Here is a 267225-nt window from a genome sequence, read left to right as displayed (position 1 = left end):
TAATCTATGAGCTGCTAATCAGTGAGCACCATGAGCATATGATTCACGAGCAGATAATCCACGAGCTGCTAATCAGTGAGCACCATGAGCAGATGTTCTATGAGCAGATAATCAATGAGAAGATGATCCATGAGCAAATAACCCGTGAGCATGCAAGCACAAAGAACAGTCAGGGGGCACCAGAAGTTTTTCCAGCGAAAACCCTCTGACGCTCAAGTTAGGGATTTGGGTCTACTTAGAAAAACTCGTACCACAATTCACGCGACTTAATTATCAATACTTAAAAAAAAAGCTTTTAAGTAAATTTATGGAAAAAGAATAGAAAATAATCAATCTTAAAAAAAATCATGACAGAAAGAGAAGTTTCCCAGTGGTAGAGAGAAAAAGATCCCATGGGTTCAGTCGCCCAGAGAGAGAGAGAGAGATAAAAAGAATCCCCATTTCCCTCCCTTTCCCAGGGTTTTTACAGGAAATTATAGTTGTTTTTTTCCTCTCACCTAAAACTCTCAAGAAGACTACTAATTTTCAGCCCGCTAAGAATAATGTCCCTAATATTTCGAAGAAAATAAGTAAGATTTGTTTTGACTGAGTCGTGCTTCCTAGTAACCTCCTGGTCGAGATAATCTGCTCGAGGTCGCCAAATAATCTCATGGTCGAGGTGATATGCTCGAGGTCGCCAAATAATCTCTTAGTCAAGATGATGTGCTCGAGGTGACCAAATAATCTCCCGGTAGCCTATCAACTATTTGTTCACTTTTTACTTTGAGAAGAGCACGATAATGTATGAGCAAACACCTTATCTTGGTCACCCTATTTCATTCCCCGAACACTTTATATGTGCACTAAATGATAGATACTACATAAATTGGGACACTAGTAACTACGTATCCAAACTACGTAATATTTTTTTGTCACAAACTCAATCATGGCCTGATATTCTAAATATTATTTAGAATACCATTTGAAGCCCCATGAGGGCTCCTTCCATTTAAAAAAAAAAGTATGAAATAGATGTAGATTTTTCTTCAGTTATTATTAGTAAGAAAGAGTACCTTTGGTGGCAATGCTCTGGGATGATTTGGGATTTGACAATTCCACTCTCATCTTAATTATAAAATGGAATGTAAGTAATAAGTATGGATAAACTCTCTTCTAAAAAAAAAAAAGTACGGATAAACTCATCATGCTCATATATTTGTGATCAAAATTAGGACCAATCTCAAACCGCTCACAATTATGTCCCATCCTAACTATCCTGAATGTCTCGAATGCCTCCCTTAATTATCATTTTAGTTCTCATTAACATATTAGCAAAATTTCCATATATTAAAAATATTAGGGTCTGACTATCTATACTTTAAAAATTACTATGAACACTCAATTATATTATTCCCTCATCTAATAAATTTAAAAAATTAAATTTTACTTTGCACACTTTTTAAAATAACAAAAACATCTTTACATGAACCTAATAAGTTTCTTTAAAAAAATTAAATCAATTATTTTTATTTATTCAAAATACTAATGAAACTATTCAGCAGACCGTGAAAGAAATTTTTAAGAAATTTAGCATATACAACATTGAAATCAATTTATGTTTCAAATAAATTCTTTAACACAATCTTAGTAATTACTTATTGTTTATTAAAGAATGTGTTCACTATTGTTTTTAATTTTGCGCAATCAAAAAAGAAGAAGAAGAAGTTTGGGGTTTAAGATACATTTAATTTTTAGTGTAATAGTTGCATCAAACCAATAAAAACTAAATGATCCAAAAGTTACAAGTTCCAACACCTCCCAAATAAAGGCCCGTTAGGATTGTTTTTGGGAAGCTCAAAAGTGATTTTGAAAACTAAAAGCTAATTTTTAGTGTTTTATAAATTTTTTTAGTAATTACTTTTGGAAAAATCATCTCATCATATAGTGGATTTTAAACAATATAAATAGTTTTTCAAAATCTGATTTTGAAAATCACTTTTATACTTAATCCAATTCTATATATATATCCTCATTATATAATAAAAATCCAAAATTATCTTTATTAATTAAGAAATAAAATTATTGAGTTTAAAGAGATTATTATTATTATTACCAATTATATTGAGATAACAAAATAAAGAATAAAATTTATTAATATAAAATATTTATTTTAGTTATCAATAATTATATGTATATAATAAAAGTATTTAAATACATGTCTGTAAATGTGTAAATAAATTTTATTTAGCATTATGTCCAATTTAGTTATTTACATTATTGGACCAGTTTAACAATAAAATTTATGAAATATATACGACTGCTTTTAAAACTAAAAGTACTTTTAAAAATAAATTTTACTAAATGTTCAGCTGATTCTCTTCACGATTGATCAATTTCTACAGCATAGCTAACTGTAATTATTTTAAAATTACAGGATTACCAAAATGACCCTAAATCAAACCAATAAAAATGTCTAAAAGTAACAATAAAAAACCAAAGTAAACGTACAAAAATTCATGCATAAATTGATAATCAACAAAAACATCCAAAAGTTTAACTCCAAGTTTTCTATTCAATTGACATAACCGTTAAATTTCAAAAGGCATAATCAATTTTATGTCTAATCGTATAAAATTAGAAAATTAAAGAATATTATATACTGATAATTAAATAAAATGCAATTAATAATGTTAAAAAAATAATGTTAAACATATTGTCAACTAAAATAATTGGGAGAATTGGAGTTCCAAGATAAATTCTTATCTAGTCCCAAATCAAATATTGGAATTAATTTCAATCTTAAACTCTGGCCGCCTTTAAAATTGGTCCTAATAATATGGACAAATCCCATTCTGATCAGTATGGAATTCCAACCCCATATCTTTGGGTCTCGATGGTGTTTAGTTGGAGGGATGAGACGGGAAGGAAATGAATTCAAATTCCTTTCACTTTTCTGTTGTTTGGTTTTCACTAAAATATGGGAATTCAATTTCTATTGAAATTTAATTTTCATCAAATTGTGCATTTTGGATTCCTCACTGAGGTTGTAGAATTCAAATTCCCCTCCGATTAGAAATCAAGTCTTCCAAAATTGCTCCTCTCAAATATTTATCAATTATTTTAATTCTTATCAAATAATTCTTATTTATGATTTTATTTTTTCAATTTAGATTGTCACTAAGGATTCTTGACTTACTACCTAGAAAAGCAAAAATACAATTTATAGATTATGATAATTCTATGTATTGTATGAGAATTGCAATCCAAAAATTTTCCCTACTAAACGATTTTCAATCGACAGCAAATACATGCTTTCAAATTTAGTCAGCTGAACTAATTTTTGTTTTTTTGGATTAATTTTGAAATGTTGCATCCATAACGAGCTGCCATTGAAATTAATGTTAACAACAAAAGTAGATGCAAAAGGAGAAACAAGCATCATGTACAAAACCCACTGTGAACTAGTCTCATTGGAATAAGTTGTTGGCATGTAACATATGTGAATTTAAAATGAAAATGAGGCGGTTAAGGCTTTTATAAGTAAAAGAATAAGCTGGAAACAAGGTAAAAACATGCACGTGTGAGAGAGAGTGAAGGGAAGCTGCCAAACCGACCCAACTACAGACCCGAAAACCCGACCCGGAACCCACAACCTTGACCCGGCCATAACTCCCATTTTCGGCCACCGTTTCGGCCGAGCTTGGTACCAATCTAAAGCTTAGAAGTCGACCGTTGTTCTCCTACCATCCTCGCCGCCGAAAACCAACCGGAACGCCGGTGATCGAAGCTTGAACCCGCGACTGTTTCACTTTACTCCGTCGGGATTTTCGCTGGTTTTGGGTGACACCACCGGTTGGATCTTGTTCCCTACGACTCCCTCTTCCATTTCCGACCATCCATAGGCACCGAGAGTCACTGTTTTGCCGCCGGTCGATTGTTGGAATTCACGACTGCCGAGCTCGATTCCGGCGCCGTTGGAGCTCACCGCCAGTACCATTGAACTCAGCGTGATTGGAACTTTCAGATTTGAGCTTCCTAGCTAGCGTTGACCAAATTCCGGTGACCGTTGTTCGGCAAGGGCATTTTGGTAATTTCACACTATGAGGGAAATTTTGTAATTTCTGAGCATGTGGATATTTTAGTAATACCTAGAATTGAGGAGTGGGTGTAATTACTATTCCTTCGGTGATGTACGATTTCAGAGTATGTGTTAATGATTTACGGACTCAAGGACATTTTAGTAATTTTATGGACACAGGAGTTGTCAATTATGGATAGATGTTCGTTTCGAGTTTATTGCATAAATTTTGTCGTAATTCCAATTTACGGAAAATAATTATGTCGTTTCCTTGATTTAAGAGGATCCGCGAGCGAGAACCGGTCCGCGGACATGGATGATAACCGACCGTGAACATCGTCACTGTGAGTGGAATATACAAAACCTATTTTTATAGTTAATTATGATAGTAAAGCATGTTTGCGAAATAAGTATTTTAAATGTTTTGATTTAATGATTTCTCGAAATGTTTGGTTAATGATTTTGCATATCGATTTTGAATAAAGCATGATAGTATTTTAAAGATAAGAAAAGTGGATTCAAATGTGGTATGATTTCAAATATATATATAACACTCCCAATCTACAAATATGAATATAACACTCCCAATACAATTCAATATACAACAAACTCCAGTGGTCAACATCTTCAACCAAAATATCTCCAGAGTCTCAAAAGATAATATTATAACTAATATTAATATCAAAAGAATAATATAACAAAAGTATACAATCCCAAAAGAACAAGATGACCAATATGTCCTAACAAAAACATCTATATCTTCTAACACCATCACGTGGCCAAGACTCAAAATATATTTACAGTCGCTCGGTCGGTCTGGTGTACCTGCAACCTCCTGGTGAGGGGGGAAAATATAATAAAAACGGGATGAGTTTAATACTCAGTGAGATCAGTGAGTGGATAGTAGTTTTAAAAATTAATTCTTATTTTAAAAGAAATAATCATATCATTTCCAAACACGATTTCATTAAACCATAAGCAAAAAACTAGTAATAAATCATTAAACATTGAAATCAGATTACTAACCATGGACATCATATCACAATATCATATAGAATTCACAAATCTAAAAGTCATCACCAAACAAGTACCCAGGAAAATAATCTCGTCATATCCGGACCTCAACGGACAGGCAATGACGTACTATCTAGGTACCACCACGCCCCGGAGCTACACGGATAGACAGGGAAATACCATCTCATATCTCATCATATCTGTACATGAATAATCTAGTCCCCAAAGGATAAAAGCGCCCAAGCACACGGCCCAAAGCCTCTGTGTGTACTCAAACGGGCCCCAAAGGCCTGTATCTCATCTGTATCATCTGTATCATTTGTATCTAAACAGCTGTCTGTATCTCATATCAGTATATCTGTACTCATCATACCGCATGCATATGCCCCCAAAAGGCAAAAGCGCCCAAACACACGGCCCAAAGCCTCTATGTGTGTTCAGACGGGCCCCAAAGGCCTTTCATCTGTATCAGTGTAAATATATTTTGAGTCTTGGCCACGTGATGGTGTTAGAAAATATAGATGTTTTTGTTAGGACATCTTGGTCATCTTGTTCTTTTGGGATTATATACTTTTGTTCTATTATTTTTTTGATATTAATATTAGTTATAATATTATCTTTTGAGACTCTGGAAATATAAAACTCAGCATTTATGTTGAGGATGTTAAGGACTGGAGTTTGTTGTATATTGAATTGTATTGGGAGTGTTATATTCATATTTGTAGATTGGGAGTGTTATATATATAAAGGAGACTCTGCTGAATTTTCGGCAGAATCTTTACGAATAGAATTATTATCAAGTCCGTTTTGATGAGACTAGATAGACTCACCTGGGGGGATTCGGGGCGGGTCGTTACAGTTGGTATCAGAGCATGGTTTTAGATTCTGTAGACTTTATTGTCTTTATAAGAATAAGTTTTATCTTTTTTAAAGTTAGAATTTATATCTTGTAGGCACCATCATGCTTCGTCCTAGCAATAGATGTGGCTGTGGCCGTACTAGGCCAATAGTTGGGTTGACTTCTGGTAGTGTACCTGCGGGGGAAAGTGAACCCACGAATGAGGGGATAGTTGAATCCTCTACCCATGAAATTGCACAACAGGCACCGGGGAATGCCCCAAATACTGAGCAGTCATTTGATAGGCTAGCCCAGATCATGACTACAGTTGTGCAAAATCAGACTCAAGCGCATGTCGGTAACGCAAACACTATTGAGTGAGTGAGGAGTTTAGGGGCAAGGAGCTTTAATGGTTCCGGAGAACCACCTGAGGCTGAGTCATGGTTTGTTAATTTAGAGCGTATTTTTGATGTAATGAAGTGCTCAGAGGATGATAGATTATCCTTCGTCACTTTCCTGCTAGAGGATAGAGCTTACCATTGGTGGCAGACTGTGGAGAGATGATATCGGGGGCATGCTGCGATTACTTGGGCCATTTTCCACAAAGAATTCTATGATAATTATTTTCCTGCTGTATATCAGGATATTAAACGGAGTGAATTCTTTCGGTTAGTTCAGGGATCTCTGATAGTTGAGGAGTATGAGAAGAAATTTTTAGACCTCTCTAGATTTGCTACATCTGTAGTCGGTGATGAGAGAGAGAGAGATGCAGACGGTTCGAGGATGGCCTCCGATTTGAGATTCGCACCACCGTGACTGCATCATGATATATTGAGTTTGGAGAGGTAGTGGAGGCAGCCAGGAGTGTAGAGCACAGTATTGCAGAAGGACGTAGATTTCATGCACTGAAGCAGAAGCGTAGCCAGAGCTGGGCAGAGGGTGGCTCAGTAATAGGCCGCCCAAGAGAGGGGGTATTCCTACGAGTTATTCTGATAGTATGCAAAGGAGTCAGAGTACATGCTTCAGGGGAGACTCGAGACAGGCTGTTAGTCATAGCTCTGTGCAACCATCGGTGGGGAGTAATACCAGGAATCAGGTACAACACGACCGCAGTGGTGGGGGATATCGTGATGATCGTTCTAGGAGTTTCCAGCAGACTTCTTGCCCTTCATGTGGCAGGAATCATCAGGGCCCATGTCGTGTTGGAGACAGAGTTTGTTATTTATGTGGTCAGCTTGGACACATCAGGAGATTCTGCCCTACTTTATCTCAGAGTGATAGCTCTGCAGGAGGGACAGCCTCACGGTATCGGCCTTACTCTGGCCAGACTCAGGGTCAGAAAAGAGTGCAAATAGGAGGTTCTACATCTACCTTTAGGAGTCAGACGACTGCTCCAGGTCAGAGAAGTCAGCCTGGTCGACCTCATACTCAGGCTCGAGTTTTTGCATTGACACAACATGAGGCATGTTGAGTGTTAGAAAATATATATTTATAAAGGAGAAAACTGTTATTTTACATTTCAAGTATTACTAACAACCCTTACTTTTATGTATTTAAACTTCTTGTAATTTAATTATGTGTGTTTTATTTTAATTAAGTATTTTATGTATTTTAGGGGCATCATAGTTATTTCACAATAAACGAGAGATCAAACGGCAAAACGAACATCATTTTTGAACTCAGGACGGTCTAAAACCTTAGGAGGAGCATAAAAGGAAAAATGGTACTGTTCACATGTACGGTACTATTCACATGTACGGTACTGTCTACGTTACTGTTCACGGCACTGTTCACATAGACGGACTGATGACGTGGCGCAATCCCGAGCGTCCAAACTGTTTTTAATCCGATGGCCATGATTTACTCAATGTATCTATAAAAAGGGGACCTCTCTCCCTTAATTTGGCACCTCTGAATCCATTTTTGGACTCTGCTTTCTGTAATTCTTTCTCCATCTTGTATTTTCTACTTATTTTAATAAATTCCTATTTTGCCCCTAGTTCAATTATAAGTAGCTAATTTTCTTTCAAGCTTGGGTTGAAGGTGAAGTCTCAACATGTGTCATGGACTTTATTTGGTAAATTTATTTTCTTTTCCCCTCTAGTTTTGGTGGATGTTTTGACTTCTCGTCGACAAATAATAATAGTCTTGTCTAGTACCGCCTTGGTTTCACCGACTCCCTAGTACAAGGTTATTATTATTTGGCACAATAAACCCTTAGCACCATATTGATTAGAGCGTGGTTCATGAGGTGTGGATTCTCCCCTCATGATTTAATTGGTATTAATAAGGAATATTTAGCCCATGATGCATGTTGATACGAATCCAGATACCCAAGTACGTCATTTCAATAGATTTCTCTTCAATTTCTTCTTGCCATTTTAATTCCAATTTTAGGATAATTTAATTCACTTCCACCACAAATCTAAACCACCCATTTACAAAATTAATTCTACACATAATTAAAATCCACCTCCTCGTGGGATCGACACTCGTCACCATTAGTCTATACTACAATAGATTCGTGCACTTGTGAGTTCAATAAAATTTGCACAACAAGTTTTTGGCGCCGTTGCCGGGGAGGTAAGTAATTTTAATTCATAGAATTAATTTTTGTGAATAATTTCTTTTAAATTGTTTTCTTGTATTTTTTTTAAAAAAAGAAAAAAAAAGTGAATATGCATTTAGAGGTTAGTATTTCTTTTCTTTCTCTATTCTTTACAATTCTGCAATTTAATTTTTAAGTTATTTTTCTTTGTAATTTTTGTTTATCTTAATTTAATTTTCTTTATTAAGTTTTAATTTATTTTTTAGTTAATTTCACAAATTTGTTTTAGTGTGTTTTTATAGAAAGGTTGTAACAGCGTAATAAGGTTAGTATCGTAATTGCTCCTTTTCTTTATTTTTATTTGTTTTGTTTCCATTTATTTTTGTGTTCCTTGCATGCATGGTCGTAGGTCATTATTTTCTAATCTTGAACCTATAGACCTTGAACTAGAAAAAACACTTCGCACACACAAGAACGTTAAAAATAAAATGGATTTACAAGCACCACAAGAGAGGCCATTTAAGGACTATTTTAGTCCCTTAGCTAATTTGAGCACATCATGTATAAGATACCCAAATGTAGCTGCTAGAAGTTTTAAATTAAAACCTAGTGTGCTAAATTGTCTCCCCACATTTTATGGCCTAGAAAATGAGGACCCATATAATCATTTGAATGATTTTCATGCTATTTGTCAAACATTTAAATATGAGAATTTTTCAGATGATGATGTAAAGCTTAGATTATTCTCATTTTCTTTAAAAGATAGAGCTCGTTCATGGTTAAATACTTTACCTGCTAATAGCATTACATCATGGGAACAAATGGTAACTAAATTTTTGAATAAATATTTCCTAGTGCATAAAACCAATGCTATTCGTAGGGAAATCTCGGAGTTTACCCAGAAAGAGGACGAGCAGTTTTTCGATTCAATGGGCTACTCTTGAAGTGTCCACATCATGGGTACGAGAAATGGCACCAATGCCAATACGTTTTGGAGGGATTAATGCCGAATGTGCAAGAATGGCTAATGGCAACAAGTGGAGGAGAGCTAATGTCAAAAAGTGCATCAGAAATTTGGGTATTCTTCCAGCGACAAGCGGATAATTCCCAACAACGGAATCGATTACTCAGGAATACTAGAAGAATTAAGGGAGTAAATGAGGTTCACATTGGCGAGTCAACTTCGGGAATCAAAGAAGTCAAGGAGATGGTTGAAGGTCTTGCTCGACAAATAGCATCGTTATCGACTGCTACATCAACAAAACCACATGACCATGACTCATACTCAGATCAAGCCAATGCCATAGGTGTAATGAGAAAGCCATTAAATTACAACCCATACTCCAACACCTATAATTCTGGATGGAAAGACCACCCCAATTTTTCATGGTCTCAAGGATTCCAACAGAATAGACCAACAGCTCTAGCTCCACCAATGCAACAAATTCCTCAAGCCTCTCAGCCCCCATTTAGACCATTCAATCAGACCCAAAACTACTCTCAACCCAGACCATGGGAAGATGCATTCTAGAATTTCAAGAATGTTACTCACTCCACAATTGAGCAACAGAACCGCACCATTGATGGATTACGAAATGAGTTGAGAGTAGGCTTCAATTCACAAGCCCAATCAGTTTCAAGCCTCGAGAAAATGGTGGGACAACTTGCTTCTTCAGTTCAAACCTTAGCAATGACTGTTGAGAAAGGCAATTTTCCAAGTCAACCAGTGCCTAATCCTAAAGGAGTGCATGAAGCAAGTACCAGTTCACCACAGCAGCATGGAGAGGTCAAAGCAGTCATGACCTTGCGAAAAGGAAAAGAAGTCGACAACAAAGTGGAGATGCCGGTGACAAAAGAAAATCAAATTGTACCTGTGAATGTTGAAGACTCACCAACGGAGGAAAAAGAAGAAACCAACCCACGAGAATATGTTCCGAAAGCTCCATTTCCTCAGAGGTTAGCGAAAAGAAAGAAGGAAAAATCCACAGGTGAGATTCTCGAAATGTTTAAACAAGTAAGTGTTAACATCCCTTTACTTGATGTTATTAAACAAGTTCCATCTTATGCCAAGTTTCTTAAATACCTTTGTACTAAAAAGAGAAACATTCATGTTCAAAAGAAGGCATTTTTAACAGAAAACGTTAGTTCTATACTCCAACATAAAATTTCTCTAAAATGCACAGACCCAGGCTCCCGTACTATCTCATGTAGTATAGGGAACCACACAATTGAGAATGCTTTGTTGGATTTAGGAGCTAGTGTAAATTTGTTGCCTTACTCAGTTTTCGTGAAACTTGGACTGGGAGAATTACACCCAACTCCAGTGGTGTTACAGCTTGCAGATCGGTCCACGAAAATACCTCGTGGTATTGTAGAGGACGTGCTTATCCAGGTAGACAAGTTTTATTTTCCTGTTGATTTCATTGTAATTGACACTCAACCAATACAGGATTCAAGGAGGCACATCCCCATTATTCTAGGCCGACCTTTCTTGGCAACTGCGGATGCTCATATTCAATGTAGGACTGGAAATATGCAGTTGTCCTTCGGCAACATAACTATGGAGCTGAACATCTTCAACATTGCCAAACAACCTTATAATGCAGATAATGGAATTGTTGATGTGGATTTAATTGAAGCATTAGTTGATGACACTTTTATTTCAAACCTTAGTGATGACCCTTTACAAACATGCTTAACTCACTTTGGTTTGGATTTTGATATTAACAGATTGGTCGAAGAGGTTAACGCTCTACTTGACTCAGCACCATCCATGTACACCAATAAATAGAAGTCAAGAGTTGAACAACTAGCACCATCAGAGAAGAAACTCATCCCATCATCAGAATTACCACCGAAACTCGAGCTCAAACCATTACCCAACACTCTGGAATATGCGTTTTGGGAGAAGAAAGTACTCTACTGGTAATCATCTCATCATCCCTAAACGACGAACAAAAAGGTAAGTTGTTGGATGTTTTGAAAGAGCACAAAGGGGCATTAGGATGGACCATAGCAGACATAAAAGGTATAAACCCTGTAGATTGCATGCATTACATTCACCTTGATGAAAATGCTAAACCTACTAGGGAAATGCAACGTCGGTTAAATCCTAATATGAAAGAAATTGTTAGAACTGAAATCCTTAAGCTATTAGATGCAGGTATCATTTACCCCATTTCTGATAGTTCATGGGTCAATCATGTGCAAGTTGTCCCCAAAAAGTCAGGAGTCACAGTAGTTACGAATGCCGATAATGAATTGATACCCACTAGAGTGACTACAGAATGGCGTGTATGCATTGATTATAGAAAGTTGAATTCTGTCACACGTAAAGACCATTTTCCTTTACCATTTATCGATCAAATGCTTGATAGATTAGCAGGCCATGAATTTTATTGCTTTTTAGATGGCTACTCAGGATATAATCAGATTCCCATAGCACCAAAAGATCAAGAGAAAACTACTTTCACTTGCCCTTTTGGCACTTTTGCATATAGGAAGATGCCATTTGGATTATGTAATGCACCTGCTACATTTCAACGATGCATGTTAAGCATTTTTTCTGATATGGTTGAACGATTCCTTGAAGTCTTTATGGATGATTTTTCTGTTTTTGGTGACACGTTTGATCAATGTTTACATCATCTAACACTAGTTCTGCAGAGATGTATCGAGAAGAATTTAGTCTTAAATTGGGAGAAGTGTCATTTTATGGTAAAATAAGGTATTGTTCGCGGTCACATCATTTCGAGCAAAGGTATTGAGGTTGACAAAGCTAAGGTGGATCTCATTTCTAATCTTCCTCCACCTAAAACAGTCAGAGAAGTAAGATCTTTCCTTGGGCATGCTGGTTTTTATATACGTTTCATTAAAGATTTTAGCAAAGTTTCTAGACCCTTATGCAATTTACTTGCTAAGGATGTACCTTTTGTCTTTAATGATTCATGTCTTGTGGCATTTGAAAAGTTAAAGCAGTTGTTGACATCATCACCCATCATTCAGCCCCCAAATTAGAGCTTACCATTTGAGCTCATGTGTGATGCATATGATTATGCAGTAGGAGCAGTATTAGGATAAAGAGTTGATCGAATTCCCCATGTTATTTACTATACTAGTATGACATTAAATGATGCACAGTTAAACTATTCAACTACTGAAAAAGAAATGCTAGTAGTAGTGTTTGCATTAGAGAAATTTCGATCTTATCTCATTAGTTGTAAAATAATTATATTCACAGATCATACTACTCTTAAATATCTTCTCACAAATAAAGATGCAAAAGCTAGACTCATTTGTTGGGTGTTACTTTTGCAGGAATTTGACTTGGAATTCAAAGATAAAAAAGGCACAGAAAATGTCGTGGCGGACCACCTCTCTTGTCTCTATTTTGACACAATTACAGAATCATTACCATTGAATGAGTCATTTCCAGATGAACAATTAATGAGTGTGGAAGTATTACCGTGGTATGCTGACATCGTTAATTATCTTGTTACAGGTAAACTTCCAGAGCATTGGACCAAGCAAGACAAGGCTAAATTCTTTGCAGAGATAAATAATTTCTTTTGGGATGACCCGTATTTGTTCAAGTATTGTGCAGACCAAATTGTTAAACGATGTGTCCCAGAAAGTGAAATTCAGAATATCCTTTCATTCTGCCATGAACAAGCTTGTTGAGGCCATTTCAGTGCTAAGAAAACAGCGACTAAAGTTTTACAATGTGGTTTCTAATGGTCATCTATATTTCGAGACGCTTACACTTTCTGTTCTTCATATGATAGGTGTTAACGAATGGGAAGCATTACACGAAGGAACATGATGCCACTAAATCCAATTTTAGTGGTTGAGATTTTTGACGTATGGGGTATCGACTTCATGGGACCCTTTCCCCCTTCTTTTGGCCATCAATACATATTTGTTGCTGTTGAATACGTATCAAAATGGGTAGAAGCAAATCCATGCAGAACCAATGATCACAAAGTGGTGATAGGATTTTTGAAAAGTAACATTGTTTCACGCTTTGGATTCCCTCGAGCAATAATCAGTGATGGTGGTGCCCACTTTTGTAACAAAGCATTCAAAGGTCTGTTGACAAAGTATTTAATCACACACAAAGTGGCGACCCCATATCATCCGCAAACCAGTGGCCAAGTTGAGATCTCCAATCAAGAAATAAAGCACATATTAGAAAAGATGGTGAGGCCAGACAGAAAAGATTGGTCATTAAGACTTGATGATGTATTATGAGCATATAGAACAGCTTTCAAGACCCCAATTGGGATGTCACCCTACAGGCTAGTGTATGGAAAAGCTTGCCACCTACCTGTGGAACTCGAGCATCGTGCATACTGGGCCATCAAGAAATTCAACTTTGACATGCAGAAAGCCAGCTCAGAAAGAAGATTACAGCTGGCAGAACTTGAAGAAATTCACAATGACGCATACGAAAATGCCAAGATTTACAAGCAGCGGATGAAAGTCTTCCACGACAAGCAAATTATGAGAAAATCTTTCACTCCAGGTCAGAAAGTGCTTTTGTTCAATTTTCGCTTGCACCTATTCCCAGGTAAGTTACGCTCTCGTTGGTTTGGTCCATTTATTGTTCATACTGTTTTTCCACATGGGGCAATTGAAATTAAGGACCTAAAGAATGGTGTCACGTTTAAAGTTAATGGTCAAAGATTAAAGCCATATCTAGAGTACCAACCACATGGAGAGGACACTAAAATCAATTTGAGTGACCCACCAGATTTGAATTGATTTTTTTTTTGTTTTCGGTGATTTGATTTTTCTTTCTTTCTTTTTATTATTCTTTTGCTAATTATTTTTGCATAAGTGTGTTTGTTTTACTATTAAGTTTTCTCTTATCATTGTTAATCATGAGTCTCATACTTAGACTGTTCTTCCTGAACATTCTTAAACCACTTCAACATGTCAAAACTCATCTCAAAAGGCAGATTCAATTTTGTAAAACACATCGTATTTGGGCTCTACAACCACCAGAGTTAGTAGCCTATGTTGAGGGTTTAGAAAGCCAACTCAGAAACATTGAGAGAAGTGTTTACGACATCCAGTTGGAGCTTGAGGTAAATTCAATAAGAGGACGATTTTAATTTTCTTTGTTTGTTTTAATTTGTTTTTCTGTTTGTGTGCTTTAGTTTGTTACCCCGGTGAAGTGGCGGATAACGGTACTCCGTGACAATTAAGTCGGTTACTTCAGTTTCCCATAATAACTGATATTCTGAGGCGAAAGTATGGACAAAAACGAGATTCTAGTGAAGCTTCACAAGTGATTCCCTTCACTTCCTCAGAATGCCCTCCTTACGATCTATAAAGCTCGGTCCGAACGCATGCGATTACTCATGAGGAATAACATACCTGCTGACATCCGTTGGTTAATCGAGGCTAAAGTACGATTGGCAGGTGAGTTACCTCCAAAATTTATTGCATACATGCCTGGTTGTGGTAAAGGAAATTATGCAAGAAAACGACGAGCTCGAAGAATTTCTGTTACTTGTCATAAGTGTGCCAAAATGAGTTGCGATAAAAATCCATGTTCTTTAGGAATGGTGTCTCATAACAAAAAAGATAAGATTCAATTCATTAGGGATGACTTGAATAAGGAGTCATTGGATGATATCCATTTGTCTCTTGAAACGCATCCCAGTGGATATGTGCAAGGAGCGATTCTCCAGTTATGGCCATTATTCCAGAAAGAGCATGCACGATATAGTCTCGAGAATCTGACTATAAACGACCCTGTTTGCCAGTTTATAAGAAAACTGGATGGGAAGCCTATCTTCGACTCATAGAGGGCGTTCAAGCCGTTTCTGGACGTAAAACCAAAGGAATATGTGAGCCACAGTCGCAACTACCTGTAAATATCCTTTTACTTCACTGTTATTTTATTTCACTGTTGTTTTATTGTTTGCATTATTGTCTTTAATAATTTTATTACTGTTTGCTTTTTCTTTTTTATTGTTTCCTTTTTGACTCACGAGCCTGTGCTTTACACGTTATTTGATACTGACATGCCACCTCATACATAGCTGTGACCCACTGTCACCAAGATTCTTAAATATGATTTTTTGTCAAGCACTCACAAATTATTTTTGAGAAGTATCGCAATGGCAGCTACTCCAAATAGACAATTCAAGAACATTTGTGTGCTTTCTGGATTTAACTATGGCAAACATAAAGAGTTCGTTGAGGTAGCCATAGATCTTGGTCGAAGTATAGCATAGAGAAAATTACACTTGGTGTATGGAGTAGGTAACCGAGGGTTATCAAAAATGGTCTCAGAAGCTGCTTTTATCAGAGGAAGTCAAGTGTTAGGCATCATTCCAGGAGCCATAAAACCTTTGGGCAGTTCGTCTGACTCATCGACTGGAGAAGAGTTAGTCGTCTCAGGTATGCAAGAAAGAATAACTGAAATGCTTAATCATGCTGATGCTTTTATTTTCCTTCCAGGAGATCTTGCAACACTAGAGGCACTTATCACACTAGCATCTTGGGCCCATCTGCACATCCACCAGAAACCCATCGGTTTGTTAAATGTCAATAACTTTTATGATGGCTTTATCGCATTTCTTAACCATGCAATAAAAAACTACATTCCTTCCCATGCGAAAAAACTTTTTATTTGTGCTCACACTGCTAATAAGCTACTTGATCTGTTACAAGCTTATAAACCGGAGCCGGACCCATGGACCTTTGTGTTAGAGCGTTCAAATAATGATGGTAACAGTAGTAGCAGTAAGAAGTACAAATTAGATTTAACTCTCCGCCTGTAAATATTTTCTTTTGTGTTGCACCACCCAGGTGATGTCTTCTAAACTCTACTTCTTTCCTTTAAAACATTGAGGACAATGTTTCGTTTTGGTTGGGGGGAGGGAATAGTCGACAATTGTGGAATCTTGGTTAAGTTTTTACTAATTTTTTGTTATAGAAACTAACTGTTGCTAACTTTTTCTGTTAAAGATGGATGAATATGGAGTGTAGTGATTCTAGAAACGCATCTTCATCGTTTGAAAAAAAAAACCAAAAAAAATTAAAAACAAAAAAAAATTTCAGATATTTTCTTTTTCTTTATTAAGTTTTGATGTTCATTTTTCTTCTTCTTTTTAATTTCTCCTTTATAAATATACATTTTCCAATTTTTGAGTCGAAGATGGCTGAATATGGAGTGTAGCGCCTCTAGAAACGCATCTTCTTAGTTAAATTAAAAAAAACAAAAAAAAAATCTCTTTCTATCATTTTAAGTGTACTTTTTTTAATTAGTTTTTCTGCATCATTTTCACATTTCTGCATGCATATTTTCCTTTCATGTTTAGAATAGGTTGGGGGTAGAATGTTGTTTAAAAAAAAATTGTGTAATTTGTTTTAACATTGGATGACATGATGAATTTCAAATTTTAGTATTTGTATTATCTTTGGTCTTAAGTGATGTTACGCCATGTTTGCTACTTTACATGTTGATGTCGGAGACAAATATGAGTTTCTTGAAGGAATGAACATGTCATAATAAGTACCAAGTGAGTTTTTGAGCCTATAATTTTTCTTGGAGAGTAACCCTTTTTGCCCATTTTTTATACAGCTTAGCAATTTATTATTTTATACACGATCTCTAGATTTCTTTTGAGTTAACCCTTAAAAAAAATTGTATAATAAAAAGAAAAAAAGAAAAAAATGTGTGTTGCTACAGTTGGAGGCCCATCTAACTAGTAGATATGGAAGATTATTTAGAGCCTTAAAAGACGATGGAAAGGCCATCTTTGATCCGTTTGAGCCTTTCTAGCCATCCCTTTTATCAAATATCCATAGTTAACCCTTTTGAGCCTTTAAAAAAAAAATTTCTTTGCAAACTTATCATTTTGACCCACTCCGATTTGGAGTATTACCCAATATCTTACACGTTCCATCACCTATTTATGTTTGAGAAAAATGTAAATAATTATTTTGTTCAGTGAAGTTATGCCAAACAAAAGAAAAAAAAATTGTTGTTTAAAAAAAATAACAATAAAAGGTGAAACCCACCTTGCAACTTCAAAAAAAAAAAATTCTCTGCATTTTTTCTCAAACATACACTTTGTTTTCCTTATTTCCCTTCTTTGTTAGCCATGTCCCTAGCCTACGTTACATCCTGATAAAAGTCCTTCTTGATTTTAGGGAACTATAGTCTGAAGTAGAAGCTAGTTATATAAGTTAAAAAGATGTAGTGATGCGTAATAAAAAAAAAAGAGAAAAAAAAAAGATAAATAAAGTGGGTTGACTAGCATTTTTATTTGACTTGAGATTGTATTATTTCTAAGCTGAGGGCATATTTCTTTCATCTTGGTGAGAGCATGTGATATCACTCTTTTATTATTTTCTCTCTCAATTACCATTCATTGGAGTGACTATTTTTATTAGGTTTAATTTCTTTATGAGAGTGTCACCACCTCCAGTGAGATTTTAGGGTTTGACATGTCATTCTTGAAAGTAGCTATAACAAAGTCTACTGGGCTGATTCATGTGGATGGTTGATGTGGGTGTGATGTTGCTTTAGACTGGAGATAATGCTTATACTTTTATTTGATTGCTATCATTAATCTGATTGAATAAACACGAGTGTTTCTATAAAAAAAAAATTGGATTTGAATTTTGTTTTCGCTTTATTTGCTAGGGACTAGCAATAAGCTGGTTGGGGGGTGTGTTAAGTATTAGAAAATGTATATTTATAAAGGAGAAAACTGTTATTTTACATTTCAAGTATTACTAACAACCCTTACTTTTATGTATTTAAGCTTCTTGTAATTTAATTATGTGTGTTTTATTTTAATTAAGTATTTTATGTATTTTAGGGGCATCATAGTTATTTCACAATAAACGAGAGATCAAACAGCAAAATGGACATCATTTTTGAACTCAGGATGGTCTAAAACCTTAGGAGGAGAATAAAAGGAAACATGGTACTGTTCACATGTACGTACTATTCACATGTACGGTACTGTCTACGTTACTGTTCACGGCACTGTTCACATAGATGGACTGATGACGTGGCGCAATTCTGAGCGTCCAAACTGTTTTTAATCCGATGGCCATGATTTACTCGATGTATCTATAAAAAGGGGACCTCTCCCCCCTAATTTGGCACCTCTGAATCCATTTTTGGACTCTGTTTTCTGTAATTCTTTCTCCATCTTGTATTTTCTATGTATTTTAATAAATTTCTATTTTGCCCCTAGTTCAATTATGAGTAGCTAATTTTCTTTCAAGCTTGGGTTGAAGGTGAAGTCTCAACATGTGTCATGGGCTTTATTTGGTAAATTTATTTTCTTTTCCCCTCTAGTTTTTGTGGATGTTTTGACTTCTCGTCGACAAATAATAATAGTCTTGTCTAGTACCGCCCTGGTTTCACCGGCTCCCTCATGATTTAATTGGTATTAATAAGGAATATTTAATTGGTAGCCCATGATGCATGTTGATACGGATCCAGATACCCAAGTACGTCACTTCAATAGATTTCTCTTCAATTTCTTCTCGCCATTTTAATTCCAATTTTAGGATAATTTAATTCACTTCCACCACAAATCTAAACCACCCATTTACAAAATTAATTCTACACATAATTAAAATCCACCTCCTCGTGGGATCGACACTCGTCACCATTAGTCTATACTACAATATATTCGTGCACTTGCGAGTTCAATAAAATTTGCACAAGAAGGCACGTGCTGCACCAGAAGTTATTATGGGTATATTATCTATCCTTGGCCGCGAGGCTCATATTCTTATTGATCCTGGATCCACACACTCTTTTGTTTCTTATACGTTTGCTATGCACATAGGGCGAGAGCCCGAACTACTAGATTGAGATTTAGTTGTTCGTACACCTACCGGAGAGTCATTACTTGCTTAGAGTGTGTATCGAGATTGTATGATTGGAATAGGTGAACATGAATTTGAGGCAAATTTGATTTCCTTAGATATTCATGACTTTGATGCTATTTTGGGCATGGATTGGCTTGAATCTCATTATGCTACGGTGGATTGTTTCAAAAAGGATGTTGTGTTTAAAAAGCCAGGGAAAGCTGAGGTGAAATTTTGTGGGGAGCGCAAAGTTCTATCTTCATGTGTTATATCTGCTATTAGTGCAAGAAGGTTGCTAAGGAAAGGATGCTCAGCTTATTTAGCTCATGTGATAGATACAAAAGCTCGAGAATTGAGATTGGAGGATATTATAGTAGTTAAAGAATTTCCAGATGTATTTCCAAATGAACTTCCTAGGATGCCACCTAACAGAGAAGTTTTCTATTGACTTAGTCCCTAGAACATCTCCAATATCTATGGCACCGTACAGAATGGCTTCAGCAGAATTGAAGGAACTGAAGGTTCAATTGCAAGAGTTGGTGGAGAAAGGGTTTATTAGACTTAGTGTGTCCCCGTGGGGAGCTCCAGTCTTGTTTGTTAAGAAAAATGATGGGACTTTTAGACTCTTCATCGACTACAGACTGTTGAATAAAGTTACAGTACGTAATAAGTATCCACTTCTGCGTATTGATGACTTGTTTGATCAACTCCAAGGGGCAAAAGTATTTTCTAAGATCGATTTGCGCTCGGGTTACCATCAACTTAGAATTAAAGATGTCGACGTTCCTAAAACAGCATTTAGAACCCGTTATGGGCACTATGAGTTCTTAGTGATGCCATTTGGGTTGACAAATGCCCTAGCTGCTTTTATAGACCTAATAAATAGGGTATTTCGTCCGTACTTGGATCGGTTTGTGATTGTATTCATTGATGATATCTTGGTGTATTCTCAAAGTGAGGAGGTGCATGCAGAGCATTTGCGGACTATTTTACAGACTTTGAGACAGAAGCAATTGTATGCCAAGTTCAGCAAATGCAAGTTCTAGTTGGACAGAGTAGTATTTTCGGGCCATGTGATATCAGCTGAAGGCATTTATATTGATCCTCAAAAGATTAAAGCAGTTGTGAAATGGGAATGACTTACAAATGTCACAGAGGTTCGGAGTTTTCTTGGATTAGCTGGTTATTATCGTAGATTTGTGGAAGGATTCTCCAAGATTGCTACTCCTCTGACACAGTTAACCTGAAAGAATGCTAAGTTCCAGTGGGATGATGACTGTGAAAAAAGCTTAAGACACGTTTGACCTCAGCTCCAGTTCTTACACTTCCATCTGGTAATGAAGGATTTGTGGTTTACAGCGATGCCTCTAGGCAGGGATTGGGTTGTGTATTGATGCAGCATGGGAAAGTGGTGGCTTATGCTTCTAGACAACTTAAGAAGCATGAACAAAACTACCCAACACATGACTTAGAGCTAGCAGCAGTGGTATTTGCACTCAAGATATGGCGGCATTACTTATATAGGGCAACGTGTCAGATTTTCACTGATCATAAGAGCTTGAAGTATTTGTTTACTCAGAAGGAGTTGAATTTGAGACAAAGGAGATGGATCGAGCTGATTAAGGACTACGATTGCACTATCGATTATCATCCAGGCAAAGGAAATGTGGTAGCTGATGCACTAAGTAGAAAGTATTCCAACTCTATAGCTCACTTGCGAGTGAAATATGTGCCTCTGTTGATCGAGTTGAGATCTTTGAGAGTCGAGTTGAACGCTAACAATCGTGGAGCTTTGATAGCTACCTTCCGAGTGAGGCCGACTTTGATTGACAGAGTTCACCAAATGCAAGCTCAGGACCCATAATTAATAAAGTTGAAAAAGGATGTGCAGAAAAGTTTACGAACTGATTTTATGATGGGAAATGACGGAGTCTTATTCATGGGTAATAGACTCTATGTACCAGATATTAAAGATATGAAAGAATAGATTATGGAAGAAGCTCACTGTTCAGCCTATGCGATGCATCCTGGTAGTACGAAGATGTACCGTACCCTGAGAGATCATTATTGGTGGCAGGGCATGAAGAGAGAGATAGCAGAATTTGTTTCTCGATGTTTAGTCTGTTAGCAGATTAAAGCTGAACACCAGAGGCCTGCAGGGTGTTCTCAGCCGCTTTCTATTCCTGAGTGGAAGTGGGAGCACATCACCATGGATTTTGTAGCGGGACTTCCACGTACTCAGAAAGGACATGATGGCGTTTGGGTGGTTATTGACCAATTTACAAAATCTGCTCATTTCTTACCTTTCAAGACCACCTACTCGATGGACAAGTTGGGGAGTATTTATGTGGCTGAAATAGTTCGACTTCACGGAGTAGCTGTGTCCATAGTCTCATATAGAGATTCCCGGTTTACTTCTAAGTTCTGGACTAGCTTGCAACATGCTTTAGGCACCAAGTTGAACTTCAGTACAACGTTTCATCCACAAACTGATGGACAGTCAGAGCGTATTATTCAAACTCTGGAGGATATGTTGCGAGCTTGTGTTATGGAGTTTAAAGGTAATTGGGATAATTATTTACCTCTGATGGAGTTTGCTTACAACAACAATTATCAAGCTAGTAACGAGATGGCACCATATGAGGCTTTGTATGGTAGAAAATGCAGGACTCCAGTATGTTGGGATGAAGTTGGTGAGCGGAGGTTATTCAGTCCAGAACTAGTCCAGGATACGAACGAGAAGATACAATTGATTCAGGATAGATTAAAGGTGGCCCAAGATAGATAGAAGAGCTATGCAGACAAGCGTAGACGGGAACTTGAATTCGAAGTTGGTGATAGAGTTTTCATATGGATATTTCCTTGGAAAGGGGTGCTTCGATTTGGGAAATGTGGGAAGTTAAGTCCACGTTACATTGGGCCATATGAGATCATTGAGCGCATCGGTTCGTTAGCTTATCGATTAGCTCTACCACCTGAGTTATCCAGAATCCACGATGTGTTTCACGACTCAATGCTCCGGAAGTACATATATGACCCGAGTCATGTGTTATCGAAGCAACCAATTCAATTGAAGGAAGATTTGACTTACGAAGAGGAACCAATAGAGATACTAGAAGAGAAACACCAAGTTCTGTGTTCTAATCCAATTCCTCTAGTAAAAGTGCGGTAGAGGAATCATACAAAAGAAATGGCTACCTGGGAACGCGAGGACTTAATGCGAGCTCAATATCCCTATCTTTTCTTATCAGGTACATAAATTTTGAGGACGAAATTTTTATAAGGGGGGAGGATTGTAACATATGTGAATTTAAAATGAAAATGAGGCGGTTAAGGCTTTTATAAGTAAAAGAATAAGCTGGAAACAGGGTAAAAACATGCATGTGTGAGAGAGAGTGAAGGGAAGTTGCCAAACCGACCCAACTACAGACCCGAAAACCCGACCCGGAACCCACGACCTTGACCCGACCATAACTCCCATTTTCGGCCACCGTTTCGGTAGAGCTTGGTACCAATCTGAAGCTTAGAAGCCGACCGTCGTTCTCCTGCCATCCTCTCCGCCGAAAACCAACGGAATGCCGGTGATCGAAGCTTGAACCCGCGATTGTTTTGGGTGACACCACCGGTTGGATCCCCACGACTCTCTCTTCCATTTCCGACCATCCATGGGCACCGAGAGTCATTGTTTTGCCGCCGGTCGATTGTTGGAATTCACGGCTGCCGACCTCAATTCCGGCGCCATTGCCGTGCGTTGGAGCTCACCGCCGGTACCATTGAACTCAGCGTGATTGGAACTTTCAGATTTGAGCTTCCTAGCCAGCGTTGATCAAATTTCGGTGACCGTTGACCGGCAAGGGTATTTTGGTAATTTCACACTATGAGGGCAATTTTGTAATTTCTGAGCATGTGGATATTTTAGTAATTCCTAGAATTGAGGAGTGGGTGTAATTATGATTTCTTCGGTGATGTACGATTTCAGAGTATGTGTTAATGATTTACGGACTCAAGGACATTTTAGTAATTTTATGGACACGGGAGTTGTCAATTATGGATAGATGTTCGTTTCAAGTTTATTGCATAAATTTTGTCGTAATTCCGATTTACGGAAAATAATTATGTCGTTTCCTTGATTTAGGAGGATCCGCGAGCGAGAACCGGTCCGCGGACGTGGACGATAACCGACCGTGAACACCGTCACTGTGAGTGGAATATACAAAACCTATTTTTATAGTTAATTATGATAGTAAAGCATGTTTGCGAAATAAGTATTTTAAATGTTCTGATTTAATGATTTCTCGAAATGTTTGGTTAATGATTTTGCATATCGATTTTGAATAAAGCATGATAGTATTTTAAAGATAAGAAAAGTATATTCAAATGTGGTATGATTTCAAATATGGTTAAGAGGTATGTGAATATGAGTAGAATGATTGTTTTTGAAATCATTAGACAGTACCCTTCCCTCCAGATACAGTAATACAGATGAAAGGCCTTTGGGGCCCGTCTGAACACACATAGAGGTTTTGGGCCGTGTGTTTGGGTGCTTTTGCCTTTTGGGGGCATATGCATGCGGTATGATGAGTACAGATATATTGTATGAGATACAGACAGCTGTTGAGATACAAATTATACAGATGATACAGATGAGATACAGGCCTTTGGGGCTCGTCTGAGTACACATAGAGGCTTTGGGCCGTGTGCTTGAGCGCTTTTGTCCTTTGGGGACTAGATTATGCATGAACAGATATGATGAGATATGAGATGGTATTTCCCTGTCTATCCGTGTAGCTCCGGGGCGTGGCGATACCCAGATAGTACGTCATTGCCTGTCCGTTGAGGTCCGGATATGACGAGATTATTTCCCTGGGTACTTGTTTGGTGATGATTTTCAGATTTGTGAATTCTATATGATATTGTGATATGATGTCCGTGGTTAGTAATCTGATTTCAATGTTTAATGATTTATTACTGGTGTTTCGCTTATGGTTTAATGAAATCGTGTTTGGAAATGATATGATTATTTCTTTTAAAGTAAGAATTAATTTTCAAAACTACTATCCACTCACTGATCTCACTGAGTTTTAAACTCATCCTGTTTTTATTATATTTTCCCCCCTCACCAGGAGGTTGTAGGTACACCAGACCGACCCGGTGATTATAAATATATTTTGAGTCTTGGCCACATGATGGTGTTAGAAGATATAAATGTTTTTGTTAGGACATCTTGGTCCACTACAAGAAAAATGATATTTTATTACAAAAAATTTTAGTCACTAAAGATAACAAATTAGTCATCTTATATTTTCTATGACAAAAAATATATCGTCACACGTTAGTCGTGGAAAGACCATCTTAAAAAGTTCTAACGACCAAAATTATTTTCGTCATATTAAAGATATGCTTTTGTGACAAAAATCATTGTCTTAAAATTAAGTTAAAATTGTCACAAATAGTATTAAAAATTAACATATCGTGACGTTACATAATTGTCTCAAGTCGGTGTCATTTGTTACAATTTTTGCAAATACAATTAGTAAATAATTTAGTCTCAAATTTGTTAGAAAGGCAATTTATATAGTCTCACATAAATTTTAATAACAATATGTAGTCATAGAAATCAAAATTTAATGAGAAAAAAACTTTAAAGTGAAAAATATTATTAACACAAATATAATTCATGACAAGGAAATCTAAAATCTAAAATGTAAAAAAAAAAATCAATAGTCTAAAAATAAGATTACATTGTAGAAGAAAATAAAAGTAACATTACACAAAAGGAGAAATATGTAAACCATAGTTGTTTCATGAATCCTTTAGCATCCCCAGATTTGCTATTTTGTTCCTTGATTTTAATTTTCAATCCTCGTTTTGTTGAGTCAATGTTGTAGTAGATGATGACTTCAAAGGTACCTGTCATTTTCAATCTTTACAAAATTAAAGATTTTCCCCAAAATTATTTCACAAATTTGATCATATATTACTTCAAAATAATAATATGATCAAAAGATTACAAGCACATAATCAACCTCGATTCACTTGCACAAATTTTGCATCCAAAACGCTTTAGATTAATCTATTAAATAGGTGATGTCAAACTTGAACTAGATTAAATAATTAAGCAGTCAATGAATCAACATTTACAATAAATATAAAGTTGAAAGAAATAAGAGATTGAGTAAAAAATAAAAAATAATAAGAATAATAATAATCATAACATAGCTTACACATTTAGATTTTGTATGGAGACTCATGAACCTTTTACGCCCACTCTAATACATCTTTTGAAACCAAGTTAATTAGGAGAGACCCCATGCTTTTTTATTATCCCAGTACGAAAGAAGATATATACATTAATTTTGATTAAACATACAAGTATACAACAACACATGGGGGGAGGGGTGGCACCGAGGCTCGTTGACCTTTATTAGTTTATTTAATCATTGCATGTACACTCCCTAGCAAATCCAACAACATTCTGAGCAAATTGTACCAAGCCAAGCTTCAACACCATCCTTTGAACCAACATATCAAAGCTACCTAATATTTTATAGTTAAAATTTTGTAGCTTAAATATTCTATAACTCGAACTTATAATTCTATGGGTTGGACTTGAATAACTTGTTAACTCTTATCATTATATTAATACTATCTACCAATTTCTTCAAAAAAATAAAGAAAGATGATTAATTACATACCAAAATAAAGTGAGCAATAATAGAAAGATCCCAATTTTCTAAAGTTCTTATGAAGGAATATATATATATATATATTTTTGGGGAAGGGGGAATCTAATGTCATCACATCTAATGCCTAAATCCACTGCCCAAATTAAAAAGCAAATTCATCTTAATATCCTAATTTTGCAAAAGTTTCTCAAAACCTACTAAACTTCGCTTCTAATTTCTTTCATTTATTTGCATATTTCGCACAGGCCGTACCATGCAAAATGTAACAGTAATTCTAAGTACCACCCATATAATAATTATGCGTGCAACTGCATGCTAATGGTTATTGACTACATAAGCCTAAAGATTTGATTTTTTTAATTAATTGAGAAAAGTTAACACGAGAACAATTAACTTAAAAAAAAGTTAAATATGGTCGTGGAGATATAATTATCCTTTTTCTTTCGTCCGTTCTTTATTTGCAAATCTTGAAGGTTCTTTAAATATGTAAATATATATTCTTTCGAATTCATACTTGCAAATTAAGATATAATGATTCTTTTACTGCATTCTCTTAGGAATTTTATCAAACACTTGATAAGCATAAAAATATTCAAATAATAGATCCAAGAATTTCAATCCCTAATTTCACCATATATCACATAATCCAATCACAACTAAACTAATCAAAATTAAATTGGCTGAGTTCATAAATGATACTTACAATTTCGAAGTACATAGAGAGACAAGAGTGAATCTTGTTGAGTGGCTTATTTTGGTATCCATGAGTGGACTGGTGAGGGTGGCGTTCTTCCGTGCAGCAGCAAAGGGCGTGATTCTAATGGCCCGCGCAGCAGCTGAGGCAGAGTTGAGATGTTGCCTCCCCGAACTGAACGTATCAAACAACAAACAAACAACATATTTCTGAAGCAAGGGAAAACATGGAAGGGGAAACAAGACAAATTTGATGACAAAAATAAAAATTTTTACTCAATAAACAATACCCAGATAAGAAAATTGAACAAAAAATACAAGGAGAAGTTGAAAATTACCGTGAGTAGAAGAAAAGCCAAGATGGGTAAAGACTTTGTTAAACGAATTTTGAAATAATCAGCACACACACGCAATTGGAGGGGTAAAGTAAGGTAGCTTTTAACGTGAAGTGGCCAGGGAGGGAGAAGATTTAAGTCTTATTTAAGTTTTAGTTTTTTTTTAAATATATATTATAAGGTTCTTAATAATTAACTTAAGTAACTATTATAAGGTTGTTATTATTGATTTGAAAAAAAAAAGTCTATTATCATTTTTTATTAATTCAAGTTAATTATTTTAAGGTTATTATTTTAATTTTTATTAATCTAACATTGTTAACCAAAATTTGTATGAAGAAACAATAATGTGTCTCTAAAAAAAACATTGATTATTACTCTTTTTTTTAGTGATGTAAAGTTCATCACAAAAAGAAAATTAATTAGATACTAAATAATTCGTCTTTGAAAAAATGATCATGAAACACAATATTATTCAAGACAAAATTTTGGACTACGATTTTCTAGTTTTGTTACAATAAATAATTATCTATGACAAAAAAATAGGGTCTCAAAATTAATCAAAACCATATTATCTTCAAGACTAATATTTTTTTGTCACAAATTGTTTGATCAATTTCACATCTCTCCTTCAATTACGAAATAATTACGTCACCTAAAATAAAATTTTGCTACCATATTTTTGGTCATAAAAGATGATATTTAGTCAGAAAATGATCAATTTTGGAGGGAATTTTTTGCGCTAAAATAAGCATATCCTTTTGCGACTAATTTTATGTTTGTCACAAAACATTTGATTAGGTGACTAATTAATGGGTCCTAAAACAATTATTATTGGTTACAAAATATAACATGAGCCAAGACAAAATTATTGGCTACAATTTCAAAAAATCGTCATAATAAGTACTATTTTATGACAAAATTTATAAAAATCATAAAAGAAGTCGTCTTAAAAAGTCAAATTTCTTGTAGTGGTCATCTTGTTCTTTTGGGATTGTATACTTTTGTTATATTATTCTTTTGATATTAATATTAGTTATAATATTATCTTTTAAGACTCTGGAGATATAAAACTCAGCATTTTGGTTGAGGATGTTGAGCACTGGAGTTTGTTGTATATTGAATTGTATTGGGAGTGTTATATTCATATTTGTAGATTGGGAGTGTTATATATATAAAGGAGACTCTGCTGAATTTTCAGCAGAATCTTTACGAATAGAATTATTATTAAGTCTGTTTTGATGAGACTAGATAGACTCGCCTGGGGGAATTTGGGGCGGGTCGTTACATGGCAGCTGGTCCGTTTGGCCATTAATATTTTGACTATTCAGTGTTGATTTTGATCCCACTAAATTAAGCCATCAAAAATTGCTGGGAAGGGAGTAATATCTATTCATAACTGGAAATACTCACCGTACAATGATGGTTGGAGCTGCATGTATCATTTATTATTAACAACCAACTTATGAAATGCTTTGAATGTACCTCCTAGGTCGTATTTACTATACTGGTTTGGAGAAACTACAATATTAAATTATTTGATAAATACTTATTATAATTTAAAAAAATATATTAATTTTGTCCTCCACTTTATGATAAAAAAATTATAATATATATAAATCATTCATTCTATAATCTTGAACTTTATTAGAGTTCCAAAAACTATTACTCTATATGATATAATAGTGTGATGTTATTACACTATTATACCATATAAAATATATTTGCTTTCTTAAATTTTAATAAAGTCTAGATTTTGGAGAGAAGCACTTTATATACATGTATATATAATGATTCTCTAGTGACGACATTCTCATTTTAACAAAGTGATGATATCGCTAACAAACTAAATAACACACATTTCAATACACCAATAGATTAAAAAAATACAGTTTTTAATGTGTTAAAATATATGTCTTTTGTATATTATTGATATTTTCACTTTAACAAAGTGAGGGTCTCCTCACTATAGAAGTACTTTATAAATATTTTTGTATTTTTTAAAAAATTATTATTGAAAAGTCATATCTTACCAAGACTAATAATTTTTATTTTATTACTATACTGTACTTTTCAAGACAGAACACTTCAATAACATGACCTTAATTTTTGAACTCTCTTGTACAAAGTTGTTGGCTGGTCTATTTAGTTTAGTCTTTCAATCATTTGTCGTTTGAACTAAGATGATCTGAATAAAGCTATATATCAATAATTTCCTAGTGAAACTTTGGGAAAAAATAAAAATCATGTCATACAGTAGCATTATTTTAATTCTCAGCTTGATTATGTTTTGAGTTAACTTATAGATTATTTGAAATAAAAAGACTATAATTTATTTTTTCCAACTAAATATTTTTAAATAATTTTGTTAATTTAATGAGTAATTATACACTTACAAAGTTATGATATAAAATTATATCCCAAAATCTCAATAATATGACACCAATTAACTACTGCTATGTGTTTCTTAGTAATTAACTTTTTATACTATTATCAATGAGATAATTAACTTCAACACCAATAAACAAATTTTATATTAATACATCCTCTAGGTTTATTATCAAATAATCATGTCATAATCAAACCAAGCTACCAGAGCCTACTACTAAAAGATTGATTAAAGGGTTTTCCAAGTTTGAAAAAGTTAGTAGCATTGGCAAATGGCAACTCCCAGGAATCTTCCTGCTACAATCAACCATTCAGTGAAATTCCCAAATGGCACAAAGGACCCCGCCACCCATTAAGTCACATCATTTATTTATTTGTGAATGAAAAATAAGGTTTCGATCGTAAGAAATCAGCACCTTATAATGCATGATTACCTGTATGTCAAGTTTGGCAATTATAAGTCATCATCACAATAACTTTGGAGCGGAGCTATCGGCACCCCCCTGATATCCTTTTCAAACCCCTTTTCTGTTTATTTCCTCCTCAATCCTTAAAATAGCCTTTATCTGTAATTTTTCCGCAAACAATTTCAACCTTCTTTCAGTTATCACTCTTCAACCACTCCCACTTCAAATTTCTTCTTTTTATAGGAAAGGCTTTTGATAACAACCCAATATTTTGTATCCCATGCGCTTAATTTATTATGAGGTTTCTATTTGTTTTAGTTTTATACTTTTCAGTTTATGACATTATATTTTAAAATAAATATGTATAAAATACACACAAGGTTTAGTTATCTCCTAGCATTCTAATAACGTTAGTAATTTATGAAAATTTTATAAAATTATCTTTCCTAAAAAAATAAATTGTTAAGTGAAAAAAATACTTTATATCAAATTCTTACTCTTTTACCATTGACCTTTTTTTTTCAAAAAAAAATTGGAACTTTTAAGTGCTTTAGTGGAGAAAGAATCAGTGAGAAAAAATCATATATGAATTTAATAAGATAAGATTTAAGGGATAAAATTGTAAATGTATAACAAGAGGGGTTTTATAAGAAAAATACAGGGGTGCCAATAACGTCACTCTAACTTTGCGCTTTGATATTTAAGGCTCCGTTTCGGACAAATGTGTGGCAATTGGACAACACATCACTCAATTATAGAGTGTGAAATATTGATATTGTTCTTATTATTTTACGTAATGTATACATTTTTCCCCTTATTTTTGTTTGTTTATTTATTTTTTATACTTAATAAATATAAATTTATTTTTTTAATATTTAATAAATAGTCCTGACCAGGCAATATTGCCAGAAAATAACGAACAATGATCCAAATCCTTTTATTTTACATAAATAATTTCAATTCACAACTATGACGTTACATTACCAAACAAACACTAAATATTTTGATGATTGTAGTTTATCTTTCATTCATAATATGAAGAGTTTGAAATATGATATCAAAACAAAGAGTACGACATGTTGTGTTGGGCTTACAGAAGAAGTGTACGCCATGTCATCCGGAAACTAAAAGGAACGTATGACAATCAGAAGCTGTCATCTCTAATTTGCTTACACTTTTAAGGATAAATTATGGGTTTTGAGTGACAATTAAAAGCTAGAGTGAGAATTAGAGAGAGAGTTATGTATTATTATTCCTAGTCACTTGCTATATTGTGTAGGTCTTTTGTGACTCCAATGATAAAATCGCTCAATATATTTTTTTGATAGAGCAATATTTTTTAAAGCATAAAGAAAGGCAGAAATATTGTAAATCCATCTTAAATTTTCTGTTCATTGTGGTCGCTGCTAGTGCTAGCTGTTTTCTTATTTAACTTTGTTCCCTTTTGTCATCAGCTCTTTGTATTTCCATTGGATCAAGCGACCCTTTTCTTGTTTCAATTTCTGATCTCAAAAGCACTCTGATTCTCTTGACACTGATTTTCTGCTTGTTTTGTACAAATATCATTTCTCTTTCCCATTTAGCCTTTATTTGCTTCTACTTGACTATCAATTGCCCAGTCGTTGACCCTGTTGTATTTCTAGTTCGTTCACTTCCCCCCCCCCCCCCCAAAAAAAAGGACATTTTGAAAAGCATTGTCCTAGGAGTTGTAAACTGCTTTGCTCCTCTAGCACAAAGCGAATTTAGTTATTGGCATAACTCCGGTGCCAACTTTGACAATCTCAAGGCAGAACTCGATAGGCTCAAGGATGAAAGAGAAAGCATTCAGCGCAGAGTTTCTGAGGCTGAAAGAAAAAGTGAAAAGATTGAAGAGATGGTTGAGAAATGGCTGGTTAATGCGAACAAGAGAATTGAGCAGGCAGCCAAATTCATTCAAGACGAAGAGGCAGCAAATGATGGCCGATGTCTCATGGGGCTGTTTCCTGATTGGTTTGCTCGCTATCAGCATGGAAGGAAAGCAGAAACAGAGAAGGAGGCCCTTTCTAAACTCCGAGAAGAAGCTGAGAGATTTGATAATAGAATTTCCTACCCTACCATTCGGGAGGATATATGGCTCAAGTCTAACAAAGACTACGAGAACTTCGAATCATGACTTACTACTTTCAAGGATATACGAAAGGCATTAACTGATGTTAATGTCAGCATCATTGGCGTGTACGGCATGGGCGGCATTGGAAAGACGACACTGGTGAAGGAGTTTGCTAGGCGAGCCATTGAAGACGAGCTTTATGATATGGTGGTTTTTTCGGAGGTTACCCAAAGTCCAGACATAAAACAGATCCAACAGGAAATTGCGGAAAAGCTAGGCCTAGAGTTGTCCGAGGAAGCTGAGTTTAGAAGAGCTAGTAGAATGTTTGAAAGATTGAAGAATGAGAAGAAGATCCTTCTGATTCTGGATAACACCTGGAAATCTCTTGATTTGGGGACTATTGGAATTCCTTTTGGGGTTGAGCATAGAGGATGTAAATTATTATTCACAACAAGAGATCTTGATGTGCTGATAAGGATGGGATCTGAAAAAAACTTCTCGATTGGAATTTTAAATGAACAAGAAGCTTGGAGATTGTTCAAGATAATCGCTGGTGCTTATGTTGAAAATCGTGAGTTAAAATCTACAGCAACAAGTGTAGCCAAGGCATGTCGAGGTTTGCCTATTGCCCTAACTATAGTAGTAAAGGCACTGAGAAACAAAGAGCTGCCTGAGTGGAAGAATGCCTTGCAAGAACTCCAAATGCCTTCAGAGACAAGCTTCGACGAAGGAGTACCAGCAGAGGCATACTCAACAATTGAGCTGAGTTACAAGTATTTAGGTAAGCAACTCAAGGAAACTATTTTATTATGTAGTCTTATTGCACCAACTTCAATTATGGACTTGATCAATTATACCATGGGCTTTGGGTTTTTTTAAAGTGTCCTTAAGCTAGAAGAGGCACATAACAAATTACATGCATGGGTCCGTCAACTAAGAGACTCTTGTTTGCTGCTTGTGGATGGTAGCAGTAAATTCTTTTCTATGCATGATGTTCTTCGCGATGTTGCCATTTCAATTGCATGTCGTGACATGAATGCATTTGTGGTGAGAAATAAGAATATGTGGGAATGGCCAAATCCAGATGCATTAAAAAAATATCTTGCAATCTCTTTAATAAATAGTCGTATTAATGACATTCCTGAAGGGCTGGAATCTGCACAACTTGAATTTTTACTTATGATTCCCAATAACTCTTTTTTGGGGCCCAATATTCCTGAGAACTTCTTTAAAGGGGTGAAAAAGCTTCGGGTTGTAGCTTTGGTAAAAATGCTGTTATCATCATTGCCATCTTCAATCTATCTTCTAGTAAATCTTCAAACACTTTGCCTTGATCAAAGCATTTTGAGAGACATAGACATAGCCATTATTGGAAAGTTGAAAAATCTAAAAATCCTTAGCTTTGTGCGGTCTGATATTGTGCAGTTGCCTAAAGCACTAGGTGAACTGACTAAGCTAAGGCTGTCAGATTTAACGGACTGTTTCCATCTAAAAGTTATTGCTCCAAATGTCATATCAAGCTTAACCCGATTAGAAGAATTGTATATGGGTAATTGCCCCATTGAATGGGAGGTTGAAAGAGCCAATAGTGAAAGAAGTAATTCTAGCCTTGATGAATTGATGAATTTACCTTGGCTAACCACTCTAGAAATTGATGTTAAAAATGACAGTATTTTACCAGAAAGCTTTTTAACCCAAAAGCTGGAAAGGTTCAAAATATCTATTGGAAACGAATCATTCATGCCTTCCCAGAGTGTTAGAAAACAATGGTTTCGAAGCCTCCGCACTTTTTGATCAACAGCAATCGTGAGAGTTTAAGAGAATTGAAGCTCAAGCTTATGGACATTTGCTCCATGAAATTGCAGGGCATCAATAACGTTGAATACCTATAGTTGGACAAGCTGCACGGTGTCAAGAATGTTCTTTTCGATTTGGTCACAGAGGGCTTTTCACAGTTGAAGATTCTCTGGGTTCAAAATAATCCTGACTTCTTTTTTATCGTTGACTCAATGGAGATGGTCGCTTGTGATGCCTTTCCTCTTTTGGAGTCGCTTACTCTTTTCAATTTGATCAACATGGAGAGGATACGTATGAAAAATAATTTCTTGAAACTTATTTAAATCCAGACTAAATTACTGAGCAACATCAGATTGGAAGCGTACCTGAATCCATTGTTATTATGCACTAGAAAAGATTCTTGATCTTGGCAATGGATTTCCAAACTAGTCTCTATCCTTTGTTAAGAATTCTCACTGAGAGGACTTTTGAGAATGAAAAGAGATTGAGATAGAATGGGGACCATAACCACCGTATAAAAAGAAAACTGACTAGCGGTTTTAATTTTATGTTAATTATCACTTTTGCTCCTCACAGAAGTTATAATTAAACTATAGTATCTATGTAATTAACCCACAACTATTATATCCTTAGCCACTTAATTAACATTAAATAGATCACTTAATTGATGGCTAATTAAATAATAGCACACACATTTTATTTGTTTCATGTGTGGCCCCAAATATTAGATTAATTAAAATTAATCTAACAATGTATTGATCGGCTCAAAGTATAGTCTTTCAATGAACTCATAACCATAGGAGTACAAAATTGTGATGAATTGAGTAATATCTTCTGCCTCTCTACAACAAAATGCCTTCCAAGACTTGAGAGAATTGCAGTTATTAATTGCTGGAAGATGAAAGAGATTTTTGCAAATGGGGGAGAAGCTGATGTTGACAACAACAATGCAACTGAGAGGATAGAGTTTTCTCGATTAAGATCTTTGAGTCTGGGAAATCTTGCAGAGGTTACAAGTTTTTTCCGTGAAGTGAAGACTCCTTCAGCATCACCACACAGACGAGTGCCGGAAGAGGAATTGACAAATTCTTGCTCCAACGAAATCAATTTAGATAGTTCAACTCAGCTTTTCAACGAGAAGGTGCATAGGTTAATACTTTATTTATTTATATATGATTTTATTCTATTGTGCATTCTCTTTTGATGTCATACGCAGGAAATAATTAAATCATTTAAAGAATTAAAAGAAAATGATAAAGCAAAAAAGAATCTCACGTACTCGCTAATGGAGCTCTTAGCAAGTAATATGAATTAGATTGCATACTCAACTGTTAGTTGGAAATTGATTCTGACTTGCTTTAATTTGTAATAACAGAAGAAAAATTTCAACAAGTGCTTCTTATATGGTTATTGGGTCTAACGAGAAATTTATATCTTTTTTAGGTGGAGTTGCCTAACTTGGAGGCCTTGGAGTTGTGTGCAATTAATGTCGACAAGATTTGGCACTACAATCTTCTTCCGTTCATGCTTTCTCGCTTTCAAAGTTTAACACGATTGATTGTGCGGAGCTGTCCCAAATTAAAATACATATTTTCAGCGTCTATGATCCAAAACTTTGAGCTGCTCCGAGAACTATCCATAGCGGATTGTAGGGGTTTGCGAGAGATCATTTCGAAAGATAGAGCAGATCATGTGACCCCTTGCTTTGTCTTTCCACAGATGACCACTCTGAGACTCGAAATTCTACCAGAACTTAAATGTTATACCCTGGAATGCATACTTCGGAATGGCCAGCACTAAAAACTTTATGGGTCTCATTGTGACCAATTAAAGATATTCGCTGCAGATTTATTGCAGAATAATGGGAATGATCAACTTGGAATTTCCGCACAACAACCCATATTTTTGTTCGAAAAGGTATGAAGTCATTTTCTAGATTTTTTATTAATTAGATCATCGACGACTTTTGACTTTGAAAAATATACAAAACATCGATAAATTAGTACTTAATAAATTGAAAACTTCCATTACATAATAATTTTTGCTCGTTTGGACAAAGGGATCAATGTGCTAAATTAATAATTCTTTAGGTGTAGCATTATATTAGTTTTGTCATATATAACCACTTACAATATAAATTAATAATTTACTATCGTGGAATAAAATATTTTCATACCAATATATAAATCAATCATTTTTTCCTTAATTTCTCTCTTATCTCTAAAATTAACATATAAAAGCCCTAGAACGAATTTTATCACTAATTCAATTTTTTCGTACTTTTTTTATAAAATATAGCATAAAAGAAATACTATAAAGTCACTGCGTATGAATGGATTACTCAAAATTATTTGAGAGCACATCAATTGACCTAATTAGTTATTATGTGATTGATGATGACCAGACCTTTCCCAACTAGAAGACACTATCATTACGGGGAAAAGACGTGAAGATGATTTTTGCAGGCTAATTTACCACAACACCTTTTTGGTAGTCTTAAAGAACTACACATAACTTTTAATTGGTTTGACTGTATTAGAAAATTTTGATATGCGTCTCATGGATGTGGTGACAACTTATCTATATGGGTCACTTGACACGGATATATATATGAAAATCCCTAAAGGATTTAAAATGCCAGAATCTTGTCAATCAGCACATCATGGCTTGTATTCAATAAAGTTACAAAAGTCTTTATATGGATTAAAACAATCTGGACGCATGTGGAATAATTACCTCAATGAATATTTGATAAAACTAGGATATGTTAATGATCCTATATGTCCATGTGTTTTTATCAAGCCATCAAAATTTGGAATTACTATTGTCGCAGTTTATATTGATGATTTGAATTTAATAGGAACTCCTGAAGAGCTCCAAAAGGCCGCTCAATGTTTGAAAAATGAATTTGAAATGAAAGATTTGGGGAAAACTAGGTATTGTCTTGAGCTGCAGACTGAGCACAGACCTAATGGTATATTTATCCATCAATCAACTTATACTGAGAAAATTTTAAAACGTTTCAACATGGATAAAGTTTACCCATTGAGTACCCCAATGGTAGTCTGGTCTCTTGATCCTAAAAAAAATCCATTCTGTCCTAAAGAAGATGATGAACAGATACTTGGTCCTGAAGTACCATATCTAAATGCAATTGGTCCTCTGATGTATTTAGCACAATGTACTAGACCAAACATAGCATTTTCTGTTAATCTGTTAGCTCAATTTGACTCTGAACCAACTAGAAGACATTTGAATGGTGTCAAACACATTTTTCGTTATCTTCTAGGAACAATTGATTTAGGTTTATTTTATTCTAATGAACTAACAAAAAATCCAGGTCTTGATGGTTATGTTGATACAGGTTATTTATCTGATCCCCATAAAGCTCGTTCACAAACAGGATATATTTTCACTTTCAAAGATACAACGATTTTTTGGAAGTCTACAAAACAAACTCTCGTTGCAACATCCTCCAACCATTCTGAAATTCTTGCACTACATGAAGCCAGTCGAGAATGCATATGGTTGCGATCTGTAATCCATCATATTCAAAGTACATGTAGAATATCCTCAAATTTAGATATCCTAACAGTGATATATGAAGATAATGCTGCATGTATAACTCAACTCAGAGGAGGATACATTAAAGGGAACAGAACAAAACAAATTTCACCGAAATTCTTCTACACTCATGAGCTCCAACAGAACAAGAAGATTAATATCAAACAAATATGCTCCATGGAAAATTTAGCTTATATGTTTACAAAAGCTCTACCTACGTCTACGTTCGAAAAACTTTTATATGGCATCGGCATGCATCATTTTAACAAACTGTTAAATTAATGCATGTTGCCTTCAGGAAGAGCACTCAACAAGAGGAGCGTGATCTTACAAGAGAAGAATCATAGTAATATTGGACGCATATGTACTGTACTCTTTTTTTCCTTTTGACCAGGTTTTCCCACTGGGTTTTTACTGGCAAAGGTTTTTAATGAGGCAGTATCCAATGTCATCAGGGGGAGCACATCTAATGAATAATTGGTAAATCCAAGGGGGAGTGTTGTAAATCGTGGTGGATTCCATCAAAATAATGCTCTCCCATTATCTTCTTTATTGCTCTTCCCATTATCCTTTATAATTAATAATTGTGAATAACCCTTTCTTTGCTAATGAATGAATACAATTCAATTTCTCGCTCAAGGCATTTTGCTTGTTTTCTTCTATCTTCATTTGAGTATTCCTTACTTAAATATCATCATTAAATAATTGCTTACATACAATCCCTTTAAATTATAACATCCATTATCTCCAAATTTAAAATACTTTCAACAATTTTTACGGATTCTAATTTCTGGCAATTGTTCACGCAACTATTTTAATCGAAAATATATATGGCTCCATAAACAATGATTATCTCTTGACAGCTGTTCTGCACTCGCTATTTTCACTGAAAAAGAAGATTATCACTTGATGATTATTTAATTGAAAAGAATTTGTTGGCCCTGCTTGCTTTAGTAATTTGTCGTTTATATTTGACTGACTCGACAAAGAGTTGTTTATCACATGTTTTATGACAATCGTAATGTTACCAATGCAAGTCAAGCAATTATTTTTAAATAATGATATTATAATTAAAAATCTAAAAACATTTATAATACTTAAAGACTAATTCAGATTATAATTTTTTTATATGACTTCATTATTAGCTGACAAATAATTAAAAGGTCATAGAACAATATTTTTATGTCAAATTTTTATTCTAATATGACAAAACTTGTGCTTTCATTCCTATGCTAAAATATATCTAACCTACTAACAATCAAGAAATATATCTATTCAACACATATTTGTTAGAAAGATTATCTACTAATTAATCATTGATTACGAGATTAATATATTGAAATTCAGAACTTTTTTTTTTTTTCCTTCTGCAGTTTAAACAGGAGTCGCCCACGAGTATTGAAATAATTTTATCAGATTCGCTTGAAAGTAGTTTTACGAGCAAGCAGTTTTTCCCTCTTGATCCCCGTATTCGTCAGCTCCTACTCTTTGCCTTCAATTCTCAGTCAAGAAAACCTCTCCTGATTTTCGTCTTTTGATCTCATACACACTTTGCTTCTATTTATCGTGGTCACTGCTCGCGCTAGCCGTTTTCTTATTTAGCTTCGTTCCCTTTTGCCATCAGCTATTTGCATTTTCATTGGATCAAGCAACCCTTTTCTTGATTCAATTTTCTGATCTCAAAAACACTTTGATTCTCTTCTGTTACACTTATTTCCCTTGTTTTGTACAAATATCATTTCTTATTTCAACTTTGCCTTGATTTGCTTCTACTTGATTATCAATTGCGCGGCCGTTGACCCTGTTCTATTTCTATTTCGTTCACTTCCCCAAAAAAGAAAAAAAAATGGACATTTTGAAAAGCATTGTTCCAGGAGTTGTAAACTGTTTGTCTCCTCACGCACAACGCGAATTTAGTTATTGGTATAATTCCGGTGCCAACTTTGAGAATCTCAAGGCAGAACTCGATAGGCTCAAGGATGAAAGAGAAAGCATTCAGCGCAGAGTTTCTGAGGCTGAAAGAAAAAGTGAAAAGATTGAAGAGAAGGTTGAGAAATGGCTGGTTAATGTGAACAAGAGCATTGAGCAGGCAGCCAAATTCATTCAAGACGAAGAGAAAGCAAATGAACGATGTCTCATGGGGCTGTTTCCTAATTGGATTACTCGCTATCAGAATGGAAAGAAAGCAGAAACAGAGAAGGAGGCCCTTTTTAAACTCCGAGAAGAAGCTGGGAGATTTGATGATAGAATTTCCTACCGTACCATTCCGGAGGAGATTTGGCTCAAGTCTCACAAAGGCTACGAGGCCTTCGAATCAAGACGTTGTACTTTGGAGGCTATAAAAAACGCATTGATCGATGTTGATGTCAGCATCATTGGGGTGTACGGCATGGGCGGCATTGGAAAGACGACACTGGTGAAGAAGGTCGCCAGGCAAGCTATGGAAGACAAGCTCTTTGATATGGTGGTCTTTTCAGAGGTTTCCCAAATCCCAGACATAAAAAGGATTCAACAAGAAATTGCCGAGAAGTTGGGCCTAGAGTTGCGCGAGGAAGTTGAATCCAGAAGAGCAAGTAGAATATTTGAGCGATTGAGAGATGAGAAGAAGATCCTTGTGGTTTTAGACAACATCTGGAAACACCTTGATTTGGAGACCGTTGGAATTCCTTTTGGAGAAGACCATAAAGGATGCAAACTACTGCTGACAGCAAGAGATCGTAGTGTCCTCTTAAAAATGGGATCTAAAGACAACTTCTTGATTAACAATTTAAATGATGAAGAAGCATGGAGATTGTTTAAGATGATGGCCGGTGATGATGTTGAAAATCGTGAGTTGAAATCTACAGCAATAGACGTCGCCAGGGCATGTGGAGGTTTGCCCGTTGCCTTGACTACAGTAGCAAAGGCATTGAGAGGCAAGAGTCTGCATGAATGGAAGAATTCCTTGAGAGAACTCCGAACGCCTTCAATGGGAAACTTCGAAGGAGTGTCTGCAGAGACTTATTCAAGTATTGAACTGAGTTTCAAGTATTTAAAAGGTGGGCAACTCAAGGAACTTTTTCGGCTCTGCAGTCTAATGTGTAACAGTATCCCTACTTTGAAATTGCTTAAATACTCCATGGGTTTGGGTATATTTAAAGGAGTCAATAAGATGGAAGATGCACGAAACAAGTTATATGCGTTGGTACATGAACTTAGAGACTCTTGTTTGTTGCTTGAGGGTGATAGCAATAAACTAGTTTCAATGCATGATGTTGTTCGTGATGTTGCCATATCAATTGCATGCCGAGACCAACATGTATTTGTGGTGGAAAACGAGGATGTGTGGGACTGGCCAGATGAGGATGCACTTCGAAAATGCAATGCTTTCTCTTTAATAAATAATAGTAATCGTGAATTTCCTGAAGGATTAGAATACCCAAACCTTGAATTTTTATATATCTCTCTCAAAGATTCTTCTCGTGAAATTAATATTCCTGGGAACTTTTTTGTAGGGATGAAAAAGCTTAGAGTTCTAGATTTTACTCAAATGCAGTTTTCTTCTTTTCCATCTTCAATTGATCTTCTAGTAAATCTTCACACACTATGTCTGGATCAAAATGTGTTGGGGGAAATAGCAATCATTGGGAAATTGAAGAATCTAGAAGTCCTTAGCCTTTTCAATTCTGATATTATCCAGTTGCCCGAAGAACTCGGTCAACTGACTAAGCTAAGGCTGTTAGATTTAACAGACTGTTTCCGTCTGAAAGTTATTGCCCCAAATGTCATATCAAGCTTAATCCGATTAGAAGAATTGTATATGGGTAATTGCTCCATTGAATGGGAGGTTGAAAGAGCCAACAGCAAAAGAAGTAATGCTAGCCTTGATGAATTGATGCATTTACCTCGGCTAACCACTCTAGAAATTGATGTTAAAAATGAGAGTATGTTACCAGAAGGCTTTTTGGCCAGAAAGCTCGAAAGGTTCAAAATACATATTGGAAATGGGTTATTCACACATCCCATGATTGCTGGACAAAATTGGTTCCAAAGTCGGCCGCACTTTTTTATCAACCGTGGTCGCAAGAGTTTAAGAGCATTGAAGCTGAAGCTTGCTTTTACGGACATTTGCTCCATGAAATTGCAGGGCGTCAATAACGTTGAATACTTATTGTTGGACAAGCTGCGAGGTATCAAGAACGTTCTTTTCAATTTGGACACGGAGGGCTTTTCACAATTGAAGGTTCTCTGGGTTCAAAATAATCCTGACTTCTTTTGCATCGTCGATTCAAGGGCGATGGTCGCTTGTGATGCCTTTCCTCTTTTGGAGTCACTTGGCCTTCACAATTTGATCAACATGGAGAGGATATGTATTGATCGGCTCAAAGTAGAGTCCTTCAACGAACTCAAAATCATACAAGCATATAATTGTGATAAATTGAGTAATATCTTTTGGCTCTCTACAACAAAATGCCTTCCAAGACTTGAGAGAATTGCAGTTATTAATTGCAGCAAGATGAAAGAGATTTTTGCAATTGGGGAAGAAGTTGATAATGCAATTGAGAAGATAGAGTTTGCTCAATTAAGATATTTGAGTCTGGGGAATCTTCCAGAGGTTACAAATTTTTGCCGTGAAGTAAAGACTCCTTCAGCATCACCAAACAGACCAGCGTCGCAAGAGGAATCGACGACTACGTATAGCTCCAGCGAAATCACTTTGGATACTTCAACTCTGCTTTTCAACGAGAAGGTGCGTAGGCTAACATTTTCTTTATATATATATATAACAGACTTTATTCTATCATGCGTTTTGTTTTGATGTCATACGTGGAAAATAATTAAATCATTTAAAGAATTGAAAGAAAATGGAAAAAAAAGGATAAAAAGAATCTCACGCGCTCACTAATTGAGCTCTTAACAAGTAGTATGAATTAGAATGCATACTCAGCTGTCATATGGATCAAAGAAGAAAATTTCAACAAGTGCTTCCCATATGGATATTGGATCTAACGAGAAATTCTTATTTTTTTAGGTTGCGTTGCCTAACTTGGAGGCTTTGGAGATATCTGATATTAATGTCGACAAGATTTGGCACTACAATCATCTTCCGGTCATGTTTCCTCGCTTTCAAAATTTAACACGATTGACTGTGCAGCGTTGTCATAAATTAAAATACATATTTTCAGCGTCTATGATCGGAAGCCTTAAGCAGCTCCAACACCTAGAAGTATGCTTATGTGAGGATTTACAGGAGATCATTTCTGAAAACAGAGCAGATCAAGTGATCCCTCATTTTGTCTTTCCACAGCTCACCACTCTGAGACTCCAACATCTACCAAAACTTAGATGTTTGTACCCTGGAATGCATACTTTGGAATGGCCCGCGCTAGAAATGCTTTTAGTGCATCGTTGTGACAAATTAAAGATATTCGCTGCAGATTTATCGCAGAATAATGAGAATGATCAACTTGGTATTCCTGCACAACAGCCCCTATTGCCGTTGGAAAAGGTATGAAGCCATTTTCTAGATTTTTTATCAATAGCATATTTTTAACTTTGAAAAATATGACAAAGCATCGATAAATTAATACTAAATAAATTGAAAACTTTTATTATACAATAATCTTTGCTAGTCTAGACTAGGGGATCAATGTGGTAGATTAATAATTATATGAACTGTTTTAGGTATAGCATTTATAAAAGAATCCTTTGTCTTTCCATATAGAAGAACTTACAAAATAAATTAGTAATTTATTATTGTGCAATAAAATAATTTCGAACCAGTAGAAATCAACCTTTTTTTCCCTAATTTCTTTTTTACCTCTAAAATTAACATATAAAATAAATTTTATCAATAATTCTATTTTTTTTTAAAATATAATATAAAACAAATACTATAAAGTCACTGCGTGTGACCGTAGATCATCAATTGACCTCATTAGTTATTATGATTAATGATGATCAGATCGTACCCAACTTGAAGGAACTATCACTAAGTGGAAAAGATGTGAAGATGATTTTGCAGGCCGATTTCCCACAACACCTTTTTGGCAGTCTTAAACAACTAGAGATTGTTGGAGATGACTCAGCTTGTTGTCCAATCTGGAACGTACTGGAGAGATTTCACAATCTCGAAATACTCACACTGTGTAATTTTTCATCCCACGAAGAGGTATTTTCGATGGAAGGATGCTTAGAGAAACATGTCGGGAAGTTGGCAATGATAAAAGAATTACAGCTGCACCGGCACTATCATCTGAAGCAGCTGTGCAAACAAGACTCCAAACTTGGCCCCATTTTTCAGTATCTTGAAATTCTAAGAGTACATCATTGTCAAAGTCTGTTAATTCTATTGCCATCATCATCGGTATCTTTTCGGAACCTAACAAAACTTGTAGCTTTGGGTTGCAAGAAATTGATACACTTAGTAACATCCTCCACAGCAAAAACTCTAGTGCGACTCATATCACTTTATGTATACGGATGCAGAGCAATGACAGAGGTGGTAATAAATGACAAAGACGGGGTTGAAAAAGAAGAGATTGTTTTCCGCAAATTGAAGAGGTTGGAACTGCGTGATTTAGACAGCCTCACAAGTTTCTGCTCTGCCAATTACACCTTTGAATTCCCATCTTTGCAAGAGTTGTGTGTGATTGGTTGTCCCAAGATGAATTTTTTCACTACAGGAGAATCAATCACGCCTCCAAGAGTAAACGTCTGGTATGGAGAAACATCGAATCAACGGCGTTGGGCTAGTAATGATCTTAACACGACCATACAACAATTACATGCTGAGAAGGTACGTATGTACATATTACTCTCTATCTCCCATGATAAATTTTTACAAAATTTGCTTTTTCTTTTTAAATAAAATATAGATAAAATGTTTGTTATAAAGTAAAAGTTTAAATTGATGAATAAGAATGTTATTTTCAGCTGTTGGCGGTGCCGTCGATACGCTCTATGCAGTACGACTAATTTCATAGGCTTCTTATGACTTGGAGTTGCGAATTTTTAGAAGAAAGTCTCAACTGGTAATTAATTTTTATTTCATTTATTTAATCCCATGGCTTGTTTCGCAATATCATCTGAATTATTTAGAATGGGTCCCTCGGTTAACTGTTAAATTTGCAATGCAATTTTAATGATCCTTTCAGACTTTTATGGACAGATTTTGCATAATTGAATGTCTTTTAGTCTAGTTTAATTTGAGTCTTTTTTTTTTTTTTTGCGAGCTCCCCTCGTCTTCTAAAATTTTATAACTCCTTGCATACGTTTTTATGATAAAATTTCATTAAAAGCCTTCGTATTTTTTAAATCCTTGAAAACGTGCATACTTTTTCCTTTCTTTCTTTGCCAATTATTTATCGTCATCATTGCTGTTCTTTTATTTTAGTTTGTGCTCTGTTTGTTCATTGGGTTTGCTTTTCTTCACACCTATATTTCCTTGGAAAGTTAGAAGGCAAGGAAAGTACTTAGAAAATGTTCTTCCCTATGAACACATAATTAAAGAACAGCTGAATATCATTCATCGGATTAAAAAAATTATAAAAAAAAACGTAATCAGTGCATTGTTCCTATAACAAATCCTTAAACCATCAAATGTTAGCTATGAACAAGTATATTGTGGAAATATTGATTGAAAATATTTCATAAAAAATCAAGTTTTCACAAACCAAAAAAGGGATAATTTGGTGTAGCATATTCATAATATTTTCTCTGTTGTTCCTGTTAAAATTTCTCTACTCTATGATTGCAGAATGTCTGGATACTGATGAAGATTTAAGTCACTCTTCTTCTGTGAATAAGGTCGTTTTTCTTTTTTCCTCTATTCAAAGTTTACATTATGAGGGGTTCCCGTTTCCATCTTCGTGATCTTCTTGTGATTCACTGCATCGTGTCGCTACATCTGTGATAGTGTGAGTTGCAACCTGTCTGTTTCCTTTGTTTGATCATCGCAAGTCCAAAGACATTTCATTCTAGCTAAGCTCTTTGTATGTATTAAAAAAATTTTATTCTCAATATATATGACTCAATGAGAGGTCTTTTATTATATATATGTCATGAATTTCTATTGTATTTTGAGATTTGATGGTGTATTATTGTATTATTGTCAGACATGCACGCAAATGAAATTTTATCAGCAGTCTTGTAATTTTCTATTTTTGTTGTTGTCGTCATTTTTTTACTACTAGTACTGTTTGAAATTCTAGTATTTTGGATGTGAAATTTATTATATTAGATATTCGACATATATATGATGCTGAATACAGGGTATGTGTTGTCTAAATTTATTTTATTTTGTTTGCTTCACATCCAATTTTCAAAAGCTTTGAAGAATGCTAAGAGAAGGAGCAAAGGGCTAAAGAGTCAAATGTAACATTGCTATTAATTTGTTAATTGCCATCATTTTTAATTTTTGCCCTGCTTGTTCTGTTTACTCATTTATTTCATTTGGTTTGCTCCACGTCTATCTTTCCTAACTTAGGAACGCAAGGATTTTGAAAGCTTTGCTTGATAAAATTTGAAAGTTCTGAAGAAGATTCAGGTCACTCGTGTGCAGCCTCTGGAATAAGAGCTGTGTTACTGTTTAAAAGTTTTCATGCTCTGGAATAAAATTTGCTTTACTGTGTTACTGGTCAACTTCATTATTCTACTAATGCTTTACTTCATCTTCATTGTATCACTACATTGACAGCGTTGACAGTGTAACTAAAACCCTTGCGTTCACAAGCAATTTTGATCACATTAAACTTTTAAGAAATTATCTTTTATAGCCATCTTCCATATTATTAGGAGGAGTCGTTTTCACTATTTTTAAGAAATTTTGATCACATTAAACTTTTGATCTGAGTTCATATCAAAAATCAAAACGGTGCATGACACCAAGATTATGATGAATCAAATTGAACTCCCAATACGTTAGTTCATAAAAAAATGCTTTTCTTCTTCCAAGTAATCTTATCATTTCTTTCATTTTATTCATTCTCCTCTTTTCTCCTCTTTTCAAGTCTTCAATCTTATACTCAGTAAGTACATTACTGAACTGCTTTTTCACCTCGGCTCCAGACAACCGAGAAGGTGCTTGTCCCCACTCTCTAGTTTTATCAAAAGACACTATATTTTCGAAACCTATGACTTGTTGGTAAAAATCGACGGCACGTGACAAAATTTTCGACTATGTATCAACCAATTAGATCTAGTGTTTTGTTGGCAAACAAGAAATGCTTATTTACCTTTAATACTCCACTCAAACAAGTTGGCATATGCTAGAAAGTCACTGATAGTCCATAACAATGCTGCGTGTGAATTGAACATTTGATTACGTGATGTATCATGTATCATTCCAATCATATCATCATCAGCACCCGAGTCATGACCAACCTGTTTCTTGGCTAGATTCCAAAGATGAAGATGGCTCACCATGCAATATCCAGTTTTAATACTTTAACCAATAGCCATTTATAATGATATGGTCTCTTGCCACTTTCCTTATAATGAAATATCGATATTACGACACCTTAGAAGGACAATAAATTCTTTTATCACCAACAACATTCTCAAATGCAAAATCTATAAATATTTTGACCCCATCAGTATATGAATTGGATATCTATTTGGCAAACCAACCCAACTCTGGTCCATGACTATCTCCTTTTAATGCACTAGAAAAATTAGTTAAATAAATCACTTTAATTCTTCATTTCTACTACTACACAAGATATTTTCATGTGTGCGCAGTTTCGCAATATAATAAAAAAAATTATTATACAATTTTATGGTTTTATATATATGGAAGCAAGCAAAGCCACAAGAATCAGAGAAAAAGATGTGAAAATTAAAGTATATATACAATAATAATTAATCTAAAAAACAGTTTGCAATACCTTCTGTAAAGAAATATCCTCACCCACTGCTGAGAACTTCACTTGGCTATCAATTACAGATATATAAAGCCTGTTACCTAGAAACAAAAAATTAGGTCAGCCAGCTGAAACATATTTATAAACCAACATTGGAGATAGTACTCCATTTATAAACAAAATTACAAGACTCAAAACCAAGTCGACTCAGCAAAATCATAACCGATTACACTCATCCCACTCAGCTCCTCCACTCCCATCCATATATCCAACATTCCCTTCATATTTACAAAAGGTAAGTGGTCCTATATATCCCACTCAAGAATGCATAAGTTTCTTCAATCTTAAGTATCTACAGTTGTCCTCTGCGTTTATAGAAACTTCGGAAGCATCGCCCTGTAGTTCTTCAAGTACACGACATAGATATATGAGTGTTTATGTGTTATGCCAAAACAACACATGACACCCATTTGTTTAGTATGCACCCAGAGAACATGAGAAGCAGCTGCTGAAAAACCCATTTTTACGTGGGAAAAAGATTTCAGGCGCTAGCTACCATAGAAAACTATGCATTACCAAACTGTCCAAGCCTAGATAATTCAAGAATTATTAATAGACCTAAGATCCTCACTATCATCCAAAAGATGACACTAATAAAACATGTGTCTATTAATAATTTCTTAAAGGAGTTTAAGCTTTCAATGCATGTATCAAAAGTTTAAAATTGAATCTGAAACTTGAATAACACATAAAAATCATAACTCTCTTCAATTTATTCCTAGTACAATGTAGCATTTTTTCACATTTCATTTCTTAAGCAAAACCATAAAAAATTACAAACAATAAATACATTTTCTAGCACTGGTGCACATTATGTTTACTGAGCAATAAGTTTTAAGTCATTCATATTAAAATACTTCTTCCTATTCTATCAACAAATAACTAGTACGTACACACAATTAATAAATTAAATGTAACCTGCTTGTGAATCTTGCAAAGTCTTCCAATTTGTTTTTTTTTTTTTGGTGGTGGGGGGGGGGGGGGGGTTATGCTCATTTGTATGTTGTTAACAGAAATTGATCCAAAGCCTTAGTTTTAATTAGCTTCATTATAGCCAATGATTAGGTGTTTAAAAGCCCATGAATATTTTTTATAAGAAATCAACAATATTGTTGAAAGAAAAACAAAATAAAAATAATAAAGCAATGCAAAGATTAAGGCGCTTTATTATCTAATAACTAATCAAACTAAGTTGTGGGTAAAGGCGAATATGTTTGTTTGGCCAATAATAAACTCAACGAATCACCAATAATCACCTAGTTACCATTCCTTATGCCATGCAATGTAATGGCGTCAGTAATGGCGACAAGGCAGGCAATAACTAGCTAGCTAGTTATGATAGTTGCTTAACTTAACCTACTGGAAATCTGAAGACCAAAATGAAGAAACTTTGCCTAGAACTAGAATAGGAAAACGTTCATACCCAAAACCAATATACATGATTAACAAACTTGATTATATGTATATTTTTGTTTGCCACACCAAATCCCACTATTTCCATACTCATAAGCACAAAAAACCATCGCAAAAATGAATGACCATATAAAATAAAATAGGTCGTAGGACATTGAGAATAGGACAACATGATTTATGTACCGTAAAATAACTATATCTGCAGTCAACTATATTTCTGTTAGAACTCTAAAGCTTTCCATTAAATTTTTTTCCCTGTTAGGTAAACCACTTAACTGAAACACTTAAGCAAGATTGACAATCATAGACATACAAGTATTAATAGGCTCATTCAAGTGAAATGAGCATTATTTCACATATCCTTTAGGCTTTTAAGCCATTTAGAAGTCAATCATGTTAAACAATTTCTTCATATACTTTCAATATAATTAGTACATACACAATTAATTAATTAAATAAATCTGTTTCAGCTAGCACAGGAACTTAAGCAATCAGAGCTAGTAGTTATATCTAGGACTTGAATGAGGTACCTTTCAAAGTTCAAGAGGAGCATCTGAACAGAATGAAAGCAGTTTTTAGAAATGGTAGTGATGCTTTAAATCTACATGCTCTTACACAATAAGAACTTTCATTTATTCAAGAACATAACACTAATCCAAGCTCTTACTCTACAAGTCAATTCAGTTTGTAGATGCAAGCCATTGTAAAAACTTTTGTGTTATAATTTCCGAAAATGGAACATGACATTACTAATATAGAATCAGCAATGTTATATAACTTATCAGACAATATAACAAGCACTTGGCGAGCATATAAGATAAACTAAAACAAGTTAATTAGAACATGAAACTAAAACCCAAGCTCCGCTATTCATTGTAGAAGCTTTAAACATAAAATTAAAGTAAATCTAATAGCAAAACATTAGAATGGATGTTGGAATTAAAGCTAAATTCAATAGTAATCCAAATGAATCCATTTGAACTTTGTAAACTCCGCAGAACAAAATTAATTTGAGTGAGCAAACTCACCAATGGCACAAGAACAGAAGGGCTTCAACTTCTAGGAACAAAAAAAATTGCCGGTGGGACAAAAATTGACATTAATGGCTACAATACGAATTAAAGAAATCAAAACCTATAATTACAAGCTAAGAAAGAGAAGAAACTCATAATCACAAGCTTACCTGAAACGATGAGAGAGAGAATAAGATGAAGAAGAAGATCGCTGCCGTTTTACGCCATTCTCCGGCTACCAGTAAGGTTTAGGATGGCCAGGCACGCACGAGAGAGAACTTGGGACTTTGGTTTTCAAAATATTGACTTCAGCAAATAGTTTTCTATTTAGAAACAAATTTATAACTCTACAGTCAAAATAATAGAATGCCAATTGGCTCTCTACCGTCACGTGGTTAGTAACATAAGTGAGAGCAGTCTAGCCGTCACATAAACGGTCACAAAAGCAACTGGCTGTTACAAAGTTCAGGAATGGCAGATATTCCCGCGGGGACATGACCCTCGAGATTTTCCCAATTCAGGAGGGTACATAATTTTTTACTTAATTTTTTATTTAAAAAAGGAGCGGAGATATTTTTTTACCTAATTTCTTATTTAGAGAAAGGACGAAGATGCGGCGGAATCTCTATTCCCTTCTAATTTTTTGATTTAATTTTAATTTTTTAAAATTATTTGTAAATAAATAATAAAATATTAAATATTAGTATAAATAAAAAAATTAAAATAATTATATTATTAAATTTTATGCCTAATTGACTACATTAATATTTGGATGAGAAAGTCATGCCACAGATGAAATATTTTAATATTTTGAGTTGGTGTAAAATAAATGTCTATAGATATCCTATATTGGCACGAATTGCTAGAGATATTTTGGCAATTCTAATTACAAATGTTGCTTTTGAATTAGCTTTTAGCACCAGTGGTAGAGTACCGTAACACGCTTTATTCAAGCACATTGGAGGCTTTAATATGTTGTCAAAGTTGACTACAAGCTTACAATGGCAGTATGAGTTTATTTTACATTGTAATTATATTATATAATTATTAATATTTTCACTTAGAATTTACATTATGTTGTGAAAATTTTAATATACTCGCAAGCGCACGAATCTATAAATAGAATAGTGGTAACGAGGTCGATCCCACAGGAATTGTTATAAATTAAAAAGTCTAATTTAAATCTAAAATTAATATTTAATTCTAATATAGTTGACCAAATTGAGTTTTTAAGAAAATTAAACTAAGGAAGCAATTAAAATAAAGGAGAATTCAATAAGATAAGAATTACCAAGATTTCAGAATCCTCCACTATTCAACTAGTAATTATCTAATTATTAATTAATCCCTAATTTTAGAGTGACAACTCGAAATCAATCTATGTCATCTCATGGATATAACAATTAAGCCCAAGTAATTAAATCTAATGTAGGTTCTTTTTCTGCTTAATTATATGACATCTAAGCATCCCATGTAAACATATTGAATAACAAAGAGTCAAAGTTTTCCTAAGCACTCTATGTAAACAATTTAATGAAAAACATAAAATCAAAGATAATCATGTATAAACTTTATAGATCTAAGCATAGAATTAATCGAATATTAATCCTAACAATCAATAATGCATGACAGAATTGATGAAAAAATTTTAATAACATCCAATTAATTATGTGAAATAAAAACCATAAACATTAAAGCACATATATAGGGAATTAAATAAATAAAAAGATAATTATTTCATTGAATAGGGTTTCATCCTTAACCTCAGTATAAGAAAATTAGCTAGACATACTTGAATTGAGAGCAACACAAGAAATAAAATCAGTCATGGAAGCTGAATTGCTGCTGCTGCCGAATACTCTCTCCCAACCTTGCGTCTGCACCCTTTTGTTTCCGTCCAGCGGCTACCTCCTTCTCCAAAAGCCAAAACTCCCTTTTATAATCTTTGAAATGGGCCCCACCTCTTAAATCCTGAAGCCAAAAGGCTTGCCCTTTTATTTGCTTTAGCTCTCACACGTGATCACCCTTAGAATTGCTTTAGGATTCCTTTTCCAATTATGAAAGCCAAGTGCGGGTCCCATTTAAATTGCTTTCCACTTTTGCAATGCCATGCACGTGCAACTCAATTGGAGAATTGAAATTCAATGCAAATTGCTCTTGGCTCTTAACTCTGTCACGGCTTCAATTAATATTCTACCAAATTGTTATTCTTTTTGCACTTTTTATTTTCAATCTCCAATTAATTTCCTATGCAATAAAATAATTCAATTAATTAAAAATAACAAATAAAAATAACTAGTAATTAGATAATAAATGGTAAAATATGTATATAAATTATGCTCATCACATTACTTATATTGTTTTTATTATTTTAAATTTGAAATCTAATGCTATCTCTCAATTTGTCACATTCCTCGAGGAAGAACACGAAGAGTAGGAGACGCAAGAGGTAAATACTTTTATTAGAAATATTGATTAAGTATCTATATCCATTTCATTTATCTCATTGTTGATATAAAAGTAATTTCTTTTTTTTTTAATTATATGATTTTGAAGATTGCCGAAGATAATTATTATGGTGATTTATACTTTGTAATGTGACTTTTGTAATAGATTAATGTTAATGTAAGATACATTGTCAAACTTTATTTTTATTTTTAATTTTAATAAGATTAAATTAAAATTTAAAATAAAAAACGTATTAGTTATTCGAGGATCGAGGACCTTCAAGGATCCCCTATTATTATTTGGAGAGGGGAGGGGGATTCCCTAAAACAATTTTGTTGGGAATGGGGAGAGGACATGGATATATGTAGAATATCGGGAATGGGTATGGGGAGGTCGGTCTCTTTCCCTCCCCTTCCCATTGTCATTCCTAACAAAGTTGGCAATATATGTACCGGCCGCTTTTGTAAAATTGCTTTAAGGGTCGTTTGGGATTGCTTTTGGGAACAGCATGCAAGATATATATAAAAAATAAAATCGTAGAATAACTTTTATCTCTAATTCGAATTTTTCCTCTTTTTTTGTAAAATATTATGCATTTTTATTAAAGTCATTGTGCATGATTGGATTATTAAAAGTTATTTGAGAGAATATGAATTGACTTAATAAGTTATTACGTGATTGATGATGATCAGAGCTTACCCAACTTAGAAGGAACTGGCATTAAGTAACACAATAGTCCCACAACACCTTTTTGGCAGTCTTAAACTACTACAAACAGTGGATGATGACTCAACTTGTTTTCCACTTGGTTTACTTGAGAGATTTCATAATCTGGAAACTCTCATACTGCGTCGTTGTTCATGCGAAGAGGTATTTTCGAACGGAGGATACTTGAAGAAACATGTGAGGAAGTTTGCAATGATAAAACATTTAGATCTGCACAAATTTAATCATCTGAAGCAATTGTGGAAACACGACTCCAAACTGGACTTCTTTTTTCAATGTCTTGAAATTCTAAATGTACATTATTGTCAAAATCTGTTAGGTCTATGGCCATCATCATCGGTATCTTTGGGAACGTAAAAGAACTTCTAGTTCTTTTTGCAAGGAATTGATGAGCTTAGCAACATCCTCCACGGCAAAAAGTCTAGAGCGACTCTTATCAATGGTGGTATGTGGATGCAGAGAAATGAGAGAGGTGGTGATAAATGACGAAGATGGAGCAGCAATTTTAAAAGAAGAGTTGTTTTCACCAAATTGAAGATTTTGTATCTGTATGATTGAGATAGTCTCAGAAGTTTCTGCTCTGCCAATTACACCTTCAAATTCCCATTTTTGGAAGATTTATCTATAATTGGTTGTCCCAAGATGAAGGCGCCTCTAAGAGTAAACTTCTACTATGGAGAAAGAGATGATCAACAACATTGGGCTAATGATGATCTTAACACAATCATACAGCATTTACATGCTGAGATCTTAATGATCTTATCACCAGTGGAAATATTTTATAAAATTTTCTCTTTTAAATAAAATGCACCAAATAGATCAGATATTTGTTATAAAGTAAGTTTATGATCACGTACTGGCAGATGGGATACGTATGTGCTTAATTCTTGAAACTGTACCCTATTTAAAATTGATATTTTCACAAGAGTTAGAGAATCTTATTCATTCAATTATCCAAAATCAGAGAATCTTATTCATTGAATTACAAAAATTCATTAATCATTAGTGTTTGACTTCATTACTGTATGGAAGTCCTGTCAAATTAAATTGCTGCTGATAAATTTATTAAATCTCCTGCTTCCCTGCAAATCTGTGTGCTTTACTTTTAATTGAAACTAGTGAATGAAAATTTTATTTTCAGCTGTTGGAGGGGTCCACATCTTATTCAACGATGTATATGTCCTAATGGCATTGGCATTTTACTTTAATTACATGAGTCCCAGGTAATTCAATTTCATTTCATTTTATTTGATTTCTTGGCTTGTTTTATCGCTTCATCTAAATTGTTTGGAATACACCACTAGTTTATTTTTACTTTTAGAATGAGTTTTAATGTTTTGTTCTGAGATTTATATGCTTATTTTATATCATTAAAGGTCTTAGTGACTTAGTTTGATCTTCACTTATTTATTTATTTATTTTTTTGACGGTGTGGCTTTATAATTTGCTAATTTTTTTTTAATTTTGAGTTTTATAATTCCTTGAAAATGTCATTGAAAGGGCCAGCACTTTTATGTGGAAACCATCTCATCCTCCTTATTTCAAACTATTAAACAACCAAATGTATCCTAACATATATGTTTAGAATCAATCTACTCATTAAGATATATGGTAATGGTGTCATCTGTTTGCTATAGTTTGATTACAAGAGAACTTTTCCATTTGTTAGTTGCCATCTTTGTTGATCTGTTAATTCAGTCTTCTTCTGTTTGTCCTGTTTCTCTGTTTATTTCAACCTTTCTTTCAAAACTTAGAAGGTATGGAAAGAGCAAGTACTTAGAAATTGCAAGAATTATATCAAATCATGCATATATGCCCTTGCCTATGAACTCTTAGGAACAATAGAATATCTTTCCTTGAATAACATAAAACAAAATCTACAGATCATTAAACCATCAAAAGTTAGCTATGAACGACTATATAAAAATCATTTGTTTCTCACCTTTTCGTGAGTCTGGGCAGTTGTAAATTCTACTCTTCGAATGGCGGAATCTACATCAGTGATCGACCATATCAACACTTTAAAGACTTTATTTTCATAACTTACAACGTTGGGTCATAAAATAGAGGAAAATGAACATGTGGAGCTTTTACTTCAAGGTTTACCAGATTCGTATGATCAATTCGTCATTAATATAACTAATAACAATCGAGCAGACAAGTTAGTCTTTAACAATATGGTAGCCTCCATATTAAATGAGGAGAGTAGTAAAAAATAAAAAAGATAGACAGATGAGTTCACAGTAAGTAGAAGCGCTATTGGTGATGAAAGGAGGATCCATGGAACGTGCCCGTAATGAGAGCCACAATCACGGTAGATCAAAATCAAGAAATAAGAAGAATGTCAAATGCAACAATTGTGGCAAGAAAGGGCATGTCAAGGAAGAGTATTGAATAACTAGAAGAGAAGCGAGGGTAAAGATCCTGAGTCATCAAATGCTCAAGGGTATGTAGTAAGTACCTTGTATGATGGCAAAATTCTCTACCGTAAGGCAACAAATACTTCAGAAGGCAGAAAACCACTATATAACGTCTGGCTTATAGACTTAATAGTTGCCTGGCACATGATCTCTCCAAGAGAATGATTTCACAAATATGAACATATTTCTAGAGAATCTGTATACATAGGTGATGATCATGCCTTTCAGATTACTGATATTGGTACTGTCAAAATAAATATGTTTAATGGTATGATTCGCACAATTGAGAAGGTAAGACATGTCAAAGACTTGAAAAATATCTCTTGCCTTTAAGACAAATAGATAGTCTTGCGCGCAAAACTCATGTAGAAAATGGGATCATAAAGATAGTCAAAGGCGCACTTGCATTAATGAAGGTGGAAAAGATCGGTACTAATTTATTCATACTTAAAGGGAAACACTACAGAAAGCTTTTGTGTGTGTCACGTCAAATAGAGAAAATTTAGCGATGATGTGGCATCTTAAACTTGGACACATGTCGAAACAAGGAAGTAACATAGATGAAAGTTTAGCATATCCACATTCAAAAGAAAATGTATTTAGACTTGATTCATTCTAATGTTTGAGAATCACTTGATATATCTATGGGAGATGCAAAGTACTTGGTGACTTTTATTGATGATTATTCTAGGAGATATTTGGTGTATCCAATCAAGAAAATGTCAAATGTATTTCTATTGTTCAAAGAATTCAAAGCGTAGATTGAACTTAAATCAGGGCAAGGGATAAAGTGCCTGAGGACAGACAATGGTGGAGAGTATACAGATAGCATGTTTCTTGCATATGTAAGCAAGAAAGTATCCAGAGATAGTTCACGGTGGCATACACTCCTCAATAAAATAGAGTAGTAGAGTGAAAGAACATGACTCTTATAGAAAAAATGAGAGTTATGTTGAGAACTGCTGGTCTACCAACTCATTCTAGGCGGAAGTAGCAAAAACTACTTATTATGTGGTAAGTGGGTCATCATTCAAGGCAATCGGGTTGAAGATTCCAATGGAAAAGTGGACAGGAAAGCCAATTGATTTCTCTCATCTCAGGCACTTTGATGTCCTTTTACGTGATATACAATACCCAAGTGAGATTAAATATGGATCCAAAATCCAAGAGATGTATCTTCTTAGGATATATTGATGGACTGAAAGGGTATTATCTATGGGACCTCAATGCCCATAAGATCGTTATCAGTAGAGATATTATCTTTTTAGAAGATCAAATGCAAAAGAAAGATATAGATGATAGCACTATAAAAATTCAGAGATTGTGCTAATATATGTTGAAAATAATCTGGAAAATGAAGATTCAGATTTTTTTAAAGCAGCACCAAAGTATGAGAATAAGAACCAATCGAGTCTGAGGCCCCAAAAGTTTGTTGGTCAACTCGTGATAGATAACTGTCAGTGTGGCATTTGGATTATGTCACAGATATCAATTTTGCATACTGTCTTTTAACAGAGAATGGAAAGCCATCAATTTTCCATGAAACTTTAAACAGCTCAGATGTTACTTTGTGAATGATAATAATGCAGGAAGAAATTAAGGCTCTACACAAGAATATGACATAGGAACTCGTACTACTACCATATGAAAAAAAAAAAACCATTGGTTGCAAATGGGTCCACAAATCAAACATGATGGTAATAACCTAGTGGAGCGGTATCGTGAAAGATTGGTGGTGAAAGAATATGCTTAGAAAGAATGTATTAACTTCAATGAGATATTTTCTTCAGTGATTTGACCCAGGACAATCAGAGTGGTCTTGTCGATGTGTGCTACATTTGACCGATATTTGGAGCAGTTAGATGTGAAAATTTCATTTCTTCATGGAGAACTTGAAGAAAAGATTTATATGCTCTAACTAGAAGATTTTACTAAAAAGGGACACTTGGTTTGCAAGTTGAACAAGTCTCTATACGATCTCAAACATGCACCGAAATGTTGATATAAGAGATTTGATCCATGCATCATAAACCTTGGATACAATAGAATCAGTTCAGACTGTTGTACATATTACAACAAGTTTGATAATAATGATTTCATCATTCTACTGTGGTAAGTGGATTACATATTGGTAACAGGCCCCAACAAAGATCGAGTCCAAGAACTGAAGGCACAGTTAACTAGGGAGTTTGAAATAAAAGACTTAGAACTAGCAAACAAGATTTTAGAGATGCAAATTCACCGAGATAGTAATAGCAAGAAGATTTGGCTTTCTACCCCGCCTCCTATTAATTTCAAGTTATTCTTAAGTATTCATCTAGTAATGAAGTAGAGAAGAAGAGATGTCTTGAGTACTGTATGCATCGGCAGTGGAAAATTTAAGGTTCGCTATGATTTGTACAAGTAGTGGGAGCGGTTAGTCGATACATAACGAATCCTTGCAAAGAACATTGGAATACTATTAAGAGGATTCTGAGATATATCAGAGGAACATCAGATGTTGCATTATGTTACGAAGGATTAGAATTTACTGTCAAGGGCTATGTGCATTCAGATTTTGTAGAAAATCTTAATAAAAGGAAATCCACTACTGGCTAAGTATTTACACCAGAAGGAGAAATTGTTAGTTGGATTTTAAAATTGCAGACCGTTGTGGCTTTATCAACTACAGAAGCAGATTACATAGCAGCTACACAAGCTTGGAAGGGCTATTTGGATACAAAGGTTATTGAAGGAGCTTGGGCATAAATTTTTTTATGGCTTGTGATAGTTAGAATGCAAGGAATCCAACCTTTCATTCCAGGACAAAGAATAGAGGAGTACAATATCACTTCTTCGTGAAGTAGTGAAAGATACAAGAGTGGATACCAAGGAGAACTTAACAAATGTTTTGCCCAAGCCTATCAATGCTGATAAATTTGTTTGGAGTAGATCATTTTATAGCCTAGTAGAGACATAAGCAACATGATAGCGGCGAAGCAGAAAGGATGGTGTGGAGATTGATTGATTCTCAATCAAATTTCTAAGTGGGAGAATGTCAAAGTCAATGTCGCTTTTCTAGAAGAGCGACCAATACCTTTTGATATTCAAAGTTTGAATGTCAAGTTCAAACTTTGAATTAAAAAATATATATATAAATATATAAATAGTGCCCAAATTTTTAACTATAAATGAGGGGTTCACCCCCGCATTTCATTCTTTTATTATTCAATTCTAGAGTGAGAGACTAAGAGTTTTAATGCTCTTGAGTGATTAGTGTTTTAAGAGATTGAGTGGATTGGGGTTCTGGAAAGTGAAACAAAATATTATAATATTAGTAATCCTCATTTCACTAGTAAAGTTTTATCCTTTTGTCTTTACCCATAAATGTAGGCTAAAAGTTGAACCATGTAATTTTTGGTGTCCTCTGTGTGCTTGTTCTTCATTTTCTTCCAATTTTATTTTAGCTATGGACCTATTTCACCAGTCAATTTCCTAACACTAATAGGGGCGGATCTGCATTGGGAGTTAAATATATAAAATCTGAAATTTTATTAATTTATGACTTTTTCTAAAATTTATTTTTTTTGTAACTTATATCTGATTTTTAAGCATTTACATTTGAATAGAAAAAGTAACTTTTGTGACTTTTATTGAATAGAAAAAAGTCTGAATAAGAATTAAATATATATTCTAAAAATATTTTTATAAAATATATTTATTTCTTAAACTATAAAATCTAACTACTTTTTTTTGTTTTGATTTGTAAAAAAATAAATATCAAATAATCATATTTAAGATAAATAAGATGTCACTTATATTCGGGTATTAAGAAAAAGAAAAATAAATATGTCATTCATATATTTGTACTCAGCTCATTCATGCTTAAGAAAAATTTATACCTATTCAGATTAAAAAAAAAAACAAATAAACAAACGCCTTAGCCTAGCGTGGGCAATTGACTTTACTGAAAAATAGTTTTCATTTAATTTTATTTTAATTTATGGAAAAAATTTCTTTTAATGTGGCAATTTCGTAGACCACTTTCTTAGTGGGATTAATTTTATAACGCAATTTTATTTTTCTCACATTGGAAATCTGTAATTGTACACAATGTTGCTTCTTATCTTATAAATCAATCTCCAGGCTCCGCCCTTATTTCTAAGTATGAGACGTTCGCATCATTAAAAATCGGGAAGCAGCAAGAACCTACTGGCCGATGGTATAGGATAGGAGTTGTTAATGCATATCAACTATTTTGTGAAATGCTCACAAGAAATGGAAATTTGACATGTATGCATTTCTCGAACTTTACCAACAAAACTTTTATAAAAGCATATTTGTGAATGATTTTCCTAAAATTTAATGTTTATCATCTCCAATCTTTTTACTCCTCCAGTCTTGAGTAATTATGGTGTTGCCACCCATGCATGCTTATAGATGCTTTGGTTCCAGAGATAATTAGTTCATCAAATTAGCAGCCTTAGCCTCATATTTGCATTTTATTTTTGTCAACGTTAACTGGTTAAATTGAATCAGAAGTGAAACTGAAATGAAAGTAACTGAATGACCCGAATTTCAAAATAATAATAATTTTGTCAACTAAATGATCCTTCTGTTTGCTTTAGCATTATTTTTTTCCCCCTTATCAATTCAAGTTTGAAAGGCAAGCAATGTATGTACCTAAACTGAAGTTTATGGTTTCTCCGTGCTCCTTGTATTACAAGTATCAAAGCTGTGACTTCACATGAACCTTAGCAGAAGCTTCTGTGATATTATTTATGTAGCTTTTAACTTTAACAAAAGCATATGGATTTTTATTTTTTGACTTGATTTGCCAAGATGACGATGAGTGGAATTCAATTCATTTTCTATTTTTTTATTTTTTTTTTCATTCTTTAAAACCAATAATTGTGTTTTGTTGTTGCAATTTAATACATCAATAACATTTATTGAAAAATTGGCTAAATTAAAATGTGTTAACATAATGTACAAAGTAAAATGCAACTTATAATTCATAAAATTTTAGATGCTGATCAGTCTAAATAGAAAGGATGTGTTTCACCTACTCAAACTTTACAAACAAAAATTTTATAAAAGCATATTTGTGAATGATTTTCCTAAAATTTAATGTTTATCATCTCCAATCTTTTTACTCCTCCAGTCTTGAGTAATTATGGTGTTGCCACCCATGCATGCTTATAGATGCTTTGGTTCCTGAGATAATTAGTTCATCAAATTAGCAGCCTTAGCCTTATATTTCCATAATGTACAAAGTAAAATGCAACTCATAATTCATAAAATTTTAGATGCTGATCAGTCTAAATAGAAAGGATGTGTTTCACCTACGGTTACCAAATAATAATCTTTCTGCAACTGTCTGGGGGTGACTTTATTCCCATCCCTTGATCTTTATTTATTTATTCTTTGCTTCACTTCTGAACTTAGCCAAGGAACTTGAACTTTGGCTTTTCAAATGGACTAGTTTTAGCTTTTAATCTCGTCCATGATCTTCATTGTGAAGATGACGAACTATTATTCTTTTATTCTTCACTTGTTGAAGTTACGGAATGTATAACTTTCTCAAAATTTTAGCAAATCGTTATTCGTCAGCTTCAGAACCTCATTAAAAAGTCATCCTTTGCACTCGTTCTCAATCAAGAAACACATATGCTCCCTTTTGCTGTCAACTCTCTTGAATTTCACTGGATGAAGAAACCCTTTTCTCTTGGCATCTGTTCTGTTGTAATCTCCAGTCTTTGTTAATTTGTTTCTCTCCATTCCCAATCTAGTTGTGGCCTGTTGTTGTCTCTGTTTGGTTCCATATCTACCCTTTGTACTTCCACCGTGTGAAGATATTTTCTTTTTCTCCATCTCTATTACCAGTCAATCGCGCGGTTGTTGTCTCTAATATTGTTTGCATCTTTCTTCTGGTCCATACTTAAGTTATTTTGACTGATTCACTTTTCCTCTATTATCTAAATCATTCCTTATATCAATTCAATCACTTTTGAACTAGAAACCTTTTCCTTGTTTCCATCTTCTCACCAGATTCACAACAGTTTTTAAGCTTTCTTTGATTTCTCCGCTTCCACAACCAGATACACTTGTCATCTTTGTTGTTTCATTTTCTTTTTTTCGTTTTTCTTTTTTTTTTTTTTGCCTCTCTTTCTCTCCGTGTTTCGCTCGTCGTTTATTTTCATTTCGGAACTTTGAAAAAAAGAGGATCGAAGATGGTGGAAAGCAATGTTGCTGTTCTGTTAGAAGTTGTGAAATGCTTCGCTCCTCCAACAGAACGCCAACTTGGTTATTTGCGTAACTATAAAGCCAACTTTGAGAATCTCAAGGCAGAAATAGACAAGCTCAAGGATGGAAGTAAGAGCATTCAGCACAGAGTTTCTGAGGCTGAAAGAAAAGGAGAAAAGATTGAAGAGAAGGTTGAGAACTGGCTGGTTAGTGCGAACAACACCATTGAGCAGGCAGCCAAATTCATTGAAGATGGGGAGACAACAAGTAAGCAATGTTTCAAGGGCTTGTGTCCTAATTTGAAGACCCGCTATCAGCTTAGCAAGAAAGCAGAAACAGAGGTGAAGGCCCTTGTTGAACTCAAAGAAGAAGCGAGGAGATTTGATGATAGAATTTTCTACCGTACCATTGCGGAGGAGGTATGGCTAAAGTCTAACAAAGGTTACGAGGCCTTTAAATCAAGACTTTCTACTCTGAAGTCTATACAAGATGCATTGACTGATGTCAATGTCAGCATCGTTGGGGTATACGGCATGGGCGGCATTGGAAAGACAACACTGGTGAAGGAGTTTGCAAGGCAAGCCAGTGAAGAGAAACTCTTTGATCAGGTGGTTTTTTCAGAGGTTTCCCAAACTCCAGACATAAAAAAGATTCAAGGGGAAATTGCAGAGAAACTAGGTCTGGAGTTGTCCGAGGAGGCTGAATCTAGAAGAGCTAGTAGACTTTATGAACGATTGAAGAAAGAGAAGATGATCCTTGTGATTCTGGATAACATCTGGAAATATCTTGATTTAGAGACTGTTGGAATTCCTTTTGGCGATGATCATAGAGGATGCAAATTATTATTAACAGCAAGGGATCGTAATGTCTTGTTAAGTATGGGATCTGAAAATAACTTCTTGATTGGCATTCTAAATGAGCAAGAAGCTTGGAGGTTGTTCAAGATAATGGCTGGTAATTATGTTGAAAATCGTGAGTTAAAATCTACAGCAACAAATGTAGCCAAGGCATGTGGAGGTTTGCCTATTGCCCTAACCACAGTAGCAAAGGCACTGAGAAACAAAGAGCTGCCTGTGTGGAAGAACGCATTGCAAGAACTCCAAACGCCTTCAGAGGCAAGCTTCGATGAAGGAGTACCAGTAGAGGCATACTCAACAATTGAGCTAAGTTACAAGTATTTAAGAGGTGAGCAACTCAAGAAAACTTTTTTACTGTGTAGTCTAATTACACCAACTTCAATTATGGACTTGTTCAAATATAGCATGGGCTTGGGTGCATTTGAAAGTGTCCATAAGCTAGAAGATGCACATAACAAATTACATGCATGGGTCCATCAACTAAGAGACTCTTGTTTGTTGCTTGAGGATGGTAGCAGTAAATTCTTTTCCATGCATGATGTTGTTCGCGATGTTGCCATTTCAATAGCACGTCGTGACAAAATTGCATTTGCGGTGAGAAATGAGGATGTGTGGAACTGGCCAGATGCAGATGCACTAAAAAAATATCTTGCAATTTGTTTAAAAGATAGTATTATTAATGACATTCCTGAAGTGTTGGAATCTACACAACTTGAATTTTTATTCATGTCACCCAAGAACTCTTTTGTTGGCCCAATGTTCCTGAGAACTTCTTCAAAAGGACGAAAAAGCTTCGGGTTTTGGATTTGACTAGAATGCGGTTATTGTCATTGCCATCTTCAATTGATCTTCTAGTAAATCTTCGGACACTTTGTCTTAATCAAAGCATTTTGGGAGACATGGACACAGCCATTATTGGAAAGTTGGAAAATCTAGAAATCCTTAGCTTTGTGCGGTCTGATATTGTACAGTTACCTAAAGCACTAGGGCAACTGACTAAGCTAAGGCTGTTAGATTTAAGAGACTGTTTCCATCTAAAAGTTATTGCCTCAAATGTCTTATCGAGCTTAATCCGATTAGAAGAATTGTATATGGGTAATTGCTCTGTTGAATGGGAGGTTGAAAGAGCCAACAGTGAAAGAAGTAATCCTAGCCTTGATGAATTGATGCTTTTACCTTGGCTAACCACTCTAGAAATTGATGTTAAAAATGACAGTATTTTACCGGAAGGCTTTTTGGCCAGAAAGCTCGAAAGGTTCAAAATATCCATTGGAAATGAGTCATTCATGCCTCCCAAGAGTGTTACAAGAGAATGGTTTCAAAGCCGGCCGCACTTTTTGATCAACAGTAATCGTGAGAGTTTAAGAGAATTGAAGCTCAAGATTGATTTTATGGACATTTGCTCCATGAAATTGCAGGGCATCAATAACGTTGAATACCTATGGTTGGACAAGCTGCAAGGTGTCAAGAATGTTCTTTTCAATTTGGACACAGAAGGCTTTTCACAATTGAAGCATCTCCATGTTCAAAATAATCCTAACTTCTTGTGTATCGTGGACTCAATGGAGATGGTAGCTTGTGAAGCCTTTCCTCTTTTGGAGTCACTTATCCTTCACAATTTGATCAACATAGAGAGGATATGTATTGATCAGCTCAAAGTAGAGTCTTTCAACGAACTCAAAATCATACAAGCATATAATTGTGATAAATTGAGTAATATCTTTTGGCTCTCTACTACAAAATGCCTTCCAAGACTTGAGAGAATTGCAGTTGTTAATTGCAGCAAGATGAAAGAGATTTTTGCAATTGGGGAAGAAGTTGATAATGCAATTGAGAAGATAGAGTTTACTCAATTAAGATCTTTGAGTCTGGGGAATCTTCCAGAGGTTACAAATTTCTGCCGTGAAGTAAAGACTCCTTCAGCATCACCAAACAGACCATCGTCGCAAGAGGATACTTCAACTCTGCTTTTCAACGAGAAGGTGCGTAGGCTATCATTTTCTATTTTTCTTCATATATATATATATATATATATATATAACAGATTTTATTCTATCATGCGTTCTCTTTTGTCGTCATACGTGGAAAATAATTAAATCATTTAAAGAATTGAAAGAAAATGGAAAAAAGGATAAAAAGAATCTCACACGCTCACTAATTGAGCTCTTAACAAGTAGTATGAATTAGAATGCATCAAACTCAGCTGTCAGTTGGAAATTAATTCTGGCTTGCATTAATTTGTAATCAAAGAAGAAAATTTCAACAAGTGCTTTCCATATAGATATTGGATCTAACGAGAAATTCTTATTTTTTTAAGTTGCGTTGCCTAACTTGGAGGCTTTGGAGATATCTGCAATTAATATCGACAAGATTTGGCACTACAATCAAATTTCGGCGGCCGTGTTTCCTCACTTTCAAAGTTTAACACGATTAGTTGTGTGGTACTGTGACAAACTGAAATACATATTTTCAGCGTCTATGATCGGAAACCTCAAGCAGCTCCAGCACTTAGATATACGCTTCTGTGAGGATTTACAGGAGATCGTTTCCGAAAACAGAGCAGATGAAGTGATCCCTTATTTTGTCTTTCCACAGCTCACCGTTCTGATACTCCAAGGTCTACCAAAACTTAGATGTTTATACCCAGGAATGCATACTTCGGAATGGCTAGCACTAGAAAATTTTGCAGTGTGTCGTTGTGACAAATTAAAGATATTCGCTGCAGATTTATCGCGGAATAAAGAGAATAATCAACTTGATATTCCTGCACAACAGCCCTTATTGCCGTTCGAAAAGGTATGAAGTCATTTTCTAGATTTTTTTTTCAATAGCTCATTGACGACTTTTGACTTTGAAAAATGTAACAAAACATTGATAAATTAATACTTAATAAATTGAAAATTTTTATTGCATAATAATCTTTGCTAGTCTTGACTGAGGGATCAATGTGGGAGATTAATAATTATATGAACTTTTTTAGGTAAAGAATCCTTAGTTTTTCTTTATACAACGACTTACAAAATAAATTAATAATTTATTGTTGTGAAATAAAATATTTTCATGCAAATGTAAATCAACCCTTTTTCCCTAATTTCTTTTTTACCTCTAAAATTAACATATAAAAAAATCATATAATGAATTTTATCACTAATTCAATATTTTTGGGGGGTAAAATTAATATAAAATAGATACTATAAAGACGCTGCTTGTGATTGGATTACTCAAAATCATTTGAGAGAACATCAATTGACGTCATTAGTTATTATGATTTATGATGATCAGATCTTACCCAACTTGAAGGACCTATCATTGAATGGAAAAGACCTGAAGATGATTTTGCAGGCCGATTTCCCACAACACCTTTTTGGCAGTCTTAAACAACTAGAGATTGCCGAAGATAACTCAGCTTGTTTTCCAATCTGGAATGTACTTGAGAGATTTCACAATCTCGAAATACTCTCACTGTTTCAATTTTCATTCAACGAAGAGGTATTTTCGGAGGAAGGAAGCTTAGAGAAACATGTGGGGAAGTTGGCAATGATAAAAACATTAGAGCTGCGCTGGCACTATCATCTGAAGCAGCTGTGCAAACAAGACTCCAAACTTGGCCCCATTTTTCAGTATCTTGAAATTCTAAAAGCATATCATTGTCAAAGTCTGTTAATTCTATTGCCATCATCATCGGTATCTTTTCAGAACCTAACAGCTCTGGTGGCTTTCGGTTGCAAGAAATTGTTACACATGGTAACATCCTCCACAGCAAAAACTCTGGTGCGACTCGTAGCAATAGAAATATATGGCTGCAGAGCAATGACAGAGGTGGTAATAAATGACAAAGATGGAGTTGAAAAAGAAGAGATTGTTTTTAGCAAATTGAAGACGTTGGAACTGTTTGATTTAGATAGCCTCACAAGTTTCTGCTCTGCCAATTACACCTTCAAATTCCCATCTTTGCAAGATTTGTGGGTGATTGGTTGTCCCAAGATGAAGATTTTCACTACAGGAGAATCAATCACGCCTCTTAAGAGTAAACGTCTGCTATGGAGAGACAGCGTATCAACGGCGCTGGGCTAATAATGATCTAAACACAACCATACAACAATTACATGCTGAGAAGGTACGTATATACATATTACTCTCTATCTCCCATGATAAATTTTTACAAAATTTGCTTTCTTAAATACAATATAGATAAGATATTAGTTATAAAGTAAGTTTAAATTGATGAATAAGAATTTTACTTTCAGCTGTTGGCGGTGTCGTCGTCATACTCTACGCAGTACGACTAATTTCATAGGCTTCTTATGACTTGGAGTTGCGAATTTTAAGAAGAAAGTCTCAACTGGTAATTAATTTTTATTTCATTTATTTAATCCCATGGCTTGTTTCGCAATTTCATCTGAATTATTTAGAATGGGTCCCTCGGTTTACTGTTAAATTTGCAATGCAATTTTAATGATCCTTTCAGACTTTTATGGACAGATTTTGCAAAATTGAATGTCTTTTAGCCTAGTTTAATTTGAGTTTTTCATTTTTTTTTTGAGAGCTCCCCTTGTTTTCTAAAATTTTATAATTCCTTGCATACTTTTTATGATAAAATTTCATTAAAAGCCTTCATATTTTATAATTCCTTGAAAACTTGCATACTTTTTCCTTTTTATCTTTGCCAATTATTTATTGTCATCATTGCTGTTCTTTTATTTTAGTTTGTGCTCTGTTTGTTCATTGGGTTTGCTTTTCGGAAAGTTAGAAGGCAAGGAAAGTACTTAGAAAATGTTCTTCCCTATGAACACATAATTAACAGCTGAATATCATTCATTGGATTAAAAAAAATTAAAATAAAAAAAAAGTAATCAGCCCATTATTCCTAGAACAAATCCTTAAACCATCAAACGTTAGCTATGAACAAGTACATTGGTCTATAGCATATTCATAATATTTTCTCTGCTGTTCCTGTTAAAATTTCTCTACTCTATGATTGCAGAATGTCTGGATACTGATGAAGATTTAAGTCACTCTTCTTCTGTGAATAAGGTCGTTTTTCTTTTTTCCTCTATTCAAAATTTCCATTCTGAGGGGTTCCCATTTCCATCTTCGTGATCTTCTTGTGATAGTATGAGTTACAACCTGTCTGTTTCCTTTATTTGATCATCGCAAGTTCAAAGACATTTTATTCTAGCTAAGCTTTGTGTATGTATTAGAACATTTTTATTCTCAATATATATGACTCAATGAGAGGTCTTTTATTATATATATGTCGTGAATTTCTGTTGTATTTTGACATTTGATGGTGTATCATTGTCTCATTGCAAGGTCTTGTAATCACTCTGATTCTCATTTGAGGAGGTTGGTCTCGTCGATGTGTATGTGTTTATATCCACAAGAAATTTGATAAATGGTCTTGTCATTTTCTCATCAAAACATCTGGTGCTTCATATGTTGGAGGGCTACCAGGCATCAGGGCCAGATTTTTAAACTCAAAGTTCTTCGTGTCATTTTTTAACAATAATAAGGAAGCCCAAGAGAAAATCTAGAAGTCCTACTAAGGAGCCGCTTCTGCATATATTGTTCATTTTCTTAATTACCTTCATTATTATTTTCGTTTTCAATCGATCAAACTTCAGTTTCTTAGAATTAATCTAATTATGTACTTCATCTTGAAATCCTTAATTTACTCATCAAAATGTGAACGCTTAGTGTATCATTTTTACACTATAAGAAATAGTTGTATTACCGACCAGACATTTCCACAATATACTATTCAAAATAAGTACTTTTTACAAAGGTATTGTCATTGACGAACCGTTGGATAAATATGAAAAGTATCATACCTTGGTGATAAAGAAAATTCGTTTGTCGGAAATGGAATGTCGAGCCCAAAATTACTCTAAACTTGGTAAAGTTAGATTTTGGCCCAATTTGTTTGAAAGTTTTATACATAAAGCACTTTTTTTTTTAATGTAATTTGTGCAATCTGAAGGGAGGTATTGTAAAATTAACATAAATAAATGTAATATGCCAATACCGTTTAAAACAAAAAAGATATCATGAAATTGAAAAAAATAAATAATAATAATAATAACAACATTAAAAGAAAAAGGAAATTACGGAGAAGAAGAATCGCTTCTTGATCTCAACTCTCAATTTCAATACAATCTATGAATCTCACTTCTCAATGGGGCGAAGAAGGATCTGTCTCCATTCTTCATTCGCATTTACTCAGTGGTAATTAATTCTTCACTCTCACTCGCCGTATTTCCTGCAGATTTCTTCATTTTCCTTCACTGTTCATTTTTAAGGTTTCATTGTATTTCCATTGAGTTTGCAACCGTTCAATTGCTCGATCCTTATTAGTTTTTGGACTTCAATGACCATAGAAGAAAATTATCACAAACTCTTCCTTATTTTGTCTTTGTTTTTTTATTTGTTTATGCATGTTTCCTTTGCTGATTTATTTACTTATTTCTTTCTCTGATGTCCTAATTTATCCTATGATATTTCAATTGATGTATTACGTTCATGTTATGTTTATGGATGCTTGCTCTACTGTCCTAATTTACAATGAAATTTTACTCCGTCCTTAGCTGTCGATTCACAGTGGTGTTTCATTAATATGTACTTGTCTTATTTTATATTTCATTAACTTTTATTTCAACAATTGCTGCAGGTGTCAAATAATGAATTTGTATGAGCTTCAGTCCAAGGTAATTATCTTTTTCATTTCATGTTATTTGATCTCTACGTTTATTTTATCGTTTCATCTAAATTATTTGGAATGCATCAGCTGGTTTATTCTTAATTTTGGAACGAATTTGATGCAGCGGATGGTTGCGTAGGATGAGTGGAGTATCTCTCTAGGGTAACAACTTGAGCTATAAGTATCTATTTAGGGTGTATAATATACATTTCGAAGTTCGCGACGAGGGGAATCTAATCTAATACTGTAGCGCCGCATTAGTCTCGTGGTTCGATTGAAAATTATATTTATTTCATATTTTTTACAAGTTTAAGATCTATTTTCCTATTGTTTTCAGGATTTTTATCTTTTTTTTTTTCTAGATATAGAATTGGAGTAACATTTATCTTATTTCAGTTAGGAGAATGTTATTATGTAGTAATATGTTAGGTTTACTTATTTTGGTAAATTTGTGATATTTAAGTTTAGTTTAAAAGAAGTCCAAAACCTTAATTTTGTTATTCAGACTTTCATTAATAAAATATAAAACTTTCTAAAAGAGAAAATGCTCATCTGGTACCTATATTTTAACTTCAATGCTCGTTTAGTTTTTATATTTTAAAAAATACCTCAATATACCTTGATATTAAATACGTTACATTTTTCCTTAAATTTTATTTACTTTTACAATAATATCTTGGCAATAATATTCTTAAATTAATTTATTTATTTATAAAAAAGTTAATTGGAAAATTAATCAATAAATATCAATATGAAATAACCAGTATTTTTTGTACTTTTACGACAATCTTGCTAATAATTCTTTATAAATAAATTAATAGCAGCCATCTTAAAGTAATGTTTAATATTCTTAAAGCAATCTTACTAATAAATGCATAAAAAAATTAATTTACGAAATTAGTCCTAAAACTAAAATAATAACATAAAATTTTTATTAATATTTATTTTGTTTAAGGCTGGCTAGATGAATTACCATTTTTTTCTTTTCATTGATATTCCCAAAAATATTATTCCAACACAGTAGGGGTGTCTTGAGGTTGAGGCACTTTTTAAAATATAAGAACTAAATACACTCTTAAGTCAAAATATAGAGACTAAATGAACATTTATTCCTTTTAAAAAGCTTGTGTTTCTCTATCTTTTCAATCTCAATGTTTTTGTTTCCGTTTCATCATAAGTTCTAATGTTTGGTTCTCAGCTTTATGTGCAAATTTTACATCATTGAAGGTCTTTTGATCTGTGTTAAGATCATAAAATTATACTTGCATTGGTCAGGTTATACGAAAATTGTACAAAATAATATTCTTATATAACTGTTGTCCTCTGTTATTACGGAATCCCCAAGTTCTGAAGAAGGTCGAAATCAGGTCTCTCTACTGTGAAGCCCCTGGAATAAGAGCTACAAATGTGTTACCGTTGAAAGCATGGCAGAAAACTTAGTACTTAATTCAGACTCTTTGTGGCTTCAATATTTTACTTAACATGAAAAATTCTTTCTAGCTTGCATCATTGTAAAGATAAATTGTCGTAGTTCTGACAATGAACAAGTATAAATGTCGACAGAGAAAAGTACTGAACAATTAATGTTAACAGCAATCGATTGGTGTGAGCGCCAACCACCATTTTCATATTTAAGCCTTTAGAACAGCAAAACAAAATACGGCAAGTGGCAAACCACATCAAATAATCAAATTGTTGATAGATTTTGAAAGCTTTAATTTGCTTGACATATATTTGAATATTTCAACAGATGCATCTTTTCTCTACTCACGGGACACGTTGAGTTAGAAATGGTTTGAATGTCAATATTACTCCTAGTGCCTCGACCAAATTCAGAATGAAAAAAATCATCTGGTTACCTGCACTTTAGTTTAAGCAGCTAACTAAGCTAATTAGCACAAAGTAATTCACAAACTCGTGAGAAATTTCATCAGTAAATCATCCTACCTGGGAGGAAACCAGCATCTTGACGCTTTTGTGACCAAGAAAATCTGCCAGAACCCCACTTAATGAAAAAAAATTATAACATCATTTACATATAAGTTTACAAAATCAATAGGACACTCACAGAGCACCTCCTACAGCTGGACCGGCAGTTTTGGTAAGCGACACTACAGTCATAGCAAGTCCATTGGCAGCTCCTCTCTGATGCTGTTCCTGTTATTGTGGCATAAACCAACAAATTAAATTTAAACTTTGACACGTACAAAATTTGAAAAAGCTGAAATCATGGAAATGTTCTAAACAAACAAAAGAAAAAAAATATTTCCCACTGCTCTATTTTGCAGAAGGAATAATCCAGTTATTATAGACATCTGATGTTATAATTCAGGAAAAGTAATAAAGAATTACAACATTTCTAATAAAGAAGATATAAAATAATTTTTATACATACTTCCTAATGGGTAATATAACCTAAGTATATGGATCAATGATTAGGATATCCACTGACAGAGAAAACATTCTTCATCACAGAAGCACAGTTTTTCAATAAGGTATCAATAAGGCAAGGCTGAACACAGATAACATTGCTATGTAAGTGTAACTTGTCAAAAGACGTATCGATAAAACCTGTACATACATAGAAAATTACGTCACCAAATCCATGAAGAAAAGTATTTTATAAACAAATATGTTTGAAACAAACTATCAAATGGTCTAAATGCCACATGGTGTGTTCGAAATTTTACCCCTGCAATGCGTGTTATGATTATTGGCCTGATCTTCCTCTAAACGTAAGGGTATAAAGTAAGTTGTAAACCAAGGAGGGTGAATCCTATAGTAAGTTCAAAATGAGGACAATCAATAAGCAGTTTTGTGGGGTTGATGTTGGGGAAAAATTAGTTTTTTAAATTTAAAAAAAAAAACTTTTAGGACCGATCTCATAAAATATATAGGAATTCATAATTTAGAAAATCATACTTTGACAATCCGAGAAGATGAACAATTTTTGCTTTTTCCGTTGAAGTGATTTAGGCTCCTAGATCACAATCCGTCACCACCACTCCTTTTAGATCACGATCCGCCACCAAATAACCTACCAGGCTATAACTCAAGTTTGATATGCACTTAACGTGTGGGCACCTTTATCACCACTAAAAGCAACCAGCAGGAGAAATTTTTCTCAAAATTAGAGAGAAATTATTTTTCTCTTGGTTTGTATAATGTGGCTCTATCTCTTTTCTTTAGAGAAAATAAGCCTTTTTATATTTCCATTTAGTGAAAATCCTTAGCTCCAAATAATAAAAACCAAAAGCCACGGTACTTGCTTTTTCTATAGGGGGTCCACCTTGTAAAATAACATAAGGCCCCTTACACACAAGCATATTAAATGGAGCCTCCCACTAAATGATATATTTAGGTTTTTGACCCAAATAGCTAGTTATCTTGTTTATTAATCTAGTCGTGGTGCAATCAATTAAATGAGCTAATCCGGCGATCATTTGGGAACATATAATAGTGGCTACAACAATTAAGCTTGTAATTAAATAAGCCTAATCATTTAATTCCAACCTACTCTACTATAAGATTGGAATTGACCTCCATAATTGTATGTTCGAATAATAATTCGTCCCAAGCCATATTGATTTCTTTACTGCTCAATCCTTTGTACCACATCGTTAATTAAATCGACATCTCAACTGTCCAATCAATTTAATTACATCTTGTTCCTTAATATTTACTGGTTTTCTCTAATGATCATTTTCAACATATTAAATATGTTGACACAATTTGGCTAAAGAATTCTATGATCAAGTATCGAAAACCCATCAAGAGATGTGTTGTACAAATTCTATATTGTTAATCTATAACTCCAATAATCATAATTGCTCTCACCAAGATACCTGGTAATCTTGACTACAAGTATGTGTCGTGCGCATTGGTAACTCAAATGGAATAACAATTACAATCATGGAATCATAACTAACTCAAGATTAAGATTACAGTAAAATCAAGGCCTATGAGATTTAATAAGTCTGACAGTTATTACAAAGTTAATTAAATCTCATATGTGATTATGTTTAATGTAGTCGCACTACATCAATAAATTCATACATGATTAAGACAAATCATTCAATGAATTTATTACAGTATATACCTAAATAAAGTGCCCAACTTTATTTATTAACTGCAAACTTTATTCATTTAATCATAAGATAACTTGTATTTATGTCTTTTGTGAATCCACATAGTGATCACATAAATGCATATAATATGATTAAATGGACTTTACTCAAAATATCAATGCAATTAAAATACTTGAATAAAATACCTCATATATTTTATTAATTAGAAAACGTATTTATTACAATTAAATTAACACATATGCTTTTAAAGAGCACATTTTCCCAACAATCTCCCACTAGCTCTCAAAGCATATTTGGCATCTCACGCATGCCCATGGATTCTAAGTGCAAGTTAAAAGGTTTCCCAGGTATGGCCTTAGTAAAAGGATCTGCCAAGTTTTGCTGTGACGCAATCTGAGTAACCTCCACATCACCTCTCTGCATTATATCCCTTATGAGATGATACTTCCTCTCAATATATTTTTGTTTCTTGTGGTTCTTTGGTTCCTTAGATTGAGCTACCACACCACTATTATCACAAAATAGTTTAAGGGGTGCAGTTACAGCAGGTACCACCTCAAGATCTTATAGGAACTTATGGAGCTATACAGCTTCAGATGCAGCCACATATTCAGCTTCAGTTGTGGAGTCTGCGATACAAGATTGTTTCACACTCCTCCAACTAATAGCTCCACTTCCTAATGTAAACACATAGCCAGAAGTTGATTTTATGAAATCCTTATCTAACATAAAGTCAGAATCTGTATAACTCACTGGAATGAGTTCATCACCAGAATACACAAGCATATAATTTTTAGTTCTTTTTAGATACTTTATTATATGATTGACCGCAGTCCAATGTTCAGGTCTAGGATTACATTGATATTTGCTAACCATCCCTACCCCAAAACAGATGTCTGGTCTAATGTAAAGCATGGCATACATGAGACTTCCCACAGCTTCTGCATACGGAACTCATCTCATTTTCTCTATCTCTTCATATGTTTTAGCTGATTGATCCTTAGAGAATGTAATTCCATGTCTGAATGGTAATAAACCAGTCTTGGAATTTTCCATGCTAAATCTAGCCAATATTTTATCAATAAAGACCGCTTGAGACAAGGCTAAAGTTTTATTCTTCCGGTCTCTTAGTAACTTGATACCAAGAATATAACTTGCCTCTACCAGGTCTTTCATATCAAATTATTTTGCTAGCCAACTTTTTATTGTAGTCAATACTCCTATATCGTTTCCAATTAGGAGAATATTCTCTACAGATTTTTTCTGAATTTTCTTGTACACACATGGTTCATCAATGTTCTGAATGAATCCAAACGATTTAATCGCTTGATCAAATCTGGCGTTCCATGACCGGGATGCTTGGTTCAATCCATAAATAGATCTCTGCAACTTGTATACCATGTGTTCTTGGCCTTTTTATACGAATCCATCTAGTTGTTGCATGTAGATGTCTTCTTTAAGATGCCCGTTAAGAAAGGCAATCTTAACATCCATTTGTCAAATTTCATAATCTAGCACTGCAACAATAGAGAGCAGAATCCTAATGGATTTAAGCATAGCAATCGGAGAAACAATTTCTTCATAATCGATTCCCTCTTTCTGAGTAAAACCTTTGGCTACTAATCTTACTTTGAATGTTTCCACCCTTCCATCTACTCCCATTTTTCTCTTATAGATCCACTTGCACCCTATTGGTTTTACCCCATTTGGTGCCTCTACAAGTTCCCAGACTTTATTGGAATACATAGATTCCATTTCTTGATTTATGGCCTTTTTCCAGAATTCAACATCTCTGTCTATTAGAGTTTCGTTGTATCCAGTGGGATCTTGTACATGTTCATCTGAGATAGTCGTATAGGTTTCTCCCAATAACATGTATCTCGCAGGTAACCTACTTACCCTCCCACTACGACGAGGTTCTAAAAGTGATGGTTGTTTAGGGATAATCATGTGTTGATCAGCTGGTTGTTGTTGTTCTTCTTGTTCTATAACAGGTGTTGAAAGACCTGATCACCTGACAGTACTTCAAGTATTACCTTACTCTTAGGTTTGAAGTTATTCATATAGTCTTCCTCGAGGGAAGTGAAATGTGTGCTCACAATCACTTTCCTATATTAAGGACTATAAAATAAACCTCTCATTGTTCCTTTGAGATACCCCATAAACATACAAACCTCAAAACGTGAATCCATTTTTTCTACTTTTGGTTTCAGCACATGTGTTGGTGATCCCCAAATACGGACATGTCGTAAACTTGGTTTGCGACCTGACCATAATTCTATTGGGGTTTTAGGCACTGACTTAGATGGAACTAAGTTCAAGAGGTAAACTGCAGTTTCCAGTGCTAGTTGAAATACTAACTAGGCAACCCAAGAGGGGGGGGTGAATTGAGATTTTATAATTTAAGCTAAGCAAACCACACAACAATTTAATCTATTGCCTTAATCAAATTGAAAACAATAAATTCAATCATGCACAATATTAAAAGAGTAAGGGAAGAGAAAACAAACACAATGATTTTTACGTGGTTCGGCAATCCCCGCCTACGTCCACGCCTCCAAGCTCACCGGGCTTGAGGATTTCACTAAGCTAGCCTCTCAAGGCTTCAAACGCTTACAATTGACTTCCAAGGTGTCAATGAACCTTTACAACAAGAGATTATCCCCAATCTCTTAACCCAAGTGTATCCCAACACTTACAATCTTTTAACTTGATTTTACAAAAAAGATTACAAATGAATCTCTCTCACACAATGTGTTTGATCACAAGTGAAAGCTCAATGTGTGAATGAATGAGATGAATACAAGGATTTAAAGCTCAATGAAAGTTGTATTCTCAATATTTTGCTCAATGATGATCGTTGGAATTCTTCTTGTTTGAATTGGATTGAGCTTATTTATAGTTGGAGCTGAAAACTAGCCGTTATTGACTTTCTGCACACTGTCGGATCGCCGCTAACTAGATGTCGGATCGCCGTTTGACTGGTCAATATGACCGTTGGGGCTGATTTTCAAATTGTCGGATCGCCGTTATCTAGATGTCGGATCGCCGTTTAGGTCCAGAGGCTAATCTTCAGTTCTGTTAAATATCGGCGAGCCGTTTATCAAAATTGTCGGATCGCCGTTTTGGTCCAGAGGCTAATCTTCAATTCTGTTAGATGTCTGCGAGCCGTTATCAAGATGTCGGATCGCCGTTTTCTACAGTAACTACTACAGTGACATATTTTCCAAAATTATAGTTTGACCCCAAAACTTTATAAAAGTGTATTATGGCCCAAAACGTTATGAAACTTTGCAAATAGGTCCAATTTCAGAATTTCTAAGTAATACTTTGTTAATCCCAAAACTTTTTGAAATTATGGTATAGCCCAAAATGCTATGACACTTTTCAAATAAGTCATTCTCCAAAATTTCAAGCAATACTTGTTTATTTCAAAGTTTTCAAAATTCTTTCAATTAAACCATAAACTTTGAAAAACAATCAATTTCATAAAATCATTTTTCCATTAAATATCAAACATTTATAATGTGAAAATAATGATTTATTTAAAAAGCATAAAAACAATCAATTTCATAAAATCATTTTTCCATTAAATATAAAACCTTTAAAATGTGAAAATAATTATTTATTTAAAATGTATAAAAAATAATTTGATCTTAAAAGATTAATCATTCTTAATCTTGTTTGTTATCATCAAAATCAATATTATGGAAACATATATGTTAACACTAGTCCCCAAAAAGAGATTGGTAATAACAAATAACTAAGTAAAGATCTCACCATATCCAAAAGAGTTTTATTTCTCTTTTCTGCTACCCCATTTTGTTGTGGTGTTCTTGGGGCAGTTAACTAAGATATAATCCCATTTTCAACCAGATACTCTTTGAAATCTCCAGAAAGAAATTCACCACCTCGATCAGATCGAAGTTGCTTTATGTTCTTACTTAATTGCTTTTCTGTCTCAGCCCTATCTCTTTGAATTTCTCAAAAGTTTAAGACTTGTGACGCATCAGATAAACATAACCGTATCTTGAGTAATCATCAGTGAAAGTGATGAAATACTCATAACGTCCTCAAGCTTGTATATTGATTAGTCCACATACAACTGTATGTACCAATTCAAGTGGTACTATTGCATGCACTCCTTTGGCCGAGAACGGCCTTTTGGTCATTTTCCCTTATAAACAGGATTCAAAAAGTGGCAATGATTCATTTTCCAATAGATCCAAGAGCCCATCTTTGATCATTCTCTGTATCCTATTTTGGTTTATATGACCCAAGCGCAAATGCCAGAGGTAACATTAGTTGGAAGAAATATTTCTTTTCTTAGATAAATGTGTATGCTCATCATTATTGATCACTGTGTCATGCATAGAATGGATCATAGGACTTAAATGATATAAATTATCTTCCCATGTTCCAGAACAAATAAGTCTCTTATTATAAAAAATAAAAACAAAAGATCCAAAATTTACAGTGTACCCTTGTTTTGACAAACAAGCTACTGAAATTAAATTTCACTTAATGTCTGGAAGCTAAAGACAAATGTTCAAAACTAAATTCTCATTATTAAAAGATAATAAAATAGATACAGTCTTCACCACTGACACGACCTGTCTTGTCCCTAATTGCAGCTTGACGCTTCCTTCACTTATTTTCCTAGTTTCCTAAAACCAATAAAGTGAATTAAAAATATGATTAGTTGCTCCTGAATCCAACACCCAAGTGTCAATAGGATTCTGAACTAAACAGACCTCAATTACAAAAAGATTTCCCATACCTGATTTCACAATCTTAGGGCAATCCTTTTTTCCAGTGACCTTTCTGTCCACACTTGAAGCATTTGCCTTTTGGCTTGCCATCTTGCTTGGTAGACGATTTCTTTTTCCCAGCTTTCTTCTTACCCTTGCCTTTCGGCTTGGGCCTAGAAGAAGAACCTTTTTCAGCAATATTTATGCTTCCTAGAGATTTCTCAGTACAATAGATCTCTTCAGCAGAATGTAGTTCGTTCATCAATTCAGTTAAGGTCATGTTTCTTTTGTTCATGTTATAATTAACCTTAAACTCCTTAAATGTTTTTGGCAGAGATTCTAGCACCATGTCAATCTTTGAGTTATCATCGATTTGTGCTCCCTGAATCTCAGCCTCATTCAAATAGTCCATCATTTTGAGGACATGATCACGAACTCTTGTGCCCTTCCCCATTTTGCAGTTCATAATGCCTTTCAGCGCTGCTTGTCTCGCAGAGCGAGTACTCCGCCCGAACATCTCTTGGAGACTATCCATTATTTCAGTGGAAGTCTCCAAGTTCTGATGTTTGGTCTGCAGAATATTAGAAATCGAGGCTAAAATGTAGCATTTTGCCATTTCATTGGCCTTTTGCCATTTCTCATAAAGCCTCCTCTAATTTCTATGAGCATCATCCGCTGGAACTAGAGGGCATGGCTGGGTTAAGACATATTTATAATTTTCAGCAGTCAGGACAATGAATAGATTTTTTTTCCAATCTATATAGTTCTCTCCAGTGAGTTTGTTTTGACTCAAAATAATAGTAAGTGAGCTCAAGGAAGACATTTTTTGAAAAATAAAACATCCATGCATAAATAATTTGATATAATATTCACAATAAATAACAAAAATGCAAAAAACCATAAATGCATTTTTATTTATTGTAACGATAATCTAGTACCGCTTTGACAAGCTATCCGTTGGGGAAGTCATGTCTACACTTACTAGACCAAATTATCCATTGGATTATTCACTTTCATGTAGAGACATGATAACTAATTATTGTTATCCTTTTGGGCCTAAATTTGTTAACAGAGCTTCGTTGGGAAGGTTAATAACAAATTTTAGTTGAGTGTATAACCATTGTTTCAATCTAAGTATTTTTCATATCAATAGTCATTGTTGGGGTGAACAATCGATTGAAAAATATTTCAATTTTATCTTTAAAGAAGTTCATCAAATAAAATATCTAATATATATACCCTTCGAAGGGAGCATCACCGTATCATGAAGTCGAGGTATATATATAATTTTATTATTGAACTAACAATGGAGCCCGTGGGAAAAATTATCTTGAATTTTCCCTCTCCCACTCAATATTTTAAAATTGGTTTTTTTTAAAACATACATAAATAATATTTTTAATTGCATGCTTCCTATAATATTATCTAGATGATATTCAACATTATTAAGCATATTCAATTTTCAAACAATATAATGAGATTCATAATTAATGAACATCATGTATCATTATGCATAGAATGGCGCTACCTATTCTATATGACGTGTTATCATGGCATGTTATCATCCAAAATATAACATATAGAAAAATAATTAAATAATCTTAATTCATGGCTTTCCTAAAATTAAAAAAATACATTAACCCTAAGCCTAATCTTCATTGGGCTTCTTGTCAATGTCCATCTTCCATAGGCTTGTCTTTGTTAATGGACTAGGGGAAGTTGGGCTTTTAAATTTATTATTGGTCCAATTTTAATTTTGAAAGGAAATAAATAAATAAATAAACTTTTTTAAATAAAACGTTTGGACCAAAAATAAATTTAATGTTCAATTTTATTTATGCATTTTAATCCATTAAGCCCAATTTCAATTGGGCCTAAAACTATGATTCATTAAGCCCAAAACTATTGTTGGACTTAAATGCAAAAATTAAACCTTATCTGACCGAAAGACAAATTGTAGAACCATAGGGACCTCAATGATAAAAACCATTGAAGCCTTAAATCCATATATTTCTCTCCCCTTCTTCTCTAGCCTCCATCAATGCAAACTTCAACCGCTGTTCAAAGTTACCACCGATCTCCGATGCCGAGCTAACCACTGCCGCCTCACCGGAAGCAAACCAAACTCGACTGCGCAGCTCACTGCGCATGCAGCGCGCGTTGCTGGCCATTGCTGGTCGCGCACTACTGTCCATGCTGGCCACGAGCGCTGCTGCAGCATGCGCTGGTTCGGTGCTGCAGTTTCCAGCAAGTTTCCAGTAATTTACGAATTTCCTAGGCCAATTTTGGCTTACAAAATTTCTATAATAGTAAAATAAATCAAGAGAGAAACATAGTGATAAAAAGCCACCTCTCATATTACAGATCCAAACGAAAAATACATAAGAGAATCTAATCATGAATTAAGACAAACCATAACACGCTTTATTCATATATTAAACAAATAATATATATCTGAATAAATTATGCCACTCTAATGCATAAATATCAAGATTGATTTCATACGAAATTCTTATATATTAATATGAGATGACTCTAATACCAATTGTTGGGGAAAAATCAGTTTTTTAAATTAAAAAAAAAAACTTTTAGGACCGATCTCATACAATATAAAGGAATTCGTAATCTAGAAAATCATACCTTGACAATCCGAGAAGATGAACAATTTTTGCTTTTTCCGCTAAAGTGATTTAGGCTCCCAGATCACGATCTATCACCACTACTCCTGCTAGATCACGATCCGCCACCAAATAATCTTCCAGGCCATAACTCAAGTTTGATCTGCACTTGACGTGTGGGAGCCTTTATCACCACTAAAAGCAACTAGCAGGAGAAAATTTTTCTCTCAAAATTAGAGAAATTTTTTTTTCTCTTGGTCTGTAAAATGTGGCTCTATCTGTTTTCTTTAGGGAAAATAAGCCTTTTTACATCTCCATTTAGTGAAAACCCTAGGCTCCAAATAATAAAAATTAAAAGTCACATTACTTGCTTTTTCTATAGGGGGGCCACCTTGTAAAATAACATAAGGCCCCTTACACACAAGCATATTAAATGGAGCGTCCCACTAAATGATATATTTATGCTTTTGACCCAAATAGAGATATCTTGCTTATTAATCCAGTAGTGGTGCAGTCAATTAAATGAGCTAACCCGGGGATCATTTTGGAACATACAATAGTGGCTACAACAATTAAGCTTGTAATTAAATAAGCCTAATCATTTAATTCCAACTCTACCCCACTATAAGATTGGAACTAACCTCCATAATTGTATGTTCGAATAATAATTCGTCCCAAACCACAATGATTTCTTGACTGCTCAATCATTTGTAACACATCATTAATTAAATTGATATCTCAACTGTCCAATCAATTTAATTACATCTTGTTCCTTGATACTTACTGGTTTTCTCTAATGATCATTTTCAACATATTAAATATGTCGACACAATCTGGCTAGAGAATTCTATGATCAAGTACCGAAAACTCATCAAGAGATGTGTTGTACAAATTCTATATTGTTAATCTATAACTCCAACACTCATAATTGCTCTCACCAAGATACCTGGTAATATTGACTACAAGTATGTATCATGTCCATTGGTAACTCAAATGGAATAACAATTACAATAATGGAATCATAACTAACTCAAGATTAAGATTACAGTAAAATCAATGCCTATGAGATTTAATAAGTCTGACAGTTATTACAAAGTTAATTAAATCTCATTTGTGATCCTATTCAATGTAGTCACACTACATCAATAAATTCATACCTCATATGTGATCCTATTCAATGTAGTCGCACTACATCAATAAATTCATACCTCATATGTGATCCTATTCAATGTAGTCGCACTACATCAATAAATTCATACATGATTAAGACAAATCATTCAATGAATTTATTACAGTCTATACCTAAATAAAGTGCCCAACTTTATTTATCAACTGCGAACATAATTTATTTAATCATAAGATAACTTGTATTTATGTCTTTTGTGAATCCACATGGTGATCACATAAATACATATAATATGATTAAATGGACTTTACTCAAAATATCAATGCAATTAATATACTTGAATAAAATACCTCATATATTTTATTAATCAGAAAAAAAATGTTTATTACAATTAAATAAACACATATGGTTTTAAAGAGCACATTTTTCCATTACAATTAAATAAACACATATGCTTTTAAAGAGCACATTTTCTCAACAGTTGATGCATGAGAAAACAAGTTAAGAGGAACGAGTATCAGTTTCGTAATAAGTATAAATGGGGAACACAAGTATCAGTTTTGTACCTGAGATGGCAAGAACTTGGCCGACATTTTCAGTTGAGTAACTCAGACCCCCGTACTTCCCCGGCCTTATAGCCCAAAGTGAAAATATCTAAAAGAATAGTTGCAAAATTTACCCATTTGATTATGATTCAAGAAATACGCAAATGGAGAAATTATTGGCATTGTTAAGATAGTTAAAATGGTTAGTTATTGTTTCAGTTTGTTAAGCAAGATAGTTAGAGTTACTGACGTGTTAGCTGAGTTGGCATAAGTTACTTATTTTGTGAGCAGTTTGTCAGTCCACACTGCTCAACTCTCAGGTGCTTAGGTCAAGCATATACAATCTAAAATGTTCAGGAATTTTGCATAAATACATTTGTAATCAGCTAAAGAATGTATGATTCAGGTTTATTCATCAAATCCAGCTCTTAGATGATCTCTGTTCTTTCTTTCATTTTCTCTCATTTTCTTACTTACCAAACATATTAGAATCTTTAACTTGGTATCAGAGCCTGAGTTATCAATTCTAATGGCTTCGTCAAGCTCAAATCAGAATACAAACTTCTTTGTTTCCTCATTTACTTTCACTTCACCAATCAAACTTGATCGGTCGAATTAAATGATCTGAAAATTACAAATCTTGTCTTAAGTCCGTGCCAATGGACTAGAAGATCTACTTTATGGATCAAAACTATGTCCTAATCAGTTTCTTTTTACTGAAATTGAAGATTCAATAGCTGAAGCACAGATCAATCTAGCATTCACTTCATGGAAGAGAAAGGATCAATTGTTGTTGAGCTGGTTAATGTCATCCATCAGTATCGAGATCCTTAGTCTTGTGGTAAACTCTCAAACCTCACATGAGCTTTGGACTAATCTGGAACAACAATTTGGACTTGAAACCTTTGCCAAGAAAATTCATTTGAAGATGATGCTTAATATTCTCAAAAAAGGCAATTTGGACCTGAAACCTTTGCCCAGAAAATTCATTTGAAGATGATGCTTAATATTCTCAAAAAAGGCTCCTTCTCTGTGACTGAATTTGGAGCGAACAACTAACCTATGAAATGCTTTGAATGTACCTCCTAGGTCGTATTTACTATACTAGTTAGGAGAAATTATGATGTTAAATTATTGATAAATACTTATTATAATTTGAAAAATATGTTAATTTTGTTCTCCACTTTATGATAAAAAATTTATAATATATATATATATAAATCATTCATTCTATAATCTTGAACTTTATTAAAGTTCGAAAAACTTTTACTCTATATGATATAATAGTGTGATGTTATTACACTATTATACCATTTAAAATATATTTGCTTTCTTAAATTCTAATAAAGTCTAGGTCTTGGAGAGAAGCACTTTATAGATATGTATATATAATGATTCTCTAGTGACGACATCCTCATTTTAACAAAGTGATGATATCACTAACAAACTAAGTAACACATATTTTAATACACCAATAGATAAAAAATACAAATTTTAATGTGTTAAAATATATGGCTTTTGTATATTATCGACATTTTCACTTTCATAAAGTGAGGGTCTCCTCACTATAGAAGTACTTTATAAATATTCTTTGTATTTTTGTGAAAATTATTATTTAAATGTCATTATCTTACCAAAGACTAATAGTTTTTATTTTAGTACTACGTTGTACTTTTGAAGACATAACACTACCATGACCTTAATTTTCGAACTCTATTTTACAAAGTTGTTGGCTGGTCTATTTAGCTTAGTCTTTCAATTATTTGTCGTTTGAACTGAGATGATCCAAATAAAGCTATATAACAATAATTTCCGAGTGAAACTTCGGGAAAAAATAAAAATCCTCTCATACAGTAGCATTATTTTAATTCTCAACTTGATTATGTTTTGAGTTAATTTATAGATTATTTGAAATAAAAAGAATGTAATTTATTTTTTCCAACTAAATATTTTAAAATAAGTTTGTTAATTTAATGAGTAATTATATACTTACAAAGTTATTATATAAAATTATATCCCAGAATTTCAATAATATGACACCAATTAACTACATCTATGTGTTTCTTAATAATTAACCTTATAATTAACCTTTTATACTATTATTAATGAGATAATTAACTTCAACACCAATAAATAAATTTTATCTTAATACATCCTCTAGCTGTATTATCAAATGATTATAAATCATAATCAAACCAAGCTACCACAGCCTACTACTAAGAGATTGTTTAAAGGGTTTTCCAAGTTTGAAAATGCTAGTAGCATTGGAAAATGGCAACTTCCAGGAATCTTCCTGCGACAATCAACCATTCAGTGAAATGCCCAAATGGCACAAAGGACCCCATCAACTGTTAAGTCACATCATTTATTTATTTGTGAATGAAAAATAAGGTTATGATCATAAGAAATGCATGATTACCCATATGTCAAGTTTGGCAATTGTAAGTCATCATCGCAATAACTTGGAATTTTTCTGATATTTAAGTCTCCGTTTGGAACCAATGTGTGGCAGTTGGGCAATTAAGATGCCACACATCACTCAATTATAGTGTGAACTATTGATATTGTCCTTATTATTTTACGTAAAGTATAAATTTTTCCTTGTGTTTTTGTTTGTTTATTTATTTTTTATACTTAATAAATATAAATTTATTTCTTAATATTTACTAAACAGTCACCGCCACCCAATATTACCAAAAAATAATAAACAATGACAGCAAAGTTGCTCAAGACAGAACCGCAATACCAACTCATGACCTTAATTTTTTAACTTTCATGTACAAATTTGTTCGCCGGTCTATTTAGTTTAGTCTTTCAATTATTTGTCTTCTGAACTGAAATGATCTCAATTCTCAACAAAGCTATACATCAATAATTTCCTAGTGAAACTTCGGAGAAAAAAAGAAAATCCTCTGATATAGTAGCATTAGTTTAAATTTTTAATTCTGAGCTTGATTATATTTTGAGTTAATTTAAAGATTATTTGAAGTAAAAATAATATAATTTATTTTTTCCAACTGAATTTTTTTAAATAATTATATTAATTTAATGAGTAATTATACACCTACAAAGTTATGATATAAAATTATTTCCAGAATCTCAATAATATTACACCAATTAACTACTATTATGTATTTCTTAATAATTAACTTTTCATACTATTATTAATGAGATAATTTCAACACCGATAAATAATTTTTATATTAATACATCCTCTAACTTTATTATCAAATAATCATATGTCATAATCAAGACAAGCTACCAAGCCTACCACTAAAAGATTGATTGGAGGGTTTTCCGAGTTTGAAAATGTCAGTAGCATTGGCAAATGGCAACTCCAGGAATGTTTCTGCTACAATCAACTATTCAGTGGAATGCGCAAATGGCACAAAGGACCCGCCACCAGTTAAGTCACATCATTTATTTATTTGTAAATGAAATATAAGGTTCCGATGGTAAGAAAACAACACCTTATAATGCATGATTACCCGTATGTCAAGTTTGGCGATTATAAGTCATCATCGCAATAACTTTGATATTTAAGACTCCGTTTGGGACAAATGTGTGGCAATTGGATAACACATCACTCAATTATAGAGTGTGAAATATTGATATTGTCCTTATTATTTTACGTAATGTATAATTTTTTCCGTTTTTTTATTTTTGATACTTAATAAATATAAATTTATTTTTTTAATATTTAATAAATAGTCACGGCCAGGCAATATTGCCAAAAAATAACGAACAATGACCCAAATCCTTTTATTTTACAGAAATAATTTCAATTCACAACAACTATGACTTTACATTACCAAACAAACACTAAATATTTTGATGATTGTAGTTTATCTTTCATTCATAACATCAAGAGTTTGAAATATGATCTCAAAACAAAGAGTACGACATGTCGTGTTGGTTTGCAGAAGAAGTGTACACCATGTCATCTAGAAACCAAAAGGCATGTATGACAACCAGACGCTGTCATCTCTGATTTCCTTACGCTGTCTGGGTTTTGAGTGACAATTAAAAGCTAGAGTGAGAATTAGAGAGAGAGTTATCTATTCTTATTCCTAGTCACTTGCTATATTGTGTAGGTCTTTTGTGACTCCAATGATAAAATCACTCAATATTTTTTTTTTGATAGAGCAATATTTTTTAAAGCATAAAGAAAGGCAGAAATATTGCAAATCCATCTTAAATTTTCTGTTCATTGTGGTCGCTGCTAGTGCTAGCTGTTTTCTTATTTAATTTTGTTCCCTTTTGCCATCGGCTCTTTGCATTTTCATTGGATCAAGCGACCCTTTTCTTGTTTCAATTTCTGATCTCAAAAGCACTTTGATTCTCTTCTGTTACACTGATTTTCTCCGTGTTTTGTACAAATATCATTTCTCTTTCCCATTTAGCCTTCATTTGCTTCTACTGGACTATCAATTGCCCAATCGTTGACCTTGTTGTATTTTTATTTCGTTCACTTCAAATAGACCTAAAAAAGAAAAAAATAAAGAAAAGGAGATGTTGAATAAAGCCTAAAATCTAATTTGATTTTTAATCTGATTTAACTAAGATGTCCAATATAATACTAAGAGCAATGTTAAGCATCCCAATGATTGAGTCCCAACTGATATAGTAGTTATTTATTAGATGATCGAAATATTAATTTTACTAGTTATGAAATTCATTATCCAATAAAAAAATGACACATAACAATTGGGTGTCAAGTTAGAATTCATCTATGGGAATTCCTAACATTATTCCAATATTAAAAAATTCATCAAAATAATATCTATTATCTAAAAAAATAAAAATAAAAATCTAAAACAATAGATTTACTCTTCAATCTTGGTGATTTGGCTGATTCTTTTAAAGCTTTGGTTTCTTTAGAAGAGCAAGGAGAAATAGTAATAAGATTAAAAATGCAATGAAGTAAAACTTTATTTCTTTGGCCGATTTCTTTTAAAGCTTTGGTTTCTTTAGAAGTGCTAGGAGAAATAGTAATAACATTAAAAAAGCAATGAAGTAAAACTTTAAAAGTTTTATTTCTTTATATTTTTATCGGTCATTTTACCGGTACTGGCGTTTGATTTTCTGACTAAGCTACTGTTTAGTTCTAAGTTTTGGCAATTACCGGGACTGCTCTCTTTTGTGTATCATCGACACAATCAGGCTTAGCATTTAAAAGTCGGCAGCCACGCAACTTCTTGGAATCTTCGTGCATGTGTTGGATATCGACTGTTCGATAATGATGGCAGCATTGGACTGGTCAAACTTTAGGTGAGGATATTGTTAGATATTTTATTGATTAAGGATCACAAATAATGGATATTGGATGAGGATCACATGTTTTATGACAACCGTAATGTTATTAAGCAGTTTTTCCCTCTTTGCCTTCAATTCTCAATCAAGAAAACCTCTCCTGATTTTCGTCTTTTGATCTCATACACACTTTGCTTCTGTTTATCGTGGTCACTGCTCCTGCTAGCCGTTTTCTTCAATTCTCCAATTTTCATTGGATCAAGCAGCCCTTTCCTTGTTTCAATTTTCTGATCTCAAAAACACTTTGATTCTCTTCTGTTACACTGATTTTCCCCTTGTTTTGTACAAATATAATTTCTTTTTCCAATTTTGCCTTGTTTTGCTTCTACTTGATTATCAATTGCGCGGTCGTTGACCCTGTTCTATTTCTATTTCGTTCCCCCCCCCCCCCCCCCAACCCAAAAAAAAATGGACATTTTGAAAAGCATTGTAAACTGCTTGTCTCCTCACGCACAACGCGAATTTAGTTATTGGTATAACTCCGCTGCCAACTTTGAGAATCTCAAGGCAGAACTCGATGGGCTCAAGGATGAAAGAGAAAGCATTCAGCGCAGAGTTTCTGAGGCTGAAAGAAAAAGTGAAAAGATTGAAGAGAAGGTTGAGAAATGGCTGGTTAATGCGAACAAGAGCATTGAGCAGGCAGCCGAATTCATTCAAGACGAAGAGAAAGCAAATGAACGATGTCTCATGGGGCTGTTTCCTAATTGGATTACTCGCTATCAGCATGGAAAGAAAGCAGAAACAGAGAAGGAGGCCCTTTTTAAACTCCGAGAAGAAGCTGAGAGATTTGATGATAGAATTTCCTACCGTACCATTCCGGAGGAGATTTGGCTCAAGTCTCACAAAGGCTACGAGGCCTTCAAATCAAGACGTTCTACTTTGGAGGCTATAAAAAACGCATTGATCGATGTTAATGTCAGCGTCATTGGGGTGTACGGCATGGGCGGCATTGGAAAGACGACACTAGTAAAGAAGGTCGCCAGGCAAGCTATGGAAGACAAGCACTTTGATATGGTGGTGTTTTCAGAGGTTTCGCAAACTCCAGACATAAAACAGATTCAACAGGAAATTGCCGAGAAGTTGGGCTTGGAGTTGCACGAGGAAGTTAAATCTAGAAGAGCAAGTAGACTATTTGAGCGATTGAGAAATGAGAAGAAGATCCTTGTGGTTTTAGATAACATCTGGAAACACCTTGACTTGGAGACAGTTGGAATTCCTTTTGGAGAAGATCATAAAGGCTGCAAACTACTGCTGACAGCAAGAGATCGTAGTGTCCTCTTAAAAATGGGATCTAAAGACAACTTTTTGATAAACAATTTAAATAAAGAAGAAGCCTGGAGATTGTTTAAGATGATGGCCGGTGATGATGTTGAAAATCGTGAGTTGAAATCTACAGCAATAGACGTCGCCAGGGCATGTGGAGGTTTGCCCATTGCCTTGACTACAGTGGCAAAGGCACTGAGAAGCAAGAGTCTGCATGAATGGAAGAATTCCTTGCGAGAACTCCGAACGCCTTCAATGGTAAACTTCGAAGGAGTGTCTGCAGAGACTTATTCAAGTATTGAGCTGAGTTTCAACCATTTAAAAGGTGAGCAAGTCCAGAAAATTTTTCAGCTCTGCAGTCTAATGGGTAACAGTATCCATACTTTGGACTTGTTTAAGTACTCCATGGGTTTGGGTATATTTCAAGGAGTCAATAAGATGGAAGATGCACGAGACAAATTATATGCATTGGTCCATGAACTTAGAGACTCTTGTTTGTTGCTTGAGGGTGACAGCAATGAACGATTTTCAATGCATGATGTTGTTCGCGATGTCGCAATATCAATTGCATGCCGCCACCAACATGTGTTTTCGGTGAGAAATGAGGATGTGTGGGACTGGCCAGATGACGATGCACTTCGAAAATGCAATTCTGTCTCTCTAAGAAATAATAGTAATCGTGAATTTCCTGAAGGATTAGAATGCCCAAACCTTCAATTTTTATATATCTCTCTCAAAGATTCTTCTCGTGAAGTTTCTGCCGTGAAGTGAAGACTCCTTCAGCATCACCAAACAGACCAGTGTCGCAAGAGGGATCGACGACTATGTATGGCTCCAGCGAAATCACTTTGGATACTTCAACCCTGCTTTTCAACGAGAAGGTGCGTAAGCTTACATTTTCTTTATATATATATATATATATATAACATTTTATTCTATCCTGAGTTCTCTTTTGATATCATACGTGGAAAATAATTAAATCGTTTAAAGAATTGAAAGAAAATGAAAAAAAAGGGGGAAAAATAATCTCACGCACTCACTAATTTGTAATCGAAGAAGAAAATTTCAACAAGTGCTTCTCATATGCATATTGGATGTAACAAGAAATTCTTCTTTTTTTTAGGTAGTGTTGCCTAACTTGGAGGCTTTGGAGATATCTGCAATTAATGTCGACAAGATTTGGCATTGCAATCAAATTCCGGCGGCCGTGTTTCCTCACTTTCAGAGTTTAACACGATTGATTGTGTGGCGTTGTCACAAATTAAAATACATATTTTCAGCGTCTATGATCGGAAGCCTTAAGCAGCTCCAACACCTAGATATACGCCACTGTGAGGATTTACAGGAGATCATTTCTGAAAACAGAGCGGATCAAGTGACAAATTCTTATTCTGTCTTTCCACAGCTCACCACTCTGAGACTCCAAGATCTACCAAAACTTAGATGTTTGTACCCTGGAATGCATACTTTGGAATGGCCCGCGCTAGAAATGCTTTTGGTGCATCGTTGTGACAAATTAAAGATATTCGCTGCAGATTTATCGCAGAATAATGAGAATGATCAACTTGGTATTCCTGCACAACAGCCCCTATTGCCGTTGGAAAAGGTATGAAACCATTTTCTAGATTTTTTTTCAATAGCTTATTTTTAACTTTGAAAAATATGACAAAGCATCGATAAATTAATACTTAATAAATTGAAAACTTTTGTTATACAATAATCTTTGCTAGTCTAGACTAAGGGACACCAGACTAAGGGATCAATGTGGTAAATTAATAATTATATGAACTTTTTTAGGTATAGCATTTATAAAAGAATCCTTAGTCTTTCCATATAGAAAAACTTGCAAAATAAATTAGTAATTTACTATCGTGCAATAAAATAATTTTGTTTTTTTCCCTAATTTCTTTATTACCTCTAAAACTAACATATAAAAAAATCATATAATGAATTTTATCACTAATTCAAATTTTTTAGGGTAAAATTAATATAAAATAAATACTATAAAGTCACTGCTTGTGATTGGATTACTCAAAATTATTTGAAAGAACATCAATTGACCTCATTAGTTATTATGATTGATGATGATCAGATCGTACCCAACTTGAAGGAACTATCACTAAGTGGAAAAGATGTGAAGATGATTTTGCAGGCCGATTTCCCACAACACCTTTTTGGCAGTCTTAGACAACTAGAGATTGCTGCAGATGATTCAGCTTGTTTTCCAATCTGGAACGTACTTGAGAGATTTCACAATCTCGAAATGCTCTCACTGCTTTTTTTTCCATCCCACGAAGAGCTATTTTCGATGGAAGGATGCTTAGAGAAACATGCGGGGAAGTTGGCAATGATAAAAGAATTACAGCTGTACTGGCACTATCATCTGGAGCAGCTGTGCAAACAAGACTCCAAACTTGGCCCCATTTTTCAGTATCTTGAAATTCTAAAAGTAATTCATTGTCAAAGTCTGTTAATTCTATTGCCATCATCATCGGTATCTTTTCGGAACCTAACAAAACTTGTAGCTTTCGGTTGAAAGGAATTGATACACTTGGTAACATCCTCCACAGCAAAAACTCTAGTGCAACTCATATCACTTTATGTATACGGATGCAGAGCAATGACAGAGGTGGTAATAAATGACAAAGATGGGGTTGAAAAGGAAGAGATTGTTTTCCGCAAATTGAAGAAGTTGGATCTGCGTGATTTAGATAGCCTCACAAGTTTCTGCTCTGCCAATTACACCTTTGAATTCCCATCTTTGCAAGAGTTGTATGTGATTGGTTGTCCCAAGATGAATTTTTTCACTACTGGAGAATCAATCACGCCTCCGGGAGTAAACGTCCAGCATGGAGAGAGAGCGGATCAACGGTGTTGGGCTAATAATGATCTAAACGCAACCAGACAACAGTTACATGCTGAGAAGGTACGGATATACATATTACTCTCTGTCTCCCATGATAAATTTTTACAAAATTTGCTTTTTTTAAATACAATATTTGTTACATAGTAAGTTTAAATTGATCAATACGAATTTTTCTTTCAGCTGTTGGCGGTGTCGTCGATATACTCTACGCATTACGACTAATTTCATAGGCTTCTTATGACTTGGAGTTGCGAATTTTTAGAAGAAGGCTCAACTGGTAATTAATTTTTATTTCATTTATTTAATCCCATGGCTTGTTTCGCAATTTCATCTGAATTATTTAGAATGGGTCCCTCAGTTTACTGTTAAATTTGCAATGCAATTTTAATGATCCTTTCAGACTGTGTTATTCTTACAAGGATAATAAATTCTTGCATCACCAACAACATTCTCAAATGCAAAATCTATAAATTTTTCAACCCCATCAGTATATAACTTGGATATCAATTTGCCAAACCAACCCAACTCTTCTCCATTACCATCTCCTTTTAATGCACTACAAAAATTAGTTAGATAAATCATTTTAGTTCTTCATTTCTACTACTGACCAAGATATTTTCGTGTGTGCTCAGTTTTGCAATATAATTAAAAAAATCATTATACAATTTTATGGTTAATTTCATTAGAATTTATACATATGAAAGCAAGCAAAGCGACAAGAATCAGAGAAAAAGATGTGAAAATTAAAGTATATATACAACAATAATTAACGTAAAAAACAGTTTCCAATACCTTCTGTAAAGAAATATCCTCACCCACAGCTGAGAACTTCAGTTGCCTATCAATTACAGATATAAAGCCTGTTACTTAGAAACAAAAAATTAGGTCAGCCAGCTGAAACATATTTATAAACCAACATTGGAGATAGTACTCCATTTATAAACAAAATTACAAGCTCAAAGCCAAGTTAACTCAGCCAAACCATAACCAATTACATCCATCCAACTCAGCTCCTTCACTCCCATCAATATGTCCAACACTCCCTTCATATTTACAAAAGGTAAGTGGTCCAATATATCCCTCTCAAGAATGCATGAGTTTCTTCAATCTCAAGTACTTTAAAGTTTTCTTCTACGTTTATAGAAATTTCGGCAGCATCTCCCTATAGTTCTCCAAGCACACGACATAGATATATGAGTGTTTATGTGTTATCTAGTATGCACCCACGGAAGATGAGAAGCAGCCAGCGAAAAACCCATTTTACGTGGGAAAAAAACTTCAGCTACTAGCTACCATAGAAAACTATGCATTCCCAAACAGTTCAAGCCTAGACAATTCAAGAATTATTAATAGACATATGATCCTCACTATCATCCATAGATGACACTAATAAAACATGTGTCTATTAATAATTTCTTAAACAATCTAAGCTTTCAATGCATGTATTGAAAGTTTAAAATTCAATCTGAAATTTAAATAACACATAAATCTCTTCAATTTATTCCTAATACAATGTAGCATTATTTCGCGTATCATTTCTTAAGCAAATCCATAAAAAATACAAACAATAAATACATTTTCTAGCACTGATGCAGATTTTGTTTACTGAGCAATAAGTTTTAAGTCATTCATGTTAAAATACTTTTTCCTATTCTTTCAACATATAACTAGTACGTGCACACAATCAATAAATTAAATATAGCCTGGTTGTGAATCTTGCAAAATCATATTTGTTTTTTTTTTTTTGGAGGGGGGGGGGGGGGGAGGGGGGCTGCCTGTGAATCTTGGAAATCCTCAGGAAGGCATGTTAAGTCAAGGCCAACTTACAATTAGGGTATGAAAGATATAACCTTTTTTTTCCCTTTTAAGAGTAAAAAGAACATTGACAGTGTTAAAAAAATCTAGAGGATTTCAGGCCGCCAGATACTACCAAATCAAGGATATTAGAAAAATTTACTTAGAGGATATAGGTTCTGCTCATTTGTATCTTGCTAGAAGAAATTGATCCAAAGCCTAAGAGTTTCAATTAGCTTCATTATAGCCAATGATTAGGTGTTTAAAAATCAATGAATATTTTTATAAGAAATCAACAGTTTTGTTGACAGAAAAACCTAATAAAAATAACAAAGCCAATGAACAGATTAACGCTCTTTATGGTCTAATAACTAATCAAACTAAGTTGTGGGTAAAGGGGAATATGTTTGTTTGGTCAATAATAAGCTCAACGAGTCACTAATAATCACCTAATCACTATTCCTTATGCTATGCAATGTAATGGCCTGGGTAATGGCAGCAAGGCAGGCAAGAACTAGCTAGCCAGTTATGATAGTTGATTAACAAACTTGATTATATGTATATTTTTGTTTGCCACATTTAAAGAGAATTTTCCAAAGATGCTAAGATACACCAAATCCCACTATTTCCATTCTTATAAACACAAAAAGCCATGGCAAAAATGAAAGACTATAAAATAAAATAGGTCATAGGACATTGAGATTAAGGCAACATGATTTGTATACCATAAAGTAACTATATCTGCATAGTCAATTATATTTCTGTTAGAACTCGAAAGTTTTCCATTAAATTATTTTCCTTGTTATGTAAACCATTTAACTGAAACGCTTAAGCCAATATTAACAATCATAGAGATACAAGTATTAATAGGCTCGTTCAAGTGAAATGAGCATTATTTCACATATCCTTTAGGTTTTTAAGTCATTTAGAAGTCATTCATGACAAAAAACTTTTCAAATACTTTCAATATAATTAGTACATACACAATTAATTAATTAAATAAATCTGTTTCAGCTAGTATAGGAACTTAATTAATCAAAGCTAGTAGTTATAGCTAGGACTTCAACGAGGCACATTTCAAAGTTCAAGAGAAGCATCTGAACAGAATGAAAGCACTTTGCAGAAATGGTAATGATGCTTTACATCTACATGCTCTTACACAATATGAACTTTCATTTATTCAAGATCATAACACTACTCGAAGCTCTTATTCTACAAGTCAATTCAGTTTGTAGATGCTTGCCATTGTAAAAACTTTTATATTATAATTTCTGAAAATAAAACATGACGTTATAAATATAGAATCAGCAATGTTATATAACTTATCAGACAATATAACAAGCCCTTGGTGAGCATATAAGATAAACCAAAACAAGTTAATTAGAAAATGAAACTAAGACCCAAGCTCAGCTATTCAATGTAGAAGCTTTAAACATAAAATTAAAGTAAATCTAAATACATAATTGTAAAACATTAGAATGAATGTTGAAATGAAAGCTAAATTCAATAGTAATCCAAATGAATCCATTTGATTCCGCCGAACGAAATTAATTTGAGTGAGCAAAGTCACCAATGGAACAAGAACAGAAGGGCTTCAACTTGTAGGAACAAAAAAAAATTGCCGGCGGGACAAAAATTTACATTAACGGCTACAATACAAATTAAAAAATCAAAATCTATAATTACAAGCTAAGAAAGACAAGAAACTCATAATCACAAGCTTACCTGAAACGATGAGAGAGAATAAGATGAAGAAGAAGATCGCCGCCGTTTTACGCCATTCTCCGGCAACCAGTAAGGTTTAGGATGCTGGCCAGGCACGCACACGAGAGAATTTGGGACTTTGGTTTTCAAAATATTGACTCCAGCGAATAGTTTTCTATTTAGAAACAAATTTAAAACTCTAAAATAATAGTATGCCAATTGGCTCTTTACGTCACGTGGTTAGTAACATAAGTGACAGCAGTCTAGCCGTCGCATGACGGTCACAAAGTTGGTTGTTAAAAAGTTGGTGATGCATGTAACGGCTGCTTTTGCAAAAGTGGTTTAAGGCTCGTTTTGAATTTGGGGTTTAAAAGTAATTTTAAAACATTAAAGGTTAATTTTAGTACTTAGTAAAAAATTAAAATTATTTTTGTTAAAATCAACTTCTCTTATAACTGATTTTAAAAAGTAGGGAACGAGTACTTTTTAGATTCTCATTTTGAGAATTAATTTTATCCTTTAATATAATTATATAAATATTCTCAAAATTATTACCTAAATTCAAAATTATCCTTATTCAAATTGGAAAAAAAATCAATATTTTAATAAATTTTTATTGCAATTCATCAGTATAAATTTATTAATATCAATTTGTTGGTCGAATTATTATTAAACTTGTTTCACTATATTATAAATTTAATTAACAATTATTTTAAGGTAAAAATATAAAAAAATCAATATATTATAAATTTTATATTTAGTAAAAATTATTATAATACATAATTAAAAATATTATATGTACATGTTTTTATATGTATAAGTAAATTTTATTCTACATTATATACATTTTAATCATTTGTTTTCTCTCAGCATTTTAACAGTAAAATTTACCAAACTTCCATAACTGCTTTTAAAACTCACAGTATTCTACATTATATACATTTTAATCATTTGTTTTCTCTCAGCATTTTAACAGTAAAATTTACCAAACTTCCATAACTGCTTTTAAAACTCACAGTATTCTACATTATATACATTTTAATCATTTGTTTTCTCTCAGCATTTTAACAGTAAAATTTACCAAACTTCCATAACTGCTTTTAAAACTCACAGTACTTCTGAAAATAAAATTTAGCCAACAATTATCTGATTCTTTTCACAACAAATTATTTCTACAGCACAACTAACAATAATTATTTTAAGAGCTACAGCATTCCAAAACTAAATTTGTATGAATTCATTTTTGTGTGCTCATTGACAATATTATATTATAAATATGTCTGGTTGAAAGGTGTTGAAACCATTTTGATTGATCATAATTGATATTTATACAGTTGCAAAATATGCCAAATCAAATTTGATTATATTAAGAAGTGAACACATGAAATATGAAATCAACCATACAATAAAATCAAATTTTATCATGTCATCCTTCCTGGTTAAAATTTATGAAAACAATAATCAAATGCATCTATGAATTGGTGTATTCCAACATATGTACTATCAAATTTTTGCTATGTCATAATCCGAATGATTTTGAAATTTTAATAAGTACATAATGGTTCTTGAAGATTTATGAGCCTCCATCCTAAAAAAAAGACTATTCTCAATCTAATTCCTTTAATTTTAAGTTATTAATTATGTTGTGAAACAAACCCTCTTTACACTAGATTTATTTCACCCCCAAAATCTAATTAAAACTCCAAGATTCGTAACAATCATCAGATCAAAGAAAAATCAACATAAAGAATCAAGAACACACAAATACTTAAGGGGTTTTGCACCTTTAACAGTGCCTGCATCCACTGGAGAAAACAACTCATGGAGTAATTTTATTAAGTTTCAATGGTTACAAAGCTGACAAACACAATACAGAGAACACTAAGAAAAGTTTCACTCTCTCTAATGCTTCATTATCACTCTCTCTTCCATCTATCTAGATGAAACCAGAACCAGCATATATATCAGCTGCTGCTGGCATTACAGATCCAGATGATTCCCTCCAAAACCAACAAACTTAACTACTTGATCGCAAGCCTTTCACGTGAAACTTAAACCCTTCCTAAACGACGACAAGGCGTTCCGTTTAGACTTAATGACCTTGGACGATAGCACCAAGTTGTCAGTTCTGGATCCATGATCAACTTGAAATGACATGTTGTTGTGCAAATTTTATTGAACTCGCAAGTGCACGAATCTATTGTAGAATAAATCAATGGTGACGAGTGTCGATCCCACGAGGAGGTGGATTTTAATTGTGTGTAGAATTAATTTTTCTAAATGGGTGGTTGGATTTGTGGTGGAAGTTATTTAAATTATCCTAAATTTTGAATTAAAATGGCGAGAATAAATTGAAGAGAAAACTATTATGATTGAAGCACTTAGGTATCTGGATTCGCATCAACATGCACCATGGGCTAAATATTCATTAATAGTGCCAATTAAATCATGAGGGGGGAATCCACATCTCAAGAACCACACTCTAATCAATATGGTGCTAAGGGCTTATCGTGCCAAATAATAATAACCTTGTACTAGGGAGCTGGTGAAATCAGGACGGTATCTAGACAATATTATTATTATTTGTCGATAAAAAGTCAAATCATCCACAAAAATTAGAGGGGAAAAGAAAATAAATTTACCAAATAAAGCCCATGACACATGTTGAGACTTCACCTTCAACCTAAGCTTGAAAGAAAATTAGCTACTCATAATTGAACTAGGGGCAAAATGGAAATTTATTAAAATACATAGAAAATACAAGATGGAGAAGAAATTACAGAAAATGGAGTCCAAAAATGGATTCAGAGATGCCAAATTAGGGGGGCGAGGTCCCCTTTTTATAGATACATTGAGTAAATCATGGACATCGGATTAAAAACAGTTTGGACGCTTAGGATTGCGCCATGTCATTAGTCAACAGTACGCGGTTTGACCACGCGGCTTGAACAGTGATACGGTTTGACCACGCAGTTTGAATAGTCAACCGGCTTGAACAGTGACGCGGTTTGGTTGAAAATAATTATGTGTATATATATGTACCGTACGTGTAATTTTTGGTCCACTGATATGCTGCCACATCATCGATCAACAGTACATAAGAATTTTAGTACAATAGAATCATGACACCTCATCAGTCAATGCCACATCATCGTTCTGTCTATGTGAACAGTGTCGTGAACAGTAACGTAGACAATACCGTACATGTGAACAATGACATTTTTCCTTTAATGCTCCTTCTAAGGTTTTCGACTGTCTTAAGTTCAAAAGTGATGTCCGTTTTACCGTCTAATTTCTCGTTCATTGTGAAATAACCATGATGCCCCTAAAATATATAAAATACTTAATTAAAATAAAACACACGTAATTAAATCACAAGAAAGTTAAATACATAAAAGTAGGGGTGGGCACCAACCCGTGAACTCGACCCAACCTGTATGAATTTTTGCGGGTTGGGTTGGGTTGATAAAATTTACGGGTCGAGTTGGGTTGTTAAATTTTCAACCCACACTGTTTGCGGGTTGGGTCGGGTTGCAAATTTTTAATCCAACCCGACCCGTCAACCCGTATATATAAAAATATATTTAGCAACTTTCTCAGAACCCTAAACTCAAATTCTCTTGTTTAAAGAATATCTGCTCATTTGCTCGTGCATAGAACACAACAACATCACAATTCACAACTCACAACTCACAACGTTTCTTGAAAAGCTGCCCAAACTACAAATCGTCACATGCTCGGGTTCTTTCTTCTTTCTATTTTACTAATTTATTATTTTTTTGAAACAAGTTGATCAATTTTTTATTGTTAAAATGTCTAGCCCATTTGATTTCATGATTTGGTGCTTTATAATTTTTTTTATTGATAAAAGTTGGTCAATTTTTGGTTGTTATGATAGTGTCAAGCTTAATAAACAATCGGATTAACATAAATAAAATTATTATTATTATTACAATCTTTGGGAAAAGGCTTTTCGACAAACATTTGCTGGGCATTGTTCTGCAAAAATATTTTCAGTATTAACTAGTCATGCTCTCAAATTCACATATGTATTCTATCTCAGATGGATTTTTTTTTGTTAATTATTTTCAGTATTAACTAGCCATGCTCTCAAATTCGGATTGCTGGGCATTGTTATTTTTCCGATTATTTGTTAATTATTAATAGGATAATGACAATATTCATGGCCTGGAATTTTTTCCTTGTAGATGGAAGCAAATTCATCCAATAATCCAGGAGTTAATATCTCTACACCTTCAACAACTCAAAGTACAACTGATAGTGCTATTAATACACATGCAGGCAATGGAAAAGGTGGAAAAGCGTCAAAAGTATGGGAACATTACACAAAATTTGAGAATGATACAAAATGTAAGTGTAACTACTGTTCTAAAGTGTATGCGTATCATTCTAGATTTATTGGGACCCGTACTTTATGGAATCACTTGTCAGCATGCACAGCCTATGCTGATAGGAAAGTTGATTTAAAACAAAAAAACCTTGGTGTTTGAGGATAACACAACTGGTGGTGGCAGTAATCTTGTGGCAATATCTTGTAGCAAAGAGGACCTTAGAAAAGCATGCATTGAGATGATAATTATTGATGAATTGCCCTTTAGTTTTGTTGAAAAAAAAGGGTTTCGGAAATTTATGAGCAAAGCTTGTCCAAAACTTGATCGTTTTTCTAGGAGAACTGCTGCTAGAGATGTGTATCAGTTGTACTTAAATGAGAAGAATAATTTGAAAAAAGTGTTTGCTAGTAATAAGTATAGGGTTTGTATAACAACTGCTTGTTGGACTTCAATACAAAATTTGAATTACATAGTTATTACAGCCCATTTTATTGATGATGTGTGGCAACTTCATAAAAGGATATTAAACTTTTGCCAGATTGATGATCATAAAGGAGATACAATTGGAAAATTGATTGAGTCTTGCTTGCTTGAATGGGGTATTGATCAAGTGTTTACAATTACTGTTGATAATGCAAGTTCGAATGATTTGGTCATTTCTTATTTAAAAAAGAAGCTGAATAACTGGGGTGGGCTTGTGTTGAATGGTGATTATATTCATGTTAGATGTTGTGCACCTATTATAAATTTGATTGTGACTGAGGGGTTGAAAGAGATGAATAATTCTATTTCTAGCATTCGCAATGCTGTGAAATATGTAAGATCATCACCGGCTAGATTAATAAGGTTTATAAAATGTGTTGAGCATGAAAAACTTAATTCTAAACGTATTATTGTTATGGATGTTCCTACTAGGTGGAATTCCACCTATTTGATGTTAGAGAGTGCTCTTGTATATCAAAAAGCTTTTGAACGATTGGTGGATGATGATGGATTTTATAGATCCTATTTTGAAGAGAAAGAAGGTGGAAAAAAAAAAGGATTGGGCCACCAGAACTTATAGATTGGGTGAATGCAAGTGTGTTGAATAATTTTTGGAGAATTTCTATGAAATTACAAAAAAAATTTAGTGCTTCTTTGTCTGTTACATCACATTTGTATTTTCATGAGATGCATTCTATAGAGTCAAATTTAAAAGGATTGATACTAAGTGATGATTCTTATTTGAGTGCAATGGCCAAGAAGATGAAAGAGAAGTATGACAAATATTGGGGTTCCCTCAACACTCTAAATAAGTTGTTAATTGTTGCTGTTGTGTTTGATCCGCGTTATAAATTGAGTTTTGTGAAATTTTGTTTTGAGGAGTTGTATGATGAAAATGTTGTGTGAGCTCATAAAAGTGATTAAGGGCTTATTGTCTTCTTTGTATGACTTTTACACAAATAATAACCCTGGATGTGATGGTGGTAGCCAAAACCAATCTATTAATGCTGTCATTTTTCCATCCGAGTTAGAGAAAAAAAGTGTTATTGTTGATTATAGATTAGCCAAGGTAACAAAACTTTCAAAATGGAAAAAGAAGCAACTGGAAGAGGATGGTGTAGAGTTGAAAAATGAAGTGGACAAATATTTATTAGATGATTGTGAAAATTAGTTTGATGATTCATTTGATTTGTTGAACTGGTGGAAGGTAAATGGTGGGAAGTATAAAGTTTTGTCTAATGTAGCCAAAGACATTCTTGCAATCCTAATATCTACAGTTGCTTCTGAGTCTGCATTCAGTACAGGAGGACAGATTCTTGATCCATTTCAAGCTTCTTTGAATCCTAAAATGGTAGAGAGCTTGATATGTGGGCAAAATTGGCTTTGTTCTTCTCGTATTGCTATAGAAGAGGATACATATTCAGTTGAAGATATGGCATTTTATGAATCAATTACATCAGGTAAATATTTATACTATGATTTTTATTTTTATTCTATTTATATTTTCCTTGTATTTATTTGTTATAACATATATGCCTAATATTTTTATTTTTATTGTTATATAGATTCAAGATTGACATCAGATTTTGATGTCATTAATTTGGATTGATCTGGATTTTGATGTCAATGGACTGATCTTCATTACACTCCTGTTGGTTGGTGTTGAGCAATGGTTTCGGGAAACTCTCTTCCTATGTATAGAAGACTTATAAAATTTTTCACTCTTTAGACTTTAACGTTTTGTATTAAACAAGATTTTAAATTTATGGACTTTTTTTTTCATTAGTTATGTACTAATAATTTGATTGTTAAATTTTGAAATATTGGATTTGTTGTAAGGATTTTAGTATTTGTGTTTTTTTAATTAATTAATTAATTTTTATTTAGACCATAAAAATGGGCTTTTTGAAAAGCCCAACCCAATCAACCCAACCCGCAGAGTTGCAGGTTGGGTCGGGTTAGGTTGAAAAATGTAATGGGTTGGGTTGGGTTGAATTTTTTCAACCCGACTCGTGCCCACCCCTACATAAAAGTAAGGGTGTTAGTAAGACTTGAAATGTAAAATGACGATTTTCTCCTTTATAAATATATATTTTCTAACACTCAACACACTCCCAACCGGCTTATTACTAGTCCCTAGCAAATAAAGCGAAAACAAAATTCAAACCCAAATTTTTTTTTAAACAATCTTGTTTATTCAATCAGACTAATGATAGCAATCAAATAAAAGTATAAGCACTATCTCTAGTCTAAAGAAACATCACACCCACATCAACCATCCACATGAATCAGCCCAGTAGACTTTGTCACAGTTACTTTCAAGAATGACATGTTAAACCCCAAAATCTCACTGGAAATAGTGACACTCTCACAAAGAAATTAAACCAAATAAAAATAATCACTCCAATGAAGGGTAATTAAGAGAATATAATAAAGAAGTGATATCACATTCTCTCACCAAGATGAAAGAAATATGCCCTCAGCTTAGAAATAATACGATCTCAAGTCAAATAAAAATGCTAGTCAACCCAATTTATTTATCTGTTTTTTTTATGCACCACTACATCTTTTTAGCCCATATAACTAACTTCTACTTTAGATTATAGTTCCCTAAAATCAAGAAGGACTTTTATTAGGATGTAACGTAGGCTAGGGACATGGCTAACAAAGGAGGGGAAATAAGGAAAACAAAGTGTATGTTTGAGAAAAATGCAGAGATTTTTTTTTTGGAAGATGCAAGGTGGATTTCACCTATTATTGTTATTTATTTATTTATTAACAACAATTTTTTTTTTTGCTTTTGTTTGGCACAACTTCACTGAACAAAATAATTATTTACATTTTTCTCAAACATAAATAGGTGATGGAACTTGTAAGATATCGGGTAATACTCCAAATCGGAGTGGGTCAAGATGATAAGTTTGATAAAGAAAATGTTTTTTTTTTAAAGGCTCAAAATGGTTAACTATGGATATTTCACAAAAAGGGATGGCTAGAAAGGCTCAAACGGACCAAAGATGGCCTTTCCATAGTCTTTTAGGGCTCTAAATAATCTTCCATATCTACTAGTTAGATGGGCCTCCAGATGTAGCAACACATATTTTTTTCTTTTTTTTTTTAATTTTACAACTTTTTTTTAAGGGTTAACTCAAAAGAAATCTAGAGATCGTATGTAAAATAATAAACTGCTAAGCTGTATGAAGAATGAGCAAAAGAGTTACTCTTCAAGAAAAATGATAGGCTCAAAAACTCACTTGGTACGTATTATGACATGTTCATTCTTTCAAGCAACTCATATTTGTCTCTGACATCAACATGTAGAGTAGCAAACATGGCGTAACATCACTTAAGAACAAAGATAATACAAATACTAAAATTTGAAATTCATCATGTCATCCAATGTTAAAACAAATCACAATTTTTTTTTTCAAACAACATTCTACCCCCCCAACCTATTCTAAACATGAAAGGAAAATATGCATGTAGAAATGTGAAAATGATGCAGAAAGCCTAATTAGAAACGTTACACTTAAAATGATAGAAAAAGAAAATGGTTTTTTTTTTTACTAAGAAGATGCATTTCTAGAGGCACTACACTCCATATTCAGTCATCGTCGACTCAAAAATTTGAAAATATATATTTATAAAGGAGAAATTAAAAAGAAGAAGTAAAAAAAAAAGAATATCAAAGTTTAATAAAGAAAAAGAAAATGTCTGGAATTTTTTTTTTAACAAAGAAGATGCGTTTCTAGAGTAACTACACTCCATATTCAGCCATCTTCAACACAAAAAGTTAGCAACAGTTAGTTTCTACAATAAAAAATCAGTAAAAACTTAATCAATATTCCACAATTGTCGACTATTCCCTCCCCCCAACCAGAACGAAACATTGTCCTCAATGTTTTAAAGGAAAGAAGTAGAGTTTAGAAGACATCACCTGAGTGGTGCAACACAGAAGAAAATATTTACAGGCAGAGAGTTAAATCTAATTTGTACTTCTTACTGCGGCTACTGTTACCGTCATTATTTAGAGACTCCAACACAAAGGTCCTGGAGTCTGGCTCTGGTTTATAAGCTTGTAACAGGTCAAGTAACTCATTAGTAGTGTGAGCACAAATAAAAAGTTTTTTCGCTGTGGAAGGAATGAAATAATTTTTTATTGCATGGTTGAGAAATGCGATAAAGCCATCATAAAAGTTATTGACATTTAACAAACCGATGAGTTTCTGGTGAATGTGCAGATGAGCCCAAGATGCTAATGTGATAAGTGACACAACTTAAAAGTAATTTTTAACTCCCAAGTATAAGAGTGTCTTGTTGTATTATAACTCGGTGAGTCCGAGGTCGATCCACAGAGAAAATATTTAATTTCTTTATTTTATTTTAACTAAAAATTGAAATTAAAACTTAAATATAAACAACTTAATTTAAATGAAACTATGAAATTAAACTAGTTAGGGTTATGGATCCATTATAAGCTTCATGCATGTACTCCTCACAACCTTTAGATCAAGATCCAACGGCTGGTCAAACTTCAAAAGTCAACATCACACGTGGCATCATTTGACTCGTCCAATTTGGCCAAAGAACGGTTGAGATTTGGCGGGTTAATGGGTGGATCGGGTCGACCCAAATTCAAAGATTCGGATCCTACAACTTGCTTCATCAACCATTGGCCCATTGCCATGTGGCACAATCATGGCCATTGAATCATGAACGGTTGAGATTTAGTCAAAATTGTCAGCTATCTCATGCACTCATATCTATTGTAAGCTCATTTTATTTTGCAATCAGTGCTCGGTCAACAGGAAAAGTCAACTTTTTTTACACAAGCCCAATTTTAATCCGATCTTGATTGATCTTAAGGTTTTCGGACCTCCGGAATCCAAATTTGACCTCCGTTTATCTGTTTGGAGCCTCGAATTACGTGAAATTAATATTTTTCCTAATAAACACATAAAATTACACAAAATTAAATATATTTAAAACATAATTAATAACTCCTAATATATTACATAAACACAAATATAAATTATAACATAAGCATAAAATAACATATTATCGCTTGATAATTAAACAATTTTTAATACCAATCAATAAGTGTCTCTAGAGTTACAAGATCTCCTAGTAGGAAAATAAAAGCATCAGCATGATTAAGCATTTCAGTTATTCTTTCTTGCATACCGAGACGACTAACTCTTCTCCAGTCGGTGAGTCAGACAAACTGCCTAAAGGTTTTAGGGCTCTTGGGATGATGCCTAACATTTGGCTTTCTCTGACAAAAGCAACTTCTAAGACCAATTTTGATAACCCTCAATTACCTCCTCCATACACCAAGTGTAATTTTCTCTCTGCTATACTTCGACCAAGATCTATGGATGCTTCAACGAACTCTTTATGTTTGCCAGAGTTAAATCCAGAAAGCACACAAATGTTCTTGAATTGTCTATTGGGAGTAGCTGCCATTGGGATACTTTTCAAAAATAATTTGTGAGTGCGTAACAAAAAATCATATTTAAGAATCTTGGTGACAGTGGGTCACAGCTGTGTATGAGGTAGCATGTCAGTGTCAATATAACACGTTAAGCACATGGCTCGCGAGTAAAAAAGGAAACAGTAAAAAGAAAAAGAAACAATGATAAAATAAAATTATGAAAGACAATAATGCAAATGATAAAACAACAGTGAAATAAAATAACAGTGAAGTAAAAGGATATTTACAGCTAGTTGCAACTGTGGTTCACATCTTCCTCTGGTTTTACGTCCAGAAATGGCTTGAATGCCCTCTATCGATCGAGGATGGGCTTACCATCTAGTTTTCTTATAAACTGGCAAATAGGGTCGTTTATAGTCAGATTTCCAAGATTATATCGTGTATGCTCTTTTTGGAATAATGGTCATAACTGAAGAATCGCTCCTTGCACATATCCACTGGGATGCATTTCAAGAGACAAAAAGATATCATCCAATGACTCCTTATTCAAGTCATCCCTAATGAATTAAATCTTATCTTCCCTATTATCAGACATCATTCCTAAAGAACATGGTTTTTTTATCGCAACTCATTCTAGCACACTTATGACAAGCAACAGAAATCCTTCGAGCTCTTCGTTTTCTTGCATAATTTCATTTACCACAACCAGGCATGTATGCAATCAATTTTGAAGGTAACTCACCTGCCGATCATACTTTAGCCTCGATTAACCAACATATGTCAGCAGGTATGTTATTCCTCATGAGTAATCGCATGCATTCGGACCGAGCTTTATAGATTGTAAGGAGAGCATTCGGAGGAAGTGAAGGGAATCGATTGTGAAGCTTTGCTAGAATTTCGTTTATGTCCATACCTTCGCCTCAGAATATCAGTTATTATGGGAAATTGAATTAACCGACTTGATTGTCACGGAGTACCGTTATCCGCCACTTCACCGGGGTAATAAACTAAAGCACACAAACAAAGAAAAACAAACTAAAACAAATAAAGAAAATTACAATCGTCCTCTTATTGAATTTACCTCAAGCTCCAATTGGATATTGTAGACACTTCTCTTAATATCTCTGAGTTTACTTTCTAAATCCTCAACATAGGATATTAACTCTGGTGGTTGCAGAGCCTAAATACGATGTGTTTTACAAAATTGAATCTGTCTTTTTAGATGATATTTTACACGTTGAAGTGGTTTAAGAATGTTCAGGAAGAACTGTTTAGCTATAGCACTCATGATTAACAATGATAAGAGAAAACTTAATGGTTAAACAAACACACTTATGCAAAAACAATTTCAATTAGCAAAAGAATAATAAAAAGAAAAAAAGAAAAAAATTAAATCACCAAAAAGAAAGAAAAGAAAAAAACTCAATTCAAATCTGGTGGGTCACTCAAATTTATTTCTGTGTCCTCTCCATGAGGTTGGTACTCGAGATATGGCTTTAATATTTGACTATTAACTTTAAACGTGACATCATTCTTTGGGTCCTTAATTTCAATTGCCCCATGTGGAAAAACAGTATGAACAATAAAGGAGTCAGACCATCGAGAGCGTAACTTACCTAGGAATAGGTGCAAGCAAGAATTGAATAAAAACACTTTCTGACCTGGAGTGAAAGATTTTCTCATAATTTGCTTGTCATGGAAGACTTTCATTCGCTGCTTGTAAATTTTGACATTTTCGTATGCATCATTGCGAATTTCTTCAAGTTCTACCAGTTGTAATCTTCTTTCTGAGCTAGCTTGCTGCATGTCAAAGTTGAATTTCTTGATTGCCCAATATGCACGATGCTCGAGTTCCACAGGTAGGTGGCAAACTTTTCCATACACTAGCCTGTATGGTGACATCCCAATCGGGGTCTTGAAAGCCGTTCTATATGCCCATAATACGTCATCAAGTCTTAATGACCAATCTTTTCTGTCTGGTCTCACCGTCTTTTCTAATATGTGCTTTATTTCTCGATTGAAGATCTCAACTTGGCCACTAGTTTGCGGATGATATGGGGTCGCCACTTTGTGAGTGATTGAATACTTTGTCAAAAGAACTTTGAATGCTTTGTTACAAAAGTGGGCACCACCATCACTGATTATCGCTCGAGGGAATCCAAAGCGTGAAACAATGTTGTTTTCAAAAATCCTATCACCGCTTTATAATCATTGGTTCTACATGGAATTGCTTCTACCTATTTCGATACGTAGTTAACAGCAACTAATATGTATTGTTGGTCAAAAGAAGGGGGAAAGGGTCTCATGAAATCGATACCCCATACATAAAAAATCTCAACCACTAAAATTAGATTTAGTGGCATTATATTCCTTCGTGTAATGCTCCCCATTCGTTGACACCTATCACATGAAGAACAGAAAGTGTAAGCGTCTCGAAATATAGTTGGCCAATAGAAACCACATTGTAAAACTTTAGTCGCTATTTTCTTAGTGCTGAAATGGCCTCTACAAGCTTGTTCATGGTAGAATGAAATGATATTTTGAATTTCACTTTCTGGTACACATCGTCTGACAATTTGATATGCACAATACTTGAACAGATAAGGGTTATCCCAAAAGAAATTCTTTATTTCCGCAAAAAAATTAGCTTTGTCTTGCTTGGTCCAATGCTCTGAAAGTTGACCTGTAACAAGATAATTAACGATATCAGCATACCACGGTAATACTTCTACACTCATCAATTGTTCATCTGGGAATGACTCATTCAATGTTAATGGTTCTGTAATTGTGTCAAGATGGAGACGAGAGAGATGGTCTGCCACAACATTTTCTGTGCCTTTCTTATCTTTAAATTTCAAGTCGAATTCCTGCAAAAGTAACACCCAACGAATTAGTCTAGCTTTTGCATATTTCTTTGTGAGAAGATATTTAAGAGCAGTATGATCGGTGAACACAATTATTTTACAACCAATGAGATAAGATCGAAATTTCTCTAATGCAAACACTACTGCTAGCATTTCTTTTTCAGTAGTTGAATAGTTCAACTGTGTATCATTCAATGTCATACTAGCATAGTAAATAACATGGGGAATTCGATCAACTCTTTATCGTAATACTGCTTCTACTGCATAATCAGATGCATCACACATGAGCTCAAATGGTAAGCTTCAGTTTGGGGGCTGAATGATGGGTGATGATGTCAACAACTGCTTTAATTTTTCAAATGCCACAAGACATGAATCATTAAAGATAAAAGGCACATCCTTAGCAAGTAGATTGCATAAGGGTCTAGAAACTTTGCTAAAACCTTTAATGAAACGTCTATAAAACCAGCATGCACAAGGAAAGATCTTACTTCTCTGACTGTTTTAGGTGGATGAAGATTAAAAATGAGATCCACCTTGGCTTTTTCAACCTCAATACCTTGTTTTACAATAAAATGACACTTCTCCCAATTTAAGACTAAGTTCTTATCGATACATCTCTGCAGAACTAGTGTTAAATGATGTAAACATTGATCAAATGAGTCACAAAAAATAGAAAAGTCATCCATAAAGACTTCAAGGAATCGTTCAACCATGTCAGAAAAAATGCTTAACATGCATTGTTGAAATGTGGTAGGTGCATTACATAATCCAAATGACATCCTCCTATATGCAGATGTGCCAAAAAGGCAAGTAAAAATAGTTTTCTTTTGATCTTTTGGTGCTATGAGGATCTGATTGTATCCTGAGTAGCCATCTAAAAAGTAATGAAATTCATGGCCTGCTAATCTATCAAGCATTTGATCGATAAATGGTAAAGGAAAATGGTCTTTACGTGTGACAGAATTCAACTTCCTATAATCAATGCATACACGCCATCCTGTAGTTATTCTAGTTGGTATTAATTCATTATCAGCATTGGTAACTACTGTGACTCCTAACTTTTTGGGGATAACTTGCACAAGACTAACTCATGAACTATCAGAAATGGGGTAAATGATACATGCATCTAATAGCTTAATGACTTCAGTTCTAACAACTTCTTTCATATTATGATTTAACCGACGTTGCATTTTCCTAGTAGGTTTAGCATTTTCATCGAGGTGAATGTAATGCATGCAGTCTACTAGGTTTATACCTTTTATGTCTGCTATGGTCCATCCTAATACTTCTTTGTGCTCTTTTAAAACATCCAACGACTTACTTTTTTGTTCGTCATTTAGGGATGATGAGATGATTACCGGAATAATACTTTCTTCTCCCAAAAATGCATATTCCAAAGTGTTGGGTAATTGTTTGAGCTCGATTTTCGGTGGTGATTCTGATGATAGGATAAGTTTCTTCTCTGATGGTGCTGGTTGTCCAACTCTTGACTTCCATTTATTAGTGTCCATAGATGGTGCCGAGTTATCAGGGCGTTGACCTCATCAACTGATCTGTCAATATCAAAATCAAAATCAAAGTGAGTTGAACATGTTTGTAATGGGTCATCACTAAGGTTTGAAAGAAAAATGTCATCAATTAATGCTTCAATTAAATCCACATCAACAATTCCATCATCTGTATTATGAGGCTGTTTGACAATGTTGGAGATGTTCAGCTCCATAGTTATGTTGCCGAAGGACAACCGTATATTTCCAGTCCTGCATTGAATGTGAGCATCCGCAGTTACCAAGAAAGGTCGGCCTAGAATAATGGGGATGTGCTTCCTTGAATCCTGTATTGGTTGAGTGTCAATTACAATGAAATCAACAGGAAAATAAAACTTGTCTACTTGGATAAGCATGTCCTCTACAATACCACGAGGTATTTTCGTGGACCGATATGAAAGTTGTAACACCACTGGAGTTGAATGTAATTCTCCCAGTCCAAGTTTCACGAAAACTGAGTAAGGTAACAGATTTACACTAGCTCCTAAATCCAACAAAGCATTCTCAAATGCGTGGTTCCCTATGTTATATGAGATAGTGGGGGAGCCTGAGTCTTTGCATTTTAGAGGAATTTTATGTTGGAGGATAGAACTAACGTTTTCTGTTAAAAATGTCTTTTTTTGAACGTGAATGTTTCTCTTTTTAGTACAAAGGTCTTTAAAAAACTTGACATAAGATGAAACTTGTTTTATAGCATCAAGTAAAGGGATGTTAACACTTACCTGTTTGAAGATTACAAGAATCTCACCTGTGGATTTTCTCTTCTTTCCTTTAGCTAACCTCTTAGGAAATAGAGCTTTGGGAATGTATTCTCGTGGGTTGGTTTCTTCTTTCTCCTCCGGTGATGAGTCCTCAGTATTTACAGGTACAATTTGATTTGTTTTTGTCACTGGCATCTCCACTTTGTTGTCGACTTCTTTTTCTTTTTGCAAGGTCATGACTACTTTGACCTTTCCATGCTGTTGTGGTGAACTGGTACTTGCTTCATGTACTCCTTTAGGATTAGGCACTGGTTGACTTGAAAATTTACCTTTCTCAACAGTCATTGCCAAGGTCTGAACTGAAGAAGCAAGTTATCCCACCATCTTCTCGAGGCTTGAAACTGATTGGGCTTGTGAGTTGAAGCATGCTCTCATATCATTTCGTAGTTCATCAATGGTGCGGTTCTGTTGCTCAATCGTGGAGTGAGTAACATTCTTAAAATTCTAGAATGAATCCTCCCATGGTTTGGGTTGAGAGTAATTCGGGTGTTGATTATATGGTCTAAATAGTGGCTGAAAGGCTTGAGGAATTTGAGGAATTGGTTGCATTGGTGGAGCTGGAGCTGCTGGTCCATTCTGTTGGAATCCTTGAGACCATGAAAAATTTAGATGGTCTCTCCATCTAGGGTTATATGTGTTGGAATATGGGTTGTAATTTGATGGTTTTCTCATAACACTTATAGCATTGGCTTGATCTGAGTATGAGTCATGGTCATGTTGTTCTGTTAATTTAGCAGTCGTTAACGATGCTATTTGTCGAGAGAGACCTTCAACCATCTCCTTGACTTTTTTAATTCCTGAAGTTGACTCGCCAATGTGAACCTCATTCACTCCCTTAATTCTTTTAGTATTCCTGAGCGATTGACTCCGTTGTTGGGAATTATCCGCTTGTCGCTGGAAAAATTTCCAAATCTCTGATGTACTTTTTGACATTAGCACTCCTCCACTTGTTGTCATTAGCCATTGGCATTGGTGCAATTTCCCGTACCCATGATGTGGACACTTCAAGAGTAGCCCATTGAATCGCTCCTATGTTTCACAAAACTGGTCGTCTTCTTTCTGGGTAAAACTCTGAAATTTTCCTGCGAGTAGCATTGGCTTTATGCACTGGGAAATATTTATTCAAAAATTTAGTTACCATTTGTTCCCATGATGTGATGCTATTAGAAGGCAATGTATTGAGCCATGAACGAGCTCTATCCTTTAAAGAAAATGGGAATAGTCTAAGTTTAATATCATCATCTGAAAAATTCTCATATTTAAATGTTTGACAAACAGTATGAAAATCATTCGACTGATTATATGGGTCCTCATTTTCTAGGCCATAGAATATTGTGAGACAATTTAGCACACTATGTTTTAACTCAAAACTCCTAGCAGCTACATTTGGGTATCTTATGCATGATGTGCTCAAATTAGCTAAGGGACTGAAGTAGTCCTTAAATGGCCTCTCCTGTGGTGGTGGTTGTTGTTGCAAATGCATTTCACTTTTATCTTTAATGTGTTTGTGTGTGCGCAATATTTTTACAAGTTCAAGGTCTATAGGCTCAAGATTAGGTAATAATAACCTTCGACCATGCATGCAAAGAACACAAAATAAATGGGAACAAAAAAATAAAACTAAAGAAAGAGAAATTACGGTACTAACCTTATTACGCTGTTAAATTGTTTTAATAAAAACACACTAAAAAAAAATAGGTGAAACAAATTAACTAAAAATAAATTAATAAAATAAAAACATTAGAAAGAAAAATAACTTAAAACTTAAATTACAGAATTGTAAAGAATAGAGAAAGAAAAGAAATTATTACCTCTAAATGCAGATTAACTTTTTTTCTTGTTTTTTAATAAGAAAAAAATACAAGAAAACAAATAAAAGAAATTATTCACAAAAATTAATTCTACGAATTAAAATAACTTACCTCCCCGGCAACGGCGCCAAAAACTTATTGTGCAAATTTTATTGAACTCGCAAGTGCACGAATCTATTGTAGAATAGATCAATGGTGACGAGTGTCGATCCCACGAGTATGTGGATTTTAATTGTGTGTAGAATTAATTTTTCTAAATGGGTGGTTGGATTTGTGGTGGAAGTTATTTAAATTATCCTAAAATTTGAATTAAATTATTTGTCGACGAAAAGTCAAATCATCCACAAAAATTAGAGTGGAAAAGAAAATAAATTTACCAAATAAAGCCCATGACACATGTTGAGACTTCACCTTCAACCCAAGCTTTAAAGAAAATTAGCTACTCATAATTGAACTAGGGGAAAAATGGAAATTTACTAAAATACGTAGAAAATACAAGATGGAGAAGGAATTATAGAAAATGGAGTCCAAAAATGGATTCAGAGATGCCAAATTAGGGTGGAGAGGTCCCCTTTTTATAGATACATTGAGTAAATTATCTGATTTCTTGTTCATTGTGAAATGACCATGATGCCCCTAAAATATATAAAATACTTAATTAAAATAAAACACACGTAATTAAATCACAAGAAGGTTAAATACATAAAAGTAAGGGTGTTAGTAAGACTTGAAATGTAAAATGACGATTTTCTCCTTTATAAATGTACATTTTCTAACACTCAACACATGTCACTCATTTTTCCAACCTTTAAACGACAAATCGATTGACGAGTTTGAGTTCATTTCAACAATCTCCACCTTGAACTCAACACTCATAGCTCCCTCTTCTCTGTTTGTTTTCTCCTCATCTGCAGCTTCTTAAAACCTGCAGATTCCTTTTAAGTACATGCAAATGATGAACTTGGCAATGGGCACAACCTTGGTTAACATGTCAGCTGTATTTTCTTCAGTATGAATTTTCAGCAACTCAACAGCCCCCCTTGACACTTGAAGTCTCACAAAGTGCAACTTAACATCTATATGTTTTGTCTTCTTGTGATGAGTTTGATTTTTACTGAGATGTATGGCACTCTGGCTATCACTGTATACTGTTACAGTCCCTTGCTCAGCTCCTAGCTCAATTATCATGCCTTTTAGCCAAATGGCTTCTTTAAAGTCTTCAGTTGCTGTAGTATACTCTGCCTCTATAGTGGAGAAAGCCACTATGTTCTATAATGTTGCTTTCCAGCTAACTGTGCAGCCCCTCCGAGTAAACGGATACCCTGTTTGTGACCTCGTTGTATCAAGGTCACCAGCAAAGTTAGCATCTACATAACCAATCAATGTTTGTCCATTGCTATTCTTTCCACCATAAATCAAACATATTTGCCATAAATCTCATAATCCACTGAACAACTTTCCAATGTTTGTAGCCTGGATTTGTCATAAACCTACTCACCATACTCACAGCATGTGAGATATTAGGCATAGTGAGTACCATGATGTACATGAGGCTACCCACAATACTTGAGTAGGGTATACAAGCCATTTTCTGTTGTTTTGCATCAGTTTGGGGGCATTGTGTAGCAGATAACTTGAAATGATTTGCCAATGGTGTCTGCACTTGCTTAGCATCATTCATTCCAAACCTCACCAGAACTATTTTATGTAGCTCTGTTGAGTTAAAAACAAAACCTTCTTGCTCTTATCTTTGATAATATCCATCCCTAAAATCATCTTAGCTTCCCCAAGTTTCTTCATTTCAAATTCCCTGCTTAAGGGTTTCTTTAGATGATCAATTTCTTTTTGGTCATGACATGCAATCAGCATATCATCTACATACAGTAGGAGATATATCATCCTTCCTCCACTTATATTCTCGAAATACACACAGCAATTATAACTGCATCTGTTAAAGGCATGTGTTAACATGAAGCTGTCAAACCTCAGATACCACTGCCTAGGTGATTGCTTCAAACCATATAGAAACTTCTTAAGTAAAAAAACATGATCTTCTTACCAGAAACCACATACCCCTCTGGTTGTTGCATTACAATCTCTTCTTGTAACTTACCATGCAAAAAAGTTGTTTTGACATCCATTTGCTCAAGATACATGTCCTGAACAACAGCAAGTGCAAGAATAATTCTGTGGAAACATGTCTCACCACTAGGGAAAAAACTTCAATGAAGTCAATACCTTCATTTTGTGTGAAACTCCTTACCACTAGTCTAGCTTTAAATATTCTACGCTTAGCACAAGATATCATTTCTTTTATCTTGAAGATCCATTTATAGCTTACTATCTTCTTCTTTTATGCTTTTACAATCATTTCCTAAGTTTTATTTTTTATCAGAGATGCCATCTCCTCATCCATTGTCTTCCTCCATTCCAGCTTGCATTTGCTTGTGATAGCTTCTTTATAAGTCCTAAGTTCATCATCATTCAACTATTGAGTAGCAGTCAAAGCATATGCAATTAAATCAGTCATTGCATATCTTTTAGGTGGTCTAATAGTCTTTCTCTTTCTGTCTCTTGCCAATTGATATGTGTCCTCTTCACTTTTTGCTAATTCATGCTCAACACCAGCTTCAAGTTCTTTTTTAACACTCTTAATTTATGGATCAAGCTTTTTCAAGGTATGAGGCTCCACTTGAAACTTCACTTTATTAGACTCAGCACCTGATTCAGAGCTGTTGACAGGACTCCTTGATTGATTCAAGATCTCATCTTAATGGAAAGTTACATCTCTACTTATTATACACTAAGTTGGCTTGGAATCAACACACGACAATTTGTAGCCTTTGACACCTTCTGGATATATACCCCAGAAACCTGCACTTTAATGCTCTTGGTTTTAGTTTACCTTACTTTACATGAGCATATGGTACGCAGCCAAAGATTCTGAGTTTTGAATAGTCAACTATTCTTCCTGACCACAGTTCCATTGGTGTTTTACATCCTATAGCAGTTGCTAGGTTCTTGTTGACTAGATAGCATATAGTGTTTAAAGTTCCTGCCTAAAGAGTTTTTGGAAGTTTTGAGTAGATCAACATGCACCTAACCTTTTCCACCAAGGTTCTGTTCATCCTCTCAGCAAGACCATTTTGTTGAGGAGTATAAGTGACAGTTTTGTGCCTCTGAATCCCATTCTTCTCACAGTTCTCTTCAAACAACTTATTATAGTACTCCAAGCCATTATCTGTCCTCAATATTTTCACCTTCAAACCAATTTGGTTTACAAGAAAAATCTTCCACCTTTTGGATCTTTCAAGAGCCTCATCTTTGCTTTTGAGTGTAAAGACCCAAACCATCCTTAAAAAATCATCTATAAAAGTCAGAAAGTATTTACACCCACCTAGTGAAGTCACTTGTGCAGGCCCCCACAAATCGAAGTGTATGTTTTCTAGTTTCTCTTTGGTAGTATGAGTTGCAGTCTCAAACTTTAACATGGAAGATTTACCTAGAATATAATCTTCACAGAACCCCAAAGCCCCTATATAGTCTTTCCCAAACACTTCTTGTTTTTGTAGTTCTTTCAAGCCTCTCACTCATATGCCCCAACCTCAAATGCCACAACATCGATTTGTTCCCACCACTATTATTTACACTTGCCTCTCCAACAGTAGTATGTCCATCCAATACATACAAGCCATTTTCTTTTATACCTTTCATAATCACTATTGAGCCTTTAATTATCCTCAACACCTATTTTTTAGCCCTAATGACACAACCTACTTGATCGAGCATGCCAATTGAGATCAAGTTTCTTTTTAAGTCAGGAACAAACCTAACTTGTGTTAATTCCCTCACCACACCATCAAACATTTTAAGGCTAACAGTCCCAATACCAACTACTTTACACATTGAGTTATTACCCATTAAAATCATACCCCATCACAAAGCTGATATGTAGTAAAATAGCTTCTTTTTGGACACATGGAAGGTACAACCTAAGTCAAGAACCCAGTGACCTTGATGTTTCTCATTTGAGGCAAGGAGCACTCCAACTACTTCAAAGTTTGCATCTTTTGTAGTTATGGCTGCATTTCTTGTCTTTTCCTTGGTTGCTTTATTCTTGTTCTTTCTTTCAGGGCAATCTCTTTTGAAATGCCATTCTTTATGGCAATGAAAACACTTCAAATGCTTCTATTTGCACTTTGATCTGCCTTATTTCTTTCCCTTGTTTTCCCTCTTTTTAGATTTTCCTCTAACCATCAGCCTTCACTTGATTCACTTTCTGGATTATCTTGCTTGTCTTTCAACTTCTTGGTGCCAAGAGCAGATTTAACCTCTTCTAGAGAGAGTGTTTGTCTCCCATATAACAAGGCATCCACAAAGTTCTCATATGACTTTGGTAAAGAACTGATTAACAACAGAGCCTTGCTCTCATCACTCAGTCCTTCATTAATGGTTTCCAATTCATCACAAACCTTATTGAACTCATCTATATGCTCATCAAGTGATGCTCCTTATCCTCAGTGAGAACATCTTCTTCTTGATGTAAAGGCTATTAGCTAAAGACTTTGTCATTTGCAGGTTCTCCAACTTGGCCCATAAACCAACAACAGTCTTTTCTATTGCCACTTCTCTAATTACAGAGTCACCCAGACTCAGAATAATTGTGCTTCTGGCTTTCTTGTCTATCTCTGCTGCTTGTTCTGGGGTCTCGGATGATGAAGCTTCATTTCCTTCAAGTTTAGAGACTGGCTCTATGGCATCTCCCGGACCTTGAGTGATCAATAAAGCCTCCATCTTGATCTTCCACATATTAAAGTCATTTTGCCCTGTAAACTTATCAAGATCCACCTTTGAAGCCATTCTTGAACCTTGGAATCAGAATTAAAGCTCTGATACCAATTGTTGTGAAACAAACCCTTTTTACACCATATTTATCTCACCCCAAGATCTAATTAAGACTTTAAGATTTAAGAACCAAATCTAAGAAAGTCGTAACAATCACCAGATCAAAGAAAAATCAACACAAAGAATCAAGAACACACAAAGACTTAAGTGGTTCAGCACCTTCAACAGTGCCTACATCCACTGAAGAAAACAACTCAGGGAGTAATTTTATTAAGCTTTAATGGTTATAGAGGTGGCAAACACAATACAGAGAACACTCAGAAAAGTTTTACTCTCTCTTCAATCAATCTAGATGAAACCAGAACCAGCATATATATCAGCTACTGCTGGCATTACAGATCCAGATGATTCCCTCCAAAACCAACAAACTTAATTGCTTGATCAAGAACCTTTCACATGCAACTTAAACCTTCCTAAAACAACGACAAGACGTGCCGTTTAGACTTAAGACAAGCGTATGTTACTCACATGAGAGTTTAACAACCTTGGACAACAACACCAAGTTGTCGGTTCTGGATCCATGATCAGCTTGAAATGACATGTCATCGTTTTTCCAACCTTGAGACGACAAATCGATTGACAAGTTTGAGTTCATTTCAACAAATTAAGCTTTCTTGCTTATTTTCAAGAGCCCGTTTTGTGATAATCGACAAATATGATTTACATATACTGTACTTGGCATTTGTGTCGCTAATTAATTAGATTTTAAACTTTATATATTAATTAAGTCAATTAATACCTTATATGTGCAATAAATGGTAGGTGCCACCTAAACTAGGACACCAATAACTATGTACCTCAAATATGTAATTTATTTGTCACAAACCCAATCATGGGCTAATACTCTTAAAATTATTTGAGGAGTGCTACGGACACTCGCGAGTGTCTCAGTCGCCGCTCTATAAATAGACACGTGTCAGTTTTATTATTTTAAAAGTTTCACCCCCACTTAGTTACGTAAGAGTCCAAACTTTTATTCATTATAAAAAAACATCATTTTTAAATTATAGATTTATCCTTCAATCCATTTTTCATTCTCATTTCTTCTCTTCCTCAATTTTTCCTCCATCCATTTCGGGCCCTCAAGCCTTCTCCCTCTTTGTCTCACTAAATTCACTCGATTTCGCCATTTCATCAATGGCCATTATCCTCACTCTCAAATCCACTCTCACCCATTACTCATCAATAACTCTTCGAACCACTTTCATTCTTCCCCAACAAAAATACCCACCCAACAAAAAGTTGCTCCAATTTTTTCAACCATTCAAAAAGGGCTTAGATCTGCTTATAAATAAAATCTTCAGTATAACACCAAAAAAAAAAAAAAATCAGAAGTCTTGCAAATTTCAGGATAGTCATCTCTTAAGCTGGGTTTTTGTTTAAATTTTTCTAAAAAAAAAAATTTTCATAAGAACTTATTAAATTAAAGCTTCATAGAAAAAGGCAGATGGATGCATGGGATTCCTCTGCTGCCACCATAAAATGGAGAGCCTCAGCCTCCATTATTCTCTCTTTCTCTTTCACGCTTGGGAAAGCGGTTCTGTTCTGGTGTTGGGTTTGGTTTGGCCTGCAGAGAGAAAATGAATTGAGTGATGGTCAGAAATGGATTATGCATGATTGGTTTTAAAAAAAAAAAAGCGCTTCATGGAAGAAGATTTAATAAGAATATTATTGTAAAATTAAATAGCCATAAATGAACTGAAAAGAAAAACACGTGTCAACACAAGAAACAAGCGACTGAAACAGTCGCCCAAAAGGGTCACTGTTGCTAGCACTCCTCAAATTATTTAGGATACGAGTTCAAGCCACGTGAGGGCTCTTTCCTATTCGATAAAAAAAAAAAATTGGAATAGGTGCAGACTTTTCTTTAGATATTTTTAGTGTTTTGGGTAAAAACGGCAATGGTTCGGGAAAGTTTGGAATTCGACAATCACATTCCCATTTTAATTACTCAAATAGCACATAATTATGGACCGAAACTCGTCTTTTTAATACATTTGTGATCAAAATTAGGATCAAATCTCGGAGAACGCAAAATCCCGTCTCATCTAAACTATTCTAAATGTCTCAATCTCTCCCTTAATTATCAATTTAATTCTCATCAACATATTAGTAAGATTTTCATATATTAAAAATATTAGGGTCCAATTATTTATACTTTAAAAATTACTTTATATACTCAATTATTTTATGCGCTAATCTAATAAATTGTGGTTTTTGATTCCTTACCAGGGGGTGAAAAATTAAAATTGTTATCATATTAGAATTTAAATCTTCCAAAATGATCCCTCTCAGTTATTTATCAATTATTTTAAATTTCATAAAATAATTCTTACTTATAATTTTTTTTTTCAACTTAGATCGTGACTTGAGAATCTGAATTAATATCACAAAAAAAAGTAAAGATGTAATTTATAAATTATGATAATTTTATATATTGTAAAAGAGTTACGATTCAAAAAGTTTCCTGCAAAATAATTTTTAACCAACAGTAAATTCATTCTCTCAAATTTAGTGAGCAGAACTAATTTTTATTTTTTAATTAATTTTGAAATGTTGCCTGCATAACCAGCTGCTACTGAAATCAATGTTAACATGAAAAGTAGAGAAACAGGCGTCACGTGCAGTACTCACTGTGAATTACTCACATGGGATTATTGGAATGAGTTGTTGACAGCTGATCTGTTTGGCCATCAATATTTAAATGCTCGCAGCTCTCGCAAATGAAAAATCTTAGAATACATTTATTGTATTATATAATCATACAATAAGTAAATAATATCATGACATTTATATATTTATTTTGTAAACTATCATATAAGTTATAGTTGTATTAAACTCAATTATATATGTCATATATACATTAATTAGTTATAATATAATAGATATATTCTAAAATTTCTCTATGCAAATGGGATGATTTACTCTCGAATATATTAAGCCCTCTTTATAGTATACGGATTGCTTGAGAAATCAAACTTTACGGTAAAAAATCTAGTGAAACAGCCGCTATCTCAAGCAAATCTTGACAAAAGGAGCACCAATTGCCAATCGTCAACTTGCCATCATGTGGAGGTTACTACTCACAATGCATGCATTAAAGCCATGCACAAAACTGGCTGTTTTTGCATTTATTGAACATGCGAACTTTTTTTTTTTTTTGAATACTGATTAATCATCAGATGACTGCATTACACAGATATTTACAACTGCTATTATAGTATATATATTACACTGATATTTACAATCAGAAATACATGATTGAGACTTATATTATTACATTGAATTCTGTGAAGTACATGCCCAGACAAATAAGCCCTTACAGAAGAGGGATGTCTATACTCCACTCGTATTTCACGAGGAAGAGGAAATTTTTTGAAATATTAAGCAAATAAGCACGTTAGCCCCCACAAATGCTTTTGTGGGGGCTTGAACCGCTGCCCTCACAATGCTTGTGAGGGCAGCAGCCCACCACTCCGACCAAGGCCGAAGTGGCATTGAACATGCGAACTTGTCTTCCAAACGTGGCTTCATCTTCAAATATTTACACTAACATCGCCGTCTAGTATTTAATGCGATGATTGATTTAATTGATTTGTGGAAAAAGAGGGTTTTCCACAGGAAAAAACATGGACAAACAAATTCCACACAAGCTAGACTTAAACATAGCGTACACGGCAGGTTTGACAATTGATATTTGATGTTTTGGCCATGGCTAACTTATATTATTAAGGTTGTGATTAAAATTGAGATTGGATATCTATAAAATATACTAACTATTATAGTTTAAAAATTAAATTAATTTAATTTTATATTTGTATGATGAAAAAATTTAATAATTTTATTATATTTTTATTAAAATTATTATTTAAAAATTATATTTATTATAAATTATAAATTATTATTTCATTATTATATTTTTTTATAATAACTATAATTTAAAAATTGTAGTACCTCAATACTATTTATGACGTAAGAATAGTTACGGATCGTTAGATTTGAAAATCTATAACCGAATGATGGAAAATAATATGACCAAAACTAATAACAGGCTGTAATGAGTCAAAATGTTTTTCAATAATTGGTGCCCAGCTGGAGGCAATGGTTTGAATATAAAAGCAAGTGACCGAAATCAGTGAACTAGAAATATTGGGTACTCTATTTTAAAGCGACATTAATAATATGAGAAATGATATTTATACCTTCAAAATTTAGAAAAATAATCATATAGATTTCAAGTTCTTAATAAAAGATTTTAAAATTCTTTTTTGACTATAATAACTTTTGGTTCTATTAATTCAAAAAAAATTAACTCTAATGTTTTATATTAAATAGAAATATAATATTAAAATAAATACAATAATATAAACATTTTAAGGTAATTTTAATATTTAAAAAATATTTTAATATTTTACAATCTTATATTATATTAAACTAAATTTTATAACAAATTTCTTAAAAATTTACATTATTTTGAATATTATATAAAATAATTTAGATATTATGAATACATGAGATATATTTTATTAACTATAAAATCAATTTAACCGAAACATTTAATTAAAATTTTATAATAAATAACATATATTATTAAGATAAATACACTAATTTACATTTTAAAAATTATATCATAGATTAAAAATATCCTAATATTATTAGTCTACTTGACAAATTAAACTGTTTAAATTATATTTGTGTTTATTAAAAATTTTGAAGTAAAATTTTAATTACTATTTACAAAAGATATTACAATTAAAGGGAGTTTTGATATTCCTTATTGAAAACTTAAGGATTTACTTGACTTTTTCTCTAATTCTTCGGGTATAGATATCTTTTTCCCTTAATACTACAAGAATTTGCACAATTTACATTAAATTTTCATTAGGTTGAAAAAAATGAAAAGATTCAATGGTTTAATTAAAATTAATCAATTAAGTCATTAAGTTAAAAAATGAACAGTACCTTAGTTTCAAGTTAATAAATTATTAATTTATATAGTAGATCAGTCTTAATATTTTAGTAAATATAAAATATTTATTTTTATTATTAATAAATTTATCAAATTATTAATTTAATATGTTGACCCAATTTGAGACCAATAAAAACTATTATTTAATCCTGGTAATCAATTCATTGAGGTTCAACTATATTTATCATTTTTATTTCAAAAATTGTTTTTTTATTTATGTAACAAATTGCAAAGATTAAAAAGAAATTAATTTTTGCAACCAGCGAGGAACTCTTGAAGCCAGTTGTGTGACCGGACGGGAACTGTTTTCGCTTTTCTCTATCGTAAAGGTAGAGAAATTCTAATTGCTCACTTGTCAAATCTTTGCATACGATGTAAAGGTAGCAAAGAGCCAAAGACCCTTGACTATTTCACAAGTTGACATCACACCAAAGCGACCTCTTGCCAAAGCAACAAAGGAAAAATCTCATTCACTCACGAAAGTGCTAAGGCAACTTGCACTCAGAACAACGACGAGTATCAATCTAATCAAGGAACTGGAGTACCCGTGACTTTTAACGACCACCCACACATTTTTAGCAAAAGCTTTCATTAGCCTTACCTAATCCCGTAGCCGCAGTTGAAAAAAATATATGTATTGATAAAATTCTTTTACAATGATATTCCATAAAAGTCATTTTCACATAATTTTAAAAATCTCGGTAACAATTTGATCAGTTATAAATAAGAATATGAGTCAATTTGGTAATACTATAACTTTTAAAATAATTATTATTGATTGTAATATAAAAATAATCAGCTACGACGAAATCAGTTAAACATTTAGTTAAATAAATTTTTAAAAGTACTGTGATTTTTAAAAATAATTAATTTAGTAAATCTTGATGTTAAATTGTTGTAATCATGTAAATGACTCAATTAGATATAATGTTAGTTAAAATTTATTTAAACATTTATAAACATGTGTATAATTTTTTTTATAACATATAATAATTGATAGCTAAAATAAATGTTTTATATTATTAATTTTAATTTTAATTTTTTATCTCAATGTAAGTAGTAGTAATAATATCTTTTAAAATTTAATGATTCTACTTCTTAATTAAAAAGGATAATTTTGAATTTTTATAATATAAATAAGAATATATATAAACTTGTATTAAATATAAGAATGATTTTCAAAATCATCTTTTAAAAAACTATTTCTTACTTTTTAAAATCTATTGTACGATAGAGTAATTTTGCCAAAACTAATTCTTAAAAAATATATCAAATATTAAATTTAATTTTTAACTTTTCAAAATATATTTTGAGTCTCCCAAAAACAATCCCAAACAAGCCCTAAATTTTATATTGTAATAGTCTAAATTTTTTTAAATTTCTCTTCATGAACTTGCCTCCATAAAATAATAATAATTACCTTTATATTGTAAAAAATTTATGATAGCTTTTTGAAATTATGTCTATCTCTTTTGTCAATGTTTATATATTCAATTTGACATGTTCTAGCAGTTGATTATTAATATAAAGCATACTTTATCTCTATGTGACTTGCACTAAGGTTAACTATACCAAAATAATAATTTACTCTTCATATTATATCTATAAAGAGATTTTACCGTACACTCATTTTTCGACTTTAAAAACCCTTCACATGAACTTCAAACGATCACGCCACGCTTTTCATTAGTCTTATTATCTTATACCCTGCAGCCGCTAAACATGTTTAACTCCATTTTTACTACCACTACCAGCCTTGCAACTCTTATATGGTGCTTCAGTTTGTTGCTTAGTTCACACAGCTTTTCTGTCCACACAAACGAGACAGATCGTCTAGCATTACTTGCTATAAAGTCACAGTTCCATGATCCACTAGAAGTAACAAGTTCGTGGGACACTTCTGTAAACTTATGCCAGTGGATAGGAGTGACTTGTGGTCGTCGGCATCAAAGGGTAACCGAGTTGTATCTGAGGAACCAAAGTCTAGGAGGTACCTTGTCTCCTTATGTTGGCAATCTTAGCTTCCTCAAGTTAATCCACCTGGGAGACAACAATTTCAATGGCGAAATTCCGGATGAGGTTGGTCGTCTTTCCAGACTTGAAACTCTAGTCGTGGCAAATAATTCTTTTTCAGGGAAAATACCAACAAATTTGTCCCGTTGCTCCAACCTCATCAACTTTTTATCCCATAAAAACAACCTCGTGGGAGAAATTCCAGCTGATATCGGTTACAGCAGCTGGTCGAAGCTTGAGAAACTGTCCATTGCTGTCAATCATTTGAGAGGACAGCTCCCTGCTTCCATTGGGAATCTTTCTGCTCTGCAGGCATTTGATGTTGGAGAGAATACACTGCACGGGAGAATTCCTGAAAGTCTTGGTCAATTAAGAAGCTTAAAGTTTCTTAACGTAGAAGAAAATAATTTCTCCGGTATGGTTCCTGTTTCAATTTACAACATCTCATCGCTTGAGATGATTTTTCTACTGGCAAACAGACTCGAAGGTATTCTTCCCCTTAATATAGGTTTCAATCTTCCAAACCTGAAATCTCTTATTGTAGCTCAAAACAATCTGACAGGACCTATCCCACATTCATTGTCCAATGCTTCAAATCTCATAGAGCTTAACCTTGGACAAAATCATTTCACAGGAAAAGTGAGCATAGATTTTAACGGTCTTTCGGATCTAGCTTGGCTAAGTTTTGAGGCTAATAATTTAGGAGCTGAGGCTAGCAATGACCTTGATTTTGTATTCTCCTTGACAAACTGTAGCAAATGGGAATGGCTTGAGTTACGTAAGAATCAATTTGGAGGAAACCTGCCGCATTTTATAGCCAATCTCTCAAAAACAATGACCATAATCGACATGGGGGAGAATAAATTATCTGGAACCATACCTCTTGGGATAGGAAATCTTGTCAATCTAAATTTATTTTCTTTACATTTAAACCAATTAATTGGCACTATTCCTCATGTTATCGGTAGTCTTAAAAACTTACAATTACTATATCTGTATGGAAACTCTTTAGAAGGGAACATACCCTCCTCTCTAGGTAATCTAACACTACTAACAAAGCTTGCACTGGACTTCAACAACTTGCAAGGAAATATCCCCTCATCCCTTGGAAGTTGTCAGAATTTGATGGAATTGATTGTCTCTCACAATAAGCTTAATGGAACTTTGCCACAACAAATTCTTGAAATAAGGACCCTTTCATTTCAACTAGATTTGTCTAATAACCTTCTCAGTGGCTATCTTCCTTTTCGGGTGGGAAACTTGAAGAATCTCGCTCGATTAGATATTTCCATGAACCATTTTTTTGGTGAGATTCCTGCGACTCTAAGTGCTTGTACAAGCTTAGAATATCTTTATATGCAAGGAAATTCCTTTGGAGGAAGGATTCCTCTTTCTCTGATTTCCTTGAAAAGCTTGAAAGTGTTAGATCTATCCCGTAACAATTTGTCCGGCAAGATTCCAGAATATCTTGAGAATCTACCATTCTTGCAATATTTGGATCTTTCTTACAATCATTTTGAGGGCCAGGTACCAGCAAAAGGAGTTTTTCACAATAAGACAAGCATTTCACTGGTTGGGAATGAGAATCTTTGTGGAGGGTTGGATGAATTGCATTTACCATCATGTCCTTTGAAAGGATCAAGAAAATCAAAAGTTACTTTCCTAGTCAAAGTGATAATTCCAGTCATTATGTCATGTTTAATCTTATCAGCATGCTTTCTTGTTGTTTATGCTCGAAGAAGGAGATCAGCACACAAAGATTCTAATTCGTTGCTAATAGAACAAAAGTTCCCATTTGTCTCGTACGCGGCGCTAAGGAAGGCAACTAATGAATTTTCAACATCAAACATGATTGGTCAAGGAAGCTTTGGCATTGTTTACAAGGGAATTTTTAGTGAAAATGGAATGGTAGTTGCTGTGAAGGTGATCAATCTTAATCAGAAAGGGGGTTTCAGGAGTTTTGTAGCAGAATGTGAAGCTTTGAGAAATATTCGCCACCGGAATCTCATTAAAATCATCACTATTTGCTCAAGCATTGATTCTAAAGGAGCTGATTTCAAGGCTCTCGTTTACGAATACATGGAAAACGGAAGTCTAGAGGAGTGGTTGCATCAGAGGAATGATCACCTAGAAGCGTGCAATGTAAGTCTCATTCAAAGACTGGACATAGCCATTGATGTAGCTTCTGCAATCGAGTATCTCCACCACCACAGTCAACCACCAATAATTCATGGTGATCTAAAGCCCAGCAATATTCTTTTTGATCATGACATGGTTGCCCATGTGGGTGACTTTGGGCTAGCACGATTTTTATCCGATGGTCCACTAAGTGCTGCTCCTCAATCTCAATCAAGCTCAATTGGGATAAAAGGAACAGTCGGTTATGTAGCTCCAGGTAATTATATATATTCCTCTTTAGATAGATATTTTGATATTGTAATTTTACATTTTTTGAATTAATCTGCTGTTTGTTAGAACTCGTATATGTGGCAACTAACTGAGTAATATATCTAACATGTTTTTCTCAGAGTACGGTACGGGTGGCGAAGTCTCCATGCGAGGTGATGTGTACAGCTTCGGAATTCTTTTGCTAGAAATGTTCACAGGAAAGCGGCCCACGGACAGCATGTTCAATGATGGCTTAACTCTCCATGAATTTGCCAAAAGGGCTTTGCCAGAAGAAGTGGTGAATATTGTTGAGCCTTCACTTCTAACTGAGGAAATTACAAGAAATAGTGATGGAGAGATAAGAGTCAGGACTGAGCAATGCTTGTCTGCTGTAATTAGAATTGGGGTTTCCTGCTCAATCGAGTCTCCAATTGAGCGAATGGAGATGAGAGATGCTGTGGCAAAATTATGTGCTGCAAGGGAAACCTTTCACGGCAATAGGATTTGATATGTCAGAGGAGGTAAAACCAAAAAAAGGGAAAAATTTTTTTTTGAATCTTTGGACATGTTTTTAGTTTATTATAATTGTTGGCTGACAAAAGTTATATAATTTTTTTTTTTTTGAATGGGCAAAGCAGAAGGCTGAAGACGGTGGTAACAATGCAAGTAGTAGTAGAAGTTAAGTGTGGCTTTGATCAATTTATGACAGCCGAGTTCGCTTCCAGGTCGAGGTCACATTTACAATGTTATAAACTACTCTTTTCACTTGTAAGACTTTATAAAATCCAAAATTCCTGTATTGATAAATTTTCTTATGATAGCAATTATGTACTAATGTTGTCAGCAATAAGTTCATATGTAACATTAGTTTTTACTTCACATTAAAAAGAAAGTGTTTTTTAAATTTATTTAAGCTTGGTAATAGAGTACTTGACTTCAAACAAAAAGGTTTTACTTGTAATCTTTAATTAATTTTAATCACATGTGCTGATCTAATTTAGTTTGAAATTCTTAATTGATTTATTAATCCTTATATAATTACATGTTATTATAGGTAGCAATATCAGATTCCATAATTGAAAAATAGTGTTTTGATATTTGAATTGCCTTTTGATTTCTATTCTTTTCTTATAATTATTTTTGTTTATAATACATATTCATAGGGATAAAGTTCTCCATATTTCCCCTCATTTAATATACTTCTTTTTACTTATAAATTTTTATGTTCACTTCAAAATATAAATTTTAAAATTTAACCCGAAGAATATTAAGTCTTGGATCTGCACAGATAGCAAGTTAAGTCACATCCTTTTATCTTTTTATTTTCATTTTATAAATAAATAAATAATGCATATTGAATTAGGATCACGCGTCTGAAATCTTTACGTGAAGATTTTGTTAAACACCTTGTAAAAAAATAATATGAATAGTGAAAGCTAGCACATGGGTCACAATGTTACATGGCCTGCCACTGTATGAATATATAGTGAAAGGATATCGCAGTTGTAATGTAACGCATATTCACAAAAGCTTTGTTGATGAAGTCTATTTCTTCACTTAGCTTAGACGTGGTGAGCTTGTCTAGTACTCTAATGATACTTTATAATGTGGGGGCAGAGCAGTAAATTTCAAAGAAATAATTTTCTCTTTTGATGTTTTGTCGTTATAGTTGACTTAGGCGAGAAAGAAATAATTGCTCGTTTGGATATTCTCTATATTGTAAAAGAATTGCTTAATAGAATTGCTTCAAAGCAGTTTTACCAGTTATAATTCATCAGCTCCTACTCTTTGCGTTCAATTCTCAATCAAGAAACCCTCTCCTGACTTTGATCTTTTAACCTCGGACACGCTCTGATTCTGTTTATTGTACCCACTGCTATTGCTAGCTGTTCCCTTATTTTGCTTTGCTCCCTTCTGCCATTAGCACTCAATTCTCAATCAAGAAGCCCTTTTCTTGTTTCAAGTTGCTGATCTCAACAACACTAAATTTTAATCGTCATAGCTTGAACATCAATCAAGAAGCCCTTTTCTGTTACACTGATTTTTTTCCTTCTTATGCTCAAATACAATTTCTCTTTCTAATTTGGTCTCGTTCCCGTTCGCCGTCATCTGTTTGTTCTTCGCTTCTTCATTGATTAACAATTGTCCAGTCGTTTCACCTGTTCTTTTTCTGTTTCTTTCACTTCAGATCAATCCATCCTCGCACAACCCCCCCCCCCCAAAAAAAAAGAAAAAAGAAAAAAGAAAAAAGATTGATGGTGATGGAATGCATTGTTACTGTCGTTTTAGAGGTTGCAAAATGCTTGGCTCCTCCAACACAACAACAACTTCGTTATTTGCGTAGCTTCAATGCCAACTTTGAGAATCTCAAGGCTGAAATCGAGAATCTCAAGGATAAAAGTAGGAGCATTCAGCGCAGAGTTTCAGAGGCTGAAAGAAAAGGAGAAAAGATTGAAGAGGAGGTTGAGAAATGGCTGGTTAATGCGAATAAGATCATTGAGCATGCAGACAAATTCATTGACGACGAGGAGGCAACAAATAAGCGATGTCTCAAGGGTCTGTGTCCTAATCTGAAGACCCGCCATCAGCTTAGCAAGAAAGCAGAGGCAGAGGTGAAGGCAATTGTCAAAATCCGAGAAGAAGCTGGGAGATTTGACGATAGAATTTCCTACCGTACCATTCCGGAGGAGATTTGGCTCAAGTCTCACAAAGGCTTCGAGGCCTTCGAGTCAAGACTTTCTACCTTGAAGGCCATACAAAATGCATTGATCGATGTTAATGTTAGTGTCGTTGGGGTGTACGGCATGGGCGGCATTGGAAAGACGACACTGGTGAAGAAGGTCGCCAGGCAAGCTGTGGAAGACAAGCTCTTTGATATGGTGGTCTTTTCAGAGGTTTCGCAAACTCCAGACATAAAAAAGATTCAACAGGAAATTGCCGAGAAGTTGGGCCTGGAGTTGCACGAGGAAGTTGAATCTAGAAGAGCAAGTAGACTATTTGAGCGATTGAGAAATCACAAGAAGATCCTTGTGGTTTTAGATAACATTTGGAAACACCTTGATTTGGAGACAGTTGGAATTCCTTTTGGAGAAGATCATAAAGGCTGCAAACTACTGCTGACGCCAAGAGATCGTAGTGTCCTCTTAAAAATGGGTTCTAAAGACAACTTTTTGATAAACAATTTAAATGAAGAAGAAGCCTGGAGATTGTTTAAGATGATGGCCGGTGATGATGTTGAAAATCGTGAGTTGAAATCTACAGCAATAGACGTCGCCAGGGCATGTGGAGGTTTGCCCATTGCCTTAACTACAGTAGCAAAGGCACTGAGAGGCAAGAGTCTGCATGAATGGAAGAATTCCTTGCGAGAACTCCAAACGCCTTCAATGGTAAACTTCGAAGGGGTATCTGCAGAGACTTATTCCAGTATTGAGCTCAGTTTCAACCATTTAAAAGGTGAGCAACTAAAGAAAATTTTTCAGCTCTGCAGTCTAATGGGTAACCGTATTCTTACTTTGGACTTGTTTAAGTACTCCATGGGTTTGGGTATATTTAAAGGAGTCAATAAGATGGAAGATGCACGAGACAAATTATATGCATTGGTCCATGAACTTAGAGACTCTTGTTTGTTGCTTGAGGGTGATAGCAATGAACGATTTTCAATGCATGATGTTGTTTGCGATGTCGCAATATCAATTGCATGCCGCCACCAACATGTGTTTTCGGTGAGAAATGATGAGGATGTGTGGGACTGGCCAGATGAGGATGCACTACGAAAATGCAATGCTATCTCTTTAATAAATAATAGTAACCGTGAATTTCCTGAAGGATTAGAATGCCCAAACCTTGAACTTTTATATATCTCTCTCAAAGATTCTTCTCTTGAAATCAATATTCCTGAGAACTTTTTTGTAGGGATGAAAAAGCTTAGAGTTCTAGATTTTACCGGAATGCAATTGTCTTCATTTCCATCTTCAATTGGTCTTCTCGTAAATCTTCACACACTATGTCTGGATCAAAGTGCGCTGGGAGACATAGCAATCATTGGGAAGTTGAAGAATCTAGAAGTCCTTAGCTTTTTGAAGTCTGATATTATGCAGTTGCCCGAAGAACTACGTCAGTTGAATAAGTTGAGACTGTTAGATTTAACCAATTGTTTCCATCTGAAAGTTATTGCGCCCAATCTCATATCAAGCTTAACTCGATTAGAAGAGCTGTATATGGGTAATTACTTCATTGAATGGGAGGTTGAAAGAGCCAACAGCAAAAGAAGTAATGCTAGCCTTGACGAATTGATGCATTTACCTCGGCTAACCACTCTAGAAATTGATGTTAAAAATGATAGAATTTTACCAGAAGGTTGGCCAGAAAGCTCGAAAGGTTCAAAATATCTATTGGAAATGAGTCATTCATGCCTCCCAAGAGTGTTAGACAAGATTGGTTTAAAAGTCGGCCGCGCTTTTCAATCAACAGTTATCGCAAGAGTATAAGAGCACTGAAGCTCAAGCTTGATTTTATGGACATTTGCTCCATGAAATTGCAGGGGATCAATAACGTTGAATACTTATGGTTGGACAAGCTGCAAGGCACTGAGAATGTTCTTTTCAATTTGGACACGGAGGGCTTTTCACAATTGAAGCTTCTCTGGGTTCAAAATAATCCTGACTTCTTTTGTATCGTCGATTCAAGGGAGATGGTCGCTTGTGATGCCTTTCCTCTTTTGGAGTCACTTATCCTTCACAATTTGATCAACATGGAGAGGATATGTGTTGATCGGCTCAAAGTAGAGTCTTTCAACGAACTCAAAACCGTAGAAGCATATAATTGTGATAAGTTGAGTAATATCTTTTGGCTCTCTACTTCAAAATGCCTTCCAAGACTTGAGAGAATTGCAGTTGTTAATTGCAGCAAGATGAAAGAGATTTTTGCAATTGGGGAAGAAGTTGATAATGCAATTGAGAAGATAGAGTTTGCTCAATTAAGATATTTGAGTCTGGGGAATCTTCCAGAGGTTACAAGTTTTTGCCGCCGTGAGGTGGAGACTCCTTCAGCATCACCGAACAGACAAGCGTCGCAAGAGGAATCGACGACTATGTATAGCTCCAGCGAAATCACTTTGGATATTTCAACTCTACTTTTCAACGAGAAGGTGCATAGGCTAACATTTTCTTTATTCTGTCATGCGTTCTCTTTTGATGTCATACGTGGAAAATAATTAAATCATTTAAAGAATGGAAAGAAAATGGAAAAAAGGATAAAAAGAATCTCACGTGCTCACTAATTGAGCTCTTAACAAGTAGTATGAATTAGAATGCATACTCAGCTGTCAGTTGGAAATTGATTCTTACTTGCATTCATTTGTAATCAAAGAAGAAAATTTCAACAAGTGCTTCCCATATGGATATTGGATCTAACGAGAAATTCTTATTTTTTGAGGTTGCGTTGCCTAACTTGGAGGCTTTGGAGATATCTGATATTAATGTCGACAAGATTTGGCACTACAATCATCTTCCGGTCATGTTTCCTCGCTTTCAAAATTTAACACGATTGATTGTGTGGCGTTGTCACAAATTAAAATACATATTTTCAGCGTCTATGATCGGAAGCCTTAAGCAGATCCAACACCTAGATATACACCACTGTGAGGATTTATAGGAGATCATTTCTGGAAACAGAGCAGATGAAGAGATCCCTAATTTTGCCTTTTCACAGCTCACCACTCTGAGACTCGAAGATCTACCAAAACTTAGATATCTGTACCTTGGAATGCATACTTCGGAATGGCCCGCACTAGAAATTCTTTTAGTGTATCGTTGTGACAAATTAAATATATTGGCTGTAGATTTATCGCAGAATAATGAGAATGATCAACTTGGTATTCCTGCACAACAGACCCTATTGCCGTTGGAAAAGGTATGAAGCCATTTTCTAGATTTTTTATCAATAGCATTTTTTTTTAACTTTGAAAAATATAACAAAGCATTGATAAATTAATACTCAATAAATTGAAAACTTTTATTACACAATAATCTTTGCTAGTTTAGACTAAGGGATCAATGTGGTAGATTAATAATTATATGAACTTTTTTAGGTATAGCATTTATAAAAGAATCCTTAGGCTTTCCATATAGAAAAACTTACAAAATAAATTAGTAATTTATTATCGTGCAATAAAATAATTTCATTTTTTTCCCTAATATCTTTTTTACCTCTAAAATTAACATATAAAAAATTGTTTAATAAATTTGATCAATAATTCAATTTTTTTAAAAAAAAAATTATATAAAACAAATACTATAAAGTCACTGCATGTGATTGGATTACTCAAAATCATTTGAGAGAACATCAGTTGACCTCATTAATTATTATGATTGATGATGATCAGGTCTTACCCAACTTGACGCAACTATCACTAAGCGGAAAAGATGTGAAGATGATTTTGCAAGCCGATTTCGCACAACACCTTTTTGGCAGTCTCAAACAACTAGGGATTATTGGAGATGACTCGGCTTGTTTTCCAATCTGGAACATAATTGAGAGATTTCACAATCTCGAAATACTCTCACTGTTTTGTTTTTCATTCCCCGAAGAGGTATTTTCGATGGAAGGATGCTTAGAGAAACATGTGGGGAAGTTGGCAGTGATAAAATGTCTACATCTGATCCAGCTTAATCATCTGAAGCAGCTCTGTAAACAAGACAGCAAACTTGGCCCCATTTTTCAGTATCTTGAAATTCTAAGAGTATATTTTTGTCAAAGTCTGTTAATTCTATTGCCATCATCATCGTTATCTTTTCAGAACCTAACAGAACTTGTAGCTTTCGGTTGCAAGGAATTGATACACTTAGTAACATCCTCCACAGCAAAAACTCTAGTGCGACTGGTCAAAGTGCAAGTATATGGATGCAGAGCAATGACAGAGGTGGTAATAAATAACAAAGATGGAGTTGAAAAAGAAGAGATTGTTTTCCGCAAATTGAAGACGCTGGAACTGAGTGATTTAGATAGCCTCACAAGTTTTTGCTCTGCCAATTACACCTTCAAATTCCCATCTTTGCAAGCGTTGTGGGTGATTGGTTGTCCCAAATTGAAGATTTTCACTACAGGAGAATCAAGCACGCCTCCGAGAGTAAATGTCTGGTATCGAGAGACAGCGGGTTTTCAACGGCGTTGGGCTAATAATGATCTTAACACGACCATACAACAATTACATGCTGAGAAGGTACGGATATACATGTTACTCTCTATCTCCCATGGAAAAATTTTACAAAATTTGCTTTTTCTTTTTAAATACAATATCGATAAGATATTTGTTATAAAGTTAGTTTAAATTGATGAATAAGAATTTTATTTTCAGCTGTTGGCGGGGTCGTCGTCATACTCTGTGGATTACGACTAATTTCAAAGGCTTCTTATGACTTGGAGTTACGAATTTGAAGAAGAAAGTCCCAGCTGTTAATTAATTCTTATTTTATTTATTTGATCTCGTGGGTTGTTTCACAATTTCATCTCAATTGTTTAGAATGGGTCACTTGGTTTACTGTCAATATGGAATGCACTTTTCATGATTCGTTCAGGCTTTTATGGGCAGATTTTGCGTCATTGATTGTCTTTTGGTCTAATTTAATTTAATTTGAGTATTTTGTTTGAGAATTCGCTTGTTCTCTAAAATTTTATAATTCCTTGCAAGCATTTTATGATGAAATTTCATTAAAAGGGGCAACACTTGCATGTTGAATGTCTTCAGATATTATAATTCCTTGAAATCATGCGAACTTTTTTCTTTCTTTCTTTGCCAATCATTTATCGTTATCGTTGCTGTTCCGTTATATTTGTTTCTGCTCTGTTTGTTCTTTGGAAACTTGGAAGGCAACGAAAGTACTTAAGAAAATGCTCTTGCCTATGAACACATAATTAAGAAGCTGAATATCATTCAGCGGGTAAAATATATATATATATAATTAGCCCATTATGCCTACAACAAATCCTTACACCATCAAAGGTTAGCTATGAACAACTATATTGTGGAAATATTGTTTGAAAGCATTGGATAGAATTTTCAAAAATATCAAGTTTTCACAAACCAAAAAGGGAACTAATTTGGTCTAGTTTTGTGAAAGTATAGAAGCACAATATTTTGTCTGTTATTCTTGTTAAAATTCTCAGCACTGTGTTTGCAGAATGTCTGGATACTGATGGAGATTCAAGTCACTCTTCTTCTGTGCAACATTTGAAATGAAGCCTTTTTTTCCCCCTTTATTCAAATTTTATGAATACCAAATCTTTCCAACTCCAACTCTTGAGTAATTATTAGGTTCCCACCCATGCAAACATATTTTCTTTCGAGAAAAAGGGGTGCCTGATTCAGGGCATCCGTTGCCTCTGTTTATTTGATTTTGTTTGGTTCAATTGTGGTTCTGTTATTTAGTTTTTCCTCTGATGGTTCTGTTTCTCTGTATATTTCACTGGGTTTGCTTTGCTTCACATCTTTCTTTCAAAACTAAGAAGGCAAGGAAAGAGAGTACTTAATTAGAAAATGCAAGAAGCATATATGAAACCATGAATATGCTCATGCTCCTGCCTGTGAACACATAAAGAACAACTGAATATCCTTCGTCGGATAACAAAAAACAAAATCTAATCATCCATTATCCGTACAAGAAATGATACCATTACTTTTAGCAAATTGAAGGTGTTGTATCTTTTTTATTTAAAAAGCCTCTTATGATTTTTACGTTTCCGGTTATTACACCTGCAAATTTCCACAGCTATAATGTCAATTCGTAATTATTTGTCCCAAGATGAAGATTTTCACTGGAGGAGAATTAATAATTACGCTATTTCGGCCCAGAGGACCATGAAGCCCCTTGGGTTGTTGGCATTAACACCAGTGCGTTCACCAACCCAAACCTTCTGTTTGGTCAACAGCGTCTAAATTGAACCTATAGTGAATGGAGGAAAAAGAAAAAAAGGATTTATCAGAAACCTGCCGGTTTGGTGTATTCTAGTTTGATAGATTGTATTTGTATATTTTCAAATACCTCCCCTGGTGCTAGCATACCTTTTCTTAATACCCCTAATTTAGAAAAAATAATAATTTGTATACTGAAAATAAAATATTGTTGGTTAGTACCAGCTTATTTGTCTTAAAAAAAATAATTTGTACACTAAAAATGAAAAATTGTCGGTTAGTACCAGCATGTTTGTTTTGGTGCCAAGGGATGTGAATACAATGAAAATATCAAATCACCCCTGCTACTTTCCAAAATGACTTTGATGAATGAAACAAACAAAAGATTTAAGTCAAATATCAGAGAATCAGAAGGAAGCTATTTTGCACTGGCCTAATTGCTATGCTTTCTGCATCAAATTTCGTTCAATCTTGGTGAAGATCTTGGTGTCCCTCTTTTATTCAATATAAGAAGAGTGAAAAAAAAGTTGTTTGTTTTTTACACAAGTGATAGAAATACTTTTCAACTTTAGACAGTGTAACACTATACACATCAAAGAAATAAGATAATGAACCATTTCCCATACATAAAGCAAACAAAATTAGTATTTAGTACAGGAGATGCAACAGAATTTTAAATTTTATTCCTCAAGAGCTACAAGTGATACAAATGAGTACACAAATCAACCATCTCTAGCTTAACAAAAAGATGATGCGAATGCATAAACATGAAAAAAGTCTACGAATGGTATACATGGTAACTATGACCAAGTAAATTAACAATTCAGATTGTTAATACCACCAGCAAAAGGACCTTCATACATTCTCTTTATTAATCACTATTTGGTATGCTATAGCTCAGCCAAGTATAGAATGAATGGCGATCGAGCTCTCGAGCCTCTGTATACCCTCCATAAGTTGTCCCCAACTTCATCAAGGACTGCAATTATATTAAGCAATAGAAAAATAATCGTGATACAATGAGTAACATATAGAACATGCACCTGCTTTATATATATCCAAGAGTCTGAAGATAGCTACGTGGAGCTTGATTTGCAGAATGATCCGTCAAGAAAGCCTCAATGCAAAATCTTCCTCCATATTCTAAACAAAACCAGTCATATCAATCCTTTGCGAGGCAACAATCCTATATATGTAAAGCTTCTTAACAAGGAGCTCTGGCCTTGAATCTAGGGGTCCCCTCTTGTCAATAACTTGAACATTCAGCATGATTTCCCAAAGACATTGCAATTTTCATTTATAACTTATCTAAAGACACTGCAATTTTGGACATTGGCTAACAAGCTTGATTAGGTCAAGACTTTCTATAGTGGCAGAGCTCATATTCAAGGTTGTTAGGCCAGAGCAAACATAATTGACAGATCACACTATTTGATACCATAATAAGGCTGCATCTACAACTAATTTTCCAAAATTATACCAATCTCTAACCCAGTACATTGCTAATCAATATTCCTGATTAATATAGGCAGCAATGACTATATAAAAGATTATCTCCAGCCAACCAGGTATGCCAGAAGCCAAATCTATAGTAGAGAAGGTTTTACAGATTTCCTAAAAAATAATCTCATCTTCAATTTAACAAAAACTAGCATGAATCCCTGTTCAATAATCAGCAGTAGTACCTTAAACAAATAAAAAATTTTCAGAGCCATTTTCAATCTGTCACACGGCAACATAACAAATCACAAGCCATTTTCAATCAATCACAATCTAACATGCATTTGCAACAATCATTCACCTACAACTAACATTAATGATGGAAAAAAATGTAAGCAATAGAAATACTCTAAAAAAATTTTCGAGACCCATTGTTCTTTTTTCTATTTTTTACCAAATCTCCTAATGTCAGCTAAAGAAACTGACATGCACGGATATAATCTGATCCATACATCATTCGCGGCTCGAAAACAATAGGATTGTTTGTGGGTCAACAGCGAAAGAAACTGGTCGGTATTCTTCCACATTGCCCGCGTGAATTAGTCGTCTGTGGTACTGCCGTCTCCGGATTCAGTGTCATGGTCTCCCGTTCGTAAGCAAATTTTTTAATCAAAGCATTAGAGACAAGATGAAAGGGATGCTGCACTTCATGGCTTCGATTCGAATGGGGGAAACTGGAAACTGGAAAGAGATGACCATTTTTCCTTTTCTCTTTTTGTGGATGTTAATGCGTGCTGTGTAAAGCTTGCTTACGTGTGCCGGGTAAAGCTTGCTTTTGTTCTTTACCCAATGAGCATTTACAAAGTTTTTTTTTTTTTTGAGTACGAACATTTACAAAGTTGAGACCAATTTCAAACACACAACTTGAAAATTTCAAGTTTACTTTGATTTTTTTTATCATTAATGGGTTCTTTTATAATTTTATCCTCACCAACCTAATTTAAACGAAATGGTATATTAACATCACGGAAGGTATCTGAGAACACGGGAATACAATCTATTAAATTGAGAATATACTAAATCTCAGTAAAAATTTGTGATAATTAATCAATGGAAAAAAATATGTAAATGAAAAACCCAAATTACAAAAATGTTAGATTGGACAGGTTTTATTGCGAGAAATGTACCCAAGATAATATTTCTGTATGTATACCCCAAAAATATATAGAAGAGCAACCTATATAATATTTTTGTTGAAATGCTGCACTCTATGATCACAGAATGCCTGACACTACTAGAAAAAAAACTTTTATGGCGACGATTATTACCCGTCATCCACCCTATGCCATGACAATTGATCAACTGTATTAATTCCGATGTCAAGAAAAATCCTTGATTGTTTCTGTGTCATGTTTAGCATGACGCATTATCCATCTCGATTCTATAATTGGTACCTTGATGATAAATTTTCACCCATGACTAATATCTGTTATAAGCATTTTCCATTCACGACTATTATCTATTATAAAAAGATGACATATTTAATTGGAATAATAAAATTATTTTTATTAAATCAAGAAGGAATAACTAAAATTTAAATAAATATTAAAATATTTAAAGTTATAAATATCTAATTTGGCGCAATTATTTTTAATTTTTCAAAATACTTTGGCCGTAATTATTAAAAAATATATTAAAATCATTTTTGGCACATTTCAATAATATATCAATTAATTCTAAAAAAAAAATCCAAAAATAATTCTATAATTGACATCCAAATCAACATCTACAATTTAATCATTACAGCCAAAAAATTCAAGTAAACGAACATTTGTACAATTTGGTATACAATCTTTCCCATAAAAAATAAACACCAAACCCAATTTCAAAAAATATTCCCACTTTTAAATGAATCTTCATGTCTTCAACATCGACAAGCAAACTCCAACAAACTGCCTATCGTATTGGCATGCTTGTGTTTAAGTTCCAGTTGCTGCAAGATGAACTGAAGCAATTTTGATCCCTGTGAAGCTGTCTGAGTACAAGCACTACACTATTGGAAATTTTGGGAAGAAAAATGCATACTAAAGAATACACACGAACTCAAACAATGTTATTGCAAGGACTAACATTGCAAAGAAGACGAAAAGATGATGCTATTATTTACCATCATTTGGGCAAAATTCCAGTTCACATTTATGGAACAATACTAAAAACTTCAGAAAAATTAAAATCTATGCAAAATCAAAACCTTAAACACACTAAAATCTGCTAAATAGACCTACAGAAGTTCAAATAATCTCCAAAATATCTGAATGACAAATTAATTTACAACAAAAAATGTTGAAGATTTGTAAAACGTAGGCCCATACGATTAGTCAAATTACAAAAGAGGAAAGGGTGCTGGCCAATAAATGATAAAGGCATGCATAAAGAAAGACAAACAATAATGTGGGCTTTAGAGAATCAGAAACTTGATAGAACAGAAGGGGTATATCAACAATTATTTCAGAAGAAAGAAAAAGAAAAAAGCAAGCAAGCTTGAAAATTTTTCAAGATAATGAAACCACATTAATTAACAGGTTAAAATTTTTTGTAAGATTAATGGTTTCTAAAAAATTCTATGAACCTTTCAGTTTCACAGAAAGAGAGATAAGGACAAAGACAGTAGTCTACATTAAAAGCACTGCAAAAATCCAGTGCAGAATACGTCTCTACAAGTACCACAAAATATATACAAGTAAATATTTATAAAAGAAGCATTCAAACGAGTCAGAATGTGACCCACCGTGTGTCCTTCACTGTATATAGCATTAGAGCAATACTCCCCTAGTATGATATGCGCACACACAATTTATATAGACGCATAAAACAAAGACAACACAAATCTTATTATTTGTCTTGCTAAAACCCAAGAAATAGCTTATAAGATGAAATGGACCGCCCATAGTTCATACAAAGAAAAGAGTATGCCACATATTAATTGAAGCTAACAACAGACATAAAATAATAAATGAAAAATGCTCACCTTCAGAATGAAGTCAATGTAATGAAGAGCACCATTCTCAAATTGGGTTCTGCCACCTGGAAAAATGAGGTATTCACCAGTAACTTTAACCCCATTTCGCTAACCCTTAACTTCTGCAAGCTTTGTGTGGGGAAAATTATAATACCAAATCTATCCCACACAGCATGAGAACAAATCTTAGCCCAAGTGAATTAAAAGTAGTCAAGTATATATTTTATAATGCATAATATAAGATCATACCCTATCCCTGCTTTTGGCCACTTAATTAAGCGTTTGTATCCTTCCGGTAAAGGAGCAATACAGGTACAAGCTTCTTCAGGGCAATACCTCTCTCGATGTTCATAATGCTTTTGTGCTGGAAAGTATTCTAATTGCTTGCAAATTGTCCAGGCAAGGGATGCAATCTCGCCTAGCAGTGGCATTACACATATTCCAGCGATGACCATACTGGTCCTTAGATATAGAAGATTGTTGTGATATTTTTTTATTCTATGACTCAATAGGTTGAGTTGACCAAGCCCCATTCTAAGCATTAGTTTACTTCAGAATTTCTGACTGGTCACCAAAAGGAAAAATCTCAGTTAAAGCCTGATCCTTTCCACGACTCTCAGCGTCATTATCTTGATCTTGAGAATCCTTCTCCTTTTCAATCTGACTAGCCTCATCCATTTATTTTCATCCAAGCTCTTCTCTGATTCAATTTGCTCAATTTTATTCGATTCGCTGCCTTCTGTTTCCCCAGCTTCTAAATTCGAATCTCCACCTTCAATTTTAGATTCCTCATCTTCCCTTTTTCTAACATCGTCATTTTTAGACACCGCCTTAGATTCCTCTTCAGACTCAGTATTCTCATCAAAACTCTCCTTCACTAAATTCTCTTCCTGGTTTTGATTAACCATATTCTTAGATCACTCGTCTCACCATCACCCTGATACATATTCATCTCTTTGTGATTATCTTCCACTCCATTCTCTAACTTTTCAACAGTAACATCATCCCCATCCCCATTTGTTGAATCCTGTCATTCATCACCTTGATTTTCTACGAAAGGCCCAGAAAAATCTCAGATACTCTCTGTTTCACTTTGCTTATAGGCTCTTAAGAGGACAACATCCTCGATCCCACACCAGCACAACTGATGATGACATTAACATCCAAACGCCAACCAGAAAAAGACCAACAAACACTACTACAGTAACCATTGAACAAAGACAATATCACAGGTTCTTTCGCTATTTAATATTCCATCAAATATAATTATATAATACGTACCAAGGATTTCTGAATAGAAGGCATTCTCATCATTCTCATCTCAAGCAGCAACCTCACCAGTAACACATTTTCATATCATGTTTCCACCTCAGGTCGCACATGTAGAAAGAATGAAGTATTAATTAGCTTCAAAGAGCCTATTTCTTTATTTCTTTTTTTCCCAAATAAACCTTCATTCTTATACGTATAATTAAAATATCAACTGAATAAACAAAGTCTATGACTACTAGTACAACATTTTCATTTTCAAGCAGAGCTAGATAAGATATCGATGTCGTCCAATAAACCTAATTTAGTCTTGAAACCATATACTGCACTAAGCATAGCAGCAAAGCCAGAGCCTGACTATAAAGAAGATAATATATATATAGAGAGCAAGAAGTTCGACTGGAACATGAAATTTGTAACAATCTTACAAACATTATACACAAATCTCAATTCACGGCAAATAGGAGGATGAATCACTGACATCACCCAATTCATATATTTAATTAATGTATCCCCAGCCCGAGTCAGCAACGTGCTACCACAGTCGATTAGTTATTAGGGTTAAGGCTGACAGCAAAGAACTGAATGGCGTTAACTAAATAATGAGTTGAAACGGCATCTGCAATCGCATTAAATGGCATTGAACCGAAAGGTGGGGTTTAAATGAATGTTGGCCTGAGACAAAAGGGTGTGGCGTATTGGGGTTTTATGGCTGCATTTTGTTTCAATTGAAGGAGGGAAGTTGAGCGAGAGCTTTGATATGTAAATTTCAGCTTAATTTAAGCTAGGGTTTTCTTTCGATTGAAACAGAGGAGAGATTTTGGGTTATTAAAGTGAAAGAGATGGAATAATACAAAAAATTAGCGAAGTAAAAGCGAGGGAATACAAGATTTTTTATGGGTCCTAAGGACTGAAGGCAATTCGCCATAGTTCTGAGATACGGGAAACTTTCTTAGCTTTATCGGTGGTGGAAATGAGGCTTAGGGTTAGGGTTCCACACAATGTTGTTAAGAGTGGCTCAAAGTTCATTGATTTTAGGTTGCAGCGAGAGGGGTTTATTCAACACTTGGTCGATAATTGGCTGAAGTGTTGATATGTTTTAAGTTTCATAAAAACGGCGTCGTTAATTTTAAACGGCATATTTTAAGATATTAAATCCACAAAACTTGAGCATCACTCATATCTATCATTTATTTAAGTTAGTTAAGTTATAAGTCATGAATATGTCATAAACTCTGGACATATGAATATATGTTACAAATCTATCACACTTTCATGATACATTTGTTACGTATCTATATATGTTATAAAATTTCTGTCATTATTTAACTTTTTTTAGTAGTGTGAGTTCTATCAAAGATTTAAGTCATTCCTCCCTTGTCAAATTTTCATTACTTCTATTAAAAATCTACATAATGAGAGCTCTCCCGTTACATTTTTCGTTGTTTTGCTTTTTCTTTACTTCAATATGTTGCTACATGAAAAAATATATTGCAACATTTGTACCATCAATTTTGCTATGTCTTATTCCCTAATTTTATATAATACAAATGATTTTGAAATTATAATAACAGCAACGGGGTCAAGCACATTTTGTGTCTTGAAGATTTGCGAGAGCTCCATCCTACAAAGTTAAATTATTATTGTTATTATTATTATTATTATTGATGACAATTATGTGCTGTTGATGTTATTATTTGAGAGATGGTAGAATAAAGTTATTCATTTTGGAGCTTAACAGAGGAAAATAAGGAAAACAAGAAAAAAGTTGTATTCGTGTTTCCTTTGTCATTTCTTGTTTCTAGAAATATTTTTGCTTCGTTTATTCTATTTTATTTGCTTATTTCATTGGGCTTGCTTCACATATCATATCTATCTTTCTTTCAAAATTTGAAGGGAAGGAAAGTACTTAGAAAATGCTCTTGCCTATGAACATGTAAGAAAAACTGAATATCATTCATCGGATAACAAAAAACACTAATCAGCGCATAATCCCTAGAACAAATAATTAAACCATCAAATGTTAGCTATGAACAACTATATATCCTATCATATTTAACTTCTATTTATGGTCATATCCCTAACATATTTTAGAGTGGTTTTGGAATTTTGATTACATCTGAGCTTTCTCAAAAGCAGATGCTGTGAAATGAAGTTACTATTTGCTTTTCAAAACTGTTAATAATAATAGTAGTTTAGAAACTTGAACCACCACCTACGTGAGTCTGAGAATTTCACCTTTTTGTTTGATAATTGGAGGTTTTCGTTTAATGCCTAAATTCGTAAACTGTGGAAACGTTTGAAAGCATCTATAGCATATTCATAAAAATCACGTTTTCACAAACCAAAAAGGGTACTAATTTGGTCTGGTTGTGTGAAAAGTAACACCTACCTAGCCATCCATCATGTAAGTGAATAAGTATAAAAATATTAATATTTTCTCTGTAGTTCCTATTAAAATTGTCTATTATGGTTGCAGAATGTCTAGAAAGTATAAAACGATGTCGTTCAAACATGATTAAGATAGAAAGGAAAAAAATAAGTAATTGTCCATGGACCACTTCATCTTTTAGCCTTTATAAAAAACATACAAACATTTTTTATTGTTTTCAACAATCCATCTAATATTTACAAGCTGCATCACAGCTCCACTACTATCATAACCCTTTAAAAATGTTGCTTAATCACGAGAACCTATTACTTGTAAATTATTTTTCAAGCAAATGCAACGATAGATCTAGTTTTGATCCGGGTGACTTTTACGTATACAGAAACGAGGAGAACGACCTTATGTCAAGTTGAAGGATTAAGATAAATCAATTACAAATCCAAACAAAACTTATGAGTGACATTTTAGTATTAAGCAAACCTACCATAATTAATCATCCAGTGATAGGTTTATTTTCAATTAGAGTAATGATAGATATCTCAAATTTTTTTATCCCAAATGGTGTGTCATTACTTGAATAATAGGTAATTCTTTCAAGATTTGAGTGAATTAATTGTATTATCTCTTTAATCTATTGATGGATACCATATCATTTGAGATATTTTTTTAAGATAAAAGATTTAGGATGTGTGGCACTACTCATTGAATTATGCAACTTAAATGCAATTTTTTAAAACCATTTATTTTCATTAAATTTTGAGCCATTAATGAAATAAATATAAGTAAAGTTATTTGAACCTACTCATTTTCTCACTACATCATTTATTTAATCAAATTAAAATTTAATTTTAAAATATAATTCATTAAATTATTTGTTTGACTTTGTTCTCTCTCACTCTCTCCCCCTTCCTCTCTCATTCTCTCCAACCATTTTTTTTGTTTACATAGACTAAATATTTCAATTAACAAATAAAATTGTTATAAAAAATAACAAATTTAACCATAGACACCAATATTAATTAATAAACAAAAAAAATTGAAGAGTGATAGAATTAAACTCTGTCATACCACAATTTGCTTTACTTTTATATTTTTATTTTAGTGAGGATACGATGTAGACATTATTTTAGGATTTTATAATTTTTATAATTTTATTGTTTTCTATTTTAATTATAGTCAACTATGGTATGTGTCTTAGTTTTTTTTATTTCTATTAAAATTGTGATTTAGTTTTTCTTCTTAAGTTAACTTAGTGAAATAGGTTTATTATATTATAAATCAAAATCTTATTATTGTAACTTCAACTATTGATCAACTAATAAAGCCCTTTTTAATAATTTCCTCTAAATTTATTTATTAAAATCTCTCTTGCAAAGTTATTTAGATTAGAACATTGTCTAATCTCGCTTTATGCATTATTAAAATCTCATTGAACCATTGTTAGAATAAGATCTACTCATGTTTCGATTAGGACGTAAACTATCCACATTACCTTAGCCAGTGTTAGAACGGTAGCTAATATTTCCTACTCTATCAATTCCACTTCCCCTATTCCAATTTGTTAGTTTGTATTAAAGTGGTTCAATGCCAATTGCACAGTTTCTTGGCTACCCATATCCATCCCCACCAAATCCATCACTGTTTATCCAACAAAAAAATATTACAAAATTACAAAACCTTAGCAGCCGCCCACCGCCACTGCCACTCTTCACTAATAGTTCATCATTGGCTAATCCCTCTACCAAACTCATTAGCCACTACTGACCAAACCTTAGCCACTCCTGCCATCAATTGCCGCTTGTACCTACTATAAATCATCTAAACCTAAAAACTGGGAGCATCCACCAGCTGCCACCGTGAAACCAACCATCTTCACTGTCAACCAACACCACCACTAAACTTGCTAGATTCCACTGGTCATAACTTGACAAAACCCACCAATGATCACCGCCATAAATCACCACAACGCTAACCCAAAACCCGGGCTTCACCTAGCGCCACCGCAAACGCCACTTTCTCATTGTCGATATCCAAATCGCAATCGAAATCTCTAACATGAATGAAGCACCACATATGCCAATTCAAGTCAACTTTTTGACCAAACCACCGTGAATCCAGCCAATCCTCGGCCATTGTTGAGTTTCTCACGACCATATCTAGCAAATCTAACCACTAAGGTCACCAGCCCCAGCGAAAGAAACTCTAAAGGATAACTTTAATCTTAGGTGTTCAAGTAAAATGATAATTTTAATCTTATGACATCAACAAGATTCTAATGAGCTAAGATGACAATGAATAATTAATAAACTCTAGGTGGATTTCTACAAAGAAAAACGTTTATGTGTATTTTTAAAAAAAGACCCAAAGACTACATGGTTAGTGTATAATTTCCTTTTTTGTTCTTATTTTCTACTATTATTAACAATAAAAGTTTTTCAATAGTAATTGTTCCAACCATTATAACAATTATTATTGTTATTGTTGTTGTTGTTGTTGTTGTTGTACAAAAAATGTGAAATTCTATCTACACAACCCAGGAGGGCGGTGAATTAGGTATTAAAATTATACTTACAAAAATACAAAACAAATTAAACAAATGCTTTAAGAAATTTATAATAGTAAATTTAACAATGAATGCAATTAAAAAAATAAAGGAGAAGATAACAAACAAACGAATTTTTACGTGTTTCGGCAAAACTCGCCTATGTTTATGCTGCCGAGCAAACTAAGTTTGAGGATTCCACTATCCAAGCCTTCTCAGGCTGCAAGATTTTACAATTGACTTTTAATGTGTCAATAAACTTTTATAGTAGTGATGTGTACACATACCTCTTTCCCCAAGTGTTTCCCACACTTATACTCACAAAATTTTGATATTTAATTGAAGATTACAAAGATTAATCTCTATAAGAGTGTATAAGCAAATGATAACTCAATAATGATTTAATGCATGTAGATAAGTAAAATGAAAGCTCAAGATTAGTTGTATGAATAAGTTTTAACTTAATTGGGATTGAAAAGGTTGTTAGATTTGAGTTTAATTTGGCTCAATAAGTAATTTTCCCATTGACAAGCGTGAAGATGTGCGGATGGCATATATAAATATGGGACCATTTCAACCCAAACTACAAAAGTATCCATCGACTAAATATGGTACGCAAAACCGTCGATTTCAATTTTCTTGGTTCTCGAAATTTCCTTGGCTTGAATATTCTATATCAAAAGACAAAGCATTTTGTTTTCTATGCTATATTTTTCATGATAAGCCATCTAGGAATGAAGCATTTGTTGTTGATGGGGTTCAAAATTGGAAGTATGTTGGTTGTGAAAAAACATGTCCTTTTGCTCAACATGAAGGAGGTCATGGTTCTTCTCACAATGATGCCATGTTGAAATGGAGCAATTTAAAGGATCCATCCAAACATATTGATAAGAGATTGAATGCACAATCTTCACAACAAATTTTGGAGAATAGATTGCGACTTAAAACCTTAATAGTAGCTACTAAGTGGTTAGCAAAACAAGCATGTGCTTTTAGAGGTCATGATGAGTCCGTTAATTCTCTTAATCGTGGAAATTTTTATTGAATTAATTAAGTTGTTAGCAATAATGAATGAGGAGATTAATAAAGTTGTGTGAGAAAATGCTCCTAAAAATGCCCAATACATAGCACCTAAGATTCAAAAGGAGTTATTGAATATTATTGCTAATAAAGTACGACACAAGATTCGAGAGGAAGTGGGTGATGCTAAATTTTGTATCATAGTTGATGAGGCACTAGATGAATCTCACAAAGAACAAATGGCTATTATTTTGAGATATGTTGATTGTCATGGTTTTATTCGAGAACGTTTCTTTGAAATTGTGAATGTCGATGAAACAAAGGCATTGACTTTAAAGAATGAGATATGCAATGTGCTTGTTCAGTACAATCTTTTAGTTGAAAATTTAAGAGGTCAAGGGTATGATGGTGCTAGTAATATGGCGGGTGAATGGAATGGATTACAATCTTTATTTCTCAATGATTGTCTGTATGCTTATTATGTACATTATTTTGCTCATCGACTACAACTCGTATTAGTTGCGGTATCTAAAGAAGTGAATGAGGTATGGCTATTTTTTTCGAAGTTGAGTTCTATTATTAACTTTGCTAGTGCTTCTTTCAAGCGTTATTCTGAGTTAAAATCTGCTAGAGAAAAAGAAATTATAGATTTGATAGCTTTAGAAGAGCTTGAGACTGGTACAGGGGCTAATCAAGTTAGAACTTTACAAAGGGCTGGAGATACACGTTGGAGCTCACATTTTACTTCAGTTAGTAGGTTTATTGAGATGTTTGGTGCAACTCTTGAAGTTTTAGGAAAAATGATTAATGATGGATCTAGTCGAGATATGCGTGGGGAAGCTAAAGGTGCATATAGGGAGATAAAATCCTTTAAGTTTGTGTTTATTTTGCTTTTATTGAATAAAGCTCTCGGAATTTATGATATTCTTTGTCGAGTATTACAGACAAATCACTGGACATCTTGAATGCTTTGAACTATGTCTCAAGTACAAAAAGACTTTTGCAAGAGTTTCGAGATAGTGGATGGGATGATTTTATTAGAAGTGTAGTATCTTTCTGTGAAAAATATGATATTGCTATGCTTAATATGAGTGATTGTTATATGGAAGGTACAGGGCGTTCTTGTCAGCAAAAAGATTATGTTACAGTTGAACATCATTATCACTTTGATGTATTTAATGCTATAATAGATTTTCAATTGATGGAGTTAAATAGTAGATTCTCTGAGCAAACTGTGGAACTCCTCACTTTGAGCTCGGCATTGGATCCAGTTGATGGGTTCAAATCATTTGATATAGACAATATCTGTTCTCTTGCTGAGAAATTTTATCCTCATGATTTCACTCCAAATGAGGTGCTTGCTTTGAGAAGAGAATTAGAACATTATCAAATTGATGCGCTTTCTGATCCACGATTTCAAAATATGGCTTCCCTTTCTGAGCTATGTCGACGATTTGTTGAAACAATAAAGTCACAGCACTATTTGTTGATTGATAGATTAATTCGTCTAGTCTTAACTCTTCCTGTTTCCACAGCCACAACAGAGCGTGCATTTTCAGCCATGAAACTTATCAAGACATCACTTCGTAGTGAGATAGAAAATGAGTTTTTTTTTTCAGATTGTATGGTTATCTATGTTGAAAGAGAAATTACTGATATTGTTGATTCAGATTCTGTAATTGATGATTTTTATAATTTGAAACCCCGAAAAGTACAACTTCGGTAGAAAATTTGTATTGGGATTGTATTTTTTTATACTACTTTTTTAAACTTATTTTTATTTACAATATGGATTTTACATGTAAAGCTCTTAATGTCTCTTATTATTAGGTGTATTTTGTCATCTATATATATGAAATTTCATGTTCACTTGGTACAATTTTTTTTTTTTTAATTTAGCCCAGGGTACTGCAGAGTTCTGGGTCCGCCCCTGCAAACACCCTATGTATTTTGACATTTCTATTGCCCCTGAGAATATGACATAATTCAAAAAATATAACCAAATATATAAACTCACTCCCTCTAAGTACATGATCCATATAATTGAAATATAAGTGTGCAACCCAAGAGGGGGTGAATTGGAATTTTAAAAATTTTCTTAACAAATCCACACAACAAGCAATCTAAAGGTCTTAATAAAAATTGAAAGCAATAAGTTTAATAAAAACACAATAACTAATGAGTAAGGGAGAAAAGAAACAAACACACGAATTTTTACGTGGTTCGGCAATCCCTGCCTATGTCCATGCCTTCAAGAGATCCAAGTTTGATGATTTCACTATCAAAGCCTTTCCAAGGCTTCAACCGTTTACGATTGACTTCAAGGTGTCAATGAACCATTACAACAAAGAAATTATCTCCAAATCTCTTCACTCAAGTGTCTTACACGCTCAAACTCTTACAATTGAGATGAAGAAATGAAAGTTATAATAAAACTCACTCAAAGAGCAAATATTCAAAAATGAAGAACAAGAGATGATTCAATGTTTTTTGTTTTGCAACTTGAAAGCTCAAGATATCCCGTGTGCTTTTGTTTATGCTTATTGGAGAGCTTGAAAATGAGTTGGATTTGATTTCTTATAGTTTGAGCTAAAAAACTAGCCATTATGCACATTTTTTGTTGTAACCGGCTTGCCGTTTAGGAATCCGGTAAGTCACTTTTATGTTACCGTTAAGGCAAAAATTTGAATTTCAGAATATCTGACTTGCCGCTTACAAAATCTGGTAAGTCGTTTATGCTCCAGACGCTTACTGCCCAATATCCGGTTGGCCGTTTAACCATATCCAGTAAGCCGCTTGCTACAGTGACTGCTACAGTGAAATATTTTCCAAATTTATAGTCTGACCCCAAAACTTTATAAAACTGTATTATGACCCAAAATGTTATGAAACTTTGTAAATAGGTCCAATTTCATAATTTTAAATAATGCTTTGTCAATCCCAAAACTTTTTAAAATTATGATTTCGCCCAAACTATGTGAAATTATAGAATGATCGAAAAATATTTAAATAGTTTCAAATAGGTCCAAATCCGAAATTTAAAACACTATCAAAGATTTTAAAATGTTTTCATTTTAGTCCAAAATACTTTAATTCCACAACATCATTTTTTTATTATAAAAGCACAATTCATAAATCTTTTCTTAATCAATACATGTGGTTTGTTATCATCAAAATCAATATTTATAGCCATATAGGCTAACAATCTACCATTTTTTTATAATGACAAAACACATTATAAAAAATTTAATCTGGTTATGAAAAGCTCCTCCTTAATAAATGCAAGTTAAAAAATTTGATTTGAAAATTATTTAACAAGACTCCTCCTGCATACATGCATACTCCCCCTGGATACATGCATATTTTCATAACACTTTTTATAACACATTATTAAATTATTCTCCCCCTTCATCATAAAAAAAAATAAAAGCTCCCCATATTAATCATCAAAGTCACAACACAAGCACATTAGTAAAAAAAATCCATAAGCATAAGGAAATCCATATAATCCATAATAAACAATCAAAACAAATCCATATCATCCAAAACAAATACATAAACCAAAAGCATAATAACCATCCATAGAGTCGAAAATAAAAGAACATAATACAGTAAATGAAATGTAGGTATGTCCAAATAAAAGCATAAGAAACTACTCAGGTTGTGAGGATGGAGGTGAAGGAGGTGGAAACAGATATGGAATGCCGAAGTGCTCAAAAAGGAGGCGTTGTCCATGAATAAACTACTGCTGCAGCTGCTGAAACTCAGTCTGCAGCATAGAGAGTGTCTGCACCTCATCCATAAGCTACTGAAGAATGACCTCTTCAGAGGGAGGAGGCTGTGGAAGTGATGAAGCGGATGCAGAGGCACCAGGAGCTGAAGCAATCATGGGAGAATCTCAGCGTCTATGCTGCCCTCGAAATGAGAGTGAGAAAACTGGTAGCTGATCGGCTGGAACCACAACATTAAGTGGCCGATCATCATTTGGAGCAAGAAAGGTAAACTTGTTCTCAGTGTATTTGACCCAAGTGCCATTCTTCCACTCAAAGCCTAAGCCAAAAATAACATCATCCCCAATACCCTTAGACGGTTTACAAGATGGTTCTAGAATCGGCATATTAAAAAATTTAAGGATTCGGGTAATGAAGTGACCATATGGAAGGGAGCGGGTAATCAAAGCAGGTATGGTCAACATAGTGCGGATGATGGTATAGCTCAAGTTAACCGGACGACATCTAAGAATACAGTCAATCAAGGCAACATCCATATGAGAAACTCCATCCAAATGCCCTGATCTAGGAAGTACAATGGATTGAATAATATGAAGCAAAATGCGAGTTTGAAGACAAAGACTCTGAGTGCGGAAATGAATGGTACAGTCTTCAACAGAAAGATCATTATGCCGACAAATATTACGAACGGCATCAACATGAACATAACTATCAAGTTTAAGAGATTTCCTAGGCGAAAAGATTTCTAGGCCAAAATCGGATGATCCTAGGATAGAATTCAACAAGGAAACATCAAAATTAATCTTAACTCCTCCAACATTGGTGATTACTCGAGTCTTGTTCTCCTCGGAAACTTCTATATTCGAGTAAAATACTTTCACCAAGTCGGGATACACATTCTCCTTAATCAAAAGAGTATCAATCCAACCAACATCTCCTAACAATTGAAATAAATTTCTATAACTAATCTTGAGAGTATGCATTACATCCGGTAAAACATAAAAAGTATTGAGTACCTCACGAGTCCTAAAGCTTTGTTGAAATCGTTTGATCAAATGTTTCTTGTTCTGAAAGTGAGTGGACTCAAAATTGGATTGATTGGTGGTGCCCCTTACTTCTCGTGACCGGTCGGTTTGTTGAACCGGTTCTTTGCCTTTTCTTCGAACCGGCCGTGAGCTTGACATTTGGATTTAATTGATTTGGAGTTAAAAAAGATAAAGAGAATGAAGATGATGAAGATTTAAAGATTTTGAGAAGCAATTTGGATAAAAAATGGCTTGAGAGTGAGAAATTTAAAGAGAGAAAAAATTTGGTTAAACCCTAGGTTGAATTTGAGATCTAGAGTTTTATATGTTGAAAATGGATTTTAAAGATGGTTTTGAGTAAATAAAGTGATGGGGAATGATTTTCATGACACAATTTGATGCGAAAAAGGAAGAGGATGATGGATTTTGGAGTGAGATTGAGTGAGGAGCAAGCGGTTTTTAGAGAGAGAGAGAGAGAGAGATCCGGATTGCCGAATAAGGGAGAAGATGAACAGTTTAAATACCTCCTGAATCCGGCTTGCCGGATTTCACTAACCAGCTAGCTGGTTATTGACCAGAAACATAAAAAGCCATAAACAGCTTGCCGAATGTGTTTAACCGGAAATCCGATTATGTTCTAGCAAAGTGTTCACGCGAATCCGCCCAACCGGATTTCACTAACCGGTGAGCCGGTTATAGGACAAAAGGCACATTCTCGTATCCGGCTTTCCGGTTTGGCTAATCGGTAGACCGGTTGTGAGGCAGACAGTTGCCTTTCGAATTCGGTTTGCCGGATTTACGAACCGGTTAGCCGGTTCTTTGGCAGAACCATTCAAACCGCATCCGATTTTTTGGATTAGAAGAACCGACTGACTGGTTATGAGGCAGAGAGGAGGCTTAGCAAATCCGATTTTCTGGATTGAGAATCCGGTTATCCGAATGATGACCCGAGAGCAATCAATAAGAAAAAGGTTTTCCAGATGAGACGAAGTGGAATACCGGTTTAGACTTGGAAAACTTTTTGTCTCTAATTGAATATTGGCTAGCTCTTATACTTGTATTACACACACCATTTTATTTTTGGCTTTTAAAATTGATTAATTTTAAATCATTTTGAGATTTAAATCTTTTCAATAAGTCATTTAATGCATGAGACATAAAATCATAAAATTTCAAGCATACAAGCTATCTAATACATGAATCATAAATCCATATAATAACAAACATATCAAGCTATGTAGTAAAACATAAGTCAAGATGCAACATTCATCATTCCAAGCTCATGTCTTATCTTTTTAAAATGCTCTTCGTTAAGAGGTTTTGTAAAGATATCCGCAAGTTAATTTTCAGTGGAAACAAATTTAATTACCACATCTTCCTTTTCAACATGATCTCTAAGGAAATGACGTCTAATTTCTATATGCTTAGTCCTAAAATATTGAATAGGATTCTTGGAAAGATTTATAACACTAGTATTGTCACACAAGATAGGTATTTGATCAAGTTTAATACCATAGTCTCTAAGGGTTTGTTTCATCCAAAGAATTTGTGCACAACAACTACCTGCGGCAATATATTCTGCCTCGGTGGTTGAAAGCGCAACCGAGTTTTGTTTCTTACTAAACCAAGAGACAAGAGAATGGCTTAGAAAGTGACATGTTCCACTAGTACGTTTTTTATCAACCTTATATCCAGCAAAATCGGCATCCGAATAACAAGTTAAATCAATATGAGTTCCCCTAGGATACCAAAGGCCAAGATTAATAGTGCCAATTAAATACCGAAAAATGCATTTGACAGTAAGCATGTGTGACTCTTTAGGACAAGATTGAAATCTAGCACACAAGCATACACTGAACATAATATCAGGCCTACTAGCAGTCAAGTAGAGTAAGGATCCGATCATACCTCGATATGTCTTGATATCAACTTCCTTACCTTTCTCATCTTTGTCCAGCTTGATGGTAGTACTCATAGGAGTGCTTTTTGTCGTTCCATTATCATAGACAAATCTTTTGAGTAGATCTTTCACGTACTTGGCTTGATTTATGAAAATTCCTTCCTCGTTTTGTTTGATTTGAAGTCCAAGGAAGTATTTTAACTCTCCCATCATACTCATCTCAAATTTTTTGCTCATACATAATGAAAAATCTTTATACAACAACTCATTAGTAGAACTAAAAATAATATCATCAACATAAATTTGAACAATAAGTATATCTTGGTTCTTATGCTTAACAAATAGAGTTGTGTCTGCTTTTCCCATCGAAAAATCGTTATCCAACAAGAAGTTTTTAAGCCTATCATACCAAGCTCTAGGTGCTTGTTTTAGACCATACAAAGCCTTAGATAACTTATACACATGATCTGGAAATTTTTCATTTTCAAAACCAGGAGGTTGTTTCACATAAACTTCCTCCATAATATAACCATTTAAGAAAGCACTCTTGACATCCATTTGATATAAAATAAAATCCTTATGACATGCATATGCTAACAACACCCTAATGAATTCTAACCTTGCTACAGGTGCAAAAGTTTCATCAAAATCAATTCCTTCTTCTTGGTTGTAACCTTGAGCCACTAATCTAGCTTTATTTCTTACAACCACACCAAATTCATCCATTTTGTTTTTAAATATCTATTTAGTGCCTATAATGGATTGATGTTCTGGATTTAGAACTAACTCCCACACATTATTTCTATCAAATTGATTCAACTCTTTTTGCATTTCCATAATCCAAGATTCATCATTTTCTGCATCCGCAAAGGATTTTGGTTCAATTTGAGAAATAATTGCAGCATGCTCACATGTGTTCCTAAGAGATGATCTAGTGGTAACACCTCGTGAGGGATCTCCTAAAATTACATCCTTAGGGTGAGAGGAAACATACCTCCACTCCTTAGGGAGTGTTTGAGAAGTACCTTTATTTTGGTCTGCATTTGTTTCTTCATGATGTTCCTCTTGAATTCCATGTGGTGTATCTTCTTGGTTGTCATTTGATGCTTCTTCTTGTTGTTCTTCTTCTGCATTATCATCAACAACGACTTTCTCCGTAGAGGAGGGGTTAGACTCATCAAATGTAACATGCATAGATTCTTCCACAACTAAAGTTCTTTTATTATAAACTCTATAAGTTTTGCTTGAATTTGAATAACCAAGAAAAATACCAACATCAGATTTTGGATCAAATTTACCAAGATTATTTTTTGTGATCAAAACAAAACATTTGCATCTAAAAACTTTAAAATAGCCAATGTTGGGTTTTCTATCTTTCCAAAGCTCATATGGAGTTTTATTAAGATTAGGTCTAATCAACACACGATTTAAAATATAACAAGCGGTGTTGACGGCTTCGGTCCAAAAATACTCAGGCAAAGAGTTTTCATTTAACATGGTCCTAGCCATTTCTTGAATAGACATATTCTTTCTCTCTACTACTCCATTTTGTTGTGGAGTCCTAGGTGATGAAAATTGATGTTCAATGCCAAAGTCATTACAAATATTTTCAAATGCATGATTTTCAAATTCTCCACCATGATCACTTCTAATACAAGTAATAGAATAACTTTTTTTCATTTTGAACCTTTTTAGAGAAAATTTGAAATGCATCAATGGCATCATCCTTATTATCTAAGAACAATACCCATGTGTATCTAGAATAATCATCCACAATTACAAATGCATAAAATTTACCACTTAAACTAGCATATCTAGAAGGTCCAAACAAATCTATGTGAAGTAATTGAAGTGGTTTTGAAGTGGAGACATGATTCTTGTTTTTGAAGGAAGTTTTGATTTTTTTTCCAAATAGGCATGCTTCACAAATTCTATCTTTTTGAAAACTGATTTTTGTAAGACCTTTAACTAAATCATTTTTCACGATTTTTGAAATCAAATCCATGCTTGCATGACCTAATCTTCTATGCCACAATCAACCATCATCATGCAATGTAGAGAGACATTTATCATTTGTTGATACACAATCTATATTAATAGTATAGACATTAACACATCTATTTACTACAAAGAAAACTTTCCCATCACATGGATTCTCAATAACACATTTTGATTTATCAAAGATAACTCTGTATCCTTTATCACATAATTGACTAATACTAAGCAAGTTGTGTTTCAAGCTTTCAACCAAACACACATTTTCAATGAGAGTAGAGGATGCATTACCGACATTTCCAATCCCAATGATTTTTCCTTTTGAATTATCTCCAAACGATACATCTCCACCATTTTCGATCTTAGTAAAACTTGAAAACCAAGAATAATTCCCTGTCATGTGTCTTGAACAACCGCTGTCCAAGTAACACTTATTATTCTTCTTCTTCAAGCCCTGTAGAGAAAATCTCAAGTTTTAGGTACTCAAACCTTTTTGGGTCCTTGAGAATTAGCAATGGTTCCTTTCGGAACCCAAACACATTTCACACCATAATATGCATTTCTCTTCACTGCACATCTATTTTTCATATGACCATTTTGATTACAATAATGACATACAATTTGATTGTTAATAGATGTATTCTTCAAAAAACAACTCTTGTAAAATTTTTGTTTCAAATTTGGTTTATAGCCAATGCCACTTTTGTCAAATACACATTTTTATGAGTTTAGCAAATTGTCCAACATCTTTTGCCCATTTATGAATTTTAGCAGAATTTCATTTAGTTCATTGCTCTTCTTTCTAAGCATTTCATTTTTATTTTTCAAGTCATTCATGTGTGACTCTAAGTGCTCATGTGGAGTGCTAGAATTCTCAAATAATGCAATGCTATCATGCAATGTTTTATTTTCTAATTCTAGGCATGTAATCTTTGCACTAAATGATTTATTTTCATTTTTAAGCTCTATTATCTTCTTTTTAAGACATATATTCTTTTTACCAATCTTCATCAGCTCATCATGCAAATCCTTAAAGGCATCATGTAATTCATCATATGTAGGAAGAACACGTACCTCATCAAGTTCATCACATGATTCTTCCCCAATGGCCATGAGATCTAAATTTGTCATTTCCTATTGCTCATCATCATCACTTGTTTCCTCATCGCTATCATCCCATGTGGCCACCATAGCTTTCTTCTTGAGTTTGTTGAAAAGAGGACATTTCGGTCGTATGTGTCCGGGCTTCTTGCATTCATAACAAGTGGTTGACTCCTTCTTCTCCTTCTTATTCTTGTAGCCTCTGAACTTTCTCTGCTCATTATTCTTTTTGTAAAATTTTCTGAATCTTCTAGCCAACATTGCCAACTCCTCATCATCTATTTCGCTTTCCTCATCACTCTCACGTTTTGAAGCCTTGAGAGAAATGTTTTTCTTCTTTTCCTCATGCCCTTTTTTAGCTGTCAAATCTTCTTCATATGAAATGAGAGAACCAATTAAATCATTAATAGGTAATACATTTAAATTTTTGGCTTCCTCAATGACAGTCCTTTTTTGTCTCCATTCCTTAGGTAGCGACCTAATGATTTTCTTGACTTTCTCGCTATTTAAAAAGGTCTTTCCCAGGGCTCCTAGAGTGTTCACTATGTCCGTAAATCTAGTATACATAGAGTACACATTTTCATTTTGTTCCATTTGGAACAATTCATATTGTCGAGTGCACCTACTTATTTTATATTCTTTCACTTGGTTCGTGCCTTCATAGACAACTTCAAGTTTATGCCAAATCTCATTAGCACTTTCGCAACTAGACACTCTATGAAACTCTTTCGTATCTAGTGCACAAAACAAGGCATTCATGGCCTTGGAATTTAGAGAAGCTTTTCTCTTTTCGAATTCATTCCATTCCCGTGAAAGTTTTGGAATATCTTCTCCGACTTCATTTTTAGTCAAAGGCATGAAAGGACCATCATTAACGATTTCCCAAATTTTATAATCTAAAACTTGCAAGTAAATTCTCATCATAGTTTTCTAATATGGATAATCGTTTCCATCAAAGTAAGGTGGTCTAGTGGTGGACTGTCCTTCCCTAAATGTGGAATCATTTTGAGTTACCATTGATCTTTAGCTCTAGACGGTTAAATCCAAATAAGAGCACCTCGCTCTGATACCAAATGAAATATAAGTGTGCAACCCAAGAAGGGGGTGAATTGGAATTTTAAAAAATTTCTTAGCAAATCCACACAACAAGCAATCTAAATGTCTTAATAAAAATTAAAAGCAATAAATTTAATAAAAACACAATAACTAATTAGTAAGGGAGAAAAGAAACAAACATACGAATTTTTACGTGGTTCGGCAATCTCCGCCTACGTCCATGCCTCCAAGCGATCCAAGCTTGAGGTTTTCACTATCCAAACCTTTCCAAGACTTCAGCTATTTACAATTGACTTCAAGGTGTCAATGAACTTTTACAACAAAGAGATTATCTCCCAATCTCTTCACTCAAGTGTCTCACACTCTCAAACTCTTACAATTGAGATGAAGAAATGAAAGTTACAATAAAACTCATTTAAAGAGTAGATATTCAAAAATGAAGAACAAGAGATGATTAAATGTTTTGTGTTTTGCAACTTGAAAGCTCAAGATATCTCGTGTGCTTTTTGTTTATGCTTGTTGGAGAGCTTGAAAATGAGTTGGATTTGAGTTCTTATAGTTTGAACTCAAAAACTAGCTGTTATGCACATTTTCTGTTATAACCGGCTTGCCGTTTAGGAATCCGATAAGCCGCTTTTATGTTACCGTTATGACAAAAATTTGAATTTCAGAATATCCGGCTTGCTGCTTACAAAATCCGGTAAGCCGTTTATGCTCCAGACCTCTTACTGCCCAATATCCAGTTTGTCGTTTAACCATATCCGGTAAGCCGCTTGCTACAGTTACTGCTACAGTGAAATATTTCTCAAATTTATAGTTTGACCTCAAAACTTTATAAAACTGTATTATGACTCAAAATTTTATGAAACTTTACAAATAGGTCCAATTTCAGAATTTTAAATAATGCTTTGTCAATCCCAAAACTTTCTGAAATTATGATTTCACCCAAACTAGGTGAAATTATCGAATAATCCAAAAATATTTAAATAGTTTCAAACAGGTCCAAATCCGAAATTTAAAACACTATCAAAGATTTTAAAATACTTTCATTTTAGTCCAAAATACTTTAATTCCGTAACATCATTTTCTTATTATAAAAGTACAATTAATAAATCTTTTCTTAATCAATACATGTGGTTTGTTATCATCAAAATCAATATTTATAGCCATATACGCTAACAATAATTGTACAACATTTGTAAACTCTCCTTGAGTGACTCAGAAAGCAACTAAAATACTACAAACACTCAATCAACCCCCATGAGCCAAAAACATGTCAAAACACTTCAAAATACATGTTAATATCTTCTCCCCCTTCATCATGAAAAATCACTCCTCTATTATACAAATATTATCAATAATTATCCCCCACAAAGATCATCAATCAAAAATCCACACATGACCATTAATCAAGTATCCATATACATAATCCATAATCAATAAAGATAATCCATAAAGATAATTAATAAAGATACCACAATCAATAACTAGAATGCATAAAGATAATCCATATCAACTCAAGTATCTATAATGCATAATTAAAATAACATCCATCAAGTATCCATGACGCTAAAAACGAAAATGCATATGATAAATAATGTCGGTGCATAAAACAAGGAAGCAAAAGAGATAAAAGAAAATCACTGATTAGATAGCAAACATGATAATAAGGATGGTGGCGAAAATTTGAGAACAATGAAAATAAGCTAGTGATGGTCTAGAATTTGTTATTGTTGAAGAAAGAGACGCTGCTGCTCAGAAAGAAAATGATCCTGGAATGCTGCGAACGATATCTTAAGTTTGCTTTATTGTTTGGATATGGAACACACTTTATTCCACAACTGCTGGATTGGGTTATTGGGAATGGCTGAAGATGATGGTGGTGGAGCATCAGAAGGCCAATGTAGAGCTTGTGACCTCATGGAAGAACTAAGATCAAGAACCCAGTAAGGGGAAGCACATCGTTAAAGATGCAATGATAAAAAAGAGCCAGCTTTGTGGGTTTGCTCAACAAGTTCTGATTTTTAACCTATTGGTCATCTACCCACCCAAATCCTAAGCTAGCAATGACCTCATCCCCTAACTCCTTGGGTTCATTATGAGATGGTTCAGCTATAGGGACCCAAAAATATTGAAGGATATGGGTAATGACACTACCGACCGAAAAGGATTGGTTTTCTATACTTAGTGTATTAAGCATGTGTTGAATGATAATATTCGCACATTTAGCTTTTACCCTCAAGGATGCTATTTAATAAAGTAACATCTAAGCGTGTAACCTCAGCATCATGTCCCTTGCGAAGACTGATCACAAGCTGAAGAACATTATGTAGGATCCGAACTTGAAGAGGCAACACTTGTGATCTAAGAGAGGAGTTAAAAAGCTCCATGGATAGATCAGATCACCTACAAATGTCTCGAACATCTATGTTTCAAACATCATCTACAACTAAATACTATGGATAATCAATTTTAGTCCTAGATGTATACAAATGCAACCTATCATCTGAGATTCATGTTTAAATCTTCTACAGTAAACTTAATAGGAATCCTAATAACATTAGTAATAATCATATTGGCAGTATTTGTAGAAATAAGCATGTTCGAATAAAATACTCGTACCAAATTAAGACAAATATGTTCCTTAAGAACTAAGACATTTGTCCAACCCAATTCAGCAAGTAAAGTTCTAAGAGTTTTGCTACAACTTGACAAATTTTCTAATTAATCAAGATTAACATATATAGTATGGGAGGACTGACCTTGTCATAAATCGATCAGAGAATCATTCCATTGGGACGGATTTGGGAAGTGGGTGGAAATGAATTTCAAAATGTCTTTATGAATCTTTTTTTTACATTTTAGGCATATGCTTACCCTTAGACTTCTCACCACTAGCCATTAAGAAATTATCAAAATGTGTCCAAAATTGCACAAATTCGAGTTCACAAAGTTTTTACAGAAATAGATGATTTTGAACCGATTAAAATGTTCTTTGAGAAGATCTAAGGAATGTATGGGTTTATTTTGGTCGAAAACGGTCAAATAATGGTTCAAATTTGAGAATGTTGAAATTGGTGACTTAGGTTTTAAGATTTTGAGAGAAGAGTGATTAGATTGTGTTTTAAAAGCAAATGAGTGAAGATTAATTGATGGGAAATGATTTGGAAAGTTTAATTTGACACAAAAGTGATGTAAAAATGGAAGATTTTAGAGAGAGAGTAAAAGAAATGAGAGATGACAATGATAGAGAGAGGGTAACAACTGAAAGTGGGAAAAAGAAGATGAACAACATTTAAAACGTGAAGCCAGCTAGCTTCTTGAAGAAAGCGGTTAACCGTTTCATTTTTAAAAACCAGTCAATTAACTGTTTGCTTTGAGCCGGCTAGCCAGCTAGTTTCTGCCTCACAATTGGCTAGTCGCTTGTGGTTAACGGTTAGCTAGTTCCCCTAAATTTTGCACGATTTTGCTTTTTGGCCAAAATTTAATTAATTTTGAGACCATTTTGTGATCCCGAAGTATTTCAAAAGCCATTTTTAATGCATAAGATATGATGATAAACATTCAAAGAAGTAAATTCAAGCATATAACACATTAAAATCAAGTTTTTATCATACAATTAATCAAGATAGAAAATCAAGCAAATTTGTAGTCTCAATATCATGCAATGAAATATTGATGTGAAAATGTCATCATTCCAAACTCAATCCAAATGTTTGAAAACTATTCTTCACAAAAAGGATTTGTAAAAATATCAGTAAGATATTTTTCCATAGAAACAAATTCTAAAGCAATATCTCTCATTTAAACATGATCACGTGAGAAATAATGCCTAATTTCAATATGTTTGGTCCTAGAATGTTGAATGGGATTCTTTGAAAAATTTATTGAGCTAATAATTTATATGAGTTCCCTTAGACCAAGATCAATTGTTCCTCATAAATAATGAAAAAAATCTTTTAACCGCAAGCAAATGAGATTCTTTGAGATATGGTTGAAATCATGCACACAAACATACACTAAAGTAATGTCTACTAGCAATAAAGTAAAGTAAAAATATGATCATACCTCGATATCTTTTGATACAACATCTTTACTTTTTTTATCCTTATCGAGCTTGATTGTAGTACTCATTGGAGTGTCCTTAGTCCTGAATGCAAAATCTTTTGAGTAGATCTCTGAAATACTTGGCTTGATTAATGAATTCTTTTTTTTTTAAATTTGAAGTCCAAGAAAGTACTTCAATTCTCCCATCATGCTCATCTCAAATTCTCTACTTATGTAAGATGAAAATTCCTTACACAGAAACTCATTAATAGAACTAAAGATAATATCATCAATATAAATTTGAACAAGTATACCTTGATCCTTGTATTTAACAAATAGAGTAGTATTCGCTTTACCCATTGAAAAACTATTTTCTAAAAGAAATTTACTAAGTCTATCATATCATGCTCTAGATGCTTACTTTAAACTATATAAAACTTTGGACAACTTGTAAACATGATCCAAAAACATTTTTCGTTTTTAAAATGAGGGGGTTGTTTCACTTAAGCTTCCTTCATAATACAACTATTTAGAAATGTGCTTTTAGCATCCATTTAATATAAAATAAAATCATTATGATATGCAAATGATAAAAGCATGTAATGGATTCTAATCTCGATACATGTGCAAAGGTTTCATCAAAATCAATTTCTTCTTCTTGGTTGCATCCTTGAGCTACTAATTTAACTTTATTCCTTACAACTACACCGGATTCATCGATTTTATTCCTAAATACCCATTTACTGCCTTTTACAGATTGATGTTATGGTTTATGAATAAGTTTCCATACATTGTTTCATTCAAATTGATTTAACTCTTCTTGTATTGCTATAATCCAAGATTCATCATTTTTCACATCTGAAAAGGATTTTGGCTCAACTTGAGATATGAATACAGTATGTTCACATGTATTTCTAAGTGATTATCTAGTAGTTACACCTCATAAAGGATCTCCTAAGATGACATACCTTAGCTCCTTAGAGAGTGTTTGTGAATTACCTTCATTTTGAATCTGTTTAACTTGTTCTTCTTGTTGCTCATCTTGATTTTTACCGGTAAATCATCTTGTCTGTCTTTTAAAGACTTTTTGTTTTTGTAACTCTTCATATGCATCATCATCAACAACAACTTTCTTCATAGAAGAAAAGTTAGATTCATCAAATATAACATGTATAGATTCTTTAGCGACCAAGGATCTTTTATTATACACTCTATAAGTTTTGCTTGTATTTGAATACCTAAGAAGAATATCAACATCAGATTTTAGATTAAATTTACCAAGATTGTCTTTTGTATTCAATAGAAAATATTTGCAACCAAAAACTTTGAAATAGTCAATGTTTTTCTATTTTTCCAAAACTCATAAGGAGTTTTATTGAGGTAAGGTCTAATCAATGCACGATTTAAAATATAACAAACAATGTTGACGGCTCCAACCCAAAAATATTCTAGTAAAACATTTTCATTTAACATGGTCCTAGCCATTTCTTGGATAGACCTATTCTTTCTCTCAACTACTCCATTTTGTTGTGGAGTTCTTGGTAACAAGAATTGATGCTCAATGCCAAAGTTATTGTAAAAATTTTCAAAATATAATTTTCAAATTCTCCACCATGATCACTTCTAATGCAAGAAATAACATATCATTTTTCATTTTGAACCTTTTTATAGAAATTTTGAAAGCATTAAAGGTGTCATCTTTATTAGTTGAGAGTAATACCATGTGTATATAGAATAATCATCTATAATTATAAATGCATAATATTTACCACTTAAACTAGCATATTTAGAAAATTCAAACAAATCCATGTGAAAAAGTTAAAGTGGTTTTGAAGTAGAACTATGAATTTTTTTTAAAGGACGTTTTATTTGTTTTCTAAATTGGCAAACTTCACAAATTCTATCTTTTTTAGAACCAATTTTTAGAAGACCTATAACCAAATCATTTAAAAAAATTTTTGAAAACAAATCCATGCTCGCATGACCTAGTCTTCCATGCCATATCAACTATCATCATGTAATGTGAAAAAAACATTTATCATGAGTTGATACACTATCTATATCAATGATGTATACATTAACACATCTTTATGTAACAAATAAAACTTTGCCATCACATGTATTTTTAATAACACATTTTGTTTTATAAAAAATAACTCTATAGCCTTTATCACATAAAAATAACTTTGTAACCTTTATCACACAATTGACTAATACTAAGCAAATTCTAAAGCAATATATTTCATTTTTCTTTTTCAAATCATTTACAAGTAAACCTTTATTCTTAGATGAAACATTTTGTTTTTTCTTTAAAAGATGTAATTTCTTCACAAATACTTCTAGGCACTTAATCTTTTTATTCAAAGTGTCATTCTCATTTAAAAGTTCTACTTTTTTCTTTCCAAGAGAAACATTTTACATTTCAATCTTCTTTAAATCTTTATGCAATTTAGAGAATACTTCAAACAACTCATCCTAAGAGGTTTACCTCATCAAGTTCATCTCCTATAACCATAAGTGCCAAATTTGACACTACATGGGACTACTCTTCATCTATAGTCTCCTTATCGCTATCATCCCGTGTTGCTACCATGGCTATCTTCTTTAATTTTTTGAGAAAAGGACATGCTAGTTTTATGTGTCTAGGCTTCATGCATTTAAAGCAAATAATTGCCTCCTTCTTCTCTTTCTAATTTTTGAATTTCCTTCGCTCGATGGATTTCTTGAAAATTATTTTGAATTTTCCAGCTATCATAGCCATGTCTTCATTTTCGACCTCACTTTCGTTGTCACTTTTAGATCTTGATGCTTTTAAGGAAAAACTCTTCTTCTTCTCGTCTTCATTATATTTTTCAGTTGTCAAATCCTTTTCATAAGAAATAAATGAACTAATTAAATCATCAATAGATAAAATATCCTTGGCTTCCTCAATGGCAATTTTCTTAGGTCTCTATTCTTTTGGTAAAGACCTACTGATTTTTTTTTACCTTTTCACTGTTTGAAAAGGTCTTTCTAAGAGCTCCTAAAGTGTTTATAATGTCTGTTAATCTAGTGTATATGGGATTAACACTCTCATTTTGTTCCATTTATAGCAATTCATATTGCCTATTATATTTACTAATTTTAGACTATTTGACTTGATTTGTAGCTTTATAAATGACTTTAAGTTTTTTCCAATTTTCATAAGCATTGGAACAACCTTAAACTCTATAGAATTCTTTTTTATCTAAGGCACAAAACAAAGCATTCATGACTTTGAAATTCAGAGAATCTTTTCTCTTTTCCGACTCATTCCATTCTTGTGAAGGTTTTAGAATTTCTTTTCCTTCTTCATTTTTAGCAGTAGGCATGAATGGACCATCACAATCAACTTCCTATATTTCATAATATAATGCTTGCAAATAAATTCTTATCATAATTTTCCAACATGGATAATCATTCCCATCAAAGAATGGTGATCTAGTAAAGGATTAACCTTCCCCAAATCTGGGATCATTTTGGATTACTATGGATCTTTTACTCTAGATGGTTAAGTCCTAACAAGAGAACTTCCTTTGATACCAAATGAAATTCTAGCTCAGCAACCCAAGAGGGGGGCGAATTAGGTATTAAAAATTATACTAACAAAAACACAATACAAATTAAACAAATGCTTCAAGAAATTTAATAATGGTAAATTTAACTATGCGTGAAATTAAAAAGATAAGGGAGAAGATAACAAACACATGAATTTTTATGTGGTTCGGCAAACCCGCCTATGACTACGCCTCCAAGCAATCCAAACTTGAGAATTCTACTATCCAAACCTTCCAAGGCTCCAAAATTTTACAATTGACTTCTAAGGTGTCAATAAACCTTTACAAGTAATTATGTATACACACACCTCTTTTCCCAAGTGTTTCCCACACTTATACTCACTCAATTTTGATATTTAATTGAAGATTACAAAGATTACACTCTATAAGAGTGTATAAGCAAATGATAGCTCTATAATGATTAATGTATGTAGATAAGCAAAATGAAAGCTCAAGATATATGAATAAGTTTTAGCTTAATTGAGATTGAAAAAAATTGTTAGATTTGAGTTAGATTTGAATTTTATAGTTTAAATAATCAAACTAGCAATTATTAGCTTTTCTAGGGACTTGCTGGATCGCCGTTAAAATGAGGCGATTAGCCACTATGTTGATATGGTAAGTTACAGTTGCAAATCAAATTTGAAAACTTTGGTTCAAGCGGATTGTCACTTGATTTAAGCGGTTAGTTGCTATGTTTTTGGACTTGAAGTAGTTAGCCGCTATTGGTTAAGCGATTAGCCACTATTGTTCCAGGATTTATAGATTAGACCTAATTTTTTTGAAATTATATTACGACCCAAAACATTTGAAATATTTACAAATATGTCAATTTCTATGATTTAAAACATTATTAGTTGATTTCAAAGTTTTCAAAACTTTTCAATTTAGTTCATAAATTTGGAAAAAGCAACTAATTTTATAAAATCGTTAAAACTTTTATATTTTAGAAAATGATGATTTAATTTGAAAATGTCATGAAAAATATCTTGAGCTTTTAAATGTTACATCATGAACACGTTAAATTATACTGGCTTTACAAGAAATTTAACAATAAAGATTGCTTAAACTAGTACCCTCAGTATTCGTCCTTGATTGTCATTGTCTATTGAGTATCTTGATCTTGATCTCACTTGAATGATTTTTGCCCTTCAAAAACTTCTGAGATTGTGAGAAATAAATTTACTATTGTACTCTATGTAGTTTGTTATCATCAAAATCAAGGATTATATAACCATTTAGGCCAACAAAATATTATAATAAATTATTATTATTATGATAAAAAAATTAAAGATATTTTGTAATTTGTAACAACTCATCGTGATTTTAAAATAAAATAAATATATCAATGATGATATAATTTATTTTAATTTTAATTTTTACAATTTAAATTAATTAATTAATTACTATTCCATATTTTAATTCCAACTCATTCCATTCCAATTCATTCATATTTTAATCAGTATATCAACTACCCTCGAGCAATGCCCGAAAGACATTGAGGCAAGGGCCACAGAAAAATATGCACTTGTTAGCTTAGCGTTGGTGCCAAGTTTCTTTAGCATTTTAAATTCATAAAAGAACTTATAGTGGTTCTTCATCATCTGGCCTTTTCGGTGTTTATTTTCTGGGGTGAGTGTGAGCAGTGTGTATTCCTCCCACTCCAGTATTTACTTCACCATTTTAAGGAGGGATTGGAAATCCCACTCCTTGGACTCCACCCATTTTTGGAGTGGGGAGTGTGAGTGGGACTCCCATGGAAAACCCACTCCCACCTCTCCCTTTTCTACATTTATTTAATTAAATTTAATATTTAATATTTAATAAAATAAATAACATTATTATATTAATAGAGAATTAATAATATTATTATATGCTATCTTTATTTGAAGATATCATATTATTATATTTATTTAAAAATAATAGTATTATATTTATTTAATATTAATAATTAATAATAATAAATAGTTTATTCTAAGAAAATATTAATTTTATACTAAATAATATTATATTATTATTTATATAATAATAAATTTAATATAATTAAATAAAATAATATTTCATTTTATATTTACCTTCCTTTTTTAACCCCCTTTTATTAAATTTACTATAATTATTTTTAATAAAATAAATAATATTTTATTTATTTAAATAATATTATTATATTTAACTAAATAATAATTTGGTTTGATTCTAAGTTTAAATTACTTAAAAATAATATTATTATATTAATAGAGAATTAATAATATTACTATATACTATCTTTATTTGAAAATATAATATTATTATATTTATTTAAAAATAATAGTATTATATTTACTTAATATCAATAATTAGTAATAATAAATAGTTAATTATAAGAAAATATTAATTTTGTACTATGTTAATAGTAAAAATGTTTCATTTACATTGCTCTTATCAATAATTTTTAATTTATATAATTAAAATTAAAATTAATAAAAAATATGATGTACATAATTAAGAATATTAATAATTATTATAAATTTATAAATATAATAAAATAAATGTTTATTCATTAAATATATTTTTTTATTAACTTTGTAATTAAAAACTATAATTCTTTAAATAAAGATAAAATTATAATTTGAAACTATTTACTCCCAATCCAAGATAAAATAAACACATAAATTGGATTATAATCTTCATTCCATGCTTATATTTTAGTGTAAGTAAACAACTTACACCCACTTCTACTCCATACTCTCAATTCTAAGATTTTCACTCTTCAAGATTCTCAGTCCAATCCAAAATGTAAACACTATCTATGGTAATTGTTCACACAACTATTTTAATCGAAACTAATAGACCTTTCAACAATTTTAAACGAAAATAATAGACCTTTCAACGATTTTTTCGGATTCTGGCAATTGTTCACGCAACTATTTTAATAGAAAATATATGTGGCTCCATAAACAATGATTATCTCTTGACAGTTGTTCTGCACTCGCTATTTGTACTGAAATAGAAGATTATCACTTGATGATTATTTAATTGAAAAGAATTTGTCGTTTATATTTGTTCACCTGGCCTTTGGATGAGGATCACATGTTTTATGACAATCGTAATGTTACTAATGTAAGTCAAGCAATTATTTTTAAATAATGATATTATAATTAAAAATCTAAAAACATTTATAATACTTAAAGACTAATTCAGGTTATTAATTTTTTTATATGACTTCATTATTAGCTGACAAATAATTAAAAGGCCATAGAACAATATTTTTAGGTCCAATTTTTATTCTAATATGACACAATTTGTACTTTCATTCCTATACTAAAGTATATCGAACCTACTAATAATCAAGAAATATATCTATTCAACACATATTTGTTAGAAAGATTATCTACTAATTAATCATTGATTACGAGATTAATATATTGAAATTCAGAACTTTTTTTTTCTTTAAAAAGGAGTCGCCCACTTGTACTGAAATAATTTTATCAGATTCGCTTGAAAGTAGTTTCACGAGCAAGCAGTTTTTCCCTCTTGATCCCCGTATTCGTCAGCTCCTACTCTTTGCCTTCAATTCTCAGTCAAGAAAAGCTCTCCTGATTTTCGTCTTTTGATCTCATACACACTTTGCTTCTATTTATCGTGGTCACTGCTTGTGCTAGCCGTTTTCTTATTTAGCTTCGTTCCCTTTCGCCATCAGCTATTTGCATTTTCATTGGATCAAGCAACCCTTTTATTGATTCAATTTTCTGATCTAAAAAACACTTTGATTTCCCTTGTTTTGTACAAATATCATTTCTTTTTTCAACTTTGCCTTGTTTTGCTTCTACTTGATTATCAATTGCGCGGCCGTTGACCCTGTTCTATTTCTACTTCGTTCACTTCCCCAAAAAAAAAAAAAAAAATGGACATTTTGAAAAGCATTGTTCCAGGAGTTGTAAACTGCTTGTCTCCTCACGCACAACGCGAATTTAGTTATTGGTATAACTCCGCTGCCAACTTTGAGAATCTCAAGGCAGAACTCGATGGGCTCAAGGATGAAAGAGAAAGCATTCAGCGCAGAGTTTCTGAGGCTGAGAGAAAAAGTGAAAAGATTGAAGAGAAGGTTGAGAAATGGCTGGTTAATGCGAACAAGAGCATTGAGGAGGCAGCCAAATTCATTCAAGACGAAGAGAAAGCAAATGAACGATGTCTCATGGGGCTGTTTCCTAATTGGATTACTCGCTATCAGCATGGAAAGAAAGCAGAAACAGAGAAGGAGGCCCTTTTTAAACTCCGAGAAGAAGCTGGGAGATTTGATGATAGAATTTCCTACCGTACCATTCCGGAGGAGATTTGGCTCAAGTCTCACAAAGGCTACGAGGCCTTCGAATCAAGACGTTCTACTTTGGAGGCTATAAAAAACGCATTGATCGATGTTAATGTCAGCATCATTGGGGTGTACGGCATGGGCGGCATTGGAAAGACGACACTGGTGAAGAAGGTCGCCAGGCAAGCTCTGGAAGACAAGCACTTTGATATGGTGGTCTTTTCAGAGGTTTCGCAAACTCCAGACATAAAAAAGATTCAACAGGAAATTGCCGAGAAGTTGGGCCTGGAGTTGCACGAGGAAGTTGAATCTAGAAGAGCAAGTAGGCTATATGAGCGATTGAGAAATGAGAAGAAGATCCTTGTGATTCTGGATAACATCTGGAAACACCTTGATTTGGAGACCGTTGGAATTCCTTTTGGGGAAGATCATAAAGGATGCAAACTACTGCTGACGGCAAGAGATCGTGGTGTCCTCTTGAAAATGGGATCTAAAGACAACTTCTTGATAAACAATTTAAATGAAGAAGAAGCCTGGAGATTGTTTAAGATGATGGCCGGTGATGATGTTGAAAATCGTGAGTTGAAATCTACAGCAATAGACGTCGCCAGGGCATGTGGAGGTTTGCCCATTGCCTTGAGTACGGTAGCAAAGGCACTGAGAAGCAAGAGTCTGCATGAATGGAAGAATTCCTTGCGAGAACTCCGAACGCCTTCAATGGTGAACTTCGAAGGAGTATCTGCAGAGACTTATTCAAGTATTGAGCTGAGTTTCAACCATTTAAAAGGTAAGCAACTCAAGAAAATTTTTCTCCTCGGTAGTCTAATGGGTAACGGTATTCATACTTTGGACCTGTTTAAGTACTCCATGGGTTTGGGTATATTTAAAGGAGTCAATAAGATGGAAGATGCACGAGACAAATTATATGCATTGGTCCATGAACTTAGAGACTCTTGTTTGTTGCTTGAGGGTGATAGCAATGAAGAATTTTCAATGCATGATGTTGTTCGCGATGTCGCAATATCAATTGCATGCCGCCACCAACATGTGTTTTCGGTGAGAAATGAGGATGTGTGGGACTGGCCAGATGAGGATGCACTTCGAAAATGCAATGCTGTCTCTTTAAGAAATAATAGTAATCGTGAATTTCCTGAAGGATTAGAATGCCCAAACCTTGAATTTTTATATCTCTCTCTCAAAGATTCTTCTCTTGAAATCAATATTCCTGAGAACTTTTTTGTAGGGATGAAAAAGCTTAGAGTTCTAGATTTTACTCGAATGCAGTTTTCTTCATTTCCATCTTCAATTGATCTTCTAGTAAATCTTCACACACTATGTCTGGATCAAAGTGCGTTGGGCGACATAGCAATCATTGGGAAGTTGAAGAATCTAGAAGTCCTTAGCTTTTTGAAGTCTGATATTAAGAAGTTGCCCGAAGAACTAGGTGAACTGTCTAAGCTAAGGCTGTTAGATTTAACAGACTGTTTCCTTCTGAAAGTTATTGCCCCAAATGTCATATCAAGCTTAATCCGATTAGAAGAATTGTATATGGGTAATTGCTTCATTGAATGGGAGGTTGAAAGAGCCAACAGCAAAAGAAGTAATGCTAGCCTTGACGAATTGATGCATTTACCTCGGCTAACCACTCTAGAAATTGACGTTAAAAATGACAGTATTTTACCGGAAGGTTTTTTGGCCAGAAAGCTCGAAAGGTTCAAAATATCTATTGGAAATGAGTCATTCAGGCAGCCCGTGTTTTTTGGACAATATTGGTTTGAAAGTCGGCCGCACTTTTTGATCGACAGTAATCGCAAGATTTCAAGAGCATTGAAGCTCAAGCTTGATTTTATGGACATTTGCTCCATCAAATTGCAGGGCATCAATAACGTTGAATACTTATTGTTGGACAAGCTGCGAGGTATCAAGAACGTTCTTTTCAATTTGGACACGGAGGGCTTTTCACAATTGAAGCTTCTCGGGGTTCAAAATAATCCTGACTTCTTTTGCATCGTCGATTCAAGGGAGATGGTCGCTTCTGATGCCTTTCCTCTTTTGGAGTCACTTGGCCTTCACAATTTGATCAACATGGAGAGGATATGTATTGATCGGCTCAGAGTAGAGTCCTTCAACGAACTCAAAATCATACAAGCATATAATTGTGATAAATTGAGTAATATCTTTTGGCTCTCTACAACAAAATGCCTTCCAAGACTTGAGAGAATTGCAGTTATTAATTGCAGCAAGATGAAAGAGATTTTTGCAATTGGGGAAGAAGTTGATAATGCAATTGAGAAGATAGAGTTTGCTCAATTAAGATCTTTGAGTCTGGGGAATCTTCCAGAGGTTACAAGTTTTTGCCGTGAAGTAAAGACTCCTTCAGCATCACCGAACAGACGAGCGTCGCAAGAGGAATCGACGACTACGTATAGCTCCAGCGAAATCACTTTGGATACTTCAACTCTGCTTTTCAACGAGAAGGTGCGTAGGCTAACATTTTCTTTATCTATATATATAACAGATTTTATTCTATCATGCGTTCTCTTTTGACGTCATATGTGGAAAATAATTAAATCATTTAAAGAATTGCAAGAAAATGGAAAAAAGGATAAAAAGAATCTCACACGCTCACTAATTGAGCTCTTAACAAGTAGTATGAATTAGAATGCACAAACTCAGCTGTCAGTTGGAAATTGATTCTGACTTGCATTAATTTGTAATCAAAGAAGAAAATTTCAACAAGTGCTTCCCATATGGATATTGGATCTAACAAGAAATTCTTATTTTTTAAGGTTGCGTTGCCTAACTTGGAGGCTTTGGAGATATCTCAAATTGAAGTCGACAAGATTTGGCATTGCAATCAAATTCCGGCGGCCGTGTTTCCTCACTTTCAGAGTTTAACACGATTGATTGTGTGGCGTTGTCACAAATTAAAATACATATTTTCAGCGTCTATGATCGGAAGCCTTAAGCAGCTCCAACACCTAGATATACGCTTCTGTGAGGATTTACAGGAGATCATTTCTGAGAAAAGAGCAGATCAAGTGATCCCTTATTTTGTCTTTCCACAGCTCACCACTCTGAAACTCCAAGATCTACCAAAACTTAGATGTTTGTACCCTGGAATGCATACTTCGGAATGGCCCGCACTAGAAATTCTTTTAGTGTATCGTTGTGACAAATTAAAGATATTCGCTGCAGATTTATCGCAGAATAATGAGAATGATCAACTTGGTATTCCTGCACAACAGCCCCTATTGCCGTTGGAAAAGGTATGAAACCATTTTCTAGATTTTTTTTCAATAGCTTATTTTTAACTTTGAAAAATATGCAAAGCATCGATAAATTAATACTTAATAAATTGAAAACTTTTGTTATACAATAATCTTTGCTAGTCTAGATTAAGGGACCACAAACTAAGGGATCAATGTGGTAAATTAATAATTATATGAACATTTTTAGGTATAGCATTTATAAAAGAATCCTTAGTCTTTCCATATAGAAAAACTTACAAAATAAATTAGTAATTTACTATCGTGCAATAAAATAATTTCGTTTTTTTCCCTAATCTCTTTATTACCTCTAAAACTAACATATAAAAAAATCATATAATGAATTTTATCACTAATTCATTTTTTTTAGGGGTAAAATTAATATAAAATAAATACTATAAAGTCACTGCTTGTGATTGGATTACTCAAAATCATTTGAAAGAACATCAATTGACCTCATTAGTTATTATGATTGATGATGATCAGATCGTACCCAACTTGAAGGAACTATCACTAAGTGGAAAAGATGTGAAGATGATTTTGCAGGCCGATTTCCCACAACACCTTTTTGGCAATCTTAGACAACTAGACATTACTGCAGATGACTCAGCTTGTTTTCCAATCTGGAACGTACTGGAGAGATTTCACAATCTCGAAATACTCGTACTGTCTTTTTTGGCATTCAACGAAGAGGTATTTTCGGAGGAAGGAAGCTTAGAGAAACATGTGGGGAAGTTGGCAATGATAAAAACATTAGAGCTGCACCGGCACTATCATCTGAAGCAGCTGTGCAAACAAGACTCCAAACTTGGCCCCATTTTTCAGTATCTTGAAATTCTAGGAGTATATCATTGTCAAAGTCTGTTAATTCTATTGCCATCATCATCGGTATCTTTTCGGAACCTAACAAAACTTGTAGCTTTCGGTTGCAAGGGATTGATACACTTGGTAACATCCTCCACAGCAAAAACTCTAGTGCAACTCGTCAAAGTGAGTATATATGGATGCAGAGCAATGACAGAGGTGGTAATAAATGACAAAGAAGGAGTTGAAAAAGAAGAGATTGTTTTCAGCAAATTGAAGGCGTTGATTCTGTGTGATTTAGAAAGTCTCACAAGTTTCTGCTCTGCCAATTACACCTTCAGATTCCCATCTTTGGAATATCTGGAAGTGATTGGTTGTCCCAAGATGAAGATTTTCACTACAGGAGAATCAATCACGCCTCCGAGAGTAAACGTCCAGTATGGACACACATCGAATCAACAGCGTTGGGCTAATAATGATCTAAACACAACCATACAACAATTACATGCTGAGAAGGTACTGATATACGTAGTACTCTCGATCTCCCATGGAAACATTTTACAAAATTTGTTTTTTTAATAAAATATAGATAAGATATTTGTTATAAAGTAAAAGTTTAAATTGATGAATAAGGATTTTATTTTCAGCTGTTGGCGGTGCCGTCGTCGTTCTCTACCCAGTACTAATTTCATAGGCTTCTTATGACTTGGGAGTTGTGAATTTTTAGAAGAAAGCCTCAGCTGGTAATTAATTTTTATTTCATTTATTTGATCTCGTGGCTTGTTTCGCAATTTCATCTGAATTATTTAGAATGGGTCAATCGGCTTTACTGTTAAATTTGGAATGCAATTTTAATGATTCGTTCAGACACACTTGTAATATAGTTATACAAGTTGTAAAGCATCAAGCAGATATGTAATTGCATTATAAATTTGAATGTCTTCTAGTCTAGTTTAATTTGAGTATTTTTTTTCTTTTTTTTCTTTTTTTGAGAGTTCCCCTTGTTTTCTAAAATTTTATAATTCCTTGCATACTTTGTATGATAAAATTTCATTAAAAGTCTTCATATTTTATAATTCCTCGAAAACATCATTGCTGTTCTGTTATTTTAGTTTGTTCATTTAGTTTGGTTTGCTTCACACCTATCTTTGTTTGGAAACTTTTTTTTTTTATTTTTTTGATGATCTTTCCAAATGCTCTTCCCCATGAACACATAATTAAGACCAGCTGAAAATCATTCATCGGATAAAAAATTAAAAATAAACAAAATCTAATCAGAGCATTATGCCTAGAACAAATCCTTAGACCATCAAAGCAAAACTCTTCGCTATGAAAAACTATATTGTGGAAATATTGTTTGAAAACGTTGGATACCAAGAAAGGGACTAATTTGGTCTAGTTTATGAGAAGTATAGAAGAACGTTGTTTTCTCAGTTTTTCCTGTTAGAACTCTTTACTCTGTGATTGTAGAATGTCTGGATACTGATGAAGATTCAGGTAACTCTTCTCCTGTGCGACATTTGAAATAAGTTTTTTTTGGTAATATCTCCTACTGGGTTATAGTTCATACAAAGAGAAATTCTTAAATCAAGCCGGATACTGGTAGAAACAAGTGGGGAAGTAGGCACTGATAAAATGGTTAATCCTGTCCAGACTTAATCATTGAAGCGACTCCAAACTGGACTCCATTTTAAATATCTTGACATTCTAAGACTATTTTGCAATGAAGGTAGTCTAGTGCGGCTCGTATCAATGAAGGTAGCTGGATGCAGGGCAATGACAGATAAAGATTTAGATAGTTTGTGTGATTTAGATAGTTTCACAAGTTTCTGCTCTGCCAATTACGCTTTCAGATAAAGATTCTTGAAATTGTCCTATTTAGAGCTGACATTTCCACAAGAGTTAAGAGAATATAAAAAATTCATTAATCGTTAGCTTTTAATTTCATTATTCAATGAAAAGTCCTGTCAAATTAAATTGCAAATCTCAATGTGCAAGTACCTAAATTTACAAAATTTAATTTAAATTAATGAATGAAAGAATTTATTTTCTGCTGTTGGAGGAGTCCTCATCTCTCTCGACATAGTATACGATATGTTTTGATCCCATAGGCTTTTTAATATATTACCTTGTGTTGTTTGATATCACTCCTAGATCATAACTTGAGCGGGTATCTATTCGGCAAGAAATTCTGTTTATTTCGTAGTTATTTTACAAAGTTTAAGTTATTTTCTTATTATTTTCAATATTTTTATATTTTTTCTCTAAATATAAGATTTTAAGTATGATTTATTTTATTTTTCTTATTTCAGTTAAGAGAACGTTATTATATAATAATATTTCAAGTTTGCCTATTTTGATAAATACATAATATTTAGAATTTGTATAAAAAGGGTCCAATACCCTAATTTTGTTATTCAAACTTCTATTAATAAAATTTCAGACTTTTTAAAAAATTTTCTCTATGTTTTCAATCTCAACACCTATGTTTCCCTTTCATCATAAGTTCTAATGTCTGGTTCTGAGCTAGCTTTATATGCATATTATACATTATTGAAGGTCTTTTGATCTGAGTTATGATCAAAATATTATGCTCGCTTCTGTCTGGTCGTATGAAAATTGTACAAAATAATATTCTTATATAATTTTTATCCTCCATTGTTACAGAATCCCAAGCTTCCATTTGTAAACTTTGAAAGCATGGCAGAAAACTTAGTACTTAATAAGGCTCTGGAATAAGACTCTTTATGGCTTCAATATTTTACTTAACATGAAATTTTCTTTCTAGCTAGCATCATTGTGAAGATAAATTGTGGTAGTTCTGACAAGTACTGCACAATTAATGTTACCAGCAATCAATTGGCGTGAGCACCAACAACTATTTTCATATTTAAGCCTTTAGAAAAGTAACACAAAATATGGCAAGTGGCAACCACATCAAACAATCAAATTGTTGAAAGATTTTGAAAGCTTTAATTTGCTTGATATATATTTGAATATTTCAACAGATGCATCTTTTCTCCACTCACGGGGCACGTTGAGTTAGAAATGGTTTGAATGTCAATATTACTCCAAGTGCCTCCACCGAATTCAGAATGAAAAAAATCACCTGGTTACCTGCACTTTAGTTTAAGCAGCTAACTAAGCTAATTAGCACCAAGTGATTCACCAACTAGTGAGAAATTTCATTAGTAAATTATCATACCTGTTATTATACCATAAACCAACCAATTAATTTAAACTTTGGCACATACAAAATCTGAAAAAGCTGAAAGCATGGAAATGTACTAAACAAACAAAAGAAAATATATTTACCACTGCTCTGTTTTGCAGAAGGAACAATCCAGTTATTATAGACACCTGATGTTACAATTCAGGAAAAGTAAAAAAGAATTACAACAATTCTAATAAATAAGACATAAAATAATTTTATACATACTTGCTGACGGATAATATAACCTTAGTATATGGATCAATGATTAGGATATCCACTTACAGATAAAACATTCTTCATCACAGAAGCACAGTTTATCAAAAAGGCAAGGCTGAACCCAGATAGCATTGCTATGTAAGTGTAACTTGTCAAAAGCGTTATCGATAAAACCTGTACATACATAGAAAGTTATGGGACCAAAACTATGAAGAAAAGTATTTTATAAGCAGATATGTTTGAAACAAACTATCAAATGGTCCAAATGCCGCACGAGGTGTTCAAAATATTACCCCCTGCAATTCGTGTTATGATTATTGGCCCAATAATCCTCTCGACGTAAGGGTACAGAGTAAGTTGAAAAACAAGGAGAATGAAACCTATAGTAAGTTCAAAATGAGGACAATCGTCCAGCAGTTTTGTGGGGGTGATGCATGCGAAAGTAAGTACAGAAAACAAGTAACATTTTTAGTTTCTTAATAAGTTTGGTGCTGATCGCGCAATATTTCACATGCATATGCCTCGTGGTGTAAGAGAAGTTTGAGCACAAATATTTGGAGGAACTAAATTGGAATTATCAACAAATACCCCCAATCAACACCTTTATTGGTCCAAGTAAACCATTCAAAGCCCCAAGGAGAAACCTTGTAGCTATGGCCATCCAGAAATTCACACTAAGCCCAAAAAGAGTGTTAAAAATAAACCCTGTGAGCATTTTAAGACAGACAAGAAATCCAGAAATTGCCGAAGTATCATCAATTTCAAGCTTGATCATATGAAAATAGAAGTCACTAACACTGTGATGCTTCCTATTATTATTTCAGGCTTTCGACCACAGCGGTCAGCCACCATTCCCCACAAAACAGATGTTAGAGCTCTGCCAAACATGTATGAAGACCCTTCAATTTCATCAAGGTATTAAGATGTTTGTTAGGATAACTTCTTGAGGAATTTGAAACCGGATCAAAATAAGCATGTATGGCTCGACAAAGAATCGATTTACCTCATACTCAAATTACAAACATCGAAACCGGATCTGTCATTACGTTAATTGGCCTCCTAAAATAATCAATCACTTTCTCTTTAGTCTACCATCCACTCTTTCCAGTAGCTTAGTTTCATTCTAATCATCTAAACGGCTCTTTGCTACTGTTTCTTCTATTCGTCATTGTTCTTGTTCTGTTATTATTTAGCTTTGCTCACTCCTCAGTCTCATTTCTTACTCTGTACCCATCAGCTCTTTTACTTTCCTTTGGCTTTCTTCGCTTCTACGTTTTTCTCAGGATTCGAGATGCTGGAAATCATTGTGACTATCGTCTTGGAACTTGTAAAATGCTTGGCTCCTTCAACTGCACGCCAACTTGTTTATTTGCGCAAGCGGAACTACAATGCCAACTTTGAGAATATCAAGGCGGAAATGGAGAAGTTGAAGGTTGAACGTACGAGCATTCAGTGCAGAGTTTCAGAGGCGAAAGAAAAAGGGGAAGAGATTGAAGAGAAGGTTGAAAGTGGCAGGTTAGTGCGAACGGCATCATTGACCGGGCAGCCAAATTCATTGAAGATGAGGAGTCAACAAATAAGCGCTGTCTCAAGGGCTTGAGTCCTAATTGGAAGAGTCGCTATCAGCTTAGCAAGAAAGCAGAGACGGAGGTGAAGGCCATTATTGAACTTGGAGAAGAAGTTAAGAAGTTTGATACTGTTTCCGTATCATTCCGGAGGAGATACGGCTTAAGTCTAGCAATGGTTACGAGGCCTTGAAATCAAGACTTTCTACTTTGCAGTCTATAGAAAATGCATTGACTGAGGCGAATGTCAGCATTATTGGGGTGTACGGCATGGCCTGCATTGGAAATACGACATTGGTGAAGGAGTGTGCTAGGCAAGCCAGGGAAAAGAAGCTGTTTGATCGGGTGGGTTTTTCAGAGGTTTCACAAACTCCTCACATAAAAACGATTTAAGGGGAAATTGCAGAGAAGTTAGGTCCGGAGTTGCCTGACGAAGCTGAATATAGAAGAGCTAGCAGGCTGTATGAACGATTGAAGAGTGAGAATAAGATTCTTGTGATTCTAGATAATATCTGGAAACATCTTGATTTGGAGACGGTTGGAATTCCTTTTGGAAATAATCATAAAGGGTGTAGACTATTGCTGACAGCAAGAGATAATAATGTGCTTTTGAGTATGGACTCCAAAGATAACTTTTTGATTGGCAATCTAACTGAACAAGAAGCCTGGAGATTGTTTAAGATAATGAATGGTGATGATGTTGAAAATTGTAAGTTCAAGTCTACAGCAATTAATGTATTTAAGGCATGTGGAGGTTTGCCCATTGCGTTGAGGGCACTGAGAAGCAAGAGTCTCCATGAATGGAAGAATGCCCTGCGAGAGCTCCGAACGCCTTCAATGGTAAACTTCGAAGGTGTGCCTGCAGAGACTTAGTGCCTGTTTGGTATGGCTTATTTAAGAGCCATAAGTGCTTATTTAATCGTATAAGCACTTTTTAAAATTTTTTATGGTGTTTGGTTATTTTTTTAATAGAGTTTTTTTAGCTTAAATAAGCTAATTTATCTCTACTAGTAAAATTCTAAAATTTGAGCTTTTGGGAGTAGAGGCTATAGAGCTTTTCTAAAAATATATAATATAAAAAATATCACACAGTTTAATGGTTCAAAAGTATTTTTTTTATTGACAACCAAACACCCAATGACTTTTTGTCCAAAAGCTCTATTGGTATAAGCTCTACTGCTATAAGCTCTATTTAATAAGCTATACCAAACGGAGCCTTATTCAAGTATTGAGCTGAGTTTCAATTATTTAAAAGGTTAGCAAGTCAAGAAAAATTTTCTGCTTTGTCGTCTAGTAGGTAACAGTGTTTGGTTTTCAGACTTATTTAGATACTCCATGGGTTTGGGCATATTTCAAGGAGTCAACATTCCCTTCATATTTACCAAAGGTAAGTGATAAATCCTACATATCCCACTCAAGAATGCATAAGTTTCTTCAATCTCAAGTACCTAAAGTTTTCTTCTACGTTTATAAAAATTTCAGCACCATCTCCCTATAATTCTCCAAGCTCACGACATAGCTATATAAGTGTTTATGTGTTATGCCAAAACAACACGACACCCATTCACCTAGAACGTACCCAGAGAACATGAGGAGCAGCTACCGAAAAAGCCATTTTTACGTGGGAAAAGAACTTCAGCTACTAGCTACCAGAGAGAACTATGCATTCCCAAACTGTCCAAGCCTGGAAAATTCAAGAATTATTAATAGACATATGATCCTCACTATCATCCAAAGATGACACTAATACAACATGTGTCTATTAATGATTTCTTAAACAAGTCTAAGCTTTCAATGCACGTATCAAAAGTTTAAAATTGAATCTGAAATTTGAATAACACATAAATATCATAAATCTCTTCAATTTATTCCTGCTACAATGTAGCATTATTTCACATATCATTTCTTAAGCAAAACCATAAAAAATACAAACGATAAATACATTTTCCCAGTGATGCAGATTATGTTTACTGAGCAATAAGTTTTAAGTCATTCATGCTGAAATACTTCTGCCTATTCTTTCAACATATAACTAGTACGTACACAATTAATAAATTAAAAAAAAAACCTGGTGGTGAATCTTGCAAAATCTTCCTTTTTTCTTTTTCTTTTTCTTCTTTTTTTTGGGGGGGGGGGTGGTGAGGGAACAATGAATCATGCAAATCCTCAAGAAGCCATGTTAAGACAAGGCCAGCTTACTATTAGGGTATGAAAGATAAAACCTTTTATTTCCTTTTCAGAATAAAAAGAACATTGACAGTGTTAAAAAAAATCTAGAGGATTTCAGGCCTCCAGATCCTTACAAATCAAGGATATTAAAAATATTTACTTAGAGGAGAAAGGTTATGCTCATTTGTATCTTGTTAGAAGAAATTGATCCAAAGCCTCAGTTTTAATTAGCTTCATATAGCCAATGATTAGGTGTTTAAAAACCAATGAATACTTTTATAAGAAATCGACAATATTGTTGAAAGAAAAACCAAATAAAAATAATAAAGCCAATGAATAGATCAAGGCTCTTTGTGGTCTAAAACTAATCAAACTAAGTTGAGGGCAAAGGTGAATATGTTTGTTTGGTCAATAATAAGCTCAACAAATCACTAATAATCGGGGGTGGCAAAACGAATAAACGAATCGAATTCGAATCGAATCGTAAACGAATTGGATCAAGATTCTATGGATTCGGATTCGATTCGTTTATTAAACGAATTGAAATTTCAGGATTCGGATTCGATTCGTTTATTAAACGAATATTCGGTTCGATTCGTTTAATTCGTTTAATAGAATTGATAAATGAATCGAATCGAATCCGGATTCGTTTATTATTCGTTTATCCTTAACGAATCGAATCGAATCAGGATTCGTTACGATTCGTTTAGAAAAATATAATTAATAAACAAAATTAGGTAAAATAAAATATAAAAAAATTAAAAATTTAGCATCCTAGAACAAAATACAAATAACTCAAACCATATTATGCAGCCATCCAAATACCAAATTATAAATCCCTAATAATACAAATAACAATAATTAAAATTTAAATTATAAAGAAAGGTAATTTCTTTAATTCTCTTCATTTGTCTTTTTCACCTTGAAAACAAAAATCCTACACCAAAAAGTAAATAAAATGTTATTAACATATATAAACGAAATAATTCAAATTAATTGAAGAATAAAAGATAATATATATATTAAAATTAATTAATTTTTAATTTTTTAACAGTGATATAATTGAAGAATATGAGCAAGAAATAAAAAAGCTTGCACTAATATTATATATATATATATATATATATGTAGAATCCCAGGTGCTATAGACTGATAACAACAACCCAAGACTCTGCCCCAAGATCTCAAGCCAAAAGAACAAGATGCAGCAAGATGCTTAACAAATTCACATTAAGTGTGAAATAAAACAAAAAATATGTAAACCACACATAAAACTAGTAAATGTATGGAAAAAATGGTAAATTAATGTTCGAGTTGTAAATTGTAAGAAGAACTTGTAAACAAGACAAAAACTTTAAAAAATGACATAGAATTAGTAAATTGACATTAATTGTGAAATAAAACAAAAAATGTGTAAATCACACATAAAACTAGTAAATTGATGAAAAAAATAGTAAATTAATGCCGGAGTTGTAATTTATACGAAAAACTTGTAAACAAAACAAAAACTTAGAAAAATGACATGGAAATAGTAAATTCACATTAAGTGTGAAATAAAACAAAAAATATGTAAACCACACATAAAAGTAGTAAATGTATGGAAAAAATGGTAAATTAATGTTCGAGTTGTAAATTGTAAGAAGAACTTGTAAACAAGACAAAAACTTAGAAAAATGACATAGAATTAGTAAATTGACATTAATTGTGAAATAAAACAAAAAATGTGTAAATCACACATAAAACTAGTAAATTGATGAAAAAAAGAGCAAATTAATGCCGGAGTTGTAATTTATACGAAAAACTTGTAAACAAAACAAAAACTTAGAAAAATGACATGGAACTAGTAAATTCACATTAAGTGTGAAATAAAACAAAAAATATGTAAACCACACATAAAACTAGTAAATGTATGGAAAAATGGTAAATTAATGTTTGAGTTGTAAATTGTAAGAAGAACTTGTAAACAAGACAAAAACTTAGAAAAATAACATAGAACTTGTAAATTCACATTAAGTGTGAAATAAAACAAAAAATATGTAAATCACACATGAAACTAGTAAATTAATGAAAACAATGGTAAATTAATGTTGGAATTGTAATTTGCACGAAGAACTTATAAACAAAACAAAAACTTATAAAAATGACATAGAACTAGTAAATTGACATTAATTGTGAAATAAAACAAAAAATGTGCAAATCACACATAAAACTAGTAAATTGATGAAAAAAAGAGTAAATTAATGTTGGAATTGTAATTTGCACGAAGAGCTTGTAAACAAAACAAAAACTTATAAAAATGACATAGAACTAGTAAATTGACATTAATTGTGAAATAAAACAAAAAATGTGTAAATCACACATAAAACTAGTAAATTGATGGAAAAATGAGTAAATTAATGTTGGAGTTGTAATTTGTACGAAAAACTTGTAAACAAAACAACAACTTCGAAAAATGACATAGAACTAGTAAATTCACATTAAGTGTGAAATAAAACAAAAAATATGTAAACCACACATAAAACTAGTAAATTGATGGAAAAATGAGTAAATTAATGTTGGAGTTGTAATTTGTACGAAAAACTTGTAAACAAAACAACAACTTCGAAAAATGACATAGAACTAGTAAATTCACATTAAGTGTGAAATAAAACAAAAAATATGTAAACCACACATAAAACTAGTAAATGTATGGAAAAAATGGTAAATTAATGTTCGAGTTGTAAATTGTAAGAAGAACTTGTAAACAAGACAAAAACTTAGAAAAATGACATAGAACTTGTAAATTCACATTAAGTGTGAAATAAAACAAAAAATATGTAAATCACACATAAAACTAGTAAATTAATGAAAACAATGGTAAATTAATGTTGGAATTGTAATTTGCACGAAGAACTTATAAACAAAACAAAAACTTATAAAAATGACATAGAACTAGTAAATTGACATTAATTGTGAAATAAAACAAAAAATGTGTAAATCACACATAAAACTAGTAAATTGATGGAAAAATGAGTAAATTAATGTTGGAGTTGTAATTTGTACGAAAAACTTGTAAGCAAAACAACAACTTAGAAAAATGACATAGAATTAGTAAATTCACATTAAGTGTGAAATAAAACAAAAAATATGTAAACCACACATAAAACTAGTAAATGTATGGAAAAAATGGTAAATTAATGTTCGATTTGTAAATTGTAGGAAGAACTTGTAAACAAGACAAAAACTTAGAAAAATGACATATAATTAGTAAATTGACATTAATTGTGAAATAAAACAAAAAATGTGTAAATCACACATAAAACTAGTAAATTTATGAAAAAATGAGTAAATTAATGTAGGAGTTGTAATTTGTACGAAAAACTTGTAAACAAAACAAAAACTTATAAAAATGACATAGAACTAGTAAATTGACATTAATTGTGAAATAAAACAAAAAATGTGTAAATCACACATAAAACTAGTAAATTGATTAAAAAATGAGTAAATTAATGCCGGAGTTGTAATTTGTACGAAGAATTTGTAAACAAAACAAAAACTTAGAAAAATAAAATAGAACTAGTAAATTCACATTAAGTGTGAAATAAAACATAAAATATGTAAACCACACATAAAACTAATAAATTAATGGAAAAAAGGTAAATTAATGTTACAGTTGTAAATTATAAGAAGAACTTGTAAATAAAACAAAAACTTGTAAATGTTGCATAAAACTTATAAATCAACATTAACTTGTAAAAGTTTCATAAAACTTGTAAATCACACATAAAATTGTTAAATGTAACCTGGAACTTGAACAAAAAAGAGTAATTAGCTGCTACTTAGGTAACAGGTTACCTATTTATTTAGAATTAATGGTAGAGATTTTTTATTCAAATCTAACAGTCCACGTCCATTACGGCATCAATGCCGTAAATTTAGTTACGGCATTATAGAATGACCCATGTATATAACTTATCAGACAATATAACAAGCACTTGGTGAGCATACAAGATAAACTAAAACAAGTTATCTAGAAAATGAAACTAAAACCCAAGCTCCGCTATTCATTGTCGAAGCTATAAACATAAAATTAAAGTAAATCTAATAGCAAACCATTAGAATGGATATTGAAATTAAAGCTAAATTCAATAGTAATTCAAATGAATCCATTTGAACTTTGTAAATTCCGCATAACAAAATTAATTTGAGTGAGCAAACTCACCAATGGAACAAGAACACAGGGGCTTCAACTTGTAGGAATAAAAAAATTGTTGGCGGGACAAAAATTGACAATAACGACTACAATACGAATTAAAAAGAATCAAAATCTATAATTACAAGCTAAGTAAGAGAAGAAACTCATAATCACAAGCTTAACTCAAAAGATGAAGGGCGAATACGATGAAGAAGAAGATGACCGGTGTTTTACGCTGTTCGCCAGCAACCAGTTAGGTTTATGATGGTGGCTGGTAACATGGATTCCAGCGAATAGTTTTCTAAGTGGAAATAAATTGAAAATTCTAAAATAGTAGCATACCAAACGGCTCTTTACCGTCACGTGGTTAATAACATATGTGATAGCAGTGTCGCTGTCACATAAAGGGTAACTCGGGTGGGGATGACAAAAACCGGATCCGGATCCGGATGCACCTTTTCTTCCGGATCCGCATTTGGATTCGCAAAAAAATATGTGGATCCAGAGCGGGTAATATCCGCACGGATTGCTGGCGGATATCCAGATCCGCATAATAATAAATTTAAATATAATTTTAAATTTAATAATTTACATAATAATATTAAATAAAAATTCAATTATAATTTAACAATCAACAATTCAACATATAAAAAAAAACAACACTATAAATTCACAAACAATAATTTCACAATATAAATCAAACATTAAAAAAATAAAAAAAATCTAAGGTAAACCGATTTATTTCAATATTCTCTAGTTATTATAATTATTAGTTTTTTTAACATATTTTCATAGTTAATGAAGATTATAGAGTTAATTATGCTTACACATTTAAATAAATAATTTAATTTACATATTTTTCAATCGAAATTGAATTAAATAAATAATTTAATTATAAAATAATGCAGATCTGGATATCTGATTTTTCGGATGCACTTGCATCCCCATCCACACAGATCTTGATTTTTAAGATCCGGATCCGCATTTTTTAACATGTGGATCCGGATTTTTCCAAATCCGGATCTTTTAGTTTATTGCCAACCTTACTTGGGGTTACAAAATTAGAAGTTAGTGATATACGTAATGGCTGCTTTTGCGTTCACATTAGGGGTCACATGTACCCTATTTTCTTGTAGTACATGGTAAATTCTATTTGAAAATTACCAAGTATTTTAGATTTGTACAAATTCATTTTTGTGTGCTCGTTAGATAATAATATATAATTAAATTAAATTTTTAGTGTAATTTTCATAATATTGTATTATAAATATGTCTCGTTGAAAGGTTTTGAAATCGTTTTGATTGATCATAATTGATATTTCCACAGTTGCAAAAGATGCCAGAGAAAATTTGATTATCTTAAGAAATGAGTGCATGAGATATGAAATCAACCATATAATAATATCAAATTTTATCGTGTCATCCTTCCTGGTTAATTAAATTTAAAGAAATTATTATTATTACCAATTATATTGAGATAACAAAATAAAGAATAAAATTTAATAATATAAAATATTTATTTTAGTTATCAATAATTATATCTACATAATAAAAATATTTTATATACATGTTTGTAAATGTGTAAATAAATTTTATTTAACATTATATCCAATTCGGTCATTTACATTATTGCACCAGTTTAATAGTAAAATTTACGAAACACATACGACTACTTTTAAAACTAAAAATACTCTTAAAACTAAATTTTACTAAATGTTCAGCTGACTCTCTTCACGATTGATCAATTTCTACAGCATAGCGAACTATAATTATTTTAAAAGTCATAGATTATCACGCTAACCCTAAATCAAACCAATAAAAATGTCTAAAAGAAACAATAATAAACCAAAGTAAACGTACAAAAATTCATGCATAAATTGATAATCAGCCAAAAACATCCAAAAGTTTTACTCTTAAGTTTTCTATTCAATTGACATAACCCTTAAATTTCAAAAGGCATAATCAATTTTGTGTCTAATCCTATAAAATTAAAAAATTAAAGAATATTATATACTGATAATTAAATAATATGCAATTAATAATGTTAAAAAAATAATGTTAAACATATTGTCAACTAAAATAATTGGGAGAATTGGAGTTCCAAGATAAATTCTTATATAGTCCCAAATCAACAATTGGGATTAATAATATGGACAAATCCCATTCTGATCAGTATGGAATCCCAATCCCATACCTTTGGGTTTCGATGGTGTTTAGTTGGAGGGAGGAGAGGGGAAGGAAATGAATTCAAATTCCTTTCACTTTTCTGTTGTATGGTTTTCACAAATATATGGGAATTCAATTTCTATTGAAATTTAATTTTCATCAAATTGTGCAGTTTGGATTCCTCACCGAAGGCTATAAAATATTATCCTTAAAAAACTAGCGAACTTATGAAATACAATATTTATTAAATCACTTAAAACACATGTTTGTTATCATCAAAATTACAATATGTGTAGCCCTTTAGGCTAACAATAAATTTAATAATAATTCGACCAACAAATTGATATTAATAAATTTATATTGATGAATTATAATAACAATTTTTTTAAAATATTTATTTTGTTTCTAATTTTAATAAGGATAATTTTGGGTTTAGGTAATAACTTTAAGGATATTTATGGAATTGTATTAAATGATTAAATTGATTCTCAAAATCATAATCTAAAAGCTACTCTTTTCCTACTTTTCAAAATCAGCTGTAGGAGAGGTTGATTTTGACAAAAGTAATTTTAATTTTTTTTTACCAAACATTGAAATTATCTTTTACATTTTCAAAATCACTTTTAAACCTCCCAAAAGCAATCTCAAATGCACCCTTACTACCATAGAAAAACAAAAATACAATTTATAGATTATGATAATTCTATGTATTGCACAAGGGCGGACTCAGGACTTAATATTACCCTGGGCTAAATTTTAAAATTTTAATTTTGAAGTGAACATAAAAATTTATAAGTAGAAAAAAGTACATTAAAAAAGGAAGAACATCAATAACTTTATCCCACTAAATATGTACTCTATACAAAAAAAAAATTATAAAAAAAGAGTAGAAAAATAAAAGGCAACTTAGAAAACACTATTTTTTAATTATAGAATCTGACATTGCAACCTATAATAACTTGTAATTAGATAAGGATTAAAAAATCAATTAAGAATTTCAAATTAAAATAAATCAATACATGTAATTACAATCAATTAAAAATTACAAGTAAAACTTTTATGTTTGAAGTGAAATACTAAATTACCAGACTTAATAAATTAAACAATTAAAATTTATTCATCCTTTCAAATTGTAAAAGTATTATTAGTCAAAAGTTTCAATAATAAACTAAACTCAATTTAGCAAAAAGGTATTTGAGTGCAATTGTTTCTTTGTTAGGCGATTTGCCTCTCTTTAAAGAACTAGATGTTAATTATTCTTCTATAAAAATTCCTTAAAATAATCAAAATTTATTTTCTAACTTCTCTTATTTTTTTTCAATTAGAAGTTTTTAAAATAAATTAAAGCAATAATAAAATTTTGGCTCCCTAATTTTTCAATATATTCAATAAATATGTAATTTAATCATTTTATAAAATAAGTCAGTAATTGCAATTGAAAATAATATAATTGAATTAGGGACATATTTGTAAATAAAATAAAAACTCCATTGTCATATAAAATTGATGAAAACATAAGTGTAATTGAGTTAGGGACATATTTGAATATAAAATAAAAACTCTATTGTTGTACTAAATTGTTGAAAACGTAAGGGTAATTGAGTGAGAGCATATTTGAATATAAAATAAAAACTCTATTGTTATACCGAATTGATGAAAACATAAGGGTTATTGAGTTAGGGACATATATGAAAATAAAGTATAAACTCTATTCTTTTACTAAATTAATGAAAAAACAAGAGGTATAAACGATTTTTTTCCCACGTGTAGGTCCACCACTCGTAAGAGAATTGCAATCCAAAACTTTTCCCTACAAAACGATTTTTAATCGACTGCAAATCCATGCTTTCAAATTTAGTCAGCTGAACTATTTTTATTTTTGTTTTTTTTTGGATTAACTTTGAAATGTTGCAACATAACGAGCTGCTATTGAAATTAATGTTAACAACAAAAGTAGATGCAAAAGGAGAAACAAGCATCATGTGTAGTACCCACTGTGATCTACTCTCATTGGAATAAGTTGTTGCCAGCTGGTCTGTTTGGTCATTAATATTTTGACTATTCAATGTTGATTTTGATCCCACTAAATTAAGCCATCAAAAATTGCTGGGAAGGGAGCAATATCTATTTAAAACTGGAAATTACTCACCGTACAATGATGATTGGAGCTGCATATATCATTTATTATTAACAACTAACTTATGAAATGCTTTTAATATACCTCCTAGGTCGTATTATTTACTATACTAGTTAGGAGAAATTACAATGTTAAATTATTTGATAGATACTTATTATAATTTGAAAATATATTAATTTTGTCCTCCATTTATGATAAAAAATTTATAATATATATAAATCATTCATTCTATAATTTTGAACTTTATTAAAGTTCGAAAAACTATTACTCTAGATGATATAATAGTGTGATGTTATTACACTATTATACCATATAAAATATATTTGCTTTCTTAAATTTTAATAAAGTCTAGGTCTTGAATAGAAGCACGTTATATATGTATATATAATGATTCTCTAGTAACGACATTATCATTTTAACAAAGTGATTATATCACTAACAAACTAAATAACACATATTTCAATACACCAATAGATAAAAAAATCCATACACTATTAATTGTATACTGTTGAGCCTTGATCGAATTTAATCAACCAAGATTCCCCAAGACTGCTCTAAACACTCTGATGCTTGACTAAGAAACAAAATAAAAGATACACAGAAGAAGCTAAAGAACAGCAACAAACGAGAAAACAGTTTAAGTGGTTCAGCCTGGAGATGGCTTACATCCACTGAAGAACAGAGCAACAATCTTTATTCAATCACCAGGAACAAGATACAAGTTTTAAGATGAAATTACAAGCATCACACACCCTGATTCCGTATCCCTTAAGGCTATATATACACGCTTAAGAGAGCCCAGAAAATCCCCCCACCAGTCAGCTCTCCTCTGTCAATAAGACCCAGATTTTCCCGCTCTTGTAACAGAACATAACGACCTCTGAGCCACGTGTTTGCTTCACGTTAAATGCAGGCTCTAAAACGGCACTCAGCAAAGTCGTATGGATAAGTGGAAGCATGTGATGGCCACGTGCTTCACTTACTCACAGATAGATGAATGAACATCTTGTCATACAGCTTTGAATGATCTTAACCGACCAGTCGTATTCCGTTCCAATCACGAACTGACATGTCGTATGGATTTCTGGAAATCAGTTTCAGAGCTCACACTTCAACAATCTCCACCTTGAGCTTGAAACCCTCATGAACCTGTTACTCTTCTCTTTAACTGTCTGTCACTTATTTTTGACAGATTCCTGCTAATTCTAAGCAAAGCTTGAACTTAGCAGTTGTCACTGGTTTAGTCAGTATATCTGCAACATTTTTATCTGTATGGATCTTCTGCAGCTTCACAGTTGCTCTTAACACTTCCAGCCTTATGAAATGCAACTTGATATCGATGTGCTTGGTCCTCTCATGGTGTGTCTGATTTTTGCTCAGACATATTGCACTTTGGCTATCACAGTTTATCACTATTGACCTTTGATCAATACCAAGTTCTTTAAGCATTCCTTTAAGCCAGATGGCTTCTTTAACTGCTTCTGCAGCAGCTGTGTATTCAGCTTCTGTGGTTGAAAGTGCCACAACACTCTGTAGTTGAGCTTTCCAATTGACAGTGCAGTTGTTGAGTGTGAAGAGATATCCTGTAAGTGATCTTCTTCTATCCAGATCCCCAGCATAATCTGAGTCCACATAACCAACAATCTGACTGTCATCTTGTCTTGGTCCTCCATACATTAACCCATATGTTGCTGTCCCATTTAGGTATCTGAGAATCCATTTTACAGCCCTCCAGTGTTCCTTCCCAGGGTTTGCCATATACCTGCTTACAACACTCACAGCATAGGATAAATCAGGCCTAGTTAAGACCATAGCATACATCAAGCAACCTACAGCACTTGCATAAGGTATATTTATCATGTCAGATATTTCAGCTTCTGTTTTTGGACACAACTGATCTGATAATCTGAAGTGAGGTGCTAAGGGTGTTTGAACTGGCTTTGAGTTTGCCATTCCAAACTTGTCAATTACCCTTCTGATGTATTCTTCCTGACTGAGAAACAAAGTACCAACTTTTCTATCCCTGTGTAGCTGCATTCCCAGAATTTTCTTTGCTGGACCAAGATCCTTCATGTCAAACTCTCCTTTAAGCTTCTGTTTCAGGTCTTCAATTAAGCTCATGCTCACACTGGCAATAAGCATGTCATCTACATACAATACCAGATAAACCATCATGCCTGAATCTTCTCTGAAGTAAACACAACAGTCCAAGTTACACCTCTGAAATTTCTGCTCTAACATAAAGCTGTCAAACCTGAGGTACCACTGCCTTGGGGACTGTTTGAGTCCATACAGAGACTTCTTCAGATGACAAACCCAGTCAGCCTTTGATTTGTCTGTGAATCCTTCAGGCTGAGCCATTACTATGTACTCTTGTAATTCCCCATGTAAGAATGCTGTTTTTACATCCATTTGTTCTAAATGCATGTTGTTTACAGCCACCAGTGACAGGATGATTCTTATAGAGGCATGCCTTACTACAGGTGAAAATACCTCAGTAAAGTCAATCCCCTCCTTTTGAGTAAAGCCCTTTGCAACAAGTCTGGCTTTGAATCTCACTGGTTCCACTCCTGTGATACCATGCTTGAGTTTGTACACCCATTTGCATCCTACCACTTTTTTCTTGTCTGGTTTTTTCACAAGTGTCCAGGTGTCATTCTTATATAAAGAATCCATTTCTTCCTTCATGGCTTTCAACCACTGGTCTGCATTCTTCCCTGAAACAGCTTCCTTGTAGGTTTTAGGTTCATCATAATCCAGTTCATGGGCTGCTGTTAATGCATATGCAATTAGATCTGCATATGCATACTTCTTTGGTGCCCTTATCTCTCTCCTTTCTCTATCCCTGGCCAGCTGATAATCATGCAATGTTGTTTGTTTTTCTGAAATTCCATCAGAATCTTCTGCATCTCTTTCTTCATCCTCTGATGCCTCATATGAAGTTGTATCTCCAGATTTTCCAGTAAGCTCCACCTTAATCTGATCTCTCAGTACACCAGTGTCTTTCTCTGAGTTTTCAAGCTTCTGCACATAGCTCTTAAGCATTTCTTGCTCATTGAAAACCACATCTCTACTGACTATGCACCTAGGTGGTTTTAGATCAGTACACCAGAGCCTATAGCCCTTCACACCCTCTGGATATCCAAGAAAGACACATTTCAGAGCCCTAGGCTCAAGCTTTCCTTGCTTTATATGTGCAAATGCAGGGCAGCCAAATATCTTCAAATCAGAATAGTTAGCAGCTCTGCCTGACCACATTTCTACAGGTGTTTTAAAGTCTATGCCACTGGATGGACTTCTATTGACTAAATAGCAAGCTGTCATCAGTGTTTCAGCCCATAAGGACTGAGGAAGTTTAGAGTGAATTAGCAGACATCTTACTTTGTCCATGAGAGTTCTATTCATCCTCTCAGCAAGTCCATTTTGCTGTGGAGTGTGCCTTACTGTCTTGTGTCTTACAACTCCATTCTGAGCACAGAAATCATTAAACAATTGATTGCAAAATTCTAAACCATTATCAGTCCTTAGCCTCTTGACTTTTCTACATGTTTGTGTTTCTACCAGTGCTTTCCACTGCTTAAACTTCTCAAAGACTTCAGTCTTACTCTTTAAGATATACACCCAAACCATTCTAGAATAGTCATCAATCAAGGATAGGAAGTATTTAGCTCCACCTAAAGAAGTTGTCTGTGCTGGTCCCCACAGATCAGAGTGGATGTAATCTAAGGTTCCTTTGGTCTTATGCACTGCAGTTTTGAAGCTAGTTCTAGAGGATTTTCCTAGGACACATACCTCACAGAACTCAACAGGACCTATCTTATCATCCCCCAAGACTCCCTGTCTTTCTAATATCTTCATCCCTCTTTCACTCATATGCCCCAATCTCATGTGCCACATTAGTGTTTTGTTTGGATTCATGCTAGTTGAGACACTAACATCCCCTGTAATGGCTGTCCCTTGCAGCACATACAAGCCATTATTCTTAGCCCCTTTCATTATCACCATGGACCCTCTAATTATCTTCATAACCCCAGATTCCATTTTAATGATACAGCCTATTTGATCAAGGATCCCTAGGGATATTAAGTTCCTTTTTAGCTCAGGAACATGTCTTACTTCACTTAATTCCCTAATCACCCCATCAAACATCTTAAGCCTAATGGTTCCAAGTCCAACTACTTTACAAAGTGAGTTGTTTCCCATCATGACTTCCCCACCATTAAAAACTCTATAACTGGAAAAAAGATTTTTATCAGGGCACATGTGATAAGTGCATCCAGAATCCAACACCCACTTACCATTGGTTTGAGTTCCAGTGACTAGAAGAACACCAGCTGAGTCATAGCCTTCATCATCCTTTTCATCTGATGCAACAGCAGCATCTCCATTCTTCTTGGGTCCATCTCTATCTTTGTTCTTTCTCTCTGGACAGTCCTTCTTGAAATGTCCCTCCTTGTGGCACTGGAAACATTTCAGATTTTTATTCTTTGACTTAGATTTGCTGCGTTTTCTATTCTTGTTACTGTAATCCTTCTTCTCTGGTCTACCCCTTGCTGTTAAGCCTTCTCCATCTTTTACTTCTGACTTCCTTGTAACCTCTTTTGAGCTGAGAGAGTCTTTCACATCAGCCATGGTTATTGACTGCCTTCCATATAGCAGTGTGTCCACGAAATGTTCATAGGAGGGTGGGAGAGATGATAACAAGATTATTGCCTTGTCTTCATCTTCCAGTTTCACATTGATATCTTCAAGATCAAGAATGATCCTGTTGAAGTGATCAATGTGATTTGCCAGAGAGCTACCTTCCTCCATCTGCAATGTATACAGCCTCTTCTTGGTGCAAAGTCTCTTGGTTAGGGACTTCTTCGTATATAGGTCTTCTAATTTCTTCCAGAGGCCTGCAGCAGTTGTTTGATCCCCCACTTCCCTCAGAACTCCATCTCCCAGACTCAAGATTAAGGTGCTATGAGCCTTGTCTAATGCCTCTTGCATTTCTTCTTCACTGAGCTTGCTAGGCTTCTTTTCAGATCTTGGATCACCCAATGTTTCTTCAAGCCCTTGGTGAACCAACAAAGCTCTCATCTTGAGTCTCCATAGATGGAAGTCATTCTCTCCAGTAAATTTTTCTACTTGAAACTTAGAGGTTGCCATTTCTTGGAACAAGAATCAGAGTTGTTGGGCTCTGATACCAATTTGTTGAGCCTTGATCGAATTTAATCAACCAAGATTCCCCAAGACTGCTCTAAACACTCTGATGCTTGACTAAGAAACAAAATAAAAGATACATAGAAGAAGCTAAAGAACAGCAACAAACGAGAAAACAGTTTAAGTGGTTCAGCCTGGAGATGGCTTACATCCACTGAAGAACAGAGCAACAATCTTTATTCAATCACCAGGAACAAGATACAAGTTTTAAGATGAAATTACAAGCATCACACACCCTGATTCCGTATCCCTTAAGGCTATATATACACGCTTAAGAGAGCCCAGAAAATCCCCCCACCAGTCAGCTCTCCTCTGTCAATAAGACCCAGATTTTCCCGCTCTTGTAACAGAACATAACGACCTCTGAGCCACGTGTTTGCTTCACGTTAAATGCAGGCTCTAAAACGGCACTCAGCAAAGTCGTATGGATAAGTGGAAGCATGTGATGGCCACGTGCTTCACTTACTCACAGATAGATGAATGAACATCTTGTCATACAGCTTTGAATGATCTTAACCAACCAGTCGTATTCCGTTCCAATCACGAACTGACATGTCGTATGGATTTATGGAAATCAGTTTCAGAGCTCACACTTCAACATATACATACTATAAATAAAGCAATTCAATAATTTTATTAATGTTTGAAAAAAATATAAATATTCTCTAGTAACTATGAAAAGATTTTGTTGCAAGCTTAGTGGGTTTGACTCATTCATATTAATCAATGTTCATGCAATAGGATATATGATATAGTTTTATTTGGTGATCAAAAAAAAAATTGAACCTCAAATCTTAGCTTCCCTGAAAAATCTATTAATCTCTCGAAATTGCTAAGCTAAAGGATTCAAGAACTGTGGTCTTTCATGCCCAAATTGGATCGCAAATTGTGAAATAATTCTTCCTCAGCACTTCAATAGATGTGATTACATTTACTTATAAGGATCAAATTATTAATGATTACGTGTATTGAGTTATCGTCTTAAACCTAAATGATCAAAAAGTTTCACGCAAATGAACCAAGTGAAAGAACTCTCTCTCTCTCTATACACACACACACACACACACACACACACACACACACACACACACACACACACACACACACACACACACACACACACACACGTATATGTTTGTGGCTAAAGTTTTGATTTTGTTTTCTTTTTGGATATGCAGCCTGGCTAGTCTTGAATGCGTTTGGAATCCAAGGTTATTTGAATTCGAATAATAATAATAAGGAATAAATGTTGTTATTTTGTGAGTAGAATATCTCATTCCATTTGAACCAATTTTATTTTAAATATCTTAATATAATGTATTGATTAAATTAGATCGTTGATCAATTTAATTGTATTGCATTAGATTTTCAATTATTTTGAGAAAGAAAGAAAGAAGGAGAGAAAGGAAGAAAAGCTCCAATGCTGAAGATGTTGTGTTACCTAATGGCAAATGAGATCCCCACTTGCCTTTTTTGTCATTGTAATTAAGACATTAATTTCTCATAACTAGACTGTTGGCCAATCACCATCTAGGGACCCAAATCTCATTATTAAAAAGAAAATGATAAGTGATAACAACTAATAAATAAAATAAATTTGAGCACTCAAAGCTACATACATGCAATCGAATATTGACGGGAATCACTAGAACTTGTTGCGTTGATTGAAGCTTACCTTGCCATTCAAAATGGGCTAAACGAAGCTTTTGAAAAAGATGGGAGTTGGAGGCTAAAATGATTAAAAGGAAAGATAGATCCAAGTTATCTCTTATGGGAAACAACAAGTCTTTAAATAAAATAAAACATACAAAGAAGCAAGATCGTTTTCCCATTCAAGCTTTGAATTCATGTGATTTTGGGTATGATATTTCAACAGCTAGCTTTGATAGAGAGGTCCCCTTTGTCTCCATGATGGGAAGCAATATGTGACTAGCAATGCAATCACCAACACGCACATAGCAATTTCCACCATTATTATCACCACGAAACAAAAAGAAATTAATTGGTCTTCTAGTCTTCTACCCATCAAAGCAAAGCTATAATTAATTTTTTTTTTCAAAAAGAAAAAAGAAGGGGGAAAAATTGCCACAATATCATTCCCTTGTGTGATTCATGCCTAAACCCTAAAGTTGTTTGGCAATCAATAAAGTTGATAAAATGATAAAGGTAAAGGGAGAAGTTTACACAAATTCATAAAAGAGAATGAAATCTTACCGTGCTAAGATTCAAATAACCAAAGGAGGATTTATTTGGGATTGAAACATGTGAATTGAAATCATTATACATTAGTTATAAATTTAGAATTTATTTTTAAGATATATAATTTTTGTCAACCACTTTATTTATCCTACAATGGTAAGTACAAACAAACAAGAAATTAATGTTTTTTTTTTATTTTTTTAATATTTATTTCTTTTTAAAATAGAGTAATTGATAAAGTGTAAATCAATTTTTAACTCCCACTCTTTTTCAAAATACAAATTCGAGTGTGAAACAAATAAAACTATTTTTAAAATCATTCAACCAAACTTAAGTAGACAATTTTTTTTTGATTAACAAAGGGCTCTAAAAGAGAAGAGCTAGAGGGGCACAAAACGGGGGTGTGCCACCCCATACATATCTGAATACAAAATAGATCTCAAACCTAAAGGTACATAATGAAGAAAATGTACTCCAACAGGTAAACTCAAAGCATGCGTAGAAAGGAAATCAGCTGCCGAATTTGCTTCGTGGTAGATGTGATCAATTTGAATCCTCCAATCCCTCCTCATGAGTTCCCTAATCATCTCGATTATATTCGAAAGTTCGTTGACATGAGCATTATTTTCCTTTATAATTTGCACCACACTACAGTTGTTTATTCCAACTTGGATACGTCTATAGCCAAGGTCCCATGCCATTCTTAACCCATGCAAGACACCCCAAAGTTCAGCCTTTATAACCGAACATACTCCAAGATTTGCGCTGAAACCATGAATAAAATTACCATGGCAGTCCCGCAACAGCCCACCTGCACTCGCCTCTCCATTTCCTTTCCTTGCACCATCCGTATTTAAGCACAAGAAAGGCCATGGTGGAGGAGCCCAACGAATCCATTTCTGAATCCTTTCATTTCTCCGATAGCCTACGCTTGAAAGGGTATAACAAATACTCTCAGCCCTTGCCTTAATATCCCGGACGATCAAATCACCATTCTAGCTCTTGTTGTTGAACATCACCTGGTTCCTCCAATACCAAATTCTCCAAGCAGCAATACCAAACATAACCGGCCAAAATAAACTCCCCATATCACAGGCTCTTCTCCTAAGATTTGTCATGATCCATTGCCGAAGAGGATAACTAAAAAAATCATGTTGTCTAAGCGCGGGAACAAGCTTCCTCCAAACACCTCTCGAATAAGCACAATCTCGGATTGCATGCAAAGAACTCTCAACGTCTGCATGGCACCTCCCATATAAAGGCTCAACGTCCAGATGCCTTCTAGCAAGCTCATATCCCGTCTTCAATCGATCATGGCATAATAACCATAGAAAAATTCTTACGCTTTGAGGCCCCTTCCATTTCCACAAATGACGCCAGTCTTGATAGTCTTCAGCGGGGCAAAAATTTGTAAGCACTTGGTAAGCTGATTAGATTGTAAAAATGCCAGTATTTGATGCACCCCAATACACCCTATCATCGCCTCTCATTGACGACGGAGGAGCCATGGAAGCAATCCTTAAAACAGCATGGTTATTCAAACAAGAGTTGAATCTGTTCCACAACCAGTTCCCATTTTGATCCACACAATCCGCCACCAACATATTTCGCATGCTATCCGGAATTGAAGCCACCATATAGTTGATTAAGGGATCACCATTCGTAGCCCAAATATTATCCCAAAACTTCACCCGTTGGCCATTTCCAATACTCCAACGCAAACCCTTTTGGAAGTCTTTCCAAATCTTACCCATAGAACGCCATAAATAGGAACCATTTTTAGCTGAAGCATCAGTAATAGTCATATCACAAGGCGCAACATATTTAGAGATTAAAACCTGGGAGCAAAGCTTGCTAGGATTTATGAATAAATCCCAAGCCACTTTCATTAATAAGGCTTTGTTCATAAGTTCCATGTCCTTGAAATCGAGCCCTCCATTACTCTTGGGCCTACAAATGTTGTCCCAGCTAACCAAACTTAACTTGCGTTGAGAACCAACCCCACTCCAAATGAATCTTCTACATAGTTGATCAATTTTAACTCTGACACTAGATGGGAGGTACGTGGTTTGCATAGCGTAAATCGGGATTGCCTGAAGCACTGATTGAGCAAGAGTAACTCTCCCTGCCAGAGACAATTGCTTTGCTGCTCATCTTGATAGCCGCTGATCAATTTTGTCAATGATACTCTGATAAGTTTTCTTAGAAACCCGATCATGTAGAAGAGGCATGCCAAGATATCTTCCCAAATTGTTTGTAACCGAGAAGCCTAAAGCCTTGCCAATTCCACTAGCTAAAGTGCCTGGGACATTTTTAGAGAAGAAAACTTGGGTCTTTTGATTACTAACTCTAGCGCCCGAGCTCCTATAGAAATTCTCCACCACGTCATTCAATACATCAACTTGGCCGTAACTTGCTTCCAAAAAGAGAAGTAGGTCATCCGTAAAAAATAAATGACTTAGAGGAGTGCCAGTTCGAGTCAGCCGAATGGGTTTCCATCTACCTTGATTAACCGCCTGAATAATCCTATGACTTAATCTTTCAATACAAAGCACAAAAATATAAGGCGAAAGGGGGTCTCCTTGTCGAATTCCTCTCCCTGGCCGAAAATCTTCAGTCATTTCTCCATCCCACAAAACATTCATTTGGGCTGTGGACAAACACTCCATTATGAGGTGAATAAATCGCTCCGGTAGCCTAACTTCCTGTAGAGTTTCCTGAACAAAGCACCAACTCAACCGGTCATAAGCCTTTTCCAAGTCCACTTTAACCGCCATCATTCTTTTACCCCCTACCTTTTTCTTCATTGTATGGATTACCTCTTGAGCAATAACAATATTCTCTATAATATGCCGACCCGGTACAAAGCTGGTTTGTTGGGGGCCAATGAGATCTAGAAGAAAAGCCTGTAGCCTATTTGCAATAATTTTTGTCACCGTTTTATACGAAACTGTGCAAAGGCTGATCAGCCGAAACATCTTGAGGCTTGTTGGATGATCAACTTTAGGGATGAGCACCAGCAAGGTTCTGTTGATCTCTGCAGGGATATGATTAGAATTAAAAATATTTTTAATTAAAGAGCTCAACGACATACCAATTGTATTCCACCGCTTAGTAAAAACCAACATGAAAGCCATCAACTCCAGGCGCTTTAAAAGGACTCATACTGAAAATAGTCCGTCTGATTTCCTCATCTGTTACCGCAGACATCAAACTTAAACAAATATCATCCGACATCACAGGGAAACACCCCCTGACATTATATGTTTTATGCACCCCTTGTTCAGGTGTGTATAATTCCGAAAAGAATCTGACTGCAAGTTGCTTAGTGATCTCGACGTCGTGTATCCACTGCCCAGTATCATTTTGAATTGCAGTAATCTGATTCTGACGATGCCTGGTTAGCGTTTTTTGATGGAAATAAGCAGTGTTACGGTCACCATACAAAGTCCAATCTCTCCTGGATTTTTGAAGCCACAATAATTCTTCCTGCGTGAGAACCTCTTCGAGCTCCTTCTGAAGCTTAACTTCAAGTCTAGTAAGGCTATGGTTAGGCTTGGTTTCCAAAATTCGTTGGATCCCACCTATTCTAGCCAACAATTTCCGTTTCCGATAAATAATATTTCCAAAAATTTCCTTGTTCCACCGCCTAGTTTGTTGAGTAAAATCAGCCACCGCCTCAAGAAAATTTGCTCCCTTATTCCAGCTACCATTCACAAAACTCCCAAACCTCTCATCCGTGAGCCATACAGCCAAAAATCGAAATGGCCTCGGGTCCCCATGTCTGGAATCCATGTTCTGGAACTTGACTAGAATAGGCCGATGATCGGAATCAATTTTTGGAAGATGCATGACATTACTATTTGCATGTTTTATTAGCCATCCATCATTGCAAACCGCTCTGTCCAGTCGTTTAGAAAGGTTTCCCCTAGACCAAGTGAAACGAGGGCCGGAAAACTTTAGATCAAGCATCCTGCAAGAATGAAACCAATGATTAAATAAATTACAAATGCCACTTATTCGGTTAGAGCCCCCTTTCTTCTCATGTGCGTATAAGATAGTATTGAAATCTCCACCCACCAACCACGGTTCCGACATTTGAGAAGCAATACTTGCAAGGTGATACCATAATTCACGCCGAACTGTTGGAATAGGGCTAGCATACACTACCGTAACCCAACTCTCCAGTCCATTGCTAGAAACAATCTTGAAGTGAACAAACTACCTATGGTTTAAGGCTACCTCTACTGTGATAAAATCCTTCCATAAAAGCCAAATTCCTCCAAAAAAACCCACCGCCTCTATCCTGCAGGATCTCTCAAAACCACAGTCCCGAATGAAATTGTCAGCTTTTTGGCCACTAATTCTTGGTTCAAAAATCACCACCATAGACGGATTATAGCATTGAATAATTGCAGCAAAAGAATGTCTAAAATCTGAGGCTCCCGCCCCTTGAACGTTCCAAAACATAACTGAAATCGACATAACCATAATAAAAATTCAAAAGGGTAGGGCTTCCTTACTGGGTGGATCCATGGATCTTATCCTCTTTACTCATTGGCGTATCCTCCACAAAGGAGTCCTCACCCTCTGTTGTATCTTCATCATCCTCATCCTCCACATAATTCGGATCAGCCTCCATTTCAAGATCCATATTACCACCATGTAAATTTGGAGGATCTCCCAAGTAAGGTAAGGAACAACCCTTAGTCCCCCGACTCATTTGTATTGCGGCACCATCCAGCTCATGTGTATCTATAGGCTTATTGTTTGGGTTATGAAATATAATTGTCGTATGCCTTATAGGGTCAAGGGTTGTAGGTGCATGATGAGGGATCATCATGGGACTGGGTTGGGTATCGAGTGGCATGGCTGACGTTGTAGCCACATTGGGATTCGCCACATGGTTTTGTGTGTTGGTTTTGGGGTGCATGGCTAGCTTACTGTTTCTGGTGTCTTTGGCTACAATAGGAGACTTGCCCTTGTCTGTAAACTTTGATGGAATTCTTGTGGGGTGTCTATGTTTGAATTCAGATGCATGAGGTTGCAGGACATAATTCTTACGTGACTGTTTTGGGTCTGCATGGCTGGTCTCTTTTTCCTGAGAGTCCATAGCCACATGTTCATGCTCATTGTCCCCTGTATCTTGCAATGCAAGCACCGCAAAGCGAGAGTTACTTGGATGTACATTCGGCTGCTCCTCGCCAGTGCCATGAGTAAAATTCTTGCCAGCATGATTTCTTGGTTTGCCTTGGCGTGATACAACCATCCAAGGACCAAACTTGTTCCCTCCCGTTTCAGCTACTCTAATATTCTTCTCGTTGGCCACCACTGGTGCGTTATTTGCCACTGTCTTAGCTGTACCAGTCTCCTTCAGATTCTTCTCGCCACAATCCTCCGTAAAATGTCCATATTTTCCACAAGAGAAACATATCATGGGGAGCCCCTCATACTCCACCAGTTGGATTTGCCCATTCACCTTAATTTGTGAGACTAAAGGTTTCACAAGTGAAACCCTTACTGCCAGCCTTGCAAATTTCCCTCTCTTAGAGTCCTCTGTATTATAGTCAATTTTAATAACGTCTCCAATTTTACTGCCAAGTCGTCGCAAGCTGCGTTTGTCATAATATTGGATTGCCATGCCAGGAAATCATACCCATACCACAGTCGATGTTAGTTCATTAGAGAAATAATCAAAATTCGGCGTCCAAGGTTGAACAAAAAGGTTTCTACCCATAACAGTCCATGGTCCTTCAGTTAGGGCACGTTCTGCATCAACTGCAGTTTCGAACTTGACCAAGAAATAATTATTTTCTAGATCAATGATGGAGAAACCAGCTACCATCGACCGCCATAGGATCTCCAATCTATTGCATAAAACCCGATAGCCTATCTGCCGTCCCAACAATTTGAATATTACAGAGTAGCGCTATGGCTGCTGCAGTTTCTCTTGCACCCTGTTAGAGAAGTATATCGCAGGAATCCCTTCCTCTATTCTCTCAACCACATCTTCATCTTCAATATCCCAATCTTCCTCTGTACTTCCTGTTTGACCTGCCATCATCGTGACTGCCTCCATAGCCTTATCTCTCCAAGAGGGTTTATGAGGATTATCAACATCAGTTCCCTCAGCTCGAAACCGGGCCTTCTTAGTTGTTCTGTCCTCTTGCAGTGGTGGTGGGTTAGAGTTCTCAAACCCTAGCCCTAGGTTTTCGTCACTTCCAATATTTTCGGAGCTCATGTCCACAACTAGGTTTTGTTTTTTTGTTTTCCGCAATCTTTTTTTTTTAAGTAGACAATTTTTGTGTCCATTTTTTGTATTGATTGCATGAGTGTCTCGATCATGGGAGTGATTTTCGCCGGAATGTCTACTTAAAAATTAGTTTCTTCTCGATCCAACCCTTTAGTCTTTGGATTCAATTAATTGTAGTTTAAATAGTTAAAAAGAAAAGATAATAATCACAACCAACCTGCCAACTTTTGAATTTATTGAAAAATTAAAGTTGCTTTGTACCATTATGCCAACTTAAATCATCTTTATAGATTGGTTTCCAAATCATAAAAATAAATAGTTCTCGTGTACAAGAAGCTTGTTTTGTATCACCAGGATAGAATTCACATATTTCAAATTCACAAATATTTACTACAAGAAATCACTATTAATCACTTGCTACACATGGAAACACACAAGAAAAAGAAATTATGAATAAAAGTACTGCTAAATAGGATATGACAAAAAGCTCCGAAAACCTCAGAGCAGGAAAAAACCCTAGTTTCACAAGGGATTTTCCGCCGCCGTTGCAGGCGACTCGCTCAACAAAAAAGGCTCGGATGCGGGAAGAAGGAACAGATGAGGATAATCCACCACCAGTGACTTATAAGGAGACTCTAGTTGGACCCTCACAATTTAAGGAACTTGGGGTTGGAGGAAGTGTGGAGGAAGTGTGGAGGACTGGGAGTTTGAGGAAGGTGATGTGACTGAGAATTATGAAGGAGTAATGCCATCTATAACTTTCTCGGCCAGGATACAAAAAAAATTAATTCAGCCATGGAAGAACTCAGTTGTAGTAAAGCTGTTGGGAAAGAACATTGGTTATAGAGCCCTTTGTGCCCGATTGGCTAGTATGTGGAAACCTTCGATGGGTTTTTCAGTAATTGATTTGGAAAACAACTACTACCTAATAAGGTTTTGTGCTGCAGGGGATGCGATCGATGCTATGACAAAAGGTCTGTGGATTATATTAAGTCATTACCTAACAGTACAGCCATGGACGCCTGACTTTGATAGTAAAACCACGAACTCATGCCATTGTCTAGATTCGGCTACCTGGTCTGGCTGTGCATTTATATCATCAGAAAACTCTACAAAAAATTGGCCAATTAGTCGGGGAGGTCATCAAGTTTGACGACAATATTGAATTGTCGACACGAGGCAAATTCGCAAGAATCGCTGTCCGGATTTCCCTTGTGCAACCTTTAGTCTCCCAAGTTGAAATCAATGGAAAGGTTCAGAAGATTGAGTATGAAGGGTTACCAGTTATTTGCTTTAAGTGTGGCAGATATGGACACCATAGTGGAGCATGCAATATTAACACAAATGATGGGCATCCTACAGGAGAAGATACAAATAGCCAAGACAAACAAAGAGCTGAGATGACTGAATCACAAGAGGATAGAAGGGTTGAAGTGACTCACCTTGAACCGTTTGGGCCATGGATGATTGTGTCCAAGAGAGGTCATCGTCCGAATGCTGGGAAGGAGAATGGAGATGATTTAAATCGGAATAGGATGCATAAAGGTACTCATGTATTAAGGTTTCAAGTCCTTGCGCAAATACCTGAGGAGACATTTAATCGAGTACCTACAGAACCGCATGTTTTGCCCAAAACACCTTGCCAATTCCAAGCTACCAACAATAACATTAACCCCAGCAAGATAACTTTTAGAGCCAACCTCTCAAAGAGTGCTACCCGACGGCAGCAGCGGAAAAAAGCTGCTACGATTATACAAAACCGACCCGAAGCCTCCACATCAAACAATCCTTTTCAACATACTGATTTCATCCAAGACCCATCAACTAGCCATAAAAATGATGTCCACTATACTTTCCATGCAAACCCTAACTTCATCCTTCGTCCTTTTACCCATGCAACTTCCGCTAGCCATACTACAAACTCCATCCCTATCACTTTAGACCCAACCAAACATACAGCGGTATTCTGCTCTCTTCAGCCGAATACACCAGTAGGGCAGAACAATGATACTAATGTCTGGTCTGCAGCTGTCCAACATGATCGACCTCCTCCACACTCTTCTCACCCTAATGATCCCTCTAACGATATGAGTGGTTTTATCAAGGAGAATATTGAGAATGATCCTTTGGAACATGCTTTAAAAGAAACTGATTTAGTTAAAGATGGAATGTCTGAAGATAAAGAGTCAATGGTGGAGGAAACGCCCGAGGAGTATCCAGACCAGCCTCATGGACAATAGCTATAAAGTCCATCTTTTTACTCATACATATTTATTTATGTTAATATCAGTAATGTTTTGGAATGTTCAGGAAGCGGCGTCCCAATCTTTTAGACGAGCTTTTGAGTCCATCAGTCACAGTTACAGTTCGGATATGGTTGTGGTTATGGAACCGAGAATTAGTGGAAGGAAAACAGATAACTTCATTAAAGCAAGTGGTTTTGATCGCTCTCATAGAGTGGAAGCAGTAGGATTTTCGGGTGGAATCTGGTTATTGTGGAGAGATCGGTTTGATGTTGATATTGTTTTTAACCACAAGCAAATCATACATCTTATTAGAAAAGTACTTCTGAAATTTTTTTTAGTGTCTCAAAGTGATTCATCACTAAAAAAAAATTGAAAAACATTATTTATTTATTTAATTATTTAAAAATTAAAAAAAAAGAGTTTTTTTTTCTTTTCTTTCTTATATATATTTATTTATTTATTAAAAAAACAAAAATAAACAAAAATAAAAAATCACTGTTAACAAATCTCTAATTCAAAAATTATTGTTGATTATCGTTTTCCAACAGCGCGCATCAGTCCCAACCGCAGCGCGCAACATTATGCAACGCAACTAGCCTCAGCAGCACGCCTCAGCTCCAGCCGTCACCGAGCAACCCGCGCAACACCAGCAATCCACCATCGCGCAATGCAACCAGCAGCAGCAGACGAGCACGCCCAGCCCCAGCCGCAACGATCGGCATCATCCCCAGCTCGTGCACGCAACAGATCCAGCGTCACCAGCACGCCCAGCCCCAGCACGCATCAGTCCCAGCCACAGCGCGCAGTATCGCGCAACGCAACCAACGGCGTGCGCAACCAGCCCCAACCCACGCAGCATAATCATCCGTAACATGCCCGCGCGCGCAGCAAGCTCCAGTCGAGCAGCAATCATCCGCAACCAGCCTACGCCCTGTATTCCAGCCGGGTAATTTGAAATCCATGAGTGAAATTATCGTAACAATGCCGAAGAGGAAAGCATCAACTTCCAAGTCATCTAAAAAGACACCCATCGCAAAGAAATCCAAGATTGTCGCTCTCACTACGTTCCATGGAACACAGTTTCAGATTCACGCCAAGCCGCGAGACAAAGATTGAAACATGGAAAATGCACGAGTGTTTTGCCACTTGCGGAATCCAATCTCGGAGGGTATCTCACATTCGCTACTCAACAAGAGAAAGAGAGGTAAAAAGATATTTCCAAGTAAAAAATACTTCCAGCTAAGTATATTCATTACCCGACTCTTGAAAAATTGAATGTTAAAGATAATTTTGATTCTTTGATAGATAAGATTGGTTTGCGTAAGTTTATTGATGTTGATTGTTTGGGTTATGTTAAGTTGATTAGGGGGTTTTATGCTACTTTTCAATTTAATATACCGAATGATTTTACTTTGCATACCCCGAATGTCATAAAGTTTAGGTTAATGGGACGAAATTTTTCACACTCTACCACGGATTTTAACCTAGTTTTAGGATTCATTGATGATGATTATTCTTCTAGTGATGCATATTTAGGAACATCTTGTGACTTTAGCGAAAATTTTGAGCCTTATGGTCTTTGGTGTAATTTATCTGTTGATCACAATGCCTATGACCCGAGTAAATCAAAGAGTTCTTTCTTACGTGATCCTGTTTTGAAATGTGTGCATCGATTCTTAGCATATATTTTTTTAGGAAAGAAAGATCACTCAAGAGTTTTCTCTAAAACTGAATTTTATTTTATCTGGTGCATGTTAAATGATGTGAGACCTAATTTAGGTTTTTGGTTAGCGGATCAATTTCAAAGTGTGCTTAAACGGTATAGGACTTTATTTCTTGGTCCATACATTACTCTGTTAGTTATAAACCTATGAGTACTTGATCCTAACAATAATGATTTGCATCCTGCATGCAAAAAGGAATTTTTGGATATGTCTGTGTTTGAAAGAACATGTGTGGTCGAATTCAAGGAGGGAAGATTTCAATTTACTGAACCAGGACCCACTCAACCTCCAAAGAAGCTTTATGCTAGGAGTGGTGCTACCTCTGATGACGATTTTGACGACGACATTGTTGCCCCGCCAACTATTCCTTCTACATCTGCACTACCTTTGAGCATTCAGTTAGAGAAAATGGAGCACAAGCTGAACAAGATGGAGCAGAATTTGGCCGCATACTTCGAGAGTGTGGAATTTATCCCACCATTTCCGCCAAGTCCATAAACGTTATGTGGATCAAAGCTCACAATTCAGGGAAATTTTTGCCTTTAATCTTTTATCCTTACTCTTTAATTTTTATGTGAGCTTTGATTATCTTACATTGGGGACAATGTAAGTTCTTGGTGTGGGGGAGAGATTTTTGCATTATTGATGTCTGGAAGTATTATTTTCACTCTACTCATCTATTTTCACTCTACTCATCCTTAAATGATTTTGGAGTTAGTATGCTTCATATATTATTATTTTTCTATTCTTTTCTTTTCTTTCTCACTACTCTTTTCCCATCTATCTCAAATTATTTACATCTATTTTTACTCTATCATACTCTTTCATCACTCACATTTTATCTTTCACTTTTCATATTACTACATACATCTTTCTCACTTCTTATCATTTTTACCTTTCCTTTTATATATCACTCCTACCTTCTTCTCATTCCAAACCACTGTTGATGGTTAATTCATTTGAAGAGTGTACATGATTTAATGACAAATTTACCAACTTTGTGAGGATTTGAGCCTTTGAGCAACGATTTTGCTATAATATTTTTGTTATGTGAATATCAATCTTAGTTTGTTTATTCTAGAACTTGCTTTGTTATGCATGTTGAAGCCGCATTACGGGATTTTATGCATTAAAATGATAAGGGCAAACCATTTTCCATTTTTCTATTCTCGCATTTTTTTTCTCTACCCGAAGACCTTTATGTGCTATCTTTGTTTGAGCCTTAACCATTACCCATCTAATTCTCTCCGTCTACTTAACCATTTTTCTTCTTTTTGAGCCTCAATTTAAGGAGATTTTTGGACTCATTGTGTGGATATATTTTGTATATATTTTGTTGCTTTTTCTACCTTGTATTAAAATTTCTCAATTAGATCAACAAGTATTATGCTTGAATTAAATTGTGCAAGGTTCGTTTCTTTTGTTTGATTTAAAAAAAATCGAAAAAAAATCGAAAAAAAAGAAAAAAAATGTTTACATTCTTGGTGACTTGAGTAGAAATAAGCATTTTGATATCATAAGTTCATTCAATGAGTTCATTCTTCTCATTTTGATCTCTTTTTTTTCCGTAGACCTTTCTTTTTCATTTAACCTATTTAACCCCATTACAACCTTTTTAAGACCCTTAGATTTTTGCATTTTATTCATGTTTTGTGGATTTAGATGTGATATATGAGCAAGCTTATGGTAATAGCATTCTTTGATTTGATTTGAGTGCATAAATGATACCTTAAACACTTTGAGTGCATGGAGTGAAGTCCATGAGAGGACTATTAAATCTTGTTGCACTTGAATTTTAAATGGATCTTCTTGGTGGTTGGATGTTTTTCTTTTATTCTAGCTAATGAGATTCTATGCTTTAAAATCCTTATCTCTCGAATGTTGATCAACTTAAATTCTTGAGGTATGCTTGCTTAAAATTGTTTTTGGATGAGTTGAGATGAGAATTGAGTGGAGATTTGGGATTAGTCTTGAGTTATATGCTTGAGGACAAGCATCATCTTGGTGTAGGGGAATTTGTTAGAGTGCAATTTATGCACTAGTTTTGCATTGTTTACTTCCCTTAATATCGATGTTTTGCACTTAATAATAGTGATTTACTTGTGTTTTATTTTTATAGGTGCAATTCTATTGATTAGTGCTAAAATTTAGTTACAAGATGATGTTTAACGATGATTGTTCTCTTGGAAAAATTTTGAGCGTCAGAAGAAATTTGTTGATAAGGCGTGGGCGCGTGCTGTCAACTACGGACCTGCAGTTTTTAGTTTAACGTGTTTTGTATTTTTGGTTATTTTTGTAATTACGAATTTAATATTTCAAATATTAGTATTTTATTTTAAATAGAACTCTAGAGGAGAAGAAAGAGAGAGTATTTAAGGGAAGAATCTATTGTGAAAGAGGGGGATTGGAGAAAAAGAAAGAAACCCTAGATCTAAACTTTTCTCTTCTCTCTATGAAGAACTAAACATATTTTTTTGGTTGAAGGTTAATGAAGCTTTGATTCATCACTACTGTGAGATCTTTCTTATTTTTTATGCTTTAATTGTTTTATTGCTTTTTGGGTATTTTTTTATTCTCTGAATTATTTTCATGATTATGTTTGTTAATTAGGTAATTGGCCACTATTTAATTATCAACTTAATCTATTGTCAATTAAAGGATTCATCGTATGAAGATTTTAATGTTTGTGACAAATAACATAGCAGAGAGTTGTGTTGTGAGAATAAACAATCTAATTTAAATAAACCATCGTATGTGTTTGTTGATTAGGATTTGGGTCTCTCTGGTTTTTCAGACTGTCAATTGATTAAATCCTATGATCATATCTAGGGTTGTCTATTGATTAGGGAAATAATCAATGGTCGTACCTTGGTTATCGACTAATTAAGGAGAGATTGGCTATTAGAGGGTCTCAGTAGCTATAACCGGTCTATTCATAAGTAGTAATAATTTATATTTGAATCAATGATCAGTAGTCGAATCAAGCTGAGTTAATTCCTTCAACCAGAGCTTTCTCCAATTTGAATTACAACTTTAATTTGCATTCTTGTTATTTTAATTTGATTTTTATTATTGTCAACAAAACCCCCCATTTTATGTTTTACGTTTTAAAATGATTTAAATAATTACCGATCTCTGTGGACACGACCCTGCTCAATCACTATACACAATTTATTTAGAGTGGGTATTTATTTTTGTTAGCTTCAACAACCATCATCTATTTAGCTTAGTCTTTCAATTATTTGTTGTTTGAACTAAGATGATCCGAATAAAGCTATATATCAATAATTTCCTAGTGAAACTTCGGGAAAAAATAAAAATCCTCTTGTACGGTAGCATTATTTTAATTCTCAGCTTGATTATATTTTGAGTTAACTTATAGGTTATTTGAAATAAAAAGAATATAATTTATTTTTTCCAACTAAATATTTTTAAATAATTTTGTTAATTTAATGAGTAATTATACACTTACAAAGTTATGATATAAAATTATATCCTTGAATCCCAATAATATGACACCAATTAACTACTGCTATGTGTTTCTTAGTAATTAAATTTTTATACTATTATTAATGAGATAATAACTTCAACACTAATAAACAAATTTTATATTAATACATCCTCTATTAATATTCCTTATATACTATTATAAATATTCCTTTTATTTTACAGAAATAATTTCAATTCACAACAACTATGACGTTACATTACCAAATAAACACTAAATATTTTGATGATTGTAGTGTATCTTTCATTCATAACATGAAGAGTTTGAAATACGATCTCAAAATAAAGAGTACGACATGTCGTGTTGGGTTTACAGAAGAAGTGTACGCCATGTCATCCAGAAACTAAAAAGCACGTATGACAACCAGATGCTGTCATCTCTTATTTACTTACACTTTAGGGATAAATATTGTAAATCCATCTCAAAGTTTCTATTTATTGTGGTCGCTGCTAGCGCTAGCTGTTTTCTTATTTAACTTTATTCCCTTTTGTCGTCAGCTCTTTGCATTTTCATTGGATCAAGCGACCCTTTTCTTGTTTCAATTTCTGATCTCCAAAGCACTTTGATTCTCTTTTGTTACACTATTTTTCTCCTTGTTTTGCATCTAATTTGATTTTTAATTTGATTTAGCTAAGATGTCCAATATAATACTAAGAGCAATTTTAAGGATCCTAATAATTGAATCCCAATTGATATGGTAGTCATTTATTAGATGATCCAAATATTAATTTTACTAATGATGAAATTCATTATCCAATGAAAAAATGACACATATCAATTGGGTTTCAAGTTAGAATTCTACTATTAGAATTTCTAACATTATTCTAATATTAAAAAATTCATCAAAATAATATCTATTATCTAAAAAAATAAAATAAAAATTTAAAACCATAGATTTACTCTTCAATCTTCGTGATTTGGCTGATTTCTTTTAAAGCTTTGGTTTCTTTGGAAGTGCAAGGAGAAATAGTAATAAGATTAAAAAAGCAATGAAGTAAACTTTAAAATTTTTATTTCCTTATATTTTTATCGGTCATTTTACCGGTACTGGCGTTTGATTTTCTGACTAAGCTACTGTTTAGTTCTAAGTTTTGGCAATTACCCGGACTGCTCTCTTTCGTGTAACATCGACACAATGAGGCTTTGCATCTAAAAGTCAGCAGCCACGCAACTTCTTGGAATCTTCGTGCAAGTGTTGGATATCGACCGTTCGATAATGACGGCAGCATTGGTCTGGAGTGTAATTGACGCAGTGGAATAAGGATCACATGTCTCAAACTTTCGGTGAAGATATTGTTAGATATTTTATTGATTATTTGCACTCATTCTCAATCAAGAAACGCATATGCTTTTGTTCATTGTAGTCACTGCTGTTTTGTTATTAATCTTTGCTCCCTTTTGCTGTCAACTCTCTTGAATTTCACTGGATCAACTTTTCTCTTGGCATCTGCTTTGTTGTAATCTCCAGTCTTTGTTAATTAGTCTCTCCGCTCGCAATCCAGTTGTTGAACTAGAAACCTTTTCCTTGTTTCCATCTTCTCAGCAGATCCATAACAGCTATTACGATTTCTTTCATTTCTCCGCTTCCACAACCAGATAAACTGTCCATCTTTGCGTTTCTTTTTCTTTTTCTCCTCACTCTCTCTGTGTTTCGCTCATTGTTTATTTTCTTGTCAGAAACTTCGAAAAAAAGAAAAGGGATCCAGGATGGTGGAAAGCATTGTTACTATTGTTTTAGAATTTGTGAAATGCTTGGCTCCTCCAACAGAACGCCGACTTGGTTATTTGCGTAACTATAAAGCCAACGTTGAGAAACTCGAGGCAGAAATAGACAAGCTCAAGGATGAAAGGAGAAGCATTCAGCACAGGGTTTCTGAGGCTGAAAGAAAAGGGGAAAATATTGAAGAGAAGGTTGAGAAGTGGCTGGTTAGTGCGAACATCACCATTGAGCAGGCAGCCAAATTCATTGATGATGAGAAGACAACAAATAAACGATGTCTCATGGGCTTGTGTCCTAATTTGAAGACCCGCTATCAGCTTAGCAAGAAAGCAGAAACAAAGGTGAAGGCCATTGTTAAACTCCGAGAAGAAGCTGGGAGATTTGTTGATGGAATTTCCTACCGTACCATTCCGGAGGATATATGGCTCAATTCTCACAAAGGCTACGAAGCCTTCGAATCAAGACTTTCTACTTTGAAGGCCATACAAAATGCATTGATCGATGTTGATGTCAGCATCATTGGGGTGTACGGCATGGGCGGCATTGGAAAGACGACACTGGTGAAGGAGTTTGCAAGGCGAGCCATTGAAGACAAGCTTTACGAAATGGTGGTTTTTTCGGAGGTTACCCAATGTCCAGACATAAGAAAGATCCAAGAGGAAATTGCGGAAACGTTAGGCCTAGAGTTGTCCGAGGAAGCTGAGTCTAGAAGAGCTAGTAGACTATATGAAAGATTGAAGAATGAGAAGAAGATCCTTGTGATTCTCGATAACATCGGGAAACCTCTTGATTTGGGGACTATTGGCATTCCTTTCGGAGTTGAGCACAGAGGATGTAAATTATTATTCACAACAAGAGATCTTGATGTGCTGTTAAGGATGGGATCTGAAAAAAACTTCTCGATTGGCATTTTAAATGAACAAGAAGCCTGGAGATTGTTCAAGATAATGGCTGGTGATTATGTTGAAAATCGTGAGTTAAAATCTACAGCAACAAGTGTAGCCAAGGCATGCGGAGGTTTGCCTATTGCCCTAACCACAGTAGCAAAGGCACTGAGAAAAAAAGAGCTGCCTGTGTGGAAGAATGCCTTGCAAGAACTCCAAATACCAGCAGAGGCATACTCAACAATTGAGCTGAGTTTCAAGTACTTAAGAGGTGAGCAACTCAAGAAAACTTTTTTACTGTGTAGTCTTATTACGCCAGCACCAATTATGGATTTGTTCAAATACAGCATGGGCTTGGGTGTATTTAAAAGTGTCCATAAGCTAGAAGATGCACATAACAAATTACATGCATGGGTCCATCAACTAAGAGACTCTTGTTTGTTGCTTGAGGATGGTGGCAGTAAATACATTTCTATGCACGATGTTGTTCGCGATGTTGCCATTTCAATTGCATTTCGTGACATGAATGCATTTGTGGTGAGAAATGAGGATGATTGGAAATGGCCAAATGCAGATGAATTAAAAAAATATTTTGCAATTTCTTTTAAAGGTAGTATTGTTAATGACATTCCTGAAGGGTCGGAATCTCTACAACTTGAACTTCTATTCATGTCTCCCAAGAACTCTTTTGCTGTGCCTAATATTCCTGAGAACTTCTTCAAAAGGACGAAAAAGCTTCGGGTCTTGGATTTGACTAGAATGCGGTTATTGTCATTGCCATCTTCAATTGGTCTTCTAGTAAATCTTCAGACACTTTGTCTTAATCAAAGCATTTTCGGAGGCATAGACATAGCCATTATTGGAAAGTTGGAAAATCTAGAAATCCTTAGCTTTTTGCAATCTGATATTGTAGAGTTGCCTAAAGCACTGGGTCAACTGACTAAGCTAAGGCTGTTAGATTTAACAGACTGTTTCCGTCTGAAAGTTATTGCCCCAAATGTCATATCAAGCTTAATCCGATTAGAAGAATTATATATGGGTAATTGCTTCATTGAATGGGAGGTTGAAAGAGCCAACAGCAAAAGAAGTAATGCTAGCCTTGACGAATTGATGCATTTACCTCGGCTAACTACTCTAGAAATTGATGTTAAAAATGAGAGTATGTTACCAGAAGGCTTTTTGGCCAGAAAGCTCGAAAGGTTCAAAATACATATTGGAAATGGGTTATTCATGCATCCCATGCTTTTTGGACAACATTGGTTTAAAAGTCAGCTGCACTTTTTGATCGACAGTAATCGCAAGATTTCAAGAGAATTGGAGCTCAAGCTTGATTTTATGGACATTTGCTCCATGAAATTGCAAGGCATCAATAACGTTGAATACTTACGGTTGGACAAGCTGCAAGGCATCGAGAATGTTCTTTTCAATTTGGACACGGAGGGCTTTTCACAATTGAAGGTCCTCTGGGTTCAAAATAATCCTGACTTCTTTTGTATCGTCGATTCAAGGGAGATGGTCGCTTGTGATGCCTTTCCTCTTTTGGAGTCACTTGCCCTTCACAATTTGATCAACATGGAGAGGATATGTATTGATCGGCTCAAAGTAGAGTCTTTCAACGAACTCAAAAACATAGAAGTATATAATTGTGATAAGTTGAGTAATATCTTTTGGCTCTCTACTACAAAATGCCTTCCAAGACTTGAGAGAATTGCAGTTATTAATTGCAGCAAGATGAAAGAGATTTTTGCAACTGGGGAAGAAGTTGATAATGCAATTGAGAAGATAGAGTTTGCTCAATTAAGATCTTTGAGTCTGGGGAATCTTCCAGAGGTTACAAGTTTTTGCCGTGAGGTGGAGACTCCTTCAGCATCACCGAACAGACAAGTGTCGCAAGAGGAATCGACGACTATGTATTGCTCCAGCGAAATCACTTTGGATATTTCAACTTTGCTTTTCAATGAGAAGGTGCGTAGGCTAACATTTTATTCATATATATATATAACAGAGTTTATTCTATCATGCGTTCTCTTATGTCAAACGTGGAAAATAATTAAATCATATAGAGAATTGAAAGAAAATGAAAACAATGGGGAAAAAAATAATCTCACGCACTCACTAATTGAGCTCTTAACAGGTAGTATGAATTAGAATGCATACTCAGCTGTCAGTTGGAAATTGATTCTGACTTGCATTAATTTGTAATCAAAGAGAAATTTTCAACAAGAAATTCTTATCTTTTTAGGTTGCGTTGCCTAACTTGGAGGCTTTGGAGATATCTGAAATTAATGTCGACAAGATTTGGCACTACAATCAAATTCCAACGGCAGTGTTTCCTCACTTTCAAAGTTTAACACGATTGATTGTGTGGGGTTGTCACAAATTAAAATACATATTTTCAGCACCTATGATCGGAAGCCTAAAGCAGCTCCAACGCCTAGAAATACGCTCCTGTGAGGATTTACAGGAGATCATTTCTGAAAACAGAGCAGATCAAGTGATCCTTTATTTTGTCTTTCCACAGCTCACCACTTTGATACTCCATGTGTTGGGAAAATATGCTCTTTAAAAGCATATGTGTTTATTTAATTGTAATAAACAATTTTCTGATTAATAAAATAAATGAGGTATTTTATTCAAATATCTTAATTGCATTAATATTTGTATTAAAGTCCATTTAATCATATTATATGTATTTATGTGATCACCATGTGGATTCACAGAAGACATAAATACAAGTTATCTTATGATTAAATAAATTTAGTTCGCAGTTGATAAATAAAGTTGGGCACTTTATTTAGGTATAGACTGTAATAAATTCATTGAATGATTTGTCTTAATCATGTATGAATTTATTGATGTAGTGCGACTACATTGAACAGGATCACATATGAGATTTAATTAACTTTGTAATAACTGTCAGACTTATTAAATCTCATAGGCGTTGATTTTACTGTAATCTTAATCTTGAGTTAATTATGATTTCATGATTGTAATTGTTATTCCATTTGAGTTACCAACGGGCACGACACATCCTTGTGGTCAAGATTACCCGGTATCTTGGTGGGAGCAATTATGAGTATTGGAGTTATGGATTAACAATATAGAACTTGTACAACACATCTCTTGATGGGTTTTCGGTACTTGATCATAGAATTCTCTGGCCAGAGTGTGTCAACATATTTAGTATGTTGAAAATGATCATTAGAGAAAACCAGTAAGGATCAAGGAATAAGATGTTATTAAATTGATTGGACAGTTGAGATATCAATTTAATTAACGATGTGGTACAAAGGATTGTGCAGTAAAGAAATCAATGTGGCTTGGGACGAATTATTATTCGAGCATACAATTATGGAAGTCAGTTCCAATCTTTTAGTGGAGTAGATTTGGAATTAAATAATTGGGCTAGTTTAATTACATGCCTAATTATTGTAGCCACTATTGTATGTTCCCAAATGATCCCCGGGTTAGCTCATTTAATTGATTGCACCACTACTGGACTAATAAGTAAGATAACTAGCAATTTGGGTCAAAAGCCTAAATATATCATTTAGTGGGAGGCTCCATTTAATTAGCTTTTGTATAAGGGGCCTTATGTTATTTTACAAGGTAGGTCCCCTATTAAAAAAGCAAATAACGTGGTTTTTGATTTTTGATTATTTGGAGCCTAGGGTTTTCACTAAAGGGTGATATAAAAGGTTTATTTTTCTCTAAAGAAAAGAGGAAGCCACTTTATACAGATCAGAGAAAAAGATTTTTCTCTCCATTATTGAGAGAAAAATTTTCTCGTGCTAGTTGCTTTGGTAGTGATAAAGGCGCCCACACGTCAAGTGCAGATCGAACCTGAGTCATAACCTGGAAGATCATTGGAGACAGTTCGTGATCTAACAAGCGTGGTGGTGACGGATCGTGATCTAACAGGAGTCGTGGTGGCGGATCGTGATCTAGGAGCCTAAATCACTTCAGCGGAAAAAGCCAACTCAGATTTTCAAGGTACGATTTCTGGATTACGTATTCCTATATATTATATGAGAGCGGTCCTTAAAAGGTTTTATAAAATTTTAAAAACCGAATTTTTCTCCAACACCATGATCTACCAAATCTTAGATGTTTGTACTCTGGAATGCATACTTCGGAATGGCCCGCCCTAGAAATTCTTTTAGTGTATCGTTGTGACAGATTAAAGATATTCGCGGCAGATTTATCACAGAATAATGGGAATGATCAACTTGGTATTCCTGCACAACAGCCCCTATTGCCGTTGGAAAAGGTATGAAGCCATTTTCTAGTTTTTTTTATCTATAGCTTATTTTTAACTTTGAAAAATATGACTAAGTATTGATAAATTAATGCTCAATAAATTTAAAACTTTTATTATACAATAATCTTTGCTAGTCTAGACTAAGGGATCAATGTGGTAGATTAATGATTATATAAACTTTTTTAGGTATAGCATTTGTAAAAGAATCTTGAGTCTTTCCATATAGAAGAACTTACAAAATAAATTAGTAATTTATTATTGTGCAGTAAAATAATTTCGAGTCAGTATAAATCAACCTTTTTTCCCTAATTTCTTTTTTACCTCTAAAATTAACATATAAAAAATCATTTAATAAATTTTATCAATAATTCAATTTTTTTTAAATATAATATAAAACAAATACTATAAACTCACTGCTTATGATTGGATTACTCAAAATCATTTGAGAAAACATCAATTGACCTTATTAGTTATTATGATTGATGATGATCAGATCTTACCCAACTTGACGGAACTATCACTATGCGGAAAAGACGTGAAGATGATTTTGCAGGCCGATTTCCCACAACACCTTTTTGGCAGTCTTAGAGATCTAGGGATTGCTGCTGATGACTCAGCTTGTTTTCCAATCTGGAATGTACTGGAGAGATTTCACAATCTCGAAATGCTCGTACTGTGTTATTTTTCATTCCACGAAGAGGTATTTTCGATGGAAGGATGCTTAGAGAAACATGTGGGGAAGTTGGCAATGATAAAAGAATTAGAGCTGTGCAAACAAGACTCCAAATTTGGCCCCATTTTTCAGTATCTTGAAATTCTAAGAGTATATCATTGTCAAAGTCTGTTAATTCTATTGTCATCATCGTCGGTATCTTTTGGGAACCTAACAAAACTTGTAGCTTTCGATTGCAAGAAATTGATACACTTAGTAACATCCTCCACAGCAAAAACTCTAGCGCGACTCCTATCACTTTGTGTATACGGATGCAGAGCAATGACAGAGGTGGTAATAAATGACAAAGACGGGGTTGAAAAAGAAGAGATTGTTTTCCCCAAATTGAAGAGGTTGGAACTGCGTGATTTAGACAGCCTCACAAGTTTCTGCTCTGCCAATTACACCTTCAAATTCCCATCTTTGCAAGATCTATCTGTGATTGGTTGTCCCAAATTGAAGATTTTCACTACAGGAGAATCAAGCACGCCTCCGAGAGTAAACGTCTGGTATGGAGAGACATCGAATCAACGGCGTTGGGCTAGTAATGATCTTAACTCGACCATACAACAATTACATGCTGAGAAGGTACGGATATACATTTTACTCTCTCTCCCATGGAAAAATTTTACAAAATTTGCTTTTTCTTTTTAAATAAAATATGGATAAGATATTTGTTATAAAGTTAGTTTAAATTGATGAATAAGAATTTTATTTTCAGCTGTTGGCGGGGTCGTCGTCATACTCTGTGGATTACGACTAATTTCATAGGCTTCTTATGACTTGGAGTTACGAATTTGAAGAAGAAAGTCCCAGCTGGTAATTAATTCTTATTTTATTTATTTGATCTCGTGGGTTGTTTCACAATTTCATCTCAATTGTTTAGAATGGGTCACTTGGTTTACTGTCAATATGGAATGCACTTTTCATGATTCGTTCAGGCTTTTATGGGCAGATTTTGCGTCATTGAGCGTCTTTTGGTCTAATTTAATTTAATTTGAGTATTTTGTTTTGAGAGTTCCCTTGTTCTCTAAAATTTTATAATTCCTTGCAAGCATTTTATGATGAAATTTCAATAAGAGGGGCAACACTTGCATGTTGAAAGTGTTCAGATTTTATAATTCCTTGAAATCATGCAAACTTTTTTCTTTCTTTCCTTGCCAATTATTTATTGTCATCGTTACTGTTCCGTTAAATTTGTTTGTGCTCTGTTTGTTCATTGGAAACTTGGAAGGCAACGAAAGTACTTAAGAAAATGCTCTTGCCTATTAACACATAATTAAGAATAGCTGAATATCATTCATCGGATAAAAAAAAATAATAATCTAATTAGCCCGTCATGCCTACAACAAATGCTTAAACCATCAAAGGTTAGCTATGAACAACTATATTATGGAAATATTGTTTGAAAGCATTGGATAGAATTTTAAAAAAGCAATGAAGTAAACTTTAAAATTTTTATTTCCTTATATTTTTATCGGTCATTTTACCGGTACTGGCGTTTGATTTTCTGACTAAGCTACTGTTTAGTTCTAAGTTTTGGCAATTACCTTGGCCGCTCTGTTTTGTGTATCATCAACGCAATGAGGCTTAGCATCTAAAAGTCGATAGCCATGCAACTTCTTGGAATCTTCGTGCACGTGTTGGATATCGACTGTTCAATAATGATGGCAGCATTTGACTGGAGTGTCATTGACGCTGTGGAATAAGGATCACATGTCTCAAACTTTTGGCGAAGATATTGTCAGATATTTTATTGATTGAGGATCACAAATAATGGATGAAACTATGTTGCAACGGTTGCAGCATACCATTTTGTCTTTTTTTTATTAATTACACTGCACTATCTTATATATTATGAAAAAATTGAATAGACACTAGAATTTACAAAATTTTATATATAAGTCCCTTTTTAGGGATGAAATAGCTTTAAAAAAAAATTTGAATGTTATTATTAGTATTATTTATTAATGTCATTATTATTATATTATTATTATTATTATTAAAATTTATTATTTTAATTAAGTCATTATTATTATTTTTTAATTTTATTACTGTCATTAATATTAATTTTATTACTATTATTAAAATATATTAACTTTATTATTTTAATTAATGTTAATTATTGTTATTATTATTTTAATTGTTATTTTATTATTAATGTCGTCAACATCATCATCATCATCATTAAACTTTATAGATTTTTTTTAAGTAATACTATTGTTATTATTATTATTTTACCTTAATTGAGCATTAAATATATTTTAATTATATTTTTATTTTTATTATAATAAATAAAAACATAAAAGTAAATTATACTATCATATTATTTTATTATATCATATTATATTTATATAAAAATAAATAATATAAAAATAATAATTTAATATAATTAATAATAAATTTAAATAATGTTAGTTTAATATTAATATAAAATTAATGCAGTACAATGTAATACCAATTATCAAGTTTTGTACAAATATTATTATAATTTATTACTAATGTAATATAACATAATACAATATAACTATATTAAATAATGCAATACAATATAGTATAATACAGTATGCCAAACGGACCCTTAATTCTTTGAGTGATGATGGTCTAGAGGTATGTAGAGAAAGTAAAAATAATCATGGTAGAGTCTTTTGCAATGGTTGATTAGCCATCATCAAAAGTTTAAGGAAACATTATAAAAATTCAGCAACCACCCTACATTTAAAAGAGTAATTAGAAACCAATAAATTTAGTATTCAATTATTTTTAATCAAGAATAAATAATAAATTATCATTACAACAAGCTTCACAAGCTCAAATATCTAAAAACAAATGGTATAATTCTCAAGAAACATAAAACTCAAATGCTTTTCAAATATTCTTAAAAAAATTAAACTAACTTCCTTTTATGTTATTCTTTATTTATATTTCTATGACTTTGTTGGGCTACATTTAAAATTTTTAAAAAATAAAATGACTTCTTTAAATTTCAAGAGTAATATTAGTATTTTATAGGTAAATTAACATATATTATATACAAATAAACTAACATGTCAACTAATATTAAAAATAAAATGTAATAAAAAAGTAAATTTTTGTAATATTAAAATAATAAAATTTTAGAACCTAACACTTTTTACAATTCCTTATTTTGAAATTTCACCTTTTTTATTTTATAATTTTCTGAAGTATTGCAAGGTTACTAACCTATATTCTTTACAAATATTTAGTTTATTTATTCTATATTAAATATAACAGGTCCGCCTACCTTGCAACAGTTGCACGGTACCCTAAATTTTGTCTTTTTCTGATTTAGCCAGATCTAATAGCTAAAGTGTTTAACGTGTTCAATTGGTTATTAACACTTAAGTCTCTACTGTTTATTATAATATCATAAAAAAAAATTTAAATATTTATTTATATAACTCCTATTGTTTTAAATTTTTTAAAGTTTGATCCATTAGCCTAACTTGATCATAAAAATGATTGATGGTGTAAAGATAATAATGTAATATCACATAAAATTTTTTAAACACATGAAAAATTGATAAATGTAAATATTATTTTTTATATAATATATTAACTTTATTATTTTAATTAATGTTAATTATAGTTATTATTATTTTATTAATAATAATAACAACTAATTTGTATTTTTCTTTTAAGGCTGATTTGATAAATTTAAATTTTTCTTTACATTAACATATCTAAAAATATTGTTGCAAGCATGTTATTATAGAATCAAAGAAAAAATAAGGGTAGGATTATATTGTGCTTACTGAAAAAGGTGTCTTGAGGGACTAAACGGTACTTAATTCAAATATAAAGACTAAACAAATATTTACCATTATTTAAGCTGAAATAGTGCATTTTAATTAGTTCGGGATTTGATTCAGTGTAAATATCGTTTTCCTTCACGAAATACCTACAGAGAATCATAAATTTTGGAGAAAAGAAAGTTACACTCTTAAGGTTTTGGAAATAGTCATGTAGACGCCTAAATTTTTAATAAGGAATACCAATACCTCTTTTGACTATAATACCCTTTGACTCTATTAACTGAAAAAATTGACTCCTATGATTTATAATAAACATAAAATATTAACATTTTAAAACAACTTCAATTTAGGAAAATATTTTTATACTTTACAATCTTACATTATATTAGACTAAATTTTATAATAAATAAGAACATAATATTAAAATAAATTTTATAAAATTTTTCAATATTCTAAATTTATTTTTATTTTAAAATAAATTTTATATTAAAATAATTTCAATATTATTAGTACATGAGATATATTTTATTAATGAGATGTGTTTTATTAATTTTAAATTCTATTTAACCTCAAAGATTTATTTAATATTTTTATGATAAATAAAAATATATTATTAAAATAAATATAATATTTTTTATTTAAAAAATATTTTATATATTAAAAATATTCTAATATTATTAGTCTATTAGACAAATTAAACTATTTAACTTATATTTATATTTATTAAAAAATCTTAAAGTCATTTTTTTTCTAAGTACAAAAAGTATTATAGTCAAAGAAAAATTTTGGTTACTGAAACCTTAGAGATTTACATGACTATTTCTTCAAATCTTGGAGTATAGGTGTCTTTTCCTATAGATATTAGAATAAGGGCCACGTGTCTGTATGTAAATAGCAAGTAGTGGCAGACCTACAGCTGGGCTAGACTAGGCTGTAGCTTGGTCTAGAACAGAAAAAATCATTTATACACCTTGTTTTCTTATAAATTTTTTATAAAAATATAGTTGTTATTTTGTTTTCATATATGTCCCTAACTCAAGTATTCTTATGTTTTCATCAATTTATTTTAACAATAGAGTTTTTACTTTATATTCAAACATTTTCCTAACTCAATTACCCTTATATGTTCATCAATTTAGTATAACAATTGAGCTATTATTTTATATTCATATATGTCCCTAATTCAATTGTATTATTTCCAATTGAAATTAGTGACTTATTTTATAAAATGATTAAATTATATACTTATTGGATAGATTGAAAACATTAGGGAGCTAAAATATTATTATTGCTTTAATTTATTTTAAAAAACTTCTAATTGAAAAAAATATAAATCAATGTAATATAACATTGTTACTAGCATTAAAAGTACTTTCGAAAACAACACATAGTAACAATTATCAATATTTTCATAAATGTTTTATGTGAATTTTCAGATTCTATTTATTAGTTACATTAACTACGAGAAGAAGTTAGAAAATAAAATTTAGGTATTTTGACGAGCTTTAATAGAAGAATCATCAACATCTAATTCTATAAAAAAAAGTCAGTGCACTAGCAATGAAACAATGATATCCAAATAACTTTTTGTTGAATTGAGTTTAGTTTATTACTAAAACTTTTGACTAATGATACTTTTATAATTCGAAAGAATGAATGAATTTTAATTTTTTAAATTTATTTAAGCTTGGTAATTTAGTACTTGACTTCAAACATAAAAGTTTTACTTGAAATCTTTAATTAATTTTAATTACATGTACTGATCTAATTTAGTTTGAAATTCTTAATTGATTTATTAATCCTTATATAATTACATGTTATTAGGTTGCAATGTCGGATTTCATAATTGAAAATTAGAGTTTTGATATTTGAATTGCCTTTTAGTTTCTATTCTTTTTTTATAATTATTTTTGTTTATAATACATAGGGTAAAAGCTCGTTTAGTCCTTATATTTTGAAGTTAGTGCCCGTTTAGTCCCTATATTTTTAAAAATACCTCAAACCATCCCTATCATTAAATTATTGACACTTTTGCCATTATCTTTTGTTCATTTTAACTTATTTTTATAATATTGCCCTATTATAATAATTTTTTAGACATTATTAAAAAGAAAAAAATAACCCTATTATAATAATTTTTTTAGACATTATTAAAAAGAAAAAAATAAATTACCAGTTTAACACCAAAAAATAAAATAAAATAAAATAATATATATTAATTTTTGTGGAACATACTCTTGAGTTAAAATATTAATTTTTCTAAAAAAATTGATAATGTAATTTTTTACCATATTAATTTTTTAGACATAGTGAGCTTCCACAAAAATTAATATATACCTTTTTTGTTTTTATTTTATTTTTGAGTTTAATTTGATAATTTAATTTTTTATTAATATCCAAAAAAGAAACATTATTGTAAAAATGTAATATTGTAAAAGCAAGTTAAAAATAAAAAAAATAATGGCATAAGTGTCAATATTTAGTAGCAGGGACGTTTTGAGGTGTTTTTAAAAATACAGGGACTAAATAGACACTAACCTCATAATATAGGGACTAAACAAGCTTTTACCCTAATACATATTCATAGGAATAAAGCTCTTCATGTCTCCCCTCATTTAATATACTTCTTTTTACTTATAAATTTTTATGTTCACTTCAAAATATAAATTTTAAAATTTAACCCAAAATAATATTAAGTCCTGATCCGCACTGATAGCAAGTTAAGTCACATTCTTTTATCTTTTTATTTTCATTTTACAAATAAATAAATAATGCATATTGAATTAGGATCACGCGTATGAAATCTTTACGTGAAGATTTTGTTAAACACCGTGTAAAAAAATAATATGAATAGTGAAAGCTAGCACATGGGTCACAATGTCACATGGCCTGCCACTGTATGAATATATAGTGAAAGGATATCGCAGTTGTAATGTAACGCATATTCACAAAAGCTTTGTTGATGAAGTCTATTTCTTCACTTAGCTTAGACGTGGTGAGCTTGTCTAGTACTCTAATGATACTTTATAATATGGGGGCAGAGCAGTAAATTTCAAAGAAATAATTTTCTCTTTTGATGTTTTGTCGTTATAGTTGACTGAGACCAGAAAGAAATAATTGCCCGTTTGGATATTCTCTATATTGTAAAAGAATTGCTTAATAGAATTGCTTCAAAGCAGTTTTACCAGTTATAATTCATCAGCTCCTACTCTTTGCGTTCAATTCTCAATCAAGAAACCCTCTCCTGACTTTCAGCTTTTAACCTCGAACACGCGCTGATTCTGTTTATTGTACCCACTGCTATTGCTAGCTGTTTCCTTATTTTGCTTTGCTCCCTTCTGCCATCAGCTCTCTTTATACTCATTGGATCAAGAAACCCTTTTCTTGTTTCAATTTTCTGATCGCAACAACACTTTGATTCTCATCTATTAGACTGATTTTTTTCCTTGTTTTGCCCAAATACAATTTCTCTTTCTAATTTAGTCTCGTTCCCTTTTGCCGTCATCTGTTTGTTCTTCGCTTCTTCATTGGTTAACAATCGTCCAGTCGTTTCCCCTGTTCTTTTCTGTTCCTTTCACTTCAGATCAATCCATTCTCCCATACCTCCCGTCCCCGACCCCCCCCCCAAAAAAAAAAAAAAGAAAAGAAAAAGTATTGAAGGTGATGGAATGCATTGTTACTGTCGTTTTAGAGGTTGTAAAATGCTTGGCTCCTCCAACACAACACCAACTTCGTTACTTGCGTAGCTCCAATGACAACTTTGAGAATCTCAAGGCTGAGATCGAGAATCTTAAGGATAAAAGTAGGAGCATTCAGCGCAGAGTTTCAGAGGCTGAAAGAAAAGGAGAAAAGATTGAAGAGGAGGTTGAGAAATGGCTGGTTAATGCGAAAAAGATCATAGAGCATGCAGACAAATTCATTCACGACGAGGAGGCAACAAATATGCGATGTCTCAAGGGTCTGTGTCCTAATCTGAAGACCCGCTATCAGCTTAGCAAGAAAGCGGAGGCAGAGGTGAAGGCACTTGTCAAAATCCGAGAAGAAGTTGGGAGATTTGATGATAGAATTTCCTACCGTACCATTCCGGAGGAGATTTGGCTCAAGTCTCACAAAGGCTACGAGGCCTTCGAATCAAGACTTCCTACTTTGGAGGCTATAAAAAACGCATTGATCGATGTTAATGTCAGCATCATTGGGGTGTACGGCATGGGCGGCATTGGAAAGACGACACTGGTGAAGAAGGTCGCCAGGCAAGCTATGGAAGACAAGCTCTTTGATATGGTGGTCTTTTCAGAGGTTTTGCAGACTCCAGGCATAAAAAAGATTCAACAGGAAATTGCCGAGAAGTTGGGCCTGGAGTTGCCCGAGGAAGTTGAATCTCGAAGAGCAAGTAGAATATTTGAGCGATTGAGAGATGAGAAGATCCTTGTGGTTTTAGACAACATCTGGAAACACCTTGATTTGGAGACCGTTGGAATTCCTTTTGGAGAAGACCATAAAGGATGCAAACTACTGCTGACAGCAAGAGATCGTAGTGTCCTCTTAAAAATGGGATCTAAAGACAACTTCTTGATTAACAATTTAAATGATGAAGAAGCATGGAGATTGTTTAAGATGATGGCCGGTGATGATGTTGAAAATCGTGAGTTGAAATCTACAGCAATAGACGTCGCCAGGGCATGTGGAGGTTTGCCCGTTGCCTTGACTACAGTAGCAAAGGCATTGAGAGGCAAGAGTCTGCATGAATGGAAGAATTCCTTGCGAGAACTCCGAACGCCTTCAATGGGAAACTTCGAAGGAGTGTCTGCAGAGACTTATTCAAGTATTGAACTGAGTTTCAAGTATTTAAAAGGTGGGCAACTCAAGGAACTTTTTCGGCTCTGCAGTCTAATTGGTAACAGTATCCCTACTTTGAAATTGCTTAAATACTCCATGGGTTTGGGTATATTTAAAGGAGTCAATAAGATGGAAGATGCACGAAACAAGTTATATGCGTTGGTACATGAACTTAGAGACTCTTGTTTGTTGCTTGAGGGTGATAGCAATAAACTAGTTTCAATGCATGATGTTGTTCGTGATGTCGCCATATCAATTGCATGCCGAGACCAACATGTATTTGTGGTGGAAAACGAGGATGTGTGGGACTGGCCAGATGAGGATGCACTTCGAAAATGCAATGCTATCTCTTTAATAAATAATAGTAATCGTGAATTTCCTGAAGGATTAGAATACCCAAACCTTGAATTTTTATATATCTCTCTCAAAGATTCTTCTCGTGAAATTAATATTCCTGGGAACTTTTTTGTAGGGATGAAAAAGCTTAGAGTTCTAGATTTTACTCAAATGCAGTTTTCTTCTTTTCCACCTTCAATTGATCTTCTAGTAAATCTTCACACACTATGTCTGGATCAAAATGTGTTGGGGGAAATAGCAATCATTGGGAAATTGAAGAATCTAGAAGTCCTTAGCCTTTTCAATTCTGATATTATCCAGTTGCCAGAAGAACTCGGTCTACTGACTAAGCTAAGGCTGTTAGATTTAACAGACTGTTTCCGTCTGAAAGTTATTGCCCCAAATGTCATATCAAGCTTAATCCGATTAGAAGAATTGTATATGGGTAATTGCTCCATTGAATGGGAGGTTGAAAGAGCCAACAGCAAAAGAAGTAATGCTAGCCTTGATGAATTGATGCATTTACCTCGGCTAACCACTCTAGAAATTGATGTTAAAAATGAGAGTATGTTACCAGAAGGCTTTTTGGCCAGAAAGCTCGAAAGGTTCAAAATACATATTGGAAATGGGTTATTCACACATCCCATGATTGCTGGACAAAATTGGTTCCAAAGTCGGCCGCACTTTTTTATCAACCGTGATCGCAAGAGTTTAAGAGCATTGAAGCTCAAGCTTGCTTTTACGGACATTTGCTCCATGAAATTGCAGGGCGTCAATAACGTTGAATACTTATTGTTGGACAAGCTGCGAGGTATCAAGAACGTTCTTTTCAATTTGGACACGGAGGGCTTTTCACAATTGAAGGTTCTCTGGGTTCAAAATAATCCTGACTTCTTTTGCATCGTCGAATCAAGGGCGATGGTCGCTTGTGATGCCTTTCCTCTTTTGGAGTCACTTGGCCTTCACAATTTGATCAACATGGAGAGGATATGTATTGATCGGCTCAAAGTAGAGTCCTTCAACGAACTCAAAATCATACAAGCATATAATTGTGATAAATTGAGTAATATCTTTTGGCTCTCTACAACAAAATGCCTTCCAAGACTTGAGAGAATTGCAGTTATTAATTGCAGCAAGATGAAAGAGATTTTTGCAATTGGGGAAGAAGTTGATAATGCAATTGAGAAGATAGAGTTTGCTCAATTAAGATACTTCAACTCTGCTAACATTTTCTTTATATATATATATATATATAACAGACTTTATTCTATCATGCGTTCTGTTTTGATGTCATACGTGGAAAATAATTAAATCATTTAAAGAATTGAAAGAAAATGGAAAAAAAGGATAAAAAGAATCTCACGCGCTCACTAATTGAGCTCTTAACAAGTAGTATGAATTAGAATGCATACTCAGCTGTCAGTTGGAAATTGATTCGGACTTGCATTAATTTGTAATCAAAGAAGAAAATTTCAACAAGTGCTTCCCATATGGATATTGGATCTAACGAGAAATTCTTATTTTTTTAGGTTGCGTTGCCTAACTTGGAGGATTTGGAGATATCTCAAATTAATGTCGACAAGATTTGGCACTACAATCATCTTCCGGTCATGTTTCCTCACTTTCAAAGTTTAACACGATTAGTTGTGTGGTGGTGTCACAAATTAAAATACATATTTTCAGCGTCTATGATCGGAAGCCTTAAGCAGCTCCAACACCTAGAAGTATGCTTATGTGAGGATTTACAGGAGATCATTTCTGAAAACAGAGCAGATCAAGTGATCCCTCATTTTGTCTTTCCACAGCTCACCACTCTGAGACTCCAACATCTACCAAAACTTAGATGTTTGTACCCTGGAATGCATACTTTGGAATGGCCCGCGCTAGAAATGCTTTTAGTGCATCGCTGTGACAAATTAAAGATATTCGCTGCAGATTTATCGCAGAATAATGAGAATGATCAACTTGGTATTCCTGCACAACAGCCCCTATTGCCGTTGGAAAAGGTATGAAGTCATTTTCTAGATTTTTTATCAATAGCTTATTTTTAACTTTGAAAAATATGAGAAAGCATCGATAAATTAATGCTCAATAAATTAAAAACTTTTATTATACAATAATCTTTGCTAGTCTAGACTAGGGGATCAATGTGGTAGATTAATAATTATATGAACTGTTTTAGGTATAGCATTTATAAAAGAATCCTTAGTCTTTCCATATAGAAGAACTTACAAAATAAATTAGTAATTTATTATTGTGCAATAAAATAATTTTGAGCCAATATAAATCAACTATTTTTCCCTAATTTCTTGCTTTACCTCTAAAATTAACATACAAAATAAATTTTATCAATAATTCAATTTTTTTTAACATATAATATAAAACAAATACTATAAAGTCACTGCGTGTTACCGTAGATCATCAATTGACCTCATTAGTTATTATGATTAATGATGATCAGATCGTACCCAACTTGAAGGAACTATCAATAAGTGGAAAAGATGTGAAGATGATTTTGCAGGCCGATTTCCCACAACACCTTTTTGGCAGTCTTAGAGAACTAGAGATTGTTGGAGATGACTCAGCTTGTTTTCCAATCTGGAACGTACTGGAGAGATTTCACAATCTCGAAATACTCTCACTGCTTTTTTTTCCATCCCACGAAGAGCTATTTTCGATGGAAGGATGCTTAGAGAAACATGTCGGGAAGTTGGCAATGATAAAAGAATTACAGCTGTACCGGCACTATCATCTGAAGCAGCTGTGCAAACAAGACTCCAAACTTGGCCCCATTTTTCAGTATCTTGAAATTCTAAGAGTAAATTATTGTCAAAGTCTGTTAATTCTATTGCCATCATCATCGGTATCTTTTGGAAACCTAACAAAACTTGTAGCTTTCGGTTGCAAGGGATTGATACACTTGGTAACATCCTCCACAGCAAAAACTCTGGTGCGACTCGTAGCAATAGAAATGTACGGATGCAGAGCAATGACAGAGGTGGTAATAAATGACAAAGATGGAGTTGAAAAAGAAGAGATTGTTTTCCGAAAATTGAAAACGTTGGATCTGCTTGATTTAGATAGCCTCACAAGTTTCTGCTCTGCCAATTACACCTTCAAATTCCCATCTTTGCAAGATTTGTGGGTGATTGGTTGTCCCAAGATGAAGATTTTCACTACAGGAGAATCAATCACGCCTCTTAAGAGTAAACGTCTACTATGGAGAGACAGCGTATCAACGGCGCTGGGCTAATAATGATCTAAACACAACCATACAACAATTACATGCTGAGAAGGTACGGAAATACATATTACTCTCTATCTCCCATGATAAATTTTTACAAAATTTGCTTTTGCTTTTTAAATAAAATATAGATAAAATGTTTGTTATAAAGTAAAAGTTTAAATTGATGAATAAGAATGTTATTTTCAGCTGTTGGCGGTGCCGTCGATACACTCTATGCAGTACGACTAATTTCATAGGCTTCTTATGACTTGGAGTTGCGAATTTTTAGAAGAAAGTCTCAGCTGGTAATTAATTTTTATTTCATTTATTTAATCCCATGGCTTGTTTCGCAATATCATCTGAATTATTTAGCATGGGTCCCTCGGTTTACTGTGAAATTTGCAATGCAATTTTAATGATCCTTTCAGACTTTTATGGACAGATTTTACATAATTGAATGTCTTTTAGTCTAGTTTAATTTGAGTCTTTTTTTTTTTTTTTTTTGCGAGCTCCCCTCGTCTTCTAAAATTTTATAACTCCTTGCATACTTTTTTATGATAAAATTTCATTAAAAGCCTTCGTATTTTTTAAATCCTTGAAAACGTGCATACTTTTTCCTTTCTTTCTTTGCCAATTATTTATCGTCATCATTGCTGTTCTTTTATTTTACTTTGTGCTCTGTTTGTTCATTGGGTTTGCTTTTCTTCACACCTATATTTCCTTGGAAAGTTAGAAGGCAAGGAAAGTACTTAGAAAATGTTCTTCCCTATGAACACATAATTAAAGAACAGCTCAATATCATTAATCGGATTTAAAAAATTAAAAAAAAAACGTAATCAGTGCATATTCATAATATTTTCTCTGCTGTTCCTGTTAAAATTTCTCTACTCTATGATTGCAGAATGTTTGGATACTGATGAAGATTTAAGTCACTCGTCCTCTGTGAATAAGGTCGTTTTCCTTTTTTCCTCTATTCAAAGTTTACATTCTGAGGGGTTCCCGTTTCCATCTTCGTGATCTTCTTGTGATTCACTGCATCGTGTCGCCACATCTGTGATAGTGTGAGTTGCAACCTGTTTGTTTCCTTTGTTTGATCATCGCAAGTCCAAAGACATTTCATTCTAGCTAAGCTCTTTGTATGTATTAAAAAAAATTTATTCTCAATATATATGACTCAATGAGAGGTCTTTTATTATATATATGTCATGAATTTCTATTGTATTTTGAGATTTGATGGTGTATTATTGTATTATTGTCAGACATGCACGCAAATGAAATTTTATCAGCAGTCTTGTAATTTTCTATTTTTGTTGTTGTCGTCATTTTTTTACTACTAGTACTGTTTGAAATTCTAGTATTTTGGATGTGAAATTTATTATATTAGATATTCGACATATATATGATGCTGAATACAGGGTATGTGTTGTCTAAATTTATTTTATTTTGTTTGCTTCACATCCAATTTTCAAAAGCTTTGAAGAATGCTAAGAGAAGGAGCAAAGGGCTAAAGAGTCAAATGTAACATTGCTATTAATTTGTTAATTGCCATCATTTTTAATTTTTGCCCTGCTTGTTCTGTTTACCCATTTATTTCATTTGGTTTGCTCCACATCTATCTTTCCTAACTTAGGAAGGCAAGGATTTTGAAAGCTTTGCATGATAAAATTTGAAAGTTCTGAAGAAGATTCAGGTCACTCGTGTGCAGCCTCTGGAATAAGAGCTGTGTTACTGTTTAAAAGTTTTCATGCTCTGGAATAAAATTTGCTTTACTCTGTTACTGGTTAACTTCATTATTCTACTAATGCTTTACTTCATCTTCATTGTATCACTACATTGACAGCGTTGACAGTGTAACTAAAACCCTTGCGTTCACAAGCAATTTTGATCACATTAAACTTTTAAGAAATTATCTTTTATAGCCATCTTCCATATTATTAGGAGGAGTCTTTTTCACTATTTTAAAGAAATTTTGATCACATTAAACTTTTGATCTGAGTTCATAACAAAAATCAAAACGGTGTATGACATCAAGATTATGATGAATCAAATTGAACTCCCAATACGTTAGTTCATTGAAAATGCTTTTCTTCTTCCAAGTAATCTTATCATTTCTTTCATTTTATTCATTCTCCTCTTTTCAAATCTTCAATCTTATACTCAGTAAGTACATTACTGAACTGCTTTTTCACCTCAGCTCCAGACAACCGAGAAGGTGCTTGTCCCCACTCTCTAGTTTTATCAGATGGCTCTATATTTTCGGAACCTATGATTTGTTGGTAAAAATCGACGGTGACCCACGTGACAATTTTCTACTATGTATCAACCAATTAGATCTAGTGTTTTGTTGGCAAACAAGAAATGCTTATTTACCTTTAATACTCCACCCAAACAAGTTGGCATATGCTAGAAAGTCGGAGATAGTCCATCAATGCTGCGTGTGACTTGAACATTTGATTACGTGATGCATTATGCATCATTCCAACCATACTAGCATCACTACCCGAGTCATGACTAACCTGTTTCTTAGTTAGATTTCAAAGATGAAGATGGCTCACCCTCCAATATCCAGTTTTAATACTTTAACCAATAGCCATTTATAATGATATGGTCTCTTGCCACTTTCCTTATAATGAAATATCGATATTACAACACCTCTTAGAAGGACAATAAATTCTTTTATCACCAACAACATTCTCAAATGCAAAATCTATAAATTTTTTGACCCCCATCAGTATATGAATTGGATATCTATTTGGCAAACCAACCCAACTCTGGTCCATGACTATCTCCTTTTATTGCACTAGAAAAATTAGTTAAATAAATCACTTTAATTCTTCATTTCTACTACTAAACAAGATATTTTCATGTGTGCGCAGTTTCGCAATATAATAAAAAAAATTATTATACAATTTTATGGTTTTATATATATGGAAGCAAGCAAAGCCACAAGAATCAGAGAAAAAGATGTGAAAATTAAAGTATATATACAATAATAATTAATCTAAAAAACAGTTTGCAATACCTTCTGTAAAGAAATATCCTCACCCACTGCTGAGAACTTCACTTGGCTATCAATTACAGATATATAAAGCCTGTTACCTAGAAACAAAAAATTAGGTCAGCCAGCTGAAACATATTTATAAACCAACATTGGAGATAGTACTCCATTTATAAAAAAAATTACAAGACTCAAAACCAAGTCGACTCAGCAAAATCATAACCGATTACATTCATCCCACTCAGCTCCTCCACTCCCATCAATATATCCAACATTCCCTTCATATTTACAAAAGGTAAGTGGTCCTATATATCCCACTCAAGAATGCATAAGTTTCTTCAATCTTAAGTATCTAAAGTCTTCCTCTACGTTTATAGAAACTTCGGAAGCATCTCCCTATAGTTCTTCAAGTACACGACATAGATATATGAGTGTTTATGTGTTATGCCAAAACAACACATGACACCCATTTGTCTAGTATGCACCCAGGGAACATGAGGAGCAACTGCTGAAAAACCCATTTTTACGTGGGAAAAAAATTTCAGGCACTAGCTACCATAGAAATCTATGCATTACCAAACTGTCCAAGCCTAGATAATTCAAGAATTATTAATAGACATAAGATCCTCTCTATCATCCAAAAGATGACACTAATAAAACATGTGTCTATTAATAATTTCTTAAAGGAGTTTAAGCTTTCAATGCATGTATCAAAAGTTTAAAATTGAATCTGATTGAATAACACATAAAAATCATAAATCTCTTCAATTTATTCCTAATAAAATGTAGCATTTTTTCACATTTCATTTCTTAAGCAAAACCATAAAAAATTACAAACAATAAATACATTTTCTAGCACTGATGCACATTATGTTTACTGAACAATAAGTTTTAAGTCATTCATATTAAAATACTTCTTCCTATTCTATCAACAAATAACTAGTACGTACACACAATTAATAAATTAAATGTAACCTGGTTGTGAATCTTGCAAAGTCTTCCTATTTGTTTTTTTTTTTTGGCGGTGTGGGGGGGGGGGGGGGGGGGAGGGGGGTGGTTATGCTCATTTGTATGTTGTTAACAGAAATTGATCCAAAGCCTTAGTTTTAATTAGCTTCATTATAGCCAATGATTAGGTGTTTAAAAACCAATCAATATTTTTATAAGAAATCAACAATATTGTTGAAAGAAAAACCAAATAAAAATAATAAAGAAATGCATAGATTAAGGCTCTTTATTATCTAATAACTAATCAAACTAAGTTGTGGGTAAAGGCGAATATGTTTGTTTGGCCAATAATAAACTGAACGAATCACCAATAATCACCTAGTTACTATTCCTTATGCCATGCAATGTAATGGCGTTGGTAATGGCGACAAGGCAGGCAATAACTAGCTAGCTAGTTATGATAGTTGCTTAACTTAACCTACTGGAAATCTGAAGACCAAAATGAAGAAACTTTGCCTAGAACTAGAATAGGAAAACATTCATACCCAAAACCAATATACATGATTAAGAAACTTGATTATATGTATATTTTTGTTTGCCACACCAAATCCCACTATTTCCATACTCATAAGCTCAAAAAACCATCGCAAAAATGAATGACCATATAAAATAAAATAGGTCGTAGGACATTGAGAATAGGACAACATGATTTATGTACGGTAAAATAACTATATCTGCAGTCAACTATATTTCTGTTAGAACTCTAAAGTTTTCCATTAAATTTTTTTCCCTGTTAGGTAAACCACTTAACTGAAACACTTAAGCAAGATTGACAATCATAGACATACAAGTATTAATAGGCTCGTTCAAGTGAAATGATCATTATTTCACATATCCTTTAGGCTTTTAAGTCATTTAGAAGTCATTCATGTTAAACAATTTCTTCATATACTTTCAATATAATTAGTACATACACAATTAATTAATTAAATAAATCTGTTTCAGCTAGCACAGGAACTTAAGCAATCAGAGCTAGTAGTTCTAGCTAGGACTTGAATGAGGCACCTTTCAAAGTTCAAGAGGAGCATCTGAACAGAATGAAAGCAGTTTGTAGAAATGGTAGTGATGCTTTACATCTACATGCTCTTACACAATATGAACTTTCATTTATTCAAGAACATAACACTAATCCAAGCTCTTACTCTACAAGTCAATTCAGTTTGTAGATGCAAGCCATTGTAAAAACTTGTGTTATAATTTCCGAAAATGGAACATGACATTACTAATATAGAATCAGCAATGTTATATAACTTATCAGACAATATAACAAGCACTTGGCGAGCATATAAGATAAACTAAAACAAGTTAATTAGAAAATGAAACTAAAACCCAAGCTCCGCTATTCATTGTAGAAGCTTTAAACATAAAATTAAAGTAAATCTAAATACATGATTGTAAAACATTAGAATGAATGTTGAAATGAAAGCTAAATTCAATAGTAATCCAAATGAATCCATTTGAACTTTGTAAATTCCGCAGAACAAAATTAATTTGAGTGAGCAAACTCACCAATGGCACAAGAACAGAAGGGCTTCAACTTCTAGGAACAAAAAAAATTGCCGGTGGGACAAAAATTGACATTAATGGCTACAAAACGAATTAAAGAAATCAAAACCTATAATTACAAGCTAAGAAAGAGAAGAAACTCATAATCACAAGCTTACCTGAAACGATGAGAGAGAGAATAAGATGAAGAAGAAGATCGCTGCCGTTTTACGCTATTCTCCGGCTACCAGTAAGGTTTAGGATGCTGGCCAGGCACGAGAGAGAATTTGGGACTTTGGTCTTCAAAATATTGACTCCAGCAAATAGTTTTCTATTTAGAAACAAATTTAAAACTCTACCGTCAAAATAATAGTATGCCAATTGGCTCTCTACCGTCACGTGGTTAGTAACATAAGTGAGAGCAGTCTAGCCGTCACATAAACGGTCACAAAAGCAACTGGCTGTTACAAGTTTAACACAATCATACAGCATTTACATGCTGAGAAGGTACGAATAACTCACTATCTCCAGTGGAAATATTTTAGAATATTTGCTCTTTTAAATAAAATGTACCAAATAGATCAGATATTTGTTATAAAGTAAGTTTATGATCACGTACTGGCAGATGGGATACCTTGAAACTGTACCCTATTTAAAACTGATATTTTCACAAGAGTAAGAGAATCTTACTCATTCAATTATCCAAAATCAGAGAATCTTATTCATTCAATTACAAAAATTCGTTAATCATTAGTTTTTAACTTCATTACTGTATGGAAGTCCTGTCAAATTAAATTGCTGTTGTTAAATTTATTAAATCTCTTGCTTCCCTGCAAATCTGTGTGCTTTACTTTTAATTGAAACTAGTGAATGAAAATTTTACTTTCAGCTGTTGGAGGGGTCCTCATCTTATTCAATGATGTATATGTCCTAATGGCATTGGCATTTTACTTTAATTACAAGCGAGTTGTGAATTTGAAAAACAAAGTCCCAGTTAATTCAATTTCATTTCATTTTATTTGATTTCTTGCCTTGTTTTATCGCTTCATCTAAATTGTTTGGAATACGCCATTAGTTTATTTTTACTTTTGGAATGAGTTTTAATGTTTTGTTCTGAGATTTATATGCTTATTTTATATCATTAAAGGTCTTAGTGACTTAGTTTGGTCTTCACTTATTTATTTATTTATTTTTTTGACGGTGTGGCTTTATAATGTGCTATTTTTTTTTTTTGAATTTTATAATTCCTTGAAAATGTCATTGAAAGGGCCAGCACTTTTATGTGGAAACCATCTCATCCTCCTTATTTCAAACTATTAAACAACCAAATGTATCCTAACATATATGTTTAGAATCAATCTACCCATTAAGATATATGGTAATGGTGTCATCTGTTTGCTATAGTTTGATTACAAGAGAACTTTTCCATTTGTTAGTTGCCATCTTTGTTTATCTGTTAATTCAGTCTTCTTCTGTTTGTCCTGTTTCTCTGTTTATTTCGACCTTTCTTTCAAAACTTAGAAGGGATGGAAAGAGCAAGTACTTAGAAATTGCAAGAATTATATCAAATCATGCATATATGCCCCTGCCTATGAACTCTTAGGAACAATCGAATATCTTTCCTTGAATAACATAAAACAAAATCTACAGATCATTAAACCATCAAAAGTTAGCTATGAACAACTATATAAAAATCATTTGTTTCTCACCTTTTCACGAGTCTGAGAAGTTGTTAATTCTACTGAGTTTCTCACCCACTTTTTTTTTTTGACATTTGGAGGTTTTAGTTTATGAAATTTAATGCCTAAATTTCTCACATTGTGGAAGTGTTTTGAGAAGATGGTTTCTATGGCATCATAAAAATCGTGGTCTGATAAACCAACAGGGGACTAGTTTGGTCCACTTACGTGAAATGCATGCAAAATAATATTTTTCTCTATAGTTACTGAAGAAAATTTAGGTCACTCTGCTGTATATTATCTGGAATAAGGTCGTTTTCCAGTTTCTTCAAAGTTTATGTGCAAAGGACTTCCGGTTTCCATCTTTATGATCTTCTTGAGATGTACTTCATTCTGTCTCTCAAGTTCAAATACTAATAAAGATGAGTAAATTCATCATCTGTGTGTCTGCTCTTTGTATGTATTTTGATATTTTTTATTAATGCGTCTTAATGAGATATCGTGATTATATGTAATGAATTAATATTCTGGCGTTTTTTGAGAATTGAAGATGTAATAATGTCTCATTGGAAAGTCTTGTAATTATTGATTTTCATCAAAGGGAATTGGTCTTGAATGCAAATGAAATTTGATAAAGGACTTTGACATTTTTTAAAATCATCTAACCTAGTACTTTATATGTTGGAAGCGTCCCAAGCCGAGAAAGATTTCAACTTAGAGGAAAAATTTTTTTGATACACTGATATATTATAATCAGAGTTCTACTAATATTTATAATCAGAAATCAATTGGGACTCTCCTGAGTAATCATATTATAGCACAGTTCGAATATAACCTTCATTATTAATATTGGAGGGAGATCGATTCTACCCCAATGTGGGGAGACAACTAACCCTCATTATATAGGGGAATCAATTCCTAACACAGTGCGAACGCTGGGACTTGAACCCATGCCCTCAAGGTTGTTGAGGGCATGGGCGTGCCTCAACTTGGAGGAATTGACATAAAGCAAAAAGGTCTTCATCATTGTATGTATGGCAGTAGGGCCAGCTTTGTAAACTGTCATTTTCTACGAACCAGCTATTTTTCAATTACGATTGCTTTGGAATACTCACAATCTAGAAAAGCTTGTATCCGTACATAGAAATATTTTCACGTGAAGAGGTTGGGGAACATGCTGAGAGGCTCACATAGATAAAAAGCTTAATAACTAAAAATGAACTTTGGTGGATTAAAAATTTTAAAATATATCAGAAGTATCATGTCAGTCATATAATAAGTAACTAATGTTATAACATGTGATGCACCTGCAGCGTTCATGGTTTTGATGAATATGATTTTCCAAACTTATCTTGACCAGTTTGTCATTGTCTTTATTAATGAGATATCGGTTTACTCTAAAAGTAACGAGGAGCATGAGATGCACCTGAGGATTGTATTGGAAATATTACGAGAGAAGAAGTTCTATGCAAAAGTGTGAGTTTTGACTTGATTGTGTGGTGTTTTTGGGGTATATAGTGACGAATGATGGTATTTCGGTAAATCCAGCCAAAGTGGAGGTCATTGTGAATTGGGACGCCTTCTAGTGTGACCAAAGTAAGGAGTTTCTTAAGATTGGCAGGTTATTATAGGCGCTTTGTGAATGGATTTTCTAGCCTGGCAACACCATTGTTAGAGTGCAATTTATGCACTAGTTTTGCATTGTTTACTTCTCTTAATATCGATGTTTTGTACTTAATAATAATGATTTACTTGTGTTTTACTTTTGTAGGTGCAATTCTATTGATTTGTGATAAAATTGAGGTATAAGATGATGTTTAAAGATGATTGTTCTCTTGGAGAAATTTAGAGCGTCAGAAGAACTTTATTGATAAGGCGTGGGCGCGTGCTGTCAACTACGAACCTGCAGTTTTTAGTTTAACGTGTTTTGTATTTTTGGTTATTTTTGTAATTACGAATTTAATATTTCAGATATTAGTATTTTATTTTAAATAGAATTCTAGAGGAGAAGAGAGAGAGAGTATTTAAGGGAGGAATCTATTGTGAAAAAGGGGGATTTTTTGGATTGGAGAAAAAGAAACCCTAGATCTAATTTTTCTCTTCTCTCTATGAGGAACTAAACCCATTTTTCTGGTTGAAGGTTAATGAAGCTTTGATTCATCACTACTGTGAGATCTTTCTTGTGCTTTAATTGTTTTATTACTTTTTGGGTATTTGTTTATTCTCTGAATTATTTTCATGATTATGTTTGTTAATTAGGTAATTGGCCACTATTTAATTATCAACTTAATCTATTGTCAATTAAAGGATTCATCGTATGAAGAATTTGATGTTTGTGACAAATAACATAGCAGAGAGTTGTGTTGTGAGAATAAACAATCTAATTTAAATGAATCATCATATGTGTTGATTAGGATTTGGGTCTCTCTGGTTTTTCAGGCTGTCAATTGATTAAATCCTATGATCGTATCTAGAGTTGTCCATTGATTAGGGAAATAACCAACGGTCGTACCTTGGTTATCGACTAGTTAAGGAGAGATTGGCTATTAGAGGGTCTCAATAGCTATAACCGGTCTATTCATAAGTAATAATAATCTATATTTGAATCAATGATCAGTAGTCGAATCAAGCTGAGTTAATTCCTTCAACCAGAGCTTTCTCCAATTTGAATTACAACTTTAATTTGCATTCTTATTATTTTAATTTGATTTTTATTATTTTCAACAAAACCCCATTTTATGTTTTGCATTTTAAAAGGATTTAAATAATTACCGATCTCTGTGGACACGACCCTGCTCAATCACTATACACAATTTATTTAGAGTAGGAATTTATTTTTGTTGGCTTCGACACCCATCAAATTTTGGCGCCGTTGCCGGGGATTGGTGTCATTTATTTAATCCTTTTTACGTTTTACTTGGTGTATGGTTCGTTCTTCTCGTACAGGTACACTTTCGTTTGATCCTGAAATTGAGAAGACAGCTCGCCAGCTGAGACAGCAGACTAAGCGAGCTAAGCAACGATCCTTGTCGCCTTTGCTTTCTGAAATAGACACAGTACCTGATTTAGTTGAATCATCTAGCGATTCAGAAGAACAAGTGATGGATAGACCTGCACCTGTAGAAAGAACTCTTAGAGAGTTAGCTGAACCAGACTTGAATCAACAACCACTCTGCATTCAATATGCAGATTTGGAGGTAAATTTTGAATTAAAGTCTGGTCTTATTCATTTATTACCCAAGTTTCATGGTTTTGCAGGTGAAGATCCTCATAAACATCTTAAGGAGTTTCATGTTGTGTGCTCAAGTATGAGGCCACAAGGCGTGACTGAAGAGCAGATTAAGCTGCGTGCTTTTCCGTTCTCTGTAGATGGGCTAGCTAAAGATTGGTTATACTACTTGCCTCCTGGATCGATTACAACGTGGAATGGTTTGAAGAAGCAGTTCCTCGAGAAGTACTTTCCTGCTTCAAGAGCTGCCAACATCAGAAAAGATATTTGTGGGATCAGACAACTTCCTGGGGAGACTTTGTATGAATATTGGGAGCGATTCAAACAATTGTGTGCCAGTTGTCCTCAGCATCAGATTTCTGATCAACTTCTTATTCAATATTTTTACGAAGGACTATCATTGATGGATAGGAGTATGATAGATGCTGCTAGTGGAGGTGTGTTGGTGAACAAGACTCCTACTCAAGCAAGGGAGTTGATATCAAATATGGCTGCCAATGCACAACAATTTAGCAGCAGACAAGATGCCACCTTAAGGAATGTGAATGAGGTAAATATTTCTTCTGTTGAACAACGTTTAGATAAACTCACTTCTCTTGTGGAAAAGTTTGTTGTAGGTAATGTGCAACAGGTGAAGACTTGTGGTATTTGTTACAATATGGGTCATTCAACTGATATGTGTCCTACACTTCAAGAAGAACCCGTTGAACAAGCCAATGCAGTTGGAGGATTTCCAGGCATGCCTCAGAGGAGGTATGATCCTTATGCACAAACATACAATCCGGGATGGAAGGATCATTCGAACTTCAGCTATGGAGTTAGGCCGTCAGGATTCCCACAACAGTATCCACCAAGACAACCAACACCTCCACAGTCAAACTCCAAGTCAGGTATATCTCTTGAAGAAATTGTTAAATCACTTGCGACTAACACTCAACAATTTCAGCAGGCAACTACAGCAAGCATTCAGAACTTGGAGAACCAAATGAGTCAATTGGCGACTACAGTGAGCCGTCTGGAGTCTCAAGTATTAGGGAGATTGCCTTCACAATCTGAGGTGAATCCAAAGGAAAACGTTAGTGCTGTCATCCTTAGAAGTGGGACGGAGTTGCAAGAGCCTAGTAAGAAAGTGACAAAGCATGTAGAAGATGAGCTTGAGAAGAATGAATTGATGCCTCAATCTCAAGATGCAGAACCCACCAGAGCGAAACCCCTACCTATTGTGATACCTCCTCCTTTTCCAAGCCGGTTTGCGAAATCCAAGAAGGAGGAACAAGATAAAGACATCCTTGAGACATTTCGCAAGGTTGAGGTAAATATTCCTTTGTTAGATGCTATAAAAAAAATACCTCGATATGCTAAAGTCCTTAAGGAACTGTGCACCTCCAAGAGAAAATTAAGAGGAGATGAAAAAGTTCACATGGGGGAGAATGTTTCAGCAGTTCTCCAAAAGAAACTACCTCCTAAGTGCAAGGATCCAGGTATGTTTACTATCCCTTGTAAAATTGGTAGTGTTAGAGTTGAAAAGGCTATGTTAGATCTAGGAGCTTCTATTAATGTCATGCCTCGTTCCATTTATTCATCTTTGAATGTTGGTCCATTAAAAGAAACTGGCGTGATAATTCAACTAGCTGATAGGTCTAATGCATATCCTGATGGGGTATTAGAAGATGTCTTAGTACAAGTTAATGAGTTGGTTTTTCCTGCTGATTTTTATGTACTTGATATGGAAGATGATAACTCCTCTAATTCTGTCCCAATTTTGCTAGGAAGACCTTTTCTTAAGACTGCTAGGACTAAAATGGATATACATAAAGGGACTCTCACTATGGAGTTTGATGGAGAGGTTATAGAATTCAATATGAATGATGCCATGAAATATCCTAGTGAGGAACATTCGGTATTTTCTGTGGATGTTATTAACCCTATAGCGCAGGAAATTTTTTACAAGGAAAAGACGAAGACATTTCATGATAGAATGATTTTGAGAAAGGAGTTCTCTGTTGGTCAAAAAGTTCTTCTTTTTCATTCTAAGCTTAAACTTTTTCCGGGTAAATTACGTTCTTGTTGGGTTGGACCTTTTATTGTTACTAATGTTTTTCCTCATGGTGCAGTTGAGATTCGGAGCCCGACCTCTGACAAAGTTTTTAAGGTTAATGGTCATCGCTTAAAACCTTTTTATGAAGGTTTTTCGGTGAATATTGTGGAGGATGTGGCTCTCGAGAGTCCCAATTATGGAGATTGATGCATAAATGTGTCTAGCCAAAGACATAAAACAAAGGCGCTTTTTGGGAGGCAACCCAAATGATTTGTTTGTTTTGGTTTTTGTTATATCTTCTTTTAATTTTGATTAAAAAAAAAAATTGCTTATTTTGGTCAGAAGAAAATTTTTGATAAGGCGTGCCCACGTCTTAGCTAATAAGTACTTCTGTAATTTTTAAAGTAACATAGTTTTAAGGCGTGCCCACGTACTTAATAGAAAAGTACTTCTGAAATTTAATGTGTTTGCTTATTTTGGTCAGAAGAAAATTTTTTATAAGGCGTGCCCACGTACTTATTAGAAAAGTACTTCTGAAATTTTTAGTGTCTCAAAGTGATTCATCACTAAAAAAAAAATATTTATTTATTTATTTTTTCGTTCCTTTCTTTCTTTTTATTTATTTATTTATTTAAAAAAAAAAAAAAACCAAAAATCGAAAATCACTGTTCACTATTCACTGTTCACCAAATCCCTAATTTTCCAGAACTTGTTTTCTTCTCCAGCCGCTTGCAGCACACCAGCAGCAAACCAGACTGCCGGAAAACGCACCATCCCGTGAGCGCAGCACCAGCATCCCGTGTCTCGCAGCCCAGCAACGCGCAACGAAGTCCCACCAGCGAAAGCAGCCGCGCGCAACGCAGCAAGCCCCAGCCATCACCATCGTGCGAAATCAGCAGCAACCGTGCGCGCAACACATCCCGCGAAGCAGTAGCAGTAATGCCCCGCAACGCAGATCCTCAGCTGCAGCCCGCGCGCACAGCGCAAATCAATCCAGCAATCACCCTCGTGAAGCAGCAGCAGCATCCCGCACGCAACCAGCAGTGTGCAACTAGCAACCAACAGCTGCAACGCAACGCAGCACCAGCGTCAGCCCAGCTCTCGCGCACAACACAGCCCATGCAGCGCGCAGATCCAGCAGCCCCAGCGCGCGCACGCAACACAATCAGTGCCATCCCGCGTCCATCAAGCAAGCTCCAGCCATCACCATCGCGCAGCGCATCAGTCCCGCGCGCGCAACGCAACGCAGCACCAGCGTGCAGCGCGAATCAGCCCCAGCTGCGAGCGCAGTGCGAACCAGCCCCAGCCCGAGCACGCAACGCAACAAGCGTCACCAGCGCGCGCACCAGCAATCCCCCAACGAGCAGCAATAGTCCGCAACCAGCCTACGACCTGCATTCCAGCCGCGTGAATCGAAATCTGTGACAAGATGGAGCAGAATTTGGCCGCATACTTCGAGAGTGTGGGTTTTACCCCACCATTTCCGCCAAGCCCATAGACATTATGTAGATCAAAGCTCACAATTCAGGGAAGTTTCTTTTTGCCCTTAATCTTTTATCCTTACGCTTTAATTTTTATGTGAGCTTTAATTATCTTACATTGGGGACAATGTAAGTTCTTGGTGTGGGGGAGGGATTTTTGCATTATTGATGTCTGGAAGTATTATTTTCACTCTACTCATCTATTTTCATTATATTCATCCTTAAATGATTTTGGAGTTAGTATGCTTCATATATTATTATTTTTCTTTTCTTTTCTTTCTCACTACTTTTTTCCCATCTATCTCAAATTATTTACATCTATTTTTATTCTATCATACTCTTTCATCACTCACATTTTATCTTTCACCTTTCATATTACTACATACATCTTTCTCACTTCTTATCATTTTTACCTTTCCTTCACTCATACCTTCTTCCCATTCTACACCACTATTGATGGTTGATTCATTTGAAGAGTGTACATGATTTGATGGCAAATTTACCAACTTTGTGAGGATTTGAGCCTATGAGCAACCACTTTGCTCTAATTATTTTTATTATGTGAATATCAATCTTAGTTTGTTTATTCTAGAACTTGCTTTGTTATGCATGTTGAAGCCACATTACGGGATTTTTTTCATTAAAATGATAAGGGCAAACCATTTACCATTTTTCTATTCTTGCATTTTCTCTTTTTTTTCTCTACCCGAAGACCTTGATTTACTATCTTTGTTTGAGCCTTAACCATTACCCATCTAATTCTCTCCGTCTACTTAACCATTTTTCTTCTTTTTGAGCCTCAATTTAAGGAGATTTTTGGACTCATTGTGTGGATATATTTTGTATATATTTTGTTGCTCTTTCTACCTTGTATTAAAGTTTCTCAATTAGATCAACAAGCATTATGCTTGAATTAAATTGTGCAAGGTTCATTTCTTTTGTTTGATTCAAAAAAAAAAAAGGAAAAAGAGAAAAAAAATAGAAAAAGAAAAATCGAAAAAAAAAATCAAAAAAAAAAGAGAAAAAGAAGAAAAAAAAATGTTTACATTCGTGGTGACTTGAGTAGAAATAAGCATTTTGATATCATAAGTTCATTCAATGAGTTCATTCTTCTCATTTTGATCTTTTTTTCTTTCATAGACCTTTCTTTTTCATTTAACCTATTTAACCCCATTACAACCCTTTTAAGACCCTTAGATTTTTGCATTTTATTCATGTTTTGTGGATTGAGATGTGATATATGAGCAAGCTTATGGAAATAGCATTCTTTGATTTGATTTGAGTGCATAAATGATACCCTAAACACTTTGAGTGCATGGAGTGAAGTCATTGAGAGGGTTATTAAATCTTGTTGCACTTGAATTTTGAATGGATCTTCTTAGTGGTTGAATGTTCTTATTCTATCTTATGAGATTCTATGCTTTAAAATCTTTGTCTCTCGAATGTTGATTGACTTAATTTCTTGAGGTATGCTTGCTTAAAATTATTTTTGGATGAGTTGAGATGAGAATTGAGTGGAGATTTGGGATTAATCTTGAGTTATATGCTTGAGGACAAGCATCATCTTGGTGTGGGGGAATTTGTTAGAGTGCAATTTATGCACTAGTTTTGCATTGTTTACTTCTCTTAATATCGATGTTTTGCACTTAATAATAATGATTTACTTGTGTTTTACTTTTGTAGGTGCAATTCTATTGATTTGTGATAAAATTGAGGTATAAGATGATGTTTAAAGATGATTGTTCTCTTGGAGAAATTTAGAGCGTCAGAAGAACTTTATTGATAAGGCGTGGGCGCGTGCTGTCAACTACGAACCTGCAGTTTTTAGTTTAACGTGTTTTGTATTTTTGGTTATTTTTGTAATTACGAATTTAATATTTCAGATATTAGTATTTTATTTTAAATAGAATTCTAGAGGAGAAGAGAGAGAGAGTATTTAAGGGAGGAATCTATTGTGAAAAAGGGGGATTTTTTGGATTGGAGAAAAAGAAACCCTAGATCTAATTTTTCTCTTCTCTCTATGAGGAACTAAACCCATTTTTCTGGTTGAAGGTTAATGAAGCTTTGATTCATCACTACTGTGAGATCTTTCTTGTGCTTTAATTGTTTTATTACTTTTTGGGTATTTGTTTATTCTCTGAATTATTTTCATGATTATGTTTGTTAATTAGGTAATTGGCCACTATTTAATTATCAACTTAATCTATTGTCAATTAAAGGATTCATCGTATGAAGAATTTGATGTTTGTGACAAATAACATAGCAGAGAGTTGTGTTGTGAGAATAAACAATCTAATTTAAATGAATCATCATATGTGTTGATTAGGATTTGGGTCTCTCTGGTTTTTCAGGCTGTCAATTGATTAAATCCTATGATCGTATCTAGAGTTGTCCATTGATTAGGGAAATAACCAACGGTCGTACCTTGGTTATCGACTAGTTAAGGAGAGATTGGCTATTAGAGGGTCTCAATAGCTATAACCGGTCTATTCATAAGTAATAATAATCTATATTTGAATCAATGATCAGTAGTCGAATCAAGCTGAGTTAATTCCTTCAACCAGAGCTTTCTCCAATTTGAATTACAACTTTAATTTGCATTCTTATTATTTTAATTTGATTTTTATTATTTTCAACAAAACCCCATTTTATGTTTTGCATTTTAAAAGGATTTAAATAATTACCGATCTCTGTGGACACGACCCTGCTCAATCACTATACACAATTTATTTAGAGTAGGAATTTATTTTTGTTGGCTTCGACACCCATCAACCATTGACCAATTTGACTAAAAAGGACATAAAGTTCACTTGGGATGAGGCATGTGAAAAGAGCTTCCAAGAGCTCAAGAGTCATTTGGTGCCTGCCCTATTTTAGCTCTCCCTTCTGATGGTAGAGGTTTTATGATTTATAGTGATGTCTCTAGAAAAGGCTTGTGTTATGTTCTACTGCAACATGGTAAGGTTATAGCGTATGCTTCTAGGCAGTTAAAGAGTCACGAACAAAACTATCCGACTTATGATTTGGAGTTGGCTGCTATAGTGTTTGCTCTAAAAATCTGAAGACATTATTTGTATGGGGGAGACTTGTGAGATCTTTACCTATTATAAACATTTAAAGTACTTGTTTACTCATAAGGAATTGAATTTGAGGCAGAGGAGATGGTTGGAGTTGGTGAAGGATTTTGACTGTTCTATTAATTACTATCTCGGTAAAGCAAACGTGGTAGCTGATGCCTTGAGTAGGAAATCATCTGGGTACATGTCACATCTTATCACCATGAAAACTCATTTGGTAAAGGACTTGAGGAGTTGTGGGATCGAGGTAGTTACTCATGGGCAAGTAGACTTATTAGCACATTTAATAGTCCAACCCACTCTAATTGATAAAATTAAGATAGCTCAAAAGAACGACTTAGAACTTAATAAAATCCGTAAAGGGTTGAACAAAGGACATAAGCTGGAATTCAAACTTGCCAATATAGATGTATTATGGTTGGGACTTTTTATGCCGGCAGAAGAAGAGCTCAAGGCAAACATCTTAAGGGAAGATCATGAATCACCTTATAGCATGAATCTCAGTAGTGCTAAGATGTGTCGTGATCTAAAGGGAGTTTTTGGTAGAGGAATATGAAGAGAGATATTGCTGTTTTTGTGTCTCGATGTTTAGTTTGCCAACAAGTGAAGTTGAACATCAAAGACCAGTAGAAACTTTAATGGAAATAGGAAAACATAACAATGGATTTCGTCTCCGGATTACCTCATTCTGGGAAAGGATGTGATTGCATTTGAGTAATTGTTGATCGATTGACGAAATCGTCTCATTTCTTGGTAAGGAAGAGTACAAACAATATGGGGCAACTAGCTAAGTTATTCATTAAAGATATAGTAAGGCTTCAAAGAGTTTCGGTATCAATAATGTCTAATAGAGATCCACTTTAAGATTTTGGGTTAGCTTACATAAAGAGTTGGGGATGACATTGAGATTCAGCACTGTTTTCCATCCACAAATAGATGGACAATCTGAAAAGACTATCCAAACCCTTCAGGATATGCTTCGAGCTTGTGTACTAGACTTGAGTGGTAGTTGGGAAGAACACTTAATGTTGATCGAGTTTACTTATAACAATAGCTTCCACTCAAGTCTAAGCATGGCACCATTTAAGGCATTATATGGAAGAAAGTGTAGGTCCCCAATCTGCTGGGATAAGGTTGGTGAGAGAAAACTTTTGGGTCTAGAATTGGTACAGATTATTGTTGATTAAATCAAGTTGATTAGAGAACGTCTTCGAACAGCTCAAAGCAAACAGAAGAGCTACGCAAACCATCGTTGACGTGAGTTAGAATTTAAAGGAGACTTTGTCTTCTTGAAGGTATCACTATAAAAAGAGGTGTTTGGGTTCGAGAAGAAAGGGAAGTTTAGCCCTAGGTTCATTAGACCATTTGAGATTTTAGAGAGAATTGATCCTGTGACCTATTGCATAACTTTACCATCGATTCTATCTAGGCTTCACAATGTGTTTCATGTAGTATAGCAGACCCTTCCCATGTGCTAGACTATCAATCAATTCAAATGTCAGAAGACATGTCATACGAGGAGCAGCCTATTGAGATTGTTGATCGAAAAGAACAAGTATTAAGGACTAGAGTAATTCTCTTAGTCAAGGTATATTAGATGAACCATTCTGTTGAGCAAGCCACATGGGATCGAGATGTAGAAATGTTGGAGAAGTATCCTCAATTCTTCCATCCATAAGGTATCTTTGAATTTTGAGGACGAATTTTTTTTTAAAGAGGGGAGAATTTGTAACGCCAAATTCCATTATATTAAATTATGGAAATTCGACTTTTATTATAAATCATATATGGCTCTATAACCAGTATTGATAAGGATATTAAAATTATAAATAGGGCTATTCATGGGGTAATTTTGGAAAAGATTTATTTTTCTAAATTTAATAGAGTTTCTTAAGACTCTCTATAAGTTCATACTTTTTCCCTTTCCATAACCCTAAGTCCACGACGTTTTCTTCTTTTTCTCTACTGCTCATTACTCTCTTACTCATACCCTAGGATTCAAACCTATGTTTATGAGAGAATCGTAACGGTTTGTGTTAGAGGTGTTTGAGGCTCTTAGAGGCTTAGAGGTGTGTTAGATCAAATTCTTTTGTTGAGGTAAGTAACTTCATTCCTAATATACTGGATAAGTATGATTATTTTGATACTACTATAAGTACATGTGTTTTTATAGTTTTTTTTAAAAATCAATTGTTTTTCATAACAAAATTAGTTTGTGTAAATGTTTTCAAATCTGAAAAATTATGTTATTATGATTATTTTGATACTACTATAAGTACATGTGTTTTTATAGTTTTTTTGAAAATCAATTGTTTCTCATAACAAAATTAGTTTGTGTAAATGTTTTCAAATCTGAAAAATAATGTTATTTCAATTTTTTTGGGCAAAATATTATAAATGCTTTTAAATGTGTAATTTATTTTGTTACATGATTACCTCTTACAATTTTATTTGTAAAATATTTTACAAGCCTAAATCATTGTTATGGACATTTATGAATTTGATATGAATATTTTGTACCCATGTATGATTTAAATTTTTTATGATTGTATAGGGACCACCTCTTGAAACTATATGGGGGCCATCTCTAGAGGACCAGAGCACTACGAAATGCCACATATAGTGCAAAGTGCCGCGTAAAAGTCATTACATATGAAAAACTAATTTGAATGTTTTGACTCATTGTCCATAATTATTCTGATTCTAATTCTGATGGTATATTACGATATATATATATGTTCTGGACCAGTATGGGTTTCTGTTCAGAGTGTGCACACGATATTCTAATTCTGATTCTGATTTTGTTTTCGGCCAGGTCACCGAGAGTATAGGTGACACTATGTGACATGAGCTAATCTTTCGTTTTATGTCCATGAGTTATATAGTTTGCTTTCATAATTAATTATGCTTTTGATATTTTGGATTGCTCTAAATTTATGTCATCTTATCGTGATATGTCGTTTTATGAAATTTATGAACTATGATATACGTTTTAATAAAAAGGAAGGCTTGCAATATTTTTGGTATCGATATGCCTAGTGTATTGGGAATGGTTACTTACCAAGTTAATGATTCACCCCTTGTCATTACTTTTTGCAAATTAAGTACCTTGTTGAGACGTGTGCTTATTATTGGAGTTAGAGATTTGTTTCCTTTTGTTTATTTTATGAACTTGTAATTTGGTAGTTTTGAGACTTTTTGTTACTTTTATACCTTCGGGAGAGATTATTTAGTATTACACACATAGACTTGTGGTTTAATTGATTAAAAATTTGAAGTATTTCAGTTTGAGATTTTCATGTAAGGATTTTGATTTGTTAGTAATCTCCTTCATCGCGTGCTCTGCCCGTGTTAGATTTGAGGTGTTACATTTTGTGTCAAATAAAGAATAAAAACCATAAATACCAGTAGTGTCTGATTTTGAAAGCAAAGCAACATACATATTAATTGCTAGGTTTTAATGGTGGTTGCAGTAAAAAGGATTAAAAAAAGAGCAAGAGAGAGAGAGAACTTGAAAACTATGGAATGGAAGATAAATCAAAGTTATAAATTTGGACTCAATGGTTTTGATGTTCAATCAAATATGGAGGGGCAATTAGAAATTTTAAAAAATTTAGAGGGATTTTACTGTTCAATTCATTATTAGGCGTTGTAGACTGTAGGGATGCAAAAATTTCTACAAGGACGATGGCGCTGAGGGACCTTCCTCATTCCATAGTTTGATAATTTTAAATCTTTTTTTAAGAAAAATGACATCTACACCCCTAAGGTTTAGGGAAATGGTCACCAACGCCCCCCTGAGGGACCTTCCTCATTCCGTAGTCTGATAATTTTAGATTTATTTTTTTAGGGAAAATGACATCTACACCCCCAAGATTTAGGGAAATGATCACCAACACCCCCAAGTTTTCAAAGAGGGACACTAAAATCCCTTTTTGACCATTATACCCTTTACCTCTATCATCCCAAAAAATATTAGCTCTAATATTTTACAATAAATAGAAATATAATATTAAAATAAATGTAATAATATATATTTTAAAAATATTTCAATATTTTAAAATCTATTAGATATATTTTATTATATTAAAGTAAATTTTATGATAAATAGAATCATAATATTAAAATAAATGTATTAAATATTTAAACTAGTTTGAATACTATGTAAAATAATAATTTTAACAATATTAGTATGTGCTATTATTTTTAATTATAGAATGTATTTAATGCAAATATTTATTTAAAATCTCTACGATAAATAAAAATATATTATTAAAATAAAGATAATAATTTGCATATTAAAATTTATTAAAATATTAGAATATTTTAATATTGTACTGCATAGATTACATTATTTATATGGTATTTGTATGTACTAAAAATTTTAATGTCAATTTTTTAGAATAATAGAGATAAAGGGTATAGTAGTCAAAGGGGGGTCTTAGTGTTCCTCTTTGGAAACTTGGGGGTGTTAGTGACCATTTCCCCAAACATTGGGGTGTAGATGTCCTTTTTCTTTTTCTTTTTGGAGACCAGACTGTGGTAAATTAATATCTAATATTTTGTTTGGCTCCGCATTTTTCTATTTCAGTCTTTCTATTTTTAATTCATTTTTCTCAAATTTATGGTAAATACATTTAAAATTTCAATTGTAATAGTTTGATGTAAATAAAAAATATCATAATATTTATAAAAGTAATATAAATAACAGCCAATATAAATTAAAGTGTTTATAATATAACTTCACTCTCTCTTCAACACTTGAATTTGTAGTGGTAGGGGATAACTTCACTCTGCTCTTGTTTGACGAGCAGAACTATGAGACTCGTCGTTCCTCCTCCGTGAATTCTTGTACACACAGAAACTGGTCAGAGAACGCTAGGGGTTTTCCCGGCGTAAAACCTCCGACGCTCAAGTCAGCAATTTGGGCTTATTGTAGAAAAACCCTGCCAGTAATCTTGTGGCTCTATAATAATTTCTCAAACACTGGAAAAACCCTGCTACTAATCTTGTGGCTCTGTAATAATTTCTCAAACACTGGAAAATCTCAAAAATTTTCCCAGGTCTCCCTAATAAAGATGCACCCCCCCAATTCTCTTAGGTCACTTTTTAGTCTCAAAAGGTTTAAACCCTTTACCTTCTTCGCAAGCCCCTTTTATAGCCCTCCTGAGAATTCAGTCACCATGACCCAAGTTTACCACTCTACCTTACTTCCCGGTCATGGATGCTCGGGTGTTGTGATCATGGCTGAATAGGCCTCATGCCTGGATTCTCGAAGAGTGGCACACGTTCTAACAACTGCGATAGACTGGGTCTTCCAGCCTTGGCCTCATCAGGAGATATCCTCGGTGTTTAGCAAAAAACTCCTTGGTGTCGAATAAAAGACTTCTGTTCACGGACACTATGTAGCCCCTCACCCATGAAAAGGAAATCCTCGCTCGAGTGTAGCTGGTCGCGTCGTTATACACCTCAAATACTAGTCCCCCAGTTTCTGGTGCTGATAATGCAATGGATCAACACTAGAAACTTGGTAGTCTTATCTTGCTCGGGACATACTTTGGCTTCTTGGCGTTGAAATGAGGACTGCTCACCTTGTCCACTTGATCCTTTAAGCTACTAATAGTTGTTTATCCAAAGAGTCACGTCGTAATTAAAAGCAGGTGATGTGGCAGAAATCCACTCGTTCATTCAAAATTTTAACTGATGGTTAAGAACCCCTCAGAGTGCGTGTCGTTAAATGGTAGTAAATTAGGGGTCTCTATGTCTCTTGGGGAACCCTAATCTTCACAAGAAAGTTCTTTTCTGACTTTTCTTTCGCCCTCTGGTGACTCAGCTATTTCCTCCATCGAAGATCAAGTCACTTCCTCCACTTTAATTATGAGGTGCCACTGCTTCAGGTACTGTTTTCTTTACTCTTGTCTTAGATATTTGTCATTTTTTTCTGGGGTTAGGAGGGATTTAGTTGTATCTTCTTGGATATCACTTAGAAAATGTCAAAAGGTAAGGAAAAAGTAATTGAGATTGATGATGACAAACTGAATTTCCTACCTGGTTTGCTCACAGAGCCCATTTTCGACCCCAGGATCTCCTTAGAGCCTGTAGGCCATTCTAGTGTTAGAAGTAGTGCTAGGAGGATGTCTCCTGAGGTTTCTACCTCATCCAACAAAAGTAACGATGAAAAATCTTCTAGCTCATAGGAGACCTTAAGTGAGTACTGTTGTGCAAATTTTAATGTACTCGCAAGCGCACGAATCTATTGTAGTATAGACTAATGGTGACGAGTGTCGATCCCACGAGGAGGTGGATTTTAATTATATGTAGAATTAATTTTGTAAATGGGTGGTTGGAATTGTGGTGGAAGTGATTTAAATTATCCTAAAATTGGAATTGAAATGGCGATAATAAATTCTAAAATTGGAATTGCAATGGCGAGAATAAATTGAAGCGAAATCTATTGAAATGACGTACTTGGGTATCTGGATCCGTATCAACATGCACCATGGGCTAAATATTCCTTATTAATACCAATTAAACCATGAGGGGGGAATCCACACCTCATGAACCACACTCTAATCAATATGGTGCTAAGGGCTTATCGTGCCAAATAATAATAACCTTATACTAGAGAGCCGGTGTAACCAAGGCGGTATCTAGACAAGATTATTATTATTTGTCGACGAGAAGTCAAAACATCCACAAAAACTAGAGGGGAAGAGAAAATAGATTTACCAAATTAAGCCCATGACACATGTTGAGACTTCACCTTCAACCCAAGCTTGAAAGAAAATTAGCTACTCATAATTGAACTAGGGGCAAAATGGGAATTTATTAAAATATGTAGAAAATACAAGATGGAGAGGGAATTACAGAAAATAGAGTCCAAAAATGGATTCAGAGATATCAAATTAGGGGGGAGAGACCCCCTTTTTATAGATACATGGAGTAAATCATGGCCATCGGATTAAAAACAGTTTGGACGCTCAGGATTACGCCACGTCATTAGTCAACAGTACGCGGTTTGACCACGCGGATGAACAGTAACACGGTTTGGTTGAAAATAATCCTGTGTGATGCATGTACCGTACGCGAGATTTTTCGTCCACTGATATGCTGCCACGTCACCATCAACAGTACATAAGAATTTTAGCCCAACAGAATCGTGACACCTCATCAGTCAATGCCACGTCATCGGTCAATGCAACGTCATCGATCCGTCTATGTGAACAGTGTCGTGAACAGTAACGTAGACAGTCCCGTACACGTGAATAGTACCGTACATGTGAATAGTGTCATTTTTCCTTTTATGCTCCTCCTAAGGTTTTCGACCGTCCTGAGTTCAAAAGTGATGTCCGTTTTGCCGTCTGATCTCTCCTTTATTGTGAAATGACTATAATACCCCTAAAATACATAAAATACTTAATTAAAATAAAACACATGTAATTAAATCACAAGAAGGTTAAATACATAAAAGTAAGGGTTGTTAGTAAGACTTGAAATGTAAAATGATGGTTTTCTCCTTTATAAATATGCATTTTCTAACACTCAACAAGTACCCAGATGAAGAGTTTGGTGAAGCATCCTCACTAAAGGTAGTACAACCAGAAAATTAGGTGGTAGGACACTAGCCGAAAACTACCCTATTGACCTCATGACTTGTACGACCACAGTAGATGACCTTAAACACCTCCAAAATACTTTCAAGATTCCTGATGACATAGACTTTAGGGTTCTTAAGAAAAATGTTACCCCTAGTCGGCCTCCCAGGGGGTATGTTACTTTATTTTTAGAGAGTTTTAAACAAGGGATGAGTCTTCCCTTGCCGCCTTACTTCGTCCAAATGCTTGGTAGATTACACTTAGATCCTGGTCAGCTTAACCCTAATGGATAGAGGGTACTTTCTAGTCTACTCGTACTTTAGGACAGATGTGGTCAGAGTGAGCCTATAATTGATGAGGTTAAACACTTGTACCAGTTAAAGAGTAGCCTTAAAGATGCTGATTGGTACTATTTTATGTCAAGTACTAAGACTAGGAAACCTATAACTGGCCTCCCAACATGTGGTGAGAATTAGAAGAGTAGGTTCTTTTTTGCTGGGGGTCCATGGGGTCAAGTGGCCGACTGATGGTAAGAATGTCCATGCCCCCATCTGTTTCTCAATTCCAGGTTGCCTGCTCATTTAAGATGTTTTACACCACCAGCTGATCAAGTGATTAAGTAATTTCTAGCAGAGTCTCTACCTCTGTTGCAAATTCCTGGAGTGTCCAGTTCCGTATCGAGGGTGAATTACTTAAGCGAGTTAAGAATGCATTAAAAAATTCCTACTCGTACAGAGACCTACTATCTACTTACAGCTTGGTTGACTCTCACTTGGTACCCGACGCCGAAGCTATAGAGGATGTTGTGATTGGGGCTTTGAACAGAACACGCCCTCGCTTTTGTAGTGCAAAGGGGGGTCGCAGCAAATATGCTCCCTTGAAAAGCGGGTCAATACTATAGGGAAAGCTTCCCCTCTGAAGACGCTGCCATGTCCCCCTTCCTGTCCTAAAGCAGGTGAAGCTGGTGGAGCTGCGAGCGGCGCTGGTCCTACTACCACTCCTCCGCTAGTAGGATCCAAACCTCGATTGCCCGTGGATCAACCAGAGCATTTGGCCCTTACATCAGTGAGTTTGCTAGGCTCGTGAACAAAAAGGATTAAGAGGACTTTGACGGCAGTACGCTCGGTGAGCTAGTTAGGGCTATACAATTCAGTGCTTTCCACCTAGGCTGCATGACTATCTACTATAAGGTGAAGGTTGGCTGTTGTGACAACAAGATGAAGGAGAATATTCAGTCAGCTAAAAACGGAGCTGATGCTACTGAGAAGAAAGCAAGAGACCTCACCCTTGAGAACTTGAAATTAGTGGAGCAGACATCTCTGGTACAGGCCAAGGCGATCACCCTTGAGGAGCAGCTGAGTAAGGTCAATAAGGATTTGGAGACACAAAAATCTTCCTACGAGTCTTAGTTGGAATCACTTTGTGCTTCACACCAGACTCAGATCGAGAACTTGGAGAATGAAGTTGATGACAATTTAACGAAAGACTCAGGCACTCCTATCGATGCATCATGGCCGTTCTTGAAAGGCAACACCTCGATTTGAAGATAGATGAGCTTACTGCTAGTGTAACTGAATACATGAACGAGGAGGCGTTTAAAAAAGATGGGGAGAAAACAGGGCTAAATACGACTAAGAATGTGACCTCCCCTCTTCCTCATACCCCTATTAATGTTGCCGAAGCAAGCACTCCCCCAGGCACAATTGGCGAGACTCCCCATTCTCTACTGCTTGAAAATCCAACAGAAGCTGCTCTACTCATAGATCTTCATCCTCGTGAATGTACCATAATTTTCTTTTGTAAACGTTGTATGCCAAGTTTTGAGACTAGTAGCCATTGTCACTAGATTATTAACAAATAACTTGGTTTTTCTCGTAGCCTGCTCGAGCAAACTCTCGTAAATTTGGTTTCTTATCTTGCCATCGAGCAGGCTTTGAGACTTTGAAGCCTTTATTTCCTTTAGAAAATTTTTTGGAATATTTGATCGTCTGCTCGCCATCGTTCGGTCGAGCAGAGTTTGGCAAACTTGGCCTTTAGTCTCGCCATTGAGCAAGCTTTGAGACTTTGAATTCTTTTTTTGCCCTAGAAACTTTTTAAAATATTTGATCGTCTGCTCACCGTCGTTCAGTAGAGCAAAGTCTAGCAAACCTGGCTTCTGGTCTCGCCATCGAGCAAGCTTTAAGACTTTGAGGCCTTTATTTGCCTTACGAACTTCTTTTTTTTTTCTTTAAATTGATTGAATGAACTTCCTCCAAACTTCATTAATCATGGCATACGACATACAGGAAATTGACTGATCATAAAGTTTAAACAACAACAGAAATGAACATAAATAACCCTAACTCGCTACCAATGGGCCTTATTGGAAGTATTTTTTTTTAAATGTGTTGCGTTCCATGGTCGTTTCCCCTTATGTCTATTCGCGAGAGCAAGCTTGTAGGCTCCTGATTCGAATACACACATTGGGTCGAATCTTTAGTACTCTAGTTCACCTTTCTCGCTCTCATCAAAGTGCTCAGTTTAGTGCGTGGTTACCCCTATCTCTGCAAGCACGACTGCCTCATGCCCAAAGGCTAGAGCAAAGGGTGTCTCTTCAGTGGCGGTTTTATGAGAAGTCCTATATGCCTACAGTAATCCTGGTAGCTCGTCAACCCATGCACCCTTCTTCTCTCCTAGTCTGGTCTTCAAGAGCTTTTTTTATAACCTTATTGGCTGCTTCCACCTGCCCATTGGACTAAGGGTGGGCAGGCGAGTAGAACTTAACACTATGCCAAAGTTCTGACAAAACTCTCTAAAGTTATGATTGTCGAATTGTTAGCCATTGTCCCCTATCAAGGCGTATGGGATTCCATACCGGCAGACAAGGTTTCTCAACATGAAATCAGTTATATTCTTCTCTATGATTCTGCTGAGTGCTTTTACCTTGACCCATTTTGTGAAATAATCTACTGCCATTATAGTGTTAACATAAATATGTTAATAATATTGATTTTGATGATAACAAATTTTAAATGATTTTTGATAAAAGTATCGGAGCTATTTCTTAATAAACGAGAGCCTTAGTAATCATTCCATTCATGCTTCATAAAAGATGGACTTTAAAATTAAAAAAAGATTCTCTGCAAAAACTGGTTTAAAATGCAATTCTGGTTATAAACGGTTCACCGTTTATTTAAACGGTTAACCGATAACAGCCAGAGAGCAAACATTTTCCCTAAACCTCTAACCGTTTATGAAAAATGGAAAACACAAAAGATAGGGAGGTTACTGGAAATTAACGGTAAACCGTTTTATTTTAAACGGTTAACCGATTAGCACCAGAGAGCAACATATTACCTAAGCTCTAACCGGTTATGCTTAACAGAAATCACCTAAGATGGGAAGGCTACTGGAACCTAACGGTGAACCATTTATTTTAAACGGTTAACCGATAACGTCCAGAATTGATGGTTGTCCTCCTCTGGCACTGATTAACGAAAACTGATAAGGCTGAATTGTTGTGCAGGTTACTGGAGCCAAAAGGCAAACCGTTTATTTTAAACGGTCAACCGATAATACCAAGAGAAGCCACTTTATGCAATCCCTTAACCGCTAAATGAAAACGGATTAACTAATGTTCATTTTGCAGGTTACTGGAGACAAACGGCTAACCGATTATTTCAAACGGTTAACCGATAATATCCAGAAACGTTACTTCATGCAAGTCCTTAACCGTTTAGTGTAAATGGATAACAAATGCTCTTCTTGCAGGTCTCTGGAAGTTAACGGCGAAGGGGCAATCCTAAACGGCAAACCGTTTATTTGAAATCTGGCCCAACGGTAACTTTGACCAACCGAAACGGTTAACCGTTAATGGTTAACGGCGAACCGTTTTCTGTCCGACAGTTTGTAACGGCTAGATTTTCAGATCCAAGTATAAATAAGCTCATTCAAATTCAAAGAAGGTTGATCACAACACGACCATTTGAGCTAATATTTGAGAATACAATCTTCATAGAGATTAGAACACATTCTTGCTTCATCTACTCACATATTAAGCATCATTGTGTAATCTTATATATTGTGAGAGGCAAAACAGTTTGTAATCTTTTACTTTGAGTGATTGTAAGTGTTGGGATACATTTGGGTTAAGAGATTGGGGATAATCTCTTGTTGTAAAGGTCCATTGACACCTTGGAAGTCAAGTGTAAGCATTTGAAGCCTTGGAGGCTTGCTTAGTGGAATCCTCAAGCCCGGAAAGCTTGGAGGCGTGGACGTAGGCGAGGTTGGCCGAACCACGTAAAAATTTCGGTGTTTGAATCCCTCTTCCCTTATCTTTTTATATTGTGATCATCTTAATTGTTATTGCTTTGAATTTGATTTATAATTGTATTAAGTTTTTATTTAATAAATTGAATAATTTTTTAGAATCCCAATTCACCCCCTCTCTTGGGTTGCATACTTGTATTTCAATTGGTATCAGAGCCTCGTTCTCTTATTAAGACTTAATCGTCTAGAGTAAAAGATCCATGGCAACCCTAAATGACTCAACCTTTAGAGAAGGGCAATCCACAACTAGACCACCATTTTTCGATGGTAATGACTATGCTTATTGGAAAACTAGAATGAGAATCTATTTGCAAGCCTTAGATTATGAAATTTGGAAAGTTGTTTGTGATGGTCCATTCATGCCTACATTCAAAGATGAAGTAGGAGATGATATTCCTAAACCATCGAGTCAATGGAGTGAGTTAGAAAAGAGAAAGATGTCTCTAAACTCCAAGGCTATGAATGCTTTGTTTTGTGCCCTTGATAAGAAAGAATTCCATAGAGTATCTAGTTGTGAAAGTGCACAAGAGATATGGAACAAACTTGAAGTTGTCTATGAAGGGACAAATCAAGTGAAAGAGTCTAAAATCAGTAGATACACTCGTCAATATGAGTTGTTCCAAATGGAACAAAATGAAAATGTGTATTCTATGTACACTAGATTCACGGACATAGTGAACACCCTAGGTGCCTTAGGGAAAACCTTCTCAAATAGTGAGAAAGTTAAGAAAATCATTAGGTCACTTCCAAAAGAATGGAGACCTAAAAGAACCGCTATTGAAGAGGCCAAAGATTTAAATACTTTACCTCTTGATGATTTAATTGGTTCTCTTATTTCGTATGAAGAGGATTTAGCTGCAGAAAAAGGACATGAGGAGAAGAAGAAAAGCATTGCTCTCAAAGCTTCAAAATATGAGAGTGATGGGGAGAGTGAACCGGATGATGAAGAGCTAGCCATGCTAGCAAGGAGGTTCAGAAAATTCTTCAAGAAAACCGGAGAGCGAAGAAATTTCAGAAACTTCAAGAACTATAGGGAGAAGAAGGAGGCAATCACTTGCTATGAATGCAAGAAGCCTGGACATATAAGATCGAAGTGCCCACTTATCAACAAACTTAAGAAGAAAGCAATGGTTGCAACTTGGGATGATAGTGAGGAAGAATGAAATGATGAAGAAGGATCGCAAGAAGTATCAAACCTAGCACTCATGGCAATAGGAGGGGATGATGATCTCAATGAGGTAAGTGATCCTACCTATGATGAATTATATGATGCTTTTCAAGATTTGCATAATGAGTTGATGAAAATTGGTAAAAAGAATGTATGTCTTAAAAAGGAAATGGCAAAGCTTAAAAATGAAAATGAATCTCTAAATGCAAGAATTGTATGCCTAGAAGTAGGAAACAAAACATTGCATGATGAAATTGCATTATCAAATGAGAAACCTAGCATCTTACATGAGCATTTGAAATCACACATAGATGAGTTGAAAAATGAGAACGAATTGCTCAAGAAAAAGAATAATGAATTGAATGAAATTGTTTTGAAATTTACAAATGGGCAAAAGATGTTGGATAATATGCTTAACTCACAAAAATGTGTTTTTGATAAAGGAGGACTTGGATATAAGCCTAACTTGAAGCAAAAGTATTATAAGAATTATTTTATTAAAGCTACCTCCACACATGATCATAAGATTGTATGTCATTATTGTAATCAAAATGGTCACATGAAATTTAGATGTCCCGTGAAAAGGAATGCATATTATGGTATCAAATGCATTTGGGTTCCAAAAGGAACCGTTGCTAACCCTCAAGGACCCAAAAAAACTTTGGGTACCTAAAACTTGAGATTTTTTCTTGTAGGGCTTGAAGAAGAAAAAAAATAAATGGTACTTGGACAGCGGTTGTTCAAGGCACATGACCGGAAACTATGCATGGTTCTCAAGCTTCACCAAAATTGAAAATGGTGGAGACGTATCTTTTGGAGACAACTCAAAAGGAAAAATTCTTGGAATTGGAAATGTTGGTAAAGTCTCTTCAACTCTAATTGAGAATGTATGTTTGGTTGAAAACTTGAAACACAACTTAATTAGCATTAGTCAATTATGTGACAAAGGCTATAAAGTTATCTTTGATAAATTTAGTTGTGTTATTGAGAACTCATGTGATGGCAAAACCTTATTTGTTGGAAATAGATGTGGTAATGTTTATATCATTGACATAGAATGTGCATCTAATCTTGATAAATGTTTTTCGGCATTGCATGATGATTGTTGGTTGTGGCATAGAAGGTTAGGACATGCAAGTATGGATTTGATTTCAAAAATTTCGAAAGATGATTTAGTTAAAGGTCTTCCGAAAATTGGTTTTCAAAAGGATAAAATTTGTGAAGCTTGTCAATTTGGAAAACAAATTAAAACTTCTTTCAAGAATAAAAACCATATTTCTACTTCAAAACCACTTGAACTTCTTCACATAGATCTTTTTGGGCCATCTAGATATTCAAGTCTAAATGGCAAATATTATGCTTTTGTGATAGTGGATGATTATTCTAGATATACATGGGTATTATTCTTAGCCAATAAGGATGATGCTCTTGATGCATTTAAAGTGCTTTGTAAGAAATTACAAAATGAAAAAGGGCATGGTATTGTATACATTAGGAGTGATCATGGAGGAGAATTTGAAAATCATGCATTTGAGAGTTTTTGCAATAATCTAGGCATTGAGCATCAATTTTCTTCACCTAGAACTCCACAACAAAATAGAGTTGTTGAGAGAAAGAATAGGTCTATTCAAGAAATGGCTAGGACCATGTTAAATGAAAATGCATTACCAAAATATTTTTGGGCCAAAGCCGTCAACACCGCTTGTTATGTTTTAAATCGGGTGTTGATTAGACCTAATCTTAATAAAACTCCATATGAGCTTTGGAAAGATAGAAAACCCAACATTGGCTATTTTAAAGTTTTTGGATGCAAATGTTTTGTTTTGAACACAAAAGACAATCTTGGTAAATTTGATTCAAAATCCGATGTTGGTATTTTTCTTGGTTATTCAAATTCAAGCAAAGCTTATAGAGTCTATAACAAAAGAACTTTAGTTGTGGAAGAATCTATGCATGTCTCATTTGATGAGTCTAACCCCTCCTCTACGGAGAAAGTCGTTGTTGATGATGATGCAGGAGAAGAAGAACAAGAAGAAGAAGCATCAAATGACAATCAAGAGAATGCACCACATGGAATTCAAGAGGAACATCATGAAGAACCAAATGTGGAGCAAAATGAAGGTACTTCTCAAACACTCCCCAAGGAGTGGAGGTATGTCTCTTCTCACCCTAAAGATGTAATTTTAGGAGATCCCACACGAGGTATAACAACTAGATCATCACTTAGAAATACTTGTGAGCATAATGCATTCATCTCTCAAATTGAACCAAAATCCTTTGAGGATGCAGAAAATGATGAATCTTGGATTATGGCAATGCAAGAGGAGTTAAATCAATTTGAAAGAAACAATGTGTGGGAATTAGTTCCTAAACCTGAACATCAATCTATAATAGGTACTAAATGGGTGTTTAGAAATAAGATGGATGAATCCGGTGTGGTTGTAAGAAACAAAGCTAGATTAGTGGCTCAAGGTTACAACCAAGAAGAAGGTATTGATTTTGATGAAACCTTTGCTCCTGTAGCAAGGTTAGAATCCATTAGGATGTTGTTAGCATATGCATGTCATAAAGATTTTATTTTATTTCAAATGGATGTGAAAAGTGCTTTCCTAAATGGGTATATTATGGAAGAAGTGTATGTAAAACAACCCCCTGGTTTTGAAAATGAAAAATTTCCAAATCATGTTTATAAGTTGCTTAAAGCTTTGTATGGTTTAAAACAAGCACCTAGAGCATGGTATGATAGACTTAAGAATTTTCTGTTGGAAAATGACTTTTCAATGGGTAAAGCGGATACTACTCTATTTGTTAAGCATAAGAACCAAGACATACTTATTGTTCAAATTTATGTTGATGATATCATTTTTGGTTCTACTAATGAGTTGTTGTGTAAAGAATTTTCATCATGTATGAGCAAAGAATTTGAGATGAGTATGATGGGAGAGTTGAAATACTTTCTTGGACTTCAAATCAAACAAAACGAGGAAGGAATTTTCATAAATCAAGCCAAGTACGTAAAGGATTTACTCAAACGATTCGGCATTGATGATTCAAAGACCAAGAATACACCAATGAGCACAACAACCAAGCTGGACAAAGATGAAAAAGGTAAAGAAGTGGACATCAAAATGTATCGAGGTATGATCGGATCCCTACTTTATTTGACTGCAAGTAGACCCGATATCATGTTTAGTGTATGTTTGTGTGCAAGATTTCAGTCTTGTCCCAAGGAATCTCATTTGCTCGCTGTTAAAAGAATTTTCCGTTATTTGAGTGGAACCATAGATATTGGCCTTTGGTATCCTAGGGGAACTCACATAGATTTAACATGTTTTTCGGATGCGGATTTTGCTGGTTATAAAGTGGATAGGAAGAGCACTAGTGGAACTTGCTATATTCTAGGACACTCTCTTGTTTCATGGTTTAGCAAGAAACAAAATTCTGTCGCACTTTCAACTACCGAGGCTGAATATATAGCTGCCGGAAGTTGTTGTGCACAAGCTCTTTGGATGAAACAAACACTTAGAGATTATGACATTAATCTTGAACAAATTCCTATTAAGTGTGATAATACTAGTGCTATAAACCTTTCAAAGAATCCCATTCAACACTCTCGAACCAAGCATATAGAAATAAGACATCATTTCTTGAGAGATCATGTTCAAAAGGGGGATATTGCATTAGAGTTTATTTCCACGGAAAAACAACTTGCCGATATTTTCACAAAACCCCTTTGCGAAGAACAATTTTCAAAAATTCGGCATGAACTTGGGATGATGAAATTTTTGCATTAACATCTCTATTCATGCTATTGAGTGTACTGAATTGATTGATTACTTTTTATAAAGTGCTTGAGCTTGGTAGATAAATGATGAATTTGCATTGATAACTCTTGATTATATGAATTGATTGGTTGAAAACATGTCCATGAATCATGCATTAAATTGGCTCATAAAATATTTTCAGATCAATTAAATGATCTTGGAATATATTATTTGCTAGCCAAAAATTAAATCAAATGTGCGAAATTGTAGATAAAATAAACGGTTAGCCGTTTCCTATAAACGGATAACCGTTTAATTCCAGAAACTAGATTTTGTGTCTGTCCATTTACCCTTTCACCGTTTGCCACAATCGGTGAACCGTTTTTCAACAGAGAATCCTCTTACAAGTTACTCCTTAGCCGTTAAGCACTTAGACTTTCACCGTTTCCCGTTCTTCAGCCGCTGGAAGTTACCCTTTAACCGTTTCAATAAACGGTTAACCGTTTTCGCAAAGTATAAAAACTGTTCAAAGGTTTTCTTCTCCTTCTCCAGTTACCCTCTCACCGTTTCCTCCATTGTTGCACAGCCGAAGGTCTCCTTGTCCTCAAATCCTCATTTTTCTTGCTTTCCGTGCCCAATCAAATCCTCAAAATCATTTCTTATCACCTTTAGAACATTTCTACCGATTCAAAACTTCAAATCGAGCCCAAAATTCAAAAATCCCAAATCTCAACCCTAACTGTCGCGGGTCGGGTTTCTTCGTTCTTAATCCGATTTCCACCTCTCTTCAACCAAATTGAACATCCTCTACTCTTTCTTAACCCTTTTATCGGTTCATTTTCGTCCCATTACGCATTGCCATGGCTGAACCCCCTCGGAGAAATCTCAGGCGTAAATCTGTGCCTCCAAGGAATCCCATACCACCTCGGGAGGTCTCTGAATTTTCAAGGATTCACTTCCCCACACCTTCCTTGGCCAAGCGGTTCGAAGAACGCTTCGATGGTCGAAAGGTACTTGAATCCTTCTTTGTTGACATTGATGATTTTCGTAATTTGGTTGTATGTGGTAGAAGTATTCGGGATATGCTTCAGCCTTGGGAGTCTGGCATTGATTTTGATGACCGAGTTTATCCAAACTTAGTGCGAGTCTTTTATTCGAACATGGAAATCTCTGATACTCGCCCAAATAGGATAGTCACTCAAGTCGGCCGTGTACCCATAGAATTTGATGATGCGGACTTAGCTGACTTTCTAGGTATCCCTTGTGAGGGGCTTGACATTTATACCTCTAGGAAAACCCTCTCCTTTGATACTTTTTCTCATACTCATGGCATCCGAAATATATGTCGTCGTAGAGACTTATCGGATGAGATTTGTATGCTTCCATTTCGGTCTCAACTTTTACCTCTCCAAGTTCGTATTCTTCACTCTATTTTACAGCACATAGTGACTCCTAGGAAGGGTCACTCGGATGAGGTTACGAGGTTAGACGTTGCCCTATTGGATAGCCTTCTTACAGACCGTCCCATTAACCTCGGGTATATTATTGTGCGACATATGTTGAATACTCTAGTGGTCAACCACCGCTTGCTTCCTTATGGCAGTATCATCACTAAGATACTGCGACGCTTTGAGGTTCCACTTCTTGATACTGGTCACATGGAGACTAGACGGATTGGTCCCGAGGCCATGACTAGTATCGGTTTCTCTAGAAAGAATGGAGAGTGGATAAAGACAAGCAACGCCAAAAACCGGGATACCTTGATTGCTCCAGAGGACGATCGGATGCTCAATGACATCTATCGTCCCGATCAGCTTCCTGACTTTAGACTAGGCGCTCATCCTCATCCTCCGCGTCGCCGTTTTGTTCCTCAGCCTCCAGCTGACTCAGACTTTGAGGAGCGTGCGATGGATGCTGACATTCCCTCCTCTTCCGAGCCTCCTCCTGCTCCTGAGCCTTCTGCTGTTCCCGAGCAGCCATCTACCTCTATGCCGCCCCCAGCTCCAGTTCAGCCCCCTGCTTCAGACGCAGTGCAGCAGCTGATCACTGATGTTCAGCGAATTTCGGAGCGCCAGCAGCTGATTCTTGATCGGTTGGACACTCTTTCCCGTGACCACCAGCAGCTGCGTTCTGACTTTCAGATATTCCAGCGGCAGAGCCTTGATCAGCAGATGGAGCTTATCGCTGGACAGCGCACTATTCTCGGCTATTTCGGCTATGATCCAGGGAGCACATCTTCTCCGCCTCCGTAGTTTCTGAGCTTTGTCTTCGTACATACATTTTACATTTTGGTTGCTAGCATTTTTATTATTATTTTGATTTTGATGCATATGTGTGTGATGTTCTTGATGATTAGCTTATTGATGCTTTGTGATTGCCTAATTGGTTGGATATTGTAGAAATGGTTTCTTTGTGGATATTGGAGTGTTGGTATATTTGTGGATATTGAAGTGTTATTTTGTCTTGTTCATGGAGTTGTTGGCTTGTTGAAAGCAGAAGTTAATGTTGATCTAATTTTGGAAGTGTTTTATCTCATTTTGTATTTATGGTTTTACTCATTTTTAAGGGGAAACTCTGCCAAAATTTTCGCTTGCCAAAACCGGGCACTTTCTTTAACGGATTTGCGTATTTCTTATTTCCTCTTTTCTTTTTGATGATGAAGGGGGAGATAATTATGGTTTTTAAGATGGTTTTTTAAATGGGGAGATATTTTTTTTTAAATGGGGAGATATTATTTTAAGATGGATTTAAAATGGGGCGATTTAAAGCAAAAATCCTTTTATTCACATTTCTCAATTTGGCCATACATTTAGGGGGAGCACATATTAAGGGGGAGCTAAACATTGATTAAAATTTGTCATCATCAAAAAGGGGGAGATTGTTAACATAAATATGTTAATAATATTGATTTTGATGATAACAAA

At 34.1% G+C, this 267225-nt stretch overlaps 12 protein-coding genes, 8 long non-coding RNA genes and 2 other non-coding genes across 29 annotated transcripts; 14 read left to right on the top strand and 8 right to left on the bottom strand.

The window, feature by feature from the left end:
* Positions 1-24951: 24951 nt before the first annotated feature.
* On the bottom strand, positions 24952-27019 carry LOC127902757 (uncharacterized). The gene is made up of 2 exons (XR_008055320.1): positions 26701-27019; positions 24952-25221 (listed from the first exon to the last, which is right to left on the bottom strand). It is a non-coding gene; the product is annotated as an uncharacterized LOC127902757 (long non-coding RNA).
* Positions 27020-32041: 5022 nt separating this feature from the next.
* LOC127902283 (disease resistance protein At4g27190-like) lies at positions 32042-33703 on the top strand. Its single transcript, XM_052441134.1, has 2 exons — positions 32042-32682; positions 32791-33703. The coding sequence occupies exons 1-2, from the start codon at positions 32042-32044 to the stop codon at positions 33701-33703; spliced, it is 1554 nt and encodes a 517-aa protein (XP_052297094.1).
* A 5413-nt stretch (positions 33704-39116) lies between these two features.
* On the top strand, positions 39117-45307 carry LOC107175298 (disease resistance protein RPS5-like). Its single transcript, XM_052441133.1, has 5 exons — positions 39117-41999; positions 42282-42758; positions 43215-44048; positions 44186-44283; positions 45009-45307. The coding sequence occupies exons 1-4, from the start codon at positions 39117-39119 to the stop codon at positions 44225-44227; spliced, it is 4236 nt and encodes a 1411-aa protein (XP_052297093.1). The 3' UTR covers positions 44228-44283; positions 45009-45307.
* Positions 45308-47000: 1693 nt separating this feature from the next.
* Positions 47001-49969, bottom strand: LOC127902755 (uncharacterized). Its single transcript, XR_008055318.1, has 3 exons — positions 49769-49969; positions 49614-49691; positions 47001-47213 (listed from the first exon to the last, which is right to left on the bottom strand). It is a non-coding gene; the product is annotated as an uncharacterized LOC127902755 (long non-coding RNA).
* Positions 49970-61404: 11435 nt separating this feature from the next.
* On the top strand, positions 61405-63084 carry LOC112497022 (disease resistance protein At4g27190-like). Its single transcript, XM_052441132.1, has one exon. It carries the CDS (start codon positions 61405-61407, stop codon positions 63082-63084), a length of 1680 nt encoding a protein of 559 aa, XP_052297092.1.
* Positions 63085-63089: 5 nt separating this feature from the next.
* On the top strand, positions 63090-65076 carry LOC127902281 (uncharacterized). The gene is made up of 2 exons (XM_052441131.1): positions 63090-64256; positions 64612-65076. The coding sequence occupies exons 1-2, from the start codon at positions 63090-63092 to the stop codon at positions 65074-65076; spliced, it is 1632 nt and encodes a 543-aa protein (XP_052297091.1).
* Positions 65077-65736: 660 nt separating this feature from the next.
* Positions 65737-67525, top strand: LOC127902765 (uncharacterized). Its single transcript, XR_008055339.1, has 3 exons — positions 65737-66391; positions 66522-66619; positions 67259-67525. It is a non-coding gene; the product is annotated as an uncharacterized LOC127902765 (long non-coding RNA).
* Positions 67526-87820: 20295 nt separating this feature from the next.
* LOC127902280 (disease resistance protein At4g27190-like) lies at positions 87821-89446 on the top strand. Its single transcript, XM_052441130.1, has one exon. The coding sequence runs from the start codon at positions 87821-87823 to the stop codon at positions 89444-89446; it is 1626 nt and encodes a 541-aa protein (XP_052297090.1).
* A 53-nt stretch (positions 89447-89499) lies between these two features.
* On the top strand, positions 89500-91211 carry LOC112497062 (uncharacterized). Its single transcript, XM_052441129.1, has 3 exons — positions 89500-89556; positions 89799-90281; positions 90768-91211. Exons 1-3 carry the CDS (start codon positions 89500-89502, stop codon positions 91209-91211), a joined length of 984 nt encoding a protein of 327 aa, XP_052297089.1.
* Positions 91212-91940, top strand: LOC127902753 (uncharacterized). Its single transcript, XM_052442757.1, has 2 exons — positions 91212-91601; positions 91722-91940. The coding sequence occupies exons 1-2, from the start codon at positions 91296-91298 to the stop codon at positions 91761-91763; spliced, it is 348 nt and encodes a 115-aa protein (XP_052298717.1). The 5' UTR covers positions 91212-91295; the 3' UTR covers positions 91764-91940.
* On the bottom strand, positions 91900-95249 carry LOC127902764 (uncharacterized). Its single transcript, XR_008055338.1, has 3 exons — positions 95061-95249; positions 92334-92401; positions 91900-92097 (listed from the first exon to the last, which is right to left on the bottom strand). It is a non-coding gene; the product is annotated as an uncharacterized LOC127902764 (long non-coding RNA).
* A 16219-nt stretch (positions 95250-111468) lies between these two features.
* LOC127902837 (small nucleolar RNA R71) lies at positions 111469-111573 on the top strand. The gene has a single exon (XR_008055475.1). It is a non-coding gene; the product is annotated as a small nucleolar RNA R71 (small nucleolar RNA).
* Positions 111574-123833: 12260 nt separating this feature from the next.
* Positions 123834-127404, top strand: LOC102615597 (probable LRR receptor-like serine/threonine-protein kinase At3g47570). The gene is made up of 3 exons (XM_052442735.1): positions 123834-126576; positions 126710-127090; positions 127208-127404. Exons 1-2 carry the CDS (start codon positions 123891-123893, stop codon positions 127075-127077), a joined length of 3054 nt encoding a protein of 1017 aa, XP_052298695.1. The 5' UTR covers positions 123834-123890; the 3' UTR covers positions 127078-127090; positions 127208-127404.
* Positions 127405-128176: 772 nt separating this feature from the next.
* On the top strand, positions 128177-220172 carry LOC102609284 (disease resistance protein At4g27190-like). 7 transcript variants are annotated; one of them, XR_008055313.1, is made up of 7 exons: positions 128192-129463; positions 170100-172349; positions 172661-173140; positions 173627-174163; positions 218589-218885; positions 219019-219116; positions 219828-220172. XR_008055313.1 is itself a non-coding variant. In XM_052442724.1 (6 exons), the coding sequence occupies exons 1-6, from the start codon at positions 128825-128827 to the stop codon at positions 219058-219060; spliced, it is 4197 nt and encodes a 1398-aa protein (XP_052298684.1). In that variant the 5' UTR covers positions 128189-128824; the 3' UTR covers positions 219061-219263. The 7 variants fall into 7 exon arrangements, 5 of the variants coding, with proteins under 5 accessions (XP_052298681.1, XP_052298682.1, XP_052298683.1 ...); XR_008055314.1 differs by lacking the exon at positions 218589-218885 and having other exon boundaries at positions 128177-129463; positions 173627-174460; XM_052442724.1 differs by lacking the exon at positions 219828-220172 and having other exon boundaries at positions 128189-129463; positions 173675-174163; positions 219019-219263.
* LOC102607720 (uncharacterized) lies at positions 133402-134219 on the top strand. Its single transcript, XM_006495007.4, has 2 exons — positions 133402-133788; positions 133924-134219. The coding sequence occupies exons 1-2, from the start codon at positions 133480-133482 to the stop codon at positions 133963-133965; spliced, it is 351 nt and encodes a 116-aa protein (XP_006495070.2). The 5' UTR covers positions 133402-133479; the 3' UTR covers positions 133966-134219.
* Positions 136079-137865, bottom strand: LOC127902759 (uncharacterized). 2 transcript variants are annotated; one of them, XR_008055329.1, is made up of 2 exons: positions 137372-137865; positions 136079-136620 (listed from the first exon to the last, which is right to left on the bottom strand). It is a non-coding gene; the product is annotated as an uncharacterized LOC127902759 (long non-coding RNA). The 2 variants fall into 2 exon arrangements; XR_008055330.1 differs by having other exon boundaries at positions 137430-137865.
* On the bottom strand, positions 139785-142274 carry LOC102609954 (uncharacterized). The gene is made up of 2 exons (XR_008055317.1): positions 140186-142274; positions 139785-140095 (listed from the first exon to the last, which is right to left on the bottom strand). It is a non-coding gene; the product is annotated as an uncharacterized LOC102609954 (long non-coding RNA).
* On the bottom strand, positions 181852-185713 carry LOC127902768 (uncharacterized). The gene is made up of 2 exons (XR_008055342.1): positions 185310-185713; positions 181852-182045 (listed from the first exon to the last, which is right to left on the bottom strand). It is a non-coding gene; the product is annotated as an uncharacterized LOC127902768 (long non-coding RNA).
* On the top strand, positions 212007-215979 carry LOC127902747 (disease resistance protein At4g27190-like). Its single transcript, XM_052442731.1, has 2 exons — positions 212007-215289; positions 215567-215979. Exons 1-2 carry the CDS (start codon positions 212428-212430, stop codon positions 215888-215890), a joined length of 3186 nt encoding a protein of 1061 aa, XP_052298691.1. The 5' UTR covers positions 212007-212427; the 3' UTR covers positions 215891-215979.
* A 13185-nt stretch (positions 220173-233357) lies between the features above and the next one.
* Positions 233358-236349, bottom strand: LOC127902756 (uncharacterized). The gene is made up of 3 exons (XR_008055319.1): positions 236142-236349; positions 235987-236064; positions 233358-233570 (listed from the first exon to the last, which is right to left on the bottom strand). It is a non-coding gene; the product is annotated as an uncharacterized LOC127902756 (long non-coding RNA).
* A 4468-nt stretch (positions 236350-240817) lies between these two features.
* On the top strand, positions 240818-248022 carry LOC127902279 (uncharacterized; the record flags this gene model as incomplete). The annotated part of the gene is made up of 3 exons (XM_052441128.1): positions 240818-241420; positions 241664-243022; positions 247528-248022. Coding segments are annotated over 3 exons (2457 nt in total), but the record flags the coding sequence as incomplete, so codon positions are not given.
* Positions 241121-241227, bottom strand: LOC127902825 (small nucleolar RNA R71). The gene has a single exon (XR_008055463.1). It is a non-coding gene; the product is annotated as a small nucleolar RNA R71 (small nucleolar RNA).
* Positions 248023-267225: the final 19203 nt, after the last annotated feature.

Source organism: Citrus sinensis, chromosome 5 (assembly GCF_022201045.2).
Source record: "Citrus sinensis cultivar Valencia sweet orange chromosome 5, DVS_A1.0, whole genome shotgun sequence".
Taxonomy (NCBI): domain Eukaryota; kingdom Viridiplantae; phylum Streptophyta; class Magnoliopsida; order Sapindales; family Rutaceae; genus Citrus; species Citrus sinensis.
This window is presented reverse-complemented; position numbering and strand designations above follow the sequence as displayed.

Bases quoted from the DNA above. Each gene is read 5' to 3' on its own strand.
- LOC127902747 (XM_052442731.1), top strand. From the start codon at position 212,428: ATGGTGGAAAGCATTGTTACTATTGTTTTAGAATTTGTGAAATGCTTG. The intron at 215,290-215,566 runs GTGCGTAGGCTA...TTATCTTTTTAG, and splicing joins CTTTGCTTTTCAATGAGAAG to GTTGCGTTGCCTAACTTGGA.
- LOC102609284 (XM_052442721.1), top strand. From the start codon at position 128,825: ATGGTGATGGAATGCATTGTTACTGTCGTTTTAGAGGTTGCAAAATGC. The intron at 172,350-172,660 runs GTGCGTAGGCTA...TTATTTTTTAAG, and splicing joins CTCTGCTTTTCAACGAGAAG to GTTGCGTTGCCTAACTTGGA. The intron at 174,461-219,018 runs GTACTGATATAC...TTTTATTTTCAG, and splicing joins AACAATTACATGCTGAGAAG to CTGTTGGCGGGGTCGTCGTC.
- LOC127902281 (XM_052441131.1), top strand. From the start codon at position 63,090: ATGCGGTTATTGTCATTGCCATCTTCAATTGATCTTCTAGTAAATCTT. The intron at 64,257-64,611 runs GTGCGTAGGCTA...CCTAACTTGGAG, and splicing joins CTCTGCTTTTCAACGAGAAG to GCTTTGGAGATATCTGCAAT.
- LOC112497062 (XM_052441129.1), top strand. From the start codon at position 89,500: ATGTATGGCTCCAGCGAAATCACTTTGGATACTTCAACCCTGCTTTTC. The intron at 89,557-89,798 runs GTGCGTAAGCTT...TCTTTTTTTTAG, and splicing joins CCCTGCTTTTCAACGAGAAG to GTAGTGTTGCCTAACTTGGA. The intron at 90,282-90,767 runs GTATGAAACCAT...GATGATGATCAG, and splicing joins CCCTATTGCCGTTGGAAAAG to ATCGTACCCAACTTGAAGGA.
- LOC107175298 (XM_052441133.1), top strand. From the start codon at position 39,117: ATGGACATTTTGAAAAGCATTGTTCCAGGAGTTGTAAACTGTTTGTCT. The intron at 42,759-43,214 runs GTATGAAGCCAT...AATGATGATCAG, and splicing joins CCCTATTGCCGTTGGAAAAG to ATCGTACCCAACTTGAAGGA. The intron at 44,049-44,185 runs GTACGTATGTAC...TGTTATTTTCAG, and splicing joins AACAATTACATGCTGAGAAG to CTGTTGGCGGTGCCGTCGAT.
- LOC102607720 (XM_006495007.4), top strand. From the start codon at position 133,480: ATGACAGAGGTGGTAATAAATAACAAAGATGGAGTTGAAAAAGAAGAG. The intron at 133,789-133,923 runs GTACGGATATAC...TTTTATTTTCAG, and splicing joins AACAATTACATGCTGAGAAG to CTGTTGGCGGGGTCGTCGTC.
- LOC127902753 (XM_052442757.1), top strand. From the start codon at position 91,296: ATGACAGAGGTGGTAATAAATGACAAAGATGGGGTTGAAAAGGAAGAG. The intron at 91,602-91,721 runs GTACGGATATAC...TTTTTCTTTCAG, and splicing joins AACAGTTACATGCTGAGAAG to CTGTTGGCGGTGTCGTCGAT.
- LOC102615597 (XM_052442735.1), top strand. From the start codon at position 123,891: ATGTTTAACTCCATTTTTACTACCACTACCAGCCTTGCAACTCTTATA. The intron at 126,577-126,709 runs GTAATTATATAT...TGTTTTTCTCAG, and splicing joins AGTCGGTTATGTAGCTCCAG to AGTACGGTACGGGTGGCGAA.
- LOC127902283 (XM_052441134.1), top strand. From the start codon at position 32,042: ATGGGCGGCATTGGAAAGACGACACTGGTGAAGGAGTTTGCTAGGCGA. The intron at 32,683-32,790 runs GTATTTAGGTAA...GTTTTTTTAAAG, and splicing joins ACAATTGAGCTGAGTTACAA to TGTCCTTAAGCTAGAAGAGG.
- LOC127902280 (XM_052441130.1), top strand. From the start codon at position 87,821: ATGGACATTTTGAAAAGCATTGTAAACTGCTTGTCTCCTCACGCACAA.
- LOC112497022 (XM_052441132.1), top strand. From the start codon at position 61,405: ATGGTGGAAAGCAATGTTGCTGTTCTGTTAGAAGTTGTGAAATGCTTC.